Below are 284,914 nucleotides of genomic sequence, written 5' to 3'. Positions count from 1 at the left end.
TTCTGCACAGATGCTGCCTATGAATTTTGACATGATTAAATAACACGGCAACATAATATTTTGTTCTGAATAACAAATGTCTCTCTGTAGGAGGGAAGAAACAAGTCTTGATCGGCTTTTTGGTGCAAACAGAAATGGGGATTGATGGAGGCGGCGGTCGAATGATCTGGCAATTGACCCAGTTGGAGAGAATTGCTCAGAAAATAGCTTGGGGACATTTCTATTGTCCCTAATAGGGATGGAGCCACCCTGCTGTGGCACCGAATAGCCCATGACACAGGCCTACGTCCCCAGCCACGTAGCCCAGGTGCCATCCCAAATCCCAGAGCTGCACTCAGGCCTGTGCCAAAGCACCTGAGGGGACCACAAGTGCCTGGGGTCCAGCAGGACGTGCCAGCAGGTGATTTGTTAAACAAGCATATTTTGTGTCTCTTCCACCACGTCCGCCTCCTGCTTCTTAAAAAAGGGTCTTCTTATGTGCCAAGAAATACGGAGCTGGGCTGGCACAGAGAGGTGTGGTTTAGGGATGCTCATTGTGCACCATGTGGACACGAGCAAGAAAGACCTCACAATCATTTGCTGTTCTGCTGCTCATCCCCTGCTGATGGCCTCCTGTCCGCAAGGAGCAAAGAGCATTATGAGCAAAGAACAATGATTTGAGGAGCAGAGAACCAGGATGCTCTGACATTTGGAGAGATTTCTCATCAACCACAGTTTTCACTTTTATTTTCCCTCTGTTCTGGCTGAGTTCTGCAGGCTGATACACACCAAGGTGAGGTAAGGCCTTTGCACGTGCTATTCCAAGGGTTGGCACAGGGACTTGGAAGGTTAAATTCCTTCTCACTGTTTCATATTGTGAAACCTCAGTCTCACACCAACCCCTGGTCAGACCTGCAGCAGGATGAAGGGCTCAGTTGAGATGAGGATGTCAAGTCCTGGTCCCCAGGGGGTGCTCCTGCCCCAGGCCCTCACCTCTCACCTCCACCTCATTCAGGACGATCTGAATCCAACAGCACTGAGCCATGGCTTCATTTAGCTCAGCTTTTGGTTAGAAAAATAGAGGCAAATCATTGGCAAATCAGAGGAAATACAAAAAAAAGAAAAAAAATCAAAGGGAAAGAAATGATTCTCATAGCTGGAGGATCCTATACAGCAGTTTTGTGCTGGTGTGTGATTTTAAAAACAAGGACAAATGCAAAATGTAAATATTTTGCTTTGGAAGAAGGAACCTAGTGAAAAACGATAAATAACATTGGATCACACGTTAATATTTCAGTGGCTGTCCACAACTCCTGCTACTTCTTCCATCTTCTGCACGGCTACCTTCTGCCTAGCAATAAATAAGAACAGAGTTGTAAAAAATACAGCTGGGAAATAATCCCCTCCCTCCATGTGAATCATACCAGCCTTCCACAGCCCTGCCATCCCCACCAGCTCGCTCCCAGGGGAGCACACACGCAGCCGGCACCGTTGGAAGGCAGAGCGCCGTCAGCGAGGCGCAGGGAGCAAAAGGCTTAGGGATGGGATGTTTTTGTGACAGAGGCATCCGCAGCGCTGACCCCAATTATGTCTTCTAATCACCGGCCGTGGCAGCCTGTGTCCGTACAGCTGCTGCTCTTTTCTCAGTCAGATTGGCTGCTGTGGGCTAAAATCCCATGGGGATGTCTCCCTCCGAGCCGGCTTCGCATTGCAGCCTGTGGAGATTAAGCCGGGGGGGTCAGTGAAGTCCTGGAGTCTCATCCCAGAGTGAATATCTAAGTAGTGCAAAAAAAATAACTTTCTCCTTCTTTCTGCTTTGATTGTAATGGGGGTGACCAGCTCAGATGTTTACATCTCTGCTATAGACACCTGAATTCAGGGGATATAAGGCCAGCCCCTGCAGCCTGCAGGGCACCCACAAACACTGAGAAAGTTAAGGGTCAATATATCCCATTTTCTTTTATGTTCTCACTTGATGTTGGGAACATATGCAAGTGAGATTAAGAATTCATTTGCATTCACCCTACACCAGTCAAACTTCTCCAGGAGCTCAAAAACACCGAGCAGCTCTGGTTTCCCAAAGGAGAGACCAAAGAGGCTGTGGTCATTAACTGTTTATTAATTGTGGTTCTGTTAATTGTTCTCCTGCATCTTATTTGAAAGATAAAAGCCTTTTCTTCTTGTTTCCATGCTCTGGTAACATGGTCTGTCACTCGTTGCTCATAATCCCCCTGGCTAGAAAAGGAGTCACCTAATCAGGGCAGTTTTGCCCTGTGATGTATGGAGCTGTTTTCAGATCATCCCCGTCTCAAATTTGTTTATATGCAGTGGGATTATTAGCAAGACATAATGTGAGTTAGTGAAATCAGGATCAGTTAGAAAAAGGGGAGGCGGGTAATTTATTTCTCTCTGTTACTTAATTCTAGAGAGAAAATCCCCAAATACAGGACAAGGGAGAAGCAGATGGGCACTGAGGGCTGAGCACAGCCCTGTTTCAGCCTGCAGAAGCAGGGCAGAGCTGTGCAAAGATTACTGGAGCAAGAACATCTTGTATGAAAAGAAAATTAAAAAAAAAATCAGTTTTGAAAATCTTGAAAGGATACAAAGCTTTCAGGAAACAGCAGTCTTCCACCGTGGTCTGTTTTCTAGTGAATGATTTAATTCCCTGCTTTTCTTGTAGTAGTTTAGTGTACTATTATCATGGTCTGTTATCAGTCCACTTATTTAAAGCTGATGAATTTACCACTGCGGGAACAGAAATGCAGGGTTAAAGGAACGGAAACATTGAAGGAAACCTTCAAAATCAAACAGACCTGCTGGGGAAAAAAAAAAAAAAAAAAAGAGAGAAAAAAATACATTTTTCAATGAAATGAAATGAGGTCTTTTCCAATCGTAATGATTCTATGAAACAGACATTTCAGACTGCATCCTGGGTAATTTTAAGCAGATGAGAGGGTTTTCTTGAACTCCAAAGACACATGCACTACTCAAACTCAGCGTTGTGTTGACATGGTACTGTGCCTCGCTGCATTTGTGCAATCTCAAAGGCAAAACCCAGCTGCTAAGGAGCGGGTGGGAGAGTGGAGGGTGCTGCTCTCACCATGGGTGCTCCTGGCTCTGGGGAAGGTGGTGAACATCTTCTTGGCGTTGCTGAAACAAGCTCTGATAGCAATTCCTAGGAGGTAGTTGCCGCTGAACACCCCTGGCACGTCTGAAATGACATTTTAAGTGACTGCTGAGCAAACCTCTTCCTTCTTCTCCCCCCAAACCAGTCTCAACAGCAAGTTGGCTGGGCAAGGTGGCCTTGGAGGCGGCCTCCAAGTCACTGAGCTGGGACAGGGATATCCTATGGGACAGGCCAGCTCCATCCCATACAGCCAGAGTCTCCTACCAGGTGCAGGGACATTCATGCATACCCATGGTGGGAGCAGCCTCTGCTAACCCCTAACTGCTGGGGGGTGGCACACCAGGAGTAGCCTCAGCCTCTTCTCGCAGGTAACTAGTAATAGGACTAGAGGGAATGGCCTCAAGTTGCACCAGGGGAGGTTCAGGTTGGAAATGAGGAGACATTTCTGCTCAGAAAGAGCAGTCAGGCATTGGGACGGGTTGCCCAGGGAGGTGGTGGCGTCACCGTCCCTGGGGGTGTTCAAGGAGAGGTTGGATGTGGTGCTTGGGGACATGGTTTAGTGGTGACATTGGTGGTAGGGGGATGTTGGACCAGATGGTCTTGGAGGTCTCGTCCAACCTTAATGATTCTGTGATTCTACGAGTCTAATGCCCACCTTCTTGGCGGAGCAATGGATTGCACTTTTTGCTGGTGCCACACTGTGCTCATGGCTGCAAACACATGCCAGCACAGGACATGCAACAAACACCCTCAGCTCCATAATAAGTGAGCCCAGGGATTACCCCACGCCATCAAGCTCTGCGTGATGTTGCTATAAATTAGCAACAACACTTTGATATAACCCTTGCACTGGTTCCCAGCCCGGGCTCTTATTCTGGCTCTGCAAACAGGGCTGCGTGGGTGGGGGTTTGCCCTCCACAAGGAGTGTTGCTGACCTTGGTGGCCCTTCTCCCAGTCCCTAGCCCTTCGGCCATGACATCCGCCCTTATTTCTGGCTGTGAGTTTCCCACGGGAGCAGCCCCCGCAGCGTGCATGTGCCCGCAGGACAGCCGGTGCTGGTGTTGGCTGCAGGAGGGCCGGGAACGACGCTGCTCTGCTCCAGCTCCTGCTGGGATGTCAGTGGTGGCAAGTCTCATCATGTTTGGTGAGATTTTTTTGGTCCTTTTTCTGAAAAAAAAACTCAATCTCTTGGAATCGCATCTACCCAAGATCACAGATTTCATTTCTTTGTCTCTTTTTTTTTTTTTTTTTTAAAAAAAAAAGAGCTTCTCTGCCCTCCTGTTATCAAATAAAACCCCTCATGAAGTACGGTCACATATCAGAAATCAAATGAAGCTACAATATGTATTTACATCCCACCCTGGCCCAAGATCTCACATTTTTGAAGCCAGTTTTGACTGAGGCTTGATTCAGGGTTTGCTGCTAACTGAAGTCCAGATCCTTGCATGTTTTCCACTGCTGGCTCCCACTGCATACCACGAGGAGTTCCCTGGGCAGCAGCACCCAGAGGGCTGCGGGTCTGAGTAGGGGGCAGAGCAACCCCATCCTCAAGAGGGCAGGCTCCAGCCTTTCCCTCCCTGAGCGTTCGATCCCTGCCATCACAGGACCCGCAGGCCTCAGCCTTCAGGACCTTGTAGTCATCAGCATCGGCCTCAGTCTTCACAACAATTGTGGGGCCATTGTGGCCACCCATCAGCACGTGGCTGGTTGACAGGTCCTCAGAGGGCTCCTCTCGCTCACCAGGAGGGCTTTGCTTCTTGAGGTGGTTCCTCTGGTGCCTCTTGAAGCATCTGATGGTGGTGTGGCTTTGCCCACACTCAGAGCAGATGATTGGTGAGGTGGCGCTTCATGAGGCTGGCCTTCTGTGAGAAGGTTCTGCCACACTGGGGGCACTGGAAGGGAGCCTCTCCTATGTGGACCAAATGGTGGGTAGTCGAGATCTCCTTCCTCTTGAAGTCCTTCCCACACGCGGTGCATTTGAACACCTGGTCCCCAGCATGAGAAGGCTGGTGGAGCCGGAGCCGGGCCCTGTTAGAAAGGACTTGTCCACACTTGCTGCAATGGTTGGGCTCGTACTTACTGTTGTCCCATCAGTGGGTGATGAGAGCTATTTCCTTGTGGAAACTTCTGCAGATGGTGCATGTCAAGGACCACTCCTCACCCCAGGGTCCAGGGAAGCTTGGGGCTGGCAGAGGCCAATGCTCCCTTGTGGCCAATGCTACCACAGGGGTGGTGGCTCTGATGGTGCTGCAGCATCTCCCCCTTGCTGCTGAAATGGTCCCTGCAGGCCCCACAGATGTGGGCCTTGCATTGCTCATGGGTCCACCGGTGCCAGGTGAGGGGGATCTTCTGTCAGAAGTGCTGCCCACACATGGGGCGGGGGTAGGTCTCCTCCCCTGTGTGAATTCTTTGGTGGGTCACCAGCACAGACTTCTTCTTGAACACCTTCCTGCAGCCACTGCAGCAGAAGAGTTTCTCCCCTGCTGGTGTGGATTCAGCCACAAGGTCCCTGGTGGTATTCTGCCAAGCCCCCTTGGTGCTGTGGACCTGCTGGTGCTTGATGAATGCGATCTTCTGGTGGAAGCCATGGCCACACAGCCTGCACTTGAGGGGCGGTCACCTGTGTGGATCCAGTGGTGGGCCACCAGCTGTGACTTGTCCATAAAGCTCTTCTGGCAGCTGCTGCGTGGTAGGGCTCCTCACCTGTGTGGATCTGGTGGTGCACGATGAGTTGAGACTTGTGGGTGAAGCTCGTCCCACAGTCTAGACACTACCTGGGGAGGAGAGACAGAGATGGAAGACTGAGGGTGTACTGTGTCCTCTTGGTACATCTCCCTCCAACCCAGATGACTGCCTTGGACCCTCCTCTGGTGGCCATGGGGTTGCTCTTCTTCAAGAAGCTCTTTCCACATGCATCACACTGGTACACTCGAGCGTCTGCAGGGCTTGATACAGAGTGGTTCCTCACTGTACTTGGGTTTTTCTCTTCTCCTTCATGGTTTCCACACTGGTTTTGCTGGCGGGGTGTCCTTCATACACCCTTGCCCTTGCTTTTTCTGTTTTTTTTTTTTCTGTTTTTTTTTTTTTTTTTTTTCTGAAGTGTACAGACCGGGGGTGGTGATGGTGTCCGGAGGGTCTGGAGGCTGCGTGGCTCTGTTCTTGTTCCCAGCTGTCCTCAGGGCAGTGGGCTGCTCTGCAGAGCCAGGGGCTTCGCTGCCAGAGGAAGAGCTGCTACTCATGTTCCAGCCAACATATGCTTTTTCTTGTTTTTATTCAGCTTCACAGAGGTTTTCTTTTGGCAGGCGGAAGCTCTCACTTCTGCTTCCTCATTTCAGTCCCTGGCCTGCTTCTCATTTTTAGCATCCCTTTCATGTCGCTTCTATTTTCTTCAACCCTCCACACTGTAACCTGCTGGGCAAGACATGAAATAGAACTGCACCTCAGTGCCAAGGCTGGAGAAAAAGCATGTCCAGAGCTGTGCTTTTTGGAGGAAGTGTTTGAATTGCCCTAGCTCCTTGTTTAGCTCTTAACTCTGGCATCAAGCTATCCCCTCTGCACCTGCCTCTGCATCATATCATTTGCAAGTTTTGCCAGATATCTGCATATATATTTTATTTTATTTTATTATTTTATTTTATTTTATTTTATTTTATTTTATTTTATTTTATTTTATTTTATTTTATTTTATTTTATTTTATTTTATTTTATTTTATTTTATTTTATTTTATTATTTTATTTTATTTTATTTATTGTGTGAAGAATGTTTTGTTCATTCCCTTTTTCTTTCCTAACCGCTACTCTGGTTGCAGCCAACCATGGGAATACAACAGGCTTGGTCACATTGCTGTTGCACTCTTAGGGCCATGCATACTGTTATTTCCATCATCAGCATTTATCCCCCGTATTCATTCATCCATGTTAATTTAAGCACTTAGGAAATCTCAGGAGTTCTTTATTTAAAGCAGACTTGGATGAGTGTGTGGTAGTACCTGATCTGCTGTCAAGCCAAGAACTTGTTCCACATAAACTCTAGAAAAATCCCATATTTTCCCACCTTTTTTTTTCCCTGGGGAAAAAACAAACCAAACAACAGAAAACACCGCATGCAAATCTGAACAATCCCTTGAATAACTATTACTTTAACCCCGTAATGAAACACTTTGTTTTAGGATAGCGTTGACTCTGAATGGAAACAAGCAGTCCTCCATCCTCCAAAAATGAAAAGCTTTCATTTATTTTTTAAATAAAATGGTTTTTAAACTTTAAAAAGCTTTCCCGGCTTTACAATTAGTTGTCCTCATTTCCCCCTTTTTCTGTCAGCATGAAGTAGCAAAGTGAAAAAAATTCCAGAGGAACAGGAACTTCCTTTCCCCCTTTACGTTAAAATGCTTCTTGGTCCCACGCCAGCTTGTGGCCAAAGGGACCTCCAGGATGAATTCAAGTCTTTGGCTCCTTGGCTGGGATTCAGCTCAAAGTTAAGATGCGTCAACGAGGCATATAAATTCAAGTGTCTCCAAATGACACTGAGGGAAACAGGAGACCACAACAGAGGGACAGGTGCTTTAATCCCAGTTTAACTCTCTTGCAGGGGAAGATACATAATTTTCTGCGGTCTGTCCAAGAAAAGTCATCACACGGTCCTTACCTCCTGGTCACACCTCAATCTGTAGCTGGGGAAAGCAGCAGGCATGCAGGGGACTGGTGTCTCTGAAACAGCAGTTCCCCAGGGAAGAGGCCAGACAGAAACAGGAGAGACAAAAATCAGCTTGGGGTGGAAAAAAAAGAGTCAGAAGCAGCACCCTTCAATGCCTCCTCTGGGACAGCAGTCCTTTTACAAAGGATAGCAGTGTGCTGTAATCACCTCCTGGTCAATTAGCAGAGAGCCGAAGGCCAGCACTGCTCACCTCACCCACCCCATCCTGGTGGCTGCTCTTATTTCCAGGCTAACACTGACCCTAGAAAAGGAGATCACAGATTTTTTGATGACCTTGTTCAGAAAGATTGCAGGCAGGAGCCTCTCATAATGTCCGTCATTGCTCCTTTGAAGCAGACCTCTCAACATTGCCTTGCTCCAGCACAAAAAACCTCTTTCAAGGGAGAAGTTGTGCTTTTGGTCAGGAGATGGAGGCAGTGGATCCAGAGGGACCTTGGCAGTTCAGCTTGAGAACGTGGTCCTAGCTGCACCATGGATGGCATGAGAGGTGGCTAAGGGGGTGGGAGGTAGACAGTCATTCCCCATGGAGACTGCTCATCATGAGCAGATGAAGGTTGTGTGGAAGGGTGCGATGCTGAGTGTCCTGTTGCTCATCCAGTTTTCACCCTCGTCTTCTCCCTCTCCTCACTCCCTATCTGTGGGGACACCAGGCTCCCTGCAGCCTGGGATTCTTGAGGAAGTTCTCACGGGAACCGTCATGTTCTCAAAAGGCAAGTAAACAACCCAGGGTACTTATGTCCGAGCAGATGTTTGCTCTGGCCCCACAGAACCTCTCGTTCCCACCATACCATAACGTGCTGAACGCCGAGCAGCTCTATGCGTCCCATCAAAGCACAAAATACACACTCTTGTGAAAGTGCTCCCCAACACAGCCTGCGCACAACTCTCCTCCAGGCATGTTGCATGCTGGAGGCAGAATGAAGCTGAGCTGATACGCACAGCCAGGGAGTCAATGAAATGTTCAGAAAAAGTCTCACAGCCAAATTCTTCCTGAAATCTACAGATACAATACAGTATGGTGAGTGTCTCAATACAAGCCCTTCCTGTCCCACTGTGCAACATTGGAAGAGTTCTTTTAAAAAGTCTTCAGAGCTTGGATCTCTGACCCTTAACTTGACAATGTTTGCTGTGATTTAACTCCGCTGGCTTCAGCCTGACCACACTGAATTTACTGGGGGCATCCTTTTTACTCGGTGACTGAGACTGCTCAGTGAATGCTTACAGTGTGGTTTCCTGCTTAAAATCTGTGCAGTGAAGAATAAAGAAGAAGAAAGTGAAGAAAATTTGAATTTTAAGCATTTTATTATTATCCAGGAGCCCTTTTAATATAGGGAGAAAAGGAGGAAGGCTATTTTGCTACCAGGGTGGGTGAGGATTTGGCATTGTTCAGTTCCCAGATAAATCCATTTTCCCTCAAGGAGCTTTGAATATTGCATGGGCCTGATCCCAACACCCAACATGACCACCAGCAGCAGACACCAGACCTGGCAGCCCAAAATGTCTGCAAGGCTCCTCTATGGGGGGTCCTTAAGGAAGCCATAGTGTCTTGTCCCACTGTTGGGCAGACCCTGGGGGTACCAAGGAGGTTCTGCTTCCAGCACTGTGCTCCCACAGGTGGGACACTAAAGGGTAGAGATTAGCTCACACATGAAAATGGCCATATTTAGGGCATCATTTCAGGTTCTAACACCATGGTGTCATTTGAGATGGCTTTCAGTTTCAGGGGAGATAAATCTAAGGGCTAACCAGATATGACCGGTGCACAAATAGGACGATGAGTTAGTCATCTTACCCCATAAACAGGGGACAGCCCAGAGCCCATGGAGCTCTTCTGTACTGCAGGGGGCTGCATGCCAGGGTCTTCCCCTTTAGCAGGAATGCTCCTCAAGGTTACTCCTCGAGGTTGAGAGATTCCTTACCTGTGGCAGATAGTGAGCGACTAATAGCTTTCTTGTTGAAACTTTGCAATTGATTTGCTAAGCACACTGAAACTTTGTAATCTTAGCTCAGTGATATAAAGGATTGATTTTGCATATAATCCTTTAGGCATAAACTGTTAAATCCGGGATTGGGATAGGATTTAGTCATATCTAGACTCCTTGAAGCTTGGATTGCAAAAGGGACTCCATTCTGTGCCTTGTGACTCAACACAAGGGTCTCTGATGCTTTTAGTCTATCTCCTATGCAGTAAATAATCAAGTGACCTTGCCATCATGAACCTTGCTAACGTTGCATTTACCATTAGATCTTTGTTAAATTGCTGTCTCATTCACGATTCAACCCTGCTAAATCACTATTTTCATCAATGAATATATTGCTGCTTTTGAGTGAAGTGCATAATTCCTATTGTGACAGTGGGTCACCGGCTGGAGCCCCAGGGTCTGTACGTTGGGGTCTGAGCTCACAGCACCGTTCCTGGAGAGCTGGTCGATGCAGTCAGCAGAGCCCGTAAGGCTCTTCACAACCATGCCCATTTGGTCACCACTGGCACTCATCTTGCTCTGGCATTTCTTTCCATATTATGGGTAGAAAGTAGTGTGGTTCTCTCAGTGACAGCTGATGAAAGCAAACCCACAAATAGAAAAGAGGCTCACTTTGATTTTGTTCTTTAAATACTTACTTTATTGAGAAGATATTACAAACTCTTAACCTGGCCTTTCTCCAGAAGCTGGGATACCCACACTGGCCATAATGAACAGTGCAAGACCCAGTGATGGCCAGGAATGCTACTGACATTGACTCCCTGCCTTGTCCAGGTCAAAGGAAGGGCACAATAATACAACAGGAAAAACTCCCATACCAGATCCTCTTGCTGGTAAAATCTTTTACAGCACTACGCTAGACTAAGAAACAGGAAATAAATGCCATCCATCTGGTGGTTACTTTCTCCCCAGTGAAGGGCTCTGATGTACCTCTGCTCCTCCGCAACCCTAACAGGAGCTGTTTTGCTTTGCAAGATGGCTTAGCCATGTTCTTCCTGAGGAACACAGCTTCCCAACCCATTCTTCTAGCAAGGGTGATCCTTGGACTCCACTAAAACATCCTGAACTTGTGGTTTACCCCTGTATATCTACCTTTTCTGCCCAGAAATGATTCTCAACCAAGCCTTGAGGGGAAGCTTTCAGATCAACCAACTTGACTATGGTTCGCAGTTGAAGGCTTGGATAGAGAGGGAGGCTCCTTCAGAATCTGAGTCAGAGCTTGTCTTGTTGCTTGGAATCACATCCAAGGCATGACTATGTTGAAGTCTGAGAGACTCCAAACACCAAAATTACACTGTGCTTTTGGGGTTTGGCAGCTGTATGCAGTGTTGGGCTTGAGTCACCACAACAAAACACCTCATCACGATGGTGTCCAACTAGGCGGTAAAGGTAAAACTCAAGTACCATTTGTCCTGTTCCCTTCTTAACCTCCAAGCCTCAGTTTCCCTGCCTGGAGAGGCAGCTGCTATAAAGCACTCAGTGCAGTCAACCAGTAATTTGGGTCCGAAGTTTCATTGCAGGTAGCTGCATGGCTTTCAATGCCACTGGTACGATGCCATCTGCAACATATCCTGCAAAGTGGAGGTATGTGACTCATGGGTGGGGAGGGGGTTCATTTTCCTGCACAGAATGGGAGAGGTAGAGATACTACTTCACCATGGAGCACTTTCCCACTTGCCCCTCGGACTCTACATATTACAGCAACACAACAAACCCTAATATATGTTTTTAATCCACTGTGCCCAGGTGACCACATAGCAGTGCTGCAAAGTAATCCTGGGGAGTGGCTCTGGGGTTCATGGACTCCCTCCACATCCCCACTTCACCAGGGACTTTCCAGACACAAAGATCCCTCTGGCCAGGGAACACTCAAACACCATTGTCAGCAGTGAGTGATGAAAGAACTGTCCATGCTTTTGAGTAGCTGCACAGTCCTCTTTACACCAGGGAGAGGAAGAGAAAGCATCTCAACAGGGAAATAGTTTCCAGTTTTCTCATCCATAAAGTCTGAAGACCTGTTCAACTAATCCTGCTGCTTGATTTAGTTCCCTAAATAATGCCCAGTAAAGTCAATATCCTACCACAAGCCTCACAGTGACAGGCAGAGAAGCAGGCAGCTGAGAAGCAGCACCAGTGTCAGCTCAAGCTGGTGGTCGCTGATGCCTCTGGGACTTGTGGCAAAGGCAGTCCTGGTTCATCACGGGCATAAAAGCACTGAATGCTAAGAAAAGTCATTCTCGGTTACATCGAAGCAGTGGGGCTGTGGGAGAGAAACCAGAACTCAAACTGCCAGCCTCTGGGCCAGCTTTGGAAAACAGTCTTTGATTTTGCTTAGCTTACTTTCAGTTGGACTGAAGCTTAAACCAAGGGACTTGGCTTAAACCAATCTGGGAAACCTGGTTTGGGGCATTCAAGGCTTGAAACCCTTGTCTGGCTGGCAGCAATTACTCCCAAATCCGTACCACTCATCGACTAGCGATTCAGGTCCATCAGCCCAGTGGGATCAAGGTGTGGATCAGAGCCATGAGAGGGGCAAGAAGAATGTGGACCCCTTCTTTAAGCCCTTGCTTCAATGGACTAGGATCCCTCCAGCTTTCTCAGAAACGCAGTGATATAATAACAATAAAGCTCTCCCAGTCCTCCTGGCTACACAATGTCCACACAAAACAATTTTGGCATCCATAATTTTGGCAGGCTTTAGAGGCACAAGCATCCCAGTTACAAGAATGCCAAGATCTCATCCCTCCATCTCCAAGTAGATTTAGATCAGATATTAGGAAGAAATTCTTTCCTGTGAGGGAGGCGAGGCCTTGGCCCAGGCTGCCCAGAGGAGCTGTGGCTGCCCCATCCCTGGCAGTGCCCAAGGCCAGGCTGGATGGGGCTGGGGGCAGCCTGGGCTGGTGGGAGGTGTTGGAACTGGATGGGCCTTGAGGTCCCTTCCGACCCAAACCGTTCTGTCATACTGTGATTCTAAGTGCTCTGAAGAGGGTTGGCTCTTCAGCCCCATTCCACAAAGGGTGAGCAAATGATACCCCAAAGGCCGTGCTCAACAAACAGCAGAAGGGGATCGGTTTCTGTCAGGGCTCTGCCCCCTCAGCCTCGCTGTCCCCTCAGGTTACCCACCCCACCCCATGGTACCACAAACACGGCCGGCAGACTTTGTCTCCCCAATTTCCCACAGGGCTTTCCCCCAGGAGCAGGTCCCAGACCCTCTCAGCTCTCCTCTTTGCTTTTCATGGAGGCCAGTGCTCCCTGCTCCATATGGTGGGGCCCACCACCAGTCCTCATGGCCTCCCCACGCTTCATGTGGGGGGCAGCTCCTTCCCGCATGTGGATCTTCTGGTGCCTCCGCAGGTACTTCTTCAGCCGGTAGCGCTTCCCGCAGGCCCCGCACTTGTAGGCCCCACCTCGGGAGTGGAGCAGCTGGTGTTTGATGAGATGGCGTTTCTGGGGGAAGCACTTCCCACACTTGGTGCACTTGCAAGGCCCCATGCGGACGTGGATTGTTTGGTGCCTGAAGAGATTGGCCTTCTGGTTGAAGGTCTTCTCGCACTCAGGGCACTGGTAGGGCTCCTCCTTGGTGTGGATCCTCTGGTGCCGAACCAGGTTCGATCGCTGGGTGAAGCTCTTCCCGCACTCGGCGCATTTGAACGGCTCGCTCATGTGGAGCCGCTGGTGCCGGATCAGTTTGCGGTTCATGCGGAAGCTCTCCCCGCACTCGCTGCACTTGTACGGCCCCTCGCTCGTGTGGATCTTCCGGTGCCTGGTGAGGTTCGATTTCTGATTGAAACTCTTCCCGCACTCGGGACAGGGGAATATCCGTTCACCTTTGGGAGCTCCTTTTGATGAGAGATCCTTCTTGGATGTGGATTTCTCCTGGGACTCCCGTATCCCCTCTTTGGTGGGCTGATTGCATTTCTTCGGCTTCCTCCTTGGGCTCTGGCACTGCTGGTGGTCAGCCTCCACGCCAGCTTCCTCTTTAATCTGGATCCTCTGGAGGGCACTGAGTTTTGGCCTCTGCCCACAGTGGATCCCAAACTCGATGCTTTCCTGTGGTTCTTCCTTCACCTGGAGCACCCTGTTAGCTGCTACAGGAACTTCCCAGTCACGCTGCCCATCAGCATCTCCTTCCTTCTTAACCTGTCTTTCCGATAAAGCCAACACTGGGATCTCTGGATCAAAGAGCTTTCTATAGTCCATGTTTTCTTCTGGTTCTTCCTTGATGTAAAGTTTCTGGCAGGCTATTGCAGTAATGTTTTTTGTGTCATTACTGGGTGGCTCTGGTTCCTCCTTTGTCTGGGTTTTCCAAGGAGGACTTTTTGGATCAGATGGGTTTCTAGGTGCACTACACCCCTGGGCTCCACCTCCTTCATAAAGCATATATTCCAACACATTCTCTTCTGACTTAAAGACAAAGTCAGACTCCTCTTTAATCTGGATGACCTGGAGAGACACACCGTTGATGTGCCCCTCGAATGACTTTTGCTTCGCATGGTTCCTCTGGTGGACATTGAAGTACCGCTTGGTGCTCAAGCTCTTCCCACACTCAGTGCATATGAAAGGCCCCCCCCGAAGGTGTATTTTCTGGTGGGCCAGCAGCGTGGCGCTCTGCCCAAAGCACCTACTGCAGTCAGGGCACTTGAAGGGCTTCTCCCGCTTATGGATCTCCTTGTGGGCGGTGAGCGTCCCCTTCTTCACAAAGCTCTTCCCACACTCAGTGCAGGCGAACGGCCTCTTCTCCGTGTGGGTCCTCATGTGGATGTTGAAGTAGATCTTTGTGCTTAGGCTCTTGCCGCAGCGGGCGCAGAGGTAGGGACCACCCTTGGCGTGCGTCTTCTGGTGGGCAGCCAGGCATATCTCCAGGCGGAAGCAGCGCCCGCACTGCCCGCAGCGGAAAGGCCTCTCTCCCGTGTGGATGCTATGGTGGGTCATGAGGTGGCCCCGGGTGGTGAAACGCCTCCCGCACTCCCCGCAGGTGAAGAGCTCCTCTGCCGTGTGGATCCGCTGGTGTCTCTTCAGGTTGCCCTTCTTGCTGAAGGACTTGCCGCACTCCTGACACGTGTGTGTCTTCAGCACCACACGCTTCACCAAGTCCCTCATGGTGGCGGAGCGTTGTGCCCAGCGTGGTAGCACCACAAATCCTCAGAGTGATGGGGACGGACTGCCTGGGAGGGTAGAAAAAACATCAGGACACGCACATCAAAGTGTACTTTTTGTACTTTAATGGATGCATTTTATTCCCCACGGGGGAAAGGGCGCTGCCGCTGTGTGCCAGCTCTAGGCCAACAAGGAACGCATGGTCTTCATTTCTCAGCCTCCTTTCACCTCAGCTACAGACACAATGTTTGTAACTCCATCTTCTCCCTCCTCTGATCTCCTGGAGATGCTTCCTTGGCATTCCCAGAGACTCTGACTGCTGGACTGAAAACATAAAGGGAAAATTAAAACATTATTTCTTCTCCACCAGCTTTGTTCGCTAGGTAAACACAACAGGTGGCACCTTGGCTGCTCCATGTGGGCCTGAAGCTGAGAGCTTTGAGGTCTTAGCTCTGTTGGACTCCAAAAGAGACAGCAGGAGCAGGCTAATTTCCCCTGGCAATTTGGGGATTTGAGATGCACTCATTGCTGCAATGACACTGAGGTTTCGGCTCTACTATTGCTGCACTAATGATTTTACTCTCAGAATAGTTCTTTGGCCCTTTACCAAGACGTTTTATAAGTAAATAAGCAATTAACGCACTTTGCAGTAACTTTTGTAATTGCTCCCATTTTTTAAGGAGTGACTGTCCAGCAACCAAAATCCCCCAAACCCAGAAGAAAACCAAACTTGGCACCAGCTGCAAAACTGGGGTGTGCTGCTTTGGGCTGGCAGACCTCCATGCACGGGGGAAGGCAGGTCAGCGATGTCCTCGGTGTGTAGCTGGAGAAGCGAGACACAGCTAGCTAAAACAATTTTATCCTCTTCACAGAGGGGTCAATCGACAGCAGGGCCTGCGTCCTATGTATTGCCATTAAAAAAGAAATGAGGGCCAACAGAGATGTGAGCAACATCTCCTATTAAGACTGTGAATTCCAGCAGGGAAAGGATCCAGAAGGACTGAGGGGAGGAAGATATTGATGCTAGAAGTGTATGTCAGTAAAAGTATGTGGCTGGCCAGGCTTATACTGATGGCACTGATGGCTGAAGGTGTTGCTGCCAAAATCACCAGATACGGGGCAGGCTGCCAGCAGGGACACAGGCTGCCAGTGGGATCTGTCCCTGGAGCTCAGGGGTGGCTGGGGAGGCTGGGGCTGGGAAGATGAGAACCTGGGGAGCCGGTCATTGAGGCATAGGGGCTGGGAAGTGGGGTGTGCCGTGGGTTTGGGGACAAGCAGATTTGGAGTATAGACATCCACATCCAACAGCGGTGCAGGGTTTGCAGCTGTACGCTCCTCAGAGATAAAGGCTCCGAGCATTAAATGAGGAGGGACAGATATTTCTGATTTCAGAGGACAGTTATAATGGGGAAAGTTATTTCAGATTTAGGCGCAGTTCTTGTCCCTTTCTGCCAACCCACCTGGCTCCCCACTGATGTCTGGAGATGGCTCCACCACTGGAGCACAATGGTGCCCCTGTCCAAGCTGAACTCACCACTCTGGGTAGAAGAACCACAAAATAAATAAATAAATATATATATATGTATAAACCCAACTACCTGCAAACTTTCTTGAGCGAGCAGACACAAAACACACACATTTGGAGCAGGATCTGGGTCTACAGTTTGATAGTGGAGGGGAGGCTCCCGGGGGGCCAACCCCCTCCCTGGGTTGGGGAGCAGATATCTGTCCCTACAACTGGTTTTAATTCAGCAGACCAAGCCTCAGCATTGGCCAGGCTGCAAAAAGGGCTCAGAAAAATTCAAAAACACATTTTTACCCAGGAAGGTCACCAACCCCCTGGGCAGGCAGTGGATTCAGCCTACGACCACCAAGGACCCAGCAGCCAGGAAATCTGCAGCAGCACTTCACTTGGCTCCAGGTTTGGACAAAAAGCACCAAATTGCAATTAGCATAAAAGAAGAAATTCCTCCCCGCTTTCTTCCTTTCCTTTTCTTTTTAAGCATCCAGATCCTACAGATCCAAATACCGCCTTTTCTTCCAGCTCCGCAACTAAGGGCAGCATCAGATCGAAGGGAGGGTCGCTTCGCATCGCATTCGGGCTACCCGGACACATCAGTTGGCCCGAAAAGCATCTTACCTGGGCGAGCCATCAGCCCCTGGCTGGCATTTCTCTCCCGCGGGGCAACCAGAGCCACCGACGCGTTTGCCACTCGCCCATGAACCGTTCTGCGGCCGCAGCCGGGCTGACCTAAAGGAAGTCTGCGGCCAGCTCAGCGAGAGCTACCGGAGGAAGGGTGAAGCTGAACAAAGGCAGGGAGCAGGGGCTGGAGGAGCAGAGGGCGGTTGCTGGATGAGGGTTCCCACGCCACCGCCGCATCGCTGCTGGTGGTGGCACTGGGGGGAGAGAAGAGCCCAGCCCCATGGGCATCCCCGCAGCCCCCCGGCAGCCTGGGGCTGGGGAGGGGAATGGGAAGGATTGGGGGGGGGGGGGGATTAGGGGGGTCCCCGTGCTGCCTCCTGGGAGTTGTAGTTCTTGGCCAGGTCAGGATGCGTCCGCTTCTGGCAGTGGTGTGATGCAGGGTTGCTGCCGTGGTGCTGAGCGCATCCTTCATCCCTCCCAGGCTGTGTGCGGCTGGGAGATGCTCAGGGAGGTGCTGGGGGTGGAAAGATGCGGGATAGCGGGCACTGCTCTGTCCCCACAGGGGGAAGCAGCCAGCGAGGCTCCGCACCAGCAGAGGAGCCCTCGTGGTGCTGGCTGAAAGCACGAAGGTAACACACAGGTTGTGCAAGGTGGACACTGAGGTGACATAGTCTGACACAGAAACCACTGAAATGTCACAAGCTGAGCACCCCAGGGCACTCAATTATTCATCTTTAAAAATAAATAAACATTCAATACTCAACTTTCTATCAAACAGATGTTTCATTTGGTCCGTTTGTTTGAAATATTCCTAAAACTTAGGAGTGACCCGGCAAAGCAATGAAACAAAATAGAGTAATACCAAATCTGGTATCAGGACATATTTTAATGCAACACTAAGCTGCATGAAATTGTCTTTAATTATAGCAATAATTATTAAAAAGCAATGATGTTCTTCTTGGATTTGCATTTTTCAAATGGACAGATATCAACAGCAGCTGGGAATTAGCAATTACTTCTCGTGTCTCACAGACTGATGATCTTAGGGGTGTTTTCCAAGCTAAATGGTTTTATGATTCTGTGAGTTAGCAGGGCGGCGAGCAGCACCTGGGAGAGGCTGAGCCTCAGCAGAACCTCACAGAAAGTATTCAGACCTTCTGGGGTCTGCCTGGGACTCTGCAGGGAGCCCCAGCCCCAGCTGTTTCTCTCCAAGAGATTTAGGAGCATGTGCAAGAAGGAAAACTGCTTCAGCAGGATGGGTCCCAGGGGCACCCGTTTCTGAAGCTGAACAATAAAACTTGCTCCTGCTCAGACCATCACCTCCAAGCTTGCCCTAAGTGCAGCACAGGGCTGCAAACATGCTCTTCTCCTGCTCTTTGATTCAGGGAAACTGAGGCAGGAGATGGTGAGGTGCCTGACTCAGCTCAAGCAGGGAGGTTCAAGGTTGCAGGGCTGCTGGAGTTCAGGTGTTGTCTACACACTGTATGTTCCTTGGTTAAAGGCTGCTGATGTGTTTTACCCCAGTCCAAACCACTAGCACGAGGCAGGAGCAGTATGAGCAGTGGAGATGCCCCTCCATGCCAGCTGGTATCTCAGTCCAGGGGAGGAGGAAATCATACAGAACTAACCATCTTTATACCACACATACCTGGCAGAAGATGCACAAATATCAAGTTTGCCTTACTCAGGCCCTGTTTCAGTGCATGAGGTTGTCCCACAGCAGGTCCTAGACAGGCAAGAGAGACCACAATGGAAGGCCATGAGTGTGTTTGAAGCCAGATCCCTCATGTGCAGGACTCTTCAGGCAACACACCTCCTTTTTCCATCCTTTCCATGGCCGTAATGCACTCCCATGACCCCTGCCTCTCCCTGGGACCCAGCACTTCGATAGTGCCACTCAGCAGCTCCATCATCCTGGGTACGGCCCCATGGGGATAGAAGGGCTGTGATGGGGCACGGAGGGGTAGAAAGAGGTGGGACCACTTGCGTGACTCCTCTGTTGAGAGGTGCCAGAGTGATTGGGAGAAAGAGGCCAGAATGGTGCTGTTTCTGCTGTCACAGTGCAAATTATTCCATCGGAGGGAAGTCCCTAGGTGTGGAGATGACCCGTCCCCTCAAAGCTTCTCTTCCTCTCTATCGAGAGCTGCATGTAGCCAGGCGAGCCCCTCCACAGCTTGCCCTCTCCTTCAAGCACACCCCACCTGCCTGCTGCCCCCTCAGGCTCACGCAAAGGCCCAAAGTCCAAAACCTCTCAGAGAATAAACCAGGCGCACCTTGGTACGAGCCCAAGGTTTGGCTCATGCTGCCAGAAATGGACTCAGAGACCCTTGCGGTTTCCCAAAAGGGCTTCGTAGATGAAGTCAGGTTTAGACTGGATCCAAAAATGCCCCTTCCTAAGCCTCCCAGTGACCCCCCCGTCAGAAAGAGCCCCTGCTGCCCCAGGGAGACCCAGCTGGGAGGTGAAGCTGCAGCGACTCTGCCTCTGCGACGCACCACTAGATGCCAGTGAAAGCTCTTCCCAGCCTGCTCCCGCTTAGGAAACCTCACACTTTTGGCAATTTGATTTGTTTTATTGTATTTTTCACAAGGTAATCCTTCACTTTTGATCTAATAAGGGCTCCTTGCATCTGGGAATTTGGGTGGTGCACATAAATATATGTATGTGTGTGTGCTTTGTGTATCTTATCCCTCTCCTTCACTCTGTTTCTCTCTCTGTTTCTTAAATATGTATATTCACTAATTTTTTAGGGGGCTATTCTTTAGATAAGAACTCCTTCCCAGTGCCTCCCCAGACCAGAATCTCACCCTCATGCTCCTTTTCTCATCCTCCTTCCTATCTAACACCCCAGCTCCCCAGACACTTCACTTGCCAAGTCCTCCAACCCATCACGACCAGATGTCCCAACATGGAAAGCCATGGATAGCCAGGAAACATACAGGTTTCCAAGCCCAGTCCTGCTCTGGGAGATGTTCCTTAATATCATATCATATCATATCATATCATATCATATCATATCATATCATATCATATCATATCATATCATATCATAATCTCATATCGGGCAACCAAGAAGCGGGATATATGCCCACCTTTTCCAGCTATTGAGAAAATAGGTCCAGCTCATCCAGCCCGGAGGAACAGACCCTCACGGAGCAGGGAAGGGGATGGTGAAGGAGAAGCGAGTCAGGGCAGTAGTGCGGATACCCACTTGCACATGTTGGGTGTTCAGTGCGAAGGTGAAATGAATGAAAGCGGTAGGCACTGTAGTACTGGGAGAGAAACCCTACGTGGCAAAAGAGTAAAAAATAGATAAAGCCCACAGCCTTGTACACCAACAAGCTCTATGCTGCACTTCCCTGCTGTAGGGATCAATGTAGGTCCAAAACAATCTCACATTTTAGCTTTTTGTGCCTGGAGTTCTGCATGTTGCAGAGCATCGTCCTTCCCACATCACCCACTGCTGTTTGTGCGAGGTTTAAGCCTTTGAGCAGCCTCTAGGACTCACACGCATCCCTTTTCCTCACTTGGTCAGCCAAGGTCCAGGTAGACCAGACTGTCCTACGGGCACTGAGAGTGAAAGCAAAGCTCAGCACCAGGCTGCAGGAGGGATGTGTGTATTGTGTGTGTGTCCTTTGTGTGCCGGGCACAGCCACGCTCACTGCAGAGGACCTTCAGGGTTAGGAACATCTTCCCCTTTGGGCAAGATGTGCTTTGGTGCTAGGTTCTCCTCCAGTGCCCCCTCTCGCTCTCTGACATGTCTGATGCTGGTTGCTGTTGGAGACAAGATGCCGGGCTTGGTGGAGTAAAGGTCTTTGGCAATTTCTGTGTTGCTTTCTCAGACAAATACAACTCTGTGTTTGCCCGGCTAGCTGTATCCAACAAGGCTGCACAGGAGGAGTGAGAACTAAATTTAAGCCTAGCTGTCATATGCCTCACTGCCTGATTAATTATACAATTAAAGAAAAATGGAATTTGGCAAAATAAAGGAGGAGGGGAAGAAAAATGAAATCTTCACCCTGCTTTACAAAAGGAAATATTGCTGCAGGTTTTATTAAAGATGCCATAGTTAATCACATCAGGAGGCTCGGAGGCGCGGGATTGCTTGTGCTGGGTACACACAGTGCAGGAGAGCTGGACAATGCGGCAAGGAGAGATAAGGGAGCAGGAAGCCCAAACAGTTATTTGTTCAGGTGAGCCCATGATTGTTCCCAAGATTTGCAAACACGATAGGTGCCAGCTGAGGCTGAGGGGGCCCTGTGCTGCCTCATTACATTGTAGGTTGTCTTTATTAATTTAGGAAACAACTCTCACAGTAAGGCAAACGTGATAAAGGAGAATAAAGTGTTTAAATGACAAGTGGTTTTCCGTGCCATATTTTTTCCCCACCCTGCTTTCCTCTAATTGCTTTTGAGCATCTGATTAGGAAGGAAAGCTTTTTTGTTTTCAGCCCCCACCTCTTACAGCTTCATTGTGCAGCCCAAGCCCACGTCTTCGCATGCTGCAGCCATGAAAATAATTAAGGTGTCTGTGTCAGCTTCCAGAGCTACCACACTCAGATGATAAGGGCCTGAAATGAAAAACTGGTTTAAGCACAAAAAATCCTGGCACTGATTTCAAACAGGTCCAGGTAACAGCGACCCTCCTGCATGCCCTGTGGGTCCAAACATGGCTGGGGCTGGCTGGAAGGAGGTTCTTGGCCACCGGCACAGGTGGTGGTTTGATCTGGCTGCCTGAAGGCTGTCAGCGTGGTGGTACCAGCACGAAAGTGATGGGCTTCTCCTCTGTGGGCACAGTGGGAGGGATCCAACACCTCCAGACCTCCTACAAGGGGAGCAGAGAACTGGGATGCCACCTTGAGACCTACCCCTCTTCATGCCCTGAGTCCCACTCCCTTCATCCTGGTTGCATCTTCCCTGCCCAGAACGACAATCCCACACTGGGAAAACTTAAAAACAGAATTGGGGTTAGGTGACATGCCCAAGGTCTAACAGCACGTCAGTAGCAGAGCAGCAACGCATCTCAGAAACTGGTGTCAGGCAGCACAGCACTCCTGCTTTTAGGGATGCTTTAGCACCGATTTGTGTCAGCTGAAGTCTGCCATTGGAGCTGCAAGGGAGATATTTCCTATCCTTCACCTTGCACCTCTTTAGCCAACCTGTATCCTGGAGAACTTGTCTGTCTGTGCAACAAGTGCTGTTTATTTGGCATTCTGTAAGTGACGCAGAAAAGGAGCTCCTTGTCCCTAGAGTGAACCTTCTTGGCTCTTATTTAAACACCTCCTTAGGCAGCTACATCCTAATTCACCCCTACGATTTGGGACTCATCAGTCCTAGACTTGAGGAGCAGCTTGTAATGAGCTCTGCTCTGGCCACTTGCATACCTTCCCATACACCTCCTGCTTAACAGAGCCACTTTCCCTGTGCCTTTCTAACAAACCATCCAATGCTCTTGCTCTCCTGGCTTCATCCTTCCTCCAGAGAGCAACCCCTTAGGCCCTCCCTGCCCATAATCACCTGAAACCAACTTGAAGCTGCTGTGTAGCAGGTACTACCTGCCCCCCTGATGTCCTTCATTCACCACATCCCACTCAGAGGCAGACAACCATTTAACCCCAGGACTTGCAGGTGTCTTCCAAGCCCAGATTATCAAAGCAGAGCCTGGGTATCAACCTTACTTGTGCTGGTGCCTCAGTTTCCCCATGTGAAGGGCAGTGTGGGCAAACCCAGTTGTGGGATGAAGGCTGTGTGGGGCTGGGAAGAGGAAACCTCTTTTCACACATCTGTGGCAGAGCTGGGCTCCCTGGTGGTGAGAGGAGCTTGTATTCAGTGGAGGAAGTTCACGGGCATGATTCATCTGCTTTAGGCTGAGATGAATCCCACCCTAGCTGGGTTCAGCACAGATGTGCCCATGTTGCCCTGTAGATCCTGCTGCCTGCCCCAAGGAGCGAGCCCTGCTGCGCTGGCTCCCCTCTTCCCCTGACTCCTGCCAACCCTGATCCTCTCCGAGATTCATCAGCAGAGGTTAAAGGAAAGAGGCAGGTGTGAATTTACCCACGGGGAGGCCATGAAGGTGTTATCCCTTCTCTGATGCTGCATGTGTCATGAGATACAGGGCTCGGGGGAACCCCAGCACACCCTGCTGCACGCGGCTGTGAACAGCCACAGAAGAGCTGCTAATAGATGTGTAACTACATCCCCTAGGCTGCCTTGCTGCATCCATCTTTCTCTTCCCCTGTCTTCTAGTACGAAGGATGTTTTCTCCCTCCTTGTGCTACTTCCTAGGTATATCCTCCACATGCAGTAAGAACACAGCTCGGGAGGGGAGCAGCACCCATTCCCCTGAAGCAAGAACAATAACAGCCCTATACGGAAATGTTCAGCCCCATCTACGCTTAGAGGCTGGTATCCCTTTGGCATGTGGTGATTGTTTCTTTCAGCAGCAGTTCAGTACGGTTTTGTCTCTCTGACCCCTCTACCACCCCTCCTCAGACCCACCCAATCCCCCTCACTTGAGAAAGGACAGTTGGGATTTCTATATACAAAGTCTGCAAGACTTAATGAGGGTAATGAAGACATTTTCAGAAGGTGGGAATACCCACAAGTTCAAAGTATTTTTATCTACAGAGCAGAGACCAACGAGCTGGTGAAGGGGAGGATTTAAACAAGACCATTCATCAACTTTTCTGACTTCCTCAAATGCCTAGAGAGTAGTTCATAAATTTGCCTATTTTAAATGATGTGAGAGGCTGGTGGAATTAAAGTCTTTTGCATTGTCCTTCAAAGCCTAGCCGCTCTCATGCTTAGGGTGTGCCCTAGGCCAGCACAGCCAGAAAACCTTTTGGATTCAAGACACGCAATCTCAAAAAACAAACCTATAGTTGAAGAAAGGGGTCTCGTGGGGCTGCAGCAACATGTGGAAGGACGCCAATATGTAAAGAAAAATGTCTGGTACCCCTGCTGGTCAAGGACATTTAGGACCCGTGACTCATGCCCAGTGATTTGGGCACCCAGGGCATTATTTGGATTTCTGAGTTCCTAGGGCTTCACTTCCCTGCTGGTTGGCCATGGTCAAAGACCCAGCAAGGAAGACTCAACAATCATTTATAAATACTTAGCATCCTGCCCAGGTGTCATGGTAAAATTTCCAGAGTGCAGGAGCTTGCAGTGTGAGCATCCAGCATTCATGAGGATTTGTTGGGTGCCAACTCGTGACAAAAGATTTTTGACGTTTTCTAGTTTGTTGTCTTGTTTTCCTGCTCTTTTGGAGGTGGAGAAAACGAATGGCATCCAATTTCCTGTATTTTACATGCTCCTTCAAAGGTGAAAGTGCTTCAAGGGTCAGAAAACAGGGCTGGAGATGGGAAGGAGCTGTGTTTCCTTGTTAGCTGTGCTGTCGGCGTGGGCTGTGACATGCTGCCAGGCAGCCCCAGCTCTGCACAGCGTTCAAGCACCAGCACACTGTTGCTCACTCTCTCCCTGTTTTCTTTGAAGCAAACCAAATCCTTTACTCGAAGCAAAACCTTGAGCAAGCACCATCTCTCAAAATTGACAAAATAATGACATTCAACACTGATCTTTTTCGAGCACAGAATGGATGTGAAAACAACCCGAGTAGCATTGCTCTGGATGTGTGATTTCATTGACCGGGCAATTAATTTGAAGCTCCCAGCATCAACTCATTTGCTGGCATTGTATTAGAGCAAGAAGCCTGTCATTATCTAGCAGCAGCAGCAAGAGAAGAAATGGTTTTAGTAACAATCTGCAGCGTGAGGCCTCATGTCATTAGCCAAAGAACCAACATCGGTGTCTGGCTGGCAGCTGGAGATGAGGGGAGTGCCTGAGGGCTGCTGGTGGGCCTCGTCCTCCTGCACGTTCATGGTCTTCGGTCCACAGGAGCAACAGCCTACCTGGAGAGGCTGTGCAGTCTCCATTCCTGCAGATTTTCAAGATTTTCCTGGATAAAGCCCTGAGCAACCTGTTGTGCCCTCATAGCCCAGCCTGCTGTGAGCAGGAGTTTGGGCTGTACACCTCCAGGGCTCCTTCCAGCATGAACTGTGCTCTGATCCAAGGTCCTATGACCTAGGTAATGGCAGGAAATCTGCAGGTGATACAAAATCAAGTGCCTGACAGAACTGCAGTCCAGAGGGACCTCAGGAAGTCTGCAGAGGAGGTGAGGAGTCTGGAATTACCTAGTCAGGTGAGGGGGGTTGAACATCTACAACTGCTTGTGGGGCTCCAAGATCCTCTCAGTCACAGCAGGTGACATAACCACGAACTGCAGCTTGTGAAGGGTAGATGTGGCATTAGGAAAAAGCTTTTCCTGTCTCTCTGGGATAGTAAATACCCGAAGATATATCTTCCCCCTCACTGCAAAGGAGCCCTGCAAGGCAGTGTTGCATCTGAGCACATAGTTGGGGTCCGGCTAGGTCTTGCTTCCCCAAGCATCTGATATCACTCTGAGCTGAGATGAGAATTCAGAGTAAGACTTGTTTTTCTACATCTTCTTTAACCTTTTTCATGGTTCAAATGTAGATTTAATTTCTGTGTGTGCACAAAAAAACCCTGGGGTGTCCACTGCGATATCTAATTTTCACCATTAGAAGTGATGATATGGCAATATTCCTCAAAGCGAAGCTCTGAGTGATCACCTGTGTCCTACAAAGGCATCCAGTCCTGACTGCAGTTCAACAGGCAGTTCATTCCTGTGCTTAAAGGCGTTTCACAGACTGACAGACTGGTTGGGGGGGAAGGGACCTTGGGAGGTGATTTTGTACAACCCCTTGCTTGAGCAAAGCCAACTGACCAGGACCATGTCCGAAGAGCTTTCAAATATCTCCCATTTCTACAGGTTTAAGTAAAATAAAATAAAGTACGATAAATGTTATTGCACACAAGAATTGTCCCAGCTTTAAAGACATCTCTGAGGGTGAGAATTGATGCTCTGGTGTCTCCAAGCTGTCCTAGTTTCCATAGAGGACTTCTCCATCTCCCTAATTGATACAGATGTTAATTGTGTGATAAAAAGTCTCAATTAGTGATAGCCCAAGCACTTCCCTGAACACTACGTGGATGGCTGAGTTAGCAATTTGTGCCACAGGACTGAAAACACGAGGACTTCCAACATAAGCCCAAAGCCTTGGATGGAAGCTAAATGCCCTGTTGCTTCTGAAGGAAGGGGGAAGCTGTTAGTCCCCTCTGCCTGCGTGGGCAACCCGTTGTGGTTGTATTAACATGGGTTACGGCCCTGGAGAGCAAAGTGCTGTCAGCAAAACGGAGGCTGGCTCCCCTGTTGAAAGGTAGGATAAGCACCATAAAAGAAACCTTTGAAGTGCCAAAGCTTTGTTGTTCCACTATTGAAGTCAACGAGAACTTTAATACTGGCTTCAGCAGGAGCGCAGAGGAGCTCTCTGGATTGAAGCACATACTTAGGCGGAAGATCCCATCTTTTAGGCTCTGATCTTTCAGCTCCTCAGATCTGCTGAGGTCAGAGCTCCTCTGTCACGGCAAGGTGTGTGGGTGTCAGCATGGTTTTTCAGGTAACCTCCATTCGCGCAAATGTCTGCCTCAAAAGGGTCTCCACCACCCATGCTGAGCCCTGCACCCAGCGTGGTGCCCACGTCTAAAGAGGGCTGTGGGGCATCCTCCCTGGGCAGCCCTTGGGGCCCCTGTACTGCAAGTCACCAGCGGCTGGGGGGGCAACCCTATGTCCTTGCCCTCTTCTCAGCCTTTGGTCAGTAGCTGTGGTTGAGGACAGGTTGCTGAGCTGTACGAAACTTGTCTGCCATGGTACAGATGTTGTCTTTCAGAGTAGCAGAGAAAGCGGGGAAATTTGCCTATGCACAGAAGACATTTTTAATTTCCCTGGTTCAACTGCATGTCGAGGAGAGACCTGTGAGTTACAGGGCCAGCTGGTGGAAGCGTTCCCTGCGTGAGACCACTGCGTGCTGCTGAATGAGACATGTTGGGGACAGTACATTTCTCTGTGCCACTGTGACAGATCTACCCTGGAAGCTTTCCAGGGTAAAGAGGCAGTACTAGACGTGGTACTGCAGACCACTGCAGTCCTCAGTCACCTCTGAAGCCTTTCTGAAGCCCTTGCAGGGATGCCCCACTCTCTCTGCTCCCTGACATGGGACTGGGAAGTGAAGGTAAGTGCCAGTACTTCCAGTTTCACCAGTGGGGAAACCAAGGCCCAGAGCAGGGAAATAATTTTTTTCCACGTCATGAAGCATAATACAGAGCTGGAAATTAACACCACGTTTACATCCACTGTCCCCATTGTGTATATGGGGAAGGACAGGACACCAAGGCTATAGTGCTTTAATTCTCTATAAGAATGTAATAATAATAATAATAATAATAATATTAATAATTATTTTATTATTTTATTATTTTATTATTATTTACTATTTTTGCTAGTGATCAGTTCTTTGTGAAAGGCTGAAAAGAAATTGGTGAATCTTCCTGGCTAGAAGCATCCTTCTTTTTTGTGTTACCTTGGAATATTCCTGCAATGCCATTGCATTTCTTTTGCATCCAGGTTTTTGCATGAAGATAGCTTCATAAAAATGAGACTATCTTTAAATCTTTCTTGCATGAAATGGACTGCTTGCGTCATACTGGGTCATCTAACACCTGCTACAAACCTCTACTGATAGAGAAACTCTTGCCTCCTCAGGCAGCAAATCCAGGAGGAAGAATTCCCAGTCTTTCTAACACAACCTTAGCCTGGCCATTGGAAAGAGGCTTCTTTCCTAATGAATCCTGTTTTTCTGACCCTCTGGTGTCATTAACCATGCAGTGGAGCCCTTTTTCTGTGGTCGCTCATGATCTTGCTCTCCTCTATGGCATTGCACTGTGCATGATTTTATTTGTGAGTGGCTGGTGTAATCACACTGAGCAACACTCTTTGTACAGAGCAGGAGGTCACTGGTTGGGCAAAGAAAGTTAATTACAAAGCAAACGGGCTTCCACCCAGAGGCTAAAGGCTTTGCCTGGTAATGAGCTCCTGAATGTTCTCTTTGTGAGGAGCACCGGGTAGTGTCCATCTGGTAAAGCATATTTCAGTGTGTTCTTGCAAAGTGAAAGCGTGGTGTTTCTGAAATGAAAGGGGCTGGTTGTCAAACAACAATTCACACAGGTGGCACAATCCCAGCCACGTGCTTGTAGACTGTTTCATCTTCCATGTTTTTCCATCCTGTTGCCTTGCCACCTTCTTTCAGGTCCACTGCATCTTGCTACAGAGCAGACCCGATAGCTTTGCTCACCCTGAGAAACACCCTGGGATGCAGACCACCCGAGCTAACCTCAGACTTCTGAGGTAGTCTTGCTCTAAATAGTCATTAACCTCCCCCTATTGCCACAGGAAAGATAACCCATCCCAAGGTAACCTGTTTAAGGCGAGTGGGCTGAGATATTCTGTAGAGCATCCTTTTTTCCCTTTGTTGACCAAACAGGGGCCCTAGACGTTTGGCTTAGGCTAGACACCTAGGCCACCAAAGGGAGGTGAGATGAAGTCCTACTCTTTGTCTGAAAAGGGTCTCATTTACGTCTGTGAGGCTGGTGTAGGACGATAGTGTATCCTTTGCTCAATGGATAAACCATGAGTATCTAATGTCTTTTGAGATGTTCATGTCCCAGCAGCTCCAACTTTTGCTCTAGGGAAGCACAACTCTCCAAAGGCTCCATTTCATCTCTCTCTTCCCTGTGTGGGTATCTGGAACACCTCAAGGCCATTCAAATAGCAATAAACACCCACATTTGGACACCTAATTTGAATATTCTTTGATATGAGTGAAAGTGTAGACATGCTCTGGGGTACACATATGTATGTAGGCCAATTATTTTTGTGTGCTCCAAATATCCTCACAGCCAAGTATTTTCACTTGAGTTGTGCATATTCCTTGAGTTCTTCCAGTGGAAAAACATTACATGTACCTTCTCACATCCTGGGGCACTCAAGAGGCCTCTCTGCTCGCTGATGGGGGTACAGAAGAGAAGGTTTTCCTGGGCAATTGTTGAATGACTCAAGTGAGGGCACTGGTTTGGGAAACAGTCCAACGAGGTGATGCATTGGGTAACTTGTAGATGTTGACCACTTTTTAAGAAAAATGTCAGTCAGGGATGGAGATACTTGTCAGGATTTAGAACTTCTCGGTGCATTTATGTTGATAGATGGAGATGTTTTTATTTTTATTTTTTCCAAAGCAGAGATTACAGGGCCTGTGAAATGAGTCAGACTTAGGGACCTCAGCTGCTCCTTAGAAAGGGTTGTTGAACACATGAAAGCTTAAGTTAAACCTCTTCTTCCTAAAATTGTGAAATCTGCTAAAATATTTACATAAAGATTTTCCATTTTTTTTTTTCCTCTTCTTTTAAAGTAACTTGAGATTCCCCATACTAATGTGACTTCAGGTAGTGTTGTGGTGGGTGAAACAACTGAATTTCTTAGGAACATCATAACCATTTAGCCACACTACACAGAGCAATCAAGTGATTAAGATAGTGAGAATAATCAAGACACCAGCAAAACAGAGCCAATATCAAAGAAGATACTGTCCATCCTATAAACATCTACAACTGCGATAATCAGTCTAGACTCCTTTGCTGCCAAAGGAGAAAATAGTCACTTTCACAGCATGATTCATCTGGTCTATTTTGGCTCATGCCAAAGCCTCACGTCCCATTGACAGAATTGACTAGATCTCTGCTGACTTCCCATCTGAAGGTGACTAGCTCAGATAGCAACAACTTCCCAGATGTTTGCTTTTGGCCAAATATTCTTCCCTCCAGCTTCCCCAGCCTTTGTGCATTGGACATTTCGCACAGAAGCCCCACACATCTTTGCTTCTGCATTTTCAATTCTCATTTAACTATGTTTGCAACAACTGTCTTCTGTTTCTTGATTTAATCCTCAGTAATTGCAGGAGTGTGGGAGGAGAGCATGATCTTGCCAGCTCTTCCTTTCCTGCATTGTCTTGGACTGCATTCACGTACTAACACTGTGGAACAAAAGCTGTGTCCGACAGTAATGAATGTTTTTGTAAGCTGTCAGGGAGAAAAACACTGGTAATTGGTAGGATGAAACAGGGGGGATGCAATGCTAGTCTTTTTAGAGGAGCTATTCTGGTTGTCTGCATTGGTTTGGTGATGACCAAGAAAAGTAAAGTTTTTCCCCATTCTTTGTGGCCTGCCAAGAGGATGTGTGATCAGCAAGGAGCCCTTATGAGCAAAGGGCTTTGCAAACCACATTCTCATGGTACTAAAAAATATATTACATTATGAAGCTCCCAAGTATGTGACATCTTAGCTGCTCTGCATTATTTTATTTGGTCTGGCCTCCCTTACACATTCATCTCTGTCCTTCTCATTTCAAATGGCATGTGTCAGCCAGTCTGCACGAGAAAAGGCTGGCTGTTAAACTTTTTGGGTTCATGAACCATGCTCCAAAAATGTGATGATTACAGCTGACATGCTCAACATAAAATTTGCCATTAGGAACAATTACTTCCTAATTAGTGTTAGATAACACACACGCTGACATTTCCCGTGATTCTAGCTGGGATAACACATTGGTTTTTGTTGTTGTTGAATTGTTAAGAAGCTGATAACTGATCCTGGAGAAATCAATCTCCTGAAAAGGTGCACAGCTGGGCCTCCTGGAGCCACCAGCTGGAGCAGAGCGATGCTGCACAGTGCTCTGCCCTGGTGCACAGATCCTGGGCAGTCTGAGCTGATGGCGCAGACATTATTGTTTATAGCCTCCCTGAGCTCACAGCCAAAAACCTCCAGAGATTCCCCTGGAAGCCTCCAAAGACGTTTCTAAGTGTTAGTGACATCATTTCTGCAGAGAGGGGAGATCTTCAGGGAAAACATGTCAAAATGATCGCCTCCCTTCTTTAAGCCTGGACAGCGTGAGAGTTAAGGACCATTTATAAAAACATTAGCCCATAGTAACACCAAACAGGAGGGCAGCTCCTGGAGGATTCAGTTTATGCCTTTGCACTGGGTATTGGGTGTCAGATATTGGAGTCTCCTGCCAGTCTCCAGCTTTAGGAGCCCCTGGAGCCACCTCTGAGATGTCTCTGCAGTGCCAACCCTGCATGACCGATGCCAAGTAGGTAACAGCACGGTGGTGCCCTTCTCAGAAGGGCCTTGCCACTGCCTGCCACAAGGGCAGAGAGTATTCTTCTTTACTTGAAGCTTTGCCTGTCTTTCAGAGGGCATGGAACAAGTGAAAATTTGGTTGTTGTTCTAGTAGAGGACTGCTGTAGTGCACCAGAGCCATCGGCTGGAAGGTATTTGGATATCGTTGCCCTTTGAGTGCCCTGGAGTCTGACACTCACTAAGAAAACTAGTATTTTTGGTCAAGGGAAAATCTGAAATTTACCACCCCATGAGATGGCAATGTCATAGCCAGCTCAATGTTCCATGCTGCAAGGAAGAAAATATCACTAAAATATTTTTCAGTGGTGAAAGTAAGCTTTCAAAGTAAGCACGTGGTTGGACAAGGTCCTCACAAAATGTTTCATGGTAAACACAAACAGGATGCTCCAGATTCATCTCTGAATGTTGCTCTGATACTCTTCACTCTTTGTTTTATTCATCAGTGCAGGGAGGAATGTCATCTGATCCGTGTCGACAGCACAGTGTAGCCAGCAGGAATCTGTTATTTTCTTTGCTGCTCACTGGGGATTAGCATTAATTGATGGTCATTAACTGAGAAGTGCTTCTAATCAGTCAGCATTTTATCAAGTTATGCACCCATCCATTCCAGAAATTACAGGCATCCTGTCTGCCTTGCAAGTGCCCATGGCAGTTGAACAAAGTGGAGAAAGACATAACCTTCAGCCCCTCTCCCCCAAACAGTCAGAAACACTTTATTAGCTATGCTTTCCTCCTAGCCATCCACTGGACTGTCCAGGCTCAATCTTAAGGGATCAGATTTCTCATGGGGAAATTTGGGGACATTTCTTCCCAGAAAGAGCAGTCGGGCATCGGGACAGGTTGCCCAAGGAGGTGGTGGCATCACCGTCCCCAGGGGTGTTCAAGGAAAAGTTGGACGTGGTGCTTAGGGACATGGTTTAGAGGGTGACATTGTTGGTAGGGGGATGGTTGGACCAGATGATCTTGGAGGGCTTTTCCAGCCTTAATGATTCTAGGACTCTATGACTTGATGAAATCCTGCTTCAGAATTGTCACCTTCGAATTCTTGAGGGTGATGCTCAAAAGTAAAAATTGTTTGCAGTTTTATCAGGTGTGTGTATCACTAACATCAGCAAATCGCAGCACAAATTCCATATAAACATCTGGGAACTTCCACATTCCAGCTGTCCTCTGGTCACAGACTGCACGTGCTTTCAGCGCGACTCAGTAATCTCCAAAATGCTTGAGATGGTGCAGTTCATTTCCAAATCACCCTTTTGAACCAGACCCCTTTTCCATTATCTTGACTCAGTGCTGGCATTTGCCTCACTTTTGAGACATCTAGCCCATTGAGAAGCCGTATGGGCTGGAGGAAACCCTGGCTTGTGAGTTACGTGTCTTCTGAGATGAGAAATAGAGTCCTGGATACAAAACACTAACTAGCCCTTCTCTTACAAAAAGAAGTCTCATAAAGCTTTGCCTAAGTCATTCAGGATAGCTGGGAAGGGGAGGAGAATATGCAGTTTTCATGTACCCGGAGACAGGCTCTCATAAGCTTATAAGTGTCATAAGTGCCACGGTACTCTCCAGAGTCCAAAAGCTCGATTCAGTCACCTTAGTGCAGGAGTGTGGAGCTGCTGGAGATCACTTAGGGTGTCTGAAACATTCACGTGAGGCTGGCAGGGGTGGCTTCTGCCCCTGGAAGCCCTGTGTCCTTCTGGATCAGCAGGCAGGAAGCTCTATGTCATCTCAAACAGCACCTGAAGGCATGGAGGTCTTCATTTCAGTCATTGCTCTGCTGTTCAAAACTGCGGTCACTAGAAGGAATAAAGGCACTAAGGAATAAAGGCAAAATTCACCAGGTTCCACACACACTTCTGCAGTGACAAGGGCTGAATGTTCCCTAGCATCCCATTTTATCTGAAGAAATGGCACCTGAGTGTTTCTTTTTTTCCTCTCCCCCAGCATTTCGCCTTTGAAATCACACTCTGTCTTCCTAGCTCCCCTGGGCTTCCAAGCAGCTGGTCATGTCAGAAGAGTAAAGCTTAATTGCTTTGACCTTGACAAAAGTATAAGCGTACAGGAAGAAAGGGGAAAAAAAGGAGCCATGTTCCTCATTAATATTAATTTTAACAATAGTTAAAACGAACCAAGTAGTGTGATTATATTTAAGAAAGATTTTTTTTTTTTTTAATCAGTTTAATTCAATGGAAGCCTAAATGGATGTTTTTAAGGGTGGGAAAACAGAGGATCATTATTTTCCTTCCCAAACAGGAAGGCTTATTGTTTAAAATTCTGACTGATAGAAAAGGCCTATTGTTCTATATCACTGCAGGTAACATTTTATGATTAAAATGCTTTGTGCTTAAAAGATACAACTTAATTGAAAAAAAAAAATCAAGCTCCAACTTAACTCTCTCTTGAGAAAAAGATCTTCCACATCTCCATAGAAAGGGATGAATATGTTAAAGTTTCAAATCCTATTACATCAGAGTAAAACTCCATAGAGAAGAAATTTCTAACTCCCTCTTCCACATTTAGGACCAAACAAAAAGGTTTTGCCCAATGGCTTCATCCCATTCCAAATAAGTTCACAGAAAGTTAGAACTTAAAGTTTTCCAGGGTATTTGCGCCTGATTTCACTCCTGCTGGTGCTGCTTCTCAGCGAAGACTCACAGGAGATGTGTGTGGTTTAGTAGAGCTGACTGAAGATTACCCGAACATTCCTGAATATTTCTACAGGGAATATTTCTATTGAAATAATTCAGTCTTTACTATTACAATCTCAACAATTTGCTTCAGTCTGTTTTTTTCTTAAAAATGTCTTTCCACACAGATTTAACTGTGGCAGCAGGAAAGCAATCCCAGAGCTGTCATGTCTTCCCTTCCCATCAAACATGGAAATTCTTATCCCAAAAATTGTCATTGCTAACTTCATCCCTGCTTTCAGCATGGGCACACTATGAAAAACATTTGAGAGAGTAGGAGATGTGCCATCAGTGGTAGATGACTCAGAGAAGTACTGGACTTGGCACAGAGCTGGAAGCTGCTATTGCCAAACAGGGTGGGCACCTCTGTCAGTGGTACCCATGGGCTCTTGTGTTTGGGTCTATTTGTCTGTGCTGATACTGAGTGTATGTATAAAATAAAATGTTTAAAATATATAATGTTATATATTCTGAACTGCAATAGACTATTTGCATGCAGAAGCAGTAATATAAGACCTAGAAATCCAAATGGGTGTGGATACCAGGAGTGGATACCAGGAGTGGATGCCAGGTGAACTTCCTTCCACAGGAGCCCTAGAGTTTGCCTGTATAACGGGCAAATTCTTTCCAGTTCTCCAGTGCAGTTCCAGAAATGCACAGAGACCAGTTCTTGTGGTAATCTATTAGAAACTTTCATAAAAACCACTAATCGCAGACCAAAACCCTTATCTGAGAGGCAGCTGTTACATAACTGCCCTCCTGCAACGGTTTTTCCCTGGAGATGTTTTGGATGCTCAAGTGCCACATCTTTATAATTTTCCCATCCCACCTCACGCGTCCACCTGCTGCACCTTATCAGATGCTGCCTCAGGGCTCTCCTTGTTCTGCTGTCCCTGTGGTGCTTAGCACAACACAGGCCTGATCCCAGCATCCTCTGAAGGCCCAACATAAATAAACAAACCCACGATATCCTTTGCAACCCTCTTTAGCCCTGCAATGTGTACGGCCATGTGCATTGTTCTCACATGCTTTCACATTAGAGATAAACACGGTGTAAATGGGCAGATAGGAGAGCTTCATGCACAGTCACATCTCTGAAAAATCATCATGGAAACTAATGAACACATTAGGTTGTATTGGATTCACTTGGACTGAGTCACTTGAAGCAATAAGCTTGTGAGAGGAAGTACAACTGCATTTTTAATGCTGATACCTCTAATTACCATACCGAAATGAGTTCCCTTCACTGGAGACTAACCCTTATCATGCCCTGTATCTGATTAAGATGAAGCCTGGTAGAGGGAAGTGGAAGTGGGAGGTCTGACCCAGATAGCTGATAAGTCTGCTTTAGCCTAATTGCAGATGAAATGATTAATTGAAGAATTACATTAGGGATTACATTTTACCCTTGGTCTTCTGCTTGCTTGCCAAGGAGATGTCACCAGGCCTTGTACAGGCAGGTAAGCACAATTTGCTTCTTCTCTGGGGTCTCCTGGGAGAGGAAATCTGATGCAATTTGGAAGGTGGCAGAACAGCCCTGGAAACTTCGTATCTCCAGGGAAGGGACAAGAGACACCAGTTAGGTCTGAATAAACAAGCTCAGGTCCCAGGAGAAGCTCAGGTCCCTCATGCAGAACTGTATGGGCTTTAAAGACCCAGTAAGGGTGTATTTTCTTCTTCTCTCTCTCTATTTTTTTTTTTTCCTTACTGTCTTCAAAGCTGATGAACCATCCTTTAAGGTTCAATCTAAAAGCTGCTGGGAGACTTTCCAGTGAAACGGAGTTCAGTCTAAAAATATTGGGTTGTTGACACTGGGCTACTTCATCCAGCGATCAGTGAACTTTCCCTAGTGCGAGGAAGGGCCTTAACTCCAAGCCGTAGGCACTAGAAGCTGAGTTTCCCAGCTCCATGATGGTTCAGTGATGAGGAACCAAGGGCACTGAGCCCTCACAATCTCTGTGTGATGAATGAGGGCAACAGGATTGCCAGGTTCCCTCAAGGCTTCCCGACACAGGCAAAGCCAGCCCGCCACCCTGATTTGTCTTGTTTGTTTGCTGGTCTAAATTTTCTTCTGATTTCCTTGTGAGTCACCGCTAACCCCAGATAAAAATAAACACGAAACATTTTGTCTTCTCCCCGTCACTCCAACACATCACACTCACATACACATGTACTCCCCTCCCTGGCAAGCGTCCTAAATTCCACATGAACTTGGGAAAACAAGGAAACCCTGCTTTCCTGCCAGATTTAGCAACTGATTACGTTCTGTGTGATTGCTCAAAATCACATTGTTTTGAAGGTTGAATAGCAGGCTGAAGGCATCTGCAGCAGAAAGAAATAGCCTGTGTCCCAACAGCTCGTCTACTTTCTCTAGATGAACTAATTAGGTTAATAAAGGTATTTTTTCTACTTACAACCCCTCTCTGGTCTACAAACTTGATCTGCAACAGTCCTTCTGTGGTTCCCAGTGCTAATATCAGACAGTGTTTGTCTACGAAGCACTTCATGTGCTAAAAGAGACTCAGGGACCCCTTTGAAGTATCTTCAGGCCAGACTAGGGTTTGTGGGAACCTTATTACCTGCACTAGGGATGTGGTCAGTGAGGCAGACCTGGAAGCTATGTTTGTGCCTGGGAATGGCCTAGGGTGAAAGTGGGGACTTCGGCCCCGTACATCAATATTGTCATAAGGAAAAGACATCTGTTTTCACCCTGCTGATCAGGGGAGAACTTCATGTGAGTGGGGTAGAACTGGTTTTCCTCCCTCCAGGAGGCACCTTACAGGAGGTAACGCCCAGATGGAGCTTGGTTTTGAGCTGTGAGGATGGGAAAGGATAAGAAGAAGCCATGTCATCCTCATGCCTGAGAAAGTAGTGGAAGTGTCTCCCTGGAGTTCTGTTCTCTTAGGGATAACTTGATTTAAAGGCTCTCCACTCAGGAAAAACACAGTGGAGTGAGGCTTGCTGGGCCAGGCCAAGGCAGGATACTACTACCATGGGAGGTCCCAGCAGCTGCTCGCTATTCCTTCCTTGACAAGGGATCCATCACCTTCGTTCTGTCAACATAATCCAGTAGATGTGCCCTGGCAATGACATCAAGCATTTAGGAGGAGGAGGTGGGAGAACCACTTGCCCCTGTGCAGATGCTTCCCTTAGAGCAAGTCTCACTGCAGCAAAATTCACAGCAGGTAAAGGGAAAATCCTGGCATTTCTTACAGACTCCAGTATTTCTATTTCCAGCAATACAGTCAGAATTCTAAGAAACTGCTCAGAAGCATGGACACTGTGCTGGAGAATTGACTGTAGAGATGCTGGCATCGAGAAGTGAAGCTCAAGTGCAAAGCTCCTGCCCTAAGTGACTGGGGCTGGGCTGCACAGCCAACATGGGAGACATCCTTTGGTGAAACCACAGCAAATACATCAGCTTCTGTCTCACCAGAAGGATTCTGTGGTGGTCTTATCTCATTGAAAGTGTTAAGAGTCTCTCCTGCATGGCCGAATGCCATGAGTTCCCTCAGGATACCTCAGGGAAGAGCTTTTACCTTTACGGGTGAGTGGGTTTTCCCACTTTCCCTAGGACACCTGGCATTTGGAGGAGACCAGGGGCTGGGGTGCCAGAGCAGCCATTTCATAACATCCTGTCTCAAGCCTCAGTCTGTATTTTTCCAGGATGAAAATACAGATGGACACATGTTCTGCATTAATCATCCCATTGTGCTGGTGTTGTGCTACAATTTGAGATGCATTTAAAGGGTAGAGGGATGAATATAAAGACACTGCTGAGATTTCTGAGAACTGTACTCGAGAGCACTGGCTACGCTGTTACCAGAGCAACTCCAAGCCACATATCTTTTTTTGGTTGCACCTCTTGAGAACATTTTAATACTGTCTGTGGAATCGCACACTCACTCAGCCATGGACTGCCAGTGTAAGGATGTGCACATCAAAAATGTCACATCAGAGAGCATCTTGGATGAGAAGCAGGTTTGCTAACCAGTCAGGAATGTGCTGGCATCCACGGAGGTGAGACATGTGGTCCTCCTTCCCTCCTCATCTTTTCCAGTGTCTGTTGGATTTCTTTCATGGTACAAAAGGCTCACTGCAACTGCAAGGTCAGGCACGGACTTTTCATCAGCCCCCCTTCCTCTCCTTAATGCCACAGCGTTGCTCAAGGCACTCTGTACGCTGTTCAAGGCCCAGGGAAGGACAGAGATCATTCTCAGCAGCCTTTCTTTTGGTGTGGAGTTACTCGGCAGTGCTGCTGCTGGAACAGTGCAGTGGGTGAGAAAATAATAGCCCAGCAGGAGACTATTGGATTCAGCTGTGTAGGTGTGAGGTATCAGCTTGCTGCCAATACATTAAAACAATCGAAAACAACTCGCTGGAAAGAGTTATGAACAGTGTTAGATCCTGTAAAGCAGGGAGATATTTCTAAGCACCCTGCTCTGAGACAGTTTGACATTTTTTAGTGGGGAAACTTCCTTCTGATGGGACAAGACGTGGGTGAAAGCTACTGCGGGGATGAGCTAACGCATTGCACAGCTTGTCACATCTCCTGTTGATGTCTCTTTTGAGTCAGGATGTGGGGAGCACGGGGCTCGGTGTTTGGCTGGGCTTGTTTGCATACACCTACTTGTGCACTCTGTAATGCAACAAGGAAGAGCTGAAGGAATTTTGGGGGGGGCTGAGAATCCTCCGAGCAGCTCCGTGTCTCTCAGACAGAAGGGTGGGAAATTACCCAGAGGGACATGGTGGCGCCTGCGTGCTCTTTCTTGGGAAAGCTGCAGATAAATGATTTACAAGTGTGTTTTGACATCGCAAACTCATCGGAGAGCTCCTCAGGAGGCCTTAGAGGACGTGAAGAAGGAAATAGTTCACTACAAAGGGGAAAAGCTGGAGCCAGCTTGACCTGCAGAGGGTGTTAGGTTAAGAGGAGAGCTTGCAAATGCAGGGGGAGATGCCAGGGTTCAGGGGTCCTGGAGCACAGGCAGTCAGCAGAGACGTTGCAGACATGCTGGAAGTAGTTCAGGGATAGCACATTGGGTTGGGGAGAGACCAGCTGTCCTTCCCCACGACCAGCAGCAGCAGTCTGCAAACATCACAGCAAGTTTCCTAACCCTGGAGCGTGGGTGATGATGCTCCCTCAGGAGGGCAGCAGATCGCTCATGAAGCCATTTGGTATGCCAAGAGGAGGACTGTCCCAGGAGCTGTGGAAAGCTGTGCTGGACCCTTCATGAGACTAAAAAAATATCCTGAGGTGTTACCAACGAGGATCATCCTGAAGGAGACTGGATGAATCCAGGCTGCCCCTGGAATCCCAGATTGTCTCGCTTTGCTCTGAGGCCATCATGGGGGCATTAAATAGCTCCTGGAAGGCAAGGAGTCAAGACAGTGGCAAATCAAGCTGGGGAAAAGGATGTTTACAGAGAACATCCTACTGTCACCGAGACATTTCTGATGGGACAGAAGCTTGCAAAGGAACGGCTGGTTTCTGTACGTGTCTGCAATTTACGTCTAGCATTTTGCAGTTGTCACTTGTTGCTTAAGAGTTTAATGCATTCATTTTTGTCCTTTAACCTTGCCTCCTTTTAGAGACTCGTCAGACTAATTTATGTTCCATTCTGGTGTTTTAGTACTTGCACCAGACATCTAAATGGGTGAAGTGTCAATCTGTTAGCTGTGCAAACCATGGAGGAGCCAGGGAGCCTGTCCCCCTCAGCCCCCCGTGTCTCCTGGTAACGAAGCATCAAGCAAAACTCACTCCTGAGCTTTCATGGGCTACTTCCTTGCTTCCCTGGTTTGTGTGTGTTGTTCTTGGGCTTGGTTCCTGGACATTTCCAAGGAAGCTGAGTGTAAATACGTATAAATATTCCTGTAAGGGGAATCTTCACCCATTTTGCTTTGCAGCTTCCAGGAAACATCCATGTCCTTCTTGTGCCTTCACATTCGGGATGGCTGGAGTCAAAACCAGGGCTGTTCAAAGGGCTAAATGACAGCACAGTTACTCCATTATCTCATTCCATAGTCTCTGTTTTCTACTCTGCACCTATTCACATGGAAAGATAACCAATAGTTACATCTGTGATGCATTTTTAAGGCAGGTGTCAGAACAAGCAGATTTCTGTGCTGTGTTAGGGCTAGCTGAGAGTTACTCAAATGTTACTGTACTCCAAAAATGCTCTGCAGCAGGGGCAGAGGTGGGCCACTGTGAGTTGGGGGTGGGTTTGCTGATTTTGTTAAACTCCAGTTAGAGCCCCTTACTGAAAGCAGAGAGCTATTGGGGTAGCCAAGGGCTCACCCTGCAAACGATAGGACTATTTGATCCTAGAAGTGGTGAACGTGCAGGCGCCTTGAGTCACAGTTAGACAATACTTTGACAAGGCTAAGTCTGGGCTCCTGATTCCTCCTCCATGTGGAAAACATCTGCAAACACCGACCACTGTGATGCTGCTGGTGTCAGAAGGTGCAATTTTACTGCTAACCTGCAGATCTCCCTCTGCTAGCTGTTGGTGGCAAAGGGCTTATTTCAGCCCTGACAGCTCTGGGCTTCACCTGCTGCTGGAGAAACAGCTCCTTCGGTTACGCTGAATGGGATTATACAGTCAGAGCTGTTTATCTCTTATTTCAGCACAGTGAGTCAGGGAACAGTCTCAGAGGATGGGGTGGAGGGTGGCTTACAGTGTGGGTTTACTTTTCCCTCTGAAACACAAAGATTTGGCTGGTACCTGCCATGTAGCACAGGAGCAAGGATCCCGGAACAGACTCCAGCATTACAATTCCCCCGTTCCTCCATCCCTAGGTGGCTAGCAGACATCGGGTTGTCAAACGCTGGATTTAGGGAAATTTCTGTTGCTTTGACTCAGCTAAAATTTTCATACTAAATTCAGAGCAGCAATTTGAACTGATCAAAGCATTATGACAGCTGCCAGCCTTTGACACAACACTTTCATTTGAAAAAGTGGTGGAAAGAACACAGCTTATACATCGGTGGATAATGGATTTTAAATTGCACATACTCTTACTCGGAAAAAGGTTTGGGATTTTTGCTGAGAGCTATTCCTCTCTTTCTTTAGATTACAGTATGTTGTTGCTCCAGGGAAAATGGGTTTTCAGGATAATTTTTGTGGCTGCACTGATGCCCTATTGAACTGTAAATGTTTAACAATATTTTTGTCCTTGAAAGGACAAAAAAAAAGCCTTCATTACTGTTTTTTTTTTATCCCCTTTATTGTAGCCTTAAGTCAGCAAAGCATTTAAATACAAGCAAATTGCTGCTACTTACAGTTTTCTGGTGTGCACTACTTGTTTGTTAGAGCACACAGTTTTAGAATAACTTGTATTGTGGTGGTGGTTGCTGCTGTTATTACAGATTTGCTCTCAATTAGTGCCTTGGATCCTCAGCTGCATGGGGGGCGAGTCTCGTATGGGATGTGTGCAACCACATCAAAAAGCCAGATCAGCATGATTTATCTGATGTCCTTGCAATTATCTAGAGCTGGACCAGTCCTCCTCAACTCCATTTATTGCCAGCAGAGAGAAACAGACACTTGTACAGGCCTAAAAATGTATTTCAGATGCCTATTTTGAGATAACATGTGCTCTCTACTCCTGATGATTTCAACTAGCCTTCAACAACCTTTCTGTTGACCACAGAAGGAGGACAGGGTAATTAACTCAAAAGAGACTTTTCCACCCAAGGCAAGTGCCGTGACCTGGACTCCATGAACACTTAACAGTATAATTCTATATCATTGCCATGGGCAATGTGGCCAGAGAGGTAGAAATGACTGCAAGATGTGATCCCATGATTTGGTCAATCTTGCCTTCAGGACTGTCTTATCTCAGTATTATTTTCCTTCCTTCCTTCCTTCCTTCCTTCCTTCCTTCCTTCCTTCCTTCCTTCCTTCCTTCCTTCCTTCCTTCCTTCCTTCCTTCCTTCCTTCCTTCTTCCTTCCTTCCTTCCTTCCTTCCTTCCTTCCTTCCTTCCTTCCTTCCTTCCTTCCTTCCTTCCTTCCTTCCTTCCTTCCTTCAATTTCAGTGTACTTTCTTGTCCGTAACCTCTATTCCAGTGGAAGTCAAGCTGATATTCATCCGTTCAAGACATGAACTGCTGGGAGATTTTATTTCTGGATTTATTTATTTTTTAAACAGCCTGAAGTACAGTCTGTTTATAGACTGAATAGTACCTTAAATATAAAGTATAGTCTTTAGTGGTGTTTTTCAACAATAAATAGCCTGCATTAATCAGAGATGAGAGACAAGGTCACCTCCTTGTTCTGATTCACTTTTCTTTAATTTGGCTTCACTCCTCACACTGTTGCCTCTTTCTTGAGAAGAAAAGCTGCCTGAGTTGCTATGGCGCTCACTTTGTGACAGGCTTTGGCTCTCCAAGTCCAGAAAAAGGTACTGATGTACCAACTTCATCGGTACATCACCAATGAAATTCCTCTGTGATTCACAGCAGCACGATTTGGAAATAATCCTATAGGTGTTTGGGTAATTTTTTGGGTATATATTGATATAAATTAGAGCAGAATGATTCAGTGACCACATATATGTCCTGTGTTGTGTTGGTCAGCCCGTGAATATATGTCTGATGCTCTAGGGTATTACTAAGAGACAGTAAGTAGTGTTTCTTTGAGTACCTGGGATTTTCTTTTTTTAGCTAGAGGTTGTTTTGCCCCTACTTTTTACTTTGAGGATAGATTTTTTTTTTTCTGTGTACTTTTGTGTGTGCAAATAAATTTTTTTTTTTTTTTTTTTTTTCAGTAAAAGAGTTGGTAGCATAAAATAAATATTTCAGTGTTCCACTTTGCAAAATAAATTTATAGTGACAGTCTTTCGGTTTTTCTGTAGAGACAGACATTCAGGGAATGCTTTTCTCAAGAGGGATGATGATATCATCAATAGGTTTCTCCTCCCACTTCTGCCACTCTAGGATCAAAAGGAGCTCCATGGAAAACAGTAGGCATGATTCATCATCGCATTATGGTAACGTAAAAATGAAATGATACACCAATTAAATGATCCCAGTGGGTTCAGAAAATGGGCTGCCCCTGGGGGCACTAGGACTTTTTGCATGAAGACCGTAATATCTGCAGCGTTATTTCAAGGTTTCTCCCTGCCTTCCTGGGCTCTGAGAGATGCCATCATGCTTTGTTCCATTCTTGAGAACTTGCTACTCATCCTCAGAAAACAGAAGGTATTTTCTGCCTGCCAAGTCCTTGTGAAAGTGTTTTGTGTGATGTTTAAAAAAGGTGAACTTTCTGTGCAGCCTTTGCTTTAGCTGAGATACAAATATGGACACGTTCCTCCCCACATGGATACCCACATAAAGGCACATACTCCATAACAGATCTTTCCACTGAAAAACAACCAGCCAACTAAAAAACAAATAACCAACAACAACCAAAAAATAACACAACAACCTCTCTCCAAAACACTGAAGTGATTGGAAGCAAAAATCTACTGTCTGTGCTAGCACAAATGGTGGTGGCATCAGCCTGGTGAAGGTTTACGGTTCCCCTAGAGAAAATAGCCAGTGCTACCTCTCCACCTCCCCAGATAGGAAAACATTTAAACACTTCTCTTAGGTCAGGGTGTCTTTTTTTTTTTTTTTTTAACAATGTAGAGAAGTATGAAGGGAAATTGCATCCCTTTGGTCTTCAGTCTCAGAGAGGGTTGAACTGTGCTTGTTTACAAAGAGCATGATCCTTGCCACCCTTCTCTAAAACCAAATGTTAGGTTTGTCCTGGACTGGTTTGCTTTGCTGCTAGTAAAGTCTATGGTTAGGAAAAAGAGGGGAACAGCTCATGACTTCATGATTCTAAATGGTAAATATTTTCTTAGAGGAGTTATTTCCTAGTTACTATTTGCTCAGTACACAGCTTACAGCTGTGTGATAAGCTTACAGCTTATCTTCTGTCTGATATTCAATACTGAAACTTGACAGCTTGGTTTTCAGATTTTCATGTATAAGAGCAAGAGGCAACAAAAAGAAGCCACAGGAAAAATAAAAAAATAATAAAGTAAAATAAAATAAAATAAAATAAAATAAAATAAAATAAAATAAAATAAAATAAAATAAAATAAAATAAAATAAAATAAAATAAAATAAAATAAAATAAAATAAAATAAAATAAAATAAATAAAATAATAAATAAAATGTTTTCAAAAAGCTCTTAAAGAGCACAGTCCAGGTAAACCTCCTCAGATTCTATTCAAGTTTCAAGTACTTCTCAATTGATGTCTTTTTCCCCTTTATTTTTTTCATTCCAGCCTCAACCTTTTCTCCAAGGGCAGGGGTGTGTATAGGCAAAGGGGAAAGATGGGTATTCATGGTCTGGACTGGGACGTTTCTTGCACCTGAGAGGGCTCGGAGCAGCATCAGCTCCATCTCTGAACATTATGACCCACCTGTACATCATCTGATAGTGCTTTAAACAATTGTTTTCTTATCCTTACTTCCAATTTTACTCTGATCTTCATGGAGAAGCCTGGGTTGGACTTCATAGGTACGAAGACTGTGAGCATCTAAGTGAAGCTCATACCAACTTTTCAGGCCAAAAAGAAAAATCTTCAGAAAAGTGTGTTACCTGGGATGCATCTCAGTAATAGCTTCCTATGCAAAATGAACTGAAGAAGCTACAGAAAACGAAGTCACTATAAAAATCTACCATCTACATCTGAGCTAAATTTAGGAAGAGGTGAGACAGGACTAAAGGAATGTGAGTGCCTGACCAAACGATACTCACATTAATTCAAACTAATGCCCAGTGCTTGGATCAGTTGCTTAAACACTTGAGACACTCTATCGTGTTGCACAAACGCACTTGCAATAGCATATGTGATGGGGCCACTACGCAAGCTCAGAGGCCTGGACTGTCCCTGTCCAGCGTAGGAGAACCCCAGGTGCCTACGCTGTGGGTGTCCCTACAAGAGAGGTCTGTGACCACTGTGGGGAACGGAGGGTGAGCCAATACAGCAGGCTGAAAGAGACCTGTCCCTGTAACAGACAACAGCAGCTGCTCAGAGGAATGACAGGCAGGATGTTAACCAGAGGAAGAGGCTAAAGGGAGATCTGATTGTGACCTAGAGAAAAATTCAGAGAAAGATCTCTGATGGTACAGAGCTCTCCAGCAAAGTAGACATGAGACTAAATCAGTTGAAACTAGAAAATTAACATAGCAGTAAGAACATTATTATGTCATTACCCAATGTCATTGCAGCAACTGGAAACAATGTGGCAAATACCACTTTAAAAAAAATCTATTTTTTTTTTTTTTATGATTTTGATTCTCAATCACTGTGTTGTGGTTTAGTTCAACAACAAAATGGTGTCTGACAGAGTAAAGGTCTGCAGAAAGCTGTCTTAGATCAGTGGTCTTCATCTGGACCTCAATGTGTCCATGCTCCTGATCTCTTACATGTGACAAGAACAAGGAAAGGAGGAAAACATCTGAAACTTCATCCAGTATTTAACATTTTGGCACAGCAGAACTTTCCACAATAAGTGTAAAGTTTTCTGGAAAAGCAAGCATTGCTGGGAGCTAGTTTAATGCTCTGGGATGAACTTTCTGCAAGAAATAATGGCCTCCACAGTCTTCAGAACTTAAAAATGGGAAAGACATCAGCCAGATTAATGACAGTTTCAATTCTAGTTATTATAGTCATGGTCAAGGATGAAGTTAAAAAGTGGATTCAAAGCAAACATCACTGTGTGCTTGGCACTTGGTGATAATTTCCCTTAACAATAAGCCATAACTTGTACTTTACTAAGTCCAGTCTCATGGATCCCTTCCTTCTTTTCACTTTGAAGATCCAAATACTTCTATGTCTGGGTAAATCCTTCCAGATTCCAGCTGAGGAATGGAGTCTGTCTACCCCTTGCTCTGGCCCACTGCAGCAAAACAAGTTTTAGCTCTCAAAGACTTGTTGGAGCAAAGAATAGACAAAAACAATTAAAAACATACACTTACTTCCTCTTGCCATTATTTGCAAAACCTGGTGATGGTTTAATCATATAAATAATATGTATATGTTTAGATAAATAATAATATATTCCTGATTAGGAGAGAATGAAAAAAAAATATCTAGAAAGTGCTGTAGCACTGGGACAAGAGGATATTGGATCTTTTACATCTGATATTCGGGCACACTCTGAAGGCTCCCAACTGCATGAAATTAGACAAGCAGCCTCCAGCTTGATGGCACAGCCAAGAGTTAGTTAAACTCAGTGATTTCTCCAAAGAGCTACAGGTATTTGGCAGCAACAGACAGGGAAAATTATGCATATGTGAGAAAGAAGAGGGGTTTTTAACTTCCCTGTGTCTGACTCTCAAATGCTGTGGTCTGTGCATTTACTAATTCGTATCAAACCTTGAATAATTCCCTTTCAATTTTCTGCTGAGCACTAATTGGACCAGCTAATTATTCTTTACTTACAGTGAATTTGTGCTGGCATAACATGAGCCCATAATGACTCTTGATCCAGGCTGTGTTTGGATTAGCTAATAAGCCCAATAGAGAAGACTGCAGCCAAATCCTACGTTGGGCATAGCGTGAAGCCCTGATTTGTTTGCCTCCTTGTACATGAAAGAAGCAGAGAAAATCACTGAAATCCGAGGTCAGATGGAGATTGTCATGGCCAGTGTTTGAGACAATAAGGGAGGGAGACAGAGAGCTAGCGAGGGGGAAAGTGTACATGGTTCATTGGTTTCAGAAGACCAGAAAGTGAGTCTTTGGGATGCAATATTAGCCAGCACGGTCATGCTATTTGAAAGGAGATGGTCCTTAACTGTCTGCAGATGAAACCTGACTTTTAAACTTTTCTAAACAAGCAGAGCTTGTTGGTCCCTTACTTTTGCAGCCTGGACTCTACTGGCCATACAGACCAGAGCCTGGGCTGACTAGCTCTCATTTAGCATCGAGGCTTTAAGCATTTACAGACACACCAACTCACTGAATCACAAAATGGTTGAGGTTGGAAGGGACCCCTGAAGGTGACGTAGTCTAGCCCCCTGCCCAGCACCTCACACAGGATCACATCCAGGTGGGTTCTGAGTATCTCCAGAGAAGGAAACTCCACAGCCTCTCTGGGCAACCTGTTCAGTGCTCTGTCACCCTCACAGTAAAGAAGTGTTTCCTCATATTCAGCTGGGGCTTCCTGTGCTTCAGTTTGTGCCCACTGCCTCTTGTCCTGTCGCCAGGCACCACTGAAAAGTGTCTGGCCCCATCCTCTTGACAGCCTCCCTTCAGATATTTGTGCCCATTGACAAGATCCCCCCTCGGCCTTCTCTTCTCCAGGCCAACCAGGCCCAGCGCTCTCAGCCTGTCCTCGTGTGACAGGTGCTCCAGTCCCCTCAACCCCTCAGCAGCCCTCTGCTGGACTCGCTCCAGTAGCTCCATGTCCCTCTTGTACTGGAGAGCCCAGAACTGGTCCAGAGGCCTCACCAGGGCTGAGAAGAGAGGCAGGATCACCTCCTTGACCTGCTGGCAACACTACTCTTAATGCACCCCCGGATACCGTTGGCCTTCTGGGCCACGAGGGCACTTTGCACTCAGGTGCATCCCCCAGTCTACCTAACAAGAAACTTTGCTTGAGTAGAGGGCTCTGTAATTACAAAAAGCTGTTTTCTCCAACATACAGAAAACAGTGGTTCACAGGGATGTGTCATAATCTGACCTGTAGGTTTTATAATGCTTTTTTTTTGACTAAAAGCTATAGTTTTCCTGTCATGTTTCTATCCCTCAGACCTAGGGCATAACAATTCTGTGTACGTATTCTGCAAGTACCAATAATTAGGTAGTCAGCACTAACCCAGAAGATCTAATACAGAAAAAATATTGTGTGTGTGAAGCCTCTATGAAAATAAATAAAGTATTATATTATTATGTTCAATGTACGTGCAGCATGGCCAGGAATTTTAATTTAGAGAATGGGAGATAATAAACATGACGAGGTCTGATGCGAAGATTGTTGCTTTTCAATGGAAATGTTTTGCTGTTCACTTTGTTCTTCACTTTGAACTGTGAAAGAGGGACGGTAATGAAGCTAATAATAAAATATTATTATGGCTCCTGAAGAAAAAGGACAGCAGGGCAGAGACTGTCCTGCAGATCAGAGAGCAGCTTTCAGGCCGGTAGCAGGGGAAATGCAGGGAATGGGAACCACAGAGTGTAGGGGAAATGGAAGCATCGTGAGGAATATATCTGGGAGTGTAAATTGCACAGAGAGACCTGTCAGACTGCTTCTTTCCCCCAGTAAGAATGGTGGGATGTAGTACACAGTGTTATCCAGGAGCAAATGTCTGTGATGCCCTTGCTGATACCCATGATGGAAGCTGCATGCAGGCTCTGCTGGTGTCCCCAGGACAAGGAGATGGGAGCCAGGTCCTACGTACCTTTTGCTGGAGCCCTCGTTGGGGATGTGCCCTAGGACTGCTGGAGATGATGCCATAGGCTTCACTTCTCTCCTTCTTGTTTAGCCTAGAGAAAAGGAGGCTCAGTGGAGACGTTATCATTCTCTTCAACTACCCAAAAGGAGGCCGAGCAATGTGCGGATCAACCGCTTCTCCCAAGCATTCAGTGATAAGACGAGGAAATGTCCTTAAGTTACACAAGGAGAGGTTTTGGTTGGATATTAAGAAAAATTTCTTCACTGAAAGGGTTGTGAAGGATTGGAACAGGCTGCCCAGGGAAGTGGCTGAGTCACCATCCCTGGAGGTACAGAAAAGACGTGTAGATGCAGTGCTTAGGGACAGGGTTTAGTGGTAGGCTTGGTAGTACTATGTTGATGGTTGGACCAGATGATCTTAGAGGTCTTTTCCAACCTAAATGATTCTGTACATCTATGATTCTAACTTACCTATCAGGCATGTGTCTGTGCCAGAGGGTCTGACACATCCCAATACTGAATCACGAAAGGCTCAGAGTTGCTTTTGACAGAGCTTTTTTCTTCAGCTCTCCCTGAAAGACTTAGACCAGCCAAAGCCAGTAGTTTCATAATGGAAATCTGCACTGTGACTTTGAAAGCCAAAGCCAGTAGTTTTATAATGGAAATCTGTGCTGTGACTTTGAAATATTTTCCTTGTCACTGTGTATGAGTTGTAACCATTTTACAGCTTTTACTGTTATTATTCTTTTTTAATCATACTAGAAAAATGGGGGGCATAGAAATAAAACAACAACAAAAAAAAAACCACCCTCAAATCTTCACCACCCTCTCTGTAAAGAAATACACATATTATCTTCCATTCCCGACAAGTAATTTTTTTGACTGTGGTGGACCCCAGACAGTACTATTTTCTTGTATCAATTCCTTCCTAGGTCTGAGATCTCAGTGTGTGACACCTGCCTGTACTACATGCAACACGACAGCGAGCTCCTATTTGTCCATCCCCTCGTCACTTCACCATTATTCCACCTTGCCACCGTCCCCTCTCCTTATGTGGCTACCTCGTGACATGAAGCTGAAGGCAGCCTGTCTCGTTACAGCCTACTTCTGCCTCCCTTTGCACATGTGCTGCCTCCTGCTTGTTGCTCTGTGCTGATTCAGTCGTCAGAGCAGAATGAGACACCACCCCGTGGGCCTTCTCTCTCTTTTCCCCAGCGCTGTCCAAAGCTGTGGTAACAGAACAAAATGAATAAAAGTCTTCATTTAGGAAATGACAGAGGGAAGAAAATTGGGTGACTAATTCAGGGTAATCAAAGCATTTCAACTGCAAATGACGAGTATAAGCAGAGGAGAGGTTAAACAGACACAAAGTGGTTTTCCTTGGCTTGACATAAAATGATAATGTAGTAGAGCACTTGTGATACAGAAGAGCCCTGCACAAGTGATTCACCTACTGGTGTCTAGTGCCTTTGGAGACCCACTTGGCCTCTAGTTTCTCACCCCGCCACCCTGTGTGGATGTTTCAGACGCACAAGGCCTCCTCGGGTGGCACTTAGCAGCAACGTTAGGCAAGTCGACCAACTTCTGAGATACATGAAGGTGTCTGTGAGCCAGCCTCCAAGCTCCTCTTATAGTCAGTAGGAGTGCAGTCAGTGCATCTCATGGAGTTCAGGAGATGATGGGGTCACCCAAAGGCAAACACCTAAATGTAGACAATTTTCTGAGCTGTGCTCATGGACAAGCATGGACAAGACCTCCAATGGCCACCATAAGGGTGAAGACACCAGCTCCTAGAAGACACCCGCATACAGACACATCAGCTGAAGTGTTCTGCTCAGCGAGGTGGGTCCTGACGGTGAGGTGTGAGCTCGACCTGCCCTTGGAGAGGGCATTAAACCGCTCCTGCAGCTGATGGAGGTGTCTCCTGAGGCTGCGACGTGTGTGACCCAGGAAGCCTGCTGTGCTGTCACACAGCAGCAAGGCACCCGGAGAGTTGCTGCCCTATTAATGCCCATTAAATTCCAGGCAGTGACCATCCTCTGTATGGTAATAGCTCCACACACTTAGCATAATCTCTGCAGAGTTTAAGGAGAGTCCTTCACATGGTTCTGGATACAGATGTTAATCTGGCCCAAGAAAATAAAAGATGCTCCTTTCAGCATGGGGAATATAACATACCCGAGGGGTACACAGACACGGTTTTTGCCACAAAACTGTCTGTAAACAGTAAACTAACAGAGCTTAGACAATCTGATCATTTGGGTTGTTGCTTCATATAGGAACAACCAATAAATAACACCACTCAAAGCGGTGTTGATGAGTCTCTGACAGGGAAAAACATGTGATTCTTCCTTGCTGAAACATAGACCAGGGGGTCTGATGTATTTGTTTTTTAATTGACTTTGACTGCACAGCCTTTTGGTTTTATGCTGCAGATGGGACTGAGTGTAATCATTTCACAAGGAGCCTGTCCCGCATGAATCATAAATGTCTTGTGGCTAGAAGCTAATATAATTTCGGAACGTGTGGGAAGGGTTTGATTTATTGAGGGAGTCACATGATGAGGTTTAGGTCTGCACAGGCTCGAGGCTTTCCTTTCGATCCCGAGGCGTACAGTGAGTTGGAGGGGGGTGGCAGATGGAATCTGTTTTATTTCACATCTCTGCCTCTACGAGTGCAGCAGGAGAGGGAACCACAACCTTACTGGAAGATTTATGAAGCTGGCAACTTTGATGAAATATTTTTATAGAGCGCTTTGCTTTTATTGCTTTGCAAGCGGCTTCCCAATACTTGTCAATGCTGACAAAAGCAAAAATGCTTTGGAAGCCTGTATGCACTGAGTGGGGGGAAATAATGAGGATGAGCAAGCCAGCTGCTGTTAACAAGGTGAAGGCTAGCCTGGAGCATACTTGTGGAGACATACTGCCAGGCACATATATTTACCGGTGAGCATGTAGAGCATGCAGAGTGAATAATTCCAAAAGCACTAAGATGAGACAATCCTAATCAGCAAAGGTGAATCAAAACCTTCAGGCAACTTTCATCCTTACAACATTGGATGTCTGTGACGTTGCTATGCGCTACTTCTCCCAGGCAATGAAGGTTGCATGCACAGTATGGAGCTCTCCTTGGCCAGGGCAAGAACATCACCTGCCTATTCCAACCCTGGGGTTGTCTCCTTTCCATGGAGTCTCCTAAGTCTTCAAACCTTTCAGCATTTTCTGGGTATACTGAAGCTAGCAGGCCATTTACACTGGTTCTACATCCAGCCCTCATCCAAGTCTTTGCTCAGACCAACCATCTCTCCCATCTCTGGTCAGACCATTCACTAAATCATCTTGCCCAGATGGTTGGTCCTTGTTGCTCCAGCCTGTGAATTGGCTGCTCCTCAGAAACCTCTCCAAGCTCATCCACCGTACTTCCCTCTGTCTGGCACCCCATCTCCTCACATCTCTGACCATCATCCTAACAGCGGGAGAAGGTCCAGTTGGGTTCATCTTCTTTGTACTCCTAATGAACTCATGGAGTGTTGGAGATATTCCTGTTCCAGGCTCTTCCTGTGATGGGCATGGTGCTGTGACCAGCTGGAGGCTTCAGAGCAGAAGAAGATTTAGTGGTCTTTATTCTGGAGCTAGGCATATGAAAAAAATTAGGAGTATCATGCCCAGCCAGGATAAATAAAAAAAGCTATAAAACAGAAGCTAAGGATAAAATGAGCGGATGTTGAAGTGGCTGGAAGACAGAGGCTCCTCGCAGGACTAGCAGGATAATCCAGCCCTCTGATGTTCCCTCTTCCTCTAGGTATAGCCCAAGACTCAGATAAGCAGAGCTCTGCTCTGTTTTTTGTTTTGTTTTGTTTTGTTTGTTTTTGTTTTTTTAAGTTTTGCTAGGCAGGCAACAATCCATCCTTGCATTTGTAATTCAGATCATAACAATGTATTTTTATTAATTTTGGAAGGAAGAGAGGTTCAGAGCAGCTGAATGGAATGGACATCTGCTGACTGGAAACCATCCATCTCAAATCCAGTCCTTCCAGTTCTCTGGATATTCCCTCCCCTTTGATGGCGGGTTTTGCTTTCTAAGTTTCAATGAACGCCAGTGTGACACAGTTTGGGCAGGATGTGTTTTTAGCAAGCTCCTCATTTTCTGACGGGGAAAGCTAACATCAGTTCTTCAGATGACAACAGATAGCAAAACCCAAGAGAAAAAGAACTTGAATGTCTCAAATGGAAAGTGTGCCAGGTGCTGCCTGGCAGGAGAGAAGAGGAGAGGGATTCTGTAAAAAGCTACGTGCCTGTTTGGTTGTCAGACAAAAAAAAAACTGCACTGTGTAGTATATGAAGAAGGAAGAATGATGTGACCAACGCTTATTTACCTTTTCCAGTGGTGTGAATGTGTCTAATGAAACACACTGTCCTTACTAGCAAGCCACACAAGCCAGGCAGGCATCTTTATCCACGTATGTCCAAAGCTGATGCAGATTTTGAAGTCTGAAATGTCTGTGTTTTGGCACGTGGTGCCTGGGCAAGTTGGAGGGGAAGCATAAGTGTCATGGTCACCGGAGTGACAGATGTTTACTTTGTAGGTGGCTGATGTCTCGTAAGGAAAGCCAGCAAGAACAGTCCTGTTGGGAACAGGCAGCGTGCGGCAGTCCGATTGAGTGGGGAACAAGCTGTCTTAGCTTTCATCTCTGATGCCTAAGGGAGAAATGAAGAACCAGTAAGAATTTCCCATTTTTACAAACCCATCTTTACAAGCTATTCACAAGAGGATTAGGGTCTGTAGATATTTACAGAAGTAATCTCAGGCTCTTCTGCTAACCACAAAGGCCGTAGAAATTGGGAAAAACAGAAGGAGGCACCAGGTAAAGAGCTTCCAGTTGACTTTACACTAGTCATTTTGAAAATCCTTTTTCTTTCTCTTCTCTTTTAAAATTTGAAAATAAAAAAATGCAGTTTTCTAAAATGAAAAGCCTTTTTTTTTTTTCACACTGACTTGTGAAATGCAGAGCTTAGTCATCAGTAACTTTATTTTGAACAAACACTTCCTTCAGTCAAAATTATTTCCTGATTTAACCCAGTTTTACGAATAGCAAAATTTCACAGTTCCTCCAAAATTCCTTTTTGTTAAAAAGACATGAATTTGCTATCCATAGGAAAAAAAATGCCTTGTTCTGGTTCAACCACTGAAACTGATTTGGCGATGGAGCTGGATATATAAATGGCACCACTTGCACACACTTACACTTACAAAAGAAAAACACTGACTACAAAAATGGCAAGAAAACAAAAGCCTACTCACTGAAATAAGAGAGAACAAGTGAAAAATAACATTTTTCCTTTTTGTATTTTCATATACACTGCCATTAGAAAAATCCAAAATGGCTTCAGGATAAAGAGCAGCACTGTTCCTCCCCCTTGCTCTTTCCCCAGGGTATAAGATACTGGGTTCAAAAGCTCGATTCGTGTCTTCAGAGCTCTCAGTGGGTCAGATTTAAATTATCAAAACAGAAAAGAAATAACTCAGTGGCTGTGATTAATTCTTTTGCACTGTGCAATGGAGCCACGGAGTTTTCTGCAGCGTGGAGGACTCAGCCCCAGTGGCTCCACTCAGCAGCTGGCCACTGCTAGCCATCATGTGGCTAGCCACAGCCTGCTGGGGTCCAGCAGAGCCTTTCCATCCAGTTCAAGGCACATTTGCAGAGGAGGACCTGTTTCAGAAAGACATGTATGCACTGAAAAACACACCTGTAATGACATTTTCAGTCAATTAACTCCGATATGTACTCAACTCCACCAGAAATCAATGGGAATTAAGTACTCAGCCTACGTGGAGAAGTCTGGAAATCCCATTAAGTGTCCACCTGCATCCTTAGACCCCAACACGTTTGGCTGATAACATAGAAAAATGTCTTTCACAGTATTTATAGGTGACAATGTGTTAGACAGCCACCTCTAGCATGATGTATACAACTCATACCCCTTTTGGCCGCATTAAGTTACAGATGGACAACTCTGACCCAAAATTGTACGCTAGGTTTCAGATGTGGATTGAACAGTACACCTCTCAGATCACTATATTTTTTGTATTTTGGTGTTACACATTGAAAAAGTAGTCCATACCATGTTAGGTGCTAGATGTTATACAGACATCCACCAATCTGTACCTCAGAGAACTTCCAGACTAAGGGCTCAGCTACACAGATGCAGAAAGAAACTAATAAAAGGAAAGAAGCTTCCCTGAAGTGACACCAAAAGTCTACAGAAGTGGTGGGAAGAGTATGTGGGGGTCCCATTCCCAATCTGGCACTTATTTGCTTTCTGAGAATTTCTTGGTCTGTGAGTCATTTTTTTAGCCTTAAAAAATCTTCTCAAATAAACAACAGGACTGAAAAAAAAAAGTGTGCTGCTATACATATGTGCAAACAAACAGAAGGCCAATAAAAGCCATCATTAGCTATTCAGAGTGAACTCCAGCTTTCCCTCGAGTGTTGCTGTTGTGGCAACACAGCATAGGATGACTAGTTTGTATTTTGTTTGTTAGTTTGTTTGAATCTCCCCAAAATGATATATAATCTTTTTATTAAATAAAGGCTGCTCTAGATTTGTTGGCTTATATGAAGCACCCGCAAACATTTCCAGAACCGAGCAAACCCCAGTCCAGTTACAAGGCAAGGAGAGGAGAATGGTGGGGACCCCCATGAGATACGAGATCACAGCAATCAGCAGATCTCACAAACAAAACTGGAGCCTGGCAGTGATCATTGCCTCAGTCGCACACTGTTCCTGAGCCAGCCAAAATGTTGCTTCAGCTTTGTAGCAGGGAGAAACGATCCCAACAAAATCCAGCTGACCAGTGAGCCTCCAACTGAACAGCTGGGCCGTAAGTCAGCAGTCAATGAACATGCCCCAGGTCAAAACGAGTCAACGACTAAATCATGGGCAAGCCAGCGGAAGGACATGCAGAAGTTTCTGCTGCCTAAATGTAATTTCAGGCTGGGCGTAGCCAGCCAGGACTGGGGTGCCCCAGGTTAACCACTGCTCCCTGCTCAGCCGGGGTCAGGCAGCTCATTAACAACCACCTCCACACCGAGCAAAGCATCCCTGCAAAGTGCTCTTGCTCTTTCTTACGACCTTGCCAGCAGCTTTGTAAGTTGTCATTTTGCCTCCCCAGAAGACTGAATCAATCACTCGGCATATGCTGCTGTCCCGGGTGCAATTAATCAGCTCAGCCTTTGACGTGACCCCTTGCAGCCTGGGAGCGTGGAGGGGAGATGTGCCAGAAGGGTCAGAGGGCTCATTTCACAGCCTCGGGAGGCAGCTGAGCACAGATAAGATACCTTTCATGAAAGCTGGCTCGCTCATTAGCATCTGGGGATCTCATTAAAGTTTTATGAGTTCTTTTTTTAAAGCTTTGGCTCCTCATAGTTTAAGGTCACTATAGCACTGCTCTACGGTAATTATGGTAATCGGAAGTGTTTTCTTCCTGCTACACTAATTAGCACGTGGAGAAATTTAAGATACCGAAGTACATTGCAACAGAACCATCCAGATGGTGCATGTTTTTTTGTTTTAACTACATATTTTGCTACCAGCCCACAACTTGTAGGCATGCTCTGTTTCTTTTCCAAAAGTTTCTCCAGAGATGCTTGTTATCTTCCAGCTCTTCTGCACTAAATGAGAAAAGGACTAAAATGAACCAATCTATGAAAATCTGAAGGATTTTTGAGAAACCTTCACACTCATGAACCTACAATATCCCTTCTGCATAGGTAAATACCATTTTCTGGGTGGGAACTTAGAGGACCATAATCTCCAAAGTGCTTGTTTCTCTCTGTGGATTAAGAGGAAAGCCCGTGGTGACTGCAGAAGCAGGTAGCTACACTGCAGACACTGTGAAGCTGACCAAAGAGCAGGTCATAAACCAAGGTCATAAGCACTGCTGGCAATTAAAGTTATGCACTATATACCTCGGGTTCAGGGCTGTGCTATTCCAGCCAACTCCAGGAAAGCTGTCTTAACACTGTAAGGAAATCCTTGTGCAAGCCTAAGGGCATCCGGGAAAACAGCACTGTTTACCTCGGTGCCAGCCAAATGGAGATCCATCCCCCAAACAACATGCTTCAAGAATTCCTTATTCATCTATAAACGGGTGATGCTTAGAAAACCATCCAAGGCATCACCCTGCTGTTCAGTGGCAACAAGTTTATAGTGGAGAAGGGGCTAGGAGGGACCTACTTCCAGCCCCTCCAGACCTGCTGGGGAAGGAGAAGAGCTTCTGGAGTTCCTCCAGGAGTTGAATTTCTGTTCAGGCGTGGGGCAGTAAGAGGCTGTCCAAAGATGTCTTTCTCATGCTTGCTACCCTCAGGATACTGCAGGTGCTGAAGAGGGTTAGCTTCTCCTTGCTCTGAGGACAAGCCGTGGCATCGCTGCTGCTGAGAGTCCCTCAAGCTTTTCCTGACTCTGGGAAGACTTCTCCAGTGGACAATGCCTGTTTGATGTGTTCATCCTTGTGACCATCATCTGAAGTTGGACCTCAACATCTGCCTGACCATGCAGTCACTCTGCAAAAAGCAGCAGCACCCTTTTTTTCTTTTTTTCCTCTGGTCCTTAAGCCATACTGACCTTTGTGCCCTGGAGGCACATCCTCCCATCTCACAGTGTACCAAAACGCTTGGTCCCATCTCTGTCCCTTCTCCTCACCACCCAACAGAGTGCTGCCAGGTTTGCCAGGTGGCTGTCCAGAATGGCACATCTTTGTTTTGTTCCTTCCTGCTGCTGTGAGCTTTGAAAACCTCTCTTCTGTGGTCTGGTGGCCAGCACTGCCCATGTGTGCCCCACTGGAGTGGTTGATGCTGATGCTCAGCGACCCTCCGTGCCAGTTGCAGGGGGTTTTACTGCTGTCTCTTGGGGGCTGGAGCTCGGTGTGGAAGCAAAAGATGGCAGAGAAGGCTAGGAAGCCGTGCACGTAAAATGGAATTTGCCATCTGATACAAATCTCCAGAGTGATTCCTTGGGACCAAACCCAGTCCCCAAACAGATGTCCTTACACCCAAGGGACTGCAGAGCAGCACCGCTGACTCCCAGGGGCAGTGGTCAGGAGGATGCGATGTATCCTCTCCCCTGCAAGCTGGGATTGGGGATTTATTGCAAAGGGGGAGGGTGAGAAGAATTAGTTTCAGAAAGAAGGGTCAGAAAGGTTCAGAAAGAAAGGTCTTTCAGAAAGAGTTAGTCCAGATCCAAAGACAGCTTACACTTGTTCTCACATGCCAGTTGGCATGAGCATTATCTGCAACACTCAGCACTGCAAACATTTTCCTGGAAGAGCTCTTATGAATTCTGATTCAAGCACTTAAGTGTTCATGAATGTTCATTTCCATAATAATTCACCAAAACACAGACACCTCCTTAGCTTTCTGCACAATATGCTGTAAATCTAAAGTAACTCAATCGCTTTTCTTCGTGCACACAGGCGTACACACACACGTGCAATCGGATGCACGCGTACATTGCATATGCTCGTACAGGAACACATGCGGAGGTTGTCACCCATCCTATCCACAGCCATTTTCCTGGCAGTGAACTTCTCCTGCAGATCCAAAAGGCACATCTGAATCACCCTAGATCTGCACTGTGAACGTTATTTTGTTGAAGGGACACAGGGCTCTGAAAGGCCTCACAGTATAAAGGAGATGGGTTTGCCTAACGCAGAGGTGACTTTATTCATCTTTGCACCCTTGCCAGGAGAAAGCAATGGTAGAAGCTTTTTTTGAAGGTGGGATCATAAGCATGTTTCCAAGACCCCTGAGGTGCACCTGAAAGAAATGAGCAGCTAAACCTTGCTCATAGTGTTAGTGACATGACTGACAGCAGTACTGCTAGGATGGCAGGGTAATGCAGGTTTCAGTGGATCTCAGGATGTCTTCAGTTCAAATCTCTGCTCACAACAGGCTCAGCTATGACTGCAGACCAGATTGCTAAGGGATTTATCCAGCTGGATGTTGAAAATCTCCAGATGTGGAGACTGAATGCCCTCACTGGGCAACCTGTCCTGTTGCTTGGCTGTCCTCCTGGGGAAGATCTTTGTGCTTATATCTGATCTGATCCCTTCTTGTTCCAGCTTCTTGTCCTCCTGCCCCACAACACTGTGAAAGGCCAGGGTCTGTCGTCTCAGTAACCTCCTTGTAGGTATTGGCAGGCTGCTGTGAGAGCCCCTCAAGGCTTCCTCCTCCTAAGGATGAACCAGCCCAGCTCCTCTAAGATTTCTGTACATGGCTAGTTCCAGACCTCAGCATCTTGGCTGACCTTTCTCTAGTTTTTCAGCATCTTCTTGTACTGGATGGGGTTGGGGGGAAGACCGGGCACAGTATCTAGATGCAGCCCAATAAGTGCAAAATATTGGGGACCGATCACTTACTTCCCTGTAGACAGCTGCTGTTAGCTGCCTTTCTGCCAGGGCACATGCTTGGCCTGCTTTCCTCCTTGTCCACAAAGATCCCTTGGTGCTTTTCCAGCCTGCTGGTCCTCACCTTCAGGTGAGCCAAGGAGCCAAGGGATTTCCCTTTGCTGTCCAGGCTAGCTGTGAGTGATCCCAGTTGCTCTGCTCCCAGGTATCCTGACTAATCAGCAAATCATTGTCACTTTCACAAGGCAGCATGAAACTCCTTCACAGCCCTTTAGACTGTACAGTACAGCTGAGACAAGAATATCGGCATTGCTACCCATAAAGAGAACTGGGGACTTGTACTTCCCAGCTTTAGTAGGTGAGAACTTGCAGAGTCAGAAAAGGTAATTTTTATCTTCTAATTGTTGGCACAAATGAAATAAAGACTGCCGTATTTTTCTTTTTGAACCGTGCCTAGCAGTAGAGAAAGCAGAGAGACCCTTGTAGTCCTGTTTCTTTAGGTGGTGCAAATCTTAATGGCTTCAGCACACTTTGCATCACTAAGTGCTGGAAGAGAAAGGCAGCATGGACTCTCCTTGGCTAACTGGGTCTGCTTACACTCTGTAACTAATAAAGACTGATCTGCAGGATCCTGGATCGATTTGCTGATTTTTGATTTCTCCTGTCCACATTCTTTCACAGCTATCACACGGGCTATGCTGAATCATAAATTGGTACAAGAAGCCTGCCCAGTGAAAGCATCACTGTGCTGCTGTATTGCGCTGTCTTAGCTCTTCACCTGAGTGGGATGAATCATATTTGTGGTGTTGAGTTCTTATTGCAGCTAATAAAAGCAAATGAAGGATACAGACAGACAGGTGAACTGAAGGCAGCAATGAAATGATATCGATCAGTTGATAGGCTGGGGGAAAGAGAGCCAGGCTTCAAAGTGCTATATCCATGGAGACTACTTTCCACTCCCTGTTTCTATGGCAGCTTTCATCAGGAGATCTCAATTGCCCTATGGTCTGCCTAGTTCTTGATGTGGAGGAGAGAAAGACAAAGATAGGAATTGCCTTTATATCGGGAACCAAAGGGAATATGGAGCATGAAAATGTGGGCCTGACATCAGGTCAGTTAATATCAGCAAGAGTCACTCCAGAGACTTGAAACTTGTCTCCAGAGAAGACTGAAGGTGACCCCCTTGAAAACATAGAGCCCACAGATTGAGCCCCTCAGGCTGTGGCTCTGGCAGAACCAGAACATGAGCTCCAGGACACACAGACTCCATTCCTCATTGCCTACCAGAGGGGCTGGTGCCCACCAAATGCTCAGGCAGACTACAGACCATTCATAGGCTGTCCACTGGGCAGCCATGAGGCAGGCAGAAGTGCTTGAGCTCACTGAATAATGTGAGGAGCTTTGGATCAAGTCTCAGATAGGAAACCCCCAGCCAGGATGAGCTTTGTCAAGTGACATAGCAGGAGGCCACGCACTGCCATCGTGATGCATGCTATGTTTAAAAGCACTGACAGCTGTCTCGCATCAGACACTTCCATTTCCCAGCTACCATGAAGTTAGTTTGCATCGCTTTGCAGAAATCAGGGCATTGACAGCGATAAGTGACATGGACAGGCACACTTCCAGTCCTACGTGTCTCTGCTGCACTGTGATCTATCACGATAGTTGGCACACCACACAGAGAGCTACGTGAAGACTCGTCCCTGATCCTCCTCTCCGGCAGAGATGGTAGGCCTGCGAGACAGAACCTCAAATCTCCCTCCTCTCTCAGTCATCTCATTGAGGAACATGAATCCAGATGAGATTTAGGATGGGGAATAGTGATGCAATTCTAACTTGTTAATTTAAATTTGCTATGAATTGCCAATCAGCTCAAAGTTAAATGTGATGGAGCTGTTATGACAAGATGCCTCCAAAAGGCTTGAGTTAACATCAGTGCCTCCCAAGAGGTTTTCCAGACTTGTGTAGTCCTGGAAACCACAGAGACCAATTTAAACAGTACCAGGATCTGGGGATTCAGATCCAGATTGCTCTCAAGAGTCCTCTAATACTTGTGAAGAAAACTCAGAACAAGCATGCAAAAGTGGAAAATACAAATCACTCCAGCACTGGTGAGATATAAATGTTGGGGAATATACTACACAACTTGCTTTTTTCCTTCTGCTATGGCAAAGAAGCAGAGTGAGGGGGAGTACAGGGGGACATGGGTGTAGAGTAACACCATGTGCTGGGAAAGGGGACAACAGTTCATCGTATAAATGTCCTCAGATGTTATCCTGAAGTTGTTCTTCCTGGCTTATTATCATACAGGATTTCTTTCTTTGGTCGTAGATGTAAGAACACTCTCAAGTCTACTGGTAGTCAGGGTTCCTCTTCCTTTCCAGAATAAAGAAAATGATGCTTGGTTTTATTGAAACCAACCCAGAGTAGTGTTTATTATTGAAAATATACAGTATTTTTGAACATCACATAAAAAGCCTAGTAGATACAACTGCTCTAGTTCAAAATGCTGAATAGATAATCTTTGTGCAGCATATAGCACTATCTTCATGACACAAACATTCTCTTCTCATTATTGATTTTTTTTTTTTTTACAGTGCTTCCCTTTTATATTTTTTAAACCCAGAAAACATGTTCTGTTGTCCTTCCCCACCCCAGTGCTCTTAGCTGAAATCAAACAAAGACTTTTCAAGGGCTACTTACATTGTGTCGAAAGCATGGGGGCGAGAGGATTAAGGATACTTTATAGAGCTATCTAGAGACCTTGCTGTCCTTTCAAAACTCTGTGTATGAACAGGGCATGGTTCTCGCAAGGCAAACTGCCCTGTGTTAAACTGTCCAGTGACGCCCCGGCCAACTACCAGTCTATCAAAGGGTGAAATGGGGAAGGTAGATAAATTCAGATTCTTCACACCACTTCTCAGATGCTCTTTTTCTTGCTGCCACATGTTCTCAAATGACAGTTCTGTGGAGAAGAATTTTTTTTACAAAGGACCAAGAAAGAGACGGGCTATCTACACACCAAACTGTTGAAATCAGTGGGAACCAATATACAGGGTGAGATGGGCAGCATGTTGAAAATAGTCTTTGTTCACCACAATACAGAAGGGAAAAAAGTAAAGAGAAAAAATTGATTGTTCCTGCCACTGTGCTGTTTTAGGCTTCATGTTGTGAACTTCCACAAGGTGCAGTCAGTTGAACCTCTTTCTTCTTTGAATCTGCTTTCCCACCACCGACTCCAAGAGGCTTTTGCCTGGTTGTCTTAAAGCAGCATTATGAACGTGGGAGATGAGAGTCCACAAAAATGTGATGGGCACCTCATTGCGAAAAAGCGCAGTGCAGAATTAAGGAAGAAAGTCTGAAGAAAAGGGTTTGGGGAGAGTGAAGAAAGAAGAACCCTGAAGGCCACCAGGTGGTGCATATATGTGCAGGGCGTATCACACAGCTGCGGTCTGTTTGATGCTATGGAAGCTGATTCGTGTTGGAGATGTGGGGATAGACATGGCACGTGCCACACGTACTCGGAGCGAGTGATGGTCTTGCCAGCGGTGCCATCTTTTCCTGGCAGCAGAGCGGACCTGGTAAGAGAAAAAGGAAAGGACATGACCACTTAGAATATGCAGGTGTCCTCAGTAAAGGGACACTAGGTAGCACTGAGAAAAATTATGATAGCTGGTGAGCAATTGAAATACAGGGCTTGATTCAGCTTCCTACATTTGTGCATCTAGTTCACTTGATATTTTCTGCACTCTGGGAAAAGACGTGTTTCACACATCTCCTGTCTTATATCTGATGTCTTAAATACCCCAGAGCATTTCAAATGACAGGTGATAGGGATCCTAGCTGAAAACATAATTGGAGCGAAGGTTAGAGATGCTCCTAACATCGACTGCAACCACTTCCTGACAAATCACCAGAAGACAAAACTCAAAGTCAGAACCTGAAATGAAGTATTTACACCAGTTTCTGCTTATTTCTTTGATCTCCGCTTACTGTAGAGACTTAAGAGCAATTCAGACCCCTAACCTAGGCAGCTAGGTAAGTCTTCAAATTTAGGTGAGATGAATCTGGGCCCAGCTTCTTGGATGGGTAATCACAGACATGACATTTGGAAAGGATGCTGATGTTCTGCTGTCCACCTGAAATCCAGTCAACTTTGAAGACAGAATATTTTTGTATCAATCCAACCTCTATATCAAGCCAGGGCCTCCTTTCCCAAAGACACATTTGTTGAGAAGATGGGGTTATAAATAATATAATGTAGACATTAAACCTCATCTGCTGACCCACAGCTCTCTTCCTGACCAAGTTAGTATGGTCAAAATGTATAATGCATCTCCTCCTAAAACAGATGTCCAAAATAGATCATATACTAAGATAAATGAAAAATGCTTGTTTCTTTTCATTAGTTATAAAGTGAGTCTAGACAACCAGCTCTGTTTAGATGTTTGGATTATAAATTTAGCTAAATTTAGACAGTATTGATATATTACCCTGAATGTTTTCCAATCTTTAAAGTACTTATCTTCATTGTATCCCTCAAAATTTAAGGAGTGCTCTAATCCCCTTTTTACCACTGTCAGGCTAAAGCTTGGGTATTAATAGCAGCGATGTTGCCATAGAGTAGACCTCAACATGGCTCAACTACCATGGCAACCATACGAGGCCTGGCATGGACTTGCATAGCCTTGCAAACCCTTGCTGACAGAGCTTCTCAGCTCTGAGCACCTGGATGAGGTAGATCAAAGCCATGCTGGGTGTACCTATAATCATTATTGGGTCTACAGGGAGGATAGTATTGAAACAAATTGTCCAAAGCTGTACAGCCACTGCTTTTCTCCATTTCTTCTAAAGCTTATACTCTGTCTTCAGGTGCAGTGTGAAGTCTACTCAAAACACGAGGAACGCAACACTCGCCAGCCCCACCTCAGACCAGCTCCAACATGCTGTCTATAGTGTATGCTTGAACGAGTTGATGAGCTCAAGCAGAAGTAGTATTTCCAACCCAAACCCCACACTGTCAGCACGAGGTGTCTTAGATGAACAGGAATGACGGTTAAAACATACAGTGGTCTATAAGCACGGCATGGGAAGGGGGGATCTGCACTCCATGTCTCAGATGATTGCCATCCTCCCGTTTCTTGGTGGGCCTTCAGACTTAGACCCATAGTGTGCAGCACTGCTTAGAAACTCTGAGCCCTATCATCACCGGAGTTGCCAATGAAGCACACCCCATTTTAAGTTTGCAAGGAACAACTTGGAAAACAGTTTTGCAATTGCCATCTTTGGTGCCTTGGCAGGGGAATCTTGAAGTTAGAAACGTGGCTTTTCTACCAGAGTCCTTCTGGAAGGTGCAGACTGGGCAAAACAGACCTAAAGATCCCTTTCTTTGGTTACTTTCTTGGTTCTGTGTAGTCTGTGTTGCTTGCTCTAACACTTCAGACAATTGTGTTGCAGGTGTTTATAGCAAGGTGAGGAGAGAGCCACAGCAGGTTGCGTTCTTTTGATTCTGAATTGATGATGTAATTAAATATAAACTAACGTGGTTCACAGTTAATAGGGGTGGGACAGACCCTAGAAAAATAAAGTCTATAAGGGAACCACTTGCATGGAGAAGGGAAAGAGTGAACACCAAAGAGAAAGAAGGATTTAAGTTGAAAAACAGCACTGCCAGGAGGAGCACTATCATCACAAAGGAATTTGAGCTCAGAATGAGAACAATGTGGCTAAACACTTCAGAGGATTTCTGGAAGACCCTCTCATTATGAAGTAGTAGGTACAAACACCCCCACTAGTTTTAAAGTAGGGGTTGGTCAGCCTACAAAGTGAGTTAAATGAGATCTTTATATGAGACAGCCAGAGGCAGGATGGGCTGACTCAGCTCTATGCTACTAAAGTAGAAGCCACCTGTACTTCTCACTTTAACTTGTCTCGTCCAACAGCCCTCACTGGCTCACTGAACATGTAGTTAAAATATGAGGAACAGTGGAAGGAATACACATCATGGTGCTGTGCTTCCCCAGCTGTCACTAGTTGCAAACCTACCATGGTTCTACCTGGAGTGGCAAAGGGATACTTCCTTCTGCTTCAGGATTTAAGGGAGCATATAACATACACCCAAGAGCAAATGCAGGTGTCTTGTACATGCAAGGTTGGATGCATATCATCTGAAGGCTTGGTACTTAGTCTTGGCCAATTATTTATGCTTTCAGTGTAGTTACTGGAGAAAGAGATGTTCCCCCAAAGGAGGTGGTTTAGATATGTGGAATTAAATTAAGTACAACTTGCTCCATTGAGTGCAAAACTAGCTTCACTAAATGTTGGGCACCTAAGCCAGATGCAATAAGATGTAAAGTGTCAGAGGATAACAAGTATCTTGAAATTGTTCCATGAAGAACATGGGACCTGCTCTGCAGAGGGACATTGCCTCTTGAATGCTCATTTCTCCCCGCATGTCACCAAATATTGAGATTTTGTTAATAAAGTTTTTTCCCCATTCTGCTGGAGTGGAATTTGCCCTTGCACAGAGAGCCCATGACCCACTTAAGTCCTTCATAGAGGTGATTTTTTTCATCTCTGATGCAAAAATAAAGTTTCTGAGCAACTTGTGTGAACAGATACTTACTCAGACAGAGAAGCCAGATTAGATTTATCATTTGAGCTTCAAACCAATCAAGTCAAAAAGAGACACCTGGAGATAAAGACGTGAGTCTAAACAAGCAGTTGTCTGAATGGCTTTTATGACATGGTTTGCTTACCAGCTTTGTGTAAAAAGTAGTAACGAAAGTGCTGTCATCTTGTACAGCTGGATCCATTCCTAATGGTCTAGGCACATGAAAATAGACTCTGCACTTACAAGGATAAGTGCAAAGCATTTTTTTTTTTTAATGAGAAAATAATTCACTGCAATTAGGATGTGACCAAAGCACAAGCAGGAAAGGTTAAGCTCAAATTTATCTCTTACAACTGAACTCAGAGACAAAATGCTGGCTTAACTTCAGGTCAGAAAAGAAAAAAAGAAAAATGGCTGTGATTGCTAAAATAATATGTTAAAAAAAAAAAAAGCTATTACACAGGGGATGAAGAAGAACAGAAAAAGCAAAATAGCAACTTCAAACCAGTTGTTAATCATCAGAGCAACTACGCCTGTTTGTTAAGCATTTGTAGAGGCAGTACCATGTCTTAGAGTCAGCATTAGCACCTCTATGACCTGAAATTAATAGCATTTGCCAGTAATAACTCAAAGAAGCGTACACACTATCATCAGCAGTTAAAGCTTATCAAGCAGCCTTGTAAATACAAATTACAAGCTTCATCCCTGTGTAACTTCAGTTGCTTGACATGACGTGAAGTTTCTCCATGCTGCCGAGCATACAGCTCGGTTCTCTGCAGTGACCCTTGGTCTGTCTTTTTCATTCACATAGTTACTCCCTCAAAGTTACCCTTTTCCTCTCTTTGCATTTTGCCTCCTGTGCAAATCACAGTTCCTGAATGTGTGATCAAATTAGATTTAATCATAATCACAGTTCCCGAATGTGTGGTCAAATCAGATTTACCAACATATTTGTGCCTACAGACTGTGGGCACTGTTCTCAGCAGTCAAGAGGAAGAATTCAGCTGGTGGGACAGACAGATCTCAGTGGGTGAGAGTTTGTCTTTCCCAACTGGATCACCTAACTGAGGAGTTCTCAACCTTTGGCATCACATCTGGAAATCACAAAAATTCACATCTGATCTGAAAAATTATTGAAAAACCTCCCATCAGAAGAACAACAAAAAGAATGGAAGGGATGGAGAGAAGGATGAAAAGACGCAAAGAGGGTTTGCTTTTGATAAAATGGACATTAACTTCATATTGCTATTATTTGTGCTATACACTAGCTGCTGGCTAATTTCTTGCAGAAAAAGAATGAAAAGATGCAAAGAGGGTTTGCTTTTGACAAAATGGACAGCAACTTCATATTGCTATTATTTGTGCTATACACTAGCTGCTGGCTAATTTCTTGCAGCCATCAATTAGAAATGAGCTGAGGAAGGAGCCTCCAGTGACATTAAAATAAATTTTTGGAAGAAATGTCATGTCTTATTAGCAGACAGAAAGATAGCTTGAACCATTTACACAGTGCTTAGAACAAAAAGGTCCATTCACTTGGGGCTTCTTGACGCAATACTGAAATATAATAGTAGTCACATAGGTAAAAAGGAAGGCTCTGATAATAAGAATAGGATTAAAGGAGCCGTCATGGCAATGGAAGCTGAAAGGAAGACTTCTGGGACCCCTCCATACTCTGTCCCCAGAGGATATACCACACACGCAAACATTAAAAAATAAGGGGCAGAGGGACAACAGGGACTCTGATTACTGAAGAGTCACGGTGCTCAGCAGTCTGTGACTATATAACCTTAACAATTATATAACCTTAATGACAATATAACCTTAATGATGTTCTTGTCTTGTTCATATGTACCTTTTTACTCCCAGAAAACCTGATCTATAAGCAAATGGAATAAAAGTAGTTCATAAAGTTTTCAATGGGCCCAGTCTGTTTTTAAACAGACCAGGTTTTGCTCTGCGAAAATGGGTTTCAGTGATGAATTCATCAAGTTCCACGTGTACTTAGGCATCTTTGTGCCCTGCTTCAGATCCTGGTGCTGCAGTTGGAGGTCACTGGAGAATCACCCTGGACTTTAAACATCTTTGGTTGCAAATGGTGGCACAAATTGTGGAAAGGTTGATGAAGTTTTATTCAATTTTATTGTAAGCTACGGATGGGGAAGAGGGACTTTCAAACAATACCCAGACCAGCAAGAGAGAACTGGCTATGCAGACTTTAAATTTCAGGGCACCAATCTGTCTCATTGGGTCTGATCCTGTGGTGGAATTTGCTTCCAGGAAGCTTCTGAAGCCCTGGCCTCTGCCTGTATCCAGCAGAGACATAGCCAGGAATGGCCAAAAGATGCTGGCAACAGTTCATCCAAAAGAGACAACTGAAATAGGTCAGATGAATTCTACTCTCATTTGGGTGAATCACAGCCTGTAAAGGGAGTTGAGAGTGATCAGCTTACCTGCAAATGTGTATGTATTAGATGACCAATGTTAGGGGAATAAATTCCACCTGTTATGTATAAGAATTTAAAGTAAGGCGATGCTTTACACAATACCTTGAAAGTTTTCCAGAGGGGTAAAGTGTTCCTCAAGGGAGAAGGGTGTTTAATCTAAAAGGCATTAACAGTAAATGCTGTGGAAAAGCCTATGGGCCAAGCCCAGATCCTTGTAAAGATTAAGTAAGTGTAATCCTGAATGGAAGCAAAGAAACAGAATGGCCTAAGGGCAGACCCCGCTGGAATGCCAGACTTGATCTGCTGACGAGGAACACTAATGCTCTCACAGAGACAGGAGTGAGTTTTTTTTATTGTGTTAAATAACCAAACAACTATACCTATGTCACACCGTACCCTATTGGTATGGCTTTTCAAGATTCCCAGTAGAGCCAAACCTGGACCAGAGATGGCCACCTTACCATCAGACAAAGAAAGGAGCCAAATGTCTCTATAAAGATGCCATCACCAGTATTTAATCCTAGTAGGGTAGGGAGTGGATGTAGTCCAAAAAAAAAATTAATAAATCTGCAAAGCTCGAAGGAAACATGGTAATAAATCCTGTAATCTTCTAACAATGAAGCTCAGGTGGACCTTTTCATCACATTGCTATTTTATGTACCACTATTAAGTTTCTTTTTCTCCCTCCAAATTACCTGGCTTAACTGGTTTGCAACTCTGTCTTTCTTTTTTTTTTTTTTTTTTTTTTCTTTTTCTATTTTTTTTTCCTCCAAGAGTTTTTGGCAGCATTTCGATACATCGCAGTAACAGGCTGATAGTTCTGCAGCACCTGCCAGACTGGGACACTGAAGCCTAATTTCTAAGATTACAGCAGTGCAATTTTGTTAATGTATATAACTGTTTGAGAAGCTATCACAGTTCTGACTAGTAAAGATTCGTTGCACATTTTGTGCAGGAGACAAATGCTGCTCCCTTTTTCTGGGCCACAAAGGGACTGGTAAAAAGCAGAACCATCCACCTGACGGGGAGGCCATAAGTGCAATCAGCCCAAGCCAAGCCTTTGTGCTTTTGTTGTGGAGTGCTCTGGAGTCACTGCCACAACAGCAGCACTGTAGTGAAAAGGAAAATGGGGTGTGGAAGGACACCCAGGCTCATTTTTATCCTTCAGTATACCTAGACATTCTCTTTCTTATAGGATGCTAGTCTGAAGAGACCTACTGGAGTCACGGTTGATTTTCTGTGAAGGTGACTTTCTACCAGAACACACCTAGGTGAGAAGATGGGTAGTGGGAGGAGACTGCAGTCCTGTAATGAACCATGGCCTGGTGGTCCCAACAGAAAGGTTTGACTTTGTATTGACCAGTCATTCTCAGAGGCATTTAACAATAGTACTCACATCCATGTTGTTGGGTCCCTTTGCTCAGAAAACAATCATTGTGGTAGATGGAATTAAACTTTAGCCCTCTAGTCCACCCCCATATTCATATTTATTCAGTGATTTGGAGGAACGCTTAATGCGTGTCCTTTGGGTTCGGGATGATTAATGTGAAGTCTGCTTAGATTGATGGGCAGGTGGATGACTAACCATTTAGGTCATGATTCATAGCTGGCTATTATAATGAATAGCCTCCCAAGATGATCAGATCAAAGTAAGCCACTTTGAGCTTAATAGATTTTGAGAGACAGATGGTGCCTGGGTAAAGGGTCAATATAAAAAAAATTAAACATATTTATCCTTGTCTTGCACCTAGTTGCGAGAATAATTTACAGTGCCATCTAACAAAGCAACTTGTTCTGTTGTTCTCTGGTTGTGGTTTCCCTCAAAGTCAGATAATTGCTATCTATCTTAAATGTTATTTCATAGCTGATTGTTGATATTGACCAGATAATACTAGAATTTGCTTGAGATGAGAATTCATTCTTTGCAAGAGAATTTCACACAACCCTTGCTAGTTATGTATCCCCCCAGGCATGGGTGGAGATGAAGGACAACCACCTTATTATGGATATAAGACTCATGAATTATAGAATAATTAAGTTTAGAATGGACCTCAGAAGGTTTCTGGTCCAACACTTTAGAATTATCCAGCCATTTTGAGTACATCCAAAGTTAGACATCTCAAAACACCTCTCAGCCCTTCTTCTACTGCTGATATACCCTCAGTATGATTTTCTTTTTCCATTGTGTTTGATCAGGATTTCCCTTATTTCCTTCATCTTGCTTGCTAGAGGTGACTTCTCTCTTTTCCCATTCATCAAGCAGTATCACTTTATAAATTTGGGTCACTCTAACACATCATCACCTTCATTCACAAGCACTCTGTTACTGTACAGCTATGTTATTATCTCCTATTAGGGTTGCTAAGTCTCCCAAGGATCACAGGACTCTCTCAGGGGTCAACACTGATGGCTATTGGAAATGACATAAAGCACCTAAGAACAAGAAGAGGTGTTCTCTGGGGGCAGGGATCCTTTCCCCCTTTATCCTCTTGTTTCCATCATGCCTTTGCTGAGGTAACAGGACTGGAGCCAGGCCTACCAGTGAAGTTCTCATTCCTCTGAAGGGTCACCAGTGGCTGACCAGAAATATTTTATTTCCTTTTCTGGGGTATGCAGCATCAAAGACCTGACCTCCTCCCCTCCAGACTCCAACCAACAGTAGATATAAGACCACAGCTAAGACAACCATACAGGAAGATACACTTTGAATATGAAACGCAATAAGTGCACTTTTTCCCTATCTTCATTGATCAGTTGTTAGGCTTAATAACAGTGAGTCTCTTTTGGTAATGAAATTATAATGAATATTTATCCTAGATTTCATATCACACAAATAAAGGAATTTCAAAAATATTCTACATATGCCTAAGGACTATAACCTTCACTGAGCCTTTATTAAGTTTCAGATCTGGCAGTGACCTTGATAGATAATGTTTTCTTCCAACATTCATTTCTCAAGATCATTGTCAGAAAAATCATGTACCATGTGAGATGAATCCCACACAAAGAAACCTTTTGAAAGACAAGCATTTTAATTAAACACATACTATCAAGTGCAGTTACTGGATGGAATTCATCAGCTTGCACTACAGAGGCTGAAGAGATGATTTAGCTTTTTTTATAAATCTATTCTGTCATCCATACTTACATAAAGATGAAATACCATGAAAGCATATCACTGCTTATAGATTATTATGTTGTTACAATCAAACTGATCTAGGTAGAATAATTTTCATCAACTCAAATATCTTAAAGATTTTTTAGTGGTCTCTAGTGAAAAATAAAACTATTTACTCAGAGCATGGTGAGGCCCTGGCCCAGGCTGCCCAGAGGAGCTGTGGCTGCCCCATCCCTGGCAGTGTTGGATGGGCTGGATGGGGCTGGGGACAGCGCTGGTGGGAGGGGTCCCTGCCCATGGCAGGGGGTGGCACTGGATGATCTTTAAGGGTCCCTTCTAGCCCAAACAATTCTATGATTCCAGGAAAAAATGTCCAATAGGAGTTCTGTGAAAGTATATACTGTTTAGCACAGTTCCATGCCAACATCTATTCTTGTTTCAAGAGAACTCCATCTTAAACTTTTCATTTTTTTAATCCCATGTTATGTGAAATTAAATTCAATCTTGTGATTTGTGAATCGATGGAGAAATTTTTGAAGAGCATTTTGATTTTTGCAGTCACTAACCCCCCCCCCCCAACGGACATTCATACTTTTAAAGTGTTATGTAACAAAAATGCATGCATCTTTTTTCATTCTCATTTTTCATAACATCTGGGATTCTCAAAACAGCTTGATCTCAATTTTCTTGGAAGTGCAGAGATGCTTCATATTAAATGAAATTTGCATATTTTTGCCCTCTAGGTTTAGTAGATGTTCTATGCATCCAACAAGGACAACTTTTTTCCATAAGGTCTCTACAGATGCTTAATATGAGTCAAGTGCCAGTGGCCTCTCATGCCCATCCATGGCACACACAGTTTTTTCACAACAGCTTCAGAACTTTTCAGAAGCAAAAAAAACCACCCTAAGACTGTCAATTCTGTATCTAAACTGCTTCTTCTCCCTTGGTTCACTGGAATAGCTTGTGTATAATGTATCAGCTTGGAAAGATTTTTATTCAATATCTGAAGAGTCATATCTCTGGAAAGGGAGCTTGAATGATACACACTCTCTCAACACCTGGCCCATCAGCTTAATTCTCACTGCAGCCAACAAAGCTCCTGCTATATCTGTCTGAAATTTGTTGTGGAATTGAGGGAAATTTAATTCCTCTGATCTGGTGCAAAATTGCTCATAGGAAGAGAAGCAACAAATTTCTGCTCTAAGTCATAAGTCCACGTTTGTTTAAATAAAGGGAGGCTACAAGATGTTACACAGCAAAAACTCTTTTCTGCTTCTTTTGCCAAACTTAACAGGTAGAAAATTGACAAAAAACAGAAACTTTGATAACTGTCATCTGTGATCCATACTGTGTGAGCTCTACAGCCAACAGTCATTGGCTCTACTACAGTCACTAGGAGTGTACAAGAACCTAGTGGCATTTGTAACAAATATGAAATGGTGGAGATGCAGCTGAGATCACAGCATTATTTAAACTTTAAATTAATTAATTTTCTATTTTTTTTTGTCATAATTAAGAGCAGGCCTGGCACTGTGTGGGCTAAATAACCTGCTAAAGACTATTGCATGCATTTAAAGCACCCAAGTCTGTCATAGCTGGAGAACCTGATGTATTTATAAACTTCTGAGACAGCAAATCATCAGCTCATCTATCACACAGACAGGAATACCAGGCTGACTAAAGAGATGATAATTCATCAAGGCTTCAGTGATATTTATAAAGATTTCAGGCTGTTCTGTGAAGAGGAAATTTATGGAAGTTCTGCAATAACTATTCCATATGGACATTTATGCAGATTCACTTCTCAAAAAAAAAAGTCTTTGTTACACTACAACCTTATTGGATGATGCAATTAACTATTAAATGAGCTAAATCTGCTGTGGATTTGACTTACAATGCTAGGAGAATGTCAGGAGAATGCAAATAATATTTTGGTACTTCTTTTCCAATGCGATGCTGTTCACATGGACTAAGAAATACAGGCTTTTTCATAGTACATATTTGAGGAACACTTAATGTACTGCACATCTAACTGAGCAATAAATGAATATAGCTTTCACTGCTTAGATATGGAATTTAATGATAAGGAAAAATACTTTTGCTATGCTAACAACCAAGGCCCTCATATACGCCTTCATCTGGCAATGTAGCCAGTACAGGTCTTTCACTTCACAAGGAGGCAAGGCACAGCATTATTGAAAGCTTTTGCAGTGTGATGTGGCCTTTGGAATGTGATGTGGGAAACATAAGCTGTTTTAGAATGCTTTTATGAGTGTGGGGAGATCTGGAGAGGATAGGCGGTATCACAAGGGAGAGCTTTTACAATGGTTTACTATAAGATACATTTTTTTTCCGGGCAACATCATTAGAAACTCAGAAGGCTCTGAAAATCCATTGAATTTTCTACTTGTTTCTCAGCTTTGCAGAGTTGAAGCTAGAACAGAGCAGGAAATTTTACCCTTTAAAACATTTATGATACTTCAAAAACATGCCCACAATACCATAAGATGAATCCAAAGTCCCTTTTCAAAGAGAAAATGCTGCAATATCTGGGGGACTTAGTCTTATTTTGTATCTCAAAGAATTACTTAGGGAATTGCCATGGTTTAGTCAGTCAAGTACAAGTTATACATTATGTAAACATATGAGTGCAGGGAAGATTTAGCTCACAAATTTAGCTGTTTGTAGGTATCTACATGTGAGCTGAGTGTCTAGGCAAGAATCAGAATCAGCAGAGAGCTAGTCCGTACTGTCAGTAATGTCTAGAGTTGTTCAGGTGAGCAAATAGAGGTGTAGACTAACCTGATGAGAAGGAGATTGTATTGACTGGCTTGAACTAGTTATATAGTGAGCTACTAAATGGGAAGTGGGTTCGTGGCCATGGATGGAGAACTTCAGACTGCTGTAGTGAAGAAGGAGATATTTCTTCCACTTCAGGACAGATGAAAGAGCAGCCAGAAGAGTGAAAGCCTGGTATGACCTGGCCTTAGTTTAAGTCCACAAAATAGAAGTGTGCTGGGCTAATACAAAGTTCTGACTGTTGATATATGATTCTTCTGGTTCCTTCAACTTCATCATATTGTGCAGTACAATGGCTCACATTAAAAAAAAAAAAAAAAAAGTGTGATCACAATACAACTCAGATACGTAGCAAGGTTTTCAGGTAACTGTTGTCCCACAGTTAAGGAGTCAGTACTTCTGGAGGAAGACTTCACCTACTTATTAAGAGGCAAATGGAGTGGTCATAATTCATTGGAGGAAGGTTATAAAGAGAGCCGAGGACACTCTGCTGGCTGTTTATAAAAATAGCATGTGCCTAACCTGGGAAAGCAGTGTTGCTTCTTGTTAACACCACCTCAGAGTTGAGTTAATATGAGGAAGGCATGAAATGAAGAAAAGCAAAAAGCAACAACAAAAAAAATAAAGGCAACAACAACAAAACCATCAAAATGCTGGTGCCTCATTAGCTGAGGTGTAGAAAGGTGAGAAGACATGCCCATTCCTTCTCATAGTGCCACACAGGGAGCTCACAATGAAACTAAAAGCAGCACATATAAAATATATACTGATTCAGCAGGAATAACTAAGGCATTAGATTCCTTTCTGCAGAGGCACAAACTTTAACTGGAAAAAAATGACATGCATAATGCAGATAAATTAGACACTGGCAGTGTAAGCAGGGGAAAAAAAATAAATCTCTCACACTTTGGGGTGTAGACCAAACACAAAGAGGCATTAGTGAGACATTTCTTACATGAGTATCAGACCCCCAAAACTAATTCAAAAGGAGCACACCAACCCTGTTCCTGATTATGTACAGCAGGTATCGATCACTCAGACAGAGATACCCACACAGAAAAACTAACTCAACTCAGCATGGCAATACCATTACAAAAATGGGTCACCTGTAGCATAACCTTAATGAGAGCCCAGATGAGAAGCAAGGCTTATGTATGCCCAGAAATCATATTGAGAATTAATGAGAAACCTCAAAGAAGGTTTTCTTAAAATGTGGAAAAAGTACAATCTGAGAATACTCCTCTTCTGCTCTGCCCTCCCAGTTGGAGCAGAACGGGATAAAGTTTTGTGAACACAGGACACCCACAAAGAGGGCTGGGAATTTCAGATGCACATTAACAGAAACGTCTTCAAGAGGAACAGACTGATGGGACTATGACCCCATGTAAAAACATCTCAGGTTCTACAATCAGGCACTCAAGTAGGTTCCACCTCCCGAGAATTAATCACACTGACAGCAGAAGACGCTACTTACCTCACCATTCAAGAAGCAGTAAAATACTGACACAAAGAAACCCTGGAAAGAATAGAAAGCAGTCAGTTATTAGGTAAGCATTTTCACATGCAGAACTGGGGACTGAGCTTTACCCTAGTATCATCCTGAGTATAAACAAAACCTTGTTGACATCCATTTCCAGCCAGACAAAATCTTTACCCTACAGTTTCATGACAAGATACCAGTTGTCTTGCAGCTTACTGTTAATACATAAGAGCTAGAATCTAGACAGCTCTTCCACTGATAAAGCGGATTGCCAATTCAGTTGTGCTAAAGCCTTTCTACAGCTTCCAGTTGCCTCCCCAAAAGGCACAGGTGCTGTGTCATGCTTGCCAGTTCCATGCATGTCTCAGACACCACAGGGGGGTGTCAATGACCTTAGATGCTATTGTGTTTCATCAGGTTGCTTACGTTCAACTTAGCTGAAGAGCACTGCGGAATCTATTGACAGCAGTGACTATACCTCTCTAATGACTGCAAAGATTGCAATGACCATAATGGAAACTCAGACGACAACACGATGATGCTTTCATGTTTAAACCTGTGAGCAGAGTCCCATCCATTCTGCTTTCAGCAACGGACTGTAATTATTGTCATCATAAAGCAGAGATTCATCATCCTTCCTTTCTTACATATGTCTTCGTAACACTAGCAATAAAATAAGCAGTGCATCATTTTTGGAGACCTTGAGCAATACAATTAATTTCAGGGAATGAAAAATGTGGATTGTTTCACTGGTAAGAGCTAAAGTTCCTCTGTTCATTGATTAAAACTGTCATTTTTTTCTTTTTCAACTTTCAGTTTCAATTTCTGGTAGGATGCTCTGTGCTTCAAAGCTAAACATGCAATCAGTAATATGGTAATCCAAAGCCCAAAACTGTTGTATTACACAGTCTTAGATTTGGCTTGACAGAATGTATCTTGTATTTACATTGATAAACTGGGTATCAAAGCATTTGCTCCTGTAGATATCAAAGGTAAAACACTAATATCAAACACAATTCCACTCCAGACCAGGAGGGTCTTTAAGCAGAGGTAAAACTATATAACACACCTAAGCAGAAGTAAATGACCAAACGTAATTTAATTACTTCAGTTACTTTTTTTTTTTTTTTTCCAAATCCAGAAAGCTCGGACGATTACTCACCTTCCACTGCCTTTTACAACTGGAAGAACTCCTGTAAAATTTAGTGGAAAGAGGAAATAGGGTACAAGTGCTCAAAGAGTTCGTATGGTCTGATGGCTGAGTATACACAGAACTGCAGGAGCACTAGGGTGAGAGGCTGGGTAGCAATTAAGACATAGTTAATGTCTTAATCAAGTAAACCCAACAGGTAGGATTTGTTTCCCTTTGCTTTAGGAACATCTATTCTAAATCTCAGCTCGCTTTGTGAAGAGATAGAGGCAGCTTGGGAGCATGATTCATCATCCTCTCTCACAGTTACTGATGGGATGAAACATCATCTGTCCCCTGACTTTAGATGGAGCTTAGGTAAAGACCTGTAGCTGTAGACTAAACATAGTGCTGATAAGGGAGGTAAATCCCTCTGGTATACACCTGAGAAGAGTCCTCCACTTCATAAGACATGCTGAATATATCTATTAAGTAAGCATAAATAACAAAGCTGAGCTCTTTTCTTTATATTGTTTGTATCATGGACTTCACTGCCATATGCTTCATGGCTGAAAAGCACTGAGGATCCTTTTAACAGTAGCCAATACCAGCTATAAAATTGCTCTCCTACCTGAAAAGACTGCAGAAAGGAATTGAAATAGATGAAGACAATCTGGGAAATGTCATCTTCACCAGGGTTGACGAAGAAAAGCATATATGTGATGCCTAGCAGAGGCAGAAGAACTAAAGTTGCCTTGACTGCTTTCCTGTGGGGAGGAAAGAGAAAACACAAGTGAGCAGAGGATAGAACTGTGTTACCTGAACAGATGTAGAATGACCCCCCCCAAACAAATCGCTCCCTAAGTGGAGAGGGGGCACAAGTCTGAGCAATTCAGAGGGATGAGAAGTACCTACATTAGCTGGAGAAGGAACTTAGGTGCCTCCTTAGATAGTTCATCTAAGGAGGCACATCTTGAACAGGGAGTAGCCAAGAAGAAACAAGGATTTCCTAAGACATAGCTGCTCAGGGCTGTCCAATATGTACAGTCACTGGAGGAAGGAACCGCTTTCAGAGCAAAATTCACATGTAAAATTCTGTCTAGTGTCTTAACACAGGTGCTTGGAGTTAGGGAGTACAAGTGCTCCCTGTAGGTACCTCCATCTCTCAGGGCATGCTGCTAGGGCGTTCTCTAAGGACAGCAGTAAAAGCCTCTATTTGCACAATGGCCAAATAATTCACGCATTCGAGCTTGACCCCATGGCCAAAAGGCTGGAGAGAGCTTAGCCAGGGGGACAGGGAAAGAATGTCAGCCTCCACTTTGAGTTGTGAAACCACAGGTGGGTTTGTGAAATAAGTTTCTGACCAGTGTCTGACCACTCGAAGAAAAGTGTTCTGGGAAAGCCTTTACCTTTGCATCCTGCTCTTTGTTCCCATACCCTGAACTCCAGGGGAGAGGTAGAAACCCTTTTTACATCCTTCTGTTTCTGTCTCTTCTTCCTCTGGAGAGTTTCTGTCTTATCTCCAGGGCTTGCATTAGGCTGAAAGTTTGAGATTCTTTGCAGGAGTGATTTCTTACACCTCAGGATAATAAGGTAGTAAATCCTGCACTGGGGCAGGACTGCTGTGTGGGTGAGACCTGCCCTATGCCCACCTTTTGATTCTGTCTGGAGTGTAAATGCTCACGCTCCCTGCAACATCTGTATCTCCAACACAATGGTTTAGGGCTGTCTTACAAATAATAAACAAGCAGATGGCGCACAAAGAAGCATAAGTTGTTATTAACAGAATTATCAGGGGCTAATCTTTATTATTGGGGTTGTAATAGTGTCTTGGGATGCCAGAAGCAAAACAACACTTTATTGTGCTAGATACTTTACAAAGACATAAGACTGCAATTTTGCTAAGTCTCTATAAATTTCCATAATAAGGTTGTAAAAGGTGGGTAAAGACAGGTAGGTAGGTAGGCACAAAAGCACTGTCAGTGTCAGGAGACAGTGACAGTTTTAACAAACTGGCTGCCACATTATTTAATACTTGCTTAACGAATGTTTGGAGTACTCAGCTTTAGAGCAGCAAGCCTTGCCCCAGGCTTTCCTGGAATTGTAAGGGTTTCTACTTAGGCTGTGAAAAAAAAAAAAAAAAAAAAAAAGAAGATTCCCTCACAGAGCTTGTAGGGAAGATAAGATCACCATCATCTATCTGTTCAAGGAGGAAGGCAGTTACTTTAGATTGCCTCAGAATCTAATATCTCTAATCCCCGCCAACTGCAGTAGGGAGTAAAATGTAATGAGATTTGAATTGTTGGTTGTATTTTTTTCATGCTAGTTTTAGTTTTATAGCATGAGGTTTGAGCATGAAAAGGGGTAATTTTTTTCCTCTTAATTTCTTATGAATTGTGCAGAGAAGAATCTGAACAAGAAAATCAGACCATTGCATTAACTTCACATTTGTGCCCAAGCCACAGACAGGAGTAAAAGGAAGGAACCAGGTAAAAGAACAAACCCCATTACTGCAGGAAAACTGCCTCCAAAGTCAAGAGCAGGATGATTTTAAGACATCAGGATTCAAGCCTCAACTTGATACACTGAGATTTTATCTAGAAATGATTTACAGGATTGTGACCAATATTACCCCACAAAAACTCAGCCATTTCTCAGAGTGAGGACCTGTCTGTCCATAAATGCTCCAAAACAGTGGCTCATGTTGCAGGACACTGCAAACAGTAAGACAGAAAAGGCACTCAGCATCTCCTGATCTCTAAGATTTTTTTTAGGACCGTTTGGGTCTGATCTAAGCCCACAAGGTTGCCAGAAGGCCACCTGCCTTCTACTGCCCGGGGCTAAACATTCCTGTCTTTTCCTTTCTACCACACTTGTGTTTGCGAGGTTGTACAGTCACCCAGCTCAGGAAACTGATCTGCCTCATAAGTAAAATATAAAAACATATATATATATGCAAATAAAATTGCATTAAAAAAATAAATAAATAAAATAAATTAAAAGGCACCTCCTAAATAGGTAACGATTTGTTGAGGATTAGTTCCCTGATGCAACCCACTGAGTGGTTACGCTACTGCTGGTACCAGCTGAAGAGGCACGAACACCTTTTTTCCCATAACCTTCAGTTTACAAATATCATTAAACTCTACTTTAAATGCCCGTATGTGCACAGTAATCATCAGCAATAATAATGCTATTGATTACAGGTGTGGTATGAGTGCTTTGGCCCAGGCTCTGTTCTTTAACTCCTGACTCTGGTAGGATCTTAGTATGAACATGGATCTTAATATGCACATACACGTGACTTATTGGGAAGTCTTGGTATTATTCTGCATCTACAAAGCTAGAAAATGAGACAGAGAAGCACTGATGCACCATATTAGCTTAATGAATGGTCTATTCCTCAGTGAGAGGAGTTATGACATTTATATCATATAATGCATATGCTTGTGCACATATAGAAATTGATAAAATTCCTATCCTCACTGACAGTTTGGATTTCATTGAAAAGGGGAAATTTCACACGTGCATTTAGGTAAATGCAAGCCTGACGGAGGTAAAGAGCTGGGGCCATGGCAGTGCACAGCTGTCTCTGTACCTGCATGCCCTGGCAGTTTCCATTGTTTAGATATCAAAATGGAGTGGACAGAAAGAATGGAGGCACACTTTAAAGAGAGCATGCAGAAATAAATACTGTGGACTAACTATAGGAGCTCAAGTGGAAAGAAGGACACCCTCTAAATCATAGTGGCATCTGGAAAGACAAAGACGGGACAAGGACAGGACAGGCAAGGCAGTTCTTTGAAAATACCATGAACAGCAAGAAGCACCAGCTGACTTACCTGTACTGTATTGTCTCTGAAGTGGTTGAAGCTCTCAGCTTTGTCATTAAAATCCTAACTATGTTAAATAGGAATACAAAATTTATCTGGAAAAGAAGGAAGAGAGAGGAAAAAATAAGACCAGTAAGTCAAACAGAGGCTTAAAGGATGAGATACACCTTAAAAGGCACATTTTGCAGTTCCAATCTGATCAAAACCAGCCTCTCAGCTTTATCACTGATTGCAACTGACTCAGAAGTTTACCAGAAATATGAGATTATGCAAGCAAATATCCAACAGCTAGTAATCCTTTCAAAACAGAAATTAAAATGTAGAACGAAACTAACAGTCCCAGCAAGTAACCTTATTTTTACACCCTTTTACTCCTTTCCTGGGTGCCACAAGGAGCTAAGGGTGGGATTTATTTGGATCTTTGCTTCTGGCTCTGGCTTGGCTTACTCAAGGCTCACTGTGCAGAGTATTGGCAGCTCTGTGCTGTGCTGACACAGAACACATCTGAAACCACCTTTAGGTTAGGTGGGGCTCCCAGGACCCATGGTGCAAGACTGCATTGCAGAGATCTGAATGTAACCTAGTCACACTGGACTCCCTTCAGATTCAGCGGAGTCCACTCATTGCACTCTACAAGAGATGTTTAAAATAGAGCAGATAAATCATTCCTGAAAAATGCATATTTTTTTTTCACTGTCATTAAAGCTGAAATGACAGATTTACCACTTCTATTTTTAATCTGCTGAGCAGGGTAATTATTATTTCTGTTACCATCTCAATGCTGAGAATTGAGATTTGCTCTAATTGCTGTTGTTGTTGCATATGCAAGAGAGTTTCTCAGACAAGTTTCCTTTCAGTGTAAACAGGAAAGAAAGAGAAAAAAAAACCTGAAAAGAGGATTGTGACTTGTAGACTGTGATCAGTAGAGGGATTTGGCACCTCGGAGCAAGTTTTGTGTTGCTTTCACCACAAAGAAGTGTAGCTTGCAATACATGGATCTATCTCAAGATTGTTGACGATGTACTCTGTCAGAACTGCCGAACTGTTATCTCAAGGCTGCTGAGGTCACAACCTAAGCTTGTGAGAAGACATTTATCAACATATTTATCTCTCATCTCCAGGGTCCCAGGGCTCCTGGCATTTTGTGGTCCGTGAATGGAACGACTCTGTGGCTGCCTTCCAGCTGAACACTGCAGCAGAGCTGCTAACACAAAGGTGTTCTCAGAATATGCTCTTTTTTTCCCCCCATGAAATGTGGTGTGTTTCAATGATTATGGTATCTTGGCATCCATCACATCATTCCCCATGGTTATTGTAATGTTATTTATAACAAATGGTGCAATAAGCACTCAAATAGACACTGGGAGACTGGCAGTGTTGGGAATCTTGTACATTAAATGCTTATTACGTGAGATACCAAAATGCTTCTCTAAGAGTTATGTGACATCTTTTGAAATGTTTTTCTTAGCAGAGCAGGGCCATAGGGAGCCTAAGAAATAAATAAAACGGTGCATGCAGCTTGTATACTTGCTCTTGCTGGAATTGTCTTTGTCATATTTAAGAGCGTGAAGTCAAACGGTTCTCGCTTTATTCTTCAGAGACAACAAACTGCTTCAAACCACTGGTTTGACGTGAATCTTAAACTCTTCACACTAGTGACTGCACCATTCCCTGGTAACACAAAGGGAATTGTTTCGAGAGAACCTACTGAAGGGCAGGTAGGCGGGGGTGTCCTTCACCCACAGAAAGAAAACTTTTGACTTTGAAATTAAACCACCAAATCTTGACGTTCTTTGTCAGCTCAGTCAGGTTTGGGTTACTTCCATTGAGGTTGCCAAAAAGGCACTGATCCAAAACTTGCTGCTTTTGCAATCACAATGGAAGGTGCCAGATGGAATTATAGACTATTAGGCAAGGGCAAGTTCCAAATATAAGCAGGACTAATCACATGGGATTAACATGATGAACTGGACTGGAGAAAGCATTTCAAGTTTCAGGAGTTCTAGTTTGATGTGACAGCAGAGAACTGGAAATTCAAATTGCCACAGGCTGCATCAGAAAAAACAGGGACTTTTATCTTCTTTGAAATTAAATTGCAGAAGTGATTCATCAGTCCAGAAGGAGAATTACTAGCTGAAAAGTTTGGGGGTTACTTCAGCAGAGATACTCTTATTCTATATAAATGAATTTGCTATTCTCACTCTTTTCCATGAGCTCCCCCATCCAAGGGCTGCTGAAAGAAAATGATGACATACATAAAGGATCTATTAATACTTCTCACCTAGATTTTCATGTTTATTTGCACACACTGATCCCTGGTGACTGTTGGCTTGTTTATCTGGTTGGCAGCATTAATTCTGACCGCCTCAGTTGATGCTCACTGTGTGCTAGGTGCCACCAAGAGCTGAGCATCCCAGTGGATGCCACAGGAGGGAGAGAACTCAGCTACCCCAGCACAGACCATAGCACTGATCGAGGTTCTTGCATAGCTAGGGACTACAGGTGGCACTGGTTCATGTGACAGAGCTGATAAGTGAGCAAATCTGTCTGTAACAGCAAAAAGAAGGAAGAATTTTAACTGGCTGCCCAGGTGTCAGAGGAAAGCCTGCTAGGGACTTTAAACCTATAACATTTACTGGGAGAGAGGAACACTGAGGCCAGGACAGGGGCATCGGTCACTGACCCTGAATTCTCTTCCCGGTTCTGGCCTGGAATATACTGCGTGTCCTTAGTCACTTGGGATGAAGTGTTTAAGCTCAAGGGTCTGAAGACAGAAACTAAAATCCACCTGCAGACATACTCAGTAAGCCCGAAGTCTGCATTTCAGAGTGACTGTCACCCTGACTGTTTGTGGTCATGTACTTGTCAGCAAGGTACGTGATTTGGCAAACATCTCATTGTTGTACTAATGTTTTCCTTCCTTCTTTTTTCCCCCCAATTCTCCTTTGCTATGGAAACTTTCAAATGATGGAGAGGATGCTTTATGTCTCATGACTGCAATAAAAGTGAGTAGCCTATGGCCCTAAGCTAGTTACCAACAGCTCCTTTAATAACCAGTGGAGACAAATAGCTGCTTTAACAATATAGTTCCTGCTGTCTATTTGGGGTGTTTACTTTTGTATGAGATTCCTCTCCCTCTTTGAAGCTCCTATTCATGGGACTTGCACAGACAAACCTGCTGGGACTGTATATATTATAGCGCTGTATTAGAGGGCTACCTTTAGTTGCCTAAAAACAGGCACTGAGGGTCACTTCTGGTGCCACTTCTGGTGCCATGCTGTATCCTACTATTTTAGAAGGGCAAGAACTTTCTAGAGGATCTATACCTTCCCTGCCAGACCCACATGAGGCTGACAGAGCATCTCTAAAGGTACTAAGCACCCATGTTTAGGTGAAAGGATCTCTCCTCCGAGTTAGGTGAAATACATCCTATCTTGATAGCCTTAGTGTTCCCCAATGGAACGGCTGTGAATATGAAGTCACACCGATTTTTGAAAAAGCATGAAGGGACCAAAGAAAACTGTCTAATGGTTGGTTACCTTAATCCATCTGGCACTTTGGTGCGACAGTAGTAACTGCTATTTACAGACAATCTGTCCCACTGCTCACCCATGGTTTCAGAAACACTGATCCCAAATTCCACCTTACCTAAATGCAGAAAGAGACTCAAACTTGGGAATTTTGTTTCCTACTCTGATTTTCATAAAGGGCTGCTGTATAAATAGTGAACCTGGATCCAAATTCCCCTGGATTATTAGGGAGGGTCCCAATATAAAGTCTGGTTCTAACTCCAGACCTGACATTTATTCACACAATTACACTTTGCTAACATTTAACAAACAAACTCTAAAATGCCTTTCAAAGCCCTGGCAGTCACCTAAGGATAAATGTCAGACCTGAGGCCCCATCATCTGATAACCCTGCGTACCATGATGTGTAAAGAGAGGGTGAGAAGTCAAACATTCAATGACATTGCCCAAGTGCTGTCCTAGCTTTCAGGAACAGGCTATTCTGAAATTTTTGAGGCAGGCATTAGAGAATTATCTCCGTGTCTCAATGAGCTTTTCTTCCCTGAACAAGTCTGACCTGAGTCTGATTAATACGATTATTTCTTAGTTTCATCTTTGCAACACCCTGTGGCAGGGAGTATCTCACTTTAACAGGGTGCTCAGCTGACGAGAGAGGAAAACCTGAAAAAAAAAGAAATTTGCCTGGAAAGCAGAGAGAGACCTGGTCCAAGAGAAGGAGGGGGTGCGGGAAATAACATGAGTATTTGATCTGTCTTTCCCCGCAAACTAGAATCCTTTTTTTTTTTTTTTTTTTTTTTTTTTTTTTTTTTTTTTTTGCAAGGGTTTGTTAACTGGGATGGGGTGGAGTCACTGGGTGAGGGAAGGGAGCATCCCGGGCTGGCTGGAAGGTACTAGAAAGATGAGTCACCTATATCTGTGTATCTCAGTCTGAGAGATGATGGCTGGGAGGCAAAGAGGATCAAGTCAGGAGAACCCTATGGTCTGTTCTATGCATAAAGTAAGGTTACAAACATCATTCGGATCTCCTTCTGGCTTTAAAAATGATGTGTGCAGGTTGTTCAAGGCTTGGCTTTTGCTTTCTCAGAGGGCTACACTTTCCATAGCTGTCACTGCTTCAGGAGAGGACATTAAGGCAGTTTTTGTCTCATGCACAAAGCTCCCGTTACTTGTTTCTTCCCACATGCTTCTTCAAGAAAAAAGAATAACTAATTCTTCCCAATTCCAGATTAGCTAATGAAGGAAGTAAAGTGATTTGGTCATGCCTACAAAGTGATTCCATCACAGTGAGGATAAGAAGAGTACAAGCATAAGGAGCTGAGTCAGATTTGCCCCACCTCAATTCAGATTATTACTAGACAGCTGTTTATCTGAAACTCCATTTATATTTGTTGGGGGAGAAACAGGCACTTTTCAACAAGTGTTTTGGGATAAATAGTGCTTACACTTGAGCCAGTTGCCCACACAGTCTTCCATCTGAAGTGCTATTTCAAATCATCCAGGGGTACCCCACCTGAGTTTTGACTGAACGAATGTGGCTGTGTCTACTGAGGGTCTAAAATGTTTTGAGATGCCAGCATCAAGGTTTCCCTTTTGACTCCATTTGTGTTTCTCTGGGAGATCTTTAAGACTCGGAACAGGACAACATCTCAAAGGCAGACTTTAGCAAACAAGAAATTGCAGGGCAAAAGATACAAATGTGGTAACAATTAAATACTTTTTTTTTCTTTTTTTTTTTTTCCCTAGTTTTGCCTACTAGAAACACATTTCAGTGTGTTCAGTTTTAATGATTTCTTTTAAAACTACATTCCTTCATTTCAGAAAGACATTTGTCTCATTTGCACCTATTAGTAGCACTCAGAAAGGTCTAATCTGAAGACAAATTTTCAACACAGGATCAGATGGATTTCATTGCCCATTTTTCTGCAGCAGTTCTGATACCACAACTCACAGGGATGAGCTTAATTCATAGCTTGAGTTCACTCTGGACAGAGACATAATCAAACAGGAAAGAGGCTGCTGTACATAGCTTGCAAAAGCTGAAGTCTCTGAAAGGAAAATGGAGCTATTTTGTCAGCTGGAGCAGATTCCCACATTTCTAATGACTACCAGAATGATTCTGATTTACAAGCAAAGTAGAACAAAACACAGGTGGTTATTCCGTATATATATAGCCTACATATATATAGTAACATTTCAAGGGAAGAAAGATCTTACCATCATGATATGAGTTTTTCTAGAGAAAAAAAAAAAAAACAACAAAAAAAAACAACTCTTTCTGTATCTAGCAAAGTACACTATTATTTGTTAAGGACGGTCTTGTTATTATTGGAGCTCTGTGTCAACAAATTAATTTCTCGCAGAATTGGGCAGCTCTAACAAAACATCAGTTCCATAAATGAAGGCTGATGAATGGGTATTTAAGAGAAGTAATGTTGACAGGCAGTACATCATTTTTATTCATCTTTAATCTGACTTGACATTTTTATTAATTTCTGTTTATACAACACATTTGCCGCTTCATAATGGAAAAGATAACTAAGGATTTCCCTCTTGATATGCATTCATAGATAAAATTAGTCCAAAGGACAGGTCTTGAAGATAGCATAAAGCAACTTATTTCTTATTCTCCTACTGTTATTTATGACGTATCAAGAATATCCTTATTGCTGGAATAAGACCCTCTCCAACTACAGCTGGGAAAGAAGTAGCTTTCTTTACTTGCCAGGGCTTTGGAGGTTTATTGTTTCCTTTTCCAAATTGGGATGAAAAGTCAAAGCTTCAGAACGGCTTTATAAGTCAATGATCCAAAAAGCACTTGGACCACCTGTTTCAGAAGAGATCCGTTTTAATCTGAATATTCAAACCCAGAAGCCCTTTTGAGCTAAAACAAACTTTTCAGTGAAAGATTTTGGTCATAAACATTTTCAGTCATAAAAGCCAAACTCCATCTGAGAGGAAATTTGTCTCCCTTAATGAGATGAAATAGCCAAAATATTCCAAGAAGAACAAAAGAGGGAACTCTGAGTATTTGCAATTTTTGTTAAACTCAAGAGCTTATATGAGAAATATTTATGCTCTCCTGAGAGTTTAATTGACAACTAGAGTTTATTTTGCTCATTTCTGCTGGGCTTCCTATTTTAAGCTACACAGTAAGTTTGTACTTTTGTGGTTCTGAGAATGTTTGCTCCTCCTCTTTACTCCCAGGAAATGTAAATATTAATCTACTTAGACTTATGCATTGATAGATAAACCAGCACTTTTATGCTATGTGGTAAAATCTACCCCAGGATCAAATAACCCAAATTGGTATTAGAACAGTCATCTTAGCTGGAGCATTATATACCGTCATCCTGACCTCAAATGAATAGGCTGCCAGTTTATTAATGCCTCTTTTTAATTGTTGTATCATACTGTCCTGACATGATTCTCAAATAGGGCCTCTTAGTACTAGAGTTCCCCTCCTAAAGGTCACAGGTACCGTAATGACTCCTTTAGGAACACAACAAAGAGCTGGAAAATGCAGAGTAATGAGATGTCATTAAGAGGAGCAGGGCATAATACAATAGATGGTCAGGAACGGGGAGAATTGTGGATGAGTGTCCCTAGAGCAGCAGTGAAAGACCAACTCTCCAGGCAAGCATAGCAGGACTACACATCCTGAAGACTGTATGGGACGGAATAGTGTTTTGGTGGGGAAAGGAGAGAGCAGTGGATGAATGGACACCTTCCTTACCTAACATCTGTGTTACACATGACCACACTGACCCTTGCCTTCACCCATGCTGTCATCTAAACCCAAGTACAAATTCTACCCCAGCTGCAGCTGGGGTGAAACCAATTCACTAGAGCCCCGCATCATGCATGATCATGCCCACAGCATTTTTTCCAATCTTATAACTCCGTCTGTGATCCTCACACTGCTCTGCCAGGACATCTGTCTCTCCTGAAATGTCTTGTATTCAAGAAGCTTTGCTAAAGGAACACACTGTAGGTCATTCCCAAGTCAAGTCACCCACCGTGGAGTCCCCAGTTCCAGATTACTCAACAGGGCTTCTCTCCGAGGTTCACCTGACAAACCAGGGGCACACTGAAGGTTTAAATACCAGTAAACACATATACAAGTAAGAACAACAATATGCCTGGGTGTCCCTCAACAGCCAAATCACCACCCCAGTGCACTGGAGGTGACCAAAATGACATGACAGCCTAAAACACAGGCACGTTGCTGTGAACGATCCACCTGTTAGTTCCAAGTTGCTATGTGTTCAAGAGAAGACTCAAGAGAGAGTCTTCTTCCAAAGAGTAATCATCCAATATCTTGCTGATGAAATGTAATTTCCTAGCTGGAAAGTATGCTGAGTACAGGGAGAGACTTCACAGGATGAATTTCAGAGAATTTTTTCTGGGCAACTGTTCTTGGTCATATGAATTTCTTATTGGCTGTGGAACATGTCTCATGAACAGAAATTTTAGAACAGAGAGACACTGCAGGTATATACATGGCATTGGACACCTCGATTTTTTGATCCTGAAGACACCATTGACTCCAGAGCCACAGAACTTAAGCAACAGGAAGGGAGAAATAGCAACAAAAGCAGAACTGGAGATAAATTCTTGATGAACTCTAATCAAATTAGCATATTATCTCTATCCTAGGAGTAAGTAGCTATGACAGCATGCTTGCAAACTAGTGAAAATGATGATAAATGTCTTGTAAGAAAAATTCAGGTATGTCACAAGTTTGCAAGTCATGGACTACAATCTTGTTAGCAGTGGAAGAACATGGAAACTGTAGAGACGAGGAAATAAAAAAAATCAATAGGAAAACTAAATTAATCTGCAATCCAGGGGCTGAGAAAAAACATAAGCTAGTTAGGAAGCAGAAGGCAAAATGAAAATGATAGATCAATAATAATAAAAATGGAAGAAAAATTCTGAGTCTCAGGAAACAATGATGCTGAATTGGAAGCAAAAGTGGGAAAAGAGTCAGCGGAAACTAATAAAATATTCAGAGAAGCAATTATATCAGCAAGAAAGATGTTTGCAAAGAACTAGGGGATGCTTTTCAGAGAAAACAAAAATGAAATGCATATAGATGCATACATAGGCGCAATGCTTCTATATATAAAATGGCAAATGAACAAACCATTGTGACTTTTTTTAGAACATCAAAATAAAAGGAACTTTAGCAATGTGGATTGCAAAATTGTGAGTGGAGCATTATAGTCAAGCAAAAAGAAGTGAAGATTATGACGCACTACAAATTTTATCTGATTGGACAATATCAGAAAGGGAAGGATTCCATAAATATTGGCTTTTGCCTAACAAAGCTATACCCCTTACCTGCAGTACATTTAAAACATATCAGAAAAGGATGTGCATAAGAGAATGGCGGAAAGATGGTTGTGCTCTTCAGAACTGTAAGTGCATATGTGGTGTTAGGATAATCATTCAAAAGCACAGAGCAGCACATTTCAAGGAAAAAAAATGATGTACTAATACAGTAAAGTAACATTGCACTGATAAACTAGGACAAAGAATGGGAATAATTATTGAGTCAAATCCTATAGATATTGCAAACAGTTGTATTGACACATCCTTTGCAGTAGTGGGAAATAGACTCTCAGGTAAATTGTTTAAATTGTTACTATTCCTTTAGTTCTATTGGAAGACAGTTAATAAATGTCATGAACCTTGTTCTTGTAGCTTAAACATATTAATGGTAATTTATGATCATTTGCTTTATGTCAATAATATTATTAAGCTTAGGTAAGTCAACTCTCCTCTGGGATGTATTTCAAAAAACAAACAAACAAAAAGAAACAAAACATATCAGGTTTCTGAAAGGAATTTGAAATTTCTCCAAAGGCTCCTATAGAAATTTGGCTGTTATAAGTTTGGAGGGAAGAGCATCAGATATAAGATTACAAGAAATAAAAGGTAGGAATGGAATCTATAGTAGTCTGTTTTCTCAACAGAGAGAAGCTAGTAGTGGATCCGTGCTGTTCATTGTAGACCTTAACGATTTAGGGAATGAAGAGCAGGCTGACAGTTTATTAGTGATATTGAGCTACTCAGGGTAGCAAAAATAAAAGCTGATTGCAAAGATCTGTATAGGGTCTTACAATACTAAGTGACCAGGCAGTAACACGACACATGAAATAACATGATATAAAGCTAATGCAACGGGGCAGTAAAGCAATCTTAACTTTACATGACAAGTTATGAGCTCTATGTATTTTAATTCAGGAACAAAATGTTGGAATTATACTAGCTAGCTTCCTGAAAACTTCATCTCAGTTCCCAGTGCTACTCAGGAAAAGAAACAAAAAATGTCTAGAATTACTGAGAATGAAAGACAATAAAACAGAGAACAGGATACTGCTATAAAAAGCCATTTGTATGGCCACACCTTGAGTACTGTGGCAAGCTTTGGTCTTGCCACCACAAAATAATAGAATGGTTTGGGTTGGAAGGGACCTTACGGATCATCTAATCCCACCCCCCTGCCATCGGCAGGGACCCCTTCCAACAGCCCAGGCTGCCCCCAGCCCCATCCAGCCTGGCCTTGGGCACTGCCAGGGACGGGGCAGCCACAGCTCCTCGAGGCAGCCTGGGCCAGGGCCTCACTGCCCTCATAGTGAAGGATTTCTTCCTAATATCTAGTCTAAACCTACAATTTTTTAGTTTAAAGCCATTACTCCTTGCTCTATCACTCGACTCCCTGACCGAGAGTCCCTCCCCAGCTCTCCCACAGCCACCTTTAGGCCTTGGCAGGCCACTGCAAGCTCTCCCTGAAGCCTTCTCCTCCCCAGGCTGAAAAAACCCAGCACTCTCAGCCTCAAATTCTACATCGTTACTGATTAGCACATCATGAAGACCACATGTCAGCTGTCTCTTTGTCAAAATTCCACATTATTATATAGATGAGCCCACTTTCTTAAGGACACTTCACTCTTCTACAGTACTTGTCATCCAGGGATCTCAAAGCATTTTACAAAGGAAGATAAGTGTCATCAAGCTCGCTTTTTAGCTGGGGAAACTGAGACCTAGAGCAGAAATATAACTTGTCAAAAGCAAGTAGCTGATGAAGGCAGAGATAGAAGTAAACTTCAGGTCTTCCCATCAGCTCATCCACTTCTGGCAGCAGTTAATTGATTGTGGTGAATTATTTTCAACTAGCCTCAAATGCAGAGGTTAGAAAACTGTTCAGTTCTCAAGTATAAGGAAAAAGAATCTATTAAAGCTGAATGGAAGGTCTGAAAAAAAACAACCCACTAAATATCTGATCTGTCTGAAAAAATGAAAATTTAATACAGTCTTAGCTCTGAGCAACTTTGCAGAATGGTTCATATCTGGGGTCAGTTCACTCTACAGTTATTGAGAAAAAAGCAGCTCAATTAACCGTCTCTGGTAACTGTTCTCTGAGGTTCCTCCTCTGATCTTGCTGTGTTTTCATGGTTCACCAGTTCTTTGACAGGGATTACATTTAAAATTGCACATAAGAAATGTATTTTTCTTAATAAATTCAGGCTGAATTTCAATTCCCTGGCTTGCAGTTCCAGCCCTTTGCCCTTTCTTTACCTTCAGACAGAGATGTATGATTAAAATTTGGTTATGCCACTCTGAGGAAAGATACCTTAGTAATAAAACAAATAAACAAGCAAGCAAGCAAACAAACACTAATTTGAATGGAAAATAACTAATAGAATATCTTTTCCTAGTGCTATCAGAAACTGAATTTCAAAGTATTCAGAGGACTGGATCTGTCCTGGGATATGCTCAAGCCAAAATCCATTTAAGAATTAAACAATAAAGAATAATTAAGTGCATTTTCTCCCTCACAACTTTGGTCACAGGTATCTAGCACAAGATACGGGATCAGAACGTATACCCAGTTTCCTTTGTCTCTGAAAATGTTTCCTCATTTATAGTGCAAGTCAATGTTCAAGCTTCTTCTAAAGACAAGTAGGAAAGCAGTAGGACAAATGTCTTCTGCATTATTCAAAGTCCTCATAGCCTGAGACATAACAGAGAATAATATGGTTTAATGATGAGCTTGAGTACTGGTTACATCATGAAAAATGCTTTATTCTTAGTCAACCTGCATTTTCCTCAGGGGGATCAGAACTCCTGCGTGATCTGTTTCTCGGTGTTATTCTGACTTGGTCTGCAACAGTCCAGTGCACAGAGGCAAAGAAATGAGAAATCAAAACCAGTGGAAATGATTTTTGACAGATTAAATCCTGTCTTTTAAAGAGGATCAGGATCTTTAAAAAGTTTTTAGACCTCTGTAACTGAGAATATTTACCAACGAGAGCTCTCTAATCATATTGCCACAGGCTGGTAGAGTATAGCCTCTTGAACACAAAGATGCTACCTTTGTCTAACAAGGAATCAAAACTCAGATGGATGTACACTGGGCACTTGGCTCCCAACTAACCAAAAATACAATTCTCTGCATTAGTTAAAACTTTCTTTGTGGGTAAAACCAATTTTAATGGCCACAGGCTGAGTGCTTGCATGTGGACTGGTAATTTAATGGAGTTTTTAAACTTGTAACTTCTAGTCTGAATCCAATTTTGGAAATAACATCAGTTTATTCTAGTAATGTTCATGTCTCTGTATCTTCCCAGCAGTGCACCGGTTCTCTCCCAGTCATCATGCAAGTTCTTTGGTAAGACACAACGTTCAGCTTATCCAACGTTTTTAATTCATTAGTTCAGATCCAACTCACTGCTGTGACCAAAAAAGATCACAGAGAGAGCTGTATTGTTTTCCAAATATCTTTGCGCCCTCCATTTCCCATGGCCATCATTCACTAGAGGGAAGAGAAGAGCAGGCAGCTGGATTCAGCACTTCGCCCCCACCTTTGTTAAGGTAGAAGCATACTGACATGCTTGTGGGAAGATATTTGACTATGTTGCCATGGTACATCGCAGACATCAAATTTCAGTGCTTTTAATCCAGCACTTTTCATAGCACCCTTGAAAGGGTCAGTAACTCCAATAACAACAAGTTATACTTGATTCACTACATATGATTTAACTTGCATAACTATCATAAAAAGAGCCTGACAAGTTACTTTAAAACATTGTAAAACCATGCATCTTTAATTATAAGCATGAGACTCAACTGTTGTTAAAAAAAAAAAAAGGCACACTCTGGCAATCAGGGTGTATTATAACATTTCTTTATAACATATCTCTTTATAACCAAAAGAGTTTTCATATTCTCCTTTTAAAATAAATTTCCCTAGAGCTCTCTTCCTTACCCAACAGTACTCCCCAACAGAGGTAATCATATGGAAAGTGAAGAAAGGGCTTGCCCTCATGTGATTTGTCTAAATTGTACCAGCTGCTCTCCACCCCACAGTGCAATTACTGTTGTTACCACATTAGTGCTTTAATTAGAGCTCCAGTGCAGGCTAATGTGGAAAGGTTTGATATGTCAGGTTGGTTGGGTCAGGGTGATACATTTAGGGTATGCTCAGGTCTTGGTTTGGCTTAAAGGGTTTTCAGGGCTGCTGTAAATTACAGGTAGATAAAGTGATCTGTATACGAAGAACCTCCAACTGTGCATCTATTTTTCAGTCCTTTTTGTTATTAAGTAGAAAGGGCTATTCTGGGGACAGCAAAGTTATTCTCCTGATTCTGAGCTACCTATGCTCTCTGCCAGAAATGACATCAAAGAATTTTAAAGATCTTGTTGATTGCTAGAGAGATGCAAAGGGGCTGTGGTAGATTCACAGTTCTGACCTCCAGGCCATGATGTAAAAACTACATGCTTTGAGTACTGCAAACTTACTAACTTGTGTTCTCTAACACAAGTTAGATTTGTATGTGAGTTAGTCTCTATATCAGTGAGTTAATTCACCGTGAGGCTGTTTGTGCTTTTGGGATGGCTCTCTTGGTAGCACACAATTATATTGTGTGTCACACTGAATATCTTTCTCTCCGTAGAACGTAAAGAAAAGATTTTTTTACATAAAAACAGACTCCTACTACCTTTTTTCTCTTTTCAGCTACACACAATATGATCTGTTTGCCTCATCTTAACAATTAATTCAAAAACTAATTCATCCGTTTTTAGGTTAGGAAACATTCAGATTAGTAGCTGGCTTCCTAGGTAACAGAGAAGTTGTTTTCATGGTGAATCACATGAAAAGCACAGATCTGACAAGGTGAGAGCTCAAGGCTTCTTAGCCTTGAAAAAGCTGACAGTGGCTGCCTGTTCTGAAGCATTTACGCTTTCTCCATGGAGGTTGGAGCAGCATACTCCAACATCTATACCCACTCTTCGTTCCCTAAGTTCCCTCCAGTGAGCCCTGGGAATTCCCTGTCAGGACATCTGCCTTCTTCCTATCTGGCTTTTACTGCAAAGGGGTGAAAGAAGAAGATCATTTTTTTGCAGCATTGTTCTTTCTAATAACATTGATCTGGCTGATCCACACCCAGTATTTTCTGGGAAAGCATCACTGAATTTTAGTTGAAGGTTCCAAGTAGTTTATGAAAAAGCTTCCTTCGTTCTCTGCCTGCTGTTGGCTGGTACAGAGGACAGAGTGTTGGCTAAACAGATAAACAGCTTGTTAACTGTGGGCGGCAATGAGAAGAAAAGTTAAAAAGAGGAAGGCTAAGGAACAAATACATGGCAATAATGGGAATGGAGAAGGTGTAGATGGCTATACAATGAAATGCAATTCCTTATGACAATTATTACATTTTTTTTAAATCAACATGGATGAAAGAAGTGCCCTAGTTCTCAAGAGCTCAAGTGGAGAAGCAGATGTTACAGCACACCTCCTATTTTTGAACATTTTTCCTTCTTACATCTCAAAACATTTTACAAAAGAAGGCAAACAGCATTACAGAAGGAGGAGAAAAGAACGGCCTGAGGTCAAGGAAACAACCAAAAACAGATCACAGCAATTTTGACTTGCAGTGTTAGCTACTGTGGTAACTGCAGAGAGCAGCTGAAGATGTTTGACCTTTCTGTGTTTTATTTTATATGAAAGTAGAAGTGGAACATCACAGGTGCCTATCAAAATATCCCTCAATTGAAGATGGCAGTGTCCTTCCACCCACATAAATCCTTACCAGAAGAACAAGAATCACTGGCCCTTGATATATGTAGTCGATATATTTCCCTGGCTCTTTTCCAAACCAGCATCTGTAAGAAACAAAACAAATGAGAGAAACATTTATAAAGGGGAATGCAGTTCTTCTAGACAGGTTGTAATATCAAGGACATGATGGAGAGACTTTCCCTTATGCTCTAAGTTGTATAATTATGTACATAATCAGCAAGTGATTGAGTTTTCTGCTACAAAGCCTTCTTTTGTTTGGACACAGGTCTGAGCCTCATTTTCTCCTCCCATCAGACAATTCATGTTCCCATCCTGTAGTTGGCTATTGACTATTCAATTATTTCCAAGAAATGTGAGAACCTGCTATAAGGAGGATGCAGAAGATGTAACCTGCTGCATCTGAAAAAAGGGATGAAAGAAATATTCTTTGTAAGGAAAAAAATCTGTTACTTACTGCAGCGCTCAAAGACCCTTCAGTTCCAGAAAGTAAGGGCTATTAGAGCAAATGTGTCTCAAGTTGCAAGGAAATGATGGCTAAATAAGGTACTGGATGAAGAAGGAGTTCATCCCATTGGCTTTGAACGAAGCTGTTGACTACCAAATCCAGCATACAGTAAAAAGACATTATCTGAAGGTAGCAAATACTTGATGCAACATTACTAAAATGGAATGAATTTAGGTTAAGTGAAAGCACAGGTAAACCACAGGACTTCAGATGAGCAGAGAGCCTCGATGTTTTATGTGTTACTGACTGCTGGCTTGACTTTCACTTCTACGAATTCCAAATGTTTTTCTCCCTGCTTCGTTATACAATAGATGAGTCATAGAATCATAGAACCATAGAATATCATGAGCTGGAAGGGACACCCAAGGGTCATCAAGTCCAACTCCTGGCTCCACACAGGACCACCCAAAAATCAAACCACAAGTCTGAGAGCGTTGTCCAAATCCTTCTTGAACTCTGGCAGACTTGGTGCCGTGACCACTGCCTTGAGGTTGCCCAACCACGCTCTGGGTGCAGAACCTTTCCCTAACACCCAGCCTGACCCTCCCCTGTCCCAGCTCCATGACGTCCCCTCGGGTCCTGTCGCTGTCCCCAGAGAGCAGAGCTCAGCGCCTGCCCCTCCGCTCCCCTCATGAGGGAGCTGCAGGCCGCCATGAGGCCTCCCCTCGGCCTGCTCTGCTCTGGGCTGAACAAACCAAGGGACCTCAGCTGCTCCTCACACGTCTCCCCCTCTAAAACCTTCACCATCTTTGTAAACCTCCTTTGGACACTCTAATAGTTTTATGTCCTTCTTATGTTGTGGTGCCCAAAACTGCACACAGTACTGGAGGTGAGGCCGCACCAGCACAGAGCAGAGCAGGACAATCCATTCCCTCAACCGGCTGGCAGTGCTGTGCTTGATGCACCCCAGGGTACAGTTGGCCCTTTTGGCTGCCAGAAGCTTGTGCTTTCACAGTTACCCATACAGGGAATCATAAATCAGTTATACTTCTGTCAGTAAATTAATCAGAAGCAGAGGTCAGGCCTGGACTCAATGATTTACACCATTATATTGTACAGCTTTGGCCCAGGCCAAACAATAGCTAACTCCCAAACAATTCCTGGGGAACAATTTTGGAGTTAGTAGGAGCTAGAGAACCTTCCCAACAGACCACAGCTGCCCTGATTTGGGGGCCAAGAGAGTTTAGTAATATGGATGTGAATCAGTCCATGCTATTTGGACTCCAGCCCCAGTAATGATTCCAGGCTCATCTAATTTAATATTACAGATATAGCCATGATATACAGATACATCCTGGATACTGGTTCCACCAAGCAGAGACAACTTTGCTGTCATAATGCCATAATGCCTTGAGGTTTAAGTCATTGGAGATCCAGATCTTGTTCCACAGGAAGCAGATTTTGGAGTTCAAGTGTATGAGGGTTTTTTCCCCTTTGTGGATGCCACATAACAAGTCTACAAAGCAATAAATGATGTCTCCTCTGTGTTCGTTTTGTCATTAAAGATAAGGCTAATGGTTCTGGAGACACGAAAACAAGGGCAGCGCCTGAGCTAAGAAGGCCATGAATGTTGGTGCATATTTTCACTTTTACAAAAATTCAAGAAGTAATACTTGTTGACTCAAGGAGGTTGCAACCTGTAAGACAGGACATCAGAAGTAGATAAGGTAATAAAATGAGATAAGGAAAGCTATGGTTCAGTTAGAATTAGTTTCAATCACATAATGTCCTCAAAACACATTGCTTGTGTTTTACAGAAAGATAGATGGAGCATTTGCTCTTTGCAAAATGCTCTTATTGCCCTGAATGTACAGAAATTATTGGGATATGCATCAGGGTTCTAGGAGTACAATTCAGTATCACACAGTTTTTGCCTTTCCTTGATTTAGTTTTTTAAGGTCCAAATGAATCATAGGGCTTTGAATATTTTGTAAATAGAAAACACATCTGTTATTCCCTGGTGCACTGACCGCAAATTAATGTAAATTCATAATTTTGCAACTAATTTTCCAAAATTTGGCAGTGAGAGCAAGACTTGGAATAAGATACTTCCTATAGCCTATTTATCATCCCTGAATCCCCAGAACAGCTTTAAAAGAATGAAACTTTTTTTTTTTTTTTTGTATTAGAGAGATGGAATGATATGAAGAAAAATGATGTCTAAGATATGCCGAGGCAGGAAACACAACTCTCCAGAACTTGCAAGACCTAGGTTTAAGAGATATTTTTGAAGGGCATTTCAAGAGAACTACTATAGATTGCCTGAAACTTAGAGAACCAAGAGCTATTAGAAGAGGGATTTCTGCAAAGCTGGAAGAGGAATCCAAATGGGACTGATAAGGGACTGAGACATTTGACAGAACTTTGTGAGCCAGAAGAAGTCCACAGAAAATTTGGAAGAGAGGTTATAGAGCACAAATGAGGTTAAATGGCAAAGGTTGCTCACTGCTCTCTGGAATTAAAATATTGCTTAACTGTAAGATCATATTGAAGAGAAAAATACTAATATTTATTATCCAATATCAGACTAAACTTGTATTGAGTGAGGCACCACGTATATATACAAACACTTTCACAAAATTTTTAGGGAAGGAGGTTGTTGCCAAAGGTAGACTTCTAAAACACAGGCACCTACATGTGAGCTTGATGATCCAGGTTCCTTTTGTATATAGTGGAGGAAAAAAAAAAAAAAAGCTTTTCTAGAATGGTGCTCATCTACTTAGGCTATAAAACAGATCTGATACTTTGCAGTCTAAACATTTCTAGTCTGCCCATTAAATTAAGAGAGGAAGGTTAGAGGATAGATATGTGCCAGAGACGTTACATATGTCTACATTTCATTAGTTGCATTTCATATTTACAGTCTAACTGATCAAATTGCGACCTTAGCTGGCATCTTGCAAACTTTCTGCTTGTCATCTTAACTCTAACTTTAAATCCAATACAAGCCCTTATTCCTACAGTAAAATCTGCACTACACGTCTCTTTATAACCAAAACGAGAAATCTGAAACACTGAAAATTACTTGGTGCATCAGAATTTAATTCCAGCTTTGTGTAACATATAAAAGCCACTTTTTTTTTTTTTTTTTTTTTTTTTTTTTCTTCTTTAGCTCTGCAAGAATAAACAAACACTCTGTAAATATTGAGGAGGACAATTTATGAAGACAGTTCTTATTAAACTCAGATATATAAACACACTTCTAGTGGATAGTGCTAATTAATATTCTCCACGGTTCTGTGATGGTTCTTCATATAGCAAAAAACAACATTGGTTTTATCATTATTGTAAATTAGACCTTACTAATGTTCTTCTCCTTACCAACAGTCCACCAATGAAATTGTTACAATAATATCTTTTAACCATTTTTTGTTTTGTTTTCTTTTCTTTTTTTACTGACTCATTGTCAGATTTTGCTAAAAACCTGTTAAATCCCAGATAGGATATTTGCCACAGTACCAATTATATTGGCCTCACTGTGCAAAACACTTATTCATACTTATAATAAGTATAAAAAAGGAAAAAAATTCAGAAGCTCATTGAAGCATTTCCTTAACATTCTTCTTGTGCATTATTTTGAGCTTTTAAGCTACTATGAGCTATACATAACATGAACCTCGGTTCAACCTCCAAACAATTTATGTTACAGCTCAAACGCATACTCAGATAAGGAAGTTCTCATTTTGTTCTGAATTATGGGCTGTCCATTGGAATATCTGAACAGTCTTGAAGGTTGTAGGCAAGCACATGTTTTGTACTGGTGTCCTGTTTGCTAGTTCAAGGGGAGTAAAACGATTTCTCCAGAGGTGAGGATAAATGGAGCATTAAAAGCTAGGCTGACCAGGATGGTCAGTCTGTTTCACAGAACAGTTGAGGTTGGCAGGGATCTCTGGGGATTGTCTAGTCCAACACCCCCTGCTCAAAGCAGGGCCAACTGGAGCAAGTTGCTGAGAACTATGTTCATTTGTTTTTTGAGTATCTTCAAGGATGAAGACTCCACAACTTCCCTGGGCTACCTGTTCCAATGTTCAACCACCCTCACAAAAAAAAAAAGTGTTTCCTTATGTCCAGATGGAATGTCATGCATTTCCATTTGTGCCTTTGCATCTTGTCCTGTCAATGGGCACCACTGGTATACCTTCGTCATACCCTGCTATCAGATATTTATAAACACTGGTGAGACACCCCTCTGCCTCCTCCAGGATAAAGAGTCCCAGCTCTTTCAGCCTCTCCTGGCATGACAGATGATGAATTATCTTGGCAGCAATTATTTCTCAAAGCTGGGACTTACTTTTCTCTCTGTCTGTATTTGTACACAGTTATGCACTCTAGTTAAAGGCATGATTTCTATATTATCCTAGCACAGGGAAAGGATTATGTAAATGTCAAAAAGTTTATTCCAAACTCTCCCAATGGCTAATTGGAGAGGAGAAGAGACAATACCTAAGTTAAATACACTCAAACTCACATCGTGCACATGTACCGCACATACATTTAGTGCTTTAGTTGGACTGTTCAGCTTTAGTTTGACAGTTCAGCAGAATCTGCCCCTTTCCTCAGACCAGAAGGCAGTAAGAAGAGGCTCTCTGAAGTATCATGTGCTTTAATGTTTGAGAAGGTAACTGAATATTTATGATAACTGACAGGCCCTCAGCAAGCAATTCATTTCTAGTTTTGCTTCAGTTCATTTACTTCACTGAGTCTCCCCTGCATATGACATTACTACAAATGTGAAAAGCAGATTTCATTTAATAGCCCTTGCCTTACAGCTTAATGCCCTTACCAGCTCTTCATTTACAGGCGCTCTGCCTGTCTGTCTGTGTGGTGTGTGTTAGATCAAAGCAATGGCACTGTGGAAGTGTCCAGTCTCAGTTTCTCAAGCAGAGTGATGAAGTACATGAATCCTGGCCCCACTGCTGACACTGAGCAAGGATAACACTAAGGCTCCAGGCCATTACACCCCAGACTACAGTGGGCAGAAGCCAAGAGGACTTTCTATTTTACACAGTAAACTTGGAACAGCTGTGCTGTGCAATGAAGATGTGTGAATGTTTCACCTCATGGCAAGCATCAGCATAAAGGTGAAAACTTCCCAAGACATTAGGTTTAGTTTTCTAGGTCGACCAAGAGTAACCTGCAACCTCCCCTATCAGCAAGCCCATTAGCCAAATGATGTACGTTAGTATGTACAGACTTGCCCATGACATGAATTTAAAAGCTCAAGTTCCATTTCATAACCCACCCAAGACAGAGAGGTTGATCCTAGAGACTCAACAAGAGCTGCCTAGACCATATAACATTCTGCATAGAAATAGAATCACTTTGCTTTTCTTGCCATGCCGACAGTATTTTTCATCCTTCTTTCTTTTATAATGCTATATTGTGCAGGACCTATATAATGGCTATATAAACCTGTCATGTCTTTTTTCATATCTAAGATACATCAAAGTGAGATTCTTTAACATGAATGTTGCAGGCATAGAGATGATCTTGAAAGGAGGAACTGGTACAGGCGATGCAGTGGTTTCTCTACCTCTGCCTTGTGTGCAGTGTGGTCCCAGATGTTGTGGCATGTTATCAGGGGCTTGCCCTTATTTATTTTGTGAGTGATGAGCAGTCCTTCAAAAATGATGTGTTCAAACCTTGGTGTTCAACTCAATCACTCAGAACAGGGAAGTTTAATGAGCATTGCTGCTATTAAAGCATGTGGTGTTTTGCCTTTCTGTTTCAAGGTACTAGTTCTACAGCTGAAAGTCCTCGTTTCAGCACAATGAGACAGCTGCCATGCTGCCCTTGCTTGTTCAAGAAAGGAACATGACCATGAAGCAGACCCAAAATGTTGCAACCCTTTACCCACACAGAAACAAGAAGGTTTGTGAGCATGGAAACCAGGGAAAGCTGGTCGCCCGAGGTTATCTCCCAGGGCTGCTTGACTTGGACACCCAAGGAACAGGCTCCAGTTAAACTTTTACTTGCCATTTTGGAACTACAGCATGGATTCTCCCATGTGATTGCTGTAGGCTGGGATTGGACCTCACAAAACATTTCTCTCAGTTAAAGGGTGACTGAATGACTGCCATTATGTGCAACTCCTGGGAATTAGATTATCACCTTCAAAGTCACCACTGAAGCTATAGAAGAGATTAGTCAAGGGTTCAAAAGCTTGTGGGGAGAGGAGAATAAGAATTTAGTAGTGCATAACAGAATTCCTCCCATACAGTGTAGATGCCCATAACTCAGCCAGTGATCCTGTCCATCTCCTCTAGAGTCAGGAGAGAGAAATAGTGCATGTAAGTCTAATTCATCCAACCTACTTTGAACATCTCCTTCCAGATGAGATGAAATGCACCCCAGACTGCATTTACTGTTTTGATTGATCACCGCTGATCATAACAGACCACAGATTAGTGCAGATGCAGACACCTATGAGGTACTTACATTTAATCAGATGTGCTATAGAAAGACAGACAGATACACAATGTGGTCATATGAATACCAGATTCATGGAGGAAATAATTTTTTAAGGTTAGAGGAGTGAGCTGTAACAGCCAGTACACACTGATCCAAACACCAGTTGCAAAGTACAAGCTGTTTGTGGGAAAAAAAAAACAACACAGATGCCTGCTTATCTCCAATATTTTTCAATTTCATGCACTTACTGTTTCCACTTGAAAGAGACAGAAGCAAATGCAAAAATTCCAACCATAAGACTATTCTTGGCAGGCTGAAACTGAATTCTGCACACCCAGAAGGCTAAATCCTTTTGCACTCAACTGTAATTTTCACCAAGGTTTTATTCAAGCAGAACTCCCATTGAAGGAGATTAACCTCACTATAAATCATGTACAAAGCTATCAAATGAGAACTTCAGAGTTTGACAAAGGAGATTTGGGAATATATTGATACTTTCAGAAGTTGACTCAAATAGTGTTCTGAAATTTGAGATCATTTGGGTTTAGATGAAGAGGATTTGACTTTTTATCTTTCCAATCAGCCGAATTTCTAAATTACTAGTTCATCTTATAGCCATTTCCTAATTTATTTAGAGAGCCACATAAACACAAATGTTAACGTCACTTACTGTTCATTTTCATAATATAATTTGCCAATGGCCCAGGCAATGATGATAGGGCAAGGAATACCTGCAACAACAGCAAAAAAAATCATAAGTTAATCTAGTTATGTATTGATGATACAATATTAGATATATTTCTGTTTAGATAAAGATCTGTAATGAGGATAGAAGAATCTTTCTTAATGCACTGGAAGACTCAAAATACAAGTGGTCCTATCTTGGTATACTTGAGACACTGCAATTTCTAAGACCTCTCTTTGTATTAAATGAAATAATCTCAACAAGATAAAACTTAAGGACTAAAAAAACAAGTTAGTAAAACTATTAACAAGTGTAACAATGTGTATCATATATACCTATTTTTCTATGCATGTGATCAGAAAAGTTCTGGCTGGCTTATAGGCAATTGTCCCCTTTTCATTTTCCTGCCGTTGATATGGCAAAAACTTATAGACAGCATTTGGAGGTGGGTATTGTTAAGATTTTTATTTCCCCGGTTGCAAGAAGGTTGTAAATTTATTGGGTTCTTTGGATGAAGCCAATTTTCAACATCTTCGACAACTTTTTCAGTTGAGTCTTGAACCTGTGAAACAGGTTGATGAGAACCTCTTGATATCACTTAAACTCTTGATCTCTTGCTCCATTAGGTGAGTTGTATCTGTACACCTAATGTCCCTGCAGTGCCATGTCCTCTGCTTTCCAATTCTATTGTTATATCAGTTTCATGTCTAGAGCCTTAGCCTTGTTTTGCTTGTTTTGTATTAGACCTTCAGAGTTCAGCTAGTTTCAAGGTGATGACTGTTTTTCTGGAGAAGGAAATTGGTGGTAAGGAAGAGTAAATGGAGCTGGCCTTTTTGCATGGATCTCCTGGGGGAAGACAGGACCTTTTTCACACATGCGTTCCCCAGGCAGTCTGGACAGATGTCAAAATTGGAAGAGGAGAAATTCCCACCTTCATTTTCCTTTTCCCTTTAACCTGTCACCTCAGCCAAAAACAAACAATAAAATAAGCTTCTCCATCTTCATCCCTCATTCTAGTCTCCAGTTTCACATCCCTCTGTCCAATGCTACTCCAAGGTGAATGCCCAGATTCAGTGACCCTCACTGGAACCTGATTCCTTCCCACTGGAAGCAACATGACTTAAGCCCTCCTATAGGAGTGGGCCTGGCCGGGTATCTAATGCTGCCTTTGCTAGGGATGAACAGACAAAATACAATCATGTCCTTTCTCCTGGGGAAAACATTTTAATTCTCCTGGTGAAGGGAAGACCAGGGAACTGAGAATGAGGGTGATAAAATATCAAGCGTATGGGAAGCCAAAGCAGAACCAGAAAGCACCTAAAAGGGTGGGAGGAAAGGTATATTCAGCACATGGCACTCCTGAGACCCAGAGGGCCCTGGAGGAGATAGGGAGGGAAAATACCACAGACCAAACCTGTCAAGGGTCTGTGAGAGCTGTATGAGGAGCTGATTTTCTAGTCTGGTGACAGAATTAAAAATATTAAATAATAATAATAATAAATAAATGAATCAATTCCCCACATTTACGTCTTCTCACATTTTCTTTCTTCTTTTTCTTATAGTTCCCCTTCCCTTTTGATTTTGGACTGAATGACATAGTTTGTTTTAAAGACTGTTTCGGCTGTTAGAACTGCAATTCAATTACTTCTGCTCAATTATGAGAGGCATTTCTGAACACAGTGCCATTCTACTTTCAGAAACGAAAAGAAAATATTTGTGACTTCTTTTCCACTTTTTTTTTTTTTCAACAGAAAAGAACTGCCAAATTCACTAGTTCTGCTTGACTCCCTATTTTGTATTCAAGCAAACAAGCTACCTGCAGGCAGCTTGCCTTGCCAAACCCCTTGTGGCTCAGTTCAAGTCATGGATATGCTGCTTGGTAAGGAACCATGAAGGTACCCAGTCCAATCTCCTGCTCAAAGAGGAATTGTCAACAACAGTAGCTACCTCAGCCATGGCTTAATCTTGCTCCAGTTCCAGTACCTCCAAGGTCAGAGATTCCACAGCTTTTCTGAGTCATCTGTTGCAGTGTTGCATTACCATTTTGGCAATTTTTTTTTTTTTTTCTTAATGCCCAACTGGAACCTCCTAGTTTGCAATTGGTGGCGATTACCCTTTCTTATAATATATGCTATTACCAAGAAGAATTTGGCTCCATCACCTTTCTAATTAGACACCAAACCTTTCTTGGAACCTAATAGACCCTCCTCACCCCCTTATCCCCCTCTTGGCTAGATTAACAAGTTCAGTCCTTCAGCCTCACTTCATAGCTCATGTCGTCTAGACTCCTGATCATATTGGCAGCCTTCTACTGGATAATTTCCATTTTTTCCACACCCCTTTTGACCTAACAGACCCCAAAGTGACCAATGTATTCCAAGGGCTGCTTTATCAAAGCTGAGTACAAACAATTAGTAACTTCCCTCAGTCTTCTGGCAACCCTCCTAGTGTAGTCCAGTGTGTTTTTTACTTTTTCCATGATGGGAAGGCACTTCTGGCTTATAACTTGCCTGCATCCACTGCAAGACCTAGGTCCTTTTCAGCAGGACTGCTACTCTGACAGTTGGCTCCCAGCCTGAACTGATGTACCAGCCTATATTGATGCACCTAGAGAGAAGAAGCCTTTGCCCTGGCCCAGTCTCACACAGTAGAGGTTTAATAACAGAGTAATGAGCTCTATTTCTGTCTTTGAGCAGCCACAAATATAGTACAAAGACAACATGCGATCCTTTGTTGAGGGCTGTTTTCCAGGAACAAACCCTTCAGAAGTTCAAACAACAGCTGTAAGACTGTACTGGCAGATAATGAGGCTTTTCTTCCAGTCAGCTCCTCACTTAGAAGTGTCTCTTCTGTCTCTTGAGACTGAGTGGTCCACAGGGTGTGGACAGTGTCTTTGCTGTTTCATGCCATCTGGAGCAGCAGTGCATATGGGGCTGTGATCAGTGCTTTACTGATCAAAGTGAAAGGGACATGCCATGGACTGCTGTGTTCCCAAAGTGCTGAGCCTGTGAATTCTTTTTTCAACTTGAACACCAGGTACCTGAGGATCTAAGTGACGAAAATAAATCCAGCAGTAGCTTATCAGCTTTATGTCATCACCACAGTAAAGAACTATACTTGTTTTCGTGGTGCTTTGATGTAAAGTTAGGTATGTCAGATTTCACCACAGTGGGATTATTATTATTATTATTATTATTTTATTATTGCTGCTGTTGTTTTTATCACTTAATTGACAGGCACCATGAATATTGGGCTTATGTGGGCAAGGATTTGGTAGAGGGGGTGGCCTCTGTGAGAAGAATCCAGAGGCTGCCCCATGTTAGATAAGGGCCACTTTCAGCTGGCTGACCCACCGCTACCCAGAGTCGAGCCAATAAGCAATGTTGTTTGTTCCTCTAGGAGAGCATATTTAAGAAAGGAGAACAACAACAACAACAACAACACCTGCTGCACGACAGCAGCTGGGAGAGAGAGGAGTGAGACCCAGCCCTGCAGCCCCCAAGGCCAGTGCAGCAGGAGGGCAGGAGGTGCTCCAGGCACACAGCACAATCCCCCTGCGGCCTGTGGAGAGGCCCCTGGTGGAGCAGGCTGTCCCCCTGCAGCCCGGGGGTCCCACACGGAGCAGATCTCCACGCTGCAGCCCGTGGAGGAGCCCCCGGTGGAGCAGGTGGATGTGGCCTGGAGGAGGCTGCGGCCCACAGAGAGCCCCCGCAGGAGCAGGCCCCGGGCCAGAGCTGCAGCCCGTGGAGAGGAGCCCACGCAGGAGCACATCAGAGTTGTGGTGGAGCTCAGCTGCCCAGCTGAGTAAAACCACCACAGTCCATTTTGGCACCCAGATGTTACACCACTACAGCATGTAACACCATTATAAATGCACAAGACACTTACACCATCCTATGAAGAGAAAGACCCATTTCCGCAGCTTATCTGTGGAGTAGGTCATCACTATAGCAGTATGTAAGTAGCAGCCTTCCACAAACATCCAGAAGAAGTTGGTCACCACAAAATAATTGTAGACAGTGGTAATACACCGACACCAGGGCTGAAAAGGAAATAAGAAAAGAACATTTTAAAATCATGGTGAGACCACTTCAGAAACTCTTTTTTGCTATTCCCTTAAAAAACAATGATTGAAGTAATTCAAGAAATATATATTTATACTTGGGACTTGGAATCAGAATATTTTAGCTGCCGTCAGGAGCTCACAGCTGTGTCAGTGACTTTCTGCTGTGGCTTGGCTTTGACTACAAGATGCTGGATTCCCTCTACCTGAACATGTGTGGAAAGTTAACATGCCTTAAGGCATGTCCACACCAGCAATCTGCAAGCCGTTAAAGAAGCATCTGTGTGGAATGAAGACAAAAGGAGACAGGCCACCTGACTGTAGGTGATCTTTCTGAGAGGTACAGCCATAGCCTAGGGTCATTTCCAAAGATGACATAAGAGTCTAAGCATCTCCTAGGCAGTATAACCCACCTGCTGAGCAATTTGAAGAAAATTTAAGATAATAGTTAATGTCACAGTCTTGTTTCATTTCCACTGAAGGGAAGGAGCACCACTGACGTTTAAAAAAATATATATTTTACGTTAAAGCTATGCTTTTTTCAACTACCTCATCCCCTGTACTCCTGCCATTTGTACTTCAGTCTGTCAGTCACATCACTGCACACATCACCTCTGAATTTTGCCACAACATCAAGAAGAATTTTTAGTCGGCCTCAATGTATCAGTAAAGGCAGCTTCTATGGCTGTGCAGTGAGACCACAGCTGTGGAATAGACAATTAGTTATAGAGAGGCAGATGGTAACATCACATCAATAAATCAGAAGTAACTGCTGATGGTAATTTCCATAGCACTACACACAGAAGTCTAGGAAAATTTCTTTCTGACCAAGCAGGCATTCAGTGTATCCCCTGAAGCGTGACATTAATTACCTATGTTAGCTGGTATCATTGATGTCGTTTTTGGTCTCACCATTCTCCAGCCTTTTAATTAACTCTACTAAAGTATTTGAAACTTTTGACCCTCAGTTAATTTCATTTTGGACTTCATATGCATGAGGTATTGATATTCTCTAGGCAGTCAACAGAGCAGCAGATGCACTATCAAACCCAGCAGAATTCTGTGGACTAAGAATTTATTGGACAAGAAACACGTTTACAAAATGATAGCACATTCACAAATGATCACTTCTGCTTATTGAGCTGCAATAAACAGATAAAAAACAACAACACACCAATATCAAACTTTTGGATATGTTAAACCTTTAATTTCTGTGTGATTTCATCAAGATTTGAAGTTTTAGTTTGCCTTGATCCTTAAAACAGGATTTAAAAACAAAACAACAAAGCAGAAGATGAACCACTGTGTCTTCAAAATTTTGTTTAAACCAATTACAACTTACTTTTTTTTTTTTTTCTCTCTCTTTTTGGTCTGAACAAAATGAAACAAAAATACAGTCTCCCCTATTCCCTCCTCTCCCCTATTTTTGGCTAATATATATAGAAAAAAAAAGGCTCCATTCAAGTCTCATATTTGATTTTGCTGTCTAAGAAGGTAAGAGCATGAATTAAACCTTTCTCTGTGGCCTCCATCTCATGTCAATTCTCCAGTACAATGCCTACACTTTTGTTCCACTCTTTCCCTCGGCTGTAACACTTACACAATTTTTCTTCTCTCCACAGCTGCCCATTTTCAAAAAAAAAAAAAATTGTAAAAACTAATTATATCTGAGCCTGTTGTTCCTCTGTCAGAACTGAGTGAAATTGGCCAGTGGGTTGTGGTGGCACTGGGACACGTAGAGTCAAATACTCATGAAGGTGGTGAGGTCTCCCTCTGCGTTGTTTCCATAGGAAACCAGAACAAAATGAATTTGAGCAACTCTACTCATTTCCCTTTGGAATTGTGGATTTATTATTATTGAATAATAAACCCAATTAGCAGAACTCATTAATTTATACCATTTCATTTATTTGACTGAGGATACCTGGTCCCCACATGTATCCACCATTAGGCTCTAGACATCTTCAGCATTTCCCCTTCTTGATTTATTAACATACGCACTATAACTTCATGCAAAATGTTTTCATGTTGAGTCCTTTATGTTTCTGTAACTGCATTATTTAATCTTCGCTGATTAGCCCAGAAGAGATCATACAATTAGCCAGTGTAAATTATGCTGCTCCCATTGATTTTGGAGGTGTCATATTGATTCTGACTTATACCACAGCAAGAACATTAACATTATCACTAAGCTTGTAAAAAGCACCTTCCCAAAAAAGACTGCAGTGTTTTGCAGAGAAAAGGTGAGTAATGGAAAACGGGGGCATGTGAGGATCTATCCTTGTATTTGCAAGTTTATATTTTCTTTAGCACTTTGTGGTCTGATTTTAAGAAGCATTTGAATGTCTGAGTGCAATTGATTATTCCTAAATAACTGTAAAAATCTGCATTAAGGTTTACAATATTGTCATGAGAGAAAACAATTCAGCATAAAACTATCAACAACAAAGCTCATATACCACCATCTTCTGTAGCCTGAAAATGTCAGAAACACAGACGACGCAAACAATGAATTAATATAAGCTACATCTTAAAGGAGCAGCTACTTGAATAATAATACAGTTATACAGATGTGTCAAAAAACTTAGAATCTGAGGCTGCTTTGTTTTTATCTAGGTACTGATGACTTTTCTATTCTTTTTTCCAAAATGTGGGATTAAAGTTAAAAAATGTACTGTTTCAGGTCCTATTCCTTTTTCTTTTATTTTTCTTTTTCTTTTTTTTTTTTTTTTTCTTGAGAGTCCCACAGGCTCCAGACAGCAAGGTGCCCACTGTCATCAGACAAAGCAGCTGACTGAGGGCCAGAACAGCCATCTCAGTTATTTCTGTACCCTGGTCATAGAGGTGATGTTCTCTGGAGCGAATACTTTTCACATACAAGTACAATCACTGCAAGATGCTCTGATAAAAAATATTTGAGAACCACCAAATACAGTGTCTTGCACTATACTGTGTCTCAAAGTATAAACATTTGGAAAGTATCAATGGCCAATGAAGATAAAAGAGAAGATTTTGGGGGGGCAGACTATGACTTTAAAAAATGTTGATATTCAGTAATGAGGAAATAAATGAAAATTTAGCAAATTTATTTATTTTTTTTAAATTAATTATTAGTTGAGCAAATTCAGCACCCCAGCCACCCCCAAAGTGCATGACAGAGACACATGACCTCCAAGCACTTACTTCATTGCTTTCATGTATGTTGTGGTCTATCATTTGAAGCAAAAACCACATCACATTTCTTAGGATGAATGTGGTGATTAAATTCCAGTGGATAATATTCCGCAGGCATCTGATACTCCTAAACAGGGAAATACATGTAAATCATCATATACAGTGAATATATACACATGCGCATTGTTAAGTATATAAATTAAACAAGCTAGTTCTCTTCACTTTCGAAGTTCCTCACAGTTTATTCCCATCCATTACTCGTCTCACGCAACAAAACAGGAGGTTGTTCCGCTCAATGGTCAGCTATAAAGGTCTATGAGGCTGTCTGAAGCATACCTTTACCAGCAAGCACAGCTGGGTCAGGTCCCATTCTCTGGCTCTCAGGGTAAATGGCACAGCCAGTGCCAAAGCCAAAACTTGGACTTTGTAATGTAGTCACAATGCAAATAAATGGTGTAAACATAAAACAGCAGCAGATGGCAAAATTTGTGCTGCTTGCTATAAACCTTTCTCCCAGAAATCATAAAGTGTAACTTTTGCAAAGTTTGCCAGTTTGTTTTGATAAAATGAAGAGCTCCCTTTGACAGAATCAATTCAAGCAAGTGAAATTGCAAGTACTAGAAAGACCCAAATGACCAAATGGTCATTTCATCCTTGGTTATCATTTTTGTCCTCTCCAGTCCCATCAGCTCTACTACAATGCTCAATAGAAGTGATAAGCCCCTAAACAACAAGGCTGTGCTAGAGTTTGTTGCATTGTTCACAGAAGATTTGGTGACAAATACCCTGGAGTAGTGAAACTGGAATACTTTACATTTGGTGATTCTCTCTCTCTCCAGTGACTCAACAGACTAGCCCATGTGTAGTTCAAAGTTTTCAGACCCATTAATGCAATAGGAAAGCACAGATTGCCTGGTGCCAGTCCCGTGCTTAGTCAGCTGCACCAGGCTTTCTAGAACAATGTATTCTCACTCAGCAGAAAATAATTGTGTCTATTTTTCCTCTTTTGTTAGCCCGCTTCCAGAATGGATGTAAAATATGAGCACGATGTAAAATAGTATGAGTAAAATGAGTTGGGGCACAGTGCCGTAAAACAAAATATGGGACATCTTAAACGCTGCATGATACTGAAAATGGCTCAGTATCATGCCAGCAATTGGAAGCATCACTGAAGCTAGACAGAAAGTAACTCGTGGCAGAATCTGTCATCTGAGACACGATCATTTGTCTTCTCATTCTTTGGGAAACTGTAAAGGAAGGCAAGTGCCAAGCTGCAGTTCTGCAGTTGCAGAGTGTTTAGTTAACTGATCTTAGCTAAACAAAAAACTCTCCAGCTACTAAAATCACTTTCGCAGGGGCATTTCCTGGGATCATCAGGTTAGGATTCTCCATTTGGTGTATCGGTTTCCCTGCTTGTTAAGGAAGCTGTCAGATGACATGGGACACACACAGTGGTGTTTTCAAACCTGCCGAACTCTAACTGGTAATTCTTCACCCCAGTGACAGCAAAAAATCCTTAAAAAAGAACTCACAATCCAGTAACCAACTTTGCTACTGCCTCAGGTCTTTTGCATGACAAACAAGCCAGCCTTCCTACCAACAGACACCATTTTGCTGTCACAAAACCCTCATTGCATGTTTCCCAGGACCTGATTAGTCAGCCTGAGGGCCAGAAGCTGTTCTGTTGTGTTCTTCAGCCTCACAATTCTCTCTACAGTTTCTCAGTAACCCACAAATCGCAAGTGGAAAACCTCCCACATGTGAGATGCTGCAACTTACGGAACGATGCTCAGAGGTATAACCCTACTAAGTCAATGTCAAAACAGCTTCTGAGTTTAACAACTCAGGCTCCAGGTATAAAATAGTTTCGGAGCCTCAATAACTCATGACTGGAGTCGATTCAGAAAACAAATCTCCAGCTGCTGACATCCATTCCCTTTTATATAGGCTACAAAACCAGAAAGTGTTGTTCTCGATATAACCTGCGCTACCAAGGGATATGACAGAAACATCTCACTTCTTTGAAAATTTCACTTCCAGCAAAAGGTCGAGGTTCATGGTTAGGCTTTCAAAGAAACTGGGCAACCAACATCTGCTGCCTTTCATGTTGAACCCCAGGAACCCACTCTGAAAGATGGTAATAAGGTCTGTTCTCTGTTGATCGTTTTGCACACAAATGTCCTGCAGCTGCCATTCACTTAGATGTTTTATTCACTTCCATCAGGTTAAGGACGAGCAGATTAAGGAAGGAGTTTGAAACATTGCTTCTGGGGGGAGAGGAAGGCAAGGGACTACAGACTGAGGAAATTCAGGTCAAACCATGGAGCTGCTCACATGAAATTAATTGCTTTTGGGAGCTCTAACAGCAAAACAGATCTAGCACACTTTGCCACCTGAATGTGTTTCTTAAAAAGGAGAAGATAAATAAGTAGAAAAAAAAATTATACTCGCTGAATGCATCTGGTTAGATGTAGTTTAATCATCCCATGTGCTAGAACTAAATCTGGCTGGAGGAAACCTGATTCCCACACAGCATAGAGCACAGCATTGGACCAGCCACAGAAGAAAACTGGATCAAACTAAAAGTTTTAGACCTTTTATTTGAGTTACTAAAAAGAGCTTTTCCCGCTAGTAGGATCCTGCTCACCAAAATCACCTTCTGGTCTGTGCCTTAGAACCTCAGCATCTACTGGGCTCATGGTCTTTGTTCTCCTTCCTACCTCCTGGTTCACATTGTTTTGTCTTCCTTGTCCATCTCTCTGCACCTACCCATTGGCTTTTGCTTGGGCTGCAAGATGCTTAGGACAGAGGCCAACTTTTAGTGAATCTGTTCAGCACTGAGAGCAAGAGTGTCTGGTCTGCTTTGGGAACTCCCAGACTCTACAGGCAATTATGAAGATCAAGAGTCCTTGTTTTCAAAAAAAATAAAAATTAAAAAAATGATGTACTGAGGGAAGATGTGCTCCTGGTGTAAATTTAAGTAAAGATTAAATGCTGTCAACAGCTAGAATCTACCAACGTGAGGCTTAAAGTCTTGTCAAATAATGCTTTGGACATGAAACATGGGCAGTTTGCTCACATATCCCACCACCTTTACCAAAAGACATATTTTGGGTATCAGCAGCCCTGTATCATAGACTCATTCCCCTTCCCACACTCTGTGTGTGGCATAGATGCTAAGCAGATGCTTTGACCTGCTTAAAAGGTTCTTGTCTTTGAGGCTAATGGAGCAAGGTGGAAAAGCCTGTAGAGAAAGGATTTTGCTTTTCCAGCTGCAGGCCCTCTCCAGGCACATTCCCCACCACTTTGCTGCCTTGGCGAAGCAACACCAACAGATCATGGGCAGGAATTGCTTTTGTGATGTCTGGGCCACTTTGCCAGTGTAAATGCAGGCAGGATTTGAGTGTATGACAGCACACTCAGGCCAAGACACAGAATCATAGAATCATAGAATCATAGAATGATTTCTATCATAGAATGATAGAATCATCACAGAATGGTTTGGGTTGGAAGGGACCCCAAAGCCCACCTAATCCCACCCCCTGCCATGGGCAGGGACCCCTCCCAGCAGCCCAGGCTGCCCCCAGCCCCATCCAGCCTGGCCTTGGGCACTGCCAGGGATGGGGCAGCCACAGCTCCTCTGGGCAGCCTGAGACAGGGCCTCACCGCCCTAACAGTGAAGGATTTCTTCCTTATATCTAATCTAGACTCTCTTTTATGTTAAAGCCATTTAAAGCACTTTCAGCCATGTCTGAAAGTGCTGCAGTGTTTCTCAATGGTTCAGGCCGTGAGGTTAACCCAGGCACAGAATGGTTTTAATTTTTTTTTTTTTGGGTTGGTTTGTTTGTTTGGATGGAGCCCAGAGAACATGGTTTCTGCTTGTTTCTGTCTCCTAACTACTACTAGCACAGATATCACAGTAGCACTAATACATTTCATAGCCAAGGGTGGGTAAAGCATGAGCGAGAACTGTGTCAGATTCCTGCTGGGCAGGGAGAAACAGCAGGGTTAATGCAGCGTGTGCAGGCTGTGGGGCACAGCAGTGGAGAACTACAGATAAGCCAATTGATATAACGAGGAAAAGAGCTCCTGCCAGCCACCTGAGAAAGTTTCTCTCATTTGCAGGCACTGCTGGTGAATGTTAGCATGGTTATTTAGTATGGATAAAGCATCTGGAGGGATGCTGACTGAGGTGAGGGTCCCGAGAGCTCACCCTGTGCATAAAATTTTGTCTGTATAGCCAACATTTCACCCCAGGCTCCTATCTAAGTCTGAGGTGAACAGTGAATGAAGGATGTACCCCAAACTGGGCATGAAAATTACTAAGTAATAGGAGACCTGCCGTGCATCTGTTTGGTGGAAGGACAAAGCTGGCCTTTTCGTATGCACTCATCTCAGAGCCTGGTGAAGAAACTCATTTTACTCACAGGAGTGATCTGTCCTCCACAGGTATTTTCTTGACCATTGGTAGTTAGAAGCTAGCTTAAATCTACAAGTCTTAAATTAAATTGAAATACTCCTGCTATTTCATAAAAATGGCCTGTATTTGAAAACTGAAAGTCACCACAGTCTGCTGTGACACTGGGTTCCACAGCTTCTTTCTCCATGGTTATTTATTGCCTTCTCTTAGTGGAATAAAAAAATAAGTCTATGCTCCAGAAACAGCAGTAACTGCCTTCATAGGCAGCACTGAAAAGAAATTCACATCCTCATATTGCAAATGGGGGGAGGTGGGGTTTGAAACACATTAGGCACCGTTAGAAGTTAGAGAATTGAGCTTTGCTAGAGTCGGAGGAGCTCACAGCGAATGGCATGAACGCATCTCCTCACAACTCAAAGGCTAAGAAATTTGGGGTTATTCAATGCCACATAATGACACTGAGAACATCAGGAAAGTGCAAACGCAGAGAGCAGAGAGCTGCTTTGTCAGGGGGGGCAAATGGTCACACGAGAGGGGAGAAATGGGCCATGAGGGGATCGGGCATGGAACTGCTGCTTCAGACACAATTACAGCATTGCTAGGATGAGTTGTGAATTACAGAGCCATTTAAAGTCCCTTAGCTTAAAATATTGGCTGACAGAGGGTTTCATCTTCATCTTCATGGCAGGTAACATCGTTTCTGCCACTTCCACTTGTTTCACAGCCCTTGTAGATGGAGCTGTGCACGTGCGGCCCAGCGGCGCAGAACAGCAGCACAAGGTGCCATCCCAGAGAGCCTGGGCGCTGGCACATCGCAAGGAAGACACCACGGACTGAGGCTACGGGTTTCCATTAAAGATCATTTTCAGACAAAAAGTGTTGGTCGAGGCCTTGGCTGGACTCTTATCCTAACTCCTCCCTGGTGCATGGGTCCCAGGATAGAAGAAAGGGGTTGCAGCAATTCGCCCAGAACAGACTTAAGGATTGAGGCCAAAACACAAAGCTGTGAGATCTTCGATATTGTCAGACCACGAGCCACGTAGGGTGAGGTGGTCAGTTAAAAACAGTTTGGGAAACAGCATGGAAAACACTGAAGGCAGGGTGTTAGCAGCTCTTTGCTTATACTACAGTAATGATGGAATGAAGAGCTCATAAACTGTTATTCATGGCAAAATAATAATAATAATAATAAAAAGTTTGTCTCTCTCAGTTGCTCTTCTCTGCTTGCGTGTCCCCTGCCAAGGGCTGGAGGAGGAGGCATTTCCTCACAGCTACATTCCCTCTTGTCCCTTGGGAGCTGCAGAGAGCAGGGCTAGAAAGGGCCTGGAAGTGGGCAGCAGGACACTGCTAGTCCCACGGGAGGTGTGGTGGTGGTGTGTCTCCAACATCTGCTCCTGAAGCAGCACAGTTCTTGCAGCAATTTCACTTCTGGTGGTGCCTGAAGGCAGACTTCGGCCCTGACACATCTCCGAAATGCAGCACGTAGTGCTAGAACAGCCCAAACGGGCAGCGGGTGTTAGGCTGAGTGTGAGCAGGCAGAAAGAACTGGAAAATGAGAGATAAGACGGACTTGTGCTTTCTGACTTGGACGGAGAGAAGATACTGGAAGAATGAGAGGGCTCCCCGTGATTTCTCAATAACCAGTGCCTTGCCCCTCGTTGAGTGATCTTCAGACAACTGCAAGAGGCAAGAGCTTGTGCTGCCCAGCAGTCCTGCTGCATCGCCACGTCCCTGCTGCTTCGGACTGCGGTGTCCTTGCGTCTGCCAGGCAGGGTTTGGCCAAGAGCAATCCCATTGGAGCCGTGTGCCTCAAGGAGAACGATGCAAAGCTCTTGGATAAAATAGTGTAGCAAGAGATAGCGCATTTTCACACTGAGTTACGAAGTAACTTGCTGTATATTTGCAGGAATTTGGGAACCAGAGGCAGGTAGGATGATCTGGGGGCACATGCCTGCCACTCCTTGCACACACAGCCCTGTAAAAGCTCAGCTTCAGCTCTACAGCGGGAGGTCAGACACAAAGAGGCAATTATGGTGAGAGCAAACATACTTCTCGTTGGCCCTCCTAATTAGTAAATCAAAAGCCAGGTGTATGGTGGGAAATTACACATAATGACCTCTTTATTTGATTTGAGAACAGACCATGTTTCAAGCCCAAACGTCATTCTCTGCCTTGATATCACACCACTGGCATCCTGAACGGCTTGCTGTCAGGACCAGGCTCCCATGCCTGTTTCATCTAACAGTAGCGTTAGCTGAAAATAAACCAGAATTCTCCTGCAGTTGGCTGCAGCCTGTGTCAGAGGTGCGCAGAGAGAGTTTCTGATTGTAGAGAAAGCACGCGCTGCTAATTATTTCAGTCAAATGACCTTAATTGCACGGTTGGGTATAGAAGGCAGAGAAAAAGAAAATCCATTCTTTTGACTTGGGAAATGCTGAGAGCTGGAAAGGCAGGGAACTTGATCAACTCTTTCTGTACAGGTGGTCTCACTGACTCAGGAATAGAGATTTATAAAAGGGTTTTTAAAATAACGCTGGTGCAACTCAAAGTAGCCCTTCTGTTGATTCGTGTTTTTAATTCTCGCTCTATCCATACAGTGGTATTTTTTTCCTCTGGGATGTGCAGAGCTACTATTTTCTGATTCAAAGCATGACACAAATAATTAACATTAGCAATCATCATAATGTGCCAGCATGGCTGAAAGCTAGCTGAATTAGCAGAATCATCTGCACAGAAATAATTGCAAATGATAACTTTATTAAAGAAGCTTGGAAACCTTCTATTAATTCATGTAGTATTCCATTAATAATGATGTTCAATTAAGACTGCTGTCTCAAAGTCTGTCTGAATACAGCTGGCAGGAGGATTCTGAGAGGGCTTCGCTGGAGTCCATCCCATGACTACTGGGAAGGAAAATTACGGACAATACTTAAAAAAATATATTTTTCCTCTTTAGTCTTTTCTAGGGCAGGCAAAGCCTATGGACAATCCACAAGTGGCATGGAATGGGAAGAATACCTAACTGCAAGCTATTGCTCAGGCTGTGTGTCTGTCATGGGCTATTTGCTTTCATCCACATGGAGGCCTCCCCTGAGGTCCTTATGGTGTCCACTGTGTGCTCGTGTTCAAACACTGCATATATTCTGGTACTCCTAATGCTTACAGACAGGGAAAGCAGCTGGAGAGGCTGGCAGGGAAAACGAGCTTCTTGGTGGCAGTCGCATAGAGGAATATAAGTATTTCCACATGAAACACAAGGGGCAGTTGCAAGGGAAGAGTGAAAGCCACGAAGGGAGTAACAGCATTCTTTGAGGGCAGAGGTGAAATGCTCAGGTGAAGAGAAGCAGCAGCTTCCATCAGTGCTTAGGATGTGCACAGACACCAGTAACAAGCCCCTTGTGGAGCCATCTCTGCTCCACCCAGCCTTTTCCAAGGCTTGTTTCTCTTGCCTTCAGGCCGGTTTTTCATCAGTTATCAGTCCTGACAGTGGAGGGCTGAACATTTTCTATGAAGAGTGGTTGTTGCAGCTGGATTGCACAAATTCCTGTTAGGACTTTAGAAGCCAGACGTTGGGAGCTGATGGAGGTTTATCTGTCTTACAGCTGCTGTTTTGGAAATATAACAGTGCACAGTGGTGTGGATAAAACAAGAGGAGCAAAGTTTAAGGCACTGATGCTGCTGTTCACAATCTTCTTGGCCTCACTGCCTTCAAAACATGGTGTGGAATGTTTCATGACTTTGGATTATCTGTCAAGGAATTCAGGAAAGACCACATACAATCTTTCATAACCTGCTCCTTCCAAATATTCATTCCTGTGTTTACCCTAAACTTGTTAGCCTCATGGCGGTCGCTGCCCATGTGGAAATGTTTCTCCATGGTTCAACCTGGGCACCTCCCCCAGGAGGCTGCTGCTTCCGTAACACACAGACCCAGACCACATGCTAAAAGAGCCTATGTGCCCCACGGAGGGGTGATGCAAATCAGGGATTTCCCACCTCTCTTGGCTTTTACTTGACAGCATAATGTGATGCCACAGATTTTAGATTAGACAGCAGAGAAGGTGATTGGGTGCTGAAGAGCTGCAGTGAAGTCTGTGGGGGATACAGACGTGCAATTCCCTGGGTGAAAACTGAAATCGAACCATTTAATACCTGAATACCTGCAGGTGCTTTTTTATTGAGTAGCTCTAAACATCCAGGCTTGAATACATTTCTGATTCTCTTGCCCAGAAATGACTCAGGCCATATTCTTTTTTGAAGTAAATTGCACACTTGAGCATTATTCACATCTAACAGAAGAATTAAAAAAAATGCAAAGACCAAACTTTGCTTTCTTTGTTCCTCTGAAACCTTGGAAAAGTTGCAAGCTTTGCCCCACTGTTCCCCAAAACATTCTACCATCGTTAAAAGGAGAAAAGAGCACAAGCAAGTTTTAGCTAGTCAATCAACATAGATCTAGCCTTGCACAGAGCAGTTCTATTACCAGAAGTTGAAGAAGTCAGTGTCCAGCTCCAAAGACACTGCCTCTTGGCTAAAATCTTGGCAATGACTGTAATACACCACTAGAACCATTTCAATACACCACTACACCATTTCAAACTCAGGATGGGCCTCCTGAGCCTCCAAACCCCAGTTAGCCATTGAGTTGAAGTCCTTCCTGAATCTGAATTCCTGAATTCCTGAATCTGTTAACTCCAAGCTAAGAGTTAATTAACTCCAAGTTAATTTTGTCCTCCATCACATTGCTCCTGAACCTCTTTGCTCTCTGGGTTGGAAAACATGCTAAAATGTCTACTCACAAGTCTATCCATAGAGTGTTCATGCTCATTTCTTCTTGTCTTGTCCCCACTTGTAAGCAGCTCTGCTCTTTCTAATCTTTATCCAATAGTGATATATTTATATGCATCAATCATACTCTTTGCCAGCCTTCATAATGCTAGGCTATAATACTATTATTTCAGATACAGATTATGAAACCTCCCACATCTTAAGAATATAGCTCTCTGGGCACACTTTTAATTACTGGTTTTATTACAGAACTTCATGAGGGCTCTGCTCTCCTTTGTGGTTTATGTAGGCTCCGTACAAAGAGTCTAAGAAACAAGTGATACAGATATGAGATACGGGGGAAGTGATTAAGAGCAGTGGGAAGCAAAGACATTGGCCTAAGGCTAATCAGTAGGAAATGTGGTTTTGTCCTTTATCTGAGTCCCTGAGACAAGATACTTCAGGTGGTTTCAGGAAGTACAGACGATTTACATGTTTTGTACTCAGAGAAGACTGTCTGATCACATATGTGCTTATTTACGGAGCTCCATCATTTTCATTCCTGCCTTGCTCTGAGAACTTCACCACGGACTGATACAGGGCTGGACAGAGTGCTGCCGCCAAATCAACAGGCACTACCATCCGCTGAACACATGCTCTGCAACTACCAGTACTTACTACAAAGTTTAAAAAATGCCATGTACCCAAAGCACCATTTAAGCCTTTGCTGTTCTAAGCGGCAGACAGGTGGAAAGCCAGGAACTGAAGGGCAAAATGGAGCAGTAACAAGAATTCATTAATTCATTCAGTTGATGCCCTGACCTGGGACTTGCTCTTCTTTCCATTGCTCCATGACAGAAAGGTAGGTGCAGGAGGACTGTGTCTTAGGTCTGGGGCCTACTCTGCTCTAAGCACATCAGATACCTCTTGACTTTTCAGTAGGAGTTGCGCAGATCACCTCCCCAGCTGGTATACCCTCAGTATCCAGGCTCTGATAAGTGTCAGATCACTCTGCTCTATGAAATCTGCTCTGTATGGATGCTCTACTCTTGTTCTGACAGATTGCTGCAAAACATTTAATCAGTCTCTTTCATAGCAGAGGCCTGCAGCATCAGCCTCACCAACTGCATGCCAGAGTGAAGATCAAAAAGCAGTTCAAAGGAGCTTGGATCAAGAGAAGATAAAGGACAATAGACCTTCCGCTCCTAAATCCTGGGAGCTGGTTAGAAGAAAAAAAGAAAAGTGAAAACAAGAAAAGTGAATATGTTGTTGAAAGGAAAAAAAATGTTTCAGTTTTTCAGGAGAAAAAAAATGTGAGGTTTTGGTAACCTTGCTGTAATGCCTGAAAGAAAGGGCACACTGCCTCAGGCCCACAGGAAAAAAATAGAATTTAAAAAAATAGATGTTTTGAAGTGGAAATATAAAGAGTAAATTAGGGAGAACAGAAAAATAAGAGTTCCCCTCCTACCCTCAATTTACTTTCATTACCACCATGCTAGTAGAAAAAAGATGCTGTGCCAATGCTCGTGGGTTTTATTTTTACAGAGCTGCCTTCATCCTGCAACCTGTGCAGAAGGACTTGCCATTTTTAATCTTCAGTTCATCTTCCCTTTAGTGCCATCCTTCTTTATCAGATTCAAAATACAGCAGGGACTTAGACATTTCCCAGAAAAAAACACGTCTTCCTGTAGTCAGCACTTCTGTTTCGGTCACTGCTGCACAAGTAAAACACCTACTTTTGGAGTCACATCCAGTCAGGTCACTGCTGGCTATTGCCATCACTTTGAAAACAAAACAGGAGCTTTATAAGGAGTCACACTCCACCTCAGAGGCTGATGTAACAGCACACTAACAAGGAAAAAGCCAGGACAAAGCAATTTGTGCTTCTGCATTGTCAGCAACAGTCAAGGAAAATAGTACTAAAAAGAAGAATTTTAATCCTTCTACTTTTTTATTTTTTATTTTTTTCCTTCCTCTTTAAGCTTGGTTGGCATTACCACTAGCAGAATTCATCCTATGGAAAATTTCTGCTTTAGCCGTGTGAGAATGTGATGATGTGGGATGGTGAGCCCCGTGTCAGCAGGAATTGCCTGTGTGCACCTGAGGGATGAATTAAACTTTTACTATTAATGAGGAGAACACGCAACCTATGAGATTCACAGCAATACGGAAACATTTAACAATGCCCTGTGAAGTGCACTAAGCAAATCTCTCCACATCCTGTGTTGGAGATTAATACATCTCTACAGCATACCTGCTTTTATGCACAAATTCCTCATTTTTCCTTCTCAGCATATTTCTTCTTGCCTATGCACTTGCTGGTTTTGTTTTGCCTTGTAAAGACAGAATGGTTGTTAGACTTTTTAAGAGCACCTACGTTTAGACCCTGAGGAACCATCTGTGACCTAGATCTTTAGAAGCTATTTCAATGAATCATTTTTATTCAGTCAGTATGCCAATGAAAGTCAAGTCCTCTCCCCTAAGCTGGGCTTCACTTTTTGTTATTTAGTGCTGAATGAAATGTTTACTAGCTTATTTTTTCTTGCAGAGCCCAGGAAGAAGGATTGTAACAGAAGTAGAGAAAAAAAAAGGCTGGAATAGGTCTTCACAGTGGAAGGGAATCCCTGGCTGAGTCCTCCTCCCTTCCCGGCTGTTTTGGGGCTCCTGGCAACACGGACACAGACGGCAGTTTTTCATTGCTTGCTGCTACATCTGAGCTTTCTGTCCCTCAAAATAGCTTTTGGTGTAAAATTCCTTAGGGTTTAGGGCAGTAGAGCATGTCTGCTGCTGTGGTTGTGAATGGAGGTCAGAGGTTTGCGTAAGGAACTGAAGACAGAACTGGGGAGAAGACACTACAGGACACGTTTGGAAGAACAGGGACTACATCCAGTTCTTTCCCCTTCCCACTTCAGCAGAACCGAGGACTAAACTCCCCAGAAATGCAGCAAGTACCTGGACTGGGGAAGCAACAGTAACAGTGAGGCTCATCTCCAAAAGCAAAGCAAAGGAAAAATCAAGCAGGTGATGGGTGAGAAGCCTGAAAATATGCAGCTGTAGAACTTGAGCCTTCCTGTAGGCGTCCTTTATCTTCACCCTCAGAAGGCACCATGGAGTAAGGTAGATGAGTGGAGTGGGGCAGGAATAAGGAACTGATAGATTTCCATTCCGGACCAAGATAAGAAATTATCAGACCTAGCCTTCAAGGTCTTCTATTGCATTTTTTAAGCCAGGAATGATCTATATTCTCTTGTTTCACCCAATTAGTAGATACCTTCTTCCATTCTGACTAAAACAAAAATAAAAGCCCAAATAACAAGACTCGGTTAGCAGAACTGATTTGCTCCTGGGTCACTTTGCAGAGGTAAGGGTGATGCAGATATGCATGGCCTAGAGTATGCGCATGGGAAATCTGTAATGCAGTCTGGACTGCCTTTACCAGAGCATTCTTACAACTTCCGAAAACAAATCAGTCTCTAAAGAGACTGAGATAGCTCATGCTGGCTAACACTGGCTGGACAGTTATATCAGGGCAATAGATTTTTTTTTTTCCATGGTGCAGTGGGAAATTAGAAAGATGGAATATCTTAATTCACAGCACGTACAGGGAACTACTTAATTGCTGCAGTCATTTTTCATGCTGAAGTTGACTGCAAAATTTAAACCTTAAAATCAAAGTTTAAATACCAGAAAAAACAATTTAAAAGAGATCAGCTAGGCCACTTCTGTGTTAGAAGCTGCGTACATTTATCCCGTATTATCTAATTGCTTCTGCGTTATTTACTTAAGCATTTATAAAAGATTCAGCATCAAAGCAGGGAATATAGTTGCAATGAATAATTTGCATTCTTTATTCAGTGTAAATTAATTCAGGGCTTCAAGCACTATGGGAATTAGCATTATATGCACAGTAAGAAGGTTTAAATGGAAGCTTAAACCGATGCATCGGAAGTGTTCCCATTGAATGTTTAAAGCTTTTTTTTTCTTTTTTTTTTCTGAGCACAGCTCATTCTGCTTATAGACACTGGGGTGAAAGAAGATTCCTGTTATTAACAAGAAAGACCCTCTTGTTAATGATGCTTAAGAGGAAGACTTAGTGCAAGCCTCTGTAGGGATGCTTCAGTCTAGGAAAGCAGTAATGTGTTCACTTAGGTCTCTGTCTGTGATATTGTGCTCCTGGTTAGGGTCCTCTACATGTTTCTGCCTTGGTACTAATGTACAGTTTTCCTCAAGGATAACCATTCGACAGCACTTACTGTAGCTGGGACAAAGTTCAGGTTGAACATTTGTAGACAAAACCACACAAATAATATAGAAATACCTTCTAACCAGGCCACCCCTATTAACCAGGAGAAGAGAATCACTTCTGTGTAGTTTCAGTGATTTACATTCCTTGTTTCATGAGCACTGGTGGAGATAAAGATCCCATAAAGATGTTTCTCTTGCTATTTAAGCAAAATTCAAAGTTCTTTAATGGAAGAAAAATTGAAATTAACCCAAAGCACAGTGGAAAGATTTTATTTCATCTCCTCAGGTCTAGATTTGGGCATTATCTACCAGGAAATGCAAAATGCCTTGTGTTATTATGCAGTGCCTTAGAAAACTTGCCCCCAAACTGGCAACTTGACACTCTCAAATCCCATCTTCCCTTAATGAAGCACTCTGTGCTCACTGAATTTTTTGCTGCATCAATAAATCATGTATAGCTCTCTTCCTGAATATAAATAAGCTTTAAGTCTTAAGCATGGAAGCCATCATTACAACTCATCCAGTGCATCAATCAAGGAAACCATGTACATGCTTGGGAGCATAAAAGCCATAATTTTCCAAGACCATACGCAATCTGGACAGTGTTATTAGAGGGCTCGAGTAACCCGGTAAGTGTCGCACACCCAACCAAGTTAGAAGCATGCAAACAGATTACTCACCTCAAGCACAAGAAAAGCATAAAGGCAACTATAAGGGCCCCTACTGATATACAGTGCCCCAGGTAGTTTATGATGAGAGCAATCTTGTAATGGAGCGCATACTTCCTCTGGAGGTAAAGAGATAACATGATTAAATCAGCATGACTCTCTGAGCACTGACATTAAGGAACAGTTAATCAGTTTAGGAAACAGTAATTACTTTTCTCGACTTTAAAATGATATAATAGCCCCAGGGCTGATGCCTATGTACAAGCCAAACATGCGGCCCAGGCACAGAAGTACATGCTTAGTTTCATTTCAGTTTGGGATTTGTCCACAGCTTCTTCCAAATCTCAGCAGAAAAGTTTTTTTTCCCCCTTTTTCTTCAATTTCCACAGAATCTCTTATTTCCATCATCATAATACTTTAAAATTTAGGTAACAAAGCTACAAAAGACACAGGCGATGATCTTCTAGCAGTTGCAACACATTACAAAACATTACTTTGTTAGAAGACTACACAGCCATAATGAGCCAGGTTATGCTACTTTCCTTCTCAAATGGTTTGGTTTTCATACAGAAATGAACCAGTTGTCAGTGTGAGTAAACAAGAAGCCTCTTCCATATGGGCAGATTTTACTCTGAGATACTCTCCTTGCAAGCTAAGATCCTTATCTTTCTGAGGGCAGAACTGATGCAGACTGAAAGAGCTTAAATATCGTCTTGTCTTCTCAGGTTTGAGAGAGCCTGATGAAGCAGATCTTGAGCAGTGACCCAAGTATGTGATGAAACTTATTGTATTAGGGTCTGTTTCCTAGGATGCTGAGGGCATTAGTGGTAGGTTCTTGATCCTGGAAATGAAAAAGCATAAGCGCTCCCACCTAAATCAGTGTATAAATCAGTGTATTTAGCAATGTGACCAAAATTTGACCTTGAAGTAAATGGTGGGCTGTTGCTGGCTTCACAGAAAGAAGCATCTCCTCTCTTTGCCTGATGGAGAGGAAGAAGTAGAAAAACACTATTCATGTAAATACTGAAGATGGTTAAAAACTGACAAGAGATGTACTACTTAAAGAACAAACAACCCTGGAAACAGATTTTTTTATTTTTATTTTGGCATTTGTCTTTTCAGGCTAAGCGGATCTTTCCACAATTTGGGATGTTTGCCTCCCTCAGGAAAAAAAAGAAAAAAAAAAAAGACCTAGAGTTCAAATTTCCTCCCTTGTGATAAAAATATAAAACTAAAATCCTGTGAATGGCATCAGCTTTCTAATTTTGGTTGAACCTACTTTGTTTCATTTTTCTAACAATTTCCCTGAAGGTTTTATTCCAGTCACAGGAATTTGTCAGTGAATGGATGTTTGGATGAAACTACAACCAGCAGCAGTAGTTAATCTGCTCCATTGTTCATCTTCCAGCACGTTGCCAGAAAGCAAGCGAGTGAGCCCTCTTGGAATCATTTTCGTGATGAATCCTGCCTGTATCTTCAGCACATGGAGTAATGTGCTGTTTCTGGACTGAACTCAACCATGTAAGGTATTTTTAAGTCTATTATAAAGTCCCCTAAAATAAACTTCCCCTGCACGGGCCCATTTTCTGAATTGCCTTGAGGAGAAAAAAACCCACAAGACCTGAATTCCGCCCTAAGCTTTATTTATCTTTAAGTCACCAGATCACCTAAAAGGGAGGAAAACGCACTTTAACCGATGTGCCTACCTGAAATGCAATGTTGTTTTATTCAGCTAGTGCCCTGGCAAGCTGGCTTGCTTATTTTCTCTCCTGCTTAATTACTCATGTAGTGCTAGAAGCCTTCTAGAAGATGGTAGTGTTTCTCCCAGGCCAAGGATCCTGCTCTTTGAGTCTGGCCTTTCAGCTTGCTCCTGTGGCTCCTAAGCACTGTTTCAACTTCGCTCCAATTTTAAGAAGGTATGGTTCAAAACACGAGAAAATTGATTGGAAAGAAAAAAACATAATAGAACTCCTCTTTGACACACTGATGCTGAAGGAAAAACAGGCATACATTTATTTTTTTCCTGTTGTTGACACTAACAATGTTTCCTGAAGGCAAATTCAAATATCATAGAAACAAGAACTGCCTCGGTGCCTATGAAAAACTAAGCTGACAGGGTTGCAAGATCACTTCCCACCAGCCTACATGCAATCTGCATCTCTGGTAGAATTGGAGACAACACCTTCAGGGCTGAAAAACACGTGCCCAGAATCAGTCATGTGTTGGCCAAAGCTGGGTTTGTGTAAAATACTTACATAACTGTTCTGTCTCACCCTCTTGAAGACTGATGCATTTAAAATGCTAACAACCTTCTCCTGCTACACAATATTCCTCTGCTTCCAGGAAGATGTTTCACTCCACTAAAACGCTGATTTAAATCCTATTCATGGCTTAGAAGTAGGGTCATTATATTAGAAAGGAAATGGAGAAGGGGATGGCAAGGACATCCGCTGGCTGTGGTCTCCAGAGCACAGCAGATCACATCACTAGAGCCCTCATCCATGCCATACCTATGCCTGACAATGACGCTATGTCACAGGGGGCAGCATTATTTTCCAACAAGCTTCTACTAAATAAACTGAGGAAGTGCAGCCTTATTTCTTTACCTTTCACCAACTTTTCAAATCTAAGTTAATGAAAGAGACGCTCTCTCTCTCCAGGAACTTCTTTGCTGTAGTTAGGACACGATTGCGAACCTGTCCAAATCAAATCGGCCAATAATTTGGACTAACACCCACCTAATGCCTGCCCTTGTAACTCTCCAGATGACAAGGATCCTTCTCGGTCTACCAGAACTTGACAGGTCCTGCCAATGTTCCCAGCACACCTCTTCCTGTGAGGTTTGAGTTTGACCCATTTTAAGACACTGTATCTCTTATCCAAAGACTTGGAAGCAGAATCACAGAATCATGGACTGGTTGAGGTTGTAAGGGGCCTCTGGAGGTCATCTGGTCCAAATCCCTGCACAAACAGGGACACCTGGAACAAGTTGTCCAGGACCACGTCCAAACAGGGAAGTATGTTTGTTAAGTGAGATGCTGCTCAAAAAAAAACAAACATCCTTCTTTGGCTTCTACTGCTTCTGCTTTCTCCTAATACAGCCCTCCCCATTCCTCCTATCTTTCCAGATGTCCAAAACAGGGGATCTATCTCACCTAAGGGGCTGCTTAAAAGTTCATTGTTTGGGCAAAGCTGACTGCCTGGCACTCCATGAGAGTCAGGCAAAGGGAATGAGTATGTTGCAAGGATAGTTCAATTCTTCCTGCAAAAACGTTCAGGGTAATGACAATTCAGTCCCTGAAGAGGCGCCCTTATCCCTCTCTTGGCCATACAGGGAAACTGGATGACTAGTTTGGACCGAATGTGTAACTTTTAGACAATTAAAGATCAGCTGAGGTGAATCTTAACTCAACTGAGCGTCGAACAAGCCAACGAAAAGGCAAGCTGACTTTCACTGCTGCCGAATCGAGGGAAGAGGCAGTATTTCTGCACAGGCTTTTTTTACTTTCAAGTGGGAGCTCTCTCATCTGCCTCTGAGCTCGCTGCTTTCCTGTCGTGAGCCAGCTGGAAGCTGGGTAACTGTGCCTGACGTGACTGTGGTCCTAAGTAGGATGCATTAACGTAGGCCCAGCATGGTCCTAACTCAGCTACACAGCTTCGGGCCACCTCGAAACAGCAGCAGCGCCGATTTCATACCCAGCTGCCAAAGGCCACATAGACAAGCCCACAGTTGTTAATTTATAGCTTTTTACGAAGGTTGAAACATATTTTTTGCTGCTTGAGACTCTCATTTGTCTTCTAACAAGGGCACGGATTTGTGCCAGCTGCAGCAAAGGTCTCTTTGATACAGGAGCTTGTAGGCCAAGGAGAAGCTTCCCATTTATTACACATTATGCCAAACAGCCAGTTGGATCAAAATGATTTCTGTACCTGAATCTGGTGCCTGGAGAAGATGCCAACTGGTCATTGAGAGAGTGGGATTCAGGCTGACATTGCGACATCTACATTTGGGTACCTATCCAAATCTGAACCAAGAACTGAAGCAAGGGCTGGGAACATTTGTGGCTACACACAGGCATCCAGTGCCCCTTGAGGTGCATGCAGGGGACTCTGTTCCTCCTGGTCAGCCCTAGTGACAGACCTCCGAGACTGCAGCTGATGGACACAGTTATCCCACAAGGCCTGTGGCATGTCTGCCAGATGCGTGCAGAAACACTGGGGCATTTTAAACTAACACTACATAACTATGTGCAGGAAACTAAATCCACCCAAAACGTCTATCTAGGAGCAAAGCAGTCCCAGAGCATGGTTTTATCAACGACTGCCACAGGTCACAACCACAAGATAAGCACTTATGTATGGAAGTAATCCATCAGGGAATGTGTGCTACGGGAGTTTATGTCCCCTGAAACTGACTCCCAGCTGCAAAAACTGCAATTTCCCTTGCTGCATTGCCAACGTGGTCATAAAAGCATGTAGCACTTGACACTGGGCTGATCTTGAAAACTCCTGTTTCTGTCCCCACGTATCAATCATTGCATTTCAAGTCAAACTACGTCCTTCCTTACAAATCTGGCTGTAAGTGGTCAGGCTTGATAGTGGTGTTGTTTTCTGCGTGAAAAACTAACACAAAACACAGGGGGTACATCCTGAACGATACGTGGCATCTGCTGCGATCAGTCAACAAATAACAATAGACCCACGTGTGTCCTTGCATCTCACCTTTAATCAAAATGGAGGATTATGCAAATCCATGGGGATTTCTTTTTTTTTTTTCTTTTTCTTTTTTGAGATCACAAAGCAACCCAAGTATTCATCTGTGACACTGAGCATTATGTAGAGATTTAGGAAATATTCACAAATATTAATATTTGTAAAGCTTGTCACAAATCTTTAAAGATCTACTAAATGAGTTTTTAAGCTTTAGCAAACAAGGGTCGGGGGAACATCTGCACTTTCCTCTGTTTAAGGAACATGCTATTTAAGAAGTTTTAAGCTATCACCATAGCTGCAAAGTTTTTAAAAGCAAAAACAGAGCAAAGGAGATAATCCCATACTCTAGTCACAACACTTCTTCAGCCTCTTCAAATAAAACTCCTCTGTATTTGCCCGTGCAGAGGCAGCAACTGTTTAAGTTATGCAGAAAAACACATAAAGAGTTTCATTAAAATACAGCAGCATTTTCCTGAGCTCATACAGCAGACTGTTACTGTCAGCTCAGGTTTCCCATACGAGGTAACCCACACCAAAGATTTTTAGTCTTTGCCCAGACTTTTACCCTGTTCTCGAGATGCTACACTCCACCTTCCCACCTTGCTCGTTTTTAAGAGTTGGTTTCACAGAACTGCAAATCCACCTCAGTCAGAGCTACCATGGGATGCCTTCCCCTTCGACCCTGGTCAGCCTTTCACTCCCTACATTTGCCCTACAACCAGCACTCCTGCAATAATGATAAAAGAAGGTGCAGAGAACCAATCCAGCTGAAAACTGACCCAACAAATCAAGTGTTTCCACTTTCAGTGGCAAGGAAATACAAGGATGGGCTGATCTGGGGTGGCTCCCACTTAGACCAGCTTGATTTGCCATGGGACCCTCTCCACTGTGCCAGGCAATCTTGAATGTTACCAGTCCCGCCAGAGGGCAGTCCTGATCTGGTGCGTTTCTTACTTTCTAGAAGCCACCTTTTTTTTTTTTTTTTTTTTTTTTTTTTTTGTGGGGGTAGGATCCAACAAATTACCTACCCATAAATAAGAGTGGGTACTTCTCAGCATGTGGTGTGTAGTTACCTGTTTTCTCATTCATTTCTCAAAGCCCACATTCAGCAACATGGATCTCACAGGACAGATGGCAAGCTATAGCCAAGCCACATCACAGCTGTTCTGGGTGCAACTCCTGAGCCTGAAATCTGGATTAGCTCTGCAAACAGCTTGCAGCAGGGAAGACCTTGTCTTCCTCCTCTCTGTTTGAAACCGGCCTGGCACAACTCAAGTGGCAGAAAGAGTGGAAAGAACCCCAAAACATAAACAGGCCTGAGCTGCTGGGCTCTATCACCCCTGGCAGAGAGACAGGACAAAACCCCAGTGTGCCTGCGTGTCCCACTGTAGCACTCAAAGCAGGGGAAGGGAAAGAGGACATGGCAGGGAAGGCCTGAAGGTTTAAACTGAGGATGAATGTCTACGATGCCTCCAAAAAAGGTGTGACATTTGAAAAAAAAGGACAATTTGCAATTGCTTGCAGCTTTTCTGAAGGGGCTTAACCCTTTGTGCTAATTTCATTTTGTAAACTATATAATGCAGGGCTGGCTCAATTTTTTTAAAGACAGCTGGGACCTGAGTATGCTTTTTCTATACTTTTCTGCTGCTGCCCCTTTACATATTTGCTGAAGGGAAAATGGCACTGAGATCTAGAAAGGCCAGTTGTCAATGAGACTTTAGAACTGGCAGGTAAGGGGTTGACTCAGATAATGAAAGTTTACATTCCACTGCCAAAGAAGCTTTTGGTATTACTGTTATTATCACTAACATTTACTGTAGCAGCTGTAGGCTCTCAACAAAGCTAGGACGGATCTGCATAAACATATACCACCATGGACAGGGTGAAATAAAGCATGCTTTATTTTCTAAAAACTATGTGTGTAGAGGATATGGAGAGAGGATAAATGATTTGCTGAATTCACAGGAAGGATTTGTTGCAGAGACAGAAATGGAATCCAGCTCAGAAATCCTAAATTAGCGTGTTAACCTTAAGCTTGGCTTTGCATTCATATATGCTGAGAAATGACATTGAGAAGAATGAAAGGAAAGAAAAATACAGACCTTGTCATCCAGAATAGGCTCACACTGAGAGTAGTTTATCTTGGAAGCCCACGTTCCATTGCCCAGGCATTCTCTGTAGGCGTTTCCTGGTAGGGACCAAAATAAAAGAGAGATGAACACTCTGTGCTGGACTTTAAACAGACTAGCAAATTCACATATTTAAGAAGAGGTTAACAGTGAAGATTATTCACAAGGCAAATCAACATATCCCACTACTGTGAGGACGGAAGACTTGAACAGCCTGCCAAGGAGGGAACAAGACAAATAAAAGACATCAATGCATCTGGAGACAACATGTTTTTCAAGATGTTTATTGATAATAGTTTCTGTAAGTAAATGGGAGTGACAGAAAATATATTAAAAGAGCAGTCCAAGAGAAACTTAATGCAAGTGTCTTTCAGAAAGCAGTTAAATGGTGTATTCATAAATGGGCAGAAAGATTTAGGTCTGATGTGTTCCATCTAGGAAAAGGGCATGCAGGTGGTAAACTTACTGCTCTACTATCCTGCCGCTTATTCCACTGTGAACTAGATGAAACATTCCTGGATATTGATTTTTCTAGAGTCTTTCTCTGCAACAGCTTTATTGGTAAAACGTCTGCAAAGAACCTGAAAGAGGAGCAAGACAACCACATCTCCCAGCCCCAGAACAGGCAGGTGCTGGGGAGGCCACACGAGAACAGATTTCAGAAATGGGTACACCTAGGGTAGGATGTGTTCACCCATCCCTATGAAAAAGAACCCCCTCTGATCTCTTTCCAAGGTGTCATTAAGTGAAAATCAGCAATTACTTCACCGAAGAAAAGCGATTTCATTTCCAATTGCATTGACACCCTGAGTAGCTCTGGGAACTGCATACATTGGAGGTAGGGAGGAGGTTTCAGCTTCTGGTAAACACTCCTCTTCGTCAGGAGGAACTCAGAGAGAAAACTATGCAGTTTTGCTGCATAAACTACCTTTCTGCAGCCATCAAAAGTACAGCCAGTCCCAAGAAATAGATTTTTCCACGCTTATTTTAAACCGACTTAGAAACAAGAAAGTTAAAATAAAACAGGAAATTCAGAGAGATCCCAGAGGATACATACAAACAACTTCCTAATGAACTCTTCATGATGTTCTTGCTGCCCTTTACCCATTTTTTTGTTGGGACTTTGCCATGGTCCTTCGGTACTAATTCAACACCCAGTCATCAGGAAAATAAGATGTCAAATGAAAGTCTCACATTGATGTTTCTAAAAGTGCTGTTGACAACAGCCATTGAAAAAGCCATTGAAAGCTTTGAAAAGGTGCTTTTTCGGAAAGAGGAGGGAAGTCAACATAGAAAGCAACAAGGAACAGTTCGCCTACAGCTCCAGGTTGCACCATATTCATACATACCACCAGATTTCAGTCTGTTCTTTTCTATTTGCACTGTTTCTTCTTGGACTGACAAGGCCAAACAAAATAAAATGACTGGTAACATTGGGGTCAACTGTGGAAAACTGTGTGAAAAGTAAGGTCATCGGTTTCCATTTCTGTCACTAATATACTGGTAAATTCATATAATTCCATGTCCTTATAAGAAAATCAGATACAGACTGCAATTTTCTGTGCTATTTTACATGCAGTTTTCCTCTGAGAAGGAAGCAGGTGATTAGACTTCTTTCCTCACTATTATTATTCAACATACAAAGCTAAATGTATCTCAAAACATCTTTTAGTTCCTTCTCTGAAACCAGATTTCAGTGGGGTTCAAAGGTTGGATCCAAGTTTCAACCTTGAAAACCCCTGTATTTGGCTCCTCCTCATGGCCAGCAATGAAGCTCCCTGGCTGCTGATTTTGAGTGTCTGTTTCAAAAATCAGACACTGAACGGGAAGCTTTGGCACTTAATCAGATCCTGAATCCCACTTCCAGGATAGTGTCCTTAAGAAACCCTTGTTTTATTTGTCCTGTCTCTTCCTTTCCCTAGGCATATCGTGTCCAAAGAAGGGCAACAAAGCTGATAAAGGGTCTACAGAACAAGTCTAATAAGGAGCAGTTGAAGGAACTGGGGTTACTTAGCCTAGAGGAAAGTAGGCTCGGGAAAGCAGGCTCAGGGAAGACTTTATTGTTCTCTACCACTCCCTCAAAGTAGGTTGTAGGGTGGTTGTAGAACCTTAGAATTCTTTTCCAACCTAAATGATTTTATGATTCTCTTCTATGACTCTACCTTTTCAGGTGTGGAGACAAGAAGCACAATGCTGTCAGACATTTGGAATGTACAACTTGGCTATGTAAGTCCTTGAGAGGGAAAGACATATTTGAATCAAGAAATTATTTATCGATCCAAAAGGAAAACCTCTCTTCTTCTGATTTTCCTCCAGATAAAATATTGACAGCAAACAGAAATATCTTGAAGTTGGGTGAAAGAGAAGGGAAGTGTCAAAATTAGGGGAAGAAGACTCATTTGACACATGGCTTCCCTAAAATATTTCTCTTAGTTGAAAGCAAATTTTAGGATTGCTTTCTTCATCCCTACAAACTTCTTCCACTCCTCTTCTCATTGTTATTTCCATTTTACAGGTACGGAAACAGAAGCGAAACGTGTGCATGACTTGCTGAAAGTGACTTAGCAGGACTGTGACAGAGCTGTGAACCATCACAAACCATGTCTTCTACTTTATCAGGCCATGACGCCTCTGTCTCCTGCACTGCATCTTCTCTGCTCCTTGCAACTTTTTCAGAAAGATAAGCGACTTTCCACAGAACAGGATGGCCACTTGAAAATCCTCCCATTAGTAAATGAACAATATTTCTCTCCATGTGAGCATGGGCTTAGCCCTTCAAAGATTAAGATCCTCAGCACAACTCCAACTAAGTATTCACCTATGTAAAAAGGCTCCCACAACCTGCAGTGAATCACTGGGACGGAGACACCCAATGATTCCCCTGGGTTCACACTAGCTGACTGCTACATTAAACATTCATTGGAGTTTTGTTAGTGCTTCTCTTTCTTACTGATAGACATTCAAAGTGTGTCTTGCCCTAACCTTTACCATCTGGCCTAAGTAATTAGTAAATGCAAAAAGGTCCCACTGAAGGCCACAAAACTTCATTTTCACTTGAAACCTCGTTAGTAAAATGGGTGGGAGTTCTATAGTCAGTCTGGGATTGCAAACTGATGAAACAGGTATTTGCATGAATCCCAGTGATAGCAAAGATATTATTGGCCCATTTCCCTTTGAACACAGAATCTCAAGTTTTTAATCCAAAGGAAATATTAGAGAACAGATCATGATTAGCAAAGTAAGATTAAGTGTAATGAAGGCCATTCATTTCTTCCTCCATATTGACGTGCAACATGAAGAATATTAGCGGTTACAAAATGCACCCCTGAGCTCTTTCATTGCAAACGCAGGAATCCTACACAACATACACAGCAAAGCAGTGTGGCAGCTCATAAACCCAGACCTCTTACATGGTGAGTATCAGAAAAAAGAGGAGGACAAAAATCAGACTCTGAATTTCTCCAGTCCAGAATCTCCTCCAGCATCAGCCACTTCTCGGAAACAAACACAGCAAGTAGATCTGACTTCTGGGAAAGTCTCATTCCAAACTGCAGTAGTCATAAGTAATTCATACTCCAAAGCAAAGGTCTTCTTTCGTTCTTCCAGATGCCTTACAACATTAGTTCTAATAGCCACATGGAAACAAGTTTCTGATCATACTGACTGTATTTTCATGTATCTATTTTAATAACATCCATGATCATTACTCAGAATTTTAAAGCAGAAATTTCTGTTTTAGTAAGTGAGGTAATATTAGAGGGCAAGAGCCTCACTGCAGGCATTCTGAAGCAGCAGCTCTTTCATGCCGAGATCAGTCCCATGGGATATCATCGGCAAGTCTACCATTTCTTGGGGACATCGGACCAACCACGTATGCACTGGACAGAGGCTTCTTGCTTGCACAGTCAGCCACAACTGACATGTGTGTATGCTTGTATACCTCTTCACAGAAGACCCTGGATAAAATAATGTCGACTTCAAATGAATCACAGAACCAACAGCCAGAGATCTTACCAAGAGACTTCTATGATCTCTTTGGTTATTGAACATACAGGAGAGTATTCCTTCACACCTGGTTTTCCAATAAGAACTGGGATTAATGTGCTTTTTGCTATAAGGATTCCTGTGCTTTGCTTTAAAGCACTATGTACAGAAAGAGCCTAGACTAAGTTCATTTGTTCTTAATCATGAAAAAAAGACATACAAAGAGTCATGATGAACAACTCCATTGTGGAGACACACAATGAACGCCCAGGAAGAGAAGAATAGACACACGATCTTTCTAGGGCAACAATAGCTATTGAGAGCTATTAGCATGATTTCTTTTCTTTCTAGTGAAACAGAAATGGTGGCAATTGTCATTTCCTTAGACAAATGGCATACTGAAGAACCCAGTATATTTTCTTTTCATTTCTCCCGCCTTACTGATTTAATTCTAAAGAACACATACACAAAATAAATTAAGAGTTTTTTGGTAGTTATAACTTTTAGTTATCTGTGCTCTGTGTGCACTTGCAGTCATATAATACAACCTGACAAGCAGATTTAATCTTCATGCAAGCAAATAACGAGCAGTAGATGACTCACGATGACACAGGCAACAGACAGCCATTATACACATAGCTTCTGACACATGATCCAATATTAATGCCTATGTCTCAATCTATGGCCTCTTCCTTGACTTTGAAAATGTTGATGAGCAACATTTCTGGCACTTGCTTGCTTCTGCTTAATCATCAGTCCAGGAAGCAGGCAAGGAGGTAAAAGGGAACTCCCTGAATAGAAAGAAACATCCAGTAGTGCTCGGACTGTCACTCAGGTTGCTAGCGTCCAGAAAATATACCTCACCTGCTCCAAGACAGCCACTATAACATACTCATTTTCATATTCCCTCTCAGGACCAAATCACTCATGCTGATCACAGTTATATTATACCAATAAAGACAATGACAGCTATGGCACTATTCCCAGAGTCAACTGCAGCAATTACGGCCCCTCAGACAGCACACTGCAATATCCTCCTCTACCGCTCCTGCTCTGTGGCTGCTGTTTTGGCAACAGGATGCCAGGCCTTGATTCTATGCACCAGCCAACATTTCAGCTCCAGCTGTCTAAAATTAACTTGGAAACTTTTATTTGCCTCCATACCCCAAGACAGTGGAAACACCAACATCTGCAGCGTGGTGAGGATATTGCAGACAGCAGTATGGTGCCTATTCGCCCTCACTCCAGCTTTTGGGAAAGGCATGCCTAGCTCAGTCTATTTTTATGGTTCTTCTCTGAATAAAGTTAGAAAAGCAATCAAATACTACAGGAATGTCTCATTTTTATACACACACAAAAACTATATTAAACTTTAGATCTGGGTCCCCCAGCACAAGAAGGACATGGACCTGTTAGAGCAGGTCCAGAGGAGGGCCACGAGGATGCTCAGAGGGCTGGAGCACCTCTCCTGTGAAGAAAGGCTGAGAGAGCTGGTGATAACTCTTGGTTTTCAGTGTATCTGCTTCAGAATTGCAAGTGCTTACCTAATCATTGTAATTAAAATGCCAATAACCAGCACCACCAGACAAAAAAAAAAAAAAAGTACATGCACACAGAGTAGCTGCAAAAACTGTACCAATAGAACATGACTATGTGCTGGGCCAACTTTAAAACACGGCTTGGGATCAATGGTTCACATCATCTTGAGAGGTAAAACCCTGACCTTAATTTCATTTCCAACAGCAGATGATGTTGCATTTCTGAATGGAATAAGCAAAGAGGAATATTTGATGAGTGGCATCACTTTTTTTACTTTTTTTTTTTTTAAATTGCTCCTGTTGAAGAAAATAATACCTCTTAGGTAGCAGTAACCCAATCTGTATAGATTGGCCTGGTGGCAGGTTTGTATTTAGTCAGTAAAACTCTATTAAAAGCATGAAATAAAGAAGAGACGAATAGAGGGGAAAGGTAAGCGGATGTAATTCTCAGCAGGCAGTTAACCACATCCTTCCAGTCATTAGCAGGTGAAAGGCAATTCGAGACATTGCATGCAAGCACTACTGTAATGGATCTTGCCTTTGACAACTTAAGTTGGTTTTTAAGAAGATTTTAGTCATTTTGCTCTGCCTTGCATAGATGACTTTGACAAGGTTTACATTTCCAGTTATCATTAAATTGGAAGTCCTGGATCCCACATGCATGGAGCGGCCCTGTAATCATGAGACCAGTTCATCTGCTACTGGAGTGAAGGAATAAATAGGAAAATGAATAAATAAATAAAACACAGCCTGTTAAGTTCTGAGCTGTGCACAGCTAGGGGTATCTGACTGCTCTGACAGCTTGCTGATCCATGTTAGCTGCCAGCCAAGCTGAAATGAAGGTCCTTCAACCAGAAAACCAGAACCCCCACTGAACAAACTCCCTGGAAAGCACAAAGTTTTGGGAAGTGGAGTTAGCCTTGACTGAGGCAGCCTCAGAGAACCACAGATGCAACAAATAACTGAAAGAGCACAGTGGGCCGTGTTGTCCATCTCCTTGCCAACAGGATTTGTTCAGTCTGGATTAAAAAGCATAAGCACCAAGAATTTCTAGTAATCGCTTTGTAAAACCATTTCAAACACTGTTAGATTTCTTACTGATAAGTTTTTGCTGATATCTTAATAGACTTTTTTTTTCCTTCCTTTTTTTAAGACTACCGTTAAACTCTTTTTGCCTCTGTATTTTCCTCTGACCAAGTTGGATAATTTGCCTTGCTTTGAGGGGGAGCAAGCACAAATAAGGGAAGATATTTAACATGAAAATAAGTTTGGTGAACTGCTGGCCTTTCAGATCGGATGAGAAAGGGGAGAAGACCTGTCTCAGTGTCCAGCTTGAAGCTAGATGACATTTTCTCATCTGATTATTTTTTAAACGCAATTTTGGGGCAGCCAAAATCACTTGTTAAATTGGGTAATTTTCATCCAAATTTTATCCCACAGAAAAGACATAAACGTTTTGACATTTTTGAATTTCAGAAAAAACACAAGGAACACAGGGGAAAACCAAACCAAACCAAACCATCCGACCAAAAAACCCCACAAACATTCCAGCCTCAGACATCATGGCCCATGGGGAACTTCATCTCTGTTCCTTCTGTTCCTTCCACTGCTGGACTTCAAGAGGAACTTAAATCCAGCTCCCGGATTCATTCTTTTCACAGCATCCTAATCACTGGGATATTGCAAGCTTCTCCCAGTGCCTCCTCCGCTATTTAAACCAAATAGTTATTGTATTTTGTATATTCAAAATTGATATCCACTATGCTTTTTTTTTTTGTGAAAAAAAAAGTTCAATTTCACTTGTGATTAGACTTTCCATCTCCAAATAATTTTTATTCATTTATAAATAATGTTCAGAATAAGACATTTGCTGGGTATTAAGCAAAGTATTTTTTCTTGTGTGCTTCTCTTCCATGGTATCCAGTAAAAAAAATAGGAATTGCATAAATTCCCCAGATTGACTGCTCAGATTTTGTAGGATTCAGATCAGATGAGACAGAAAAACCCTGTGCTGCATAAAGGATACATCACTTCGTGTGTATACTATTCTTAGCCCTTTTTCAAAGCCCCACAAAAACAGTAAGCTTCTAAAAATAGGGACTGAATCATGGCCTATACATTATTTATTCATGTGCCATCCTTCCCACCCGAGATCTTTGGTGGTTTTCTTCTGATTGTTGCAGTGACAAGATAGAAACAGGAAGGATTCACAATGCACCAGTACACTGCTTGCTATTTCTAGAGATCAGAAGTGACAGCAGTAGGTAGCACTTCGATATAATTGTAACAGCGCTCAGAAGTGCAGGAGATTGAAAAGAAAAATCTCTCTCCACATACTTTATTTGTGAATGAGGGATATTCAGACAAAAATAAGGAGAGGAACGAAGAGTTATCCAACCAATGCTTATTACTTTGTATAGCAGCCAACATCATCCTGAAAGCTAGCCTTTGTGCAAAGAAAGGTTTTCTTAGATGTCATGTTGTTGGGGCTTTTTTGACATTCATGCAGAATTATAATGCACTTATAGGAGAGGGTTGGAAGGCAGATAAATAATATTTTAGGCAATAAATGTTCCCCTAGAAAAACATTTCTGACCTCAGCTTTGTCTAGCTCACCAATCTGACGTCTCTCCAGCCTTTCAAGCATGCAAGAAATGTTGCGCAGCTTTCTATTGTTTTCCTTTGCCAGAAATCCTAAAATGCTTTATGAGAAGCTCCAACAGTCTAATTATGCTCACTTTCTGTATTGATTTCCTATCTGCTAAAGAGCTCGAGTGATTCACACAGGTCATGTAACATGTCAAAAGCAAAGGCAGAAGCAGAACCTTTAGGAGTTTAGAAGTCTTCCAGACTTTAGAAAAACATTTCTCTAGATTTCTAGCCCAAGGCCTACTCCATTAGGCATACTGATAAAGATTTTGGTCTTGCCCACACCTTTGTGCACACTCTTGCACAGATGCTCTTAGTCATGCATTCAGCACCTCTGAACACAACTTTCCTTAGACAAACTGAGCAGGTTTAATACTTGCTGGGCTAGACAAGCACAAAAGGTCATTCAACATACACAGCTCTGTTGGTCTGTATCTCTTTCTCCATTTCCTTATTTATTTATCCATTTTACACCTGAGCACTGAAGTCCAAGAATCAACCTTTACTCAGACCTGGATCCCATGTGCACCTCCTTCCTTGGCCAGCCAGCTGTTACCCTGCTTCTCATTTCGGAGATGCACCTCACTGCTGGGCTGTGGCTAGATCTGTGGCTGTGCTTTCACTTTCTTAACAACAGTTGATTCCAGGACTCACAAGCTGGCCTCTGTATCCCCAGCTCTTTTCTTCGTTACTGACCTAAGAAAGCCCCAGTCCAGAGTTTCTGATGCTGACGGACCTACACTGTGCTCAGCAGGCCGCTCTTGTCCTAGGCAAGAGGCGTGCTACCTGGCAGCAGGTATTCTCATTTCAGCCCCTTAAGAAAGACCCCACAGACTGAACTGTACAAAGCAGTCAGAAATGTGGTTCTGTTTAACTTTGTCCAATTAAATACCTGTTAATATAAAATTAAACAAAAAGTACACATTCTTTGTGACTTTCGAATCCCTTTCAAGTCAACTCCACACAGTTCTCAGGAATTACATCCACAACTTCTTTCAATACTTTTCACTCTTTTGACTCATCAAAGGTTAACAAAAAATATTCCATAAGTTACATCTCTGATATAGTGCATATTCTGTTTCTTTACATCTTCATTTTGAACTGTCTCAGGATTGAGGTGTGATGAGTGGTAGGGAATCCTAAGACGATTGCCCTTTTCCAGAACAATCACTCCTCAGAAGGATGATTCGGGAGCTATCCTGGAAGCTGCTTTCTTTGTCACATCTCCTTACAACTCCTATTAATCACTCAACAAAACAATTATTATTTATGCCTACGATTATTATCCCTAAATGTTATTAATTCCTTTAGGAAATTATTTCAACGCTTGTGATTAAGAAAACTCTCGTTCTGAAGTACCAGGACCATGCTGTTACAAAAACAATAAAGGGAACACCAGGAAGGAGACAGAGACAAGTGAACAGGCTACCAAACATTTGATAAATGCTCAGTTGACTCTGCTTTCACAAATAGTACACGGCTCTTTTTTTTTCTCATACAGATTGACATGACTGAGTTTGGGCCACATGTGTCAAAAGAATTAAGGAAGAGTAAAAAGGAAAATAATCCCTCCTTTTCTGTGTCTGTCAAAAAGTGCTACAGTGCCTGGAACTAAAAATATACCCTGTAATAGCTTGCAGAGCTCTTTGTTTTGAAACAAACGGAGACTACTTTCTTCCTGTGTTGTGTTACTGCGTTGAACTTGACATGAAGATGCAGGGCGAGTCTGCAGTCTCCTAAGGCTATTTGCACTTTGTGGCTAATTCTCTGAGACAGCACATAAAGAAACGTGACTGCATGCAGAACCCAATGATCTTCAACTCAGACTCCTGTGTATCTTTAAGCGGAAAGAAAAGAAGGAGATTATGAAGCAATCTGTATTGAATCTGTATATTCCTCAGGTTATCACCTTTCCCCTTCACCTGGATGTCAGCACATGATAAAAAATAAACACCACCAACTAGCTAGCTGAACAGAAACAAGACTTTGTCTCCCAAAAAGCCTGTTCTGAGAGTAAAGTCTGAAATTCATACTAAGCTTAAGATTTCCACACACACCTATTCAAATTAATCTCTGCTACGAGGCCAGTTACCCCACACAAGACCAAACAGGCATTTGGTCACTCGTTTAACATTCACAGACATCACCTCTGGTTCAGCAGGTCATAGAAACTTGTATCACTGGAAGCTAAATAAAACAGCACCCAAGAACAGTCCCTCTTCATGCCTGCCCTATTCTAATACTAACCTACAGATGAAACAGAGCTCAAGATTAAGACATATAAGTTCTGATATTATGATGCAGATGCCCATATGCAAGTGGCAGTTACAATGCACATGCTGCTAGATAGATACTGAGTGCTATCTGAGATGCCCTACGGTGTCCAAGGCAGTCACTCAATCAACGGCATCACAAATTGTGATGGAAGCTTAAGTTTAAGCAAGTGAATTGATCCCCAGTGACTGCAGCCACCACGGCCTAGACTGAGACTCAGGTGATCAGCGGCTGTTCACTTCGTGGAGCTGATTTGATCTTCATGGTCCATGGACTACTTCTCTATTGACAACAGGGAGAGCTTAATTACCTAAGGTACATACAAGTGCCTTTATATACATATATTTTTTATATATATATATATATATATACACACACACACTGGGCTGAAGCCCAGTTTGTTTCTCAGCTTGACTGACTAGGAGAGCACACAGCTATGAAGCTCCCTGGTTAACCCCCTTCTGAAATGCTACCAGGGCAGAAGCTGATAATGATGGTTGATCTTCATAATAATTGCCTCTTAGTTGAAATTCAGAATTCAATTAGTCACTTGCCATAATTACTGAACGCACCGCGAGATGGCAATGACAACAAGGAGAGGTGTAGCTGTACTGTATTACCTGTAGATAAGGCACAGTGGAGTTGAGAAGCACTATGATCTGATTAGCACAGTAGTGGGAGAGAGGGGAAAGGAGCCTGAGGGTGGAGCTCTCTGAGGACAGCTGACTCGAAAACACAATTTGTACAGCCTGATGAGATAAACGAGTCCCAGAGTGCAGCCTCCCTTTCGTCTCATTTCTGCTGAGGTAAGTGGGAACGCGGGGACCTATGTTCTTCTCACAGAGTCCTCACTGCCTGGAATTCATTTAGGAACTTGGTGACCTTATGAAATCCAAGTTGTAATCACGTAAGCAAAACACGGCAGTTGTATGAATGGTTTGTGATAGAGCACGAAGTCAGTGTTCAGTGGGAATCCTGACCCAGTCCCAGTTAAGGACTCTTCACAAGATAATGATAAAAGTGTCTGAGAAAGGGAGCAGTTGGTGACTGGTGATGGGAACGGATTCCAGAATGGGCCCATCCATGTGGTATTCGCCTGGTACAGTTAATATGCCATTTGACGTGGAATTGAGGTGAAACCTCCAGTCTGACAGAAGAAGCTGCAAGAGAAAGCCTCAGGAGCAGCACACAGGAGAGACAAGGGCCCTCAGAAAATATGAGTGACTTGGGAATACAGGGAAAGATACCACACGTTACACACGGAACTACTCCTGCTAAAAGGTCACGAGAAGCTACAAGACCTGACTACCACAGACTCAGCATTTGGGTTTTATCTGTTAAGAAGGTTCATCATGAACCAGAACAGTTATTCAGATGTGCAGGGATTTTTTTTTTTTTTCTCATGTCAAACTCTTGTTTGGATCATAAATCCAGTATTATATTTCTTATTACAATGCCTTTTAGAAAATTACAGTCTTAAGAGACGATTCAGATAGATCTTGTTACACGTGTGGTGGGTTAACAACAGTGGCATGCGTGGTGGTTTAACAACAATGGGGCAGCTAAGCACCAACATGCTGCTCAATTACTCTCCCTCCTCAATAGAACAGAGGAAGAAAACAGGATGAAAATACAGCTTGTGGGTTCAGACGAGGACAGGGAGGGGATCACCAATTACAGTCACGGGCAAAACAGACTCAGCATATGGAAAACTAATACAATTCATTGCTTGTTACTAACAGCGAAGTGAGAATTAAAAGTAAACTGAAAAACCTTTCCCTATCCACCCTCTTCTCACTCATCCACCCCAAGCAGCACAGGGGAACAGGGGCTGCGGTCAGTCCCTGAGGCTTTGTCCCCGCCGCTCCCTGACGGTCCCTCTCTGCCCTGCTCCACGCGGGGTCCCTCCCACGGGATGCCGTCCTTCCCCAACTGAGCCTGCGGGGGCTGCCCACAGGCAGCAGCTCTTCAAGACCTGCTCCCACACGGCTCCGTCCCACGGGGTCCGTCCCCCAGGAGCAAACTGCTCCAGCACGGGTCCCCCACGGGCGGCAGCTCCCCCCAGACCCCCTGCTCCTGCGGGGGCTCCTCTCCACGGGCTGCAGCTCCGGCCCGGGGCCTGCTCCTGCGGGGGCTCTCCGTGGGCCGCAGCCTCCTCCAGGCCACATCCACCTGCTCCACCGGGGGCTCCTCCACGGGCTGCAGCGTGGAGATCTGCTCCGTGTGGGACCCGTGGGCTGCAGGGGGACAGCCTGCTCCACCAGGGGCCTCTCCACAGGCCGCAGGGGAATTGTGCTGCGTGCCTGGAGCACCTCCTGCCCTCCTGCTGCACTCGCCTTGGGGGCTGCAGGGCTGCTTCTCTCACATTTCTCACCCCTCTCTCCCAGCTGCTGTAGCACAGAAGGTTTTTTTTTGTTGTTGTTGTTGTTGTTGTTTTTTGTTTGGTTTTTTTTTTTTTTTTTTTTTTTTTTTTTTTTTTTTCTCTCCTAGAGACCCAACCAGCAGCACTCATGGCCAGCAGCAGGTCCCTTTTGGAGCTGCCTCTGATCTGCCATGGGGCAGCTGCTGGGCTCTGCTCACAGAAGCCACCCCTGCAGCTTCCCAGCTACTAAAACCTTGCCACATAAGCCCAATACAGTATGTCTTACGATGTCTGGACAAAAGCACAACATACACTCTGTCAGCTTATGCTGGGCTTGGCTGCCAGAAAGCTCCTTGTCTTCCTTAAGCCTAAACATCTAGCATAAGAGTGCAGGGAAGAAAGAATCTGCCTACATGAGAAAACCAACCAACAACAACAACAAAAAAGACTGCAAGCATAGTACAGATAACTTTCATAACAAAACATGATATAAGAGCTTAAAAAATCCGAGTGCTTCTTGGCAGATATAAGCCAGCCCACTTTGCTGAGACACAATTCTCTTTCCAAAAATGTAATTTCAAGAAGCGGATAAGAATTCGGCGGGTTCTACCCATTTCTGTGAAGTTGACTTGATTATCCTTAATACAAAATCCCTCCTAATCATACTATTCTGCAGGATAAGCAAAATATTCAGCAACACCAGGAGCCTGAATTTTGATTGTGGAGATGACTGCTGATGTGACAGGATATAAATAGCTCCTTTAAGCCAGCACAGATCAGGTCTGTTTGATATAAGAAAGCAAAGCCCCTGCAGATACAAGGAAATACAACAATAATTCTAAGTCTTAAAGTCCTGTTATACCTAATAACAGTAGTGTGCTTTCTGTTGATTGTCTCTCCCTATAAATACCTCCCTTCTCCCACTGGGGAGCAGGATAAGGAAGGTTTAAGAACAACTACATGAAAACACTCGCTGGAAGAAAAGTAACACCCACCTCAGATCTTTCTTCTTTCTTACACAGCCAAAAAGAGACACAAAAAAACATTTATTAAAGAAATTACTTTAAAGAGCGCTGAGCGCTGGGTTACGGTTTTGCCATCCTGTCTACTAGCTTTTCTCTTTCTATCCCTTAAACTAGTGCCAAAAGGCTTATTGAATAAATAACATAAACCAAGCACAGTGCTGCCATGGGGAACATCTTTATGTTTTGTCTGGTAAGAAGAGAGGCAGGCATTAGTTGGCATTGTAGATGCACTATGCTCATAATGTATCTACTTGTTAGGTCCTGAATTTGAAAGTCCACCAACTGCTAAACCACCCAGGGCTCCCCTTCCTGTGCCTTATATTACTGCTTCCATTCCTGTAAATACTGCCACATTTATATGTTTCCCTGAAGTGTAGAATAAAACGTGAATCATGTGCCTATCCCTTCCTCTAAGACAGCATATGTCAAAACTTTAAGTGGAATTAGAAAGCTGACAAATACTGTTTCACCTAATGTACATTAGTACTGGACAGATATCAGAAAATTAAGTGATTTGCAAGTGATATCACAAAGGAAGTGAAAAAGTAATGAGATTTGTTTTGAGAGGGAACTGTAAAGGACCACATTGTTTCAGGAGGGTTGCCTTCATGTACACACCACCTTCTGAATCAGAAGAGGCAGATCAAAGATGCTCATTTGACATTCCAAGTGCAAGATCGAACTCTGCAGTGCTCCTTGGTCTCTGTTTCAGTCCAGCTTCCCAAGGTATCTCCCAGCTCCCCACCAAATGACCTTTCTGCCCAAATAAAATCCCCCTGTGCACAATTTGCTGAGTGATTACACGTGGGCCAGGAAGACCATGCTTTATCTATAACAAGCTCAGGCAGGTGGGAAAAGAGGAAAAGAGGCTGTTCGCCTGACATAACCTTATTAACACAATGCATCACTCATCTGGAAAACCTGCTGTTATGTGGGAAGGTGCTTTCTGAAAATTATCACCTGATAATTATTGTCTCTTTGGGGGTTTGAAATGGCATGGGAGGGAGAAAGGGAATTTTAAAATCTCTTCTAATTTTATAGCACATAATGTGTTCTGTCAGCACATGCTGTGACAGTCTAAGAAAAGCATTTCACCAGCTTCATTTCTTGGCTAAGCTTTCGGATGGATCTTAAAAGCCTGAGATCATTTCAACTAGGAATGATTGCTAGGCCATCTCTCAAACTTCCCATATGGCTTCAGGTTCGCTGCGGTTTGGTAAATGTGGTGTGACATCTTCAGCATTGTCACACACACCTCTTCAAGACTCAGGCATATGTGATTCCATTGCTACCTGTAGGACTCTCCAAAAAGTCCTACTGTGAAAAGGATCAGGTTTTCAAACCTGGCCAAGAGCCATCTTTATAATGGTATTCAATCCTCCAAAGGCAAACTACCTTCTGTTGGAAGCCCACCTCAAGGAAGGACAATTCTCTCTGCAGAGAGGTCATTGGACTTCTCTCCCAGCACAAATTTCAAGGTAATACAGAAGCGTTTGGGCAGCCTACTAGTGCCAAAAGGCAAAGGAGACCCTGTGGCAATTGAAGTTTTGGCCACCATTGCAATCTCTTACGTCTGACCCACAAGTAATGAGGCATCTGAAATGCAAAGGTTGGTGATCCTCTGTGTCCCAAACTGGTGCTACCAAAGATGGCAAAGACCAGTGTTCTCTTTGAATAATTCACCGCATAGTTCTGTGACTACCAGGAAGTGGATGAAAAGGAAAAGTCATTTCAGAGTAGCACAAAACATTGCACATATTGCAAATACCCTGTTCTCAAGTTAGATGCACTGCTTTAAGTAAAGGGCAGAAACCTTATGCTTAGCTCAGGTGTCTCCTCAACATCCATTCATTCCCAAGACAAGCTTCTCTCCATGTCTACCAGTCTGAAATTACATTATTTTGCTTGCTTTGAAGTTATACTGCTGACACCTTTAATTCCTCACTTTCAGGCCATCTTTGTACATTTTATTTCTGGTTATAATCACTATCCTTTAATTTCTGCAGTCCTGCAAGAGATTGGAGGACATATACTATAAGTGAATACAATAGCCCAAGCTTGTCCGTGCTGGTTTCTAAGGCATTAGACCCACATCCCAGAACGCTAAAACTCTTCTTTCACTTCTGAGATTGCTAAGAAGGAGCTTGTTCTAAACAAAAGGTGTTTAGAATATATAAAGAATAATGTAAAGAATATATATATATATATATATATATTCTTTAATTCAGGTTAGTCTGCCAAGACTCTTCATAGTATGGTTCCCAAAGGACAGTACAAGCATGAATGAGGCACTGGGGAAAGGAAAGAAGGAGGTGAGGAGATCAAGGCAGGCTTATCACCACAGCACCATCCCTAAGCAAATGATACATCCAGCAAGGACATCTGCCAAGAACTTGGAGGGGGAGAAAATGCTCTAGGTGTTTCAAAAGGATAAAAGAGTTGGTGATGTGTGATCCCACGACAGATTTAAAGTGTTATACATGTAACTGTACAGAGGGACTATACAGCAGAATGTTGTGGAAAGTTCCTATCATTCAGTAGCTGACTTTGCTTGCTCTTTAAACAACTGCAAATTTTCTGTCATGTTGACATGGGAGATAGGCACTAAGACTCCTTGTTTACAGTGATAATGCAGGAAGACAATTTTTAGAACATACAAAGAGAAATAGAAGAAAAAAAGTTGTCTTTATAAAGGTTTGGCATTTCCTTTCAAAGAGAGCAAGAAAATAATAAAAAAAAATTATATGTCTGAAAGCGCTCATTCACCTAGAGAAGTGTTTAGTGTTTGCCATTCATTTTCATTTAGACCAGATTCTCCCGTTTCGACACTTAGTACTTTCCTTGGTAAAAAGAAAAGAAAAGAAAATCATCAGTGAGCACTCATAAATTAAATTTCTTATACTGGGGCAAGATTTACTCCCAGTACCATTTCCATTTCAACCACAGAATTGTCCCCAGAGAGTCCCCAGTGTGTACTATTTAACCATTAGGTATTCAAACACGGACTGCTTAATTCATATTCTGCTTGGTACCCAACCACAAAATCTTAAAGCCCAAGTTTGCCATGAACAATTGCACTGTAGAAGAGAGAAGCTGAAATGTGTGAATAGCAGGCAAACTGCATTGGACTTTGAAGAACACAAAGTGAATGAGAAGGTGTCTTTAATTTATAATGCTTTTCAAAGCAATAAAACCTGACTTCATCTGCCAAATAACAATGAGCTACCGGCTTATACATCAAATGTGGTAAAGGTGGTGTCAGAATTCTTTTTCTTTAATAGGTGGATTAAATTAAATTTGTATTTTTTAAATTAGGATGGAAATTTGATTACCTTTACAGAGCAGTGAATTATGCTGTATAGCAATGCAACCATCGTGTTCATAAAAAAGCTACATTATATTGTTGGAAAGTATGCCATTTATAACAGTTTGGGCCTACTTTGAACTGAACGTGACCAGGAAAAAATCTGTAGTGCAACATAAAAGCTCTACACAAATAAGCATCCAAACCCTGAAGCCTCTCCTGTAAAAAAAATAAGCAGTCACTTTTATAGTTTCCACTGGAAATATTCATTTTGGCCCAGTGCCTCAAGAGACTAAGTAAGTGCTGTTCTATTAAGCTCTAACATTGTTTGTTTCCATTTTTACTCTAGGAATTTTATTTTGAAACATTACAATAGGGAGACCCAGTCTATCTCCAACTACTCCATCATCTCCCTTTCACACAGTAATGCAGATTGCCAAAGACGTGCAGGTTTTTCCTCATTAGTACATTCACCACCCCTGAAGGCATATAACGCCCTTTGTGGGTCAGACCTTACCTCTAGACAAGGGGGAAGGAAAGAAATAAAGACATGAAACAATGTGTTGGCTTTTTTGTTTGTTTTGTTGTTTGCTTGTTTTAAAGTAATAAAACGTAGTATAGTGATCCATAGTGCTAAGTTATAATTAGATGTTGAAAACAGCACCTTTCCCAAATTTTTGTGAGCTAAGCTTATGAAGAAACAGCACAAGAAGAAACTGGGGGCTAAGGTGCGGGATCCAAGCCAGATCATGAGCAGATTGCGAGCAGTGTAACAAAGAAGTGGTCACAGATCACAGCTAACAAAGAACACAGCTGTTCCAGGACAGACCTTCACCAAATCCACAGTGTGGAACCAACCTGCAGTCCCAAAGATGGGATGACCACAGGAAACATGCTGAGGGGAAGCTGACTCTTACAGAAGTGCTCCTGACACTCGCATAAAAACTCACTGGGGGTTCATGGCCAAACCCTCGTTTCACTTGCTGTAATTTCCAAGGAGAGGTTTGCTGCATATCATTTCTCAAATGAAGCATTAGCGAATAAAAGACGACTTGACTGTCACTTATGCAGTTACAATGTCCTGGAGTAGTTCTCACTGAAGATTTTTTAAAGGAAATCATTACCAAGAATTTTGTTCTTCTCGGGTATCTGATCTTAACTATATCATGTACAACGAGCTCGTGTGATGCACTACCCTTTAACTCTGCTCCTCTTAAAATAGAATCTAAATCTTTATATAGATAAAAGATTATTTTTGTAATTACACATGAAGTGTTTAGGATAAAATGCCTTTTCCTCCCGGTGTACAAGAATTTATCTTTGGATCAAATCAATAGAAGAAGGTTAGCAGACTTTCTAATGAGAGTACAATGTTAACTACGATTTGCTCTCATTATCTTTGAAACACGAAAGAAATGCAATATACATCATGTAGCAGTTTCTTCGGGTCATCATCTGTGAAATTCAGTTAATCACTATAATTAGCTGTTACATGATTGTACATCCAGAATATGATAGGAAGAAACATTCAGCTTCAGAGAATTACTTGGGATTTAGTTCAGTCTAAGAGAGGAGTATAGCTCATTATCTCTGGTTAAATAGATTTAAAATGCAGTGTGCATATAGCAATTACTTCAAGTGTCTCTCTTACTTTACTATTGAAAATCATTTATGAAAACTATTCACGGGATGCTTCCAACTGCGGAGAATACTATTTGATTACACGAGAGCAGTCAGTTTACAAAGCCTACTTTAAATCCTTCTACCATCTCTTTACTACTTACTGTCCACTTACACGTTTCCCTTCCTGAAATACTGTTGCTCAGGATCAGTCAAAATAACCAATCTCAGAACTTAAACGCTGAGTTACAGATAACACATTTGCAGAAAGATTTTGTGAGCCATATAATAGCACTGACACATCCTTACCTGTTGAAGCTTTCAAAAGACTTTGTTTTGTGACCAGGTGAATCATCTAGATCAACAGAAGTAACCAGTTCATGCAGTTACACGTCAGCGCTTATGCCTACATTCAGCATGCCTTTAGGAGAGTCCTACTTGGTTACGGTGGAGGGAAAATACTGAACAGAAAGAGCTTCATCAGCTGCCCTTTCCAATATCCTATGTAACATCAGTATAAATATAAAGACAATTTGCCCTGCAATGACTGTGAGGGAAGTGGATTCACAAATGCTGCTGAACCAGTGGAAACTCAGGTTCCTGAAGATCAGTTAGTGAAGGAAAGCCTGGAAATGTCATGGCATCCTCCCTAGACGATCAGCTGGTAGCAGCAGACTGTATGAAAACTGAGAGAGCCTCATCTTTGGAGCTAAGTTAGACAAGGCAGAAACACGTTCAGCTTTTACAGCTTTGTGGAGTTTCAAGGACTGTGTTAAATAGGACATGATTTCAGAAACTCCAGAAAAGCGTAAAAATCTTTGCAGTGAATGAAGATAATTACTACAGATCAGTGAGTTTGTTTCAATGAAAGAAAGATCAGTTTTGGAATCCTTTGAAGAAAGACAACCAACCTAGAACTTAAGGCAAATATAACAAGCCAATTTAGTCTGGTGTCTGTTTTGGGAAAGGATACGTGCTGCATGCAAAGAGAATTTCTCCATATGATTTCACTAAGCTGCTAAGGTATAAAAATGCCAGCACACCAAATCCTGATTGTTTTCCAAGGCTGAAAACCAGTTAGTGCATTTAGCAATAGATAAGGTGTTGAATTTAAAATATTTACAACTCACTTAAAATTCATGCCCAGGTCACTACTTGCTTCCATGCTACCACAACATGTGAGAATCACGACTATAGGGAATATTTACAGAGAAGCAATGGGAATGCAACCAAGCTGAAATGGGCAGCAAGGCTGCAGTAGCATACACAGATGTTAACATCCCTGCCTTTTAGTCCTGGCTGGGCCTGAGCATCAGAAACTGGGCATGGTGCTGTTACAGCTGTGATGCTCGTGGTACTGAGTCAAGCGAACCTAGCTGCACGTCTAGAAGTCAACAACTTAATTCACACGTCTGAATTACAAAGCAGACCTACCCCCTTGCACGGTTCTTTGGAGAAATAATCAATCTTCCATGTTCAAGGTAGGATATACCACTGAGAATTAAATCAGCTTGCACAGAGTGCACAGAAACTCCAATCTACAAATACTGTTCAAATGCCCCAGCGCATTGCTCAGCGCTCTGGAAGCCCTTCCCTCGGACAACATGCTGTGCTCTGTCCTGAACCCTCCTGCAGTCCCCATAATTGTATTTCCAACCCTTAAGAATTTTCAAATAATATTAGAATGAGTTTTTCCATATTTATTCCATAATCCGCATCCTCTTCTCTTTCCTGTTAGGACCTTTTTAAAGAGCCTCCAAATAGCTGCCTGGGGAAGAACATATTTTCCACAGTTTGTCTTGAGCCCACCAAAGATCTGATCCCTAGGCACTACAGAAGTACAAGCAGAATGAAGGTAACTTTTACTACCAACAATCATCAATAAGCTTACCCATACAGGAAGAAACAAATGGGGAAAAAAATACCGCAAATAACACCATGACAAAAACCACCAGGGCACAACAACAACAACAAAATCTCTTGCCTGCTTGATCTTGAAAAAAAAAAAAAAGATAAAAAGAAATCAGTACTGCAAAGGATCGATTACATTTACATGTATTCATAAGATCCATTTAAGCATTCAGGGCACTACCAGCACTGGAGCTAAAAGCTACTAATCCATAAAGAAGATTTTTAATATATTAGCACTTGCTTCCAAAAGAACATAGTAATGTCTCAAGATCTTTCTCCCTGTCAATGATCTGACTCTTAAATAACCATTTTATGTAAAGTTTCTCTTGCAAAGCTTCCTGCCAGACCTTTGTAGTCAAAGGGAGGCTTATGAGAACAGCTTCTAAATAGCACTACCCCTTCATTACAAAATTATACATATAATATACGACCAAATTGCATAATCTCTGTAATTAGCTCATCTTAGTCACTGCTGGCAATATAAATAGATGTGATGGTTGAACAGCTGGAGAGTTAATAATAGCCATTCGTGAATAAGGATTGCAATAGTAAAACTGACCAGTGATAGTCGTCTGTCTTGTCCCAGAGCACGTACTGCTGAGATGACCATTAACGAGAGGCACCCAGAAGATGCTAATTAAAAGCAAACACTTACTGTAACTGCAGCAAACCAGACACTGACTTGTAAACTGATTAATGCCTGTGAACTGGGCTTTGGGATGGACGGACAGAGACAGGATCGTCAGCTTTGGTATGAACAATGTCTGCCCTAGTGACAGATCCAAACCTCGCAGTGCACAGTGAGAAGCTAATCCTCCCCCATTGCCTATTTCCTTTACTTTTCCCCTCTTCTCCCTTCTGTCCTGCCAATAGATCGCTGCTTCTCTTTTTACTGCTTACTCACTTGAGCATAGGTTCATTCTCCCTCTTCATTAACGTAGAGTTAAGCTGGCGGTGTCACTCCTGTTTCATTTCTTACCCCTGCAGGCTGCCCAGACCCTACCTGCACTGCCTCACACACCGGCACTGCTCGTGGACAGAAAAACTGCAACTGCATTCGTGGGGCTGGTGTATCAAACAGGCAACGAGCCTTCAGAGAGCCGACATACCCTTGCTTTGGTTTTAGCACAAAAAGGCAAGCAGAGCCTGATCAAAGGTTGCTTCCTTTTAACATACTGTCTTTTCTACATCACCACCTGAGAGCTTGAATTCCTCTTCTTCATTTGTGCTACAATGTTGAGTGATGTGTCTGAAATGGATTTGCAGAAAAAAAAAATCATTTGCAAAACTGAGCTCAGTTTATGGAAAGTGAAGACATTCTCCACTGATAAAGCAAGACAGTTCAATAATTTATCTTCACTAGATCAAGGAATGAGGCAAAACCCACCGGATAGGATATCTGACAACAGAATATGTATTATGCTAGCAAATGTAGCCTAGGAAACAACTCTGCATTGCAGAGTAGAGCACCAAATAGCTGAAGAAATGTGATTTTGATAACTAAGCATTTCCTTTGGCACACAGAAAAATTGCAGGTGCTAGAGACCAGCAGATCTGCACCAAGATAATAAGGCGCGAAAATAAAGGGCTATAGATTAACTGTAAAAGTAGATGGTCAAACACGGGAATATATTGGCAACTGTAATGATCACACAGATTAAATATCCAAGCTCATAGATACTTTTGCAACTCTGAAGATATTAATCACAAAAATTCAGTTTTCCCAGATAATCACACAAAGGGATGCTTTCTGTTCACTCCACATTTTCTTGTTGAGAATAGAAGATTTTATTGCTGAAAAAGAGCCTTGGAGACAATGATATTGAGATACTGAAATCTGACAGTCTACTTAGTATTTGTATGTCCCAAAGCCTTAGTATTAAAGCCCTTATAAAGGACTGTAAAACACAGATTCTATCCTCAAAACTGTCCTTCTCAGCCCCAGAGAAATTAATGGCACTGATGAATAGAGGTGATACATTATCAGAGAACTTCTTGCACTGTAAACCAAAAAGGCATGACAGAGGTCTTTAAAGAGTTGTAAGGCTTCAGAGTTCCTGATTTATTGGAGTTTCTTTACAAAGGGCAAGACCAAAGGACAGGAGACTGAAGCAGCTTGCCTGAGGTCAATTACAGGGTGTGAAGCAGGTCTCATTTTCTGTCTGTTCTGACAGTTACAGGTGAAACCACCCTATTACCATTCCTTTCAGACAGGCACAATGACAAATGCTGTCTATGGACTGCGGCCGCATACCAGAACAACCCCACGTGCCAGTGATGTCCTGGGCAGACCAAACCAAGCCATGGTCAGGCAGGTCTTTGCATTCACAGTGAAAGCTGTGCTTTCGAGGCAATGAAATCAGAACCAAAAGGGTTTGGAAAAAAGGTTTGGAAAAAAGGGTTTGGAACAAGGTTTTCAGAACAAAATCAGAACCAGCGTCAAGCTGTGGTCCTGTTGCCTGCCTGACAACCAACTCCAAGGCCAAGAAAGCCAGAGGAGAGGCAGCAAGAGAAGATCATTAAGAAAAACAGTGAATGAACAACTCTTTCATTGGAACATGGAAACAGAGGAAGCACCTAAGCCAAACACACTAAAATTTAAGCCATACATCTCATTTGCAAGGTAGCTATGTTGGCTCTGGTATTTTCTTTTCTCCCTGTTTTTTTTTTTCTTCTTTTTCTTTCTTTCTTTTTTTTTTTTTTTTTCTTCCCTTTCCCCTGTTGGTAGCTGTGCCTGTTATTTCATCCTGCCTGTCTTTGATGCAGTACAGCATGTGTCACATTTATTCTTTATCTCCAGTGTTTAACCACCAAGTCCCCTCTCTCACCTGCTGTCCTTTGGGGTGGCAGCTGAGATTTTGTTTTTTGTCTCACAGCTGGCACACATGGCACTCCAGTGGTTCCCCACAAATGCCTTCTGAGTGTCTCCTAGTGTTTGCCCCTTCCCTCCACCAGGGTTCACACACTGCATTCTTTGACAGCACCAATTTCAGAGCCACTCCTCGCTCGCAGTTGAGGCCGTCTTTCCTTCCAACCCCACAACACTTGCCTAGGAGCTCGTTGCTGCTGCTTACTTCTGCACAATCTGCCATGCTACACTGCCAGCTCTTACTCCTGCACAGTGTCATTTCTGCATCTAAAATCACTTAACTCTTTCACTAAAGCATTCTGGAGAAACTCCACTCTCACACATTCCCACAGTGACTCTTAACTCATGTTTTTTCCAGGCACAAGGTCTCTGTCTTTGCTCACTTTCACCTCCCTTTTCATTCCCAGTCCACTTGGTTGATGCTCTGCTCTTCCACTGGCCAGTCTTTTCTGTGCTATCCTTTTTTATTGATACTTCCACTTTTCCCGTAACTTTCTGTAATTCCTTCCCCTTCATGGAAGGGAGAAAAATTAGCCCTGGAAATCAGTCAGTCTCAGCAAAAAGAGAAACCTTTAAATTCTGAAAAATAGTTTGTGTGTTCCCAGATGGCCTCAGAAGGTGTCACCTTCCAGATGTGTCAGGGACTCCTGCGCCAGACATTTACATCGCTGCTTGGATGCAAGCGCCAGGCTTGTCACAGGGACACCTGGAACCAAGTCACTGCTGCTTTCTGCTGACAGTTGGACAGCACGTTTATTGCTTTTACCTCGAGATGGAAGAGGATGTGGATACCAAAGTCAGAGTTCAAGTTTCCAGCAAGTGTTATACAACACCTAGGATCTAAACATTTGAAACTTTCAGCATTTAAACTGTTTAACTTAATCTCAAGAAAGCTATTTTTATCCAGTCCTTCTACCTTGAGTGTCTGCTATCCTGAATGAGCCATCAATGAGTCATCAACATTTCAGGATTAAATCAAAGCAATTAGCCCTGCCTTTTCCAGCTGATTTTCGTTAAGGTAACATGGCAACTAGACAAAGGTCAGTGCCCTGTGAGATTCACTTAATTCCCCAGAAATCAAGCAAAGGATGAACTAAAGCAAGTAAAGCGGTGCAGAACAATTACACAGAGTAATGTGTAGGATACCTAGGTTCCCAACAAGAGACTAAGACCCCTCTCTGTTACACATCGTGGGATAAAAATTCTGCATATTCTGCTTACAGCTCGAGTGTCTTAGAAACTAAAGAAACACCACCACTAAGTGCCATGCCACAGCTGTCTAAGATGAACAAGAGATGGATGATAGAGAATACTGAAGGATCCACTGGAAATCTATAGGCTAGCACAGACCCACAGATGGTTAGAAGGAGAAATAGAGGTTATCTAGTCCAACCTGCAGTACATCATGTTGTCACACCATGCTTATTTTCACCAAGCAAAGCCAGGACTTTCTTAGCTGTACACTCAAAATCACTAGAAACAGTTCACTTCTAGAAGATACTGGTGAAATCACAGTAGAGTTTTCAAAACTACTCCAGAACCCAAGGACTTGGTCACACGTCCGATTTACCAAAACTGAATGAATTTATTTCCCTGAGATTTAAGAAAGGGAATTGTAGCTCAGGTATACCAGAAGCTGAGTGCACACATGGTTGATTTCCATATGGTCCCAGAGCATCAGTGGCTCATTCATGTGTCTGCCCCATTAACCTGCAGTCCCTGGCCCAACTACTGCAAGGAATGGGGAACCAGGAATGGGGTTTTGATAGAGCACCTAGGAGAGGTAACACATTGAAGGAGGCATGCAGGTTACCTAAGGAGTTGAAGAAGTGATGAAAAAATAGCACCACAAATTCTCTCGAGGCCCTGTAATCGAAAAGAGATGTTCTACTTGTGCTCGTCCGTAGTGTGCTGATGTAATCACAGCAACTCAGTCACGGATTGCAGCTGAAATCTAGCAGAGAATCAGTAAAATGAGGATCTCCAGTAAATACCTTACATCCATTTGCTGAAATATTAAACAATTATTTATCACGTTTCTGGTTACAAGAGAACATTTTACATACTTACATGGACTTATAAACTGAAAAAAACTACTGTGATGCCTGTGCTCTTCTGACAGACTCGCCTCTCCAGCGCATCTCACAGATCCTTCTATTCCCTTAGCATTCACTGGAGGAATAAAATAAAGTACTAAATGGCTCTTGTGTGAGCATTAAACTGCTATTATTATTGCTGCCAGAATTTATTTTACAGGAGAACTGAGAGAGGAAGGGGTTATGGAGAGATTAGGATGAAAAAGACAAAGCCAGGCTGAGAATGGTTTTGTAGGTAGATAGGGATGACTTAACTACACGAAAAAAAGTCAGTGGTGATCTTTTAGACCTTCCCAAGAAAAAATAGGAACCTGCAGCAAATATCGGCATTCGGCGTGCTGCAGCCTCTCCCCTCTGGGCTGGGCTGGATAATGCAGTGCACCATCGCACCTACATTTGCATCTGCTCCTGTCTGTTTTGAGGAGGCTTTCTTTGAAGTAGAATGCAGATCCAGAAGATCTTTGTTCCCTCACTTCTCAAACAAACAAAACAAAACAAAACAAACCCACAACCCTTGTTACTTTGGTGCTGCAAAGAAGGCTTCCTTAGTCACAATCAACTTTGGCACAGTGCCGCAAGCTGACAGGTGGAAATGTGCATTTTTAGAGAGGCCTGACACAAGGCAGACATTTGTGAAATACAAATTTTTGGCATGCTAGTGGGGCAGGTGGGTGCATTTACACGTGAAGTTTATGTGAAGTTGGAAATTCAGAAGATCAAAGTAGATGGCCAAAATGAACTGAATACAGATGTATGGGATCCTGGCTTTCTTTCGTGCAAAGTGTTGATAAGGATCAATGAAAGGCATTAACTCTACAGAGATCTTGTGAGCTGGTGGCAGTGTTACCTGGCTCCCACACTGCTCAGAGGACAAGGGCATGAATATGCAAAACCTGGCAGTTTATGATACCTAGAAATCAATTTCCAGCAGTTAAATACCTGCTGTCCTCACCGGTTTCCAAACTGAGCTCAAAGCATGTGGTCTGTCAAGTGTATTAAGATCAGTGCAGAAACCAGAATCCTTGAAAACTCTTCACTTCCAAACTCTGCCTTAGCTGCTCTAATTGAAAAGTGGCAATAGAGGTGGAAAGCCTGGAGATTCTGGAAGGAATGACTGCTCATCATGTACTTTAAGATACGCAAATGCTGATGCTTCAGGTATTAGTGGCATAATTCAGCAATAATTAAATTAATACTCCCAGCAGTGAGAAAAAGAATCACTGAGAGATCACATCTAAGTTTAGTTAAGATGGTAACAGTGAACTAGCAAAGTCATTTCCTAGTTTGACTTTCTCATTTCCATAGAACATTTTTAACCTTCCAAATCTCTCTTTGCTCCCTGGCTGACTCAGGAGAATAAAGCACTGCATGCAGCCTTGTGTCACTGTGTGTTCAGTGCCTTCCAGCCACCAGGGGCTTTGGACAATACAGGCACGTTGGGAATGGTTCTTCCTCCTTCCATTTTTTCCAAGGAAAATACTTCATGAGATTTGGAGGGATATTTTCATTTTGAAACATTGTACTAGTTTCTGTTTTTATCATTCACTTCAATAGATTGCTTCTTATTTCACAAGTCTCAAATGGAGCAGCGTCTGGCCCTCTGTTATTCCAAGCACTGCAGACCTTGGTCAGCATAAAGCAATCTGAGTTTTATTGATTTTAGGAATTTGTCCCAAGTGCTACTGACTACAAACTCCATGAGTAATGTCTGATAGGAATTAAACTGCACTGAAAAAGGAAAATATCTACTAAAAATCCATTCCCCTCCAATTTAATGGGATATCATAGTCCTTATTGCCTTTGCAAGCTACTAAGGAATGGCTGTTATAAACTGGATGTCAAGTCATAAGCAATGTTGCGGTCCAAAACTGAATAAGAGTTTCCATTTCATGGGGTAGCAGGCTGTAAGCAGAGTCTTGCATGGCATTTGTAGTCTGTGAACTTTACTGGGATGAGGACACAACTTGAAGTACTGTCTTTACAAGCCATAGAAGTCACAAACATTCACCATTACAGGAACAGCAAAGATACTTCCATGCCACTGAAGAACACAGAAGGAAAGGTGAGCCCTGGCAGAGGCTGTCCAGAGAAGCTGAGGATGCTCCATCCCTGGAGGTTTCAAGGCCAGGCTGGATGGGACTTCGGGCAGCCTGGGCTGGTGGGAGGTGTCTCTGCCCGTGGATGGGGGTTGGCACTAGATGGGCTTTAAGGTCCCACCCAACCCAAACGATTCTGTGATTCTATGATTCTGTGAAATATAAACCAGCACCTAAATCCAGTCAGTGTGCTCACTGAGCTGCAGAACACCCCTCCCATCAGCAACAGGCAAGTTGAGCAGTCACAGCTGAGGAAGGCATTGTCCCGCATTTACTAGATGTGTTATTTCTGTGAAGAGGGAGAACCTAGAGCATCTGCCAAGCACCTGAGGGTCCACAGGGGAAATCTAACAGTCCCTGCCAGGGCACTCTGGAAGGAAATACCCAGTTGATTGTACTGCAACAGGAAGCAGTACAGTTATGAATGAACATGGTATCTACAAGGAAGAATTCCTGTCATCCAAATGCAGGTTCTCTTGTCTGCTTCTCATGGAGGTGCTCCACAACTGAACGGCTGCATTAAGCTTTGCATAGCTCCACATCTTCTAACATACTATACACCTGCTTGGGAACAAAGCTTAGTGCTTCCCTTCCTTTGGCCTTTCAGAGCAGCCCTGGTGAAACCACCACCAACCACGTTCCCTCAGGCAGCATCCTGCTGCCTAGCAAGTGCTCCACAAAGGCAGGACAACAGGGTTCCTTCCAGAGCATCCTCCATCTCCTCCTCCACCGTGTCCTTGTCCCCACTTCACTTCAGTCCGTCCCTTTTACCACCCAGCAGGATGTGGAGGCTGCAGAGGCAGCACTGTCAGTAACTACAGCAGGACAAGGCCCAGGCCCACCAGTCACACCAGTTTTCTTTCACCCCCATCCGTCACTTCCACCCCCCAAGTGACTCAGTGCAGATGCCTGTGGACACTTACTTTACCTGCACTTTAAGTGACACCCTGTGGCTGAGAGGAAGAATTACGGGTGACCATCCTTCAGCGGAATTCCCTCAGTGACACTCCTTGAGGTTTTGTGGCAATAAACACAGAGGCCGAAGCCCAGGGAGTCACAGAGAGCCCCAAGTGCTCGGTGACTGGAGTGAACAGCCTGGTTGCTCCTTCCCTTGCAAGTGTTCAGACCTCACCCTCCCATGGCTTGGCTGGATGAAAACTGGTCGTGAGGGAGAATAACGAAGGAAATCCCACATCCACGAGAGGCCCGACGCTAGAGCTAGCCGTGTGGGCCATTTTTATGTTGTGAGATAATAAATCCCTGCTTTGTGTCCCCTTGTAATGCATCCGATTCATCCCCTTTCCAACGTGTTCATGAGCTGTTCCCTCTTCCACTCCTCCCCTGGCCCCACAAACACACAATTGTGCAAGTATTGTCTGATTCCTAACTTGTGGGAAGAGACCGAACCTCAATCCATCTGTTTGCCAGCTGGTAGCTGCTGTCAGTTTAGACAACAGCTCACTCAGGCAAGCAATGGAGAGGTGTGCGGGCAGCTTCCTTAGCGAGAGGGTCACAGAAACCTCCAGAAAACCTGCTCAGGGCCTGTTTGTTGACCCATTCCTGAAGGCCACGAGGCTCAGAGCCCTCTCGCAGGCCCATGGGCGCTTTCTCACTGCGACAAGTCACTGTTCTGAGCAGCCCTGGATGACGTCCCCGAGTTCAGGATCAGCACCCTGAAGGACAAAGCAGGGGACCAGGCCTCTGACTGACCTTGGCAGAGGATCAGGGCTGCCCGGTGCAGAATGGCGACAGCAGTTCCTGACCATGGGGAATGTGTCAATTATGCCGCAAAAATCGAGCCTAAACTTAAGAGAAACCCAACCAGGCAAAACAGGATCGTAGCAAAGCCACCTCTCATAACTCACTGGAGAAGAACAAAAATTCTACCCACTGTTTAACTGGCTGAAGAAAAGGGCCCTCAACATGGCTGAAGCAACATTAACAATCTTCTTATTTTACTACATGCAGTTAACTTCTGTTCTGTGATCAATGAAGAAATCACACATTTCACAGGATGATGGCAGCAGGAAAGATGAGTTATTTTAATTTCTCCTTTTGTTTTCAACACTCTACTTCCAAGCTGCAAAATCAGAGTGATCTTTTACCACAAATTATGCTTCACAATGGAAAGAAAAGAAAAAGAAAAAAAAAGTTAAGGAAAAAATGTACAGCCTCTCCCATCTGTGCATGCACTGAAATCAAGAGCTTCCCACTGCTTTATTTGTGGACAAGCTCAACCTAAACTAGCAAAAGAAAATGAACAGAGATGGTTGAAATCTTAATCTGGATACAGCTCTATTGGAGTCCAGCTGACCTAATCAACTGCAGATTTGGTCTCCTCAGAGAGAAGTTTTACAAACTTAAAAATATGTTTAATTCCCTCCCCCAGAATTCCAATTCTGGCCTTCTTTTTCCTCTGCTGTGTTTTTTCCGTTTCTCATCCATCTCCTTCCTTTATTCTTTTATGTTCTCTTGACTCCCTAATTGGCAAGTACAGCGTTGGTCACCCCAGGATGGCTAAAACATGACTTCTGCAAAATGGCAGACTCATTTTTTACTAACTTTTTGTAGTGAATCCATAATTGAAATCAGCTACAAAACATCTTTTCTTACCCCGAGTTTCCTCTAGTCATTAAACAGTCCAGTGGGATAAAAGCCTTCCAGACACCTAACAAGGTTACAGAAAAGGGAAAGGGGTAGGAGCAGTTTTAGGGTTTAGTAGTACTTTTCTAAGGCTGAAGACACACATGCATTGCTTAGCAAAAAAGAGAAAGTTTTGTGTTTGACCTTTGAAACGCGTCTCAGCAATGTGTTTTAAATATATAAAGAGCCCTTCAATCCAAATGGCAGCACACCAGCACTGCTCAGCATCTGCTGGCTCTCAGACTCGGATGCTTCTCCTCTTGCCTTGTCCTTTCCGCCAGCCCATACCTCAGCTGCAACTCCTCACTGCATCCAGCTGTACCTCGAGGAATCACCGCTCATGCTGACAAGGCAGTGCTGATGGACATTTTATTTTCTTTTTCTCCAGTAAAGATGAAAGGCCACCATAGCATAAATGGTCTTCATCTTTTACAAAAGGTCTTGGCTTTCAAAAATGCACCCTTTAGAAATCAAACCAGAATAATCTCTCAGGAAAAAGTAAGCCATGCATATGCAATCAATAGAAGTACTCAGGCAGTAAAATACACAAGATAAAACAAAAATGAAAATGTTAATAGAGCCTCTAGGCCAGTGACTTATAAAAATGCACATTTCTGTAGTTACCGGGACAGGTCTCTACCCATAAAGTATGAACAAGACTCTAAAACTGATAATTTCCAAGCAAGGCTCATTATGCAGGCTTATATGCAGGCTAAAACCACTGCTCCAGAAGTTTGAACAATAATTAATAGTAATGAAAAACAGCAGAGGTTAGATCTTGTTAATAGAATGGGTGTTTAACCTATGAAAATTAGCTCTTTTGCTGTTTTAAAAATTAAATAATCTCTTTAACCCCTCTCAGAAGAGGAGGGATGAAAAAAAAAAGAACTATTAATTCACTTCTTCATCCTTCTCTCAGCACAAAAAAGATTATAAGCCTCTGTTCAAGATGAGACAACAAGAGCTGCAGGAGTTTTTCTTTCAGCGTGGAGTAAGCCATGTCAATAGATGCAGCTGTGATACTCATGTCAATGGCTCGCTCTCTCCCATGTCTGTCCACCTGAACAACAGCCCAGTTGCTAAGTCACCAGCCCTCTCCAAATCATTGTCAACAAGACATCTGGTTGTAGGGCTAGCAAGGAAAAGGTGCTGTACATACCCTTGGAACAAGGAGTAGTCAAGGAGGGACCACATCCCCATCGATGCGAGGTTTGCAGTGCTTATGTGCCTATTTTCTGCACCGTAGTCCCTGGAGAAAATGAGGATGCTTTTTGCAATACCCAAAACACTTACCTCAAGTGGCTATCTCAGTCAAAGAGCTTTCCTGTACCAAAAGAGAGATGGATTTGCAGAGAGATCCAGAGCTACAGAGACCTTTTGTCCACTTTGATCACAAAAGCAGGCTGACCTCCTAACATCAGTCCTCAGGTGTGGGTTCAGTTCAGCTCAACAGACACCCAGGGATGAATTCAGCTGCCCATATGCAGGCATCGTATCATTTTTCTTAGAGTACCTGCAATGCCTATGTGGCCTGGAAGATGAAACAAACCTACAAAAGGCCTGGACCCTGTGAAACAGGAGATAGGCACCAGGCAAGATGCTTCTGGGCATATCAAATGGCAAAAGAGCTTCTGCATGGACTACTGAGTTATCTGCCCAAATACATTAAGCTAAGTAACTCTCCAGGCTCCATCCCCTGGAGTGAACAGCGCTCCGCTAACTTGTTTCAGAGCTTAGCTACTTAGCTGTGGATACCTGCCTGTAAACACAGAGATTTGTATCTTCATCTTCAAGCCAGAAGCTTTCCAATGCTTCCACCTCCTGCCTGCAACCATCGCAAACCAAGCCGGTCACCCCCCGTGGACGTGTCTCACCACTGAATACCCCTGCCCTGCGCAGGTAGACAAACCCCAACCAGGCAGCCAAGGCTATGGGAATCAACACTCATTGTCTATCGGATGAACATCTGGAACTCCCCATTGCAAAGGGCAATTTGCAATGAAAAGAAAGAACTAAAGTAGACATACTTTAGCCTGTAACGCTCTAAGTACAACCACCTTTTTTGCAAGCAGTGAAGAGTCTCATTACTGCCCATCTGCTGAATTAATCAAGCTTGAGGATACCCTAATAAGTGAATTAATCTGTTTTCTAAAACACTAATAAAAGCTTAACACTGTCAAAGCATAAACACATCTAGAGGGCAGCAATGATACTGTCATCTTCAGCTAAATATAGATCCTGAACAGAGACAAGTGCACAGCCACACACTGCACCAACACATACATTTTTCCCTTGTGGTTTTTTTTTTGTTTTGTTTTGTTTTGTTTTTCCTTTTGGTTTAATACAAGAGCTTTGCTGCCAAAAGCAAAGTTGTAAATGGATGGCATCATTTTTGGTTCCTTGGTCAAAGAGCATTTTGCCTGCATTCACAAATCATGCAACACAGTAACCAGATCTTGATTTGTCAGTATGACTTTGTTTCTCAAATAAAGAAAGGCGAAAAAAAAACAAACCAACACAAAATAACAAAGTGTCAGAGATGAAAAATACCCACAGACTGACAGACTTTGTTTTACCAATCCAGCTGAAACTTATCTGAGTCACTCAGTAGTTCCCAAGGGACACAAAGAAACACAGACACACAAGCACAACACTGCAGGATTTTTTTTTCAGTTAAAATGGAAATATTTTATGCAAATAGTTTATTTTATAATTGCAAACAGTTTTTTTTTTTTTGTGCACCAGTTCTTCTTATTTTTTCTTTTTTTACTCAGATACCCTTTGCTTAAATTCTACTGACATGTTGCAGGGTTTGATAGCATTCCACATCTGAGGACTCGGGGTTTCTGAATTCGAGTGATCGTCAAAGCATAGTAATTGCCAAAATGGATACCAAGCAAGGGGGAGATCCATGCAAAGCCTTTGACGAGCTGATCTGTGTTGGTGAGACCTGCTGCTTTGTTTAGAATTCCATACACTACATGCACAGAAACTATGGCAAGGCAGAGAAATCACCCCGTGAGTACCAGAACTCAGGGAGGCTGGTTTGCTCTGGAGCAGTGTGTTGAGCTCAGCTGAGGCTGGTATAAGATTTTCATCCAGTTTGGGCACTTACAAGACTGGATTTTCTGGTGTCTAGAATGCAAAAGATTTTGTCTATAAAGAACTCTGCTGGGTTCATGCCCTTCAAATGATGAGCTACTTTTACAACACTGGTTCAAACTTTGAATCTTTGAGGTCTTCATTTCTAAAAAAAAATTCACTATATCTGCATTAGCATGAGAAGTATACTAACGGCCATAGAGAACAAAACTAAAAATATGTTACAGTTCCTCACAGGCAACAGCTCTCAAATACAGGATTCCTTACAGTATCACCATTAGCTGAATTACAGACCAGAACTGGATAAACCCTTAGTAGAAGAGCGGCATTACACATTGCTTTTTCTAAACTTGTCTGAACTGCCTCTCATAAAACAATTCATTACAATGTAATACACAATCATTTCTCTCTTTACTCCAACAAAATGCAAAACAAAACAGGACAAAGATACACTCCTTGTCCAAGGCAGAAATTTCATACTATTCCAATCCGTCTCCTGACCAAGCCTTGACTTTACACCTGTGTTATTCACCTCTGAAATTCTCAAGTTCTGTTTCCCTTTTTTTGTTTTAATCAGCTGTCTGTGCTGATTTTATTATCAGCACAAGGTGCACAGTCCAGGTTTTTAGCACATTGAGTCCTGCTACACATGGACCGCTGGTCATCCCACAAGATAACTTGGTGAAACCACGCAAGTAAAAGCAGTCAGACCATGTCAGTATTTGGCCTCCCCAAACTATGGACATATTCTGCATGTACTAATTGCCAAGTCTTTCAGATCACCAAAGAGATTGCACCTCTTCAAATCTTAACTTGCTGTCCTACTGCTTCTCCAAGCCTTAATTACCAAGTACTACCAGTACCCAAGAGGCTATTGATTTTACAAGTTGTCTCAAATCTTGGTACAGTCCTTCTGTTCCTTTGCTTTGCTACAGCTTGGAAGAGCTACCCACATGGAAGAAATAAGATCAATTGCAAGCCAGTAGCTAGAATGTAGTTTAGTTCTCTATTGCAAGCAAGACACACTACTGCATCTGGGCACCAGTACGTACTACGAGTCATTATTGCAGCCATACATTTTCTCAATGTGCATATTCACATTTTATATTCAAAGGAAAAAAATGCCCATTTTCTCAGGCTGTAACAAAAAATTGCTTCTGAAATCAAATCAAAACAAAACAACAACAACTACAAACCCACTTCATCAGTACTTCTTTAATTTAAATTAACATGTCGCTGTTTAAGAATAATGAATTTAAGAAGATTTATTAGCACTGTAATACAAGAATTAGCCATCACTGAGAAGGAGGGAATCAGGGAAGAACTTTAAATCAGGTCAGTGATGAACTACTGAAAGCATTAACAGAGTTCATCAAAATACACTGGGGTATTAAAGATTTTTTTCCTTCCATGCACAGGAAAATCATTTAAATTCTCTCCAGTGTATTTATGACATAAATAAAGAATCATCCATAATGCATTTCTCTCTCTCTCTCTCTTTTTCCCTTCATTCTTTCTTTTTGCAAAAATGAAAATAAGGCAGTGACATCCCCCACGAAAAAAAGGAAACGGGAAAAAAATACTCGTACTTCTTTGATATACCTTTTCTACAGCTGTTCTTTTAGGGTCCATTCTGATACACATGCTCTTGTCTAAGCTGTCCTTAATTTTCAGAATTTTTCTTTTTGTCTCATCTGAGACTGGAAACGTAGTGGACTATTTGCTATAATCAAAGACAGCACAACCCAGCCCTTCGCCTGTTCCCACCTATTTTATTGCAAAGCCCACAGGTCAGAGAATGTAGGATTTGAGGTAACTTCCTTACTTTGCTCAAAGACGAGGATGACAGAAGCTGGTCCCTATAAACAAATCTGGAAGGGGGCTTTGTTTTGCATAGCACATACACAGAACTTTTGTCTAGTTATCTGACCTTTAACACCTGGAGCTGGGGAAAGAGGTAATTCACTTTCCACGAGTTAAAAAATAAGGTCAAAGATGACAGGGTCATGCTTTTACTGCTAGCCCATGAAATTAACACTACGGAAAATTAGATTACCAACACCTGAACAACAGTTAGGAGTGAAACACAGAATGAAATGTCCCCAGTCTAAAGCACCCTAAGTAGCTGGAAAAATGAGTGACAAACAAGTGGGATACACATACCTGGAGCTAATACATGAAAACCTCTTAATGAAATGTCCGAATAATATTGACAGATAAGGGAAAGGAAATGAGTGCCTGGGTCCGACAGCCTGAATAATAAATTCTTAGTGAGTCATCGTGATTGTTTACCTCTAAGACTGGAGCATCAGTTCCAAGAGATTTCTGAGGAGCCCCATACTCCCTTGCTCTGAATTTTATCTGCATCATAATATCCTCTGCCATTTCTCTTGCACTAATGATGCAGCCACCCCAGCCTCCTAAGAAAACTGCCAGTGAAGTTACTAAACAGCTTCCAGACCTCAGCCTCCTGCTTGTTAGATATAAACTTCCAGCCCAGTTTGTCCCCATTTGCAGAAACAGCCTCTCAAACGGGAAGTCGAACACAGTTCTTAAGTGTTAGGACTAAACACTTTGCAAGCCAGAGCATCTTTAATCCAAACAGCTCAAGCACAGCTACAGTAAAACATACATTCAGGCACATATATATCTACACATAAACACACTGACAGCCAGCTAGCACAGTATACCTTCCTTAGACTGATGAGAGTATTTTTGCCCAGTCTATCTACCTAAACACATTTAAGAAAATAAGAATCCGTGTTCAGAAGTCTGTGCTTCTGAGAAATCTGCAACATTCCAGGCAGGAATTTTGGATATACAGGCTGGAATGTGGAGGAAATGTTAATTCCCAGGAAAACACTTTTTTTTTTTTTTTTTTCATGGCAAAAAGATCATTTGGATCTCCCTAGGTGCCTGGTGCCTTCTCAAGACCAGATCTGCGGGAGAAGAAAAGGAGTTTGTACTTACTTGTGGTGTTGTATTTGATCCCATTGAAGAACTCCGGGCAGGGTCTCTCTACTAGTTTCCCCGCCGAGGCTCTGGGCCAGCAGGTCCCGATCTGATCAGTGGTGGCATTGCAGTACGGACCTTTGCGTTGGAAAAAAAAAAAAAAAAAAAAAAAAAGAGACAGAGAGAAAGGGAAAAAGAAGCAGTTGAGAAAGCACAAAAGCGACACACTTTGCATCACAAAGCAAACCCAATCTTAGCACTCAAAAAGCTTTTCTGAGCCCTGTGCTAGGTAATGATTCCTACCATGAAAGCCCAGGAAAGAGATAGAGAAACTCTCTAAAACAGTCTCTTGTAAATCCAGGAGGCTGCAGTTGACATCAAATTCTTCTAAGATGAACTGAGATATGGTCACATCCATTATTTCCCCCTGGGGCTGCTGGGCTGGATCAGGCTCCTTCCCCCCTTCTCTGTTTTTTGTTCCCTCTCCTTTCTTCCTTTTTGGAAAGAAACGAGCATCAAGCTGCGGACACCCTGCGATCTCGTGTGTGTGAGCCTCTCTCCCTCCCAGAGTGCTGACAACTTGGCTGAGAGTCTGCGTCTGGCTGAGCAGTTCAATCCTTCAGGCTCTTCTTCGCTTTAAAACAGCAGCTCGGGAACCAATGGGATCACACTGAGCCCAGAGTAAGGGGCTCGTGTCTCTTAGCCGGCTTCCCTGGTCTAGCAGCTCTCCAATGCCGCCTCACGTTGCCAGACCGTTGTATTGCTTTCTCTCCCTCCCTCTCCTCTCCCTCTCCCTCTCTCGCGCGCACACATGCAGAGTTTTATTGTTAGCTCCAGCGAAGAACACTTCTGCAAGAATACTCGGCGCGAATTGGAGCCAGGGAGAAAAGGAAAAGCCATCAGATTAATAAAACTCCTCAGGCTTTTTGGAAAGCAGCGCGGTTGCTGTCTTCACTGCATGGAACCGAGGATGAGCGGGGACGTGTGGACAGGGAGGGGGGAGAAGGGATGAGGTCCAGTAGGTGGAATAGTGCATCCTGAGCGGGCCTGGAGAAAGAGGCAAGAATAACAGCTGGGGTGGGGGAGATGGTCTGAGAGATGGGAGGCATCAGAGCAAAGGAATCTGGGGTGACAACCAGAGTGGGGAGGGTGAGAGAAGGGCTGGGAGAAGCACGGCAGGGGCAAGTCTTCCTTCTGCCCCTCATGCAGGCAGCATGGGAGGGGACAACTGGGTAGGGCAAGGCACTGGGAGCAGAGTAGATCTCTGGATCAAAGTGTGGACCGCTCAGGGGTAAAGGAAGAAAAGAGAGAACACCCTTGTTTTCCAGTGAAAGGGGGAGCCAGCAGGTCAAAGGACGAGCACTCAGACTGAGCTGGGCAGCAAGGAGCCCATGATGCGGGGAGGAAAGGAAGCAAAGGGCTTGAGAAGCTGAAGTCCTAGGGAGCAGGGTGAGAAGGGTCTGGGGAGGGGAAGGGATGAGTTTGGGTGGAGATGCTCAGAAAGGTGGTCATCTGTTGGGAAATCAGAGCTCAGTGCAATGGGAACTGAGTGAAATTCTGCACTTGGGACATGCTGGAGAGCAGCTTAGACCTAAGAAGCCTTTTCTGATTTGCTACATTAGGATGTGAGGAAATTTTTAAGAAAAAAAATGGCAAGAACTTGCTAACGAGGATCATCTAGGTCCATGGATACAGAAGGACCTTAGGAAGCAAATAGAAAACTGACCTGTAAGGGAGAAATGCACAATAAGTATATATGATGGTAGCAGAGATTAATGCAGAAACAAGATAAGGACAACAAAGAAACTGACAGAAAAATGAGATCCAGCAGTGGACTCCTGGTTGCAGTTTGTGTTCCCAGCTTTAGATCAGACGTGGTGTTTATACTGACTTCAAAGCAATGGCCTAGGACTTCTAATAACATCTATCTCCCATCCTGCAATGGCCTGGACTTTCCCTTTACTCGTATTTAAGATTGAAAAGCTTAATTCTTTGCCCTTTAAAGACAGAAAGAAGCTTGCTATCCAAAGAAAGGGGAAAAAATGGGTTAGAAGGGCAAATAAGTTACCAACATGCACTGATGAGAGAACCAGACAGAAAACCATTTTTCCATCTGAGAATCTGAAGATTTTTTATCATTTTCATAAATTGCAATGTGAGAGGGGGAGAGAGTGCCATCAAGTTTTGGGATGAGTATTTTTGTTTTAAATATGCAAAAAACACAAATTAACAAATGCCCTAGCTATTGAGACAGCACAATGTCCTGAGGCAAGGGAATGCATCTCTCTGCTTCTCCGTCTGGAGCCATGATCTCCTTCCCAAGTGAACGTTCCCAAAATTGCAATCCTTTTTGAGAAATCTGCATTTCAGCAAACTGACCTTTGTCAACACCTCCAGATCTCTTTGTCCCACGCATCTCTAATCCCCAAAAGCAGGAAAGAAAATTTATTCAGTATCATTCACACAACATGGCCACCACCAACATGCTGGTTGTCTTAAAGCAGAGCTTTGAGGAGAAAACCCTATTCCTGGAACTTTCAAGTGAGAGGTATAAAGGGTGCTCTAAACCTCTAAGCAACTCACAGAAGTCTGTCCCTCAAAGTATCTTCAAGTGTTCACTTTAAGTTACTTCGCTTTCCTAATGGAGCAGTTAAGTTCAGATTATTTTTTTTTTATTTTTTTTTTCCCCTCAAGAGTCCTTCTTAGTGATGGCTATGAGTTCATCTTGGAGGACAGCCTTTGTAAGTGCCCGGTGGCATCAGTGAGCTCTGTGGCCATTTCAGTCGATGCAGAACTGATCCGTGAGTAGGGCACTCATCCAGGATGCTGACAAGATTTTTTTTTTCCTTCTTCTGCTGCTTCTATGCAAGACAAAATCACAGTGCCCGGGCAATGATCTCAATTTTTCATCTCCTGTCTGCCTTGTCTATTTTCTCACTATTTGTGCAGCAACTTCCACACTGGAATCATAAACCCAGCTGGAGGATTTGGGCACTAGACTTCCATGAATTTTTGGAGGAACACATCATTTTATAAATTACTGAAAGAAACACAGTTTCAAAAAATGAGTTACTTATAAATTTGATTAATGTTTCACTTTTCTAAATGCTGCCCTGTATTTTCTCGCAGAAACACTTGCCAAATGGTTCCAATAGTACAAAGACAAAGACTGAGCTGGATTTAATTTCAAAACTGTTCTTTATAGTAGTAAACATCCAAAACAAAAAAAAAGCCCTGAATTAAAATAAATATTTTCCAAGAATGAAGAAAACAGTTTCTTCTTTTAAGTGAGAAGAGCTAGAAAATCATCGGCCTAAAATGATTCTCCTTTCCATACTTTCAATTCAGTTCCATTTAGAAAATCAGAAACAGTATATACAACACAGGTAATGCTACTGTATTACATACATTTAACAACAACAAACCTCAAAAATAAATGTAGAGGTGGTAAAAAGATTCTCTGGGAGTAAATCTGGATGTGGAAAATAATTGGTTTTTCCTCAGTCCACAAACTAGCACCATCATTTGATAATCTCTTCCCAGTTCATGTACAATCTCTTCAAGCAAAACACCTTTTGCAACTTTCCCTGGGTACAATTAACTTCTTCATCAAAGTTTCCCTTTGGCTGGATCCATTTAAATCTTGACTATGTCAATTTGAGTCATTCAAGGTGAAAATGTTGCTCTTTATAAAAGCAGCAAATCCAATTGAACACAAGATTGACAGAAGTATTATAGCTACTGACACTGTCGATTCTCTGCTGATGCTGTACCCCTCTGTGAGATGCATTTGATAAGAACAAAAAGCAACCACATCTTGCTAGGCTGTAGGTAACAGATCTTTAAGAAGTACTGAACAACCAAAGAAAGCTAATAATTGCACTTGGCAGGCAGAAAAACTTTGTCAACTTAAAAGTGAACTTGTTCCTATGTGGTGGTGTTCGTTGGTTTGCTTGTGGGAGCATGCAAGACATATCTATATCAGAACATCTGAATAGTCCAGATTATGGAGGTGAATGTGACGGACAAATAAATATATAAATACATGAAGAGAGATTGGATTGCTCCTCCGAACAGGAATGAGCTCTGCCCAGGAGTGGGATACAATATGGTCTGGCAGCAGCAATCTTTGTATGCCAGCTCTTGCACCACTGTACCCACAGGTGGTAGAATTAGAGGATGTCTTTCAGTTTGCCCCACCAGCAGTGACCAACAAGGATAACATTGTGCCATTTAACCAGCAGCACCAAAACTTCCACCCTATGCAGAATCAGGCAGCCAATATATGATTTCTTGTGGGCTGGGGGTATCTCCAGAACCAGCTGACTGCTCCTTGGTCATGCCTGCTAGAGGGACCTTTTTACCCCAGATGCTTGACATCTACAATGCCAAATGACTGCTGTATATTTCAATACCCAAGAAGGGGTTAATAAAAATAATAATAAAAGTCATTTCTCTCCTTAGTTCCCTTGTTCTGAAACAGAAGAGCCCACTATACTTCATCCAGCCTTCCTTTTTTCCTACAACTGTTTTATCACCCATTTCCCTACTCATTGATGTGAAGAGCTCTTTCACATTAATAGAAGCTTTCCAGGCGCAATAGTCACCCCTCTCTTCTGTTGTGCAACACAAAGCTTAGGACAAGAAATGCATGTTGTTCATCAAACCACCTGGTTACACCTGTCTTAGTTCCAATAACTTTAATGCATCTACCACACCAATATGGAGGTATCATAGAGTCACTCACCTGAGTATTGTCTATTAGGCCTTTTGCATTGAATTTAATTAAAATCCAAATCCTAACTTGTCATCTGATATTGTTAATTGGTCTGTTAACACAGTCATGGATCTTCGTTTGTAGTATGAGGTGAGCAAGAAGCTGCATACCCAAATATCTGATTTGCTGTTGCCTGCATGGCAAGTACAGTGCCTGCTGGTCAAATCTCTGCTGTCAAACACTTTTGGAGTTAATGTAGGTCCATGTGAAATGCCACAAACACCTTGTGATGGCTATCACATTCTCAGTGAAGAAAAGAGTCAGGAGAATCTCATAGAAATGTTTTCCTACCCTGGTTTTGATGGAAAGTAGCAGGCAGAGAGGAAAATGAAAGAGAAGAAAGACGAGGAAGAAGAAATAAATTTCTTATTTGTAGAAATGAAGTGTTTAAATCCCTAGAGGACAATCAAGAAGCAGAACTAAAGCTAGTGGTAGAAATGCAGAGTCATCAACTAACTCCTCATACAACTCAGCTGTTGTAATTGGAGGTTTAGTGTCTACCTTTGCATTTGTCTACCTCTACATTTTTGTTTTTAAATTCCTTTAAATATGAGGCAGGAAGGTTTCTAATGGCATGAGAATAAGCCTTTTCTCACCTCTCCCTTTTCTGCTTGAAAAATATCCCCAATAATCCTTAATAAAGCAATGACTTTTCGACATCCGATTTCAAAATAAATGGGACTGTTCAGCTGGGTAAGGAGTGCAAGATCATACACCTTAAGGAAGGCATTAATTTATCAGACGGGCTTCTAGACCACAAACCTGAAGACCCTTCTTCTCAAAATGCACTGTAAAATTGATGTGACTGCACGTTCAAATGCAGCAACATGACCAAAACCTGGTAAAGTATTTATTTTTTCCTTCTTGTTCCAGGAATAACAAAAAAGGCATTTTTTGGAGTGCAAACAGGACAGTCACCAATCGTGGAGCTAGGACATTCAAGCAGCAAAAGAGATTGACAGCAACTTAAAGATCTTTACAGACAGTACACCTCGAGAATTACCCTAGGAATTCATATATGGCTAACTTTACTGCCACACTGTGCTATGGCTTCTCACAATGAATTATACTCTGCTAGAGGAGCAGACTGCTAAGAAAACCACTTCTCAAATTGAGTACAACTCTTCTAATCAAAATCTGGTCCTTGCCACATGCACTTGAGATGTACACAAAATGAGCACAGTTGCAAGTTATTGTATGCAGAGAGGAATATAAGACATATATAAATACAGATCTTCGTTTCAGTTGATAGGCTTATTTGTTAGAAAAATAAGAAGTTCTTTTTTGTTGTTGGAAATGAACTATGACTGTAGAAAGGAAAGACAAAATTCAAAAACACAGGTTTGTGGTGATGAATCTCTGCACCTTCATTGATGTTGGAAAATATTTACTGTGAGTATAAAAAGATTCCAACAGCATAAATAATAAATGGCTTCTAGCTACACATTAATATATTTCTTCTAGCACATTAATACACTTGTCATTCTCTTCAGTTATAAAACCTGTACAAATGAATCATGTTACATGAGACAAATGATGAGACATTGCAGGGAGATTAGAAGAACACACAAAGGAACCAACCTTGACACACTCATAAACTGCCAATGTTATTTTTTAAAGTGAGGTGTTTTGGATGAATGTGCAAAATATCATCTACCATATGAGAGCACAGAAATTCATTTCAGAATAACTGTGATTTTATACAAGGTCAAATTCAGGGTCGGTGTTTCACAGACATTTAAGAACACAAAGGACCCATTGTATATACATATATATATGTATTTATGCCTGACAATGGCCAAGTTCTCTGTTTATGGTGTAAGCAAGAAAAAAAAAAAAAAAAGGTTAGGTCACATCTGAACAAATGATGGCAATGACAATGTGTCTTACTAGTCCCACTTTACTTCCATCAAGTACAAAAGTACAATGGGACCATTGCCAAATATGTATAGAATCAGGGGTCTTGCCCTGCTCTCCTTGCAATACATTAGGCAACAAGATTTCTTGTGGCATAATTCAGGCTGTGCCAATCAAGCTTTTGCTCTCCCTGCCTCCCACTCTGTTTCATTGTGATGGCTTTTCAGTGCATGCTAGGAAGATCTGAGTAGTCATCCCATAAGTCTTGAGTTGAGAGGAAGCACAGAAAGAAAAGGTGGAGGGTAATAAAATGTTCAGAAGTTAATACCCCATTTCCTCTGAAAACACACAACTTGACACTACACATGATAACTGACTTTGAAGCATCATATAGCTCAGAATGCAAAGAATGAGATAGAAAGAGCATATGATCACCACGGATCATGTTGCCCAGCATCCCATCTCTGATAATGACGAGAATTGTGTCCGAAAATGATGTAGCCCACCAACAAAAACAACTTGCTTCAGATTTTCATGATCTAGTTATGGGGCATTATAAGCAACCTTAACATATACAGTAAGAGAATAAACCTTTTACATTATGGGTCTTACCTTCACTGCCCAGTAAAAATCATTGTAATTACAGTATTGTAACTTATAGTTTTAAATCATTCAGTTCAGATTTGCTTGGTTTTGAGAAGCATCATCAGTCTGGCTTTGAGACCCTGGACTAGCGGCTCACATACTCCTCTGGGCATCTCTGCCCAACCCATGCACAGAAGGCAGAAGTCTAACAGCTTTAAACACCACTGAGTTGCCAGTTTTCAGATTTAGATGGCTTTGACTCTCTGCCTTTCATAAGCTGCTGTTATAGCCAAGGAAGATTTAGAGTTTGATTCAAGTGCCCAAAAACGGATGTCCAGAACCATTTAAGATACTCTAGCTCATCCAAGATTGTCATATGAGGCTGGCACATTAGCACGGAGCCTAGGGAAGACCCACCCTTGTGAAGCAGAAGTTGAAGGTCAGGCGATTTGTCCTCAAGCATCTCAAATGGCTTGGGACACCTGTATCTATGCAACTAGATTGAGCCTCAGATAGCAAATTTGCTTATAGGCCATTTGGTCTCCTAGTATTGACCTTCCACAAAAGGGATGAAGCCCAACATCAGCATGCCACTAGGGAGCATCTTTCATTAGTATTGCTTAGGCTTTACCATATGTAAAAGATTTTCAGTCTTTGGGCTACCTAAACTGAATCCTTAATAAATGTCGGAAACGTCCTAAAACATAAACAAAGTATAGCAGAAGTAGACTTGAGAGCAAATGAAACTTTCCTGCCATTTCTTCCCCTCTTCATTGAATTGTCAAGCTTCTAACACTCTCTCAGAGATAGGGTGTCCTCTTTGCAGCTCACAGAAGCAGGAGCTCAGCCTCTCTCTTAATTCTGGCTGGAATTAGCCAGAGTGTCCAGGAGGAGAATGACAAAGTGCAAACCAAAAATATCTTGTTCTTGAGGAAGCTATGTTTAAAAAACAGCCTGTAATATATCAACCAAGTTGCCAGGCAAGATAGTGCCAGAAAGCCACAAGAAGAATCTAATCTGACCTAGTAAAAATAATAGGCTTTGGAAAGGAGAAGAAAATTAGTCTGTGTACTAGGAATAAAGAAATCAAAAAGCTGGAATATGTTATTGGGTTTGCTAAGAGCTTTCTACATATACCAACTAATACATCTTCCACATGCGGAGAGTCTTACACTTCCCAGCAAGACTTTCCAGTTGAACATGAATCTGTATTGCCTGCTATTGTCTTCCCCAAAGTCTGCAATTAAATTTAATTTTGAATTGGTTCTGCTGAAAAGCAAACAAGCAGTGGGTGATCTGCAGACAGTCTTGGAGGCTGGTCATGCTTCTGTTTTCTTCTCCATAAGGCAGAGCTAGTGGTATTTAATAGCTTTACAAAGGTAGTAAAAGTTTCATTGGACTGGCATTTGAAGACTTTATAAATGCTACACATACAGTATTTCAGAAGCATTGTTACACAGAAATTCCCAGTAATACTCCTGATGGTATTTTGATATCCTAAGAAACATCAGGACCTTCCTCCAATGGTCTCTGTATGAAAACATATGGAGAAAGAGTCTCTACTCTCTTAAATGCTACAAACGTAGAAAAGAAGAAAACCAAACAAAACAGCACAGTATAGTAGTTTGTTCAAAGTTACACAAAGGTCACCAGATAATGAAGGAAAGAACTCTGGAATGGTTTCATGTCACATCTCTTTAGGTGTCTCCAGTGCAGGTGTCTCCAGAGGAGCCAATTAACCTGGGTTTTTTTTGCAGCCAATGAAAAGAAATAGAAGCCTTGGTAATGCAATTCACCTGATCTATTGAAGTCATCTGCTTTAGGATGAGACTGATTTTGCCCTCAGCTCCATCCAATATCCCGAGTAGATGTCTGCTGCCTGAAAGTGGAATATATAGCAACTAGGGCTGATGTCTGCATTTAGTCAAGGGAGTCCCACTCCAGATGTCAAGAACACAGGCCAAAATGTTGCTGACCCATTCCCCACTTGCCTACAGCACCCAGTCTCACTGGAATGTTTGGCAACTTTAATCCCAAAAGCCTGGGCTTATTATTTAATGCGAGGTCAAACAAAAACAGCTTAAATAAAACACATCAAGAATAAAGATGAGAAAAAAATTCCTGGTATGGTAGGAAAGTCACAATGCCAGCAACATATCGTTATGTTTAGAGATTCCATGCCTTAAATTGAATGTAGCTATGTGTAAGAGGATATCAATAAAACACTGTGTAAAATAGATTTGTATCCCTCTGCAAGCCAGCTAGTTATTATAAGGATTCCAGGACAGTCAGCTAGCCGCCGAGGAAATGCCTGGAAATTAAGCAGAAGAAGTGAGCAGTCATGCCAACTTCAGAAAGTGAGACAGTACTTCTCAAGAGCATCATTCTGTAACAGATAGCTAGGTAGGATCCAGTCCCACTAGATAGAAAGTGGAATGATTAGGCATGAAAAGTGGATTCTCGTAATGGTATTGGGTCATGATAAGTAAGGAGAAAGGACCTAATGACTGCCTAATTTGTGATTTGAGAAGTAGTTTCTAACGGCTACTGTATGAGATTGCAGCCCCAGAAAAAATGAAATAGATGAAAGAACATTACCTGTGTTTGTAGCATTAGTTTGTGCCTCTGTTTGAAATCAGTGACTCTTGCTAGCTACATAATTTTGGATACCTCTCAGGATAACAAGTCCACCCTTAGATTTCTCCCTTATGTGGACTCAGTGCCCTTTAATCTTAACCCAGCATTTTTGATTCTGTAACCATAGGGTAATTCAGGCCTTGCATAGTTGTAGGCCGGATATTTGAGAGGTCCATGACAGCAGAAGGATTCATCTCGCCGAATTTCAGCCATCTAAAATTTGGGTGTGTAGATAAAGCAAGGTATCTAGGCTCTCTTACAGTCAACAGGGAGATGGCTACTTTCAGAAAATGATGATTCATTTTATTTTGAGACAAATACTTTCTTCAAATTCATAATTCTTAGATGTTCTACTTAGTAGGATGTAGCCCAAGAGATGGTTAGATAAATCTGTTTCGTACAGAGCTCTTTCATTCCAACACATCACGCACCTGATACAGATATTAGAGCTGTAGACATATGTTAGACATAACTTGAGGAGGACAAATCATGCAGTGCAGTACAGAAACAAAGCAGAAACAAAAAATAGCTACATTAAGATATATTTATAAGACAAATTATATTAAGCACTGTTCATAGAAATGGTTTAATGGTGAGGAATTCCACTGATAGCTGAGGAACACCTCTATTTCATTGAGCCTTGTGTACTATGAATTGTGCTGTGCAACTCTACTGTACACACACACACACTCATGCTCACATACAACAGTTTATGAAAAAAAAAAAAAAGTAGCTGGTGTGATCACATTCAAGTTGTTGCACATCATGCAATTGAAAAAAATACTTTAAGATCATTCAGGGCATATAGCTTAAAACTGTGTGTTTTAAAAATGCCCTGCTCATATTATGGTGACACACTGAAATACTAAAAATATGCATTAAACTTACCACTAGGTGTTTTTTTTTCTTTTTTTTTTTTCTTTTTTTCTTTTTTTTCTATGCATGTCCATCATGAGGGGACATTTTCAGTAAAGGCTGTTTCCTTGATGTTCAAAGGCAGTTTCATTGTTGGGCTCTGGTGCTTAAACAGTGCTTAACTTTAAACCCACACTTAATTTTCAGTGACTTCAGGAATTATGGGGGCATTTGAATGACTTAGTAAATAGAGGTAGTTTGTTGAACTAGGATTTAAATGCTGCTTTGGTTGAAAGGCACATATGTTTGTTCAGCTATGATATTTTCCATTGGGTTTTACTGATCTCGCATAAAGCATTTCATTCTAAAACATATGTTTGGAGCTACCCATAACCTGACTCTGTCCGTTTTGTGGGTCAGAACTTACACAGAAATAAATAACTTTGGAATACAGTTTAGAGCATAATAAATAATGTTTTTCTATTCTTAATTAGGTGTTTAGATAGAGAGCTTAGTCTACAGATGGTTACATCAGTACTGATTACAGTGGATTTTTACAAAAGCCAAGGATCAGTCCCCAAGGATTCAATGTGTAATAGCTGAAGACTGAGAGAAGGGCCAGCATTAAAATAGATGCATTTTATGCAGTATTAGCATAGATGTAATATACATTTAACTGTCATCAAGTAAAATAAATGACTGAAAATATGATAGATATTTTCATAACAGCTGCAGAAAAAAATAATCCTGGGAAGTGTGGCATTTCCAATCTATTTGACAGCACAACTGGATTTCTTTTCCTATGATCTGTTGATCTGTTTTGTATTTGGTAAACTGCACACCTCAACCCAATGAATATTAAAAAAAGAGTTTTAGGAAAACATGTAACATTCTGATTAAACATTTTGTCATTCTTTCACACTCAATTGCAAAGAGAACATAAGTTATTGTCGTATTGCTAAGCAAGTGCTCCTTCTCTCATGGACTCATCAAATCTCTTCATTAACCTTTCAAAATCTCCTACCTCCAACTAGAGCAGCTATTCATGATGTTGCTAACTGGCAATTATCATAAGCAGATGTCAAACTATGTGGACTGATGTCTGGAAAAGACTTTGTTTTTCTCAGCAGCTTTTCTGCAGCTAACAAAATCATCAGAATTACCATTTACAGCAATATTGCACGCAACAAGCACCTGGTCATCACAGCTTTGCCTCTGGGAGCTATTTAATGAAGAAATAATAATGATTTCTTTTTGTTTGTTTCGTGAAGAGATTTTTCTGTAGCTATTGCAATCTCAGTACCAAGAATTACTTAAGTGAGGACCAAGTTCTCATCATTTTCATTTCCTGTACGAAGTTATTAAATATAGAAGCTATTAGTTTATCCCTAAAGTATTTTCCCCTTCATGCAAATAACCACTCCTGGACAGAAATGATGGATAAATACATACCATCTCATGCAGGCATAGACAGAAAATTGATCAGGTGCTATGGAATTCTTCTGGATCAAGTGCACCAGTGTAAGCAGAAAATAAGTCACCCCTAACTGAAGCAACTTGTACTATTTTACCATTTACTACCTCTGAAACACGTAGCACATATTTCTCTCCCTAGTTTCTAGAGTTGTTTGGCTCACTGCCATAGCATGATTTCTTTTGCTTGGCCACTGGAGGGCTCTCCTAATTCTCCATTACTGCAAAAAAGCATTTGTTTGAGTTTAATAACATTAAAAGTAAAAGCTGTTTATAGTTACCTGGATATAAAAACAGAAACAAAAAGCGAGCAAGCAAAGCAACAACAACAACAAAAACAAAACAGGAGATTTCATCAGTTCATACAAAGATCTGCATGTGGACAAAGTGTATTTTACTTCCCCTTCAGCAGCAAAAATGTCGCTATAGGAAGAGATGAATTTCACTGGACAGAAAATTTCATTTTGCACACAAGATTATCAACCGCACAAGTGATTATGGGTTTGAGATGGACAGCAAGCTTTGTCCTCATCACCCATTCCTCCCCACACTACATCCTTTCAGTCTGAAATCACTGCATAAATCAATTCACTTTTTCAACTAAGTGTCCTTTGTCATCTGATTTCCAATATATCTCCCCACCTTGAGACCCATTCCTCTGGCCGATTCAATTTGTCTCCTGATGGAAATGCTGATGGATCAATCATTTTATCCTTTTCACTTTAATGCTGCTCCCGTCGAAAGAGGAGATCATGTCAGGCTTTCTCCATTGCCCTGCAAGGAGCTGCATGCTACATCCACGCTGCTGTGAGCACTTGAAGACTGTTGCCAATTGAGAAAATCTGACAAAATGTTGCTTTTTATCTCATTTTTTGAGGACTGAGTCAGTTAAAGCTAAATTGCCTTGTGGAAACAGAACAGTTTGCTAAATCTTTTGTTAGGAAAGTGTTTCCAATGCCAACATGAGACAAATAGCTTTCTCCAACCCAGAATAATCATTTGGGATGGAGACTACCTTTGGATAAGAGAAAACCAGCTGTACAGCCCTGTTTCACTGTTTGGCTCCACACCTTCATCACTTACAGCTGAACCAAACTCTTAGGTGTATTCCGGTTAAATTTAGGTTAAAGTCTTTTTTCTCTTTTCCATTGCCCCACTAAGGGGAACCTCGTTTGTGCGCAGTGAGCACAGCAGCTTCCACGGGCATCGCAGGAAGATGCAAACCTCCAGAAGGACACCAGCTGGGTGATTCCTCTTGGAGAACCAGGAGATTAATCTGCTCAACCAAGACAGATGACAGAATATAACCTCTCTGTTGACTTTCCTGCTACAGGACTACCTGGGGACTTTTCTGCTATTTCCCCAAATACTCTGTATGTGGCACAAGTAAAAAAGACCAGAATCAGAAAAAAAGCGGGGTCTGCTGCAGGTTCTGAGAATTCAAAAACGGGTCAAACACCCTCCAGCCATCTCTCACAAATCTTTCAATACCAGCTGTGGAAGAATGTGGATTTTGCCATTATTCTGGTATTATTTCTCTGTGTTGCTTTAGATGTTCAGCAGTGAGATAATAAGCCCTCCAGCCTATCACACATGGTAGCAAATATTTTTTTTTCCTCACCTCAGAAGAAATGGCTTTGAATAAACAGTCCTGAATGTGACTATTTTATCCCAGCTCCTTCAAGGTACTCTTAACATAGATAGAAAAACTATGTACAATAACAGAAAATAGATATTCTTGGCCTCTGGGATTCTGCTTCTCTTGTTGAATACAAGACTAGCTGGAGTTGAGCTAGAACACCCTAGGGGTCATTTTAATTTCACTTTAATTGTTTGGTTTCAGTTATGTGGGATTTTTTGTTCACCAGGTGTCAGACAATGCAGACAGGAGAAGAACAAAGTTGTAAAATCTGGAACAAGAGTTTACTTCAGTTTCATAGACTTTTCTGAGATCTGCAGTTTCCTGAATGAGTGGTCATGATCCTTAAACTTTAGCTGTTGATTAACTTATCCTAAAAGCCATTATGAAATCAGGGATGTTTTACAGTTAAGAATTATTCTCTGCTTGGACCTGCCATAGGTCCTGTGAAAACACAGACTAAAAGCTCTGCGCGAGACCACCCTGACCAAGTGGATTTGTAGACTCTGCCTCTGAGCTACTCACCTGGACCCCTTAACACTCAATGAAAGAGCAAGGCACAATTTGCCACAGTTCATCTCAATATGAAGTGTACATCTAATCCGTATGGTTGTATAAATGCTACTACACTATGAATTGCCTACATGAGGAACTCAAGGTGCCTGAATTAATTTCCGTTGTCTACACTACACATACCTAAAGTTAGGTGAGATGCATCTTTTTCCCACCTCTGAACACGAGCACAGGTTATTCCTGCAATACAGGCCTGGGAATTTAAGGTTAAAATTCTAGTCCCTGTTGAAATCAATAGGTGAGTGTTCCTCCACACCCAGAAAGCCATAATTTCGTCTGAAATAAATTATTATTTTACGGACATGGAAGAATAGCCTATTGTTCCCTCTTACAGATAAAAACTAATAACATCCTTACATAAAATTTCTGAGAATAAGAAACGATTTCCATTTTTTCGAAGAAAACACCACTCCTCTCCAGAAGATTTGTACAAGTTTGTATGGTTTATGTTCCTTAAGTCTTTCCTGGAGACAAAATCCACAAAAAATATAAACCACTTAGCCCATAAAAGAATTGATACACAGACACTGTTCACGCCAATTCTCCTCTGAGATACAGATGCTGCAGTTGGGACCATTTGTTTCAGTTTAAAAGTCTGCAGAGTAGCTGTTGGTGGCATAGAAATCTCCAGGCTCCCTTAAAAGTCAAGAGGGATCTAGCTAGTGCAGTCAGTGGACTCTACCGGATGATTTCTGTCACCATAAAGAAGATACTTAAATTGGGCCAGACAAATTGTCTTCTAAAAGTCTCTCTTACCATTAACTATAAAGGGAACCTGGGATGACCTACTCACTGGGACATGTCTGCACTATAAATGTCTAAAGTTAGGGACAGGAATGCCACCTGTAGGGAAAATAGAAGAAAAATCAAGCCTAGGAAATGTTTCCTGTAAAAATAGCCTCAATTTGTGGAGAGTTGAACACTTCTACTGGGGCTTTGCTTCTGTTTTCCATTTTGAAAACTTTTCCATGATGATGTTTATTTTGGCCACATAGGAATCCTGTTCCTAATTACAGTGTTTTCATTGAATAATTGATTGTTTTTCACCAACAGAGAGTGCCAACTAAGAGAAAAGTGAACAATTAATTAGAAATAAATTCCACAGTTTTACTTATGCATAATTCAAACAGCTTGACTTTAGGTTTTTAATCTCTCAAACTAGCCACCGTTAAATTTGTGGCCTCTTGGTGGTTAAACAAGACACGATTGCTTGCACAATAAATGATTATTACTGAAAAAGATCAAATGCAGTTTTTCATTTCATTGGTGTGTGTAGCTGTGCCTTGACACCCAAACTAGCTACCGTGGTCTTTGAAGCAGGAAGTACTTGAGCTGATAAATCATCGATGTTACAGAAGAATCAGTGTTCTTCATAACAATTTGCAGAGACCAAATTAAAATGATTTAATCCAGCTGACAACTGCTCACACAGCTCTGGGAACGGGCAGAATTAAAAGGTGTTGTGAATGCACCTTTAATATTTTCAATATCTGCACACTGAGTTAGAGCAGGCTGTAAGCCCTTCAAGTGAGATTGACCTTTCTGTGATCAGCTTTAAACCTAAAATCGAATGAATTTGGAAACAAAGCTTTCTCATGCTACCACTCAGTAAAACACACTGTGGGAAAGCTGAAGCAATTGCTGTCATCTTGACCCGAGGCAACTGGACCTACACAGTAGGTTTCTACACTGTGAGCTAAATGTCCATAATCTGTATTTGTTGACACAAATTCATGGTCTGGGATAGAGAATGCAGGTTGCTGTAAGAAACTAACCCGCTAAACATCTGAACCAATCCTACCCGTTTTGCCCCGTTTTCCAGATCAAGGAGGACTTGCACGTTCCAGAACTAGAAACTCAGCATCAGTAGAGAAAATGCCATAGAATAGAAACACAGAATGGTTTGGGTTGGAGGTGAACCTCAAAGCCCACCTAATCCCACCCCCTGCCATGGGCAGGGCCCCCTGCCCCCAGCCCAGGCTGCCCCCAGCCCCATCCAGCCTGGCCTTGGGCACTGCCAGGGATGGGGCAGCCACAGCTCCTCTGGGCAGCCTGGGACAGGGCCTCACAGCCCTCACAGTGAAGAATTTCCTCCTAATATCTAATCTAAAACTTTTTTTTTTTTTTTAATTTAAAGCCATTCCCTCTTGTCCTATCACCACTACCCCTGACCAAGAGTCCCTCCCCAGCTCTCCTGCAGCCCCCTCTAGGCCCTGGCAGGCCGCTGTGAGGTCTCCCCGGAGCCTTCTCCTCTCCAGGCTGAACAACCCCAACTCCCTCAGCCTGGCTCCACAGCAGAGGTGCTCCAGCCTCTGAGCATCCTCGTGGCCTCCTCTGGACTCACCCCAACAGGTCCCCGTCCTTCTGGTGCTGGGGCCCAGAGCTGAGCGCAGGCTCCAGGTGGGGTCTCATGAGAGCAGAGCACAGGGGGACAATCCCCTCCCTCCCCTGCTGCCCACGCTGCTGTTGATGAAGCCCAGGACACGGTTGGCTTTCTGGGCTGCAGGCACACATTGCTGGCTCATGTCAAGCTTCTTATCCACCAACCACCATTCCCCACCCAGCCTGTATTTGTGCTTGGGATTGCCCTGGCCCAGATGCAGGACCTTGCACTTGGCCATGTTGAACATCATGAGGTTTTCCCAGGCCCACCTCTCAGGCCTGTCCAGGTCCCTCTGGATGGCATCCCTTCCCTCCAGTGTGGTGACTGCAGCACACAGCTTGGTGCCTTCCACAGACTTGCTGAGGGTGCACTTAATATCACTGGCCACGTCTCCAACCAAATTCACACAAAGCACTCAAAAATATCTAGCTACAGAAAAGTGCTTGGTTAGGGGATTTTCTGTTGAATAGATTCCATTTGCATAGAAAACAAATTTTGATTTCTCAATGTTTACACTTCTACTGTTAACACAGCCCGTCAGTTTGGGGCTGATGTAATTTTAAGGGCATTAGTTTACAGCAGCAAACTTCATTGAAGCTTGTGCTTTCTAGTTGAAATACAAAGGGAAAGAAGGAGGCAATCAGGCTACGATAAACTCTTACTGTTTGAAAGAGAAAAAACTTTTCTTTTCTGAGCATGTTGAGATATGCACAGCACTTACCCCAAGAGACATATTGATCTGATTTAGCTTCTAGATTCCATCATAATTTGAAAATAAATAATAACAATAGCAACATGATTTACAACCAAAAGACAGACAGTGACTTTTCCATCTCTGAGATTACTGCCCCTCCCCCCCCCCCCCCCCCCCCCCCCCAAAATGAGGATTCGTTGGTTTCCTAAAGGCTTCCATTGATGGGCTGAAATAACAACAACAACTCAGGAGAATGACTATTAGCCTAGAAAACAGCCGGAATCTATGTACACAGAGTGTATATGCATTTGCAAAGAACCAGGTATAGAAAATCAGGATTTCCAAGCCAGCAGTAACATAACCATTTGTCCTTGTGTTTATAATGGCTCACAATTGTCCTTTTCTCTACTGATAAAACAGGGATTTTGTAAGGTTTTCAAAGAAGCCTATCTGCACTTAAACAACCACTCCAATTCTCAGAAGCCAGAAGTATGAATAGCACCTACCTTTGTGACCCCAAGAGAAAGTAAATGTTTCTGAACCACATAATCTACACTAAAAGGTGTTGATGATAAAAATAAATGGTATCTTTTCAACATTAAAGTAAATTCCTTCATTATGAATCACTGAAAATGATCTTCAGTGGTACACAAATTGTGGAAGCAGGACAGAAGCCCATAGCAATGGAAAGGAAATGTTGTATCATTCCTAGAAATTCATTTGCCGCTTTCCTTAATTGATCCCTGTAGTTCTTCAGAACAGCATTTTCCTTGGATAATTACTATCCCGTTTCTGAGAGAGATCCAAAAAGACATAAGCCAAAGGCTACACAAAGAAAATGTTTATAATACCTCATTGGCACTGAAATCAATGTAAGCAAATGACTGACTGTACAAAGAAGTGGGCTAGAATTCATCTCACCTCATTTTGGGCGTCCGCATTGGAAGGTAAGTTTTATCCTACTTATCATAAAATGTATAAATGGCTGAATTTACTCAGAGAAGTCCCACCCCTCACTTTCTGATTAGGCATAGCACAAGGAAATTTATTTGAAAGAGATTTCTTTCATTTCTGGGTCTAATGTGATTTTTTAAATACATGGATTTTCTGAAATTTTTGAAGGTTTTTCACCTTGTCAAAATAAAACATTTACATTTATGTAAAAATAGATTTTTTTCCCCCTTTTGGCAGTAATTGATGAAAATTAAACTTTCCTAAGGTCAGTCAAAATAAACTGATTTGAAGATAAAACAAATATTGAAGGAAAATATTCACCCTGTTCTCAATGGTTTTGGGAGTCGGTAGACTTCATCTATGGAATTTGGCTAGAATGGAGCTGGTGAGCTCTTGAGGGAGTTTCGCCACTCACCAATGCTCAACAGATGCAGAACCCATCAAATTATTATTGATCCCTCTGTACTTTGGTCTTCGCTCCATACATTTAATACTCTCACTGGACTCAGCTCTCAACGGATGAGTAAACTAAAAAAGATATGTGGTCAGTCAGAAAAGCAAACTATCTTTGCATAAATCAGTTTCAGCATGTAAGACAAGAGGAGAGGGGAAATGCCTTGATTAAAAGGGAGCTGGAATAACACTTACCTGACTGCACCCTAAGTAAAAATCCTGCTGCCAGGTCAATGGTCCGGTTTTATTTATTTATTTATTTATTTATAGTTGTTTTATTTATTATTGTTATTACAGGCAATTAAAAATTCCTGAACAGACAAGAATAGCAAACACTCTTACAGTAATTATACTCAGTGCTTGGGAACCCCTTGGTACATATGGGGGGAACCAGAAGAAAAGCCACTGAACCTATGTGCACGCTCACACAATAGCACTTACTTTATATTGCTTTTCTGGGGCTATGTGTTATTATTTTTAATCTAGGCCATATTTTAAAACTGATTTGTTAACAAGATACTTCTTGATACTTTTTAAGAGTATCTGTTGTTAAATACTCTGCCATACCATCAATTACTGAAAATACTGCTTTTATAGATGTACCAAGAGATTTCAGATTGAAATTGCATATAGATTTTCAGATTGAAATATAGCATCCAATAAATACAAATACAAGCTTTAAAAATACTTCAAAAAATCTTGGTTGTAGAATCCCAAGATAATTGCTTCTCCCTTCAGTCTTAAACCAATGAGTTCGTGCAGAAATGCCAGCAGAAGAAAACCTTAACATCTCCCAGATATCTATTCCTGCCCTAATCTGAAGAGCAAAGCCCAGCTCTAGTTCCTTCTGTCTCATCTCTGTAGGCCCCATCTTTCTAACGGCTTGGCAGGATTAGGAAGATGAAGGACTGGTGGGGACTTCCAGATCGTTGCAATAAGGGAGAGGTAGAGGATGGTCTGTGTGTCCAAAGAAGAGGACAGAGTGAGAATTAGGATGTCCTGTATCACAGCAGTGTGTGAAGGAGCAGGAAGAGGAGAGAGAGTGGGGAAAAGCCCGGAGAAGAGGGCAGAGATACAGTCCACCTTCCCTCACCCCAGACTTCTCGTCCTCTTCCTAGGCAGTGAAATTTCCCAATAAGCACTGGCCCTTTACCCTCTGCGCTCTCTATCAGGAAACAGCTCAGTGAAACCTTTACACCTGCAAGGAGTATTTCACCACAGGCTATCGTAACCACACAATCTAGTGCCATAAAGAGCAGCTACCCAACATTAGGCAGCTGCAGAGTTGTGAGGGATAGGGACCGCAATCTGCAAGCAGATACTGTCTCACAACTACTCCTGATTTCAAAAAACAAAAAGTGCTGGGAAGAAGGATGTGAAATGCCAATGATTCAGGATTACCCAGCAAGATAATGTAGCTGGGGATGGAAAAACATTGCTTTCCCACGCAAAGTCTTTGGTAGCACTTAGCTAATGGGGCATTGTCTCCTCCACCCCCTGGTAACTCAGCTGGAGAGGGCAAAAAGTAGTCATTACAAAGCAGAACAGTTATTTTCAAGATGTGATGTAATCATGGGCCAAAGGCCAAGTTTTAAATGGAAGATCTTTTCCATGCGTTCACACTCACAAAATATATATTATATCTTTATGACAAAGGGACTTCTTATTTGCTCATTTGTCGTATTAGCTACCACTGACTGCTTTACCCTACCTTCTGCTGTAGTGGCAAATCAAAGGTAACAATTGGAAACCTGGAGCACGAGGTGATGGAGCTCCAAGATGGTGTCTGCTGGCAGCTGCACAGGTACGAGAAGTCCTGATGAGAAGAGTTTGGCTCACGTTGTTGCTCATGAGGGAGCAGAACGGAGCCCCTGGTTTGCACAGAACACTTGGCCTACAGCAGATGAGCTGCCAGGAACAGAGGGTAAAAGGTGAAGGTAGCCACTGGTTAAGATTGCATTGACATGAAGAGGAAGAAAGAAAGAGCTTAAGAATGCAGCATTTTCTATGCTTTTAAGAGATATTCTGAGAGATTCCAGGAAGAGCTATATATACACCAAAGGCTGTCATGGTAACAAAGCTAGCAGATTTTTTGCCTCATTAAACTCTCTAATTGCACGTGCTGTGGTGTTTGGCCACATATCTCCCTGAGGTAATGCCACAGTCAGTCCCCTCTTAGGCTTTGTGCCAGAACTGCAGAAGTTCTCTGTGGTCCTTCAGGGCCAAAGTGACCCAAAAGCTTTCTTTAATTTGGGTCACTTGTCCTGCGTTTCAGGTATTTTCCTGTCAGGGGATTTTCACATCTTTGAGAATTTCAAGCTACTGTTCAAAGCCAACTTTGTAGATCAGATGAAGGCTGGACAAGATTAGGTAAGAAACTGTAGGTGCTGGCTTGCGCATATCACTCTTCTGTTTCATGACAGTCTTTTCTACAGAGACCATTATTTAGTTAACCTAATATATTTATCCAGTAAACAACCCAATAACCATGACAATTCAGACTGTCCATAAGTAGCATTTACATATCAGTAATGAGTTGTATACATGTAGCAGGTGAAGAGGACAGATGCTGATCACTTTAACCTGCTTAAGGACTACTTACAAATGCAAAACCTTGAAATACCACCAGGTCTTTAGCAGGCTGGTATGGCATAAATAGGTTTCTACAGCATGTACAGTTGAAGTTTCTTCAGCCAGCCACTGTGAGTGTCATGCTAACACGTGTGCTCTGTTTTCTCTACATCAAAATATGCACGTGCCACATTTCTGTGGTGGTTTAAAACAATGGACAGCTAAACTCCACCATGCTTCTCTTTCATTCCTGCTCCTTAAGAGAACAGAGGGAGAAAATAGGATGAAAAAACAGCTTGTGAGTTGAGATAAGGACAGGGAGATCCCTACCAATTACAGACACAGGCAAAACAGGCTCAGCACAAGGGAATTAATGTATTTTATTGCCTATTGCCAACAGACTAGAGCAATGAGAACTAAAGGCAAACCAAAAACACCTTCCCACTCATCCACCCTCTTCTCCCTCCTCCCCATGAGCAGCACATGGGAACTGGAAATGGAGGTCAGTCCCTGCCACTTCATCCCCACGGCTCCCTCACGGTCCCTCTCTGCCCCTGCTCCACGCGGGGTCCCTCCCACGGGATGCCGTCCTTCCCCAACTGAGCCTGCGGGGGCTGCCCACAGGCAGCAGCTCTTCAAGACCTGCTCCCACACGGCTCCGTACCACGGGTCCGTCCCCCAGGAGCAAACTGCTCCAGCACGGGTCCCCCACGGGCGGCAGCTCCCCCCAGACCCCCTGCTCCTGCGGGGGCTCCTCTCCACGGGCTGCAGCTCCGGCCCGGGGCCTGCTCCTGCGGGGGCTCTCCGTGGGCCGCAGCCTCCTCCAGGCCACATCCACCTGCTCCACCGGGGGCTCCTCCACGGGCTGCAGCGTGGAGATCTGCTCCGTGTGGGACCCGTGGGCTGCAGGGGGACAGCCTGCTCCACCAGGGGCCTCTCCACAGGCCGCAGGGGGATTGTGCTGCGTGCCTGGAGCAGCTCCTGCCCTCCTGCCGCACTCACCTTGGGGGCTGCAGGGCTGCTTCTCTCACAACTCTCACCCCTCTCTCCCAGCTGCTGTAGCACAGCAGGTTTTTTTTTTTTTTTTCCTTAAATCTTCTCTCCCAGAGGCCCAACTAGCATCACTCATGGCTTGGCTCTGGCCAGCAGGGGTCCCTTTTAGGCCGGCTGGAGCTGGCTCTGATCTGCCATGGGGCAGCTGCTGGGCTCTGCTCACAGAGGCAACCCCTGCAGCTTCCCTGCTACCAAAACCTTGCCACATAAGCCCAATACAATTTTATAAGGTAAGAGCATAGTTATTAGAGCATGAGGCAGAGAGACAGGAATTTCAAATCCACCTCTAGCTAAATCTGTGACCTTGAACATGTTGTGTCCCATGCCTTTACGTGTGTATCCAATAGGTAGCAAATTATTATTCATGTCAACCACATTAGCACTCCCTTCCCCCCAAAATTGCTTCCATTCTCTGGAACTTCACACCAACCACAGAAATCCAAATTTAATCCCATATTTTTCCACAGAGCTATAACTGTCAGTTTCGCATTTGTGTCTCCAAGATTTCTGAAGAAGAAAAAAACTGAAAATACCAACACATAAGAGCTCCAGCTAGAAGCAAGAGCAGTTACATCAGTCGATTAGAAATTTCTCATTGTGATGCGTGTGGGCTGGCAAGGCTACCATGGTCTATTTAGAACTCTTGCAATGCAAAAATGTCATCAGCTTACTTTTAATTAATTAATTAATTAATTTATTTTAACTGTCAACCAAGTACCACAGGCAGACTGCAGAACCAGAACATTTCAAGTTCTAGTATTCCTCTAGTGACTGGATTTGAAGCCTTGGCAAATAATTTAACTTTTCACCATATATAAAACAGAGAAAAAAGTTTCCTCAATTTACATGGATCTTATAAGGATGATTTTGCTATTATTATTATTTTTAATTTTAATTACGGAAAGCTAATTATAACAAAGTAATCCTATGTATTGCAACACTGAAAACAAATAACTGAAAATGGTGGACTTAAGCTAAAATACTACATAACAGAGTCAGGCTTCCTCAAAACGGATGAAAACCTAAAAAGTGCTCCAAAATCTGCAATGCAGATCAAAAATCAAGTATTCCTTGCTTGTTTCAGCTGTGGACTGTGGGACTGCAGAAAAACTAAGTAATAGATAGTGTGTAATGCTGCACACATTTTTCCTCAACTGTGTGTCTTCTCAAATAAACTGGGTGCATTTATTTCCTTATAGATGTTGATGAAATTCTGGTGATTATAATACAAAAATAGAAGGCATAATCATTTCTACTATATGCTTCCACTGATGCCCCTGAGCTCTCTGTCTTCCTGTTGAAAATGTTCATACAACTCTCTAAGTTAGGGAAATAGTAGCCAGAAGTTTAATAACATATATAACTATATTCATTTAGATTGTCATTTTAGGAACAAATGTACTGAGTTACTTTCTGTATCACTTATCTCAGAGATTTGTGTCTTTAATAGTAGAACAAGCTATTGTATAGTAACCAGGAAAACGATATCTTTTCTGTTAATATGTTTTACATTTGGATCTGAGAAGGCTCCATAAGAAATTAAGTAAAAAATAAGAGCAATTAATCAAAACTGCATGAGACTACATCAGCCTGGTCTGAGTGAGTTGGATAGTCTCTCCCAAGCAAAAATAATATTCCCCCTTGTTCTGTAATTATCTACCCGAGTAAAGAGTCCCTCTCCATCCTTTTTATAAGATTCTTTTAGGTATTGAAAGGCTGCAATGAGGTCTTCCCAGAGCCTGCTCTTCTCTAGGCTGAACATCCCCAGCTCTCTCAGCCTTTCTTGGTAGGAGAGGTGCTCCAGTCCTCTGATCAATTTTGTGGCCCTCCTCTGAACTCACTCTAACAGCTCCACATCTTCCTTGTGCTGGGGGCCCCAAACCTGGATGCAGCACTTCATGTGGGGCCTCGCAAGCAGAGCAGAGGCGACAACCACCTCCCTCCCCTTGCTGGCCACCCCTCTGGTGATGCAGCCCAGGACACAGTTGGCCTCCTGGGCTGTGAGCATGCAGTGCTGACTCACGTTGAGCTTTTCTTCCACCAAAACCCCCAAGTCCTTCTCCACAGGGCTGCTCTCAGAGAGTTCTTCTCCCATTATGTACTCCTGTATGGGATTGCACTGGCAGAGGTGCAGCACCGTGCACTTGGACTTGTTGAACCTCATTAGGTTCATATGGGCCCACTTCTCAAGCTTATCCAGGTCCCTTTGGATGGCATCCCTTCCTTCTATTGTATCGACTGCACCACTCAGCTTGGTGTCATCTGCTAACTTGCTGAGGGTGCACTTGATCCCCCTGTCTATGTCATTGATAAAGATATTAAACAGTACTCGTCTCAAGACAGACCCTTGAGGGACACCGCTCATCACAAGCCTCCACCTGGACATAGAGCCATTGACCACCACTCCCTGGGTGTGGCGATTGAGCCAATTCCTTATCCACCAGATGGTCCATCCTTCTAATCCATATCTTTCCAAGAAATTAGGATGTCATATGGGACCGTGTCAGAAGCCTTACAGAAGTCCAAGTAGATGACATTGGTCGGTCTTCCCTTGTTGACTGATGCAGTCATAGAAGGCCACCAGCTTGGTCAGGCATGATTCGCCCTTGGTGAATCCATGCTGGCTGTCTCGGATCACCCTCTTGTCCTGCATGTGCCTTAACATTGCCTCCAGGAGGATCCATTCCATGATCTTGCCAGGCACAGAGGTGAGGCTCACAGGTCTGTAGTTCCCCGTGTCTTCCTTTCTACCCCTTTTAAAAATGGAAGTGATGTTTCCTTTTTTCCAGTCACCAGGGACTTTGCCTGACTGCCATTATTTCTGAAATATGATGGAAAGTGGCTTGGCAACTATATCAGCCAATTCCCTCAGGACCCTGGGATGCATGTCATCAGGCCCCATACACTTGTAGTTGTTAAGCTGGGTCAGGAGGTCCTGAACTTGCTCTTCGCTTACAGTGGTAGGGACTCTGCTCCCCTAGCCCCTGCCTAGAGCTCTTGTACTCTAAGGAAAATATCCTCAAAGAGGTGCCAGCTCTGATCAGATCCTCTATCCCTAAGGACGGTGCCCAATTCATGAAGAAAACTGTGATTTGTGCAAAGTTTTCAAGTAACTCAAACAAGAGAACAAGATAGATTTTTTCCAATGACATTACAGCAAAAAACACCCAGCATACTCCAAACGCCTGGCTTTCAGAGCTTTCAAAGTTAATTCACCTAGTGGCTACTGGAGGAAGGACAATTTCAGCATAATGACACTTTTCATTCTTAAAATAATCATATAGGTATATATAGATACATGTACATATATGTTTAAAACAAAACAAAGCAAATTGGTCAGATAAAAAGCCATCCATCTTTGCCAGAAATCTTGGTTTTAGCTGACTAATAAAAATTTCAAAGATCTGATACCCACTGAAGTGTGTCTACACATTGAGGATTAATCTAAAGATTTCGTACCCACGTTCACAGTGATGAACTCACAAGCAGTCTCCTTGAGCAGATTAATAATGAAATTGCAACTACATCTGCCTTCCAATTATTAACTATTTCCCCTTTATTTACACAGAAGGCAGAAAGTAATAGTCTTCCACAGGCTGCTAAATTACCTCAGGGATACTTTCAAAGAAAGAAGGTTCTTAGGAGTATGATTAATTTCCTGTAACTCTAGATATTGCAAAGTAGACATGTGCAGCTGAGTGGGCCTTAGGCTGCCACTATAACCAATAAAATTAAGAAGGTTTTGTTTTGTTTTGTTTTGTTTTGTTTTGTTTTTTAATGAAGGTCCAGCTACTGCAGCATCCTGTCTCCAACAGCAGCCCGAAGTGGATACTTAGTGGATACAGGCAAACCTCTGTGCATTTAACAGTGTTAGCCGGGAAGAGATCAGCTTCTAAATGCCTGGCCTTAGGTACCAGGGACATCTGCACAAAACAGAGTTTAAAGAGAGTAAAGACAGAAAGCCTTGTGATGGTACCATTCCCCACAGTGTTCATTAGAGGGTTTTAGGAAGGACAAAAAAATCCACAGACAGGCTAGCAGGTTTATTACAGCAGCACCATTTAGAGTCATGGGATCAAATTACTGTAGCACGTTAATAGAAATGAGATACCACATAGCATTTACACCTTTGGGAATGTGGTTCTCGTTTGTCTCCCCTCTTAGCTATGGGTACATGCACTTGAAATATTTGAATCCATAATCTTTTTTATTTTTTTTTTGTCTAACGTTTATGCACAAGAGTAATGTTACTCAGCGGAGTGTTTCACTGTAGTGAATGAGGCTTCTCACATGAGTAAAGATACACAGGGCAAAGCAGCTGAACAGTTCAGGTCCTAGTGGCTTACAGAAACTGTGTTAACATTTTCAATTACCTTTTACTTATACAGCCAGCTTGCACGCTTTGACAGTTTAATGAGTAAGATGAATGCTTGCAGGAAAAAAAAAAAATCACAGTCCTTATTTTGTAATGGAATAACAAAATTGAACAATATAGAGCTGGAGCTTTACAGGTCAGCTTTGCATTTGCTTTAGTGCTTAATAATTTTTTCATACATGGGACAATACAATAAGATGTCCCCATCTCAGGGTTGGAGGACAAGGCAGATCAATTCCATGCATAGCAGAGTTTATTCAGAAAAGGCCGACCAAGTGATGCAGTAGAGAGCTAAACAAGGAGGGATGAGCTGCCAGCTGCAACTTTACACTAGGTGATTTATGCTAGCTGAACCCCTAATCTCTCGTCTGTATTCACATTCTAATCCACGGTAGGCCATGACAGCACCTGTAAATGTGAAGCATCCTACCATTTTCTCTTCCTTAGACCAACCACTGGATTCTCAGACAGCATTTCTAAGCACGCTTGCAATGTGCTGATGTCAGATGGTTGAAGGTCCCCCACCTTTTTCTTTTGTTCGATACTGCTGAAGTAAAGCCGTGCTAGCTAGTATGAATTTATACACGTGGGCCTTAGACACACAGAGATTATGATTTTACCAGCACAGAGAAATGGATGGAGCCCTGTCTCACCTTCATCTCTCTATATGGTGACCCTGGTTCTGTGTGTGGCTCAGGAACACTCCTCCAAAGGTAGTATGGAAAGATCCATTTTGTCAAAAGCAGGGAGACAAAGGCAAGACAACCACGGATTGTCAACAAGAGCACATGTAACGGCCTGTTCCTAAACTGGAGAGCCAACTTAGTCATTGGGTCATAAGGTCTTGATCATTTTACTGAAATGAGAAACAAACAAAAAAACACGTTTCCCACTCTAGACCATCTCTCCCATATACTACTAATAATTATTCTCCTGCACTACATGTTTTAGGCATCCTCTTGAATGACCCATCTTTCCAAATAGTGCAGTTTGTAGCATCACTATTGTTACATGGCTTTGTTCTGTGCATTGGCCACAGCAGTATTTCACTGCTTGAAGGGCTCATCAATCCACAAACCCAGAGAGAAATGTTGATTTAACGGACAGGAGGTGTTTTCATTTAAGACCAGATTCACTGACGTGATTCCATGTGAACAGAAAAAGCACTCCATCTGCTCAGTAGGGCTCAACAAAATGAGAGGCTCTACAAAGTATATTTTTATCTGCCAAGTGTACAAAAAATATCTAATTTAGAAACCACATTCAGCAAATGGTAGTTACTGTACCAAATGTATACATTCAAAGATTTAAGGCTATGTGATGAAGCATGGTATTGTAGCAGTCATTACCAAGAGTCTGCTGAGAACATATCATGCAGAAGTGACAGATCCAGGATTTAGGTGTGCCACTCTTCTGAAATAAGAAACAATAAAACTCAGTGGCATGTCCCCACTGTAACATGTTTTTGCTTAGGAGCTGTGCCTGCCTCATTTGAATTCCTCAAAAATTTGGCTCTGTTCCTTTTCCTTTCCTTACTCTTCACAGCATCCCAAGCTGGCAGCAAGGAACCACCATGCCAATGCCATCAAGTTGGTCACTGCAAATTCTTCTGCTTCCTAACAGGATCGTGGGATCTGCCCTGACTTCATACCATCAGCAACCCTGTTCTACAGTCCTCCCTCAGACCCACGTACCCAACACCTCTGTGACTCCACACAGACGTGCTACAGATTTTCTTTTCAGCCAGTGCTGATGCCATTGATGCTGATGAAGGTGTTCAGAGTGTTGTTACCTTCCTGTATAATGCAAAGTTCAGGGATGGTGATTGCAGATGTTAAGATTGTTGATAGCTCATCCTAAAACACTAGCACCACTTCTGGTGTAGCTGGTTCCTCTTCTATGCCAAGGTTACTTCATTCAGTAGTTACTCGAGGTTTTGCAAAAGCATGCCTTCCTGAGATCAAGGCACTGGAGTAAATTCTTTCTAAAACATATTTCACATTCAGAGTAACAACAAAAAGCCAGACTGCAAACCATAGGCACTCTTTAAAAAAATGTAAGAACAACAACAGCAGCAACAGAAAATAAATCACTCTGTGTGACTCGCACCACTGTAGTATCTGAGCACTTTATAGCCTTGTTTACACAGCTTAGAGATTCATTGTCAGTGAATTTTGGAAGAACTTGCCAGTCTCTGGACACCTAGGGTAAAGGTGGGAACCATAAGATATGTTTATATATCTTATCTACAAAAAAGTCACAAAAAAAAATATTTATGTATTTATTTATTTATTAATAATCCTCATGGGTAATCCTAGTGGAACACGTAACTTTCTGGATTGTCTACATAGTTCCTTAATACATGAGAATTTCTACAAACCCTTAGCTTGGAACTGCCCCAGACTTGGGAAATGCATTTTAAATCATAAGGACCAGCGGCAACAATACAAAATGTGCAACAACACTGCACGCAGCTTTATTTTGGGATGTACAAGCAAGCAGTGCTAGACTGCCTGGTATGTCATTTGAGGCAGTGAGAAAGTAAACCACCATCATCACCTCTATTTAAATAGTGTCATTGCAACATCTGAAAATAGGAAGTGCTAGGAAGATCGCCTGTGTCCTCAGCTCCAGCTTTGATCATGCAAATGCTGCTGCTCAAGGTTAACTTTATGCCTGCGAGCAGTAACGAAGTTGTGTGGTTGTGATGAAAGCACATTCCCAAGTGCCCCACGGGCAGCTGCAGGAGCAGAGTACGTAGCTTCAGCCAGCAGGCTGATGCCAAGAGAGTGCAAAGCATACGTTAAAATGAATAGCTCATCCAAGTATCATTATAAATGGAAGTGCTCACTGATGTGACCTGCTGGGAAAATCAGAAGAGAAACAGTGAGAATTGCTGCCATGCCATTACTGTGGAGGGATATTTAGAGATGTAATGAGGCCAAATCTTCCGTTTCCAAGAAACAGAGTAGGGCAATGCACAGAAATAAATAACCCCTGGAGCAATGAGTGTCTCACCTATGCTGCTCTGTATAGAAAGCAAGTTATAGAATATGTTTCTCTGTCATGAAACTTTCATCTACTAAAAGAATGATTGATTGAAATTAACTCCTAAAAAATAACAATAGTCAGCCAAGCAAAACCTGCAGCCTGTGTGCACTCAGCAGCTGGGAGATCGAGGCAAAAAACTCATTTTTCTTTGGTAGCCAAAGCCTCTGTGATTAAAACATCTTGTCAGAGGATATTTCGTATGTGCGTTGAGCTATAAACTATTAACTCCCATCTTGCAGACTGCGTGCTGTATGTCAGACTTCCATGAAACTCCTGTGCAGAAGTGCCTATATTAGGATACCTAGATGGACTGGAACATCTAGTTCAACTCATCCAGTTCATCTAGGACAATAATAGTCAATGGAGATCTACGTAAGGATTCAGATGACACATGAGCACCCTGGGCCACTCAATCCCGGAGACAGCCCTCCAGCTATTCCAGAGGGCACAGGCTTCCTGTAGGTTCTGTGCCATATCTGCCAGCCCTGCACGTCTTAGGTACCGTTAAGTACCTCAAAGGTCACTGGGCACTGACATGAGGGCAACTAAATCCTGTCCAATAGCGGGAGCTCAGACACTTATTTTACAGGTAAACATGAACATTCAGACAACAAATCCGTGAGTTGAGTCCCACCCCATGAGTCTACGATAGCCCCAGGGACATGCTGGCTCCTAAGTACCTGTGCTTTCAACTATTACCTTTTGCTCTGTTATTCCCAGGTTCGGTCCCACCTTCCTGGTTCACAGAGATGACCCCCCCACACACATTAAGCAGAAGTGACTCAGCTAGGCCTGCATTCACAGTAAAGTAGGACGGTGGTATTACAATGACCAGCAGGCAAAGCCATGCTAAAACATGTGCCAGCATAAGATGGTTACGCTTGGCTGACCTGCAGGGATTCCTGATCAGCAGAAGTCCCAACCAGAAATAAAGAATGAATCAAAGGTTCACCCGGTTTTGAACTGAACAACTTAACACTAAATATCTTTACCACAGACAAACACACCATACACAAAATCACAACAGGCATTGAGATTGCCTGGAGAAAGGCCTGCATTGCTTCTGGGGTAGAAAGAAACGCAGGACAAAGAATCTGGATGAAAAAGAAAGTCTTTTAGCTGCAGCTGAGAGAACCCTTTCCAGAAATGTAGCACAGATAAATCTTCCCTAAACAAAATGTAGAAAGCTCAGATTTTGTTTGAGTAAAGTTCCAAGAAGATGGAAATTATTTAAAAATGAAACTGTTCATTGAGTCTGCAAAGTCCCTTTTCTCACAAATGGACACACTTACAAAACCTTATTTTCAGATGTTTGCACTTGTGCCAGGTACACAGAGATGGGTCTATCTAGGGATATCATAAAAACAAACAATGATGGAAACAAAAGCCTTTTAATGAATGGTCAGCTTCAAGATGGCAGAAACACTGTACCAACGTAGCATCAAGTCTTCATAATTTTTCTGACCAAAGGGATAGGAAATAATTTTCTGAAAATAAAGTTAACAATTTTAAATGTTTAAAATGAAGATTGTACTTTTGTACTTTTTTTTTTTTAATTGTACATGAATATTTCAAATTAAAGTTAAGCTAAATGTAATGTCTAAAACAGAAGTAAAATTATGTTATTTATTTAATTGGTTGTCTAAAGAAAACTTTCAAATTTTCCTTTCAACAAGAAACCCACACTTTAGGATGCTACTGTTCCCGAGTTCATATGGTTTTGTCACCATTCTACACAAACACACACCCATATGCTCCCCCCAATACACAGAGACACAGGCACACACATGCACATTTACTTTATACATACATACTTTTCATAACTGGAAACGGAATCAGATCCATGACGTTGAAGGATGAATGTAGTGGTATTCGAAGGTCTGAAATAACTCTTACGTACATGCCTTTTTTTTGTTACAGAGGAAACACTTTTGCATCTTGATGTCATTAAATCAGGGTAGAAGGACAAAGATCATGCAACAAAAACACAGTAATCAGCTGCTATCTTTCAGTATACACTCATATTGCTAACCTGCTAAGGCACTTTGAGTACACATGCTCCCTTTCCCACATGGCTGTCACTGCTGTCTAACATGTTTTTGAACAGTTTATCCTGAAAAGTGATACTAACGTATACCACAGGAGCTGTCTGTGGCTGTCTGTGGCTGGTTTACACAAGACCTCTAGGCAAGAAGGTGTCTTAGTAGCTCAATGCTGACAGCCAGATTAAGGAGTTATCTCAGTGTGACAGTGACAAGAGAGGAAATTTGATTCATGCTTGAGAATGCCATGTGATTTCATAAATCCTTCTTTCAAACGAACCTTGCTTTGGCCAGTGCCTGTGCAGGAGGCGTAAGGAGTGCTCACTTATGTCTCATGTTTGATGAGATTCACTGTGGGACCTGTAAGAGGTTCAAGAAAGGATAAGAAATGAAAACTACCTTTTCTATCTTCCGTTTGGTGTTATTGTAAGTCCTGAAGAAGCTTCTAGTATAACTCACTGTCCCATCAACAGGAAAAATTATGAAAATCTCCAAATGATGTCAGGTTCTTTGGGACTTTACCAGCAACTTTGAGGAGTTGTGTGTTGGAATCCAACCTAGGATACGTTCCTCCCACACTCACTGATATGTTCCCTATTTGAGAGCTTCCCTGGAGACTTGAGAAGACAACTTGAGAAGTATAGGACAGAGTTTGTACAGATGGAACCCTGCATCATGTAGAATCAGGAGTCTGGTACCATTTCTGTGGGACAGCAGTCTTTCACCACGCTGCAGTGACCTGAATAAGGGAAAGGAACCATGCCCAGCCTCAAGAGTATCCAGTGAAACAAGGGAAATAAATAATTTTTCCTTTCAGTGAATCCGAGGACTTCGTGAAATGAAATGCATGACACATCTGATCTACTGTCTCCCATTTACTGGGTTGTTTGAATAGCCTTAAACATCATAAATGCAAATTGCAACCTTCAAAGTGAGTGCAGGATAAGAAAGAGGAAGAAAACAGAGAATGTAATTCTTATGTTAACACACTAAGTACAGTAGTACTGGCCATCCACTTTCTAGTTTATTTTTTTGGAAGAAGATTCTGTTTTTAGATGAATCTGCTTTATTAAGGTCTTAAAGATTGCGTGGTGAAACCTGTCAATGGACTAAAAAGTGGGATAAAAAGACTTCCATTGAGATCAAAAGTGAGTAGGAACAGATGTAAGACAGGACCTGCAGTCTCTAGTGAAAATATGTAAGATAGGAAAGTCAAAGTATGTGAAGGGAAGCATGATGAATTTCATCATGTCATCTGGTCATCCTGCATATTCCTGTAATTCCAGTCAAACCATACGAAGAGAGAACAACATCAGGAACATGTTCAGCTGAGTCATTGTACAAAAGTTCTGCCATTTCAACCAATACTTCTTATGTATGAAAACAAAGTAAGAATTAAAAATTAAATAAAATCCCTCTTCAGGTCCGCAGATACACACACAATCCCATCAAGATCAAACGCTGCACGCAAGCACTCACAAAGGTGTAATCCAGGAATTTTTTGAGGAAACAAAACCCAAAAGAGAGTGAATTATATTGCCTTTCACCTCTTAACAAGCATTGCTTGGCTTAAATCATGTCAGACTGAATTCACAATGTCATTTACTCAGCAATTCAGTGCACTTAAACATAAATGAAAATCTCAAAAGCATTTTATGCCATCTGTTTGGGATACTTATTGTGAACATATTTGGAGGCTGAAGTTAGAAATTATAAGGGGAGGAAATTAACATCTTGGACTAATTAACAGCATCATCTGGAAAAGAGACACGGAATATAACCAATTACAAAACTTTCATGTTTCTCTTCTCCCAGCTATAAATAAAGATTGTTCAGTATGTCTATCTTTGGAATTTTTTGTTGTTGTTGTTTTATTTTATTGATTTTTTTCCTCTTTAAAAGACTAGATTTGCGCAGTGTCAAAGATTATGATCAGAAAAAAGCCAAAGACATTTCAGACTCTGTGGTTCTGGTCTGACTCTGCACATCCATGTTGCTGGGTAAAGCAAACAATGTTTCAGTGTGATACATCCTTACTATTATGAGGGTTCAAAATGCACACAGCTAAGCTAATTTTGGACGACAATATATCTATAGGAGTTTTTTCATCTTTGGATCCTTTCAGAGGGAAAAAAAAATCAAAAACAAGGTTTCTCTGCCCTGATTTACATCTTAGTTTAGGACAAAGCAACGCTCCAGACTTTTGACTATATTGGCTATGTTTCACTGATTATAAAGGTGGAGATCACTGCATTGTAGATTCCATTTTTAATAAGAAGACTCATAGCTGAAAAGTCCAGACCTTTTTAAAGATCCTGCAATCATCATGTGAAACAAGAGAAACATGCAGTGGCAAGAAGCACCATGTTGGTGATCCACCATGTTGAGAAGAGTACATTGACTAATACTAAGAAAAAAATACACTTTTGCCCGTAGAAGGTCCTGAAGTTCACTTTATGTTCATGCATGAGTCTGGATTTATGTCCAACTCGTCTGAACATGAGGCAGCTTAGGGTTTTACTACATGTATAAGCCCATGCTCAACAAAAAAGAGTACAGGCTCACAGGATTTCAAAATATGCTGCAGAAAGGTATATTCTATAAACATACCTTATAAAGGTATGTTGGATTGTCTCTATATAACAATCAAGTCACATTAACTTTAGAGCAGTGCTTTATTTCTCTGATCAGTGATACCTTACAATAATAGTACAATGTAAGAGACTCTTGTGACTTCTCTCTAGCCTTTTCATATTACAGTGCTATTATAAGAGTTGCACTCAGCCTGAGAAGATGCCTTGTGTTCATGCATCACGTAAATAGCTCAGATTTTTTTTTTATTTTTTTTTTGCCAACAATTAGGAATTAAAGTGTTTGCCAAAGTTTAAGACAGTCTGGTGTGAAATAATAATATTTTTGCAATAAAAGGTCTGGAAAAGAAATAATACACTATGAATTAATGGAAAATTTTATGATAGTATTTTCAGAAATATTCAAAGGTCAAAGAACATCTGAAAGAAGGGTCCGAAACTTATGTAAAGTTTCACAGAACCTCATCTATCTTTCCTTTGTTTCTAGCTACAAAATAAAATAGAATGTCATTAAAACTTGTACAAGCAAATATACCACATCAGGCAAAGTTGCTCCCTGGAACACAATGCCACAAGTTACAGAGCTCAGATTAGATTCATAATACAGGTCAACACACCCATTTATATGCAAATTAACAGGCAGTTAAGGCAACAAAACTTTCAGACCTCAGTCTGATCATCTTATCTAGATCAGTTTATTGTCCTTATGCAATATATAGAGTCAGAGTAAACCACAATTGATTTGATATATGGAAAGACTTCTTCCTTGAACCTCATTTGCTTTGTCATTTCTTAAGGCTGGAGAACTGTTTAAATGATAACATCTACATTCCGACAAGGTATTTTAAACTCCTCCTTCTGTGACGATTTTCTGTGGGGAAAGCAAAGGGGAAAAAAACAATCCTAATTCCCCCATTGAATCACTCATTGCAGCACCCACCCTTGGCCATCCTGCTTTCAAAAACTGGTATAAAGAAAGAAAAGGCCGCACATTCCCCCCAACCTTTCCTGCTCTTTGTGCTTAACATTCTGTAGGGTCTGCAATATTCCATTCTCCCTTCATCCCACTGCCAGTGTCCCTAAGTTCCCCTGTACTATCTCTGTCCTGTATCAGAAAAGACTTCTCTCCTAACCTGAAAAGTTAGAGTCAGGCTTTGGAGAACTGGGGGTGGGATCAGGAAATAGAAATTGCAAAGTTTTGAGGTTCAACATGTTCTGATTTGGAGGACTGGTATTTTTCATGTCAATTGGCCTGACCAAAATGGTAAAAGGTTCACCCCTAGCCTGTATAAGCTTCAGTCAGGTCAGAGCACCCCAGTTTCTACAGTGAATGTCATACAAGGGCTGGATTTGACTACCACATCCACCACACTTTGCCTGCCCAGCTTTGATAAGCCATGAGGCCCTTGGAGAACTGCAGACTGCCTTTAACAAGGAGTCTGGACCAGTCTGGATACAGATGCTTTAGAAGTACTGTCCTTCAACGATCATATCGGTTAGTGAGTACAGTCAGCTCAACAGATTAAATCACAAAAAAAGGCTGCCAATATTAGTACACCTGAAGTTCTTTCCAGGTGTGCAAACTTCAAAGTTTTCTTCCCATGTCACACCACTGCATGTTCTTGCCAATGAAAACTGAAGGCTGGAAGCACTAAGTTTATCTCAGCAGGAAAAGATGTTCCTGGAGCAAGGACACTTTGAAAACAGATCCTGGAGTAACAAGAAGCCACTGAGAAATGGAGAAATAAATACCTGTGACATTGGTGCGGGCTGATAAAGCTTCACAGTACTTTTCCAGCAGAACAGACAAGGGCAGGTTCACAGAAGATTCACAGTGGAGAACTATCTGGATGAATAGACAGAAGCAATACAAACAAACAGTAAAGCATCAGCAAAGGGCAGAATTCCTTATTCATGAGTACAAAAATCCCCAGTATTTCATAGCAGTTCCCATTCATAATTGGTTCAGGTGCAGACATTCCCTCATGACAGAGGATTTTTGGTTATACTTGCTTAGGTCCACAACATCAGGAGGCATTCATGTGACTAAAGGTAGGCATCTACAAATGAACTACCTATCCTGGACCTCTTGTGGTAGACAGTCAATGGCCTTAACAAAGCTCAGGGCACAGTTTTTCTCACGTAAAATAGAGTAGCTGAATCACATCCCATTACAGAATGGGTGGATGTGTGGGATTTCTATCAACTACCCTTAAAAGGCTACGTGGCTGCTGAAGATCCTTACATAGTCAAGACAGAGAGACAAGAAACACCAAAGGGCACTTCAAAACGTTTAAAAAACGTACTTCCACTGACCGGATAAGATAAGTTGGCATCTCTGTAAGGTGATCCATTACTTTTAACAGCCAGTAAAAAATACGCAAGCTTCTGACTCACAAAATTCTGAGTTCTGAGCCCTCCACTGAAGGCAAATGATAGTGAGAATGAGAGTAGCAGTGTCAATATAGATGCTTCAAGAAAGCTGCAGGTTCAGGATTGGACAATGTCACATCACCAAGAAAGTTTTAGGAAACAGATATTTAGAGGTGAAGCCAAAGAATATGTTGTCGTTTCCACACTTGAAAGTAAAATTACTGAAATGCCCACTGCAGACCAAGGACAGAAGACCACAGGACTGTAGATCTAAACGTGCAGATGATTTGGGATACTGCTTGGAGCAAGAGAAGCTCTTAAAAAGCCCTTTAAGAAAGGCAGCACCAAATGCGCTGAGAAAATTCGGGAGTCACAAATCAATGACAGAAAGTTCAATTTTCAAACTGTGAAACAAAATCTTCCTGACTACTTCTGAGGGGCAAATAAAGCCTTGGTAGCAAAAGAAATGTCTTTGCTTTTCTACTTATGCTGAATGACTAATATAACACAGTCAGCTTTTGCTCAGGGAAACAACCATAATCCTTGAATATTGATGTTATATTTCAGTGCTTTAAGGTACGTTAAGTGATTGCAGAATCCTTTTTATGTTACTGAATTCCTTATCACTCAATAAGAAGTGGAATAAATTATCATGACAATGGAATTCATCAGCAGTGTTGGTCTCTCAAAAACTTTTCTTTGTCCCACACCATTTCTATATATTTCTCACTTTGCTGTTATTTTACAAAATAGGAAGTCTTGGAATACAAACAAAAATCCTTTATCAAACTTTATTCTTTTTGAATAAACACCACGAAGCTGCTGTTTCTCACCCAGGAAGACTTGAACTTTCACCTCCTATAGCAAAGCCTTTCAGGCCACTGGCCATGCACAGTCAGGTCAAGGAGACGGGGAAAGGCAAGGGCCCTGTGCTGAAGCCAGGGCAGATGCCATCTTGCAGGGCACAGTACTCCAAGGGAGCCAGCCAGAAAGCAGGCTCTGTAGTGGTCATGTCAGACCCAGTCACGTGAGCTGACATAGCAGAGGCATTTCTTCCTTCTGTCCCTCTGCCCCTCTGCTACCTCACAAGCCAAAGCGCTCTCTCACTTCAAAGAAGAAACTTGAGATGTCTCCATGTACTGTAAATACACTGCGTGTTCAGCTGTCCGCTTCATAAGATGATGGGAAAGAACTAACAGAGGTCAAGTTTAGCACAGATTGTGTAGGAACAAGAAAGGTTAAATGTCACATTTGCTTTAGGGTCAACTTAGGTTCATTTGGCTAGAGGGAAAAGTGCCTTCCACATATTACGTTACTTTTGCTTTCATTTTCTCTCCACTAATCAGAGTGAACAGCTTTCTTCCATGTGATACTTTCCAAAAATCGTATTTAAAGCAGACAAACCACAAAAGCCTAAAAATAAGCATTTAAAACAATTAAGAGCAGGGAAAGGGAAGGGAAGGGAAGGGAAGGGAAGGGAAGGGAAGGGAAGGGAAGGGAAGGGAAGGGAAGGGAAGGGAAGGGAAGGGGGAAGGGAAGGGAAGGGAAGGGAAGGGAAGGGAAGGGAAGGGAAGGGAAGGGAAGGGAAGGGAAGGGAAGGGAAGGGAAGGGAAGGGGGAAGGGAAGGGAAGGGAAGGGAAGGGAAGGGAAGGGAAGGGAAGGGAAGGGAAGGGAAGGGAAGGGAAGGGAAGGGAAGGGAAGGGAAGGGAAGGGAAGGGAAGGGAAGGGAAGGGAAGGAAGGGAAGGGAAGGGAAGGGAAGGGAAGGGAAGGGAAGGGAAGGGAAGGGAAGGGAAGGGAAGGGAAGGGAAGGGAAGGGAAGGGAAGGGAAGGGAAGGGAAGGGAAGGGAAGGGAAGGGAAGGGAAGGGAAGGGAAGGGAAGGGAAGGGAAGGGAAGGGAAGGGAAGGGAAGGGAAGGGAAGGGAAGGGAAGGGAAGGGAAGGGAAGGGAAGGGAAGGGAAGGGAAGGGAAGGGAAGGGAAGGGAAGGGAAGGGAAGGGAAGGGAAGGGAAGGGAAGGGAAGGAAGGAAAGGAAAGGAAAGGAAAGGAAAGGAAAGGAAAGGAAAGGAAAGGAAAGGAAAGGAAAGGAAAGGAAAGGAAAGGAAAGGAAAGGAAAGGAAAGGAAAGGAAAGGAAAGGAAAGGAAAGGAAAGGAAAGGCTCATTAATGCGGAATTTGTGCTTTTGTCACACAAGTACTCTCATAATTTACTAACATGAAGTAACAAAAACACATATACAGCAATATATGATACATGCAACATGCCTTAATGGATCTACATGGAGAGCTGTGGGCACAGAAGAATATCTGACTCAACATAATAATGCCTCCTCGCAATTCCCACCAGGATTTGTGGTTATTTCATGCAGATTAGAGAGGATTTGTAGCTTAATTTTAAAAACAATCAGCATAGACTCCTGATCTGAGAGATTATTGTGTTCTTCCAAGTAGTGATATATATATAGAAATAAAACAAACACTGATACTGTGATTCACCCACATCGGAGAGGTTGGTTTCTTCTCTCTAACATGTAGGAAATGGCCACAGCAATATATACACGCCCAAACAGCTATGAATAGCAGACAAAGCTGTCAGTTTATAGAGTCATAGAATCACAGTATCAAGGTTGGAAGAGACCTTCAAGATCATCTGGTCCAACCATCCCACTCCCACCAATGTCACCACTAAACCATGTCCCTAAGCACCACGTCCAACCTCTCCTTGAACACCCCCAGGGACGGTGACGCCACCACCTCCCTGGGCAACCCGTCCCAATGCCTGACTGCTCTTTCTGAGGAGAAATGTCTCCTCATTTCCAACCTGAACCTCCCCTGGCGCAACCTGGGGCCATTCCCCTCTAGTCCTGTCACTAGTTACTATGAGAATAGGCCAACCCCCAGCTCCCCACAGCTTCCTTTCAGGTAGTTGCAGAGAGCAATGAAGTCTCCCCTGAGTCTCCTCTTCTCCAGACTAAACAACCGCAGTTCCCTCAGCTGCTTCTCACAGGAATTGTGCTGCAGGCGGCTACCACAGAGATACAATGAAAGTTTATTATTAACATCTTGAAAGTTTAAATATTGAGCAATTAGAAGCAGCAGAGAGGATGAAGTCAGCATGACTGGAAACTGAAAGAAAGAGCAGAAGTGGAAAAGGATGACACATGACAGCGCAACATTTGCTGCCAAGATGGGAGAGCGAAGCTCAGGAGGCACTGGATGCTCCCAAACATGGACAGACACATGCACTCTGCTTTCCCATTCTGACGTAAGAACCCCCAGATACCATATTCTAGTTGTCTAATAAAAGCCAACTTTTTAGAAAGAGCTGTATGTTATACAGGCTCCCTGTAACACACTGGCTGGTGGCATGCTGAACAAAAGCAGAGGTGCTGATATCTGAGACAGCTGCGAAGTAGCAGAGTGAGTATTCCCCCCTACAAAATATGTAGATCTCGTACTTATGAGGTCCTAAAGAAATCTACCCTGTGAAACTATAACAGTATCTTGTCAGAAGTCCTCTCCCAGAGAAGCAGTGGGATTCATCTCACATAGCTCAGACCTCCCAGTACAGAGAGCTGCTGGGAGCTGATCACCGAGGGTCCCCTTTGCAGTTCAGGGAGAGAAGCAAGAATTTTTCTGGTGCAGTTCATCTGCCATAGTCTAATTCAAACGAATCAGGCCCTGGCCTCCACTGGTTCCTTAGCTGGGTCTCACCCAGTGTAAGGACAGTGTAATTTGTAGGAATCTCTGCTGCAGGTATGTACCTTTAATAAAGCGAACCCCTCCTAATTTTTCTTTAGACACCACACACAAAAGTATAGGTAAAAACATGAGGAGAGGAGAGGAGAGGAGAGGAGAGGAGAGGAGAGGAGAGGAGAGGAGAGGAGAGGAGAGGAGAGGAGAGGAGAGGAGAGGAGAGGAGAGGAGAGGAGAGGAGAGGAGAGGAGAGGAGAGGAGAGGAGAGGAGAGGAGAGGAGAGGAGAGGAGAGGAGAGGAGAGGAGAGGAGAGGAGAGGAGAGGAGAGGAGAGGAGAGGAGAGGAGAGGAGAGGAGAGAGGAGAGGAGAGGAGAGGAGAGGAGAGGAGAGGAGAGGAGAGGAGAGGAGAGGAGAGGAGAGGAGAGGAGAGGAGAGGAGAGGAGAGGAGAGGAGAGGAGAGGAGAGGAGAGGAGAGGAGAGGAGAGGAGAGGAGAGGAGAGGAGAGGAGAGGAGAGAGAGAGGAGAGGAGAGGAGAGGAGAGGAGAGGAGAGGAGAGGAGAGGAGAGGAGAGGAGAGGAGAGGAGGAGATTTTTATCCTTTTTTATTCTTTCAATTAGGCAATTCAAGTAAATTAATTTGAGAAATCCTTCTGGCTCAAAGGCAACCAGATTAATGGTAAGCTCTCCAAATACACCATTTCTACAATGAGATCGAGTACTCATCTGAACGTAAGTCACAGTAATTTTTAGAGCTGCATAACAGAATTGGGAAGGAGTAGCTCAGAGCAGCAGTCCAATTAAATGCAAAAAAAAAAATGTTAGTTTGTGCCCACAGAAGCTCAGTTGAGGGAAACAGATGCATCTAACTTCACCATGAAAATATAATTAGTGGAAGAGCTTCATGCAGCAAATTCAAAGCAAATCCCACTCTTCCTTGACAAAACCCAGACCCTGTTCAAATACAGCTTGGGAGTTTCCAGGGTAGGTGGGCATCTGGCAACTTTTACAGGGGTTCCTGCCATCATCAGTACTTGCATGTGAAAACAGATGTTTTGGGGAAAACTCCAGGTATTCAGTGGAATGTGCTTATAAAAAATGCCAACGTTTGTCTGAGAAGCTCTTACTCTCCAACAAGAGATAGCAATACAGCAAGGAGAGCCAGAATATCTGCAGGCTGCTAACAACTTTAAGGAATAAGCACAACCCTGTGACTGGAGAGCGCTACTCAGAGAGGGAAAATGGGACAGCCTGTGAACGGAGGGGGTGGAAGTCTTTCCCGTGGTGAGGATGGCTACTTTCCTGTAGCGTGGGTACTTCTGACCAAGGTTTATGCAAGGGGATGCTCATTAAAGGATGGTGCTAGAGGGCTACCACAGTGGAAATATTTTGCTTATTGAATAACCAAAAAAAAACCCTCATTAAATCATAAAATATCCTGAGATGAAAGGGACCCACAGGGATCATCGAGTCCAACTCTTGGGTCCCTAAAGAACCACCCAAAACCCGGACCCTGTGTCTGAGAGTGTTGTCCAAACATCTCTCAAACTCCGGCAGCTCCGTGCCATGACCACTGCCCGGGGGAGCCTGTCCCAGTGCCCGACCATCTCTTGGTGAGGAACCTTTTCCTAACATCCAACCTCCCCTGTCCCAGCTCCATTCATTTCAGTTCTATACTTAAGATATCTTTGGCCATTCTCAGCTCTGTAACTTAGCTTTGCTTAACACAGCAGCATTTGGCAGTGTACAGTAGTTTGGCTCCGCTTCACCAGAAAAATAATTTCCATTTGTGACGGAAGGTCTAAATAGAAGTTTTCACAGGAACCTGCAACCTGAAGCCTGAGCCAGCTAAGGTTACAGTAAAAGGAAAGATTGCTTCCCCAGCTCCCGAAAAACGCTCTCCTTTTTAGTCACCCTTCAGCTCTTTCAACTCCCCGTCACTATTTGCCTCTATGTTAATCTTAGAGGCCAGCTAATACCAGCTGGTGATCCCCAAACGATTTGGGAGATGTTGCCCTGTGATCCTACAGGCCAGCATGTATTTGCAGCTCTTCCAGGAAGTCTGGAAAAGCAGAATGTAAGTCTGCAAGGAGTGGGAAGTGCGACCTCAGTTCAATAAAGCAACTGAACACATGCTCTGTTCTAAGCGTGAAATTAAATTCATCGTAATTCAGAAATACATTAAAAAGACTCAAGCATCTGCTACACTGAGGCCACAACTATCAGCACGGCTGTCTTTGGAACTTGAGGATACACCTTCACGAAGCATCTGCCTATGTGCTTTGCTGAGGAAAGGAGTCAGGGAGAGGTTCTTCACCCGCTGCAAGGCATGCATGTGCTCCGTGCCTTTCTGGGTACACTGAGAAACTGCTTAAAGCAGTTTAAGCATTTTAAATGCTTAAACCATGAGCCAGCCTGGACTGACCAAGCCTCCATGCCCTCCCAAAGAAAAATGAGATATTAAAAAGGATTAAAATAACATTTGAATCATGGGCTACAGTTGTCTTCAAATAAAACTGTTTAAAGGAAAGACTTTTCAGTTTCATACTCTTGTAGAGTTTTGCTCCTCATTCCCCGTACCTGTGGATATCATGTTCAGTACCTGGAAGGGGAGCAAGCCCTTCACAGCACTCCTGGCTTCACGTGTGCCCTTTTCCTTGGTCTTTACATCATGACTAACTCTTCTCCACTCTTTCCACACAGTTCACGTTATCATAAATCCCCTCAGCATCTCGTCTGGGATTCACCCCACTCAACTACTTCATAAGCCATTGTTTTAGTGGAAGACAGAAGCACTATCAAGGCACCACCCATGACCTCTGCTTCAAAGATATAGTTTAGCATGAGATGACTTACACACTGGTGACACACCACACAGGGAACCCAGGCTGAGTAGCTCAAATTTACAAGCGACACTTACTCAGATGAACATCAGTATCTCAGCTATCGCTCCCAGGCAAACTACCTGAGCAGGACCTGCAAGGATCAGTCACCCATCCATCGTTATCATGCCGCCACTCACACTTCAAGGCCTCCCTTCAATGGGCTCCCAAGTTCCAGCTCATCAAATACAAACTCTTCATGCTTGTTTTTCTGCCAGAATGCTCCCACCTTTTTTACCATTACCCGTTCTGGATCAAGACTTATCCAGACAGTGGTATCTGCACTCATTGTCAGGTGAATGCAAGCAATGGACCCTCTACATCCCCCATAAAATGTTCCTTTGGCCCAAGACTTGATGGCAGTTCACTGCTGATGAGCAATGTCACCTCATGCTGTCCATCCACAACTTTTTCCCTAAAGCTGCTAGCTCTTGGGCTGGAGCTCATCATTAGTTTTTGAAAAGTGCATATCATAGAGAACTGGAACAAGAGAAGGTCTAAAATCAGTTTCACACACACACACACACACCCCCAAAGGGGAATTATAGAGCTGCTGGACTCTTCTCAGAAGGCATCATTCACGGGTTGCAGCTAGGGAACAATCTAACAGGACATGACAAAGAAGTATGCACCATGACGGTGCCTGAGCATCAGAAATGGGGTTCAGAGATGTTGTGAAATCCCTGTGTTTGCAGAATTCTGAACGAAAACTCAGTGAGGCCCAAGCAGCAATATCTGGTTTTGGAGTTAGCCTTGCTTTGAGCAGGTGACTGGACAAGAGACCTCCAGCAGTCCATTCCAACACTACTTTTTTTTTTAATGTTGGTAGATTTTTAAATTTCATTATTCTAGAATATACAGTCTCTATGGTAATAAAAAATAATAAATAAAATGAAAAAGAAGTCAGTAACTCCCAAACCCTTCTAATTGGCAGTGTTATAATTAACAATTTACAGACTGTATCTTGATTTTTTTTTCACTCATATTTCTAGTATTTTGGGCTCTGTTCTCACAGTCATAATTAAAAGATTATGCCAAATGCCATGAAAAAGTACTTTATTTTTTTTTAATATATTTAAAGGTAGAATTTCCATTTTAGCATTCTTTTCTGTCAGAAATAAATACCGAAAGTCTGCAAAGAGTTGAAAATATTCATTAAATTAATGAATATTCATGAAATTCACTTATTCACTTATTCACTGGGGGGTTGTTACTGTTAGGAGGTTCTCTGAAGTTCAAGATGGACTAAGTAGCTGATCTCCCAGCAGACGGAACGTGGCGCAGGATGAAGAAAAGTCCTCACTCCATCTGACTTGGAGCACACCTGGTCAAACTGCTGTCATCTGCTCTGAGCGGTCATTCTGCTCTGCTTGCCAGCCAAAGGGTAACTCTGGCTTTCCTCGCGGATTTGAAAGAGTCAACCAGCAACAGAAGGTGCAGGCTGGTGCCTGGACGTCCTTGCTCCCAAGACAAGGAAACAGCAGGAGCAGGAGCACAGCGGGAACTGGAACTGAGAAAGCTGAGCAGTGGCGCCTGTGATGGCCACACCGCAAAGCAGAGCTGGGGGAGCTGGCTCACGCGCCACCTCTCTGCTCCTGCTGGCATGAGACTCCTGAAACCCAAGCTGTGGCTGGGCTCTGGGAGTCTGCTACTGCCACTCAACAGGGAATCAATACTTTAGTCCGTGCAGGAGACGCCTGCTAGCAGAGCCTGGCTGCCAGCCCTGCCGACAACCCGCTCAGGCTCATCAGCTCACTTCCTTTTACTCGCTTTCGCCTTCTTCCCTCCTTCCTCCCAGAACTTCCCTTCCGCTGGAAAAGCCACCCCTGTTGGAGGACAGCAGTCCCAAAAGTGAGGCAGCACGGAGATAACAGCACTCAGAAAGCCTCCAGTGTCTCAGAGACTTGGGTAGCAGCAAGAGAGATTATCCCACAGCCCTCAGAGGCGGGTGGCTCTCTTCCAGTTCTCTGGCACCTCAGCTACTATTACCAGGGCAAGGGCTTAGCATTGTAGCGAGGACAGCTAATGTATTTTGATCTCCATCTGCATTGCTCACTATTTACTTTCCCGGCATACACAACCCAGAGCAGATAGTTATTCAGCCAGGATTACGCAAAACTTTTTAGAGCTTTAATTAGTTTCACTTTCTTACAGCTCTGTCGAAGAAGTACTTTTCATCTCTCGAAATACCAAGTGGATTTCCTTTCGTATTTAGAGAAAACAAGCCACCTTCCTGTACAAACATGTCATTTAATGGCTCATTCCCAGAGGACAGCTTCCAAGTTGAGCTCCACGACAGAGCTGTCAGGCTGCGGAAGGAGACACGCAGGGGCACAAGCAGCATGCTCCCAGCACCTGACTCACTGCACGGGCTCGTTTGCACTGCCCCAAGGTACTCGCGAGCCAGAGGTCAGGACCGGGTGTCGAAACCCATCTCTGTGCACTGCCCTTCTCAGAACGCTGCTGTCACTACCACAGCCCTTCCCAAATGGCTCGGCCTTTGGCAAGCTTGGCCTTTGGCAGGCCTTTTGCTTCGAGAGCCAGTCCAAAGGATCCCGAACTGAGAAGCGATCGCTGCTTACAAAACCACAACGTGCTGTATGGCAAAGACCAGCGTAGGGAGCATCTAACAGTCACCTCCACACTGACACCAAAAACTGGAGGAGAAAATTTCATACATTTGGCCATGACTGGTGAAATTCAAGCAGCCATTTATCTGAAGGACAGTACTTGATGGCTGACTCTCATCGCAGTGCTAAATGACTGGTTTCTATTCGTCTTCTCTTGTCATAAGGACTACAGAAAATTTTATCAAGCACTTCAGAGGAAAAATAAAATGCATAAAGCTCTTTACCCAACGCTAGCCAGTTCAAACCAAATATAGCTATTTACATAAGAATTAAACGGATTAGCTAAAAAAAAAAAAAAACACAACAGTATTCCATTATAAAGAAGTAGGTTGATAAAGCAAACCAGCAACAAGTGTTTACTTGTCAAGGCTGGCACTTATGAACAGTAAAGATAATGAGGCAAAGATGATGTTTATGCATTGCTTTGATGCATAACATTGCGTATCTAGAGGGGCAAGGAGGTGCCACAGGCTCACTGGACAGCTCCAGCTTCACCTCTCAGAATTAATAGCTGCAATTTAAGTGAGAACAAACTACATTTGAGATCAAAACTGGCATAGGTCAAAAGAAAAGGAGACTGTGTACATGGTCAATATTTGATTTAGTCATTTCAATTTACAGGCACAGAGCACAAATGTAAATTACTGAAGAGGTGCTATTTACTGTATAAAATTCTGTTCTAAAGTAAACCAGCTTTCCCCCAAAGTCTCCTTCTTGGGTTTACAGTGCTGCAAACCTGAAAGTGACAAACTAAAAATGATCGAATTCAGCAACGAGCAAAGTGTGTTTTTACCACCTACATTTCCTCACTTCCCTCCCACAAGATTAAAAAAAAAAATAAATCATGCAGAGCTATTTTAAAAATCCAGAAATATGCAAATTTTTGTTCTAATGCCAATTTTTTTTTTTTTTAATATTTTGTTTAATAATATAATGGACAACACAAAAATAAAAAGAAAGACGGAAACACACGTCCTTAAAAAGCTGGTATTATCCACTAGCCTGGTATTTTCATTGTGAATCTCTCAGATCATCACATCACCAGCAGGATCCCGCAGTAATCTCTAGCACAAAGAAAGCTGATCGCTGGACTCAAAGCAATGAAGAGTTTGCTTTGGAGGAAAATGCCTCCCTCGGGCACTCATGGAGAACCCTGAGCAATGGGAGTACGGCACGCTCCATCTAAGCTAATAAATCAAACAGTGCGAAGGTCTGTTTTAAGCACTTAATCATTTACACTGTTAAATTTTTAGGATGGTTCCTGGCCACGTTTTTGCCCCAGGCAATCCAGAAATATCTCAAACAGTTCCCGGGAATGATCTGGGAGTGAGGCTGCACCATGGACTGTTCTCAATGCGCAGCTTGTACACAGTCCCTATTTTAGAGTCTGAAGGAGTGTAATAGTATGGGTAGAAGCCACTCTCAGGCATTTGGTCTGAAGGTTGAAAAACTGTCCTAGCAGTCTTAACATACTAGTAGACATACAACCTCTGTGAGTGAAACAAAGTGTGTGGACCTCATAGTCCTCGTGCTGCAACGAGATCCCAGAACTGTCTTCCCCCAGCAGCTTCAGTGGCGGCACGCAAGAAGCAGGGCAGGCATAACTGCAACGTGTCTGGTTTGCAGCACGAGGACCGCAGAGTTCAGGTGACTTAATTATTATTTCTCCTCAGCTCTTGACAGAATAGTAATATCTAAGCAGATGTCTTGCATGGACAGAAGCAAAAGTCTGCTTTCTCTCTGGCTAAGGGCAGCTGTGATTATCACTGAAACGTTTCTTGGCAAAACCACCGTCAGCCAACATCAGCCGTTCTTCGTTGCGTACAACCACCTCCTTCAAACGTACCGCAATTATCACACAATGGCTACAGCCCTGTCAAAGCACTCCAGCAGCAAAGGCTGCTCATAATGGGTTATTTATGCTGCATTAGTTCACAGTAGCACTGAATTTTGGCAGTCTTAGACCAGGAATATTATTTAACTTGTCACCACTGGCTGATACACTCTAACTGCTCTGGTTTTAACAGCTTCAGGAGAGAATATGAATTAAAGCAAGCTCTGCTTTTGTTTTTGATGAATAATCCTCCCCCCCCCCCCATCCAAATTACATGAGCACAGCAAGGGCTCTATATCAAAATGTCAAAAGAATCGTTTAACTTTGTGTCGTGTTTTTTTCTTTCTTTCTTTTTTTTTATTTTTTTTTTCACTTTCAAGTATTTGCATTTTCCAGTGTATCATATGTACAGAAACCCTTTAAGAGAACATAAATCTCAGAGCCTACTAAGCAAGTCTTCACCCTCTTGCTGACCAGCCCTGTGAAATCTGACAGGCCGTTTGCACCAGCATTTTCATCTGGCAGATCTAATTCCACGCTAGAAAGTTGCATCATTTCATACCTGCAGTTCCCATAAAGCACAATTGCTCAGCTGCTGTGAAAACTTGTTTCCTTTACTTAATCACATAAGGGCCGGCTCCCACAAGCAGCCATGCCTTTTCTCAAATCCACAAATGTGAATACAGCCACTGACTTTGAGAAAACATTGAGGTGTTTTCAAGTTAAAGGGGAATTTAAGAGCTTTGGATTCAAGCCAAAGTTTTCAACTGTTGTTCTTAAGCTTCTAGGTGGAAAGTTTTAGCCACCTGTAAAGCAGATACAGGTTTACCAATAATATTTACAGTATTTGCAGGTGAAAACATTCCCCAAAACCATAAAAGCTCTGCTTTTTCTACAACTGGAGCATTCAGAGCTGTTCTAAACATAAGATCCTGCTCCAGCGCGTTATTTCCATATAATGCATAGACATAGACACGAGTCTGTAGCAAACATGCGTATGCTACATCCAAACAAGCTCCTCCATATAAGCACACTCAGATTATACCAGAAGTACACATTTGTCTCAGAATAAACACATTTTATGGAAACTTGGCATTTTGATTCTTAATCTGTGGGTTCTTTTTTTTTTTTTTTTCTTTTTCAGTGCAGCTGTTTCATTTTTAAAGAAGCAACCCAACTACCAAAATTTGGAGCAGTAATTCAAATGCAAAACTACAGGAAAGTGAAAAGACTGTCTGCAGGTTACATGTACAGGGGAAACATGACAGTTTTGATTCACTAAAAATGAATTAGCCTGGCAGCTCTGGGTACCTGCGTACTTTTGATAACCTCACTAGCAAGAAGTCCCATGTGCACTGACCTCTGACCAGGTAAAAAGGACATTGACAGATCTGAGAAATTCTCAGTCTTCTAAGAAATCTACTGCAAAGTTATTAAAACAAAACTGTTGCTCATCTTTGGAGCCTTTTGCTTTCCCAGACCTGTCTTCCATCTGCCCTTGTTTGTAAATTAGATCACAATAAAAGCAAGCAAACAAAAAAGGCAGAACATCCAGAAAAAGAACAGATTTTCTTTCTTTGGTCCAAACGCACTACAGTCCAGAAGGATCCCTGCCCCTTTTTAATGCTGTGGGACCAGCCATAACGAATTACCAGTAAGACCAATGCGTCTCCTGCTTAACCTCTCGCATTTGCTTTGCAAGTATCACTTAACACACTTAACTATCACTAAAACAAACAAGCCACCAAAGAAGTCAGCCTGACTTAGGAGCGTGGGCTGGGAAAGCCGTTTTAAATTCAGACTGAAACAGGCTAATCTTTCCCACACCTCATCCCAGGGAGAAGCTGATGATGAAGGACCACAAGGAAAATCCTCTTTCGTTTTACTCTGGAGAAAGTCAGAGCAAACACGGACGGATGCATGGGCTGAACCACCAGTGTTTGCTGATCCCTGCCGTGAAGAAGTGATGGAAACTGAGCACATGCTGCGAGGAGAGCAAGCAGGGCGGGAGGCTGGGGACAGCAGCCAGGGACACCCAACCGGGGTGGTGGCAGGAAAACCCTTTTTGTCTGGGGAAGGGGCACCCTCAGGGCAGGAGCTGTGACCCCAGTGTCATCCTTGTGCTGGGCCTTTTTGCCAAAAGACCAAGGAAAAGGGATGGTGAGGCGGTTTCTTCACGGAGAAGGGGAAGCCAAGAAGGGCTTTGAGGGGATGGTGTCACCCCCAGAGGTGGGCGGCCACGGGGAGAGGGTATTTGAGCACTGAGGAGTCAAGCGGGATCCATGAGGGATCGGTTAGCGGCCACCTGGACGGGTTCCTGAGGGAATGGGTGGGATCCATGAGCGATCTTTCAGCAGCCACACGGATGGGTCCCTCAGCACTGAGGGGAACAGACAGGATCCATGAGGGATCTGTCAGCAGACACCCGAGACAGGTCCCTCAGCGCTGAGGGGACGGGCGGGATCCATTAGCGGCCACCCGGACAGGTCCCTTCAGTACCGAGGGAACAGACGGGATCCATGAGGGAACCGTTAGCCGCCACCCGCACGGGTCCCTCAGCGCTGAGGGGGACGGGCGGGACCTGCGAGGGACGGGGCACGTCCCCCGCTCCCTCACAGACCGAGCGGGCTCCCCGCGCTCGTGGGGCGTCCCCCGCCCTCCCTTCCCTCCCTGCCTGCCCCCGCGCCGCCCCTTCCCCGGCCCCGGCACTTACGGGCAAGAGCAGGAGCGCGGCGGCCGCCGCCGCCGGGAGGCTGCGCTGCGGCGCCCGCCCCGCCATAGGGGCCGGCGGGGCTCGGGGGGGGGTCTCCCCGGGGCTGGCGCTGCCCGCTCAGCCGGTGGCTCCGCGCTGCCCCGGAGCTGGCATCGTCCCCCCCCTGCTGCTGCCCCTGCCCCCTGCCCGCCGCCGAGGAGCCAGCCCCGGAGCCGCCGGCGTGTCCCAGGGCAAACCCCCGGGAGGGAGGGAAGGAGGGAGCCGGGCGGGGGAGCCAAGCCCGCCCTCCGCCCCGGACGCCTCGGGGATGGAGGCGGCTGGGGCGTGAGGGGGAGAGGGTCGGGGACTGCGACCCCCAAAGCCTCCAGAAATATAGTCTAGATTTCCGTTTCCCCCTGCACTGGATGCAAAAGAGGTCAGTCACCCCCCGCCCGGCACTGGGTGCAATATGGACTTCACTGTGCACAATACTCCAGGAGCAATGGGGTCATCCCTTCCTCAAGCACTAAGAGCTATCGTGATCCCCTTCCCCAGGCAAAAGGGATGCCTTCAGTGCAAACCTCCAGAAATAAGGAGGATCCTTTCAAACACCTGTGTACTGGGGGTTCTGCTGTCCCTAAGTTGTTTAGTCTGGAGAAGGGGAGGCTCAGGGGAGACCTCATTGCTCTCTACAACTACCTGAAAGGAAGCTGTGGGGAGCTGGGGATCAGCCTCTTCACACAGGTAACTAGTGATAGGACTAGAGGGAATGGCCTCAAGTTGCGCCAGGGGAGGTTCAGGTTGGAAATGAGGAGACATTTCTGCTCAGAAAGAGCAGTCAGGCGTTGGGACGGGTTGCCCAGGGAGGTGGTGGCGTCATCGTCCCTGGGGGTGTTCAAGGAAAGGTTGGACGTGGTGCTTGGGGACATGGTTTAGTGGTGACATTGGTGGTAGGGGATAGTTGGACCAGATGAGCTTGGAGGGCTTTTCTAACCTTAATGATTCTGTGATTCTATGACTCTAAGTTTCCATGAGCAACGACACTCCCCCTAACCACGCGGTATGTGCAATAGGTACCACCCTCCAAAATAAGGTGCAATGTGGACACCCCCACAATCATTTAGGAGCAATGAGAACCTCCCCCACCAAGCCTTTAGGTGCACTGCTAGCTCCGTTTCCCCAAAACTTTCATGAGCAATGGGTTCCTCTCACTGCTCAGACACAGAGTGCAGTGTGGACCACCCTACAACCTTGGGAATCAATGGGGAATCCTCCCTGGCACTATGTGAACCATGTACCAAGCCTCCAGGACTAAGGAGAAACAGGCCAAAATGCCTCAGATGCACATTACCAGTTGCAGTGAGGACCTCTACCTCTGTGATAACAAGGAACAAGTCTCGGGCTTACTGGGGTTTTACCCTAGGGCTCTACCCCAGGGGCAAAAGGGTTTCAGCCTATCGGTCACCAAGTTCACCAGAACACCTTCCCCCAAATCTCCAAGTATGTAGACATCAACTTTGCTATTGCCCAGCTGCTCTTTCTCCCCCAGTACCACTCCTTGTGAGACTCCCCAAGAGCATGTCTCATCTGGGGACGTGCATCCTCCTAGCCAGGCAAGCCGAAGGCAGCTGGGTGGCTGTTTCTTGTGTTCTTGGTCTCTGAAACAAGAGACATTTGTCTTGCTCTTCTCATCAACGGATACTTGCCAGATTGGGCCCCTATGCAAGCGAAGACAAAACAAGGTTTTCCCGTATTTTCACATCACACACACACTGACACACTTGCCCAAGGGGCTTCTGGCCCCCTGCTCTGTTGCCCTAGGAAGGTTGTTGGTGCTAAGGGAATTGGAGTCCAGCCTAGTTGGATGCCAGACCTTATTGGGGCCCAAAAGCTCCTGGGTCTAACAGAGACTAATTACTCCCTGCCTTCTGCATCCAGCTAGGCCTCTCCATACAATGGCTGCATTTGTGGTATTGTTTTTGACTATTGACTATGGGCACCAGGCCAAGCTCTGGGCCTCCTGGTGCCAGAACTGAGATATTTTTTTTCTCCTCTGCTTCATCCCATCTGCCCAGCGGACAGCCAGCTGTGTTGTGAATACAGTCCCTACCTGCCCACAGCTGCAGCTGGGACTGTCCCCAAAAGCCCAGCTGTGTCCCGAGGCACACAAGCATCAGTCACAACTGTGGAGGAAGAGTACTTATGACCTGCTTCTTACCAGCCCAGTTGCTGGATTTCCACAGAGAGCAGTGCCATGCACTGCCTGACACCTCTGATGGGCAAAGCCTACCCTGTTGCTAATAGTCTCCTTTCAGGGAGGCAGTGCCTTTTCCTACCTTGGACACTGCCTTTCCACTACCTTCCTTTGTTGTTTGTCAATCAAAATCGATTAGCCTAAAGGTAATGATAGCACAGAGGAAAGAGTTCCTTTTATATAACAAATCCTCAGTGTTTGCGTAAACCTAGCAAGGCTTACTTTGAGTTAGAAGTGCCTGGACATCTTTCTCTGGGGCCTTGGATTATTTTGCCTTTTGTAATTTGATCAAAAAGGCATAAAGCAACAGCTTCTCACCCTCTTCAGAACACCTACAAGGAGGCTTAAGTACATAATCCCATGCAGGAGCATATCACACCATACCACAGCAAGGAGATGGACTCTTACATAGACTAGTGGACCTGAAATCCTCCTCCTAACACATCAGCAATGTTTTCACAGAAAGAAAAAAGGAAAAAACACCTACACATTATTTTCTCTTTTGCTTTAGTTATTCAACTGTTTGAATGCATTTAAATATTTAAGCTTTCCTGGTTTTTCCTCCCTTGTCAGTTGGACACCACCGTTTGTTTTCTTTCATTATTAAAAGAAAACAAAACCATAGCCCAAAGTTGCATGCTTCCAATTAATAAGAATGCTTTCATGAAAATGCAAAAGGAGGAATAAATCCAGCACAAGTTTTCATTGCATTTAAACATCCACCTCCAGGACTGGAAACTTACACGCAATGGGATTACATGAACTCATGAGAACTGGTAAAGGAAGCCTGGAGCTGTGTGTGCACAGGCAAAGGTCCACTGCCCTGAAACCAGAAAGGTTTTCCAGCACACTGCTCCATGGCTTTCTGTTATGATTTATCTATGTTTATTGCGCTGTCCAGAACCAGAGGCTCATAATGCTAAAAGCTGTATTGAAACAGTACAAAACAACTTCTAACTGTGACTATCTAAGGATTAAACAAATCATTCCCTCTGCCGCATTTCTATGGTTTATAGCTCTTATAGCAAAGTCCAGCCAAAGCTTTCAGTTGACTGGGTTGCTTACAAGGTCACTCCTCTTCAGATCTGCTTGTATTCTTTAAGGGGTGAGCTCATGCTGCAAATTTTCTTTCAGTTGTGGTGCTCCTGGGGACACTTCTCACAATCATCACCTTTTATAAAACTTGTAGGAACACTCATAATACCATTTGACTTTATGTGTAAAACTGGTGAAAGAGTTAAAATGGAGATGGAGAGATGTACACAGACAAAGATATACACACATAAGTGGTATGCAGATGTGGTGTATGAAATGCAAGCCTTATTCTTTTAGGGAACAGACTGAGACCCATGAGATCAATACACAGAGGTTTAGGAATGCAGAACGTGACAATTCTGATCAGCTGGATGGAGAGTTTCTCCATTTAGGATCGTGGCATGAATCCAACAGTTCAGTTGTCACCCTAATGACTTTCAGATATTGCTTTCAACTAAGACCATACAAGGATGATTCTCTTTTCCTTGTGTTTTTTTTTTTTTTTTTTTTTCTTTGTAAAGCTTGAGTCCTGGATGGACTTAGACATATCTGTCTTCAACCCTAAGCCTGAAAATATTCCCACTGCTCTCAGTAGTGAAATTGTACAGAAACCATTCTCGATGGAGGAGGAACACGGCCAGCTCTTGGTGTAACATGTAACACAATATAGTTCTTGCCGTGTCTGGAACCCTAAGGAGTTTCTACAGTGCACCTATTTGATAAGCAGTTATAAGAATATTTGAGCAGACATTACACAAGACATAAGTACCCAAAGGGTGGAAATGAATCAGGTGCCAGCTTTGTCCCTCTGAAATATTAGCTGACCTCTCTGAGGGATGAGACATCTTTCAGTAAATGTAAAGGGAACCAACATGAAATATCAAATGTCTCTCTCCAGGTGAGATCCAGAGCCCTCTCCTGGGAATGTGTTCCCAGCAAAGCAATGGCAGGGGTCACTTGACTGGACTGCTCATCTGCCAAGTGGGACACCGTAAGTATTAAGCTGTGGTCCTAAGGTCAGTCTACAGGGGCTGAGCTCCAGTTGCTGCATCTGCCCTATGAGTATTCTAAAAGAACACACTCTGTGTCTTCTCCTGAAGTTGACCCTGGACTGAAAAAGTCCTGGGATCAGAAAGAGATAAGTACACAGTGATCACAGGCATATGGTTGGATGTGGAGTGCTTCTTGCACTTTATGGCTGACCTTCACCACACAGTCTGTGTTTAGTTTCTGACCGTAGTCTCCAGCTCTACCTAGGGCCTCTCTACACAGTGCAAAATGCAGCTTTTAATTCTGTCAGCACTCAGATGATGCAGACTTTTGGTGAAAGTGGACAGACTGGGTCCCCACTTGGGACCTCAAATAGATTTTAGATCTCTTGTGCAACATCTGAGTAGATCCAGTTCTAAATACGTATCAGAGGTATTTCATTAATCTCCTAAGCTAACAAAAATAAACTATTTTCAGAGATGCTATGACAGCTCAGAGCAGCTACAAATCTCTGAAAGTGTTGTACTGCCTGTCCCCTTTTAACTACATCAATTTCAAAGAGGCAGGTGAGTTGGTCTAGGTATGCTGGACCTGAGAAAAGTCAGGCTAGGAAAGGGAATGGGAAGAGTCCGCCTGCTTCTAGAAGAGCAAATGCTACAGGGAAAAGAGCACATGATGACATGTGAAACCAGAATGATGTCTGCAAGAGAGAAAAGCTAGCTGGAGAGATCTTATTAATAATGAATGTAGTGATTTCCTGAAATAATGGCGGGTCAGAGTTGGTAACAAGCAAAGCTCAGAATAAGAGAAATCACTTTGACAATGTAGAGGCACATAGCTTTTTCCTCAGCAACTTTGTACTTGCAGTTACTTTTGAATGAGTAGCGTAAGTGGGATGGAGGAAAAAATGGTTATATTTAAAGAAAGTTCCATTATTTGAAATGTTTCCTAATAGTGAAGTCTCTGGGGTGTTGTAAAAACCTTAGAAGTAGGGAGGGAGGAGGAAAATGAGGTGGAAGCATCACCCCTTAGGCATAAAATAGATTTTCTGGCTTTCTTTACCGTGGAACTCATGTAGACACCATATTCTCATGGAATGATGCAGGGCTTTTCCTCGGGACAGAATGACCAGATCAGTGCTTTGCACATGCTACTGCCAAGGCAATGCAACCAGCTCAGGGCTTCCCCAGAGCCCCACAAACCTCAGCTAACACCGATCCTGTATGGGCTGGGGAAATTGTTCTGGTGGCTGCAGGCACTGCCAGATGATCCTCTTTCCGGAGTCAGATGGGGGACAGCCAAGCTGCCACGCTGGGGGATGCTGGACTGGGTGCCTTGCAGTCAGACTTTCAGGTGCTCCAGCAAACAGGCTGGGAAGTGCAAATGGCAGCCTGGACACCATTGCTCTGTGGGACTCCCAAAATTCTCTGAAGTAGCTTCAGAGCCAAATTTCCTGTCTAGATAAGGCTTGGAGCATCTCTTCATCCCAAGACCATCCTGAAGGGAAAACAAAGGCATTTGCAGCAGAGTTTTAAGATCAGGTGTTCCACCCAGGGGTAAAGGGAAGAAAAGACCACAGATGTCACTAAATCACTGCTGTTACCAGTGCTGTTCTGTCCTTGACCTGTAGACATCAGCTCATGGCAGACATTGAATATCAGGTACTGACTTGTACCCCCTGTCCCTGACCCTGGGGCAGGACAACACTTTTTCCTTTCACCTTTCTCTAGGGGAAAAAGAACAGGTCAATGCACTCCCAGCTGGTCCGTGATGGGAGGGTAGTTGGACTTGTAAGAAAGAATATGGAAAAAATAGTTAAGACCACTATCTACTTTGGAAAGATGATTATAAAGAAGGGGCAAATGTGTGGTGATACTTCGATCATCCAGAGATCTGTTGTTCATGTGAATATCGATATAGCTATATTTGTGTTTAAAGTCTCATGGGGGCTTCCTCCAATGTTTTCCCTGGTTATCCAAGAAATTTTTCCTGTGCCTAGGGATTTATTATTCCTAAGGATAAGCTGCTTTTTTGCATGGATCACGAAGGAGGAGGAGGTGATATTGATTACACAAATGATATCATAGGTCCCATTTCAGGAAAGCATTAGTTCCAAATAACTTTCAAGTTACTTCTGTGAAAGCAGGTCTTGGATCTTCACATAGCAGAATGGGAATGTCTGTTTTAGGCACTCTTTCACTTTTTTTTATTATTATTATTATTATTTGATTTTAATCAGAAATGTATTCTGCACATTTTGCAATTTTCTGCACTTTTTATTTATTTTGTGGGGGTCTCAGGTATTTCAGTATCTGAGTTGTTGACAGTTTATGACCCAAGTCACTTTAGGATTTCTGTATGGGGGTTTCCATCACAGCACCACACTCAGACACATCAGGAATTTTCTTAGAAAACTTTTTGCCAATGCAATGCTTGTTTTATTTCTTGCCATCGTCTGACATCACTGCTTGTTTAGCTTTTATAGTGAAATATTTGAAAATCACTTCTCTCTTTGCTGTTTCCCCCAAGAGCTGTTCTCTACCTTTCTGCAAGCACACAGCATAGCAAACACACACACACACAAAAACACAAAACAACAGCAAGAACAAAAAATGTTCATGATATTTCTTCACAGAGTTGCCTGACACTGTCAGCTTTAGTGGAGGAACTTCTAAAATTTGACTTAGTAGTTGGCAGGTAAATGAATCAGAAACAGCTTTACAAACATTTGCTTTTTCAGTGATAGCAATAATACTGCAATTTTACATTTTGTAACTATGAGGATTTCAGTAAAGTAACAGTGGAGTTATGTACAGGAGAACCAGGTTTACAGAGTGCAAGAATGCATAAAATAAGGATTTGCACATCCCCTTGCCCAGAATTCAGCTGCCAACAGCATTTCTCTCTTTCATCTCTGTAGCCTAATAGGGCTGTGTCATTCCCAAAGAAAAGTATCAACTTTTCCCAAGGATAATAGCCTTCTATTTTGGATTGTGCTTGCTGCATTTTTCCATTCCGGGTGCCTAAAGATAGCCACTTGAAGCCACTTTGGGCAGTAAGCACATGCATTTGTGTAAGGACCAGCTTTCGTTCAATGAGACATATCCACACAAATTAAGAATTAGATATGTCTGTAACTCAGGACTCTCAAATTGGAGATATAGTAAATTCTCCTGAAGTTACTGAATGTGACCATAGAGTTTGTTTTTGTGACATTTGCGTTAGTATATAAATTGCTTGCAAAAATCTTACTGCCAAGAAACTGATAGTCAAGTAAATTACTTATCTTGCGTTAGGAAAGAAAAACAAGAAAGTTGTACATAATATGTTCTTCCTGTTACTTCTCTTCCCTTCAGTCATCTCAGTTTTGCTATTTGCTATTAGAGTCAGCAGCAGCACAATACTCCATTTGGCAAACAATAGGGACAGAAATTACGCTGATAAATAGAAATAAATGCAAGCAGACAGATTGCATACTAAGCAGAAGATCCTGTTAATATTTCAATCTCTGCATGAGACATTCATAATGTGTCCAACATAGAACATTCAACTTTCAAAATGGGACTCAGGAAATGAGACATCGGTTCCCAGGAAAGTTTCTGGCTCAACAAACTGCCATCGTAAGTGTGACTAGGCTCAATAAAAATCCTTATTTACAAGTTCCTACAAATGATCTGCTCTCTCTAAGCTCCCATTATAATCACTGGACATGTAAACAATACAGTCAGAAATGTCCAGCTTCACTTCATGTCATCCTAAACTCAATGTCTACAGCCAGTCTGTTGACTCGTAACCCAGTTCTGTTTCTTCCCTTAACTATGAAAAGATCTGAGAGCCATGAGTTCAGATGGGAACATCTACATTTTAGATATCTGAAGTTAGATGAGATGAATCCCATCCAATCTTTCCTGAAAAAAACCCACACCCTACACTGCAAGTTTTATTTCTTGCCATGTACTTGGCTGTTCTTCATTGCTACAGTATTATGACAGTTTACAGTGACTGAAGATCTGGCCCAGCATGCTTAAATCCTCACTTACAGGCGTCATATTTAGACAAAAGAGCTCATTTGATTTCTAACGCCCATCTTGTTCGCAGCAATTAATTAGTGCTACCTTTGGCGATAACCCCCTATCATGAACATCTGTCTTCCAGAATCTGAGTCAAATCTGCACGCGTTGCTTTATTTTATATGAGAGCTCTTACAAGCAGGAAAGCTGTAGGAACTTTTAGTCATTCATGTCAATTTGCTCTTAAATATTTCAGTAATCAGCTACAGCAGTTTCAAACTTGATGGCTTTGGGTATGAAATTTCACAGAGTAATGCATCGTGCACTCAGTCAGTACCTAATTAAAATACATGCTGGCAGGCTTACTGCGGCTCAGCCAATACTGCTTGTGCTCATTCTCTGTAGCCCTGCTGAAGAGCAGTCATAATCCCTTTCCACGGGAGTTTTTTGCATTGGAAGTTTTTAGCTCTAACAGTCTCCATTTTCACTAAGAGGTCATTCCAGAGGTCTCACTATGGCTTATTTTATAAAGAAATAATGGTTTACTTATGCTACCTTAATTTGGGTGGTTCAGCCTTTGCCAGGCTGGATACCAAATGCCACTACTGAAACCTCCCCACTGAAATGTGGATGAAGTTAGCAGTGGATCATGGATCCTCCAAAGTCTAAGGGTGATTTATGAGTTATGATAGTAGAAAAGGGATGCACCATTTCATGCTTATTTACCAGAGAAGTGGTAATAAAGAATTTAATTTTGCTCAGAAATCAAGTACCCTGGGTATCAGCTGTTTGTCAATGAATGCACTGAGATATGAAATAGAAAGGAAAAAATTATAGCTAGGACTAATGCAATTTACACTACAATGAAAACAGAGGTAGAGAGATTGAATTAAGGTACCTGCAATTGAAATGCTTAAGGATGTGTGATTTTTCAAGGGTGTTTGTCTTCTTTTTTTTATGTGGAAAGTAAGCAAGATACTTTTTCCAGAATAGCTGATGAGAGCAGTTGACTGAATCTTGAGCTTCTTCTCAGAAAAAAAAGAAAACAAAACAAAACAAAAAAGGTTCTAGGCTGTGAAAGACCGAAGTTTTATGTATTAAATTGTTCAACTCATCTTGGATTTGAAGAACAGAGACAGAAGCCTGTTGACAGACTTAACAAAGGCTTTATTCATCCTCATTTGAAATCTTTGAAACAGCTGGACAAGACATGTCAGGATTGACAAAATAATATTCTCTAAGTACCTACAGCTGTCAGTAATGCTGGCTGAATGGTAGACAGACCCCACAGACTTTTCTTTCAATCCACATGAAGAAATTCATTATACAGGTAGGAGGTATGGATACAAACGTGTCCTGAAAACAGCAGTTCCTGCATACTGGCCTGTGAATAACTGAGAAGTGCTGTGGTAAAAATGCAGCTGGGCTGCAAAATCACATCATTCTTACAATGATTGAATTAAAAGTAAGGTATGAGTGCAGGTAGTCCATGAGAATTTTAATTTTTGCAATGACCTACTGAACTCCAAAATATTTTGTAACAATTAAAAACCTAGAGATTACCCTGTATGGAGGCAGACAGCAAGCAGTAAAAATGAATGAAATCATCATCTCATACCATGTTAGTGAATCTCTTCTGATCCAAACTGGAAAAAGCTCTGATGTATTCTACATTATTTAATGAAAAATGATTCAGAGAGCCTATCAGTGCTGCAGGTAACTACCCTATTTAAAAAATAAGCTTGGGGATTTTCAGTACCTTACTGGACAACTTCCTGAACCTGACTTTGAAGTCAGCCCTGCTTTGAGCAGCGATTAGACTAGAGATCTCCAGAGGTTTCTTCCAGCTTAAGTTTTTCTACCATTCTGTATTTCATTGCCATTTAATTTTCCTTTGAGAGAAGTGTTTGCAGAACTCCTAATGGGGAAAACGGTGAAGATTACTTATTGTCAGGAAATCATGGACATTTCCAGTTTTTGTTCTTATGTGATTTATACTAGGAGCCGGATGCTGCATAGGCATGATTCCACATACCTCCCTTCCAATGGTTTTATCAACCAAATGGAATCAGGAGAAAGCTGAGTGAGTTGACGGTCTGATCTGACTCGTGAGTAGAGGCTCACAGGGACACAGAGAAAAGCCAGACAAAATACTTTTATTGAAAGAAAGGAAAAGGCACTTGTTGCAGAGGATGTTTCCCATGGCTGAGTGCCTCTCCACAGAGCTCTGCCTGCTTGAAAGAGTTTATCCCCTTTTTCTGGCACAGGATCATACCTACCATCTTCCACTGAAGAGGGAAAATTAACAAAAAAAGAACCTTCTTCTTGACCCATCTATCCAGAGTAATCATGTTCGTCTACTTTGGGCAACAATCAAGATTAAAGTAAAAACAATAGGTTTTAGTCTAGTGAGTGCAATGGGGATGTCCTTTACAGAATAAGACTCCAGATTACAGAAGTAAAGCCTAAAACCAAGGAAAAGCAAGCTTAAATGCACCTAATACCTATCTCTTGTTCACTTGTCACTGAGGTGTCAAGTGTGGCAGCTAAACCATTCCCTCAGTACCTCTCCCTTGTGGTGCTGTCTTCAAGAAGAGCTCATTTCTGAAAACACATCCTCTCAGCAGTATTCAAGGGGACTCAGAGCAATAGCTAGGAGCACCCATTGCTCCTACTTCTGTTCAGTACAGGAGACTCACTGTGCCAAGCCTTTGATGGCTGACTGTCAGAATGCAAATGGTAAAATGGTAAAAAAAAAACTTAAATTCGCCAAGCATTAGGACACAGATGAGTTTTCTTACTCCGTGTTCTCACATTATACCAGTCTTTCGTTGAAGGAAGCCCATTGATTTTCAGCCTCTTCTAACCTTAATTTTTCCATACAGCAAGACTTACCCTATGAGGCTTTCTAGGACATGTCATTTCCACAATAGTAGGAAACTACCCAAGTATCAGATATCCCAATTCTTGGATTCAGGAAAACAAAACAAAACAAAACAAAAAGTAGCAAGGGAGGAAAGGCCACCTTGGTCTACTGAGTTGGGCAAGAGCCTGAGAGCCAGGAATTCAAGGTTCACACATTCCACTGCTGATGTATTGTGCTTCAAGTCAAGCCTTCACTTCTCTGTTTTTTCTACCTGTAGAGGTGGAAAGACCCAGATTGTTTTTGTAGTTACCACAAAATGTAGCATCTGTATGTAAAGCATGGAACATGTGGTGTTTCTATCACCAAGAAGTATTTTTGTTACTGAGTGGCAGGCAGCACGTTCTCCTCCGCTGCATAGTGAGTACACTGATTACTGTTTTTTTGGCAGCGAACTAAAGACCACTCTTCATCTGTCTCAGCTACATTATAGTTTAATGCTGAAAGCACAGGACGCTGGTTCCTAACTTCATCTGTCCTGCAGACAGTGCTACTAAACAAGAAGTGGCTTGGGGATAGCTTTGTGCTTTTCTCTTTCTTTCCACCTCAGCTTTGAATTTGCCATTTCCTGTAATCTTATGGACAACATGTTACAATAACCAGTAGGAGTCAGGACCACTGGCACGAGGCCACCAAGATTAATAATAACCAAATAATCCAATCTTAATGAGGTTTAAAAAGGAGCTTGACAGTGGTTCAAAAGCACTTATTAGATGTATGGCTTGTCTGTGATCACTCAAGCATGCAAAGAATGTTATTAATAGGTCTGCAGTCAGGTGAATAGGTCTGCAGGTTTTGGATTAGTTTCATGTAGCAACAGGCAGCGGTGTTTTAAGTGAGTGGAAACTTCAATGACAAACATATTGATAAACTTTCCAAGAGCTTGAGTAAACACAGCAATGGAAAGCGGATAAGGATAAATATGTTGATTAACCATTTGTATCTCAGATTCATCCTTCAAGCACATCTGGTCCACTCACCCCAGTTTCACAAGCCTCCACAGGTAAACACACACTCTCTTTCCAGAACTGAAGTCTGATATGACGTACCTGCCTCCTCACCTGTGAGGCATAAGTGATCACAGAAAAAATAAACCTCAGTGAAAAGAAGGTGCAGATGCCACTGACTCCTGGATAGGTCTGTGTGAGCAGAGCAGTGACCCAGGTTAAATGAGGAGTAGCCTCCTTGAAACTGCAGAGTTGTATAACTGTATAAGGGTGGCTGTGTCTTGTTAAAGCAAAGGATTCTCACTCCACTTTATGGGCTAAGACTGTATGACTACCATGAAAATGGGACAATCCCTGGAGTCCCCTGAGTATTTACCCATCCTCCAGCAAGTTCTGTCCTAGCAGTCTCCTGAGTCAGATGACGTCTTTCCATTTAAAAATTATAGTTTGTTTTTTTTTTAAGATTTTATAAGATTATATGATTTATATGATTTTATATATTTATATATATATAATATTTATTTATATATTTTTATATGATTTATATAGTTTGTTTTCTATTCCACATGCATTCCATATTCCATATTTATTTCTGGTTATGCCCATTATTTTGCACCCATGTAAACTCTTACCTTTCACAACATGATGTATGGAGGAGTCTCACAGTTCACACAGTGTGAGGAATCATTTTCTACCACTGGTTTTGAAACTGACCCTTGGCAGTTTTGTTTTGCAGCTCATAGTTCTTGAATTGAAAGAAATAGGAAATAATCATTCCCTGGTCAATTTCTGCAGGCTCCAAATCTTTCAGATACCATAGTGTTTGCAATATAGTTCATAGTAAATTCAAAGAATACCACTGGGAAATGAAAATAGGATAACAAGACAGGAGCTGCTTACAAATAACCACTTTTTTTTATAATTATTATTATTATTATTATTTAATTTGCCATGAACATTTGTACCCCACTGGCTAACAATACCTCCTGTACTTCTCTGACATTTCAAGGTGTCAGATCAATAATTTTACTATTCTCAGAATGGAGGACATAATGATATCCAGGTCCGTGTTCCTTAGTAAAATATTTAGTGTCTAAAGAAAGGTTGTCAGTACAAACAACAACAGGAACAAGCAGTCATTTTGTAGAGGACAAAAAAGTGCCCATAACTTCTTTTTTTTTCTAATAACGAAAAACTACAGACTTTTGTGATACCAAGAACAGTGAATCATATTAAGCAGAGAAAAGGTAATGCGCTACTGCTGGAACAAGTCAACCTCATTGGAATTATTCTGGTTTTATACTAACGTCAGTGGGAATATGGCTTCGTAGTTTTAACACGGTCTAAATACCAAGCCAGATCTTGCCATCACTATATGTAAAAGGCAGTAATTTTCATCAGTCTCAGTGGATATCTCTGCTTAAAAGTTGAGTCCCAGTCCTACTCATTTGTTTTCAAGAAATAAATGCCTTTAAGCAAGCGTACTTTTCCCTAATAGTAAATTCAGTCTGTTGAGCTTCTGAGCAGCTATTTAAGTCTTGAGACTTAACAGACTAGTAGGGGAATGCTTATTAAAAGTCAAGACCTTAAGTCTCACATTAAAGATTTTCTACAGAGGCTGTGCTCTCATGATAAAGAGGCATCAGGTCACCTGCTTTAATTAATCCCTAGTATTTGCTTATTCGTTGAGGCAGAATGCGAAATGCAGTGATCTGCCTGCTTCCAAGCCCTTTCCCCACACCTTACCTTGCCTCCCCTCCTCGTGGAACTGTTACAACTCTTTTCAGCATCCCACAACTTGTGCCTTTGCTTTAAGAATGGCAGATCATCTGAAAAAAAAAAATAAAAACATCAAAAACATTCCCAGGGAATATTTTCCTACTGGGAAATGTCAACCTGTCAAAAGAAAAACGTATCATGGAAATATGTCAGGTTTGATAAAATAGTGTATTGAAAAATCAGAATAGAACACATCCATATAAATATTCCCTGGTTAGTCTTTCAGGAGCAACAGAGTTTGTTTTCCAATTTAAAACAGCTTTTTGTTTTACTTTATTTCCCATGAAAGCATGGGAAAACACGAGAGCAGAAATCATAATTAAATATTTTGATTCTCCCCAAAACAAACAGCATTTGATGTTATTGTTAATTTCATTTCATGGAGAAAGTTGCTTTCCTATTATCCATTTAAAATTCTTTTTTTTTTTTCCCCCAGTTGTCAGAATTTCAAGTGAAAAAGAAAATCTATTTCCTTCTCCAGTTTTAATTGTCATGTGTTTACCAAATATTTAATCAGAATTGAAATGGTTAAAGTCCTTCAAGTATTCATAAATTGGGTACAAACTTGTGCTATGCAATTATGGTAGGAATCCAGGGACAGAAAGAAGGAAAATAAAATTGAAAATAAATAGAGCAAATAAAGATGACAGCATTCGCTTCATGAACTGTGCCTTTGGGTTCACATCCCTCCAAATCCTTTTCCCACTTGGATTGTATCCCTAAACACACCACTGTGTAATTGCCATGGATTTTCACATTTACTTTGCATCTCTGTGTCTGGCTGTGCAGTCTGCTGAAGGCAGGAACAGTTTATGCTATGCTGAGCTCACCAGACATGACACAACTCCTTACCTGCAACTCAATAGACACAGTTAAGGTCAAAAATAAGACCGAAATAGTGTATGTGGGCTCAGGAACTATATCACATCACCATTGCCTAGAAGTCCAAATCTTTTCTTGTACCTGCCCAAGGAGGTGTTGAAGATTCGGTGTTTACCTGTGACAAGAGATTCTTATCTAAGGAAAGGGTCACAAAAATCAGGTTCTCTTTCCCCCCTGGGAAGAAGAGGTAGAAGTATATAGTCCCCATCATTATAATCTCCCAGAAAAGGAAAGGAGGATGTGGAAAATGCAGAAATGTATATAATTAAATACGGAATATTGGAATATATATGGAAAAAAAAGGAAAAAATCATAGAAGAAAAAAATATTAGGGGTTTTTGAGTACCAAGACATACCAACTGACCTTGGGAATCTGGCTGACTCCACAAAAATCTTCACGGTCATGAACACAGCAGGTGTGGGCTGCTATCAGGGCTCACTCCAGTGCAAAAATCAACATGAACTTAGGTTGATTCTAGCTGTGAGGCAAGAAGACATGGCTAATCTCTGTGTAATTTGGCATATTTTACTTCTTCTGAGACTAGTGTGTTTTACCCCTGGGCTTGCCATTATTGTCTTCTAAAGTAAAGTGTGCTCTCCTTTCTGTGGGAAGCTCTGGATGACAGTCGTGGAAACTCATTTTGTCACAGACCATACGCCTCTCAAAATGGAGCTATGATGGGTCAATTAGCACGGCAAATTTATCTGTGTGGAACATCCTACTGACACAACTATATTGTTTCCATGTCCAGAATTAGCTTGGTTGGGACTAGACTGAATATCTCAGTTCTGGCAGCACATTGCAGAACGTAGATATTTCCCATGGGACTTATCCATAATCTATCCATGTTGGAGACAGATGCTGCCAGATATCATTATAATATGTAATTGCTTTCCATATACGATCAAGAGCAACAGCAGTATTGTTCAGATTCTCTGGCATCCTGCCTTCCTAGATTCAGAATATATTTAAGGATACAATGTTTTTTAGCTCTGTTGTGCTGTTTTGTGGTGGTGAGGGAAAGTGTGGGAGAATTTAAAAATGGAAGGAATCTTCTCCAAGACTGAGGTGCTGAAATCTTTTCTGGAAAAAAAAAAAAAAAAAAAAAAAAAAAAGAACAGGAAACAGTTGCCTGAACTTCTTGAGGAGACTGTCCCATAGCCAGACACCAATGGCACACAGGAGTTTGTTCCAGGCTTTTCCATGCATTGGTTTGAGAGCCACTGAACTGACAGAACCATGGAGATACAAATACTCATGTATCAAGAAAGGTCTCTTTAAAGTTGTTTAAAAATCATCACTGCAGTCTAACCCAGAGTCTCTAAGCAGCCAAGGCTCTAGGACAGTGACAGACTGTAAGCAAATCAATGCTCCACTAATCCAGCAAGTTCCACTCATGTGTATCATACTAACAAAACCTTGGGGTAGGGAGTGGATTAGAGGTGGGAAAACAGCAGAAGGGAACAAAAAAACTCAGCAGCTTACAAAGACTTAAAAATCAGATTATATTTTCTTGGTATAGAACAAGAAAGTAAAAACAAATTTCAGATATTAAGGTTTACCAGCTAGCAGGTGTCTAAGGGAATGTTCAGCTAACCTCCACAGCATGCCTCCTGTCTGCTGGCATGATAAACCTTTAGGCTGAGATCCCTTTGTAGGAACAATAGCAATGTCTCCCCATGTACAGCCCATATGCTGTACATGCTGTGACATCTGTTGGGTAAGCAACTTGGCGAGGCACGCGCAGTCCAAACGGTTCTTACAATGCGTTGAAGACAATTTTCTGACGCAGGTGGTGGAGGAGCCGACGAGGCGGGGGGTGCTTCTGGACTTTGTCCTTACCAACAGGAATGGGCTTGTTAGGGATGTGAGGGTTGGGGGCAGCTTGGGATGCAGCGACCATGAGATGGTGGAGTTCAAGATGGAACTTGGTGGAAGAAGTAAGGCTAGTAGCAGGATTGCTGCCTTGGACTTTCGAAGAGACGACTTCGACCTCTTCCAGGACCTGCTTGGGAATATCTCACGGGCTAGGTTGCTAGAAGGCAAGAGTGCTTGTGAGAGCAGGGCTACATTTAAACAGCACTTCTTCCAAGCTCAGGATCGGTGCATCCCTAAGAGTAGGAAATTGGGGAAGGGGGGCAGGAAACCAGCGTGGATGAGCAAGGAGCTCATCAATAATATCAAAAGGAAGAGGAAGGTCTATGAAATGTGGAAAAAGGGCCTGTCCTCTTGGGAGGAGTATAAAAGTGTTGTCAGGGCCTGCAGGGACGCGACGAGGAAGTCTAAAGCCCACCTACAGATGAGGCTTGCAAAAGAGATAAAAGATAATAAGAAGGTTTTTTTTTTAAGTATGTAAACATTAAAAGGAAGACTAGAGATAATGTGGGTCCCTTACTGAACGAGGGGGGTGTCCTGGTAATGGGAGACGCTGAGAAGGCGGAGATACTGAATGCTTTCTTTGCTTCAGTCTTTGCTTTGAGGACTCCCCGCTGGGACTTCTCAACCCTGGTGGGAGGAGAAGGGGGCTGGGAAATGGAGGGCTCCCCTGTGGTTGACGAGAGAGTGGTTCGGGAGCGTCTGAGTGGGCTCAATGCACACAAATCCATGGGTCCCGATGGGATGCATCCACGTGTGCTAAGGGAGTTGGCAGAGGTGATCGCCAAACCGCTCTCTATCATCTTTGAAAGGTCCTGGAGAACAGGAGAGGTGCCTGAAGATTGGAGGATAGCCAATGTCACTCCAGTCTTCAAGAAGGACAAGAAGAAGGATCCGGGAAACTGGAGGCCAGTCAGTCTCACCTCTGTCCCTGGAAAGGTGTTGGAACAGCTTGTTCTGGATGCCATCTCCAAGCAATTGGAAGAGAAGAATGTTATGAGGAGTAGTCAGCATGGATTCACCAAGGGGAAGTCGTGCTCGACCAACCTCATTGCCTTCTATGATGGCATCACCAGCTGGGTAGATGGTGGGAGAGCAGTGGATGTCATCTACCTTGACTTTAGCAAGGCTTTCGATACTGTCTCCCATGATATCCTGACAGCAAAGCTGAGAAAGTGTGGGATGGAGGAGTGGACAGTTAGGTGGGTTGAGAACTGGCTGACTGGCCGAGCTCAGAGGGTGGTGATCGGCAGCACAGAGTCCAGCTGGAGACCTGTGACTGGCAGCGTTCCCCAGGGGTCGGTGCTGGGTCCGCTCTTGTTCAACATCTTCATCGACGACCTTGATGAGGGAATAGTGTCCGCCCTTAGCAAGTACGCCGATGACACAAAGCTGGGAGGAGTGGCCGACACACCAGAAGGCTGTGCTGCCATTCAGTGAGACCTGGACTGGCTGGAGAGATGGGCAGGAAGAAACCAAATGAGGTTTAATAAGAGCAAGTTTAGAGTCCTGCACCTGGGAAGGAACAACTGGATGTATCAGTACAGGCTGGGGGACGACCTGCTGGAGAGGAGCTCTGAGGAGAAGGACCTGGTGGTCCTGGTGGATGACAGGTTGACCATGAGCCAGCAGTGTGCCCTCGTGGCCAAGAGGGCCAATGGGATCCTGGCGTGCATTAAAAGGAGCGTGGCCATCAGGTCAAGGGAGGTGATCCTCCCCCTCTACTCTGCCCTGGTCAGGCCTCACCTGGAGTACTGTGTCCACTTCTGGGCTCCCCAGCACAAAAAAGACAGGGATCTCCTGGAAAGAGTCCAGCGGAGGGCCACAAAGATGATATGGGCCTGGAGCATCTTCCCTATGAAGTAAGGCTGAGAGACCTGGGTCTGTTCAGCCTGGAGAAAAGAAGACTGAGAGGGGATCTCATCAACGTGTATAAATACCTGAGGTGTGGGAGACAGAGGGATTTGGCCAACCTCTTTTCAGTGCTTTGTGGGGACAGGACAAGGGGTAATGGCCACAAGATAGAGCACAGGAAGTTCCGCACCAACATGCGAAATAACTTCTTCACAGTGAGGGTGACGGAGCACTGGAACAGGCTGCCCAGGGATGTTGTGGAGTCTCCTTCTCTGGAGATATTCAAGGCCCGTCTGGACGCCTACCTGGGCAACCTGCTCTAAGGAACCTGCTTTGGCAGGGGGGTTGGACCTGATGACCTTTCGAGGTCCCTTCCAACCCCTTCAATTCTGTGTTTCTGGGTAATTCAGAGTATTTTGCTGATATGCAAGTGAACCAGTCCTGCAGATCTTTAGTAGAGTCTTTGATAAAGACCTTGAAAAGATGCTACTTATTGCTAACAATGTCCTAATGTCAAAAAAAAAAAAGTGCTTCCAACACTTGAAGTAATATCTTTGCAAGAGAAGAGATCTTATGTAGGCATTACCTGCTTTAGCTACTGCTGCATACAGAAACCAGCATCCACCTCTTATGGAAACCACACAGTACTCAATAACTGCTGTTCTAGTTTCCCAAAGTGCCCTGCTTCTAACTGGGATGAAAAATTTCCTCAGGAACAGAGCTTGATTTTAGGCTATGCACCATCAAAAATGAAGACCAAATGAAGAAGAGATTGATTTATATCTGTTGTGATATTCACCTGATCACCTGCAGGTGTCTGTTCCCTTTATAATCAGCAAAGAGGAACAGGCTGCTTGGGGTCCTTAGAGAGCTACTGGGCTTAAATGATCTTGACCAGCCTCCTCTGAGGGTAACTGTGCACAACCTTTTCTCATGGGATCAGGGGCTCCAGTTAAGCTTAGCCTTCAGCCTTGACCTGAGTTATGTTGTAGGAATATTTGTCCTTGGCTCAGTCACAGCTGTGTCTGGTTATAGACTCTGTTAATCCAAGCTCTGACCCATGGGCTGGCCTCTCAGCTTGACCTTGGAGCTACCTTGTGACCATGGACTTATGTGACAATCACTGGACTATGTCTGGCTATTGCTGCTAGACCTAATCCTGACCTGCATATTGACTTCCTGGCTTAGCTTTAGACCTGCCTCATCACTGGGAACTTGCCTGATGATCTGGACTTTTGCCTGAACGTGGATGCTACCTCTGGATCTCTGGGGTTGTAGGACAATGTCTTAGCCTGTGAAGCCCTTGCCCTGCTAGCTGTGTTATCACTCCTGCTTCTTGGCTCTCTGTGCCTTGGGAAGCAGCTGGCCCTTGCTGCTCCCTGACAAAGGCATTTTATAGCTCATGCTGTTGCATGACAGCTGTCTACTACAACCTGGAACAGGACCAGCTTTTCACAAAGACTGCCAAACCCCCATTAGAAGGTGAGCAATTTTTCATTACTTAACAGCTCACAGCACCAAAACCCTAAGGTGAGCAATTCCACCGCAGGCAAAACCTCATTGGAAGGGAGGGAGGAAGAATAACAGAAACCTTTATAGGTGAAGGAAACAAAAGTTATCCTGTGCCACTGGGTAATGCTGAAAACAAAGTTGCAAAATAGCCTGAAAAGGAGTAGAGGAAAGGCTTCATATATGATGGAGAATGTTTGCCAAATCAGCCTCAACAATTATAGTAGCATTTCTCAGATTAAATCACAAAGCATCCAGGGTTTATGGTTGAGAAAGGCATTTATAATGTCCTCCTGAGCGACAATGCACCTGAGAAGCTTTTAGGATGTATTCTTGAAACATGGAGTGAAATAGTAACAGGGTTTACCTGTGTTTGGTGCTTTTTCTCACCCCAGTTGACTTGGTGATCAAATATCTCAGTGAGATTGCAGGTTAACTGATATGAAGATGGAAGTGAACAGCAAGGGACCATGAACCAGCCTTGCTGCTGCAGAAAATATCATATGGAACCATGTTTTTTGCTTAGATATATCTATCCCTTCTGAAATGTTGGTCACAGGGAAGGTTACTGGATAGCTAGCAGGTAAAGAATCAACTCAAAAAGGTAAAAGATGGGTGGTTTTATTGTCTTCTTTTTCTTCCCTCTTCCATCCCAAATCATAAATTGGGGTTTGCACTCATTGCTGACAAGCCTTGGCAAGACTATTTCTAAAAAAAAAAACACCACCAACAAAAAACTGTGGAGACTTAACTATTAAGGCTATCCAGTCTTGACTGTAATTACTAAGATCTGATGAAAAGTTATCCAAGAACTACTAGCAGTGAGGTGAGGCAGCATTGTGCTTCAGCCCGCTCTCATCTGACCTGCTTCTTGGGCAATTTCTGGTAAGTGCACAAATCAGCAGTGATTTTTAAAATTGGTATTACCAACGCTAAATTTTAGAAATGATGAGTACCCCTCACCCAAAGTGTATTTGGAGGGAGGCAAATATTGAAGATGTTTTCTTACAAGCCTTTCCCTAAATCTAAAGGGATTCTCTCGTCTCTTTGTACCAGGTTTTCAAGACACTCTCCACAACCAGCCAGGGCAGAAAAAATTTGTAGGGCTCTGTGGGTTTTCTTAGCTGAAGTGAGTTCCTTTCCAGTGGCTTCACTGTAGAAGCTGGAGAAGTAAGTGATGTGAACTAGCAGAGTCCTCAGTGAAGTCTGTGAGCTGGCAGCACTGCCATGTGGACAGGCATGAAATTAAGGTGCTCTTCCATATTGATGGGCAGCTCATGCTTATCAAAAAAATTATGTAACCAAGCATGAGTCACTGATGGCTTTCTACAGTGTGCCAGCCTGGGAGAGTCAGGAAGCTTATTTGACTGGGTGTTCAGAGTAGGTAATTGTAAATAAAGCAGCCATGGAAGTTTGAGGAGAACTGGGGACTTTTTTTTTTTTTTTAATCTAGGATATTAGTGCATTGACTTGATGTTACTCGTCTATACCAACAACCTTTTCTAGCTTCTTGTATTATGTCCACTTCACTACCTCTCCATTTCAAACATACAAAAATATAATAATTCACACAACAGTTCTGCTCACTCAGTTAACTAAACACAGATGCATGTGCACACACATGCATATGCACGCCTCCTGCATGAGACTTCAACACAGACTCATATGTTTCGTAAGGCAACTCTCCTTTAAAAATAGCAGTGTGTGTTTGGGAACACTGCCTGCCTGTCCCTGCCATAGGACACTCATAGAACATTGCATTTCTCTATTGTGTCAGTGTGAGGCTTTGACCCTGGGGGTGGAGCCAGACTTTAAATTCTTCACTGAAATCCCAGCAGCGGCACGACCCTCATGGTGAGTGCTTTAGTCCCTTATTTTTAGAAAGCCTGCTTTAAAGACGCTCCTTTAAAGAGTCTGTCCTCCTTTGCCCAGGAGTAACTCAAGATAAATTCTGCTAAGTAAAGGAAGCTGCAGATACTAAATGAGTATCTTCAGCTGTGCAACAGCCAATCCAGGCATCACAATCAATTCTTTCCTAGCTCAAGTCTAAGATAGATTTTACCAGTGCTGTTGATTTTTATACAGAGTATGTTTCAGTACTCAGGCAGTATCACAAAATAAAACTTTTGAAAAGAGATATCGTTGAAATTGGAGGTCACTTGGGTAGAAGACTTGGGGAAAAGAGAAGGATTGGATATGCGTGATTCCTGTAATCATGTGGTTGCTCAAAAGCAATTTCTCTAACATGTTAGCATAGTCTAAAACAATGGTTGTGTGATGGCCTCCAGGGAGTGCTAAACAAGGCTGTTGGGTGTTGTATAGGGGTAAGCAAGCAGCTCTCTGCCACTCCTCTGGTGCCTTTTGTTTTGGGATACTTGTGGTCATGGTTTCAAAACTGCGTTGCATCAGTACAATGGAGTCCAAGCAGGCATCTATATAGATGAGTTAAATGTATCCCCTGGCCCTGGGCAACAACCAGCAGAGTATACCCTACGTTGTATTCAGCTTGGACTTTGGAACAGGGGGCCCACATCCAAAAAATCTGTCAGGAACAGATGCTGGTCTGTATTAACTCCTGACCCGTCCAGGAAAAGCTCGTTGGCTCAAGCCTGAAGTGTGACCGGCAGCACCCTCCCTCTTGCACGAGAGATGGTTGTACTCTAGCAACAAAACCTGGCATGCTTGAATTTCTCAGTGTAGGTGGAACTAAAGGGGTGATAATGCAGCTCTGAATATCATATCCCTTACGTTGCCTTCACCAGAAGTCAGGTCCGGTGGTTTTCATCTGTACTTGAGAAAAGAAACCAAACAAGAGATGAGTACTCTGAGAAACGGAAGCGAAGCAAAGAACAGCCAGGATGTCATGCATGCAGCTCTTCCCCAGATACTGCTTAGACTTCCTTACAACACAACCGCTTTGCAGTGCTTGGGATTGAAACCATGACAGACCTTGAATTTGGATCCTCCCACACCTTTAATATTTAATGCAAATTCCAGAAACAGTCCAAGCAAATATCAAGGGAATATTTCTTTGTGTTTCCTCATTGTGTGAGATCCAGGTATCTGTCCCTAGAAACCTTCTGGGCTTTGAGCCTTGTTTTTATATTGGTAATTAACTACAGCCAGAAGTGCTTGAATCAGAAAGAGGAGTTTCTGATGTATTACTGTTTTCAGCATTTCCTACTGGCCAGCTCATTCATTTCAGGTCTGTGAGAGTGTGTAGTCTGAACTGTGACTGGTACCCAAGTCAGCGCGGGCAGTTTGGATAATCTCAGAGTCCCAACACTTGTCCCAACCTTGGATCTATATTTTTGTCACTACACCATACGTTGTACCAGTAGACTGATCTTTTTCACTAAATAATCTTCCCAGTCGCATGGATTAAAATCTTTCTAGTTTGTTTCATAGTTTCATAATAAACCTTCAACTTGAAATTAAGGCAGATTAAATCTGCATATTTGTTTATACTTGCTAAACCACAAATCTTAATGTCAGTTCAGAAAGCTCAGTTTGAAAGTCTAATCAAGCCTGACACTTTCACAAGACACTTCATACAAGATTCTTGGAAAGGTGCTCATCTATCCAGTGGATTATTGAGTTAATTGTCGGTAGTAACATCTTTGCTGTGTGTAGATGGGAAAAGGAAAGCAAAACAGCTCACTGACTTGGAGCCAAGACAGTCTCCTGGGGATATTAATGTCACCAGTCCAGAAAGGGATTATATAGTCCAATAAAAATAGAAACAAAGTCAATGCTGTCTTTTAAAAGACAAAAAAGGTCAGTCATAACATGATCAGGGCAATTCAGAGAAAGACAGCAAAAAGTCAATTAAAACACACTCATCCGGAATTAACAAATAACACTAAATGAGTTGATTTAACCTCCTGTTTCTGTTTGTAATTTACCCTTGCCCAACAGTAATTACTCATTTATCCTCCCCCCACCCTGAAATTCCTACCAAAACACTCTAGAAAGTCACCCATGCTCTCGAAGCAGGTCACGAGCAGTGTATTGCCAGAATGCATCATCTGACATCAAAGAATCAGCTTGTTCAGAAATATTGCAGTAGGTTTCTGTGTCTTCCTTGGAAGAGGATAACTCTTCCGATGAGTTTTTCTTGTATTGCAAAGAGCCTTGTTTACAAATCTGAAAGGAGTAATTAGCAGTAAATAGTCTCTTCTGAGTAATGAGCTTTTATGCTTCTAAGAACTAGGCTTAATTGAAGAACAAGCAGTTGTTTTGTCCTCCAAGCCACTGGAACTTGTTCAGGAAGGAGGAGTTGTGTGTGTAATGTTTTGTGTCAGTTCTTGTGTAAGGTCTCCTGTCAGCTGTGTTTACTTGGCTAGTACCAATCACGGATTTATTGGTTTGTTGTTTTCAGATTGTTTTGCAGTATTCACTTAAAATGAACTGTTCCAGCCCTTCTTACAGTGAGTAACACTGCTATAGACACCAGAGGAAAAAAAAAAAAAGAAATGTTCAGGCACCTCCACGATGGCATTGGACAAGGGGCACAGAGATGTGAGTGAAATGAAGGGACAAATGTGGCCACCACAACGGATGCTGTACCATCCAGAGGGTAACCAGCAACTACTGGGGGACCCCATGAGCTTTGTGCTGAGTTGTGCTGGCTAAGGGATTTGTAACTGCAGTGAAGGGATTTGAAACATCGGTGACTGCAAGCTGTCAACATCAGACAAGGGGTTTTGCTCTGCTATAGCCAATCCTTCTCCTGCCCCACATGTGTTTGTGGAGTGTAAATGCTTGCCCATGGCACTCACCTGAGCACGGGCAGCTCCTGTTCTGCTTTTCCTTACATTCAGGAAAACAGGAGCACTATGCCATTTACAGAACTGGCAATTTTTGGCCTTACTGCACAGACCAGAGTGACTGGTAATCAAACCCAACCATTATTCAAGCGTTATTACTGCAGTGTATCTCCTGACAAACTTCTCCCCAGGGATTTTCAGGTACCGACAAGGTCCTACAGTAATAATACAAACGGCAGCAGCTAGTTCATATGTAACTGCCCGTGGTAATCTGATTCTGCTTCCTCCCAGAGAGCTCTTGTATATTGTATGTATGCATTTATGAAGCCAGTATGTTGCTTTCTGTGAGTTGAGCCTTTATATTTCTAAGATCTGCGACTGACTGGGAGAAGAGCTGTCATTTCCCCAGTTCTGCAAGCCTGTTCAAGCACACACATCTCCACATAGTGCTCTCTCCTGGGCAACGCTACAGCTGGTCTTTTATTTCTGCTGGTTGTTTTATTACTGCTACTGAGCTAACATGAAAACTGGGTGATCGAATGTAGGCATAAATCTCAAGCAGATAGTGTCTAGAAGACAGCAAATGGATTGAAAAACAGGGAATTACTATTTCGAAGTGCTCTTGGATGGTACTGATTGATTAAAGGTTGAATCTTAGTCTCGGTACCAGCGCCCGCCTGTGATAAAAAAGTCTGATTCCAAGGCCCTGGCCTAAATCTGAGAGGAGGTAGATTTGAATTGTGATCTCAGGGCTCCTGGAATAAACAGTAAACTAGTGCCCCTTCAGTCAGACCCTTCCTTAATTACAGCCCTGTTGAAATTTTATTCTCATTTCCATAAAAAATTGATAATTTTGAAGGTTATATATATATTGCCAGGAATTTCTTAACCAGACCTTCTTAGGATCCCATTAGCCTTTATCAGAATAATATATTTTATAGACCTTTTCTCGATCTAATTTATTTGCTGGTATTAGTTAACAAATGAGAAGGGTTCTGATTTGATTTGGTCCCATATGTAAGCATTAGCAAAGCTGCAGCACAAACCAGAGTTCTACAAATAGATGTGGAAATGCACCAGAAACTGCTTGTTTCCTGCAGTGGAGAGGTAATTTGCATATGCAATCCATCGATCTCTCTGAACTTTCTACTGACAGGTTAATGAAACTTCTGGGACACCATAAAATCCAGGATAAAAATTGTAATGTGTATTCATGACAATGGATTTAGTGATGCTGATGGTGTCTGGGATAGCACAGGTACAGAGGGGTGTGAGGTGTAGTGCTGGGATATGGGGCACTACCGAAGAACCCAAAGGCATTTAGTCTCTCGTAATAAAAATACAAAAGAGACCATGTAAAAAGTTGAATCGAAGGGAACTTACAGTTCCCAGTCATCTAACTATTGCATGTGCAGCCAGTGGCCTTTAGCATGAAAGGATATATCTTGTACTTAAATCTGGGGGCTCTTATGTTTATTGAATTACTGTGTTTCTGGTAATGCTCTGAGGCAGTATTTCTCATAACTCCATTCTGTAATCCAGTGCTGACGTCTGAAAACAAGGCTTGAAACAAAGCCCCTGTACCAATACAGCCCAACAACCTGTGAACAGATGCAGAGCTACAGAAGGTCCCTCAGCACCTCACAAGCTCCAACTCATGTTGAGCAGGAGCGGCTGTAGGGGTCCATAGGGTCTCCAGCTATGTCAGAGGTGTTTTCCTCTGTTCATCATCTTAAAAACTGGATGTGGGAGACAGCTGGCTCAAATTTCACACCCACCCACAGTGGTAGCATTTTGCTGCCTCAGTGTCAACAGCTGCCAAGCCTAAACTGTAAAGTGCTTTGGGAGTAATGGAAAAATTGAGCCCATTATGCTGAGAAAAGCTTCACTCCCCTGCAGGAATGATGCATAAGCCAATGGCTAGAACAATTTTATTTCAGGGCAGATAATGCCATTGCTATGACTGACTGTAATGTAAACCAAGTTTTTAAGCAATGCCAAGTATACAGTACACTTGCTAAACTGAAAAACATTAGAATGCAAACAGCACAGACGAATGGATATTAATAGATATATATATACATATATATATATTTTTTGGTCATTTAAACTACCATTTTGCAAGAGATGTTCAGCAAATATTTGCTGCTGGTTTCAAATAAACTTTGTCTTATCCTGATATTCCCACCATGTTTGTTTTGTGCAACAGTCCAGAGAAATAGTTTATTTGTCAGATCACATCTGTGAGTGATTCTTGGTCTGTATTTTCTTTACAAGCTATTTATTACATAGGTTGGAACAGAGGAATTGAAAGTTCAGGATGTGTTGGGTAGTTTCTGTGCATTTTAGTTCTTTGCATAGGGAACAGAGGTATTAGAATTGCATTTTTCCAATGAATAATTATGTTTACAAATTTACACTCTCTGGAAATACACTTGGTTAGTAGCCTAAATTGTTTCATTCCCATAAGAACAACAGATGATTTTATCTTACTCTCTGACATTGGCCTGTACAATTAGCTCTTCCTTCTTCACAGTTACACTACATTGGATTAGTTTTTCTTGTTTTTTTTTTTTTCTTTCTCTTTTTTTTTCTCTAAAATAACTAGAACTGGACTAAAAAAAAAAAAAAAGGATATGTTAAGGATACTAAAGAAGGCCTAAGAACAAGGCTTGCAGAACTGACGTAAATATCTGCTTTTTCTAAGATTTGCCTACATCAGGACAGAATAGATAAGAGGGTCCCCCAACTAGATACAAGAAAAGAGCCGAAATGTTTGTGGTGTTAAGATTTAATTGTTGACATTTATTACCAAAGAAACAGTTTCATTCAGTTGACCATGATTGTTTCATGAGCAGAAGAGTGGAGGAAAAGGTCCCAAATATGTTTTTTGACCATCGTGCAAAATTGTCTCTTTTTATAGCCCTGCCAAGAAGCCAGCAGTGTTAGACCAGATGTGGGGTGTTCCCATCACGGCAGCCAGCAGTGTCCTGGTTCGCTTGGACTCTGTTCATGGGACATACTTTTGTGAAAAGCTGAAGGAAACAGGCTAAATGTGTTCTCCTTCTCCCTACACCAGATGAAGGGAGCTGTAGTGCATGGCCAATGAGCCCAGGATTTGGTGGCAGAGCATGGGCCTGGGGGTGGAAGAGAAAACGATTTGTCACAAGCATCAGATTGACAAGCCTGGGTGCTGGTGTCCTGCCTTCATCTTTCCTTATAATAAACCATCATTTTATGTATTTCCAGAAAGTGGCAGGAAGCCTTCAACAGCACAAGGACCAACATGAATTCCTGAAAAACTCTACAAGTATCCCCATAAATAATAACTGACAGGCACATCCAAGTTCTGACATTTAGCTTCTCCTTCATTCATAAGACGTGTTCTGTGATAGTGCACAGTGCCATTCAGATTGTCATGCAGTATCAGCTCAGCACCCTGAAATGCACTGTACCATATAGCTCTATATAAGCCAAATTTGGAATGATAATTTGACGATGAAAACATTCAGGCTGTCTTCCCAGTCCTCACAGGGGTATCAACTCTTAGCACAGACAGCGTACAGTAGATGTGTTACTTCTTTTTCTCCTCTTCCTTCCCAGGGTTAGACACCAGGCACACAACTGAGATGACTTTAAAAGGGACAGTGGGTGGAATTCACCACGTGAGATACTGATGACCAAAGTGCCACATCTTTGCTTTTGACTAGATTCACTGTGATAACAGGAAGGAATAAGTGCTTCATAGGTAGCATTCCTCTTACCCTAAACAGACTTTGGAAACCTGACAGGTGACATGTGCCCTAAAATTTCCTATGTCCTAAAATTCCCTACATCAAGAAATGAAGCCCCATGTGACATGTTCAGCTGTAGATATCCACAAACTTGATTACGTTAACTGAGCTGTGGTGATGGTACATGCTTACAGCCCATGGGAAATAAGCAGTAATTTATTTTGGGGCACACCTGTCAATGAAGGGGATCCAGAACAATTTGTAATACCTGCCATTTGCCTTGGGATAGGAATAACCACACAGACAACTCATAACCTGTTAGGCCCTGGTAAGCTGATTGAATTTGTATGTCCTCAGGATAGTCATAAGAAAGGAAGATGAACAAAGGCGACAAGTTCTGTATTCTCTCCAAGAAGACTCTCATCACTATATAAGCTGTGTGGGAAGGGAAAGACAAGTGTCAGCCAGCAAGACAAAATAACACATTAGCAGCTGATTTTTCTTGTCCAAAATCAAACCACCTAAAGAACACATTCAGCATTTTTCTATAAAAAATAATAACAACCCTTCCCAATAAATCACAGCTAAGGAGCTATATTAATGTGTATTGCAGATACAAGTAGTCATAGCTACAGCCCTATGGGCTGTAACACTTCCACGTGAGATTACATGAGCTGAGAGTGGGGCTCCGTCACTGAAATTGGTGTGGCAGAAGGCACATAGCAGGCAGTGAGGAATCTGCTACTGTCTCTTTTGTTCTCCAGGTTGTTGTGGAAGTCTGTTTGCGAGGTTTATGAGGAGTTTCTTGCAACAAATCCTGATGTGCTGAACACTGCTTTTCCAAAAATGTCTTACCATGTGTAGACTACAAACAAACAAAAAAAAATTAACACGAGGAGAATAGATTTGAAAAACATTGCAATGACTGTAGTTTGAAGGTGGGCCTATGGTTAAAGAAATTTGTAAAATTTCATGATCATCTGTTGCCTTCAATCCCTCTCTCTCCTCTTTGGTTGGACCAAAGGACCTTAGTACACCTCCAGTCTGATCTCCTGCTTCAAGCAGGACTATCATGAAAAATAGATTAACTCACATGTGGTTTTGTCTAGGTGAGTCTTAGATGGTGAGACAAGGATGGAGTTCCAACAACTTCTCTGACCAACCTCTCCTACTGCTCCCCTTCCTTGCTAATAAAAAACATCATCTTCAGTGTCCAATCTGAACATCGCAGGATGCAAGTTGTGGTTGTCATCTTTTGTTATATCTTCAGTCAATGCTGAGAACAGTTTGACTCCCTTATCCTCGTGTCTCCCTTTTAGTGTCACGTCTCTTCTCTTCTCCTCTATTTTATTTATTTTATTTAATTAATTAATTTATTTATTTTTATTGCTGCCATACACATCATCTCAAGGTTTTTCTCTAGTTCCCCATCAAGGAAATCTGGCAGGCTGTGATGCTACTGAGAGGGTTATACTGTGCAGACAGCAAACTTGCATACAGGGATGAAGTTAGCAAATCTTGTTGCACCCAGTACTCCACCTCTAGTACTGGTGGATAGTGAACTGTTGCATGTGAAAGTACGAAAAGAGGAATCCTTAACCACCCTTTGAATGCTGGCATCTTAGATGCAGTGGTAGGTTCCCTTCAGGTTTGACTTCTCTGCTAAATGTGAGGCTTGGCAAAGAGAATGCAATAAACAGAATTTCTATATAAATTACAATGTTTATTAACGTGATATTCTGATTCTGGTCAGCCATGTCTCTCATTTTTTCAGCTGGATCTGGCCTTGGTGTTGTGACACAGGGCCCCATCTTTACTGCCATATTTTCTCACCAGGAGCGACCACAGACTTTCAGTTCATCCTTCCCAGGCCTCACAGTCACTGGCTGAGCGTGACCTGAAACCTGTGGCACTGTTCAATCTGGCTCTTCTGGTCAGTACGTTTATGGGATGACGCCGTGATCCAGATGCTCCTACTCCTTCCTTCTCCAGAGTCACTGAGCAGGACCAGACCTTCTGCAAATGCCTTTGAGGTGATTTGTTTTACTCTGCTAGTCACAGCTGCCACCTGACTCGGCATGCAGATTAGAAGCTTGTTTGCCAGATTAAATAGCAGCAATGACATTTGTTTTCCTTGGCTGACCATGACCTAGATGTTAATCAGTTCTGTGTAATCTTGCCACAGTTCCATATAATGCTGACATTTCCATACAGGTCTTTAATGTGATCGATTTCATATTTGTTGAGGCCTTTCTCCCTCAGGACCCAAGTGTCACTTGGGCTGCAAGACCAGCAGAAAAATCTGCAGTTTTTTTCTGATCATAGGATGATAGAATTATAAAAATCATAGAATCATCTAGGCTGGAAAAGACCTTCAAGATCATCAAATCAAACTATCAACCTGACCTACCAAATCCCATCACTAAACCCTTGTACAGAATTTCTGAGCAAGCTTTAAAACAAGTTGTAATACTGGATACATTTCTGCAGTGAGCATATATTTTTAAATGCTGATGTTCTCCACACGGCTGAGTTTATGGTGCAGGCAGAATGTAACATTACACTCCAAACCAAACAGACTTAATCAAATTATCAACACTCTTATAAAGACAGTTATCACCACAAGCTGCATGACATGTAAACACAGGTGCCTTAATTCTTACAATTCCTCGTGCGACATGGAAAATGGTTATCATCTGTTATCACGGATGAAGGAATAGAAAACAGCATTTTCCAATGTACCTAAGTGATTTTCTAAGTGAATTCACTTAGAAAAGTTTTTGTGGTTTATCCAAGATATTAATGGAAAAGATGTTTAAGCTTCTGGCAAAGCCAACAGCTTAACCTAGTTCTTCTCTGTCCAATAGCAGGCACAGAAGTAACCATTATCTAAATGAACGGCTGCTTGGCAGCATGACAGAGTGTTGGGGTATCAGCTGTTAAAGATAGGCCTTAAGATCCTGGTTAAACACTTACCTCTATTTTTTTTTTGTTTTTTTTTTTTGTTTTTTTTGTTTTTTTGTTTTTTGTTTTTTCCAGGCAAGTTGCAGAAAAGGTCATCAGCTTTTTAGGAATAAAATAAAAAAATAAAAATCCTGTTCCAGTTCAAAAAAGGCTTTACAAAAACCTTGAGAAAACAACAACAACAACAAACAGACAAAAAAATGAAAAAACAAAACAAAACAAAACACACTGTAATTCTAGAATCAGGAACAATTTATGTTGGAAGAGACCTCTGGACACCTCTGAAGCGGCTGCTCAGAGCAGGAATAATTTTGAAGTAATCGCAGGTTACCCATGGCTTTGTCCAGTCAAGGTTTGAGAACTTGCAAGCATCCTTTTCAAATGCATGCCCACCTCACCTCATCTGAAAAAAATGTTTTCTGTCCTTAAAATGATTTGACTTGTTGTAGTACATTTTCATGGGTAATTGTTGTACCAGTTTTAGGCAGAACAGAAGGTTTAAACCCATATATCATTTCAGTGCATATGGACAATGATTTCTTCAGCAGTCTGAGAAAGTCAAATATGACGGCCCACCCACCCCACCTTCTGAACCCAACCCATGCACGGTCTGTACCGTGTGTACCTAGGACAGAGATGCACTGCTTATGGTTACATGGTAGTTTTAGCCCAGCAAAAATCCACTTTGTCTCTCCTTTCTGTTTCTGTTACTTTTCTGCCTAGCACTTTGTGGATTATTTTCCGTGTTCCCACTGTGCCTCATCCAGAGCAGGACATCAGCCGTGGCTCTCTTGCCCTGGGCTTCTGGGTTTGGCAGTCTTTGACAAGTCCTCCATGCATCCTCTGAAAACAGTTCACCCTGATGTATGACCTAGTTGCCACTCAAATGTCAATAATTCTTGCGAAGCACCACATCTCCAAAAACACATATATAGAGAGAAATATCTGCATTGGCCTTTGGCTATTTACTAAGTTATCCTTCAGATTTCTGGTGGCCATTCTCCATTTTTCTTCTTGTGTGGAAGCCTCTCTCTACTATGCTTAGTGTAAGCCCTGAGCTGCAAGAGTCAGGATCCCCAAGAGTCCAGATCCCCAAGAGTCAAGATCCCCATGCTCACAACCATAGGAGCACCCTTGTGCTCTTCACAAAGGGTAAATTCCTGATCAAGAACCAGCTCTGATCCAGACCTCAGACGTAATCTGGTGTCCTTACGGCATGTGCAGTACATTAAAGTGCTTGCTTTAAATTGCCTCGAGGATTTCATAGCCTAACAGTACCTTCCCTTACAAAATGAGAAAGTTAAACAAACACTGGGAAATTGATGTACACTTCACATCCAGCCACTGAAGTCCATATTCAACAGGTCCATCCAAAGTTCAGCCTCTCATTACATAGGACCAGACAAGACAATCTTCATGCTCTCTATTTCCTCTTTTACATATGGTAAAAATGAAAATGGAAAAGAAATGAATATTCGGGACAACTGGTCTGCAACAAAGAAAGGAGACAGACCCAGACTATTCCTTACCACTACAGAGAATTACGTAGGTGGACAATGAAGAGCCAACTGCTGAAGGCAAAATAAAAAAATAAATGAATACAACAAGACTCTTTAAACTTAGACAAAGTAATTTTTCTTTGCTGTGTGCAACTCTCTGGGCCAGGCTGGATTTCTTGAAGGAGAGGAGACTGCTCCATCCCTGAGAACAACCAAACTTTCCCAACTAATTCTTGGATGGTTAATTGCAGTCAATAGAAATAACGATAGCACAGGAAGCCTGCAGCTGCAATGCACCTGGGAGGTGACTGAGAAGAGCGGGGAGCAGATGCACAGCAGAGTCTTGGAAATGTCAGGACTTTTTGTTACAACCCAGAAACGCTGACTGAGAATGAGTATGAATGACAGATATTGTCCCAAAGCATACAGTGAAGTAAGGAAGGCTTTGTTTTCAACTTTTTATTTTAATGTCTCATCCCAGATTGCTGTTTACTCTGTGTAAAAGGTTACTTTCTTATATATACGAAAAAGGAGAATTTGGGAGTCTTTTGGTGCTTATGTTATGCTGTCTTTAGAGGAAAATTACAGGAGGACTACCTAAAAAGGCTGGCCAGCTCTGAGCCACATGGACTTTGGACATCATTTTACATGAGTGACACTATGAAAATGCATCAAAGAGAAAATAGCTTCATTTTTAATGCTTTTAGCTTGATCAATGTCTTTATCATTTTTTTTCTGCTTATAATATATTATTATATAAAAAATATGCAAAAATAAATTTAAATAATTCATTATATATATACATTTTTGTCTCTTTCATTCACATTAAGCTATACTTTCCACAGTGTCAGAGGTGCCTGAGTTAGCTGGAAACATGTTAATTAAGGTTCCAGAGACAGTCTTTCTGCAGTGACTTGAAGTTCTGGATCACTAGTTTTATTTCAGTTACCAGTGCTGGAGAATAACAAATTTAAAAACAGTTAAGAATAATTAAATTGCCATTCAGTTTGACAAAACACTGTTGTCTGAGAAACTTGGCATTGTGAAGATGACTTGGACATGCTGTACAGTAGCAGGAATGAACCTTCTGTAATAGACCACGATCAAATTTTAAATTAAACTTTATGTGATTAAACCCATTTCTCCTGGATTAATTTAAATACCAGACCTTTTTTAAAAAATATCTTGGTACTGTTATCTCTGTGCTTCTTCAATTGTAAATAACCTTTGTGGAAAGTCATGGCAGGTGTGAGAGCTAATATAACTAGACCTCTAGATTCCACCCTCTTCTTGCAGGAGTATCCCAAGTAAGATTGTGTACCTCAATTATATTTAATTGCCTTGTACTTGCACCATATGCACCGTACCTTCCAACATGAGATTATCTCTGTCTGCATGTCGTGGGATCAGTTTTTGTCTCAAATAAGAGGACACCTACTATATTTTTCAGTCTCCTGATGGAATTGCTCCTTTGTCCATACTCCTCTCCAGATTTATTCTATTAAAATGAAGTCTAATGTGTTTGAAGATAATCTGATTCCATCTGCTGATCACATCCACCTAGTTGCAGTCCCTGCTGTTCTACTTTGCAGGATTTATGTCCCTCTCTGCTTCTTATCACTTAATTTCTTTTTAAGACAAGGACACCTGCCTGGAACAAGGAGGCAATATGCCATTAGATTCCCAAAATGGCCTTTGCTGATAAATTAAGTTACTTAGCAATTACCCTAGCTGAAATTTCCACAAAGAAAGCCACATGGACAGTTGAGGGGTTTTGTTTTCTTCCTTTCTTTTTCTTTTTCTTTTTCTTTTTCTTTTTCTTTTTCTTTTTCTTTTTCTTTTTTTTTTCTTTTTCTTTTTCTTTTTCTTTTTCTTTTTCTTTTTCTTTTTCTTTTTCTTTTTCTTTTTCTTTTTCTTTTTCTTTTTCTTTTTCTTTTTCTTTTTCTTTTTCTTTTTCTTTTTCTTTTTCTTTTTCTTTTTCTTTTTCTTTTTCTTTTTCTTTTTCTTTTTCTTTTTCTTTTTCTTTTTCTTTTTCTCTTTTTCTTTTTCTTTTTCTTTTTCTTTTTCTTTTTCTTTTTCTTTTTCTTTTTCTTTTTCTTTTTCTTTTTCTTTTTCTTTCTCTCTTTCTCTTGTCCTTCCTTCCTTCCTTCCTTCCTTCCTACTCCCTCCCTCCCTCCTCTATACTGATACAAAGTCACAGAAAATTTCTGAACAAATAAGATTTTCCAGCCCAGCAAGTATTAGACTTTTAACACTGCACTCAGATGTGGGAAAGAGATTTCACCAGCACAAACCACTTTCAGTATGCAGACTTCCACAATGACCTTTCTGTGCAACGTGTGCTCTATATGTCTCAGCAAAGGCGAGGAAGGACAACTACCCTGATCACAGGTAGTGTTTTCTTCTAAGACCCGTAGGTGAGGAAAGATGATTGGAGTCAGCTGTTGGCTTTGGTATGTTTTCCTTGGAGACGTTTGCACTGCATCACCTGAGCCCTGCAGCCAACAACAGCCTGCTTGTCTCCAGCTTCTGCATTCAGCTTGGGGCTGGAGCTGGTGTGGGCTGATGAGCAAGCTGAGATTCAGTCCTGGTAGCGCTGATCCATCCTTAGGGACAGGAATGCACTTCGGAGATTGGTGGAGGAAGTCAAGCACTTGCTCTAAGCAAGCAAATGAAGTGCTCTGTTTATTTTTCCTCAAGGTTGTTATACCTAAATCTCCACACAACAATTAATTAATTAATTAATTTAAATTCTCTGGTAGACTGTCCCCTCTGCTGCAGAAGGAAGGCCAGCAGCCTCTTCTAGACTATGCATCTTTCCTCTCCGTGAGTGCCATACAGTCCCTCAAAGAAGAATTTTTGCCAAGTCTCATCCCCTGACACAGTGCACTTCTCCAGCTTTCCCCACCTTGTTATAACCATCCAGTCAGACACCATTGATGCACAACTGAGCATTTCAGAGAACATCTCCATTTAATCCTCAAAGTCAGGGCAACCTTACAATGTAATGCCCTGGTTTGATGCGGGGCTAGAGAAGATGCCTCTGACAGATACTCCAGGAATGACTGAGAGGCACAAAGTGTTCTTTGGAGCTGAGTGATAGACAGAGGGGGGCCAAGACAAAAGAGTCAGCTGGAGGATTACGGTGTCTGTGTAACATAAATACTGCTGGGTGGAATACTTTCTCTCTAAGCAAAGACAGCTTTGAGGGCATAGGACTTATCTGCCTCCATATGAGAACAGGAGGTTACTGAACATTGTACACTTGGAAACTAATCTGCAATTTAATGCTGATGGGCAGTGTGATGCTGCTCACTTGAAAACCCAGGTATTTTCATCTAGCATGCAAGGTGAGATCATTGCTTGCTCTATGGTGACTAGTGGGGAAATAAAACACCTTTGTCAGTAAGGGGCAATTTGCTGGAGATGTATACACATTCTCACAGACTTTTGCAGCCCAATGTGAAAGCATCTCAACAAATATTTATCAGCTAGCTTCTGACTCTGGAGTTTTGTGTCTCCTTTGAATCACTGAAACTGTCACCTGGACAAAAATACAAAGCCAGAATCTTTTTGCTCTCCATCTTACTGCCTAAAGAGACCATTTACAAAATGCACTTAACACTCACCTTTAGTGACAAAAGATCGGACCTTTAAAATCTCAGATCTTTGCTTGTGACTGAGAAACGTTTTAAGACCCTTTAAAAGAGCAGTAGGAAAGGAGATAGAAAAAAAAACAGCAGTTCTTGCTTTTTGCCATTGCGTCTTCACTGTGTGTCACAGGTTTCATGGTTGTTTTCTTCTAGTGAGTAAGTTTAGAGACCAAGAAACCTAGTCCTTTTTTAACTCTCCTCTATATTCCCCAAAGCATCACCAACATACACAATATTCACCTCTTCCACTCTCATGAGGAGTGATCCCAGCCTAAAACTCACCAATTCCAGCAGTTTGCTTGAGTATTACCTGGTCCAAGCCCTTAAATACTTATTTCTAGTCTTTAAACAAAATTTTCTCAAACCTTTAAACCAACAACAGATCTTTCCATAGCATTAAAAATAAAACCTGAGGAATAAAAAGTGCATTACAGGGAAGATTTTCTTCCTGGAGTCTGGTATTCTTTACCTCATTGCTGTTCCTTCTGCAGGAGGCTGAAGGGCTGTGATGAGGGACTGGAGCCCTTCTCAAGAGCATGGCATGACTTTTTAGAAAGAGCCAGCGTGTACTTACAGTTCTGGTACAAGACAGGCAAAGCGCATAGCAAAGTAGGCATGCAAAGGGTAAGGAAACGTTTCTACTGAATAAGAATTGTTCTTCAGCTCCTGCATTTAGGAGTGGAGTGTCTGAATCTTAAGTTTCTAAAAGACTTTTCCTCCAACACTGCTATTTCACATGGCCCTGTGTCCCTCTCCTCATTCCTAGTGATTTCATGTTTTTCTTGAGGCAGAAGCAGATATTTATAAAGGGGAAAGGGGGAAGGGAAGGGGGAAGGGAAGGGAAGGGAAGGGGGAAGGGAAGGGGGAAGGGGGAAGGGGGAAGGGAAGGGAAGGGAAGGGAAGGGAAGGGAAGGGGGAAGGGAAGGGAAGGGAAGGGAAGGGAAGGGGGAAGGGAAGGGAAGGGAAGGGAAGGGAAGGGAAGGGGGAAGGGAAGGGAAGGGAAGGGGGAAGGGAAGGGAAGGGAAGGGGGAAGGGAAGGGAAGGGAAGGGAAGGGAAGGGAAGGGAAGGGGGAAGGGAAGGGAAGGGGGAAGGGAAGGGAAGGGAAGGGAAGTCTGTTCTTACAGGCTTCTGCAACCCAGCATGAAAGTGTTATAACAGCATACAGTGTGTTTATAGCACCAACAACATAAATATGTCCCCCTTCCAAATCACTTCTATCAAAATTTGCAATCCTGCTCCTTTATTTCTGGAGGGGAACAGAGGTCTGCTTCATCTCTTCTTCAGTACCATAATATGTATTTTTTTGTGTGTCAAGTCTTGGGCCTTTATTATCTCTTGGAACCAGTAGATAGATATCATCCAAACTGCATTTGACCCATCAATATCAGTATCTTCACTCTTTAGTCCTACTAGCTATTTCTGTTCCTCAGAGATTTGTTCTCCCCTGAGGAGGCACTGTAGATTATGAAACTACATCCAGACCTTTGTGTCCAAGAGAGACATCTTAAAGAGATCCTCTTTTTCATCTAGATCATTTTTCATCCATAGCTACAGACTATGGCATTAAATTAGAGAGATTACACTTCACAAACATGGATCAGTATAAACTGGTATACCCCAGTTTAATGGATTATTAAAATTATACAATATACTAAATATCACAATAAGACAAGAAAAATATCTGAAATGTCACAAAATTTATAACATGAAAAGATAAATTCAACAAAGATTCATAGAATAACCCTGGACTGAAAGAACCTCTGGAGGTCTCCAGTCTGACCTGCCACTGAAGGCAGGACTAGCTGCAAAGTTAGGTCAGACTGCCCAGAACATCATCTAGCTGAGTTTTGAATATCTCCAGACAGAGATTTTCACGTTTCAGGCCCGATCAGTGATTGTTTCAGGCTGGCTCCCTTTCTCCCCAGCAGATGTCTGATACTCCTGGAATCCTAGCCAGGAATTTATCAATGTCTTGTTTGACAACGGAAACATTGGACACTCAGGTGTAGACAAACTTATACCTCAGAACTGAAACAGTTCGCCCACCCTGAATATTTTACTGAACTTCTGTTACATGCTGTTCACTAAAGGTCTCCAAAAACTGAACTGATATGTAGACTATAAATACAGATTGCTTTCTAACCATCCATGGTTTTCCCTGGGAAGTGTCTCAATTTTCTTTCCTGTTTCCATAGCAAGAATCATAAGAAAAGGGAGACAGAAATCATCCACAGCAATTTACCTGAAGTTGCCCTGAACCTTAGATGACCCATCTAGCAGTTTTGACTCTTGTATTGCTGTCCCAAATTCCATGTGTAATTTTCCATACAGAAGACATATAAGTATCATAACTCCAAATGGTAGAGCTCTTAAAGCAGTGCTTAAAACTTTTGTTGAATCAGAAGTAACAGCCTGAAACTATACGAACAATAATCTGACTATGTTGGCATAATAAAGAAATGGATCTTGTCTTATTGTGTAGATTTTGGACTTTACCCACAGTCAGTTAAGGTTAATTTACAATAAGAAACTGAAAAATATGTCAGAGTAGTTTAGTAATGCACTGTGAAATAATAACTGGCTTGACATCATTAAAAATAAAAGAAAAAAAGAAAAAAAGAAAAGACCAAGCCACAGAAATATTAAATTCCTTATTTAAAAGACCCATACCCAGACAACACAGAGCATTAGCTTTCAGGAATGAAATTAGACAGAGACAGCCAGATAAATATCTGCCTGTCTAATTCCTTCTAAAGCTGTGCCTGCCTCCAAGTCTCAAAACAATCCTTAAAAATTGCAAATGGATATTCAGAGTTCAGAAATGGTAATTTTACTTTTAGATGGATGGCTGTAGGGAGTCATTTCAAGTTTGTTGTTTGTAACTTTCTTTGGATCAAACGAATTGTGGCAAACACTTTATGGAGGGTCAGGATGGTCCAACTACTAGGAATAATCCAGCAATACCTGGTACCACTGCTATGATATTTCTGAATGGACTCTTGACTACTGGGTATGGAACGGCACCAGAAGACAAAGCATTAGTGTTAAGGTAATTCTAGGAAATAGAGAGATGATTGAGTTTAGTCTGAAAGGAGGCCATCAGATGATGGGAGCTGGAGCATGTGACACTGGAGAAGAAAATCAGGAAGAGTGGTTTCTCCAGCATATGAAACAGACTTCCAAGAGCAAGAATCATCCTACAGCTATACATATATACCATGTGGATCTTTCCAGTAGCTGACTTTAGACACAGCCTACCCAGAAGCTATCTCTTGGATCCTCTCGTCTCCAGTTGCTTCATGTACACATGCAAACAAGTCTCTTAACAGGACCCCAGATATCGTGGTCTCTGCAGTAGCTGGCTTGGACCTTCTCATCCCTCCAACAGCCAACTTGCCAGCCTCAGGGATCTCCAGTATTCAGCCCAGACCTGTGGTCAACCCAGTACCTGGCTCCTAAGCCTCATAGCCTCCTCATCAAACAACCTGACTTGCTAACTTGTGATCACCCACAAAACACGCATATGCTCTGGTCTCTCCAGTTGCTGCCATCTCAGACACACATATGGGGTGACTTTGGTTGTTGTACTGGGACCCCACAGACACATGTTCATGTTCAGGACAGGGAGCCCCTCACCAGGGCAGTAGGTAGAAATTAAGTTTAATGAGGAGCCAGGACAGACTGCGCTGGTGTGGACAAGCATGCCCAGGCCAGCAACCTGCTTACATACAATCTGCCCCACTTATCTCTTTATCCTTCTATTTTCTCATGCTTTTTCCTTTCCAAACCACCGACATCTCTCCTTCTTCCCTCCTTTGGTTCCTCCCCTAAACTCCCCAAAAAGTCCTGTGCAATCCCCAAATGCTCTTCCTCTGCATCCCATAACGAACCCCACACTTTCCCAGACTTTGAGGTGATTTAGGGAACTTCTAGGACTGATTGGCTCATGAGGTGTTTGTCACCCCCAGGCCATGGGGCTGAGGCTCTCCTGGGGCAGGCCTGGGAGCTGCAGGGGCCGGGGGTTGTTTCCCTGGGTAGGTTATTGGGGTCTGTCTCCCCTCTGTGTGTCTCTGTGCTTCTTCATGTGTGGGGAATGAACAGCTAACCACATAACCTAACGGGACCCCTTAGTAGCAATGGTCCCCTCACCTACCCCCAGTTACTTAAAATTACAGTCGTGGCTTTTCAGATGTGTGAAGGTTTCAACATCACAGTTTCTCCGTGTTTCTCCCTTTCTCCCTTTCATTTTATCGACTGCCAGAGAAACATATTCATCCAGTTCAATTTCTCATACGGACTTATGCTCTTGAAATACCTCTGTTGCAGACTTCTCTGGGTGAATTGCCTGAATGCTGCTAAAATAAAAAAAAATTAAAAAAGAGAGAAAAAGAAAGAAAAACCTAAAAACAACTAACCAAGCAAACAAACAAAAACCACAACAGCAAAGATCCCTCAAACACCTCCAAGCTGCTGTCAGACACAATAGCATTTTCCACATATTATCCTTGGCCCAAAGACAAACGCCACAGAGATATTATTATTATTATAAATTATTAAGTTCCTTCATGTTGTCCTCCATGTTGCCAGAAAGCTTCGTTTCAGCTGAGGCTTTAAATTCTTTTATCCTTCAGCACACACGTATTTGCTGACTTGTCTTCTGTGTTCTGCGGAGATCCCCCCAGTTGCTCCCTGGAGAAGCAGGCAGCTCCTGATTGTCATCATAGCAATCTCTTTAGGTTGCAACAGCCCCAGAATCGCATCCCCCTTGGCCCTAAATAACCACCCGTTCTTGCACATGCTGTTGCCAGTGGGAAGAGGCTGGGAAATGTATAATTAATGCAGATATCTCACTTCCCACACAGAAAGCCAAGATGGTGTCATTGCTTCCTAAAATCCTTTCTGATAGATGCTGGGACTGTGGGAGCAAGCAAACAAAGCAGACAGCCAAGGCACTGTGCAGAAGTGACTGTGGGTGACCACAATGCAGTAATGGGGCTGTGAGGGTCAGACACCATCTAGGCCAAATTTCCAAGGAGTTCTTTGACCTTTATTCCCTGAATGAAGGCATATCTAGAAATGATCCTGGAAAAAAAAAAATAGTAGGGCATTTACAACTGCAGGATTTGGGACTGAGTATGAGCTTTTGGGAAAATAACTTCTGACCAAGCACTATTATATGTTCTGGCTTTTTATTTTTTAATCCTTTACCTACTGACTAATAACCTGGTGACACATTTGTAAAAGATCAGCCTGTGTAAGGTGGCTTATAACATTTGAAGAATATAGGAGAAGCAGCCAGATAAGCATCTGTTGAGCTAAATCCTCATTAAGTACTTTCTGCCCCTGAGCCTCAAAGCAATTCTAAAATAAACCAGGCAGGAATCAGCAGAGCAGGGAAAGAAAAACAATTCTATTTTTAAATGGATAATTGAAATGAGCCACCTCAGGTGGTTTGAAGTGGTTTAACAAAGTCTGATATACAACCCTCCCTCATGCTGGTTACCTACAGCGTAGTCCCACCAACTACCAAAGCGATGAACTAGATGCAACACAGGGCAGTCTCCAGGATGTCTTTGCACCAAACAGCTGAATCTTTAAAGGGGGTTATAAATAAAAACAAATTCATTGCTTGGACTTGCTTTTGAACCTTTCCTCACCTGGTTTCTTATGAATTCTTTGTAAAAAATGAGCCTCAGCTCCTGCCTCCAAACACAAACCCCTAGTGTAGCTTGAGAGATGCTAAAGTAGAGAAAGCCATGGGGAGGGAAGAAGGGTACATATCTCTTCTCTGTTAGGCTACTTGGTGGTGGACCAGAACTGCATTTGCTTTAAATTGGAAAGTCTCCACAGACTGGAAGAGGCCAGTAGGGCCCTTGCGATGGAGGCCCAGCAGTGTTACTCAGGCTAATTGGGTGACGGAGCTGCCTGCCCCTACACAGAGCTATCCACTGTACTACAATTTACAGCAGGTCAAAATGCTGACCCCGTGTTCTGGCTTTGCTCTTTTCAAGACCGGACTAAAAATAGAAGCTTACTGCCTCATAAAATGCATCCAAATGTCTGTGATTCCAGAGGATGCAAATTGCCAGGATTTACTCTGTTTGCATTACGCAGTCTGCAGATCCCCAATGCCTTTAATTTGCCCACCTTTCTGAAGTTTTCCCCTTGTGCATTCCACTGTCCACTCTGTCCTAGGTTAATGCAAATGTGGTTTGAATTTATTACTTTTAAAAGTACGAAACTAGCCTGACCCAGCACTGAAACCCATCTGGGATCAGCTCACAGCTCTGCTCCTGACCTGCTGTGCAAGCGTGGCAGATGTCTCAGCTTTTATTTGACACCTTCCCTTTACCAGCGCTGTTGGCTACGATTACAAGCTCTGCAGGACAGAAGCCGTCTCTTACTGGGTTTCAGCATCACATGGGGCCATGACCCCTGATAAGAAACTTGACCAATTCCTGTATTACATAAAATAAATTTTCCAGGCCAGTAAAAGGTGATAGCTGGTTGCATAAGGGTGCAGATGCTCTCCTCAGGTTGAGTAACTCATGCCTTTTTCCTTGGGTCATTTCTCTTTCAGAGACAGCGTTACACAGCTCAGGAAGTAAAAAGCCATTTGGGTTTTCCTCAGACACACAGGAGGATTTGAAAGCAATGTTGGACATTTTGTCTAACGCTTTCTTGAAGAGAAAAATGAGGGCTGTCTATTTTCCATGGGAGAGATTTTGAAGCATTTTCACAGCACATCAGTTGTGAACTTCTTCACAGTCTCACCTGGCCCTACAAGACAAAAGCCTTCAAGTAGTCAAGTAGATTAGGATCATCAAGAGAGTCTAAAGAAGTTACACACTTACTTATTTTGCAGCATTATTAGCTCTTTTGATGCTAGGGAAATGACTTAACGGTGTTTGAAAGACCTTGTTTTGAAAGTGAGAGCTGACACTGCTCACAAGGGAGGACATAGACCTCCCATCCCAAGACTGAGCTCCTTAGCTTTTGTTGGCTACGCCACTGAGTTTAATTAAAACCTGGCTTTATGTTCAATAATTTATGAGGTTTGTCTCCTTCAATTAGTGACACATGAAACCTGAGGAGAAGTCACAAAGCAGAGAAGAGTACAGTCTAGGAAATAGCATTGCTTCTTTTACTATAGACACAATGAAGCTAAAGATAAATTATAATGTACAAATAATAAGACAATATAAAATTGCAGCTCTTACCAAGCATGCACATATTTACAGCTTTGTTGAGCTTCAGATGGACAGTAGCCTAAGGTAAGTTGCTCTTCGCCATTACAATAACAAATTTGTGCTTTATATCCTTTAGTAGAGCTCTGTAATTTACATATTCTTCTATTTTGCCTTTCTTTCTTTGTTACAAAATCAAATTAACATTTCCTTTATCATTCTGTGTTACAGTCACCACTGTACATACAAGATATATGGGATCACTCTGTATGAGTTTGTGCATATTCATACAGATATATGCTATTATGATAGTTTTTTTTTTCCAGCATTATTATTTTGCAAGCATTAAAATCAGATGCACATTCCTTGTTCCTTAATTTGCATGAATACTTGAAGTCTTACATTTTCTATTAAAATTTTCCTCCAGATCATAGAATATTGGCTAATCACCAGACTGCTTGTGTTTTATCAGTCGCCTCAACCTATAACTGCAGACGTGGCTTTTAAGCAGGCTTCAGCCTCAGTACTGGAGTTCGATGCTTTAGCTAAGCCCCTGTGTTTGAAGAGGGAATGGAGTAGTTAGCACCCCACTCCAGTCAACGGAAATTTTACAAAATGTAAAATGTCCAGGAATACACAGGAATGGAGAGGTTCCTCCTCAGGACCATGCAGACAAGCTTCTTACAGGACACCTCTGCAAGTCAATGCTCCACAAGAGTTATGCAGGTGCATATGTGACCTGATCCTGCACACAGGTGAGCTGTTTGCAGTGCCTCTGCGAGGCTGAGTAAGCATATTTTTTAATAAAACCCGTCCTGCTGAAAGCTGTTGTGAATTAATTGGTTTATTCAAGATCTTCCTTAGCTTCTCCTCCAACGGCTTATAATCCTCTTTCACTATGGTTGGGAGCTTGAAGTCAGATGAAGATGAATTTCAATTCTTAAAATTAATCCACCTCTGATATGATTGGAGGCTGGCATATGCCTTATGTTCTTGGTGGAGAAGTTACTGTTCAGGCTACTTTCCTGAAGTTCTCTTGTTTTCAGGTGTGCTCCTGTCCCCCAGTTTTATTTATATATATACATATTTGCATTTCTGTTATCCTGTCTCTCAGCTTCAGGACGTGTCAACCCAAGAAGACAATAAAAGCAAGAAAATAGGGGTTTAAAAGAATAGCATATTCCAGAGCTTGCGTGATAGGACACCCTACTGCATAAAACATTTTGTGCTATATAGACCCAGTTTAGGAATATGGCCTTATTATAAGGTATCACAGATCGTACTTGCATGGTTTAGCATCTGCATTTGTCTTGAGCCTATATTTTGCATTTAAACCACACAATGCTGGGAATTCACAAGGAGAATGAGGGAAGGGAAGAAATCCCTGTACACGTTCACAGTTCATTATACATTCAAACTTCTTTTGAAAGTTTATTTCATGGAATAATAAGCTGCCAAGCTTTCCCAGTGCTCTCTGTCTCTGAGGCCAGTGTACAAGTAGTTTCCCAGCAATTATGAAGAAAATGAAGAAGTTACACCAACCCGAAAACTCCAGAATGACCTCTAAAGAAACTCCAAGGTCATACAGGAGGGTCTTTTTGTTGTCCCACCCTTGTTATTCCTAACAGGAGTCTCTTCCTTATTATTTTTTATTTAGATGGGGATGAAGCACAGCAGTTATTTCATCACAGGCTACACAGAGTTTACAGTGTGCATGTTAGCAGAGGTCTCTGAAAAGATCATTTATTGTTGATCATACCCAATCATCAAACAGAAATGTAGGTGCCTCTGGTTTTCAGGGATGCAGTCATGGAGCTCTAAAAATAAACAAGCAAACAAACAAAACAACAACAGGTTATCTAGAGTGGGGCTATTCATTACATGTCGCTTGTCATTTTTTATTTCCTGACCATAGGACTTCATCATTCAGTCAAGAAGCAGGCACGACATGATAAAATTAAGGCACAAGTTACTAGCTGATGTTTCGGTGGCGTGTACTGAATATTATCAGACCAGATACTCCTCCTGTTGCAGAGAACTCACTGAGGTGAGAAGTCGGGCATCCCCAGGCTGGTTAGGCTGGGTGGGCCTGGCTTTCTGATGGCTATGAGCATGGGGGGCTGCTCAGGGGGCTTCCTAAGCTGTATCTGCCATATACATGAGCCCCTTCTCTATGCCTGACCTGCTAACTTCTGTCCATCCCCTTCGTCTCCACACAACATCACATGTTCAGTGGTTGCTGAAAAACATGAAAGGTAAATTAATTTCCAAATGAAACCCCAACTTACCATGCCACAACATCAGCTGCAATCAGCAGGCAGCTGCCTTCAGCCAGGTTTAGCTGCCCTGCACGGGAAGCATGCTGCTGAAGAGCTGAGTTTCAGGATTGGCACAGCAGTAGGAACCTGCTTCAGCTCTGGAGCTTTGCAGTTGAGAAGTTGAATTCACTCATGATCATACAAACAATTACTCATATAGTTTCATGAAAGAAGTTTTACTTTGTTTCCCAGATGCTGTTCAAGGCAGAAGGACTCTACTGCACCTCCAGAAATTTGCACATGGTGTATTCACACGAAAAGAGCCGTGTCTTTAATAATGGATACCGACTGATCTCCACTACCAGACATGAACAGTCAAGTGGAAAATATAGTTAGTTGCCCTCATGCAACTGTTTTTCCCCAGAAAGAAAGGAAATAAATCTCAGACGTAACTTCTTTCTTGTTCTGGAGGGGTGAAAAAGACCTATAGTAAAAAAAATAGTTAAAATATTAAATTCAAAAGTCAAAGTGGAGGAACGCTTTTCCATTTGATGAACATGTAGGTGTAGGAAAACAATTACAAGAGGACACATGCAGGTAAGAAATAAAGGAAAGTTCAAGGAGGTACAAAGATAGGATATCCTGCAGTATTGCAATCATTTTAAGCAGTGGATGTGGTCAGATTATCTGACACCCACTTACCCCAGGACAGCCCTTGGACCCGACTGGCAAATCAACTGGCAATAGTCTTTGAAAGTGGTTTCTGGACTTGACAGCTCATAGCCTGAACAACTCAGTTCCCTCCATCTCCCCCTATCCATACACATGTAGCAGGAATGGCAGAGCTTGCCCCCTCCCTTCCGTGCTCACCTTGGTGCCAAGAGCCTCACCATTGCTGGGTGGAAGCAGAAAATCTTTGTGCAAATCTGTGTCTGAGAGGACTCTGAATAGAATAACAATTCTGGGCTTTGTCTGCCAGGGTGCTCGAGGGTCTAACTGAATCCAAAGGCTCTCAGATGCTAATCACAGTCATTCAGCTTGCAGGTTCATATCTGAGCAAGAACCTGAAATTGCTCATTTAGGTGCACAATTAAACTGTCAGTCACAGAGGATGATTCAGAGGGAGGAAAATGCAAACCTGAAAACCATATCTCCTAGGGTGTCAGGCGCCTTGCAAAGCAACTTGTCAGAGCAAGAGATCTTGAGAGCTCAGCTGGGGCAAGGCGGTGAGTCTATTGTGGATGGAGGTGCTGTGTTTGACAGTATCAGCCAAGGGCAGAGAGCAGAAAGAGCAGAAATTCCTGCACCAACCTTGAATTCGTTGCTAAGGCTTTGTGCTCCCTCTGCCCGTCGTGCTGGTTTTCATGTGGTGGTAGAGCATGGAACTTAAAAGAGATGTTGTGTCAAACCACAGCCTACCAAATAGCAAAGAGAGCATCCAGCGTGCAGCAAGGCACAGCCGTGTGACTCAGTTCCCTCCTGTTTTTCCGAGCAACTGTTTCATCTAATATTCCACCTTCTCTGTTTCCCCCACCATCTCATTTTGATCTTTTATGTATGACACCCTTTCTGATGATTGATTGGAGCTATTCTTGCTTTATCGAATTAAAGAAGGAAGAAAATACAGCAAGAATTAACCATCACCCCTTGCAGAAGGCTAAAAGAAACTTCCTCTAGGAACATGAGAAAAATAGGTGTGTTAACTCACTAAAATGGGGCATAAGATGTGCTGATTGACAAAGAGCTTTGGTTGTATTTGGTACAACAGTCTTTCATTTTCTGAGCATAGAAATTCAAATATCTCCCAAGCATTAACATTCCTAAATTGATCTATATTTGTCTGTTGTTGTTTGTGTGGGATGAATTTCCTGAGCCTTTTCATCAATATTTTCTTTTTGTATGTGGTGTTTTTGCAGGTAAGGTCCTGGGCATTTCTTTCCACCCTCCCAGAGGCACTGGTTCTGTCAGGAGCTAAGGAACAAACATGTCTGATTCAATGCTGCTGAAGTCAATCAGAGATCACATGGAGGACTGAAAGCTTCTCCATCTAAAAAACAAAACAAAACAAAACAAACAAACAAACAAAAAAAAAACAACAATGGAGATCCAAAACTCCTAAAGTCAAACAGGCTATGGGGTATTCTGCAGAGAGGGATTTCTCCTCCTATTATTCAGGTAATTGCACAGAGACTTGTGCACAAACGAAAATAAAAAAAAATCAAGCAAACAGGAACATTAATCTCCTCTACTGAGGAAGGCCCTGAACCAGAGGAGTATGAATTAGATACCACTGTGTTCAACACGAGGCAGACAGCAATTTGTAAAAGCCCACACTACAAGGAGCAGAGTCAAAGAGCCCAAAGTAAGGTCACTCCGCGTGGGTGGTCAGACCTGCCTCTTCTCCTAAACAGCCGGATGATAAGCACAGACGCCTCTTCCTTGTCCCAACTTTTAGAGAGAACAGATTGGGAATCAATAGGGATGACAGCTCCCCATTCTGGGGAGATGGAGAAGGGAGGAGTTTAATTTAAGGATGAAAGCCATACCACACCACGTGCCCTCAAGAAGAGAAAACAGACCTTGGCTCTGCTTGTGTTACTAACAAGTCTAAGATGTAGTTTGACTGGGTGATACAGTTTCACAGTCAGATGGGAAATGATCCTAGGTCTTCCCATCCCAAAGTTCAGGGTAGCCTCCTGGGATGGTTTTCTCTAATGACTGCAAGGAAACATACATTTCACATTTTGACAATCAGCTTTCAAGCATCGCAGTACCTTTTAAGCACCTACAGGAGAAAGTTTTGATCTTTTCAAACTTTTTTTTACATCCAGAATGGGAGGTGGAGGGGGACTAGATGTTGCTGTGTGGCAGGAGAACAACTCATGACCTTCACACTTGTTTGATAGTGCCAATTACTTTCTTTTTTTCCCCTTCAGAATGGCCCCTTATTATACAGTAAATTGTTTCAGAATAACTGGCTAATACATATTTTTCTGGAAATCTTATGAGTAAGTCTCATTTTTTTAAAAGTCAGGCAGGCATTTAAGACTCTGAGTTCCACTGAATTTCAAAAAGATAAGATAAAAGCTGAACCACTTCAGCATACTTAAATGCTTAAGTTTAAAGCCTGCTTTATAGCTTTAATTCTACCACTTACATTCCTGGAGTTATACCTTGCTCTGGGAGTATTCAGAGCAAGATACAGCTATAGAAGCAATGAGGAATTATTCTGTACAGATAATTGGGCTGCATGTGTTGAGATTTGTGTGCTTTAAAAAAAAAAAAAAAACCAAAAACATACAAATTGATTACTGACATCAAAGTATTACAAAAATGATCAAGCATAGCAGGAAATACAAAAATCACAGCTTGAATACAGAGAACCCATAAACTGCCAACTATGTAAAAATAACATTATGACATTATTTAAACAATGTAATACCAGAGTGAAAAACTATAGTAACTGCATTTTGACCTTCATCACATATCACTGAATGCAAAAGGAAAGGTTACAGTGTTTGTGTGTTTCACTTCCCCTGATGAAGAAAATCAAAATGTCAGCCAATAACTCAATAAAGTGTACTTCCAGAGAGATATTTTAATAGAATAAATCATTAATTCTTCAAAGTAAAGGGAACTTCAGCTGTAAGAAAGCCATCTGTATTAGTTCTTATTTACTGATGAGCAAGCTGTTTGCTTTTTTGTCACATTGCATCCCCCAAGGTACTGAATGCCAATCAACAGCACTTAATGTCTAAGTTATCTGAATAATGGTCTAAATTTGGCTCAGTAAAAATAATTTAGATATCCAATAATGACAAGCTGAGAGGTGAGACCTGACAAGAACTAACAATAATTCTGTACAGACCCACACTTTCTTAGTTTAAGATTCAGGGAATTCACTGAGGCAATGGACAAGCATAAAGCAGTCGTAAAGGATGGGCTCCCCCCATGGCCACAGCTACCATCAGCTACCTAAATGTTACGCAACTATTTATTCATCTGGTTATTCCCTCTGCATCCATTTTATCCCATGTGAGATGGGGTAAGCCATGTGAGATGCCTTCAGGAGGTGTATTGGTCTTTCTCCAGTTGGTCACAAGACCACAGACCTGAAATTACATTATACTAGTCCAGTTTATATCCATGATATCGTACTGTAAACTCATAATTGTTTCTACTGTTGTAATTAGTCAATCTTTTCTGCTGATGCTATGGGTAGACCCAGTGGTGCTATTCATGCAGCTGTCCCAGAGCAACCTGACTGATTAAATGTGAAATACTGTAAAGCACAGGGGTTTATGTAGGAGTGTGGCTGTTTCAGGTTTGGGGATCAGCACAGAGAGACAGGATTTATTTATTTATTTTCCACCACCCAGCTGAACTGAAAAGGAAATGGACAGGAAGAAAGAATCATTTGAGCTCATTTTGAAACATTTTGTTTGAACTGAAATTAAATGTTCCATGAATTTGAGGAGATTAACACAATTATTTTTTATGGTCAATTTTCAATTCAAAATGCCATTCTCCAAATCAAATAGCAAAATGTTTTGCTTGGCAAATCTGATTGGAGCACTTTGCTAGTCATGGTTTTCCACATTTTTGAGGCCAGAGATATTTGCTGAATTTGACCAACGCCAGTAGATTTAGTTTCTCTAAACTTTATTTTCCAATAAATATTCTAGTTTACTGAAATATTGTAAGAACTAAAGCCAATGTTTGCAACAATTACAGTTTACACAGAGGGTAACAAAAGCACTAAAAATTGTTTGTGAAGACATAAATCTGCTGTAGTTTCACAGAAGCCAGTGGCTTAGGATAAGTGAAAGAAAAAACAAAGTGGCTCTATGATAATGCTCAGCATTCACTGATGAATGCTAAAGCACAAGCAATGTGCTGTATCTCTGTGTTTCTTCAGGCAGAAAGTGTGAGCAGACCTTTTTGCTCCTACACTTCATTTTCTTGAGGGTTATAAAATTGCAATTTATCTCCAGAATAAACCTACTCTCTGAAAAATGATTTCTTATTCACTTCTTTATACGAGGTATTAATACCTCTTACTAGCTGTCACCTTCAGCCTGCTGAGCAATCAATAATTACGGCTCTCTTTACACATTCAACAATAAACATCTATAATGAATGGCAGTAGCAAAGGTTGTTATCATTTGAGAACTCCCTATAGAACCAATTTTAAGTATTTTAATTCCATCTGCTCCCTCTCCTTCCTCTGTACAGCAGAGGAACGTTTCTATGGCTGATGGTGATGTGCTGGAATCCAAGCAATGTCTTTCTTGCTATTGATGAGAACTGTCATGGAACAGGAAATATATATCAAATCCTTCCTGAAATACTTTAATGAACACCAGTGCGGGCAATAGGAAAAGGCTCTCCCAGTGCTTTCATAAAGTCATGTAAAGAACATAGAAATGGTGTCTAATTAGACAATTGTCCATGGAGGTTTTTCTAATTAATATCAGTGATTTGCTCAGAATCAGTTAATGCAGTAATTGCTGCCAAGCCTATAAAGACAGAGGGCTTACTGATGGTTTAACAATACATGGGTGATTTTAAAACCTCAGTGAGATTTGAGTCCGTTCCAACTCTCACTGAAATCAAATATTTCCACTGAAAGAAGAGTGGCCATTTGAAATTCAAAGGCTGCAGAAGACGCTGGGTTGCCTAGATTAATGAGGTTCATCTATTCATCTTATTCTGATAAGAGAATTAACTGACTGTGCAGATTTGCTCTGAAGAAGATATCTGACAGTGAGTGTCATTTTATACCATCACCAGTGAAGGTATACAGGTGTCCTGATGCCAACAAGTGAAAACAGAAAAGCTCAATCTTTAAATATAAAATCAGCTCATAAGTATAAAGTAATTAACAGTGCTGTCACATCATCACAGTCTTTCCTAGCCGGGAAGTGTGTTTTGCAAAATCACATTGTTCTCAGTGACATTTGCACGGGTGATTTTTTGGGACAAAAGTGCATATCACTTTACTTTGTGCTTTGTTCAGTCCCAGTGTTTTCCTATATAGCTCCAAGAAAGATGTTCAGCTGTCTGGCTCATAGAACCTAGTGTGGGGTTTGATCATCCAAAAGCATTCAGGGGTTCCTCCAAAACATACGGGAAAGGCGTGCGCATTTGCCTTAAAAAACACCATGTATCATAGAATAGATTGGGTTGGAAGGGACCTTAAAGAACATCCATCTCCAGCTGCAGCCATGGGCAGGGACCCCTCCCACCGGCCCAGGCTGCCCCCAGCCCCATCAAGCCTGGCCTTGGGCACTGCCAGGGATGGGGCAGCCACAGCTCCTCTGAGCAGCCTGGGACAGGGCCTCACAACCCTCATAATAAAAAAACATCTTTCTAATATCTAATCTAAACATACCCTCCTTCATTTCAAAGCCATTATCCCATGTCCTATGCCTACACCCCTGACCAAGAGTCCCTCCCCAGCTCTCCTGCAGCCCCCTTTAGGCCCTGGCAGGCTGCTGTGAGGTCTCCCCGGAGCCTTCTCCTCTCCAGGCTGAACAACCCCAACTCCCTCAGCCTGGCTCCACAGCAGAGGTGCTCCAGCCTCTGAGCATCCTCATGGCCTCCTCTGGACTCACTTCAACAGGTCCCTGTCCTTCTGGTGCTGGGCCCCAGAGCTGAGTGCAGGCTCCAGATGGGGTCTCATGAGAGCAGAGTACAGACGGGGACAATCCCCTCCCTCCCCTGCTGCCCACGCTGCTTTTGGTGCAGCCCAGGACACGGTTGGCTTTCTGGGCTGAAGGCACACATTGCTGGCTCATGTCGAGCTTCTCATCCACCAACACCCCCAGGTCCTTCTCCTCAGGGCCGCTCTCAATCCGTTCTCTGCCCAGCCTGTGTTTGTGCTTGGGATCGCCCTGGCCCAGATACAGAGCCTTGCACTTGGCCTTGTTGAACCTCATGAGGTTTGCCCAGGCCCACCTCTCAGGCCTGCCCAGGTCCCTCTGGGTGGCATCCCTTCCCTCTGGCATGGTGACCGCACCACAAAGCTTGCTGTCATCAGCAAACTTGCTGAGGGTGCACTCAATTTCGCTGTCCATGTCACTGATAAAAGAGCTAAATAGTGCCGGTCCCTATACTGAGCCCTGAGGAACACCGCTTGTTACTGATCTCTACCTGGACATTGTGGACATTGACCACAACTCTTTGACTGTGACCATCCAGCCAATTCCTTACCCACCAGGTGGGCCACCCATCAAATGCAGGTCTCTCCAATTTAGAGATGAGATCATGAGGACAGTGTCAAATGTTTTGCAAAAGTCTAGGTAGACGCTGTCAATTGCTCTCCCCCTATCCACCAATGCTGTAACTCTGTTGTAGAAGGCCACCAGATTTGTCAGGCATGATCTGCCCTTAGTGAAGCTATGCTAGTGTCACCAATCACCTCCTTATTTTCCATGTGCCTTAGCATAGTTTCCAGGAGGATTTGCTGCATGATCTTGCCAGGCACAGAGGTAAGACTGACTGGCCTGTAGTTCCCCATGTCTATCTTTTTTTTCCTTTTTGAAAATGTGGGTTATGTTTCCCCTCTTCCAGTCAGTGGGAACTTCACCTGACTGCCACAACTTCTCAAATATGATGGCTTAGCAACTACATCTACCAGTTCCCTCAGGACCCACAGATGCATCTCATCAGGGTTTGGTATCACTACTTTTCATGTCAGATGGAGCTGATTCTAAAGTAAACTTCTAAAGATTTCTATTCAGACGGATGGGAGGAAGAAAACTTACCTTTGTCATCAGAGAATAGCACAGATATAACTATCTATTTTGGCCTTAAACTTGGCCATTTTTTTTCACAGTGAAACTGAGGCACAGTCAAGCGTGAGACTTGGCTATGGGTAAGGGTTTACAGCTGGGGAACCAGCCGGCACTGAAATATCATTGCTACATGGTACAGACACCTTCCAACTTCTGCCCTTGAAGGTGGAGATATTTCCCATTTGCATTTGGTTTCAAACAAAGATGACAGCTGAGTTTAAAAAAGCATCTCCTATTTAAGTGCTATCCAGGCTGAAACTATGCCTACCTGCAGGGAGGTCTTGGTCTTGGAAGAGACACAATGAAAGAAACAATATGCTTTGCAGTCTAAGCCCTAAGCAAAGCAGTAAAAGTCATAAAAAGCATCTAGCAAATGACATAATGATGGAAATGGGCTTTTTCTCCATCAACCATACAACTTTTATTGGAAATAACGATAATGGCATTCTTATGCATTTTAAGCATATGTGTAGAGTGACGCATCCAGCAGGTAAGGGCCTTTTATGACCCATTAAGTTAATATATCAGGATAGGAAAATAAAGCTGAAGAACATCATGATGAGGATCAAAATAAGAGCTCTTCCAAGGAGTTCTTTCACCTGAGTCACTGGCCTGTTGGCTTTTCAAATAACATTGACATGAAGTCAATAGTAAACTTCTGTAAAGAAACACTATCACAGAAACAGGTTGTGGGGACAGAAATGTCCACTGGCACAATTATGACTACACAGGGTCTGTGGGTCAGCCAATCCTCCACCAAAAGAGCTGAAGCCTTTGGTATTGCTTTCTTGCAACAGCTAAAAACCCCATGTTCAGAAGTACCTATTACTTTTGATTTATATTGCAATAAAATGTGACAGGGTAAAAAGAAAAAAAAAAGACATCATTTGTTCACAAAGTTAAAATTGAATACATTTACACTTTCAGAATTAAACATTTCTCTTTTCTCGCCTAAGCTTTAGCATATTTTCTGTAGTGAATTTATGGCTGTAAGATTGCCTTAGCTAAGAATTACTGGAAGTGAAAACTAAAGCTCTCTATCCAGATAGTGCCATGAATAATGTGTGCATGTACTCTTACATATACCCATGTGTGCTGTTGTCAATTTTGGACATTTCAAGATTTATGAAATGTAAAACGCAATCCCCAAATGTTGGCAATTCTCACTGAGAATAAAATTCAAGAGTGAAAATTGTATGTGAATGACAAAAAAAAAAAAAAAAAAAAAAAAGGAAAGAAAGATCTGTATCAGGGAAATGTTCAGGAAAAAGAAATCATTTACCTCTTAGCTTTTTCTGTGAACTTAGCATCTTTACTCATAGAGGGTCCTTAGAAGTTTTCTCTTTTCTCCTGATAAAAAACGAGAACACACACAATAACAAGACTCATGTAAGGGAAGTTTTCTTATAAATAAGATTTTCCAAACATCTGTGGTACCCAGTAACCACCCGTTACCTCCTAATCCTTTTGGGGAGCAGAAGTGGTACAACATGCCTAAACCCACACGCTGCAAATGGCTTTCTTGTCACAATCCTGGTTATTAATATAAATATTGTATAACTACAAATAACAACTATATCAGAATGAAAGATAGCTTTAGTGGGAGCTAAGATGCTTGTACACTGAAAGGTGGTTAAGCAAACCAGATCAAAAAGCTTACCTGGGTGGAGTAAGTGCAGAAGAGGCAGCGCTGTGGAGTTAAACTGAGTCAGTTCAAACCGTGCCTCTTCCACAGATATAATCTGTAACCTCAGATAAACAATTTAATTGCTATGTATGTTACACAACTATTTATACATATATCTATATATCTATATATATATTAGCCTAGCTGCTGTCTGTCTATATGTCTACAAGCAGTACTTTTCAAATTGTGAAACGGAGATAGAGACCATTCCTTCCACCCTGGTCCTTCTGGGCCAAAAAAAAAAAATCAAACAAGGGTTCAGGGACGCAGATCCTAGTTAGTTCTGTCTAATTATCTGCGATGCTAAGGTTTGTGGCTTAAATAATCTAGGCCAGAGTCTTGCTGTTATTTCATCTGTATACACTTTGGGCACAGACCTTGGCCAAAGGTGATACCAGAGTAGGAACAAAAACAACAGAAAGGGATTGGCTTCTCTTCTAGATGCTGCCTGTCTATGCTAGCATTGAAAACACCATTGCATAAAGAGAACATGATTCAGTCTGTAGAGTCTGGATGACATGGGGAAATCAGATGGGAAATACCAAGAATGATATTCAAGGAGAAGGCAGTCTGGGCTAAAACAAAGTTACACATCTCAGCTATTCTTGGTCAAATCATAGCGTCTGACAGGAGAGATGTAATACAACCATTTTTGTCTCTTTAAACCAACAGCTTTCAAGTCTCTTTTTCACATGAGCTTTCAACTCTTCTTGGAGAGACAACCAAGAGTTATAAACATGATACGTTTTAAGCAGTTTTTGGTGAGGACGTCAGTTTAGTTGGGACAGTGCTAGTACTATATTTTACAATAAAGTATAATAAAACCATCTGAAACACAGTCCAGTCAATCTGAGTTCTCTTTCAAATACATATACTTCGTAATAAACAGATTATCTATTTTCTTCAAAGATCTATCCATATATATCCCATACATAGCAACAGGTTTTAGGGTGGACTTCAGATCAAATATTCAATCTTTGGGTTCCTATGTTGAATGGAAGAAGTCAAAAATACATATTTAAGTAGCAACATAAGGCCATGGGTGCTTGAGGAATCCCATCTTTCAAACTTAGAAGGTGGAGCATGGCATTTTTTGCAAGTGGAAGAAAGTTAAATATCAAAACAGAGACAAATGCTCCTGCCCCCACATCATAGCCCTCCACCCTGAGCACCACCTCAGCTCCTGCAGCACTGGCCCCTCCTCATGTTCTCAAATCCCAAATCCTGCAGTATCATGGATTTCACATCTAGCCAACATCTTTAATCAGCCCTCTGAAATTATCATAAAGACTTCTAAAATAGGAAGATGCTAAATGCTAGTATCTAGTACTATATATTTTATTCCCAATAGGCCATGACTGCCTGAAATAGCTGCACCCTCCAAGGAAAGCAAACAATTAGCCAGATAGCCATAAGCAGAATTTTGTACTGAATTTTCCATTTCCTGGCCTTGGAGCTCTCTAAATCAGTGATGCTTTCTAATCTGGCCATATCAATGTTTCATGTTCTTAGTAAAACCTCACACTCTCTAAACCTCGGAATAGCTAAATCCAGTTAAGTGGAACAATTCTAAAGAGGATTTCAATGTTTCTTTAAATTTGCTGCTTTTCTTTTCCTTAAACTGGTCCAGTATTTTATGTGAGAGGGAAAGAATACTTGTTTATTAGCAAACAGCTTCTCATGTTAGTTTCTTTTCCTGAATAAAGGATCTCTCTGGTATTATTCATATCGCGTATTTGCCCAGACATACTTTCCACTGTGCTGAACACAACATTAAAGAAGAATGCTTTTTCTTTTTTTTCTCTTATGATATCAGAAGTATATTAATGAAACTCTTTTTGCAGCTTCCTTTGTGAGACACTAATGCATGCTCTTTCCTTATCAGATTGGAACCTCTAGCGGCAGACAAATAATGAAGTGCTTCATGTATAGGACATCTTTTATGCTTACCTATTTGAAGCACTACTATTTTAATTTCCTCAAAAGAGACGAAGAAGTCAGAAACAATCCAAACTAAAAATAAAAAAGATTGTTTTACAAAAAGACCTTCATAGACAGCATAGCAGCTCTAAGAAGATTGTATAGATGATTGGAAGATATCTGTCACTGTTTTGAGCTATGGCATTTAGAGATGACTTTCTCAATAGAAAAAGAAAAAAAAATAAAAAGGTAAAAACAATTAAAATAAAAATTATAGAGAAACCGTTCCCAGTTCCTACTTAGGGGATGAGTGGACAGCAGATCTGGTCCAGCACCAAGACCTTCTGAGCAAGCAGGACAGAGCCCCAGGTGAGCAGCACACTTGAGCACCAGGTTCAAGTATGGGGCAACTGTTGTTCTTGCACTGAAAGAAGAGTTTAGTGGAAACAGAGATAAGAGTGCACTTGGGATTGTGCAGGGTCTCAGTCACATAACAGTTGGACAAAAGAGAGCAGTCTCAGGGAGCAGCACACTGCAGAGCTGAGCTTCACCCAGCAGCATCGTTTCCCCCAGTCATATCTAGGGGAGCAGAGTGAATACGGGCTTTTTTAACTGTTGTCAAAAAAATCACATTGTTTTGCGAGCAAATTTTAGCCTTAGGAAGAGTGTATAGGAGGGTGTAGGGAAGCATAAGGAGTCTTGTTTAGCAGAGAGGTAATCTTTAATTGTATGAGTGGTGGCGGTGGGGAACACTGGTGAGAAGGGAGCCTAGAGGTGGGTAGGCTGGGCTTTGCTGTGAAAGGCAGCAGCTTCACGCTGCTTTGTGTGAACAAATCCACATGTCCAATTAATTTAGCACCAGCCCTGCTTGCATACACAGTCCAGAATTTTTACCTGAGATGGAAATAAAGGATTCCACACTCCCCATTGAATGCTAGCGCTCAATTTCTTGTGCTGCCAGTGGACTCAGTTTGTAAGAATGCAAGGTCAAAATGAAGGGTGTGGGCGTATTGCTCCAAGCAAGCGTCAAATGCACTAACCTCCAGAGCATAAAAATGAGAAACCTTGACAAAAAAAAGATTGAAATAGAAGGAGCAGGCTGCAGATAGATTCCACTTTACCTTTACAAATGCAAAGAAATTTCACTGCCATTCATATACAACCAAGAAAATAATACCCAGGTGAGGATCTACATATTTTTTTACACAACTGACAATTTTTACTCTTAGTAGTCTGCTTAAGCTTGACCTTAATTAACATAAAATACATTTCAGGCAAGTGTAGGTGGACAAAGAAAGGGCCTGGGTTAAATTCTAAGTTGTCCATAATAAATACCATCCTGGGGTTCTGCCCTGAGCCATCTGGATGCTGGTTGCTGCTGTTCCTATTTGCAAACATTAACTCAAATGGCTGAACAAAGCAATGCTTCACCAAGGGAAGAAAATGCCAGCAGGAAGACAAGCAGGCAAATACGTTATAGCGACAAATGGTTTTCTGGAGTACAATAGTATTTTTTTAAAGCTCTCCTTTCATTTTGAGGTGAGGCAACTGCCAGCCTTCTGACTGTGGCCCCTTCTTGTAGTAACTCGGTGTTCCACACAGGGTTCCCTGTTTCTACCTCTGTCCAGCCAGTTCTGCTGGATAGGCAGTGAACATCATCTACAGTGAAGATGCAGCTGACATAATAGCTTGAGGTGCCCATGGCTGACCCCACTGAGGTGTCACTTCACTAGTTCATCCCACTGTTTCCTGGCTTCTGTTCTAAAAAGGCCACACAGAGAGGAGATTCAGCCCGTGCTACCCTGTGAGGATCTTGTGGAGGGTCCTCTCCATGGTTTCCAAGCCCTGTTTACCCTAATGCAGCAAACCATAACCCTAAACTAGGTTGTCCAACACCTGGGCATGCTTCTGTATAGTCAGTTCTCCATTTACATGTTGCTTTACTACATCTGTCCTTTGTGGCTCAGGTTGACTCCTTTGACTCTTTTTTTTTTTTTTTTTTTTTTTTTAAGGAGTGCTTCCCAAATACGATAAAAATAACTCACAAACTGAGTATGTCATCCCTCCAGGTCCCCCTCTCTAACAGACAGCAATAGGTCAAGATCCTGCTGCCCAGGACTTCCATCCACCTTTGGGGTCTGGTCTCATCACTCAGGACTTCAATGACTCACTCTTTTGTTCAGGGATGCTGCATGGTGTGCGTTCATAAAGCTCTCCTTTCCCTTTCTTTCAGCAATAGTTTCTCATCTATTTTTTATTGACATTGCAGGACTGCCAAATCTGTTCATTACTTATTTAAGTACCCTTCACAGTGTGATGGCATTCGTCCACTCCTCACTTAAACAATTACCTTGATATCTTTATTGTTTCCTATCTCCAGAGCTGCTTTCACGGTGCTTAACGTGAAACCATCTTCCAGCCACCCCACATAGACTCAGCTTCTTGTCAGAATCAGTGAAGAGACTCTGAACCATAATCTATTCCATTTTTCCCCACAGGTGAAAGATAATCTCTGTCCCTGAAACCCTCACTTATCCAAGACTGCTGTGGTCAAACAGTGTCACTGCTGCCATGAGTAATCCAAGCAATGCCAGAGCTCTGATGTAACTTGCAGAGGGGGCTGTCTGGGCAGAGAAACATTAGTGTTTTTTCTTTTGGCCTCCAATACAAGCCAGGCTGGCCAGAGCACAGAGGTGGCTTCACCACCCATCTCCACCCCCATGGCTCTCCTGCACACCTTTTGCTCCAAATGCCTTTGGTCTTTTGGATTGTATTAAGGCATGATAGTCAACGAGTTAGAAATGTACCAATTTCTTTTTAAGGAAAACCCCCAAAAGACCTTCACTTTTAACGTTTCAGTTTTTCATGTGCATTACCAGGAAATTATCTCCTCTCACTGCACAGGGGTCCTTCACTGTCCTAACTATCCTTTACGCTTTCTTTTGCCTCACTGTGGCAATGCAGAGGCAAGTGCTGCTACAAGACAGCCTGACAAGCTGTCAGGTTTTTAATTCATGCTTATGAGTTGCAAGTGGAGGCTGGAAGCATTATTTCCACAGGCTGGAAAAAACAACAACAACAACAACAACAACAACAAAACGGACTAAAATAACACCACGATGATAAACCCTTCACCAGAAGGAGCAGGAAGGGGATTATTTTGGACCAAATATCAGGCCTGACCTTCAGCTTGGCAAACTGCATAAGCCTTTGCCCCCAGCATCGGTTTGTGTGTCAGATGTGCCCAGGGTTGTATATTTCACAGCGTTCAAAGTACCCTCACGTCTCCGTTTGGGCGAGCCTGCCAAACCTCTGCCCACTATTTTCTTGGAAGCACGAGCAGTTCCAGGGTGAGAAGCAGCTCTTTCTGCCTCCTACAATCAGCCACCTTTTTTCCAAAAATCACCACACTCTTCTTGCTTTTCAGAGCAGATTTGCTCCTCCAGAGGCCATGTGCTCCAGCTTCTCTGGCAGGCAGAGGTCCTGAAAAGCAAGAAGTGGTGTCTGTGGAGTCCAGGCTCCTCCAGATTTGCAGCCTGTATCTCTTGCAGTATCGCACTACAGCACACCACCATGCTGCCCCAGTCTTCCCACCAGCGCCAAGAATGTCAGTACTGGGGTTAATTCTGTGTTACACACTGGCTGGAGAGCCACAATCAGTGCAAATAAAGTATAAAGCTGAGGACTTGCTGTCTGTTTCTCAGAAACCATTAATTTGGTTTGCTCTCCCTCAGCCAGGTGTTGATTTTCACAGCACTTGAAAGAAATTTTCTCTTAAACTTGGTTTCTGTGGGGAAGACTGACAGACAAAAGGACAGATGAACGTATAGCCTTAAGAGACTGAGTTTGCTTAGAGGCAGCTGAAATACCACTTTCATTCCAGACCAACAATACATTGAATTTACCTGGTTTCAGAGGATGACAAAGTCTGAAATTTCAACACACCTGCACAAACCCGAGTGGAACTCTGCAGTTTTTAATATATTTGGGCATTTTTCCAACCTGTGTGTCAATGTGAAACCCTTCACTACAGTAACAGAGGAGGAAGGCAAATTCAGTGAACTCAAAAATGGAAGGAAAATGCCTTCGTGAACATTTAGGCATGACTCAGAGGAAAGCTTTCAAGTTATAAATGACACCGAGTTGCTCAGGAGCTCCTTCATGGCCAGGCAAACATAACAGGGATGTTTCTGATGTATTTATGCTTCTGTGTGCAGAGGTAGGCAACAGGACAGAGAGTGGTCAGTGCCATCCCTACGTTTCACTGATTTCAGCATTTAAATTGCTGCAGCTAAGCTTCTCTTTCCTGAGTCCTCTGCTTCTATCAGCTCTTCTGTGTTAGCCTTTTCTCTGTTGCTGTATCTATATCATCCCTGAATATCAAAACACTGCCTTGTCCTCATTTTCTTGCCTCTCTGTTGCATACTCTTAATCTGTTAATACCATTTTCTGCTGTGTCCCTTGGTGCTAGACTTAAAGGGCACACAACATTCAGCAGATCAGGCTGGCTGATGTAGCACATTCTTTCTTAGCAATCTAGAAAATCAGAAGCATTAAGATTTTCATGCAGAACCCCCAAACATTTTTTTTTTTTTTTTACCACAGTACTGTGGAAAGCTGGTTTTAAGTTTATGACCAAAGGAAGAGGATTCTTAAAATACAGCACCTCTGCTATGATTAAAGTGATCTCAACATGTTCAAAACCACTGAAAGATTGACCTAATTGAAGGAAAACTAGGAAAGTATCTTCAGCTTCAGAAGAAACATGACTGAACCTTACCTGTGCAGCACTCAACTCAGGAGGAAAAATTAGCTTACATGCTTCAGAACAAGACCCACTAGTAAATCTTATATCACTTTTATTAATGGACCATTGGAGTAAGAATATGTGGAGAATACTTCAAATCCTAGAGAGAATAAACCATGCTGTAAAATGATCTTTGAACTAATTAGTCATCAGAAACCTGAGGAAAAACAGAGATCCTCATGTTACAGCCAGACTGGTCACCTCCTCGCACTGGAGAAGTTACATCTCTACTGGACGTCTTTGCCTTCAAACACCAATTCAGAACACACCTCTTCAAAGCAAAAACAGCAACCAGACAAAATCATCAAGTATGTGCTAATCTGCCTTAGCCACATTTTTCTAGTGCTTGGGTCGAATTAAGAGGATTGGTACTTCTTCCTATTGCTATTTTGGGCTGGGCTTTGTTCCTCCTATTTTTAGCTTTGCTAAGCACAGTCAGCTGGGAAGAGCTTATGTTGCTACAGAAGCGCCTAACACCTAACAGCAGCCAAGCTGCAATGGCAATTACTTCTTGTAGAACTGTTGTCTTGAATAAGGCTGTTTTCCTTTTCTTTCTTCCTCTTTTTGTTGCCTTTTTTTTTTTTTTTCATGGTAGCTTATTGTATTCTGGGTACTGCTGCAATTACTGAGCTGCTCAGCCTTGAATGGTAGTCTATTAGATCCAAATCCTACTTACAGATGATTTAAATCACAGGGTTCTAAAGATGCAGTTTGTTCTTGTCATTAAGTTGTCATCACAACTTCCAAATCAGTTTGTTATTGTCTATACAATTTGGTATAAGTAGCATGCAAACGCGAGGGCAGGCTGCCCACCTTCATACCTGAAGTAGTGGTTAACAGTGTTAACCTAGATTCCTGTAACTCTGGTAGGCAGAAAATACTATGGGAAAAGACCCTGTGAATTGAGTTCCCTCGCACAACAACTCAGTGGGATTTGGTCCTACACATGTTTTGGCTGTATGGTTTCCAATGCACAGCCAGAAGCCAGTACCAAAAAGATGCAGAAGTTGCAAACTCAGGTTCAACACCAAGGTCCTGACTACATATGCACAATTCACTCCTCTGCCTGCCAAATGCCACAAGAGAATACTCCAGAACATCCTTACTTGCTCCTCAAGGAGATGGACCTCCATCAGCATAGACTTTTTTTTGAGGAAGATTTCTTTGCTTTGTCTTTACACAGCACTGGGCAGCCTTGACCTCAACACGACTAACAAAGTGTTATGACCAGTACCATAACGTCATGCTGGGGTGACAATAGTCAACAATCAGTTATTGCCAAAATAGAAGGCTGCTTCTTTTCTCCTAGGACCTCCTTCTCCTGTGAGACACACTGATTGAAGAGTATCCTGAGACAGCAATTTGCACATCATGGAAGCAAGAATTTTATCACAAATCCCCACGAAAGCTGGCTGTCAACATATATGACCTTCTCTTTGCAATCAGTGCATGCCTCAGCATTAGCTGTGGCATGAGGGAGTGGGAAGATCCAAAAGTTTATGTGCTCATTACCCAAACTTCAGTGTGGATGCAGGGCCTACTTAGGCTTTTGCTGATAGTTGCATCCTGAGGTGTCTAAACATCAAGTTTTGTTGACCAGTCTGTGTTGATATGTTGGGCTCTGTTAGGTGGCCACCACCTGGGATTTAAGCCAGTGAAGTATGTTGTTCTTTCTGCTCGAGGTGGTAGGATTATCCTGGAACAGGTGCTGTTACCGGAGCAAGGCCCTGCTGCACAGCTGATGATGCCAGTGAGGATTGGCTTGGAGACACTGGGGGAGAGGGCTGCCTCCCCGGTTGTTCTGAAGGGCAAAGTCTTTTTATGCAACCTCATGTGGGTCCCACCAATAATTTATGGATTCTTTTAATATCTTGCAAATTAGACAGTTATTCATCCCTTGAGATGCCCTGGGCTAAGGCTGTTATTGCACTGAAAAGGTGAAAGTGAACATTTGGCATTTATCTGGATGACACAGTGTCACTGAGACAGCAGACTCCCCAGGGGCACTGGAAGAGCTTTCCTGACAGGAGTATGAGAAGCAAGTAAAATCTTTGCAAACACCAGCTATGCCACCAGCCTGCTGTCTGGCCCAGAAAAACAGCACCACCAAACTCCTTCCACACCTCTTGCTGGTAGGGCTCTGAGCAGCTTGCAGGATGGAGCCCCTAAATTCACCGTCCTGTGTAGATTGCCCCTGAAAGGCTCTCCACATCAGACTTCTGCAAGAAGAGAGAGTGTCATTTGCCCACCATTTGCTTCCAGGAAAGGGGAAGAAAAATTACCATAAGGGCCAGCAGCAAGGTACTGTATATTCTCTCCAGGCATTTGTCAGTTGTAAGGTTGCCAGAAACACCTCCACCACTCCATCTGTCACTAAGAGCATTTTAAGAATGTGGCTTTGTCCCTTATCCTGAGAAAGACATAGGAGGGGAAAAAGGCTACTGGGATAGAAAAGGTTTAAAAGCTGTGTTTTAAAGAAACATGGAAAGTAAAACCAGCCCAGCATTTTGTGCTTGGAAGCAGCCCACCCTGGTACTGACTCTATTCCATATTGCCTCTTGCTGATGTTTGATGTTTAGCACGGTTCTTCAAACCAGCCAGAGCACCAGGTTTTTATTAATCCTCAACTCGTTTGCTGTGCCAAATGCTGACAGTTCATTAAAATTAACTAGCCTATGGAGAGGACAGGGCATTTCAAGAAGCCATGAAAGCACCATTTATAAAACTGGGAGATGCAAATTTTTTTGCTCAGACAGCACGTGCTTGTAGATTTCCCATCACTGTGCTATATTAGAGTTCCTCAGTGCCTTCTGCATGTCGTTTCTCGCGACATAACTTGGGAACAGTGAAAAAGGGCTTAAATTATGTGTCAGCAGTCACACAGATGGTCTCTGTCAGAGCAGAAGCTGTCCGCAGCCTGTTTCCCTCTCACCTGCTACGCGGCAGTGAAACAGCGATGATATAGCTATAAGAAGGATCTAGTTTTTAATTCAGTGTAACATATGAGCTCAGCCTCCTCACCGAACACAGTACAGATGGAAAAGGCTGTGCAGCATTCCTGCTGAAAAGGCTTTTTTTCAACCTAAGGACAGAATCCTAAACACAGATAATCCAATACAAATCTGCTGTGAGAAATGAATAGGTGCTATAATGTCACCACAGAAAATAAATGGCATGGCAAGAAGAGTTGCCCAGCTCATATAAAACATCTTCACCAGAGATGAACCTCCCATCCACCCAGTACCTGCGGATGCAGTTTAGGTGCAGTGGTGAAAAGCAAGAGTATACACGTCTATAAACCAGAGATCAAGACAAGTTAGCTACATTTCCTGTGCATTTCCTTCGTGCCAACTCATGTGATGAATAATACACACTATGTTCCTGTGCACAGACCCATGCACCAAAGGCCTCTCGCAAAAATGACACAGCTTCTCATTGTTGTGAATAGATTTTTGGCCAAGAAAAGATGATCCTTTAATTCACTAAAATCCTCCTGAATATGAGGCTAGATGTCATTAAAACAGAAAAAAAACGAGAGACCTTGGGGTGGTGCTCTGCAACATACCGTGCAAACCACCCCCTGGGATGCATTGCAATTGGTAAATCTACAAGAACAATATAGCAGAAAACCAAGCAAAACTGGAACTAAATATTTGTGGCAAGTATGCCTAAGTGGCAGCAACTGAATAACATTAAGTGAGGATGAAGTGGATGACTATTGGGGCCAAAGAGTTTGCTTTTATTTAGTATCTGACCAGTAAATGTGCCCCATTCTACCACCAACCAAGTTTATTGGGCTGAGGAAATAGACACCATAGAGAGGGGTGAACCCTCCGTAATCCCCATTAAATCTTACAGTGACCTCTCTACAGCCTTCATAAAACCTGCTTGCGTACAAGCAATATACAAAAGAGGAACTCACGATGTCTCACAGTTAAGTAAATTTCACAGTATAAAAGATGCTGATTAGAGGAGCCCCACCAATTCTTAAATCTTATCTAATTGCAAAAGAGATTTTCAAGAAATGGAGAAATTAATTATGGAGAGAAAGATTAACTCTAGATATTCATAGAGCCATGATGCAAGGTCAACCTACTAACATTATTTTGAGCCTAACTAATGCAGTCCAGAAAAGCAATAACAGTGAAGGAAAAGACTGTATTTTATTTCTTCTGGTTCCAGATCCAGAAAGGGAAAAAAAAAAAAAAAACAACAAAAAAACCTTCCTCCCTCAGAGGGTTGAATTGCAAGGCCTGAATTAAGAACGAGAGGTGCCTGAAAGAGGTTGGACCTGTATGTCTGAGCAAAAGCTTAAGAGTAAGTAAAATATATGTATTTTATATGTATATATATAAATATGTGTGAATGTAGTGAATGTATGTGTGAATCTATATATTTATATGGGTACATATATATTAATTCCAGTTGGTCCTTAAAGACAATTGGTGAAGTCTTTTTCTTTTTTTTTTTCTCTTTTTTTTTTTTTTTAAATAAATATGGGAGCATAAATTTTAATGTCAGCACAACCAGATGCTGAGAAGTTGAGCATGTTATTTGACAGCAAAGGGTTAAGATTACTGATGTAAACAGATCAAGTGTTGTGTGCCAAACTGCTTAAACTAATTTATGGTTCCTGGGCAAGAAGCACATACTGGCTACTTACTTTGCAATTATAAATCGTCACGAAAAAGATTTCTGGTGTTGATGGTTTAAATGTATGGCCTTGGACAAGTCATTCAGTTCAAACATCACCCCAGCCCCAGTAAAAGTAAGGAGGCTACAATGAGTGTATTTCACACAGCCCCTGCACTCTAATTCAAAAATATTTGTATATCCAATATTCATTTTCTCTTGTGGCATGGGGTGGAATTTCTGAAACAAATTGAATTTGGAAAAATAACAAATTATCTCTTTCACCCACAATCGTTCATGCTGTATGTACTGAATTTTAAAACAATTGCACTCCCTGAAGATGTGTTAT

The 284,914-nt window shown here is 42.8% G+C and overlaps 2 protein-coding genes and 2 long non-coding RNA genes across 9 annotated transcripts; all 4 read right to left on the bottom strand.

The window, feature by feature from the left end:
• Positions 1-10,931: 10,931 nt before the first annotated feature.
• LOC106036866 (zinc finger protein 252-like) lies at positions 10,932-17,349 on the bottom strand. Of its 2 annotated transcripts, none has more exons than XM_013182504.3 (2): positions 17,040-17,349; positions 10,932-15,223 (listed from the first exon to the last, which is right to left on the bottom strand). In XM_013182504.3, the coding sequence occupies exon 2, from the start codon at positions 14,900-14,902 to the stop codon at positions 13,016-13,018; it is 1,887 nt and encodes a 628-aa protein (XP_013037958.2). In that variant the 5' UTR covers positions 14,903-15,223; positions 17,040-17,349; the 3' UTR covers positions 10,932-13,015. The 2 variants fall into 2 exon arrangements, with proteins under 2 accessions (XP_013037958.2, XP_013037960.2); XM_013182506.3 differs by having other exon boundaries at positions 10,932-14,967.
• A 43,747-nt stretch (positions 17,350-61,096) lies between these two features.
• Positions 61,097-217,824, bottom strand: CRHR2 (corticotropin releasing hormone receptor 2). 5 transcript variants are annotated; one of them, XM_066991399.1, is made up of 14 exons: positions 217,618-217,824; positions 203,250-203,343; positions 166,953-167,072; positions 130,483-130,568; positions 123,680-123,786; positions 109,577-109,694; positions 106,219-106,372; positions 102,316-102,376; positions 94,740-94,812; positions 80,123-80,208; positions 76,912-77,047; positions 75,146-75,187; positions 65,317-65,382; positions 62,130-62,269 (listed from the first exon to the last, which is right to left on the bottom strand). In XM_066991399.1, the coding sequence occupies exons 1-13, from the start codon at positions 217,681-217,683 to the stop codon at positions 65,344-65,346; spliced, it is 1,182 nt and encodes a 393-aa protein (XP_066847500.1). In that variant the 5' UTR covers positions 217,684-217,824; the 3' UTR covers positions 62,130-62,269; positions 65,317-65,343. The 5 variants fall into 5 exon arrangements, with proteins under 5 accessions (XP_047918309.1, XP_047918311.1, XP_047918310.1 ...); XM_048062352.2 differs by lacking the exon at positions 65,317-65,382 and having other exon boundaries at positions 61,097-62,269; positions 217,618-217,821; XM_048062354.2 differs by lacking the exons at positions 65,317-65,382; positions 166,953-167,072 and having other exon boundaries at positions 61,097-62,269; positions 217,618-217,822.
• A 45,365-nt stretch (positions 217,825-263,189) lies between these two features.
• LOC106036820 (uncharacterized) lies at positions 263,190-264,200 on the bottom strand. The gene is made up of 2 exons (XR_001207681.3): positions 263,645-264,200; positions 263,190-263,279 (listed from the first exon to the last, which is right to left on the bottom strand). It is a non-coding gene; the product is annotated as an uncharacterized lncRNA (long non-coding RNA).
• A 78-nt stretch (positions 264,201-264,278) lies between these two features.
• Positions 264,279-273,389, bottom strand: LOC125182622 (uncharacterized). Its single transcript, XR_007162740.2, has 3 exons — positions 273,180-273,389; positions 272,802-272,869; positions 264,279-265,767 (listed from the first exon to the last, which is right to left on the bottom strand). It is a non-coding gene; the product is annotated as an uncharacterized lncRNA (long non-coding RNA).
• Positions 273,390-284,914: the final 11,525 nt, after the last annotated feature.

Source organism: Anser cygnoides, chromosome 2 (assembly GCF_040182565.1).
Source record: "Anser cygnoides isolate HZ-2024a breed goose chromosome 2, Taihu_goose_T2T_genome, whole genome shotgun sequence".
Taxonomy (NCBI): domain Eukaryota; kingdom Metazoa; phylum Chordata; class Aves; order Anseriformes; family Anatidae; genus Anser; species Anser cygnoides.
This window is presented reverse-complemented; position numbering and strand designations above follow the sequence as displayed.

What these genes read in the sequence shown, in the direction of transcription:
- LOC106036866 (XM_013182504.3), bottom strand. Translation starts at nt 14,902, where the DNA reads ATGAGGGACTTGGTGAAGCGTGTGGTGCTGAAGACACACACGTGTCAG.
- CRHR2 (XM_048062352.2), bottom strand. Translation starts at nt 217,683, where the DNA reads ATGGCGGGGCGGGCGCCGCAGCGCAGCCTCCCGGCGGCGGCGGCCGCC. An exon ending in TTATATTATGAAAATGAACA is followed by an intron (nt 94,813 to 102,315) that starts GTAAGTGACGTT and finishes TGTTTCTTACAG; the next exon opens with ATGCTGGTTTGGAAAAGAGC. An exon ending in TCAGAGACAATACAGTACAG is followed by an intron (nt 77,048 to 80,122) that starts GTAAGTCAGCTG and finishes TCCTCCCCACAG; the next exon opens with GAAAGCAGTCAAGGCAACTT.